General features: G+C 38.4%; 1 protein-coding gene across 3 annotated transcripts; it reads left to right on the plus strand.

Annotated features, from left to right (window-relative positions):
• Positions 1–36512: 36512 nt before the first annotated feature.
• Positions 36513–228293, plus strand: ANO6 (anoctamin 6). 3 transcript variants are annotated; one of them, XM_079139568.1, is made up of 21 exons: positions 36513–36789; positions 76134–76196; positions 106845–106924; positions 134738–134866; positions 152013–152078; positions 153132–153419; positions 153635–153748; positions 155745–155860; positions 161816–161950; positions 167611–167716; positions 172305–172365; positions 180324–180466; positions 182555–182632; positions 187544–187769; positions 188829–188998; positions 189199–189296; positions 196756–196886; positions 203321–203526; positions 207538–207740; positions 209102–209207; positions 225088–228293. In XM_079139568.1, the coding sequence occupies exons 1-21, from the start codon at positions 36717–36719 to the stop codon at positions 225292–225294; spliced, it is 2799 nt and encodes a 932-aa protein (XP_078995694.1). In that variant the 5' UTR covers positions 36513–36716; the 3' UTR covers positions 225295–228293. The 3 variants fall into 3 exon arrangements, with proteins under 3 accessions (XP_078995694.1, XP_078995695.1, XP_078995693.1); XM_079139569.1 differs by lacking the exon at positions 76134–76196 and having other exon boundaries at positions 36515–36789; XM_079139567.1 differs by lacking the exons at positions 76134–76196; positions 209102–209207; positions 225088–228293 and having other exon boundaries at positions 36515–36789; positions 207538–207777.
• Positions 228294–288358: the final 60065 nt, after the last annotated feature.

Here is a 288358-nt window from a genome sequence, read left to right on the forward strand (position 1 = left end):
GTTTCTCTGTTTGTACATGGCATAAAGGCATACCATTTGTGTAATCATAAATTTACATAGGGTAATGTTATTTGATTCATTCTGTTATTTTTTCCCTTCCCCCCACCCCTCCCACCCCTCTTTTCCCTCTATACAGTCCGTCCTTCCTCCATTCTTGCCCCCCTCCCTAACCCTAACTCTAACCCTAACACTAACCCTTCCCTCCCCCCATTATGTGTCCTCATCCACCTATTAGCGATATCATTTGACCTTTGGTTTTTTGAGATTGGCTTATCTCACTTAGCATGAAATTCTCCAATTTCATCCATTTCCCAGCAAATGCCATAATTTTATCATTCTTTAGGGCTGAGTAATATTCCATTGTATATATATGCCACAGTTTCTTTATCCATCCATCAATTGAAGGACATCTAGGGTGGTTCCACAATCTGGCTATTGTGAATTGAGCAGCTATGAACATTGATGTGGCTGTATCTCTGTAGTATGCTGATTTTAAGTCCTTTGGGTATAGGCCAAGGAGTGGGATAGCTGGGTCAAATGGTGGTTCCATTCCAAGTTTTCTAAGGAATCTCCACACTGTTTTCCAGAGTGGCTGCACTAATTTGCAGCCCCACCAGCAATGTATGAGTATACCTTTTTCCCCACATCCTCGCCAACACCTGTTGTTGCTCTTATTCTTGATAATCGCCATTCTAATTGGGGTGAGATGGAATCTTAGGGTGGTTTTGATTTGCATTTCTCTTATTACCAGAGATGTTCAACATTTTTCCATATGTTTGTTGATTGCTTGTACATCTTCTTCTGTGAAGTGTCTATTCATTTCCTTAGCCCATTTGTTGATTGGATTATTTCTATTCTTGGTGTAGAGTTTTTTGAGTTCTTTATAGATTCTGGAGATTAGTGCTCTATCTGAAGTTTGATTGGCAAAGATTTTCTCCCACTCTGTGGGAGAAAATCTTTCTTCACATTGATGATAGTTTCCTTTGCTGAAAGAAAGCTTTTTAGTTTGAATCTATCCCAGTTATTGATTCTTGCTTTTATTTCTTGTGCTATGGGAGTCCTGTTGAGGAAGTCTGGTCCTAAGCCGACGTGTTGAAGATCTGGACCTACTTTTTCTTCTATAATTTGCAGGGTCTCTGGTCCAATTCCGAGGTCCTTAATCCATTTTGAGTTGAGTTTCGTGCATGGTGAGAGATATGGGTTTAGTTTCATTCTATTGCATATGGATTTCCAATTCTCCCAGCACCATTTGTTGAAGAGGCTATCTTTTCTCCATTGCATATTTTTGGCCCTTTTGTCTAGTATGAGAAAATTGTATTTATTTGGGTTTGTGTCCATGTCCTCTATTCTGTACCATTGATCTACTTGTCTATTTTGGTACCAATACCATGCCATTTTTGTTACTATTGCTTTGTAGTAGAGTTGAAGATGTGTATTGCGATACCCCCTGTTTCACTCTTCCTGCTAAGGAATGCTTTAGCTATTCTGGGTTTCTTATTCTTCCAGATGAATTTCATAATTGCTTGCTCTATTTCTGTAAGGTACGTCATTGAGATTTTAATTGGAACTGCATTGAATCTGTATAGCACTTTAGGTAGTATGGCCATTTTGACAATATTAATTCTTCCTATCCAAGAACATGGGAGATCTTTCCATCTTCTAAGGTTTTCTTTAATTTGTTTCTTTAGTGTTCTGTAGTTCTCATTGTAGAGGTCTTTCACCTCTTTTGTGAGATTGATTCCCAAGTATTTTATTTTTTTCGAGGCTATTGTGAATGGGGTAGTTTTCCTAATTTCTCTTTCTGAAGATTCATCACTTATGTATAAAAATGCGTTGGATTTATGGGCATTGATCTTGTAACCTGCTACTTTACTGAAATCACTTATGAGTTCTAAGAGTTTTCTGGTGGAATTTCCTGGTTCCTCTAAGTATATAATCATATCATCAGCAAATAGGGATAGTTTGAGTTCTTCTTTTCCTATTCGTATCCCTTTAATTTCTTTGGTCTGTCTAATTGTTCTGGCTAGAGTTTCAAGGACAATATTGAATAGAAGTGGTGAAAGAGGGCATCCCTGCCTTGTTCCAGTTTTTAGGGGGAATGCTTTCAGTTTTTCACCATTTAGAATGATATTAGCCATGGGCTTAGCATAGATGGCCTTTACAATGTTAAGGAATGTTCCCACTATCCCTATTTTTTCTAGTGTTTTGAGCATGAAGGGATGCTGTATTTTATCAAATGCTTTTTCTGCATCGATTGAAATAATCATGTGATTCTTGACTTTAAGTCTATTGATATGGTGAATTACATTTATTGATTTCCTGATGTTGAACCAAACTTGCATCCCTGGGATGAAACCCACTTGATCATGGTGCACTATCTTTTTAATATGTTTTTGTATGTGATTTGCTAAAATTTTGTTGAGAATTTTTGCGTCGATGTTCATTAAGGATATTAGTCTGAAATGTTCTTTCCTCGATGTGTCTCTCTCTGGTTTAGGTATCAGGGTGATATTGGCTTCATAGAATGAGTTTGGGAGGGTTCCCTCCTCTTCTATTTTATGGAATACTTTGAGAAGTATTGGAATGAGCTCTTCTTGAAAGGTTTTATAGAACTCGGCTGAGAACCCATCCGGTCCCGGACTTTGTTGGTAAGCTTTTGATGACCTCTTCTATTTCATTACTTGAAATTGGTCTACTTAAATTGTGTATGTCCTCCTCGTTCAGTTTAGGCAATTCATATGTCTCTAGAAACCTGTTGATGTCTTCGAGGTTTTCTGTTTTGTTGGAGTATAGATTTTCAAAATAGCTTCTAATTATGTTTTTTATTTCACTCGTGTCTGTGGTGATATTTCCTTGTTCATTCCGAATTTTAGTGATTTGGGTTTTCTCTCGTCTTCTCTTTGTTAGTGTGGCTAAAGGTTTATCAATTTTGTTTATTTTTTCGAAGAACCAACTATTTATTTTGTCAATTTTTTGTATTGTTTCTTTTGTTTCAATTTCATTGATTTCAGCTCTGAGTTTAACTATTTCCTGTCTTCTACTACTTTTGGTGCTGATCTGTTCTTCTTTTTCTAGGGCTTTGAGCTGTAGTGTTAGGTCGTTTATTTGTTGAGTTTTACTTCTTTTATTAAATGTGCTCCATGAAATAAATTTCCCTCTAAGTACTGCTTTCATAGTGTCCCAGAGATTTTGATATGATGTTTCTTGGTTCTCATTTACCTCTAAGAATTTTTTAATTTCCTTCCTAATATCTTCTGTTATCCATTCATCATATAATAGCATATTGTTTAATCTCCAGATGTTGGAATAGTTTCTGTGTTTTACTCTTTCATTTATTTCTAACTTCAATCCATTATGATCTGATACAATACAAGGTAGTGTCTCTATCCTCTTGTATTTGCTAACATTAGCTTTGTGGCATAATATATGGTCTATTTTAGAGAAGGATCCATGTGCTGCTGAGAAGAAAGTGTATTTGCTCTTGGTTGGATGCTATATTCTATAAATGTCTGTTAAGTCTAAATTATTGATTGTGTTTTTGAGATCTATGGTTTCTTTGTTCAATTTTTGTTTGGAGGATCTGTCCAGAGGTGAGAGAGGTGTGTTAAAATCACCTAGTATTATTGTGTTATGGTCTATTTGGTTTCTGAAATTGAGAAGGATTTGTTTGACATACATGGATGAGCCACTGTTTGGGGCATAGATGTTTATGATTGTTATATCTTGCTGATTTATGCTTCCCTTAAGCAGTATGAAATGTCCTTCTTTATCCCTTCTGACTAACTTTGGCTTGAAGTCCATACTATCTGAAATGAGGATGGATACTCCAGCTTTTTTGCTGAGTTCATGTGCATGGTATGTTTTTGCCCATCCTTTCACCTTTAGTCTATGAGTATCTTTTTCTATGAAGTGAGTCTCTTGCAGGCAACATATTGTTGGATCTTTCTTTTTAATCCAATCTGCCAGTCTATGTCTTTTGATTGATGAATTCAGGCCATTAACATTCAGGGTTATTATTGAGATATGATTTGGTTTCCCAGTCATTTGGTTCATTTTTTAAATTTTATTTATTTATTTATTTATTCATGTGACACGACTTGGTTCCTCCTTTATTTGACAATTCCTTTAGGATAATTCCTCCCTTTGCTGATTTGCTTCTTTGTTTTTCATCTCTTCCTCATGGAATATTTTGCTGAGAATGTTCTGTAATGCTGGCTTTCTTTTTGTAAATTCCTTTAGCTTTTGTTTATTATGGAAGGATTTTATTTCATCGTCAAATCTGAAAGTAAGTTTTGCTGGGTATAAGATTCTTGGTTGGCATCCATTTTCTTTCAGGGCTTGAAAAATGTTGTTCCAGGCCCTTCTAGCTTTTAGGGTCTGGATTGAAAAATCTTCTGATATCCGTATTGGTTTCCCCCTGAATGTAATTTGGTTCTTTTCTCTCACAGCCTTTAAAATTCTGTCTTTATTTTGTATGTTAGGTATTTTCATTATAATGTGCCTTGGTGTGGGTCTGTTGTAATTTTGTGTATTTGGAGTCCTATAAGCCTCTTGTACTTGGTTTTCCATTTCATTCTTCAGATTTGGGAAATTTTCTGATATTATTTCGTTGAATAGATTGTTCATTCCTTTGGTTTGTTTCTCTAAGCCTTCCTCAATCCCAATAATTCTTAAATTTGGCCTTTTCATGATGTCCCATAGTTCTTAGAGATTCTGTTCATGATTTCTTACCATCTTCTCCGTTTGTTCAACTTTGTTTTCAAGGTTAAACATTTTGTCTTCAATGTCTGAGCTTCTGTCTTCCAGGTGTTCTATCCTATTGGATATGCTTTCTATGGAGTTCTTAATTTGGTTTATTGTTTCCTTCATTTCAAGGATTTCTGTTTGGTTTTTTTTCAATATCTCTAACTCTTTATTGAAATGATCTTTTGCTTCCTGTATTTGCTCTTTTAACTGTCGATTGGTGCGATCATTCAATGCCTGCATTTGCTCTTTCATCTCATTGTTTGCTTCCCTGATCATTTTAATTATGTACATTCTGAATTCCTTTTCTGTCATTTCTTCTGCCATGCTGTCATTGGGTTTTATTGATGTAACATCTAGATTTGTTTGGGGCATATTCTTCCGTTGTTTTCTCATGTTGTTTAGGTATCAGTGGACCGCTGAGATATTGCAGATTTCCTCTATTGACTTATAATGTCCCTGAAGATTTCTAGTACATCCCCTATTAGCCTTCAGTAGGCTGAAGTCTTGGAGGAAGTTGATAGTGCTGTGCTCCACAAGGAAGCTGCCTCTCTAGGGTGGTGGCCTTCAGGTGGGGTATATTCCCTGCTAGTGGGCAGAGGTGTCTCCACTTGTTGACCAATGGTCATCCAAAGGGTAACTAGGCTGCGGCCTGTGTCTCTGGTTTTACCATCCTTGTGGGAAAACCTCACCTGGCAGGGAAGACTCACCTGGTGGGGAGGTCTCGCTGGTCGGTTTCCCTCCTAGAGGTTCCCCTCAATCTACAACTTCTGCCTGGGCTGGGCTGCCTTCCTCTGCAACGTTCCCAGGGGCCCGGCCCTATGTCCTGGGCCTGGGAGCCTCACCCTTCGCAAATGAGTCTCCTTAGGCTGCCCCTCCTCAGAGAATCTGCCCGCAGCCCTGGAACCTTTGCTCCACCCCTGAGCGTGTCTCTGTGCGGCTCTTCCACCAAGAAGACTCCTAGGTCCTGGACCCTGCTGTGCACCTAATCGCCTGGCTATGCGGCCCCTCCTCTGAGCAGCCACCTGGAGCCCCGTACAATTGCTCCGAGTCCCGGAGACCCGCCGCACACCTCTTCCTCCAGACATCCGCCCGGTGTTTCGGTGTGGTCACTAGGAGTCCAAGCAACTCACTGCTAGCCTCCTCCTCCCGCCACCGCCCGTAGCCCTGGGCAGTCACTCCAAGTCCAAGTGACCCACCCCGTTCCTCCTCCTCCTCCAGGTAGCCCCCCGGGTGTTCAGGAGCAGTCACTGTGAGTCACTCTGAGTTGCTCTGAGTCCACGTGACCCACTGCACGCCTCCTCCGGGCAGCCGCCTGGAGCTCTGGTGGGGCCACTGGAGACCAAGCGACCCACCGCACTCCTCCTCTAGGCAGCCCCCTGGTGTTCAGGAGTGGTCGCTTTGAGTCCAAACAACTCACCACTCGCCTCCTCCTCTGAGCAGCCGCCTGGAGCTCCAACGCAGTCACTGCAAGTCCAAGTGACCCGCTGCACTCCTCCTCCTCCTCCTCCTCCGGGCAGGCCCCAGTGTTCAGGAACAGTCACTTTGAGTCCAAACAGCTCACCATGCAGCTCCTCCTCCGAAAACCGCCCGTAGCTCTGGTATAGTCACTCCGAATCCAAGCAGCCACGCTTCTTTCCTCCTCCTGCGGGCAGGCCCCGGCATTCAGGAATGGTCGCTCCGAGTCCAAACAGCTCGCCGTGCAGCTCCTCCTCTGGCAACTGCCTGTAGCTCTGGTATAGCCACTCCGAATCCAAGCAGCCACGCTCCTCCTCCTCCTCCTCAGGGCAGGCCCTGGTGTTCTGAGTCCACACAGCTCTCCTCGCCACTCCTCCTCTGGGCAGATGCCGGAGCCCCATTGGTTGCTCCGAGTCCCAGCCCTGTGCTGAGTGGCCTCCTCTACGATGCTCCCCGGTGTCCGAGTTCACTGCTCCAGCGGGGGGAGGGGTGTCTCGCTGGCAGTTCTACTTCACAAAGTTCCCTGTGTTCCAGGATGGCCGTCCCATCTAGGACGCCTCCCCTACGGAAGAGAGTCACCCAGCTGCTTTGAGTTGGTCCCAAGTCTCTCAATATCTCCTCTTTTGAATCCTGAGTCCTGGAGCAACATGAAATGCAGCTACTCTCTAGGCCGCCATCTTGAAACCTGCCCATACTGAACATCTGAAAGAGGGGCTACTGGTCCATTCTATTTATTTATTTAGGTACCAGGAATTGAACCCAGGGTTTATTAACCACCAAATCACATCCCTAGCCCCTTTTTTATGTTCTATTGGGACAGGGTCTCACTAAGTTGCCGAGGCTGACTTTAAACTTGCAATCCTTCTGCCTCAGCCTCCTAAATCACTGGGATTATAGACATGCACCACCATGGGGGACTAAGTTCCATTTTCCCTGCCCTCCACACCCACCAGAAAGTAATAGTGATTCCATGCCAGTGACTGTTACTCTCAACTGATAAAAAAGAAAAGGAAAGAAAAAGAAATGGAGGGATGCTGTCAGTAAAAAAACAGTAGGAAAGTTTTATCTTTGTCCCACAAACATGTTGAGTCAGCAATAATTCATGACAAATACCCCTGGTGAGAAATCAGAAACTAATTGAAAGGCTCCTGCACCCCTGCACAGGAAAACGTGAAAATAGACTCACCAAAACCAGTAGGGTAATTGAAGATATCCTCTTGGTGGAGACACTGCCCCAGCAGAGGACCAAGAAATCAAGAAAAGACTCTAGCTGCCAGCTTCACCAAGAAGACCTGATATCTCACAGCACCCTAACTTTTCTGAGGAGGCTGTAGAGAGGACTGTTTTTCAAGTCTTTGAGCACTGACAGACTTGGCACCATCTCATCACCCAGAGGAGAGAGATGCAGTGGCTTGGGGTGGTAGATGTCATCGGTCCTCATCTCAGCACAGATCAAGCAGGCAAAAGTCCCAGCCCTCAGCCTTCCACTGGTGGGGAAAAGAGTTTATCTGTGTAACCAATGCCATAGCTTCTCCAGTGACCTTGCAGTATCACCAGTCCTGCATCTCTGATGGGTCCAACACAATCTAGCTACCTCGAGAGTAGGGACAATGACTTGAACTGGTTGAAATCATAGCTCTCCCTTATCCCTGGCTCAATACAAATCAAACCAATAAAAAGTACAGTTGCCTGCTTCTCCCTGGGAAGAAAAGGAAGTTGGGAAAGGCCCCCAGAGTCTCTGGACAGGAAACTTGGTTGGGGTCTTTTTCTGTAGGAGGCCAGTCTCAGAGGAATGGATAAAGTGCCCACTTTGTATAATGTGTAGACACAGCACAGAGAATAAAGAAAAGGAAGTGCCAGGCAAAAATGTTCCAAATAAGGGAATAAAATAAACTCCAGAAAATGACCTTAAAGGAAAAGAGGTGTGATTTGCCTGGCAGAGAATTAAAAATAATTTTCATGAAGATGCTCACTGAGGTTAAGAGAACAATACACAAACAAAATGAGAATTCTGAGAGACATGAAATACAATGTACCAAATGGAAACTCAATAGGAATGGAGCTGAAGAACACAATAACTGAGCTGAAAAATTTACTGTAGAAATTTAACAGCAGACCAGATTAAGCAGAAGAAAGGATTGGTGAACTAAAAGTAGGACACTGGAAATAAGTCAGAGAAGCATAAAGAACAGAAAGCAGGGAAGACAGCTTAACATAATTGTGGGATACCATCAAACCAACCAAAAACGTAATTGGGAGTTTCAAAAGAAGAAGAGAGTGGCAGAGAAAGAACCAAAAAGATTATTCAAAGAAATTATGACTGAAAACTTCTCAAGTATGAGTATAATAGTTTAGATCTGAATGTTCTCCAAAGATCCAAGCCTTCATCCCCAGTGTGGAACTATTGGAAGGTAGTAGACACTTTAGGAGGTGGGACCTACAGGGAGATTTTAGGTCACTTGTGCCATGTCCTCCAGGGCGATTGTCTCTCTCTCTCTCTCCCCACCCCCACTTCACTTCCCCACTGGGAGATGGATGAACCTCCTGACCTGTACTCGGGCCCTGAAGTACTGTATCATCACATGCCCAAAGCAACAGGGCTAGTCAATCATGGACTAACATTTCCAAAACAATGAACCAAAACCAACCTTTCCTGTTTTAAAGTTGATTTATTCCAGCCATTTTTATAGTAAGAGAAAGCTGACTAACACACTGGGGAAGGAAATGGACATCCAGATTGTTGAAACCCAAAGGATGTCAACTGTGAATTGAAGAAATCCTCGCTGGAAACCATTATAATCAAATTGTCAAGAGTTAGGCAAAAAGAATTTTGAAAGCAGCAAGTGAAAAACAACTTGTCTTGTACAAAAAGATCCTTCATTACACTATTAGCATTTTTTTTTTTCAGTAGAAACCTTACAGGACAGAAGGACATGGGATGATATAGTCAAAGTGCTATAAGCAAAAAAACTGCCAGCCAAGAAAACTATACACAGAAAAACTCAGATAACTTTCCAAGACAAACAAAAGTGCGGGAGCTCATTACCATCATTCTTGCTTTAAGAGATGCTAAAAAAAGTAGTTTAAATTAAAATAAAAGAATGCTAACGGTAATACAATAGCAGAAGAAAAATGAAAATGTTGGAAAAGGAGTCAGAGCTTAGATTCAGTTACTGGCAACCCACAATTTTCTATCTGCTGTAACTTCCAATAATTGATTTGCTTTTATTCAAGGTGATTTAAAGGTGTTTATGAGCAGGAAATGTCTGATCTTTTACCTCCAGTTTCTATCACCTCCTAGTTCAGACTGAGAAGATAATTTAAGTAACCAAGCATGCCAAGGAGCAGCTAACCAGAGGACATGAACCTAAATATGGCAACAGACTTCTGATTGTTTAAGTTACTACCCAGGAAGAGACTGTTTTGCAGAATAATGTGGACCAACTCAAGACTTGCACTGACTATTGTTTTCCATATTTAGCTGGAAAGTAACAAGATACAAAAAATATAATTCTCTTCTATCTTTCCCTGTTCTGCAATCATACATGACTAAAGAGCTAAACTGCCTTTGGAGCTAAGCATGTAAATCATGACAAATCCTGAGATCTATCTAAATTAAGGTGATGGGAGAGATTTTGTCCCAAATCCAATTTAATATCCAGATCCAAGTCCAAAGAGAAAAAAATCTTTAGCGCTTTTCCCAGGATCACTTTAGAGTAGTGAAACCATTTAAAGCATCCCTTAGAGACAGTTAGCAAACCATTTGATTTTGCCTCCTCAGAGTTTCTAGAGTGACCAAGCAATAGTGTTTGAATTTGATGAGGAAAATCTTTCAATATTCAGGCCCCCATTTGCTGTAACACTGAGAAAATCCCAAAGTAAAATACTCCGATTAAAATATTATGTTTGACATAATAAGAAATCAAAATATTTATTTTTCAGAAAGTAAACTAGAGTACTAGGGTTAGGGTGGCAAGATAATTTGTTTTTGTGGTATACCCTTTTACCCTTTTTAAGTAATTTAATATGATAGAAATTAATTTTCAAATGTAATAGTAAAGTGAGCTTTTCAAACTTTAATGGCAAAAAAGAAAAATAAACTTTTGTATTCAATTTGCAAATTCCTATACTTGAACCAAATTACTACTTATCACATTTTATGCATGTGTTGATAATACAAATCTCGTCTTAACTGACACAGAACTGTACAGTACTTTTCTGTGTGAATAAGTTATAAAGACAAATAAACTTCTCATGCTAATTCTTGGCCCAAACCAGAACTATGCATACCTGAAACTAAGATAATTGATAGCTCAAGACTTCTGTGGCACCTCATTGATCCATGACAGCACTCCTGAACCCTGGTTATAAAGTATAGATCAGACACAGAATCACAATGATGTCCCATGAGTAAATGCCAAGGGATATTGTGGGCCTTTTACTGTCCTGGGTCACAGCTCAAACACAATATTGAGTTGAGAGAATACGTAAGTGTGGTCCAGGGGGAGACAGCACAGAAATCAGAAGAGCATGCTCTCTTTGCTTTCTTTCCCAGCAAATATATAGGGAAAATTCCTTTGTAAGGCTGTTACTATTATCTTTATTATTAATAATAAAAATGTTGAGAATTGTAATCATTGTGATGATGATAATAATGATATACTAATCAATGGTTGCTTTGACTAATTCTTCCTTTCAAATTTTACAGATATTGTCTCATTTAATTCAGAACAACTCTATGAATTTTTTTCCTTATCAAATAGATTAAAAAATGAGTCCTAAAGGGTTTAAACAAAAAATTTTTCTTAAGATCTCAGAGCAATTAAGTGACATAACTGGTATTGGACTTTTGGATCACTGGACTCCAGAGTCAAGTTTCTTAGCTCACACTTTTAGCTTCTCTAATCATCAGCCGCAGTAGGGGATTTAGATGCATAATACATGCCAACATGAGAATGCTAGATCCCTAGATTTCTAAGAATCTCACTAGATTGTTTTTACATTTATCCCTTATCAAATTATCTGGAGAAACGTGTATCTAGCTCTCTGGGCTCACCTACATTTATGCTATGCTAATTTTTTTTTTTTTAATCCCTTTAGGACACATACCTCACCCTATCAGAAGAAAAGGAAGGAAACTGGAAGAGGCAGAGAGGGATCAGTCAATTATGTTGCCATAATAGCTTTCAGTACAGCTGAGAGACTTTGAAACTAACATATAAAATTAAGCTTCAGGATTATCTACTTCTTTAGTACTTCATTCATCTGGATATAATGAGATGAGTCAGTCAGTAGCCAAATCCCACTCACAATTGCGATGTAAGTATTAGAAGGAAAAACATACATTATACTTCCATTATTGCCCTAAGAACAATTGCTTTATATTTCCTTTTCATGATTGGAATTCTGCAAGTATAATTTATGAATAGCCTTTAATTGTTATTAAATCATAGTTTTTCACCTTCAACTCCATTTCTAAAAAAAAAATGTTTATTAAGACAAGCTAATATGTTTATTGCTTTCATATCTGTTTTTTCCTATTTCAAGTTTTTTATACTGCTTTGCTATGGCTTTTCTAAACATTAGCAATAATAGCCAAAAGATATGCAGACAAATGATAGTCTAATTATTTTCGATGATTTCTAGAGAACACAAAATTTCCCTTGATATTTCCTTCCTGCAGTTTTCAGCATTTATTGAAAGGATTGCTCTTCAATCTCTGAGTCCTGTTCCTGTGCATGAGGTGCATTTCTTCCTTCTCCATCCCTGTAGAGATGTCATAAGAGGAGGAAGGGTTAATATTTATGCTATAAATGTTCTGAGTTTTATATAGAGAGAGACCTAGAAATTAAATTTTAATAGGTCTCCAGATTTGGCCAGCAATCAAAGGTTTTCTCTATAGCAACAATTACACACATCACTGATCTGAGATCAAATATTTATGTCTTCCCCTACATGTAGAGAACTAGCATTTTGCTAGTTACTGTTATTACCAGGGCAATTCAATAGAGGGCAAAAGAGACTAAAAATGTCATTTCACAATGCAAACTGTAAGAGAAAGTAATAACGAGGCTGGAAAAGATTAAGCACAATTGGAAACAAGTCTAAACTGAAATAAAAGACTGCATTTGAGTAGATTTTTTAGGGCTATAATTTTAACTTCTTCTAAAGGACTGTCGCTTTGCCTATCACTGAAACACATACAAAAGAAGACAAAGAAGCCTGATGCTAGCAAGAAACAAAAGCTCTTCCCCACTTCCTAAAAGTACTTTCATTTCTAGAAGTATTTTGTTTGAATAAGACCCTTCTATTATGCTTTAGGGAAAAATGTAACCATTTCTTTAAAAATGAAATATAAATTATTCTTCCCTTTGGAAAAACTTTCCTTTGGCATTGCTAACATAGAAAGCGGTAAACAGAATAAATGCTGCTTCTGCAGGACCCCATCAAACAGTACCAAGGTATTATCCACCTTAAAGCACTAGAACTTGCTTCACATCATCAACATCACCACCACCATTATCACCACATTATCAATTGCCACAGTATAATAACTTTAGAGGTACAACCTTGCAATAAACGCCCCTACACTGGGTACTTTTCAGGAATTATTATAGGGCTGCAAACTTACTTTAAATTATTGTATTTCCTTTCTTTCATAACTTTCTTTTCTATTCACATTTCTGGTGATTTTATTTGATTTCAAAGCAGTTACAGAATTCTGTTATTTTTTTCTCATTGGACTACAAATATATATTTCAACTGGCCTCCCAGGGAGCTCTTCAGTCTCCTTTGGGGGCTCTAAATTAGGAATGGCACCAGTAAGGATATGGTTCCTGAACAAAATAATGCAGATCAACAGGCAGGTCTAAGAAAGAGAAGAGAACAGGCCATAGAAGTCAGTTCTAAATGAATGGTCTCCCTGGCCAGATTTCAGAGGAGGGAGAGCATGCTGGCTCTGCTCACATCTGAAGAAGCTTCGTGGAGAAGGGTCCTGAAGCAGGAATAATGTTCCCAAGTGGCCAAGACTGAAGGGAATCTGATCTCCTGATGACGTAAAGAGCTGACGTGAAGTCATGGCGGATGGAAGGAAAGAGGAATGTTCATAGAGCAGCACTGTCTGGCTGTGCTGGTGCATTAAGAAGATAAGAAGGAAAATTTATGATTACACAAATGGTATGCCTTTACTCCATGTACAAACAGAGAAACAACATGTATCCCATTTGTTTACAATAAAAAATAAAATAAAATAAAATAAAAATTTTAAAAAAAGAAGACAAGAAGGAGACAGGATGAAAAGCAGGCCGCAGCCAGCCCTGAACAGCAGGGTAAGAGACTTGAATTTTATTTTTCGTGCTGTGGGATTGCTGAAGGTTCTGGGACAGGAAAGTGACAGGATGAAAGTGGTGTTGAAAGAAGATGAATATGGGGGTTAAGTGACAGGGTTCATCTTCCAGGCTCCCGGGAGAGCAGGAATTTTGACTTCAGTAATCAGTTAGCAACCCCAGGGGGGTGGGGACCGGGAGACCCCCCTCCTACTTGTTGCAACTCTTCCTTCCTGAGGAACCCTGGAAGTGAGTTGTCCCTCCCTGTTTCCTCTCTCTTTTTAAAACAAGCCCAATTGCCTCTGGAAAAAATGGGATGGAGCTCAGCTCTTTCCCCCACTGGAAGTAGTTACTGAAGAAAATATGGTTGATCACTTGAGGAGAAAAAGCAAAGTGAGACTCAGTTTCTCCCACTATATTTCCACAACACCGATCCCTTCTGACACCAGATGCGTGTGGCATCAATACTGTGATGAACACCAGCTGGGTATCTTCATATTGAATTTGGTTCTGACAACGTCTACCCAGAGACAGCATCCGATCCCACGGATGGAGGTTCCGTCTCCAAGAGAGCCCCCTGCACTTCAGATCTCAGTGCAAGCCCAGGTTCTTTTGCCTAGGCTTCTGACCCACTGGGGTAAATAGGGATTTCCCTAACTCCCACCTCAGATTCAATTAATGTGTGTGAATGGCTTGGAGAACTCAGAATTTATTTGCTGGTTTTTACACAGGATATCATGGAGGATACAGACAAAGAGATGCACAGGGAAAGGTATGTGGGAGGAGGCATGGAACTTGCTTGCTTCCTCCAGGCACACCAGCCACCAGGAACCTCCATGTGTTTAGTTATCAGGAAGCTCTCTGAACCCTGTCCTGTTGGGTTTTATTTTTGTTTTTGTTTTTGATTTTTATCTATGAGGAATTTTTCTCCCTTATAATTTTGTTAGGTTTATTCTGATAGATGTTATCTTTTCTTTTTATTTATTTATTTATTTTTATTTGTTCTTTTTAGTTATACATGACAGTAGAATGCATTTGGGCAGATTATACATACCTAGAATATAATATATTCTATTCAGGATCCTATTCTTGTGGTTGTGTATAATGTGGAGTAATGCTGGTTGTGTATACAAATACAAGGCTAGGAAAGTTATGACTGATTAATCCTGTGTTTCCTATTCCTTTCCCCTTTCCCATCCCCTCATTTCCCTTTGTCTAATCCAATGGATTTCTAGCATTCCCCTCCCCAACCTTCCTTGTTTTGGTTTAGCATCCACAAATCAGAGAAACTGTTCAGCCTTTGGTTTTTTTTATTTATTTCACTTAGCATGGTAGCCTCCAGTTCCAACCATTTACCAGCAAATGCCATTATTTCAATCTTCTTTATGACTGAGTAATATTCCATTGTGTATATATATCACATTTTCTTTATCCATTCATCTGTTGAAGGACACCTAGGTTTTTCCATAAGTTGGTTTTTGTGAGTTCAGCTGCTATAAACATTGATGTGATTGCGTCACTTAGTATGCTAATTTTAAGTCCTTTGAGTATAGAATGAGGAATGGGATAACTGGGCCAAATGATGTTCCATTCTAAGTTTTTTAAGAAATTTCCACACTGCTTTCCAGAGTGGTTGCACCAATTTGCAGTCCCACCAACAATGTACCACTTTTTCTTCTAGTAAGTGCAGGATCTCTGGTCTAATGCCTAGGTCCTTGATCCACTTAGAGTTGAGTTTTGTGCAGGGTGAAATATAGGGGTTCACTTTCATTTTATTACATATGGATTGTTGGGTTTTTAAGAAGACTTCATTGCAAAGGCATGGACACCATATAGAAAAGCGATTAGACAAAAATGATAAGATCTAATGCTAATAGACCAGTAAGGAAACCAGCTCTTCAGATTCTTCTTGGCCCTTCTGTGCAGCATTCCCTCCTCTGAAATGGAGCACTTCTGGAATGAGGTCTTCTGCTCTACTTTCAGACAAGGTAGGTCAGAGGACTTATTTTTGTTCAGCTCCAAGACAGAAAGATGGGGTAAGTTTAGAGATTCTATGGCCTGCTATAGGGAGGGAGTAACGAGCCAGGAACCATGGAGGAAAACTAAAATATGCATGTCATAACATCATACCACTCTAACATCTGGCAGTATTTATTTTTGACAGGGGCCTAAAGTTGAACCAAGTTAAGGGACCTTATTTAAGACAAAGAACACAAAATTGCAAATATGAAATTAAACAAGGGGCTTTGGAAGAAGCATATGCAAGTGGGGGACCCTGAGCATAAGCATCCTTATTTTCATGGCAGATTTGCATCTGGGTGACTAGGTAGACAGTGTCTGTTTGCTTGAAGGTCATGTTCTAAAGGGAGGGGGGAGGAGAGAGGCAATAAACAAGTGTGCTCACAGGGCATTTTTCTCAGAGAGTAATAATTGCTTTGTTTTCTGTTTTTGCAGTGCTGGGGATTGAACCGAGGGCCTTGTGCTTGCGAGGCAAGCAGTCTACCAACTGAGCTATCTCCCCAGCCCATACTAATTGCTTTGGAGCAAGTAAAATGACGTCATGAGAGTGAGGAGGAAGAGTGGGGGACTGTCAGAGAGCAGTTTCTGATGGGCTGTTAGAGCAAGTGGACTGCATTCCAGGGAGCACGTGTGACTGGGGAACAGGTACAAGCCAGTACAGCGGAACATAGTGGACTAGAATGTGAGGTTCAAGAGTAGGCAGAAGCTAGCTCATGTAGGGCCTATAGGCTACTGTAAGAAGGCACTGATTTAATTCTAAGTGAAACTTAGTATTTAAAAAAAATAAAAAAGCATTTTATTATCTCACAATTCTGAGAGTTGGCCTGGGTTCAGCTGGGTGGTTCTTCTGTTTGACATGATGCCAGCTGGGACTGCGGTTATCTGAGGACTCAACTACCCTAACACAGTCAAGACAGCTGAATCACTTTTCTATCGCCATGGCAGACTAAATTGCTAAATTGACTAAATTGCTTGACTTTGGGATAGTGGCATGACCAGGCCGCTTTCTCTCCATGCAGTTTCAGGGCCTCTCCAACAAGGTAGGAAGACCTTTCATATGACAGCTCAGGGTTTCTAAAAGGAACAAACTAGTGAGATTTCTTAAAGCTTTAGCAGAGTTATAACAATACCATGTTTGCTGCATTCTGTTGGTGAAAGTGATTGACAGAGAACTCAGATTCAGTGAGAGAGGTGAACACATACTGGGAGACAATACTGGGAGACATGTTCACTGAAGGTCAGTTATCATAGAAGACATTTACCTTTTAAAAGACCATTGTGACTGTGGAGAGTGAGTTGTAATGAGCCAAGAAGGAAGCAGACATGCCAGTTAAGAGGATGTGCTAATACTCCAGGTAAGAGGTGGTAGTTGCTTAAAATATGTGGTAGTTGTGGATGTGCAAAGATATAGATGGACTTGGGGATGGGACAAGAAAGGAAGGGTATATTCACTCAATAGTTAGAATAATGCCTGGCATAGGTTGAAATAAAAAAGAAGTAGGGGTTTAGTCATCAAGGAGCTATCGAAGATTTCTTGGTGGGAAATTGATAGAATGAAAGTTGTGCTTTAAGAAGATTCCTGTACTGTCGGGGTCTTAAGCCCCCTTGCTCTTCTCGACCAGCGACAAGGGAAGGGGACACTCCCCAACAAGGTCAGACTGGGATAGGTAGGGCTGACTGACCGCCCACTCCCAGCCCTCCCGGCAGAGGACAATCAGACGCGTCAGGGAGACCTGTCACAGCAGGAACTCGTTTAATGAGGAAATCACACAGTTTTTATGTAGGGTGGGGGCTAGGCTGGAATCAATCAGCTTAAAGGTCAGCAAGGCACGGGGTTCACGCATGTGAGAGTCCCATTGGACTATATGGCAATCACAAACTGATCATGTTCGCTGAACTGTTGTTAACCAATCCCTGACGGTGGTCCGGTTTATCGTCATGAACCTTTGAAACCACCTTTGAGCCTGGATTTTGCTTACTCACCAGGGAGTAAGGAGTCAGCCTGAGTTAGTTAACTCTCATTAGTCCCAACACTGTACAGCAGAATGCCGTTCGGATTCAGGTAGGAATGGAATACAGGGAATACAGGGTATAGAGAAAGATCTGAGCCAGAAGACAGTCCTCTCTTACCTGATCCAAGGATAATACACAAGTCCTAGACCACAGTGGTAGCAGATGAAATGGAAAGAATGAGAAGCAACAATGTCAGAGATATCTTGAAGGCAGAGTTGATAGTATTTATTGGCTACTTTGATGTGGGATTAGGAAAAAACAGGAATCAGGGTTGGGTCCAGCAATCAAGATTAATTTATCAAGGTTCTAAACCAGGGTGGTAAAGATGGCTGATATGTAGAAATTGACAAAACCAGGAAGGATAGGAGAGGGAGCTGACTTTTCAGGAAACAGATAACAACATGCTGCCTGTTGTTTTATGTACAGTCATCTACATAGTTGGGAATGTCTTAGAAATACAAAGTTGAACCTCATGTGAGGGAAGGAGCCAGAGTGGATATACACAGAGGATATACACAGAGGTACAAGTTGAAGCAAGAGAAGAAAGAGCCCCAGTGAGAATGGGTCTTTGGCAGGGGAGAGAGATCAGAGGGCCGAGGACAAAATGTGTTTTAAAGTTCAAATCTGAAACAATGTGAATTTCAAAACAGAAAGGAAGGGTCAGTAGAATCAAAGACTGCAAAGCGTACTAGAATGATAGGCGCATTGAACTTGGAGATTCCCTCTTTGGCAAGCTTTTAGGTACCATGTTGGAATGATTGCATCAAAGACAAGGGAGACAAGACTTCAGGAACCTAGACAGGTGAAGAAGAGTAAAGAGTTAATGGTGAGTGTGGTCCAGATAACTATGCTGCAGCAATTGGTGCAGAGGGGGAAAAAGTGTATTTTTTACAATGAGAAGGTCAGGTATAAAGGAGCTTAGAGTCTCCAGTTATCTGTTAGTCTACACACCACTCAATGTAAGTATTTAATTTACTTATAAATGTGAAAAAAAACTTAAAGCAAGCAAAGATTGCCCTATTGTATAAACAGTAGTTTAAAGTGGACATGTTTTTGTTTTTGTTTTTCTGCTCTGAACTAAAGAGGTCTTTTCCTCCTTTTCTAAATGAAATTAATCACTCTTTCCTGGCCAAGAATATGAAAACGTAGTTTTTTCTTTTTCAGTCTAGAATATAATTTCAAGAATCTTAGTTGGTGTCATGGGAAGAAAGAAACTTCTTTTTAAAAAGTGGGCATTTCACTCAATCTTCCTGATGGAATCCTCCTGCATTAGCCAATTTCAACCAAACTACAGTTTGCTGCACTGGACCACCTTCAAAATATCTCCTGATACAGACTTGGCAAGGAGATGGTGGTTTCTTCTCTGAAGTGGCTGTATTTTTCTCTTTTTTCTGTAACTCATTGAACAAGTAGTTCACATGAGTCACAAGGCCAGGATGCTAGAGGTTTGAGATGTTTCCAAGAAAACTGAATAAAAATTGGCAACTGTAAGAAAAAAAAAATTTTTTTAACCTATGTTTCTATGAAGTTGACACATAATTTCAACTGCTTGTTTCTGGACTATAACAATAAAAATGTGCATTTGTTTATTATTTTCCATTGCAAGCAAATAGTCTGAGTTTTCCAGCTCCCTTAAGAGGCAGTGATATTGAATTAGATTCAGCAAATCCAAGTTTGAATTCCTTCTTATCGCTTACTAGCTGGGCCAGAAACTACTGCTCTAGTTCATTGTCACCTTATGTTCACTAATTAATAGAATTTCTGGAGTTTAAGCTGGGCACATGGCTGCCCAACTATAGGCTACATTTCCCAGTTTTCCTCGCAGCTGGATGTGACCATGCAATTAAGTTTAGGTTAGTGGGATATGAGCAAAAAAAGAATTTCCACAATTTTCTGCCCTAATATCATTTTTGTCCCTTTCTTTAGGCTGGAATATGGACCTAGTGGGATCCCACATTGGCCATGCAGGAGATGGCTGTGGTAAGATGAAGGGAACCTGGGTTCTGGAATGACCTCATTGTACAGCCTGAAATTCTCATACTAGGCTGTTTAGCGGTATAGAAATGAACATTAATTGTCACTATATTTTCTGATCTCTTTCTTATAGTAGTCCAGACTGTACCCCTGAAAATATTTAATAGTCCTTTGTGCTTAATCCCTCTGAACTTCAGTTTCCTCTTCTATCAATTCCTACCTCACACCCTTGATATGAAGATTAAATGAAAAAGTGCATAGGAGGACCAGAGTCTGACCCAGGAAAGGCTCATGATGAATATTTGTTGTCTTCCCTTTGGCTATTTAGCAACATGTGTTCCATGTACCTTTTCAATGAATCCAGAAAATACAGAGTCTGGATGTCAAGCAGATGAATAATATGATTTTCACATTATAAGACACTCCAAGTGTTCTTTGAGAAGTCAGGAAGCACCCATATTAATCAGACGAAGTCCAGTTGATTCCACAGAGTTCCCCACTAAATCTCCAATGTTTAGCACAATACCTGCAGATGGAATACATCAGATGCCCTCACTACATTTATTGAAAGAACAACTATTTTAGACCATTCAGAGCAAAGGTTGTGAGTGCTCAGGAATCCTGAGTGACAACACTCCTGTTGTGAGGACTAATTGACACTATGTATGTGACAGTCCTACCAAATGCACAGCACATACATAACCAGCACGTAAATGAAGGTTTGCATCAGAACTCAAGCTCATTTAGGGCCAGTTCTGCATCTTGTTCACCAGTGTATCCCAAGTGCACAGCACATGGTAAGACTAAGTAAATATTTGTTGCATGAGAACATTGACATAAATTGTGAGGAAACTATTTTTATCTTCTTCACTTCTCTCTCCTAGCCCCCAACAAAGAAGTAAACTGACATACGAAGGTGAAGTAACTTGCCCAAGTTGTCTCAGTTTATTAGTAGCACAGTCATGACTTCAATTAAACCTGGGCCTTACTAGGCTCACATTTTGAGACCATCTCACTTTCAACCTAGATAGACTCTCTGCAGAACAGCCTTTGGAATAAGTAAGGCATGACCAATGGACAAAGAGAAGCAACTGCAAGTAGAAAGGGGAAATTGGGGATCAGAATATTTTATTCTGTCTATAGTTTTGCTTAGGTCCTGTACAACCCTATGGCCATGCCCTTCCATCCCCTTCCTTGCTTCTTAGAGGGTACAAACTGTTCATGAACATCTCTCCATTTTCTTCTTTCAGTCCATGACATAACTAGAACTTTTGGATCCTTTGGGGAAAAAAATTAAATTGTTTCTTAAAAGACTGTTAAATTACCAAATTAACAAATCTCCAGCCTTCATTCCTGGGTAGTATTTAGACTGTAGAGGAGAAAAAGGAAAACCTGGCACAGTGGCACATGCCTATAATCCCAGCAATTCTGCTTGCTGAAGCAGGAGGATCATAAGTTTGAGGCCAACCTCAGCAGTTTAGCAAGACCCTAAGTAATTTAAGTGACATCCTCAACATCTTAGAGAGACCCTGTCTCAAAAACTGAAAAAAAAAAAAAAAAAAAAAAAAAAAAAACCTCAAGTATAGTGACACATGCCTATAATCTCAGCACCTTGGGAGGCTGAGGCAGGAGGATCAAGCTCAAAGCTAGCCTGGGCAATTTAGTGAGGCCCTATCTCAAAATTTAAAAAACAAATTGCTAGGCTTAATTCAAGTGTTGACTGTGCTACTTTAAACTTAGACAACTTGGGTAAGTTACTTTTATATGTCAGTTTCCTTCTTTATTGAGGGGTAGCATATGAAGAAAATAAAGAAAAAGGGAAAAACCTTGAGCTGAGTGATCATGCTCTTACTTTGACTGATTTGCAATATCCTTTACACTTTCATCATAAATATCAGAGTGACAGGGGGGCTGTGGATCCTCACAAGATAAGGCATTGCTCTTCAGTAAAGGCTAAGCAGACTGAGTTCCCCCATGCCTGTGGGGGCTGAGGATTGCCTATGAGCAGTGTGGTCAGGGCTGGCTCATGCTGACATTCTGAAGGGGAAAGGTCCCCACTACCCACAAGTCTATCTTCCTTCTCCCCTTATCTCCTCTAGCAACCACTACTGTTATTAGAGGCATACTGTTATTAGAGGCATACTGTTTTTAGCAACTTTCTTGTAATGGAGATCTTGACTGACTAGGTTTTAAGGTCAATATTTTGCAGGGATATTTGTATACTTAAAAAACACAGGTAAGGATGAAAAGTTCCAGATGAGAAAAAGGGCCTTTTTGAAGCTTTTTTCCTTTTGTTGAACTTCAATTCAGAAATGCTGCCTCTATGGTATGTCTCGACTGCTGGCTAACTTTTGAAACTATGAATTGAAATTGAAACTATGATTGATTATGCTTTCTTATTTTTTCCTCAGGAGCCACTTACCCCCAATAAAATCAATTAATATTTATTTGTATTCTATACTACTCTATATGTACATGCATGTGTTCCCAGGTTTAGGAAGTTTCTACAAGTATTGTCTGCAAACACTGTATTTCATCTGAGATGTCTGTAAGGATATTTAATATTTTTTTCTGTCTTCATTATTTCTTTTTAAAACCCCCTTATTCTCTTACCATTTGTTCCTCTTTTTCTCAAACTTGAAACACAAAGGCATTTGAAATGGTGTGGGCATTTGGAAATGGTGTTAGTTCCATTCTTCCTCTCTATTCTGATGGTAGATGTAGGGGAGAAAGAGGCCCTTCTATCTTGCCATCCTGAGGCTACGTTTATGGATACTGGTGAGAAGCGGTTGTCACAAAGCACAGTAGTAGAATCTGCCTTCAATCTAACTAGGTTCTCTGGGGCCTTGATTGTTTTGACTCATAGGACTTGTGCCATGGATGCTTTACACCCATGTGAAAGTCAAGGTCACCCCCACATCAACCCCAATAGTGATGAACTATACAGGCAAGGAAGGCAACATCACATGCAACTATCCCTCACCTGAACTTTCTGTGTTCTCCAAGATTTGGATCAGAACCTGCCAGAAAAAAAAAAAAAAAAAAAAAAAAAAAAGAAAAGAAAAGAAAGAAAGAAAGAAATCTATCTCAAATAAGAGCATCACAAAAGAAGAAGAAAATGAAAATGCATTTCGGAAGGAGGAGAATTTGGGAATAGATCAGGGCTTAAATGGTTGATTTAATGAGTAGGAGGTGAGGATTTGTTCTTGGCAAAAGTCTTAAGCTTTTCTCCTGTTTTCCTGCCACTGTGTATGTGACCATGGGAACAGCTAGGGAAGCAGTTAGGCCTGGTGGGACACGGCCAACACCCGGCTTTAAAAATATTGTGGATCACCTACTTGGAAGGTGGAGGAGCTGTGACAGCATCAAACAGCCAGAGAAACCAACCTAGGCTGCACACTGAACGACATGGATTTAAAATGAACTTTAGTAGCAGTTGTAATCCACACGTGGAAAGACACTAATTGTTCTCAAAAGTTATTTATAAGAATAGTGCACTCATGATTGTTTAGAAATGCCATGCTTTACATAAATTAGTAAACAAAAAATTTTTTATTGATTTAAAAACATGTTAGTAATGTTTCTGGTTGAACTTTCATTTCTGGAGTCCAAGAGAAGCACAGTAGCCCCCTATGGCCTACACAGTTCTTCCCCAAGCATCAGCAGCAGGGTTAGAATTCACAGTTAGGTCTCACGTCCCTTTGCCACAACAACCAGTGGCAACAGGACCCTACACATTGGTTTGTCAAGAGGTGGCTCCACTTTGCAGTAAACACAATGTGGCATCCATGGCTTCATTTTCTGGTCAAATGAGACACCTTCTGATATGTTTAGAAGCTTCTGTTCATAGGCTTTTGTTTGTTCTCTTTATTTTTGCCTCTATTATAGGAGCATGGACTCTAGAAAGATCCCAGCATAGTATTTTGTATTCTAAATGGAAAGAGGATATCATGTTCAAATGCAGCTAAGAAATGCTTTGTTAAATAAAGAAAGGTAAGCTGGATTCACTGATTAGAGGAAGGCCTTTGGGAGGCTGTGTGGAGCTTTTGCCTTTGCCAAACATATTTAGCCACCAATTTCTATTTCTCCTTTCCTTTGGTCATTTTTCTTTCAGTCAGGTTACATCAAAGGACCAAGGTTCCAAGGAGCAGTACTTGTTAAGCACCTCTTACCCATCGGGCACAGTCCTAACTGTTGACACACATACGATGGTGAAACAGACAATGCTCTTGCCCTCAGTGAGCTTAGATTTACTGAGAGGCAGCCAATGTTCAACAAGTAAGAATGTTTCCCCTAGCATGGTGGAAAAAATGGAAATGCCTAAGCCCTGAGTGGAGGGCTGAATGAGGAGTGGGAGTCTTATGAAGACCTGGAGGCATATTTCAAGGAAGGGAAAATGGCAAATGTCAAGGCTTGAACTGGAAATCCTTGTGTTCACAGAAGTGGAAAGAGAAAAGTGTGGATGGAGAGGTAAGAGCAGAGGTGGGAGGGAGGCGAAGGCAGGAGCCAGCGGCCCCAGGGAAGGAGCTGCTCACAGAGCTAGATATGGCGATAAGCCGCTGGAGCTCTTTACTGTTTTATGTTTTATTTTAAAATACTTATTTTTTTCAGTGCTGGAGATTGAACCCAGAGGCTTGTATGTGCCAGACAAGTGCTTTACCACTGAGCTACACACTCAGCCCCCTATTTTGAAGTAGTTTCAAAGTTCAGGAGAAGGTTCTCAAATATACAAAGAACTCCCACATGCCCTCTCCCTGGCTTCCCTAAAGGTTCCCCAGATTCTACAAACTCACAGTGCAATCATTTAACCCATGAAGTCAACATTGATATAAAGCTACTATCTAGGAGATCCCATTTAAATTTCTAGAATAATCCTACTAACGTCCTCTTGCGAGTTTTGTTGTGGTATTTGTTATGGTTGTTTTCTCCCTTTTGTTCCAGGATCCAATCTAGAATCCTGGGTGTCACAGAAGTGTTGCATCTCATTAAATCACCTTGAATCTGGAATAGTTCCTGGATCTTTCCTTGCCTTCTGAGACCCAGACATTTTTTTTTTTTTTTGGGGGGGGGTGCTGGGGATCGAACCCAGGGCCTTGTGCTTACAAGGCAAGCACTTTACCGACTGAGCTATCTCCCCAGACATTTTTTAAAAGATAACAGGCTGATTATTTTGTGGAATGCCCCTCTGTTCAGGATTCTCAGATATGCCCTCATGCTCAGACTCAAGTTCCACATTTTGGTAGGAATTTGATACAAGTGCTGCATTCTCCTCAGTACATATCAGGAGGCACATGATGTCCATTTTTCCCATTGCTAGTGATGTTAGTTTGATTAACACCAGATTTGATGTCTATCAGATTTCCTCTCAATCTTCTTTACCTCTGAAATAAATTATTTTATGGTGGAAAAAATTTTGACACTATGAAAATACCCTGTTCTTCAATGAAATATTATACACTAGTTTTGTCATCCATTGATATCTCACATCTCAATCAGTTATTACCACGGCGGTTGCCAAGTTGTCACATTTATTATTTTAATGTAATAAGGAGCTTTCCTTTTTTGTTTATTTATTTATGCCTATGTAGACTCATACATTCCTATTTTATTCAATGGGTTAAAATTTATTATTTCATTATTTCCTTGGAATCCCAGATTTGGCCAGTGGGAGCCACTTCAGACTTCCTTCTCTGCCCTTTTGACATGGTTTTATCGTTTTTTAAGCTCCAGTCCTAGACTCAGTCATTTCTCCTGGGAGCTGATTTTAGTGAGGAATAAACCAAGATCTGGGTGCTAAACATGGTGTTAGTGCTTCTAGTTCTTCTCAATGGACTGAAGTAGAAAATATCTGTGTACTCACAACATATGTATGTGACGTACATATAGCGCGCGCACACACACACACACACACACACACACACACACACACACACACACCCTACATCAATTTTTGTTTTTATCTAGCTAGTTAGACAGATATATATTTTAAAATACCATGAACTTTCTCTAGTATCTCCAAATAAACCAAAGCCCAGGATTCGCCCGGGCCTTCTCGTCTTTCGTGTTTGAACCTTATTCACATGCTTTCTCATCCCTCCTTAGCACAAACATTCTTTTGACTTCAGCACTGCCTCCTGTGCCTTGAGCACTGTCTCCCCACCCCCGCTACCACAAAGCCACAACCCTTCCTCAGCTCTGCCTGCCTCCTTAGTCCCAGTTCTTCAGGCTCTGCCCACCGAGTCTGCCTCAAAAAAAGGAAAAGGAATAAACCAATGAATTGTTTTTAGAGGGAAAAGAAATGAGGATGAGGTGGTAACAAGAGAAAAATAAAGACACAAGGCTTTTCCTCCCTTCTTTATTTTGTAAAATTTAGAGCATATAAAAAATAGAATAGTATATGGACTAATCCCCATGATGTGGCATTGATAATTTGTAGCTCCTGACTGGCTTTGATTGGTTAACACCACTGTCTGCTCCCTCTCTCTTTAGATTATTTTGAAAACTCCAAGAAATTATATTAGTTCATCTATATTTTTATTATGTGTATAATTTTTTTAACTCTAATGTTATCACATGTCAAAAATTCACCATGAAACATCTAAGCAGTGTTCAAAATGTCCTCCCTTGTGGAGGGATTTTAAGCAGGGAAGGGTCTATTCAGATAGAAAATGTCAAAGGATTTCTTTAACCACAGAATGGAGAATGGGCTGTAGGAGAGAAAGAAGAAAGTCCAGAAAATCAGTTAGGAATTTGCTGCTTGCTCTAGCCATAAATGATGGTTATTTAGGTCAGGGCCCATCATGGGAGATAAGAGAAGAAGCCGATGTTTGATGTGTTTTGGAGATAAGTGAAACAGATTTGTTGAATAGATTGGATGTGGATATGAGAGAAAGAGAAAAAGAAAGAGTAACTTCTAAATTTTGGACCGGAGAATTAACTGTTATGCTATATTAATTGTCTGGTACTGTGTAACACATTACCCCCAGAATAATCATTTATTATCTGTTATAGTTTTTGTGGGTCAGGAATTCAGATAGGCCACAGCTGAGGTGGAATGTGGAAGCCTCAACTGGGAGGATCCAAGCTGGGGACTGGAATAATCTGAAGGGCCATTCAACCCTATGTCTGGTGGTTAATGATGGCTTAGCAAGTACCTATAGCTGGAGTGCATCCATATGTCTTCTTCTTGGGTTTGAGCTCTTTCCCAGCATGGTGATTGGCTTCCAAAAGTGAATATCCCAAGAGAGAGGGAGAGAACCAAATAAAGCACATGCACCAAGCAGAGAAAGTGCTGTCTTTTCTATAGCCTGGTCTCAGAAGTCATATATTGGTCAGGGCAAAAGTCCTGCTCAGATCCAGGGTTGAAGAACATAGATCCCATCTTTCAGTGGGAACTGTGTCAGTTCAATGTAAGAAGAACATGGGAAATGGGTAAGTGGATTGGTGCAGCTATCTTTAGCAAAGATAGTCTGGCCTAGCACTATACACTAAGTGGGGATGGCTCAGGGAATAGAGTTCTGATGATAACAAGATCTGTTTTCACAAAGCAGGAAGGTGGAATAGACAGGTAGACATGAGAATCTGCAGCACCCAAGAAATGTCAAATTAGAAAAAGAGATTTATATCAAGGGGTCATCAAGATATGAATGATATTTTAAAATTATAAGACTGAATTATATAAATATTTTATCTATCTACATGTATATTAACATGGAGACAGAAAAGAGGCCTAGAGGTGTGTTAGAGGATGACTAACCATGAAACGAGGAGGGAGTCAAATGAGTGAAATGTCCTGGAATCTTGGGAAGAAGAGTTTCAAGGAAAAGACACAATCACTTTCAAAAGACACCTGCTATATGCTAGAATTTTAACAAACACTCCTACACTTAGGCACTTCATTTATAGTGTGAACTATTCATGCAGGGTCCCTTTCCTCAACAGAAAGTTAGAATGTGATTAAACAATTAAATAAGCATTCAAAGTAAGGTGTACTAAATGCTAGCATGGGGAAATGGGGAAATACAGGATGCTCTACAAGTATGGACCAGGGCATTCGATATGAACTAGGGAAGATCAAGGAAAAGCTTCCAGGAAGAAGCAAAATTTAAGCAAAGACCTGACAGAAAAGTGAAAAGAGCCAAGTTCAGAAATGGAGAGAAGTTATCCAAGCAGAAATAACAGTATGTGCGAGGGTGTGGAGGTGTGATAGAGAGTGAAGCCTTCAGTAACTGGAGATGACGAAGGCACTGAAGAAATGCCAGAATGATGTCAGGGATATAGACAGGCTTTCGGGTTGTGAAAAGGTTTAGCCACTATCCACAGCGCAACAGAGTGCCCTTGAGGAATTTGAAAGGAGTTTGAAAGAAGCAATCCCATTAGTTCTTTTGTCAGGAGGGTTGCTGTGACCACAGAAAGAATAATGGATTTGGAAGTGGTAAGAAAACTATCGAGGTTTCACTGGAAATCCAGGTGAGAAATAACACCAGCAATTCCAATAGTGCCGCACTGCCAGAACCCATAATTTACTAATCATTTCCACTTATGTCTTCACTGCTCAACCTTTTGGTTCCCATGATACATGAGTAAAAGCATTCCCTTGCTTATATACTCAATGCCTTCCCTGTCTTTCCCTCTGGTGAAAGCACCCGGCCAAACCCAACGTGGTTATATCCAACCATCCGTCCGCTTGCTACATGCACTTTAGAAGTGGCATGTGCCAGGAAAAAATACATGACCACACTAACAGCTTTCACTTACATTTTACAGCCTCATGCAGATCTTTAGTGCCATCTTTTGCTACTTCCTGAGTTCACGTACTTTCCAGCTGTCCTAGATAAATATTCCATACCTTCTGTCAGTAAGCCTTCTTCCACTTTCTCACTCTTGTTTCCCATTCTACAGAGAATACAGAAGTTACCTAAAGATAGCTTCTGGATCTTGAAGGCATTATGTATAAGTGAAACAAGCCAGTCATAAATGACAAATATTATATGAATGATTCCACTTATATGATGCATGTGAGTCATCAAAACTCATAAATAGAAAATAGACTAGTTCTAGGGGGAGGGGAAAATAGGAAATTGTCCAATGAGTATATAGGTTCAGTTTTACAGGATGAAAAAGTTACTGATATCTTTTGTGTTATAATGTGATATATGTAACATGACTGAATTGTACATGCTGAAATCATCAAAATGAATTATGTGCTTAAAAACAATTTTCATTTTTGTCCTGGGAATTGAACATAGGGCCTTGTGCCCTAGGCAAGTGCTTTACCACTGAGCTACATCCCCAGTCTGATGTCTAAAATGATAAATTTTATGTATTATTGTTTTTAACCACAATTTAGAAAAAGAAACAAAAAACAGCTTCATGTCTATAGACTGGTCTGCTCTCAGCTAGGTGCACTATGTCCACTCTGGGTCTCTAGTCCCTGTTGCTGCTCTTTCCCCAAGTGGCAGTGGGGATCTAGGTCAGCAAGGGCATTGGCTTTGCCAGAATGGTTGCTGCTTAGGACCTTGGATGTGCATGATGGGGATGGGGTTGGGAGAAGCAGTAGCTGCAGGCAGAAGGCCTAGCCTGTGCTTACATAGCTGGACACAGAACAGCACACAGAGCCTCTGCGCTCTGCATGACTTCCTCCACCAGGTCCATATGCTGCTCAACAACATGGGCATCACCTGCAGTCTGATCCCATAGTCTTTCATAGTCAAAAAAGGTGTCAAAGATAGCAGCCCAGAGATATCTGTATAGAGTTAGCATCAGAAAGGCAGATGAATCTAGCATGAAGTCTCAGCTCTTAAAGACTACAGCCCAGAACTCCAACAGAAGGTTCTCAGTACAACCACGGAGGAGAACAAGTTGGTGGAAAACACAAAGAGTGGAATGCACCAGAGAGAGGACTGGCCCCATTTGGCATATGGAGGGATGAAGATCAGCATTACTGACCAGAATCTATATCAGGAAACTGAGTGAGTAGAGGAAAGATAACAAGATCCTTCTGAATATATACTGTCCAGGACAGGAGAGGACTGACATGGCAGGACCCAAGGTCACCAAAGTCTGGGAACAAGGAACAGAGAAACCCCAATATTTGGCATTTTTACTCTGATATTGAGGGGCCTCATGTTTGATTGGTTTAGGAGAAATTTGTTAATGTTGAGCTTTGACTAACAGCTCTATTCTTGAGTACCATTTTATTCTCTTCTGATTCAATTAAAAGGACCTTTAATACTTGTTCAAAACACCCCTATGGAGCCCTCACTTTGGATTTTCTGCTAATTTTATAAAGCCTTGTGATTTCTTCTATGATAAGCCGGGGGGATATATAGTTGTTGAAAATAATGAAAATCAACACATACATAATCAGTTCTTAATAAATATCCAATCATGCATGTTATTTATAGATTTAAACAGATAGATGTAGCTCTATCTCAAAACTGTAATTTATCTTCTAAAAATTAAGCCAAGGAAAGGAAGAATATAACCCTGGGGTCAGAAACCTTTTTCTGTAAAGGACAAAGTAGCAAATATTTTCACATTTGTAGGTTGTGCAGTTTTCAGTAAATGTGATAAAAGATGCCAAGAGGGCTTCTGCAGTTTTGTGCATTGAATGCATTCATAAAAATCATGCTTTTTCTGGGACTGGGGGTATAGCTCAGTGGTAAAGGGCATGCATGCACAGGTCCTGGGTTCAAACCCCAACCCCCAAAAGACAAAAATGAACATGCTCCTGTCAATTATATGCAGTAAAAGTCTGGCACACATAGACCAATGGGAACAGAATAGAGATCCTGGAAATAAATCCACACATTTACACTCAATTGATTTTTTACAAAGGTGCCAAGAACACACAATAGGAAAGGATAGTCCCTTCAATAAATGGTGTTGGGACAACTGGATATCTACATGCAAAAGGATGAAATTAGACCCTTATCTCATACCATGCATTAAAGTCAACTCAAAATCAATTGAAGATGACTTAAATGTAAGACCTGAAACCATAAAACTACTAGACAATACATAAGGGAAAAACTCCCTGATGTTGGTCTGGGCAGTAAGTTTTGGATATAAATTCAAAACACAAGTGACAAAAGCAAAGATAGACAAATGGAATTATATCAAACTAAAGAGCTTCTGCACAACCAGAAACAGTAACCAAAGTGACGAGACAATCTATTGGAATAAGAAAACATCTGGAAACCATACCTTAATCTGATAAGGGGCTTATTTCCAAAATATGTAAGAATTCAAACAGCTCAATAGTAAGAGAATAAACAGTCTGATTTTAAAATGGGCAAAGGACCTGAATAGATATTTCTTTTACAAAGGCATACAAATGGCCATGGGCATGTGAAAAAGTTCTCAAAATCCCTAATCATCAGGTTAAAACTACCTCACTTAAGTTAGAAACGCTGTTTTCAAAAACGCAAAAAGAGCTGGCATGATGGCTTGGGGCTATAAGTCCAGCAACTCAGGAGGCTGATAGGAGAATCACAAGTTCAAGGCCAGCCTCAGCAATTTAGCAAGACCCTGTCTCAAAATTAAAAAAAATAAAATAAAAAGGACTGGGGATAAGCTCGATGGTAGAGCATTCCTGAGTTTAATCCCCAGTTCTACACAAAATAAATAAATAAACAAATAAAAAGATAAGTGTTATCAAGCATGTGGAGAAAAGGCAGACCTTATAAAATGCTGATGGGAATGTAAACTAGAATAACCATTATGGAAAACAGTTTGGAGTTTCCTCAAAAAATTCAAAGCAGTACCACCATATGATCCAGTGATCTCACTATTAGATATTTGTTCAAAGGAGATGAAATCAGTATGTCAAAGAGGATCTGCACTCCCATGTCCATTGCAGCACTATTCAGAACAGTCAAGAAATAGAGTCAATACATGTTCATCCACAGATAAACTGATAAAGAAAATGTGGTATATATACACAGAATACTTATTCAGCCTTTAAAAAAATGGAAATCCTGTCATTTGTGACAACATGGATAAGCCTAGAAGACATTAATAAGTAAAATAAGCCAGGCAGAAAGATAAGTATCGCACAATCTTAATCCTGTATAGAATCTATATTGATTGATTGAGATAGGGCCTCACTTTGTTGCTCAGGCTGGTCTTGAACTCCTGGGCTCAGCCTCAGCTTCCTGAACACTAGGACTACAGGCATGTAATAATATGTAGACTCCACGAAGGTCACTCACAGAAAAAATAAACTGGTAATTATCAGAAGCTAGAGGATTGGGAAGAGCTTGGCCAAAGATTATAAAACATCGGTTAGAAAAGAAGAATAAGTCCAAGAGATCTATTGATGACTATGGCTAAGAACAATGTTTTGTGTCCTTGATTAATAGTAGTCATGAGGATCAAGCACTGACTACAGATAAATTTCTAGTGCATCTCTTAATGCCTTGAATTTTCTTTTCAGTAACATCTGAAAAGAGATGCACTAGAAGTAATACCTGGATATAAAAAAGATTCATGCCATACATAGCATCTTGGAGAAACATCTTCCTATCACAGTATTGCTACTGAGGAAATACTAAAATTCTTGCTTTTATGTAGGTTTTTCTTTTCTTTTTTTTTTTTTTTTTTGGTGGGTGGGGTACTGGAGATTGAACCCAGGGATGGTTTGCCACTGAGCTGCATCTCAGCCCTTTTTATTTTGAGTATTGCTAAATTGCTGAGGCTAACTTTGAATTCCCCCCTCAGCTTTCTGAGTTGCTGACATTACAGGTAAGTGCTACCATGCCTAGCTTTTTATGTAGTTCTTTATCCCTCTTTGTTAAAATGGCCTTCTTCGATGTTATCAGGAACAATCAATTAATTCTGGTACCTCTCTAAAAAGTTCTCATACACAAACTGTGTGAGATAATACATGTTTATTGTTTTTCTAAGACACTGAATTTTAAGTAACTCTATTATGCCGTGACCTCTTTACTAATTTTCCTTGAAAATTTTGCATTTACTTTTCCTTCTGCTTAAAACACTGTTCCTTCAGATAGCTACATGCATTAATCTTTTTTCTTCATGTCATTGCTAAAATGTCATCCTATGCAGTAATAGATAATAATCACAGGATATATTTGTGATATGCATAAAGTGGAAGTAGCAGGATTTAACAATTTATCAGATATGGGGGTGGGGGGAAGAGAAGCAGGAGTAAAAATGATTTTAATTTATATAACTAGCTCAAATCATTCTTTAATTTAGGCCTAACTAACTAGCTTATATCATTCTTTCATTTAGATGTATGTAATTAGCTTGTATAATTCCTTGATTTAGGGAAACAGTTTGGGGGCAGAGATTATAAAGTTGGTTTCAGACCTACTCAATTTGAAATGTCTAAGAAATGTATAGGAGATGTTCAGCATGCAGGAAAATATATTATCCATAATATAGAAGGGATATCTGGTCTGCAAATAAAGATTTTGGAATCAGGACCAGCTACCCAATCTTCAGTACAAAATGAAAATAGAGGGTCTTTTGTTCAAAGAGCATATGAGACCCAGCAGTGCTGAGCCCCCATCCTACTAGTTATGTCAGCCAGGGGCAGAAAGTCTAGCCAGGTATCTCCCCTTCCCACTGACTTTCTGGTGTCACCCACATTAGGGAAAGGGCCAATCTCCAAAAGATTCTGCACACAGGTATGGGCAAAAGACTCTCTCTACCCAGTTTCCCACTGAGTACATGTGGCACTACCAGTCCAGGGCAACGATACTATGGGTGCGTATCCACAATCCCAAACTTCTCTGTGATTGTGCCTAGACTCCCACTAAAGGCAGAATCCAATGGTGGTTATTTTAGCCTGTTATTTGTTGCTGTGACAAGTACCCAAGAAAAACAACTTAGAGAAGGAAAGATTTATTCTGACTCATGGTTTCACAGGCTTAAGTGAATGGTTGGTGGGCTCTATTGCTTTGTGTCAAATGTAGGGAAGAACATCATGACAGAAAGTTGTGGTATCGGAAAATTGTTCAGTTCTTGGCAGCCAGGAAGAAAGAAAGGGAGGGGGTGGGGGAAGGGAACCAGGAATAAGAAATATCCTTCCATGACATGCCCCAGTTACCTACTTCCCCCAATCATACCCCACTGCCTGCAGTTTTTACTACTTCCCAGTTGTCCATTCAGCTATGAATGAATGAATTCACTGATGAGGTCAGAGCCCTCATAATCCAATTACTTTCCCAAATCTCCACTTCTGAACATCGCTGTGATCTTCAACACATGTCTTTGGGGGACATTTTATATCCAAACCTTAGGAGTGATTCTAGGTATGCTGAGAGACAGGGGTATGATCAGGGCTAAGGTACCCGGGAACACGGGAGCTGTAGGCTGAGAACTATCTCAGGGAAGCAAAGAAGTGATAGAAAACTAGACTACACATGGACTGAGGCATATGCCATCATTCTATCAGATTTCACTTTAAAAAACAAAAATTCAAAGGTAGTGTTAAGAATTTCAAGATGGTAACCACAGTATATTAAAATTCTAAGTATCAAAATTTCTTGCATATAGGACCCCATATGAATATGCCATTTAATTGCCCATCAAAGTGGCCTTTCTTGGAATAGGTAGTGAAGTTATGGAACTTCATGAGTCCTACAGGAAAAGATGAGACGTGAAGAGGCCTGAGGACTGAAGCTGGAGAAACACCAATATTTACAGGATGGGCAGAGAAGGATCATGCTTATGGCCAAGGTTAATAACAGACAAGTGAATGGGAAAATATTTGATATATGATTCCTGACTTGGAAAAGCTTTGCAAGTACAAATGATTTGACCACATATTGTTATAAACATTTTCTTTCACAAACCATTCATGATATAAATGATATTTTTTCAGGACCAAGGGTGTAGTTCATACATAGGCATATTACTTAGATTATTTTTGAAGCCCACATTGCCTAATTAAAATATGCATGGAAGAAGCAGTAGCAAATAAAATGGATTAAAAGAGTGGAATTTTCTAGAAATAGACTTACAGTTAACCTAAGTACATAATCCATTTCTCTTCTAGCAGCAGTTACATTACATATAAGGCCAGCACTGTCTCTCTGCAACATTTATCAAGCAAGAAAAATGTAATCTCTAAAATCTGTAAAGAATTCCAAATGACTCATTGAAATCTGTTGTGAAATCAACTTTGAGAATTTTCTAACTACAAATTAACTTTGAGCAAAGTCTTAGGCCATAAAAGCCAGAACATTTGATGAGAGAACTGTGGCAGGAAGTTGATGAGAATTTAAGAAATTAGAACTGGTGGTCGGGGGAGTGATTTTGAAAATTCCTCTGGAGGTGTTTTATGAAGTGGCTAAGAGGATGGGTTCTGGAACAAGCTGTTTGAATCCCAGTTCTGCTACTTCCAGCGTGATTTTGAACAAGGTACTCTGTCTCCAGGTGCCGGAGTAAGAGTGGTAACAACTTGTAGGGTTGTTATGACATTAGATTAGTGGATGTTCGTAAAACATTTAGATCCCTACTTAGCATATAAAAACCAGTATGTAAGCATCTGTTTAATGAAATTGTGAAAACTACTTCTGTAACCAGCACTCCTCTGGAGTTCCTACTTGGTAGGTTTCACAAACTCAGAGAAGGGAGGTCAGTGGAAGAAAACAATCTCTTATTTTTTTCCCCTTTAATCTCCCATCCTATGTTCAGAGTACTATATATTTCTCTTTATACTAAAAACAATGATTTTTATATCAAAAAAGGTAACTTAGGCACCATGTATAGCATTTCCTGGATATATTCTTAAAAGTAATTTCATCATGTCTTTTAGTGCACATTTATTGTTATTTTCTCACTTGACTGGTCTCAATGTTTTCTTTCATGTGGGAACATTAAAGTAAGCATATGAAAGAATAAAATGAAGAATTTAATATTATTTTAATAATTCTGGTACTTAGGAGTAAAAATATAAAGAATTTCAATGAGAAGTGTTGGACCAACAGATAGAGCAATGGGGATTGAACACGAATATACTAGGCAAGTGCGCTACCACTGAGCTACACTCCCAGAATACTAGTTCTTTTGAGAAATCAAATTTGATTCATTCGAGAGATCACTATTGTGTTTGAGTAAAACTTCTGCAGACACATAATCCAGGGAGACTGCAACTCAAACCACCTCAAGAAACTAAACATAAATTCCTTTGTATTTATCCTGTTGCTTCCTTTGGTTTCCAGGAATGCAGGTTTTGTCTTTTAACTCTCTACCTTAAATTTTATTACTTTGTTTCTTCTTGCTATTGGAGTTTTCTACATTGTTTTAGAAGAGTTTCTATGTAACTATAACGGTGTTAAGTTTCTTCTGTCTCTGACACACAGAACAAATTCCCATGGTCCAAATGGGCAGCAGACTTTGCTGACTGCCTTGAGACCACTCCCAGTGTGCACTCATGCGGGCGGGGATAGGGGGCGCTTCTCTCATCTGCCAAACCACTTTATGCGGAAATCCTTCTGTCTTTTGTGCGCACGTTTCTTTAGACACTCTATTTTGTTGCTTAGTATCTATGAGTTTCGCCCCCACCTGCCCCAGCGTGATCTGACTTACTCTTCTGTCATTTTACCCTTCTCCTGCAGAATACACTTTCTCCCACTTTGGAGTCAGAGTTTCAGATCCCTCATTAGCTCCTTGTCGCCTACAAACCCCATTCATAGGTGCTCGCCTTCCTCATGTGAGCTGCAGCAGCATTTTTTCCCTTTTTTTTTCTTTGTCTTTCTCTTGTAACAAATGTCAAAAAACCCAAGGCCCAGTGCGTGTCCATATACGACCTTAGAACAAAAAAACTGCCTCTTAAGGGGGCAACATTTGAGAAGCCCCGTCCTCGCCAACCCTTGCGTACTCCCCTCCCCGACTGTGAGTTCACTCCAGTGCAAGAAGCTAACGCTTAACTACTCCCTTTAGCCTCCCGACTTCCTTCTGGGCGCCTAATAAAACCGGGGAAGTTTAATCATTCCGCAGCGAGCCTCGTCTGTGTCACTGGGCATGCTCAGTCGCTGGCTGCCTCAGCTGGGCTTCCCGGAGCGCGGGCTGGGCAGAGCGGCCCCAGAGCCCGAGTGACACGCGCGCGCCCTGCGGTCCCCACCCGGGCGACCGGCCCCCGGAGAACCGCGTCCTTCCGGGACCCCCAACTTTGCGACAAGTTCGGAGCCGCCTTCTGGGGGAGACATGCAAATGATGACCAGGAACGTTTTGCTAGAAACGGAACTGGAGGAGGATGACGACGAGGATGGAGATATCGGTGAGTGAGGGGGGTCTCGGCATTCTCGCCGAAAGCCCGAGCCCCCGAGGGGGAGAAGTTCAGGCCTGCTCCGGGGCGCGCCCTCCGCGGGGAGGTTGGCCGGGACCCTCGGCCTCAGGAAGGGGAGGAGGGAACCCGCATCCCCCCGCCGCCTCGGGGCTCAGCCTTCGGGAGGGCCCGAGCGGCGGGGAGAACAGCCTCGGGACGCGAAGGGGACGCAGCCCCTGAAAAGTCACCGCAGATAGAGGACGCCTCTACGCGCGGAAGTCTTGACTCAGAAGCAACTTTTGGGTCATTTCCTGCGACTCCAACAAGGCTAGGGATTGCGGAGAGCCGGGACTCAGCAGCGAGCCCTAGGTGGGGTTCGGGGAGCCGGTCCGGCATTGGAGAGCTGGCTGTGATCCACCGGAATCCTGTTTAAAGTGAAAGCGAACCAGCAGCTCGGGGAGCGAGGGTTGGGGCCGGACCGGGCGGGGCAGCCCGGGGAAGTGATTTGCGGCTGCCTAGCGCGGGCCGGGATCCTTTTTCCATCTGCAGAGACTGCTGGGGGAAGGGAACGGGGGAGGAATCCCGCAGGCAATGTGCCCCGCAGGGCACTTCCCACAGGACCAGAGGGGACTTGGAGCTTGGGAGCAAGCTTGGGGTGCCACATTCTAACTTAAAAGTGATAGACTGAACCCAGGGAGAGCTGTTAAGCAAAAAAAAAAAAAAAAAAAAAAAAAAAAAAAAAAAAGGCAAACAAAAGGGGTGGGAGGAGGTGGGGAAGGAGAAAGGAATGAGAGTGGTGAGAAAATCAGGTCTCCAAAGAGAACCCTGTCAGAAAGGATGATAGATTGGTTCCTCCAGAAAACTGTAATCAAATTACCTTGCCTGTCTGTTCTGGCGACTCCTGCTCAATCTTCTGGATGCCAAATCAGTTTTAAAACAGAACAGTTCCATTCCATGTTCTGAAACCTTATTTGTCGCTAATGGCTTTAAAATTAGCTTAGTTTGGAAAGTTGGGTGTGGTTTTTCTTCGATTCACATTTTAGGCACTAATCATTTAAAACGAGAATTTGGTAACTTCCTGGTTACCAACGGGACGAATTTAATAGAGGGGGATTATGCTTCATGACTTAGCTTTACCTTTCATTCGCATGAGAACAAATGTATCAGGTATTCATCTTTATAGAGTGAGCAAATAATATAGGAGGTTTTTTCCCCTATTATCAGAGAGAAAATTGCTGCTTATAGACTGATCTGCTTGGCTTCTTTACACTTTACCCAGGTTTTCTGGCTTGCAAGACCTGTGCAGATTAATGCTCTTTCCACCTGGTCACTCTGGACAGACAGATCATGTATGATGCTAGTATTTAGCAAGATTAGGAAGTAAATAATAATTATATAAAAGATATAAATAATCGGAGCAAAATTTTAAAAGTTGCAATAAAATTAACATAATCTGTTTCATAGGAAATCATTCTTGCCTGTTATGATGAGGCATCACTGTGTATCTAGTATTTTAAGTAAATGAGTAAACCTAAATGGAATTGACGTAAGCAAGAGGCTCTGAGTTTTGTTTGTTCCCCTGTGCCATCAATGGATCTCAATTTAGAAAGCAAAACTAATTTAGTTTGTTTACCTGATAAGGCATCATAAAATTCATCTTAATTGCATGGCAATAAGCTCTTTTTATTTTTAACTGCATGTAATACATGAGTATTTCATCAAATCAAACTGTGTAGATATTAGTTAACTGTTTCTACCCTTCTTTACCCCACCCTCCAGAAACTATTCATATTAATACTTCACTGTGTGTAGAACTCAACATATGTCAAGGAGTAAACTTAAACAGGTTTTAGCAATTTTTGGTTGTTTTTAATGGGAAGTGCAGTTATTTATGTATGTATTTATTTATTTGTAGTAGCGGTTGAACCCAGGGTCATAGATATACTAGACCATAGTAGGCAAGTACTCTACCACTAAACTACATCTCCACCCCTTTTTATTTTGAGACAGGGTCTGACTAAGTTGCCCAGGTGACCTTACCATTTTCTGCCTTAGCCTCCTGTGGCACAGGGGAGTGCCACAGTGCCTGCTTTTACTGTTTCAATTGGCATCCCTTTGATTACCTTCAGCTGGAACATCCCCTAACTGCTAAACAACTGTTTCCTCTTTCCCTGAAGAGTCTTCCTGTCCTTTCTCTTGTTCCAGGGAGCCTTCCAAATGCTTTAGTGCTTGGTGTCAATTTGTATGAACTGTCTCTATGAGAATGGTTTCAAAGCATTGTCAGTGGCAATGAGTGCAAATCTCTCCTTCTTGGCATTCTCTCCCTCTGAAATCTGACCTGGTACTTCTTTATTTAAATCTCTGAATGCTTCCTTTCAGTCTTCTTCTCTGGCTTCCATGCTTTACCTCATCTGAAATCTTTATTTTCTTAGGTTTCTTCATCCAGCGATGATTTTCCCTTTCCTTCCTTCCTATTCTCTCTCCTCCTCTCCTATCCTCTCTTCTTCCCTGATTTCCCCCACTCCTTTTTTTCTTTTTGTGGTACTGGGGATTGAACCCAGGGGTACTCTACCACTGAACTACACCCTCAGTCCTTTTTATTTTTTTAGGCTGGCCTTGAACTTGGGATCCTGCTGCCCCAGCCACCCAAGTAGCTGGGATTACAAGTGTGGTCTACTGCTGTAATGATTTTTATATCAGAAAGTATTTTATGCCAGTTGAAAGTTTAGGCCTTTATAAAATAATAAGCCTTTTTAAAGGTTACCAGAGGTATGCTCATAAAGGTATATAGCCTATTACAAAATAATTTTAACTTCCAACTATGGGAGAGGAGACTCTGGTGAAATGAAAACTATAATTTTAAACCTCTGCCTCTAGTTTTGTAATGTTAAGGCTGTTGACTAATGTATTTCTTCTAGTACTTGATCATCACTACATATAGTTGTATAATAGTTTAAAACTCATGAGACTACTGAAGCTTTTGTGAAATTTCTCAAATATTTTATAAATCAGAGCAGAAGTTATTTTGACACAAATTCCTTAGTACAACATCTGATATTATTATGATAATCTGCAAGAGACAAAAAGAAAAACTATTCTAGCTACACACCATCCCTGATTGTATCATAGAGATATTTTACTTAGATAAATGGAAGTGTGTCCCCTGGTAGACAGGATGTAGGTCCTTTTTAGCAGTGAATTCTGCTTTCTCTTGAAGCACAGTGCTCAAGTATCAGGGTTGCTGCTTTATTTCATATGAACCTATTTGAAGAATCAAACGTGGTAAATTTCACCATGGGGTCTTTTCCTTGTTTGATTAACTCATGACAGCCAGAAATTATGTCTGAAAGATTTGATAATGAAGCAACTTGTTGGCATAGAGCATTTTTGCAAAAGGCCTTATTTCTAAATCAGCTTCAACAAACCATAAAAGTTAGGTCTAGGCAATAGTAGCAGAAAATGGGTGGCTTGTAGTCTTTGTTGCATAGAGACCACTGTTGTTGCAAATCCTTGGGAGGTGGGTTGTGTGCCACCCTGCCTGGTGTGCAAGAGAATGTCCTAGGCTGCTTGGTTTCCAGTACTTCCACCACCTCTAATTAATTGGTGATTTAATTCAACACTCTTCCTATTGATATAAAAGGTACTAGGAACATCTTTTATGCCAGCATGCAGAAATCAGATTTAGTATGCTGTTTTATTTTGTTTCCTGCATTCTCAATGATTCAGACTTTACTAAGGAGGAAAAGCAGTTCCTGGGAACCAGACATTTATAGTATGTGCCATTATTGAAATATGTACCAATGTGGGAGGAAGATGGGAAAGCTTCACAGAAGGGATTATTGGGTAAGGTATTGAAGGTGCAGAAGCTCTAAGGAGTTTCCCAGACACCAGACTGGGAAAGCAGAGAGGGGCTTCACCTTGCAGAATTTACCACATATTTTGGTGGTTTGGGATTTTATCATATACATGAGTTGGGACCTCCAGAAAGGTTTTAAGGAAAGAATGAATAGAATCAAATTTGCTTTTGGAAGAATCTTGAAAAATGGAAAATGTGTTAGAAAGTGGACTGTTAGAGTAAGGCTTTCCAGCAGTTGGGTTAAGAAATGTCTGCAGTGACCACAGGAATATAGAGGAATGAGTGTGAGAGCTTGATGAAAGAGGCATCTTCCATAAGTACCTGGTTCCAAAAGTATACCTGCAAGCAGTTAGGAGCGCAGTGTTACTCCCACACCTGAGCCTAGTGGGTGGAGGAAAGTGGCAGCTGACCGGGAGCTTTTTCTCTTGTTCCAGCAAGCCTTCTAATTCACTCCCTTGCTTTGGCTCGCTCTTCTCTTTCTCAGTAATTTCAACCTCACTTCCTCTTTCTCAGCATCTCCTCCTTCCAAACCTGTGACAAAACCAGAAAGTTATTAGTGATCCTTTTGCCCAAAGTACCCACCAATGAATTCTCACATTCCTTATTTCTTGATTCTATGAAATTAGAATTCATCTTATATTTTGTCTTTGTTGTCATTATCTTTGAATTTATCATCTCCACAACTAGAGTGAAAATTTCTTGGTGACTGGGTCTAGGTCATTTGGGTCTTCTCAATATCTTAAATAACAGTCTAAATGTTGTAGTCATTCCTTTGATATAATTTTTTTTTTTTTTTCAGTGCTGGGGATCGAACCCAGGGTCCTGTGCTTGCAAGGCAAGCACTTTACCAACTGAGCTATCTCCCCAGCCCTGATATAATTTTTTAAAAAGTTTTTCTGCTCACCCTCCTCTAAAGTGTAAGTTCTAATGCATAAATGCTATGAGTTTTAAGTTATTTTCCTAAGGATACCAAATAATTTTTGAAGGAATGAATGATTTACTCTTTTAAAATAATTTATTTAGCATAATTCTTGGTGGGTTTATAGCCCTAGTAGAATTCTGTCATCTGTGGCTCTTTGAGATATACTCAGTTATCTCTTTGAAAATATTGAGTGTCCATGTTACAACCAGGCACACCGCTGGGTTCCAGGGTCCCTGACCTTTAGTATCTCACTATCTCGGAAGGAGATAGATAAGTAAATTGCAATTGTAACAATCTTTAGATAGTGATGTAATCAAGGTGTGTGCAGGAGAAAGCATGGTACCAAGTGGTACCAAGGTGAATGCCTGTAACCTTACTTAGGAAAATTCAAGATAGCTTTGCAAAGGTGGCCTGAGCCAACCTTAGAGGGGTGCAGAGACAAGCAAGGAAATGGGGATATGAAAACAGAACATTCAGAGTATTCCTAAAACATGATGATTTCCCAGAAAATAAACGGTGATTCTGTCCTCACCTTATACGCTGTTACAAGGGGATGTTATATGCGTATCATATAAATTTACATTCTCTATGGAAGAGATAAGAGTTGAAAAACAAAACAAAGACAACTATCCTGAGAGTCTTTCTTTTTTGGCATAGTGAGTTTTGACTACTTTTGCTAAACCTTTTGTTTTTTCACTTTCAAATCCATAGTCATGATCTGTATTCCATGTTCTAACTTTTGAGTCAAATAATTACTTCCCAAAAGGTTCTTCAGTTCCCCAGTTATGCAAGTCATTGTTCTTCAGATGTTGCAAATAAGTTGTAAAAGAGTTACTCACACACCCCTGTTTTCTCAAGGGGTTGCAATAGTCACATATTTTAGTCACTCTGCAGTTTTATTTATTTATTTTTTTCCTTTTTAGAAACCAGTCACTTTAGACCAAAAGCTCTTATGGAGATTTGCATTAGAGATATGATTTTAATTCTGACATTCATGAGGGAGATAATGAAGAATTATTAAGAATCCCAGAACATACTCTTACAAGAAGGAATTGAACTCTCAAGGTGGTATCTATAGCAGATGAGATGAAAACAATTATATTTTAATAAAAGTTTCCATCTTGGCTAGTACTTCAGGTTTTCTCCTGTATTCTTACTGATTTAGTACCTCTCAACCAAAAGCTATAGTCCTGAAGGGAGGAATGATATTCCATGGCAGTAATATCAATAATGTATGGATGTTCAGTACGACATTTGTTATGGATCTGTTTTTTAGATTTCCATGGATTCTTTGCATGTCATATGGTTTAAGCCTGATCTGCTTTAGATAGAATACATTTAGGACTGGGTCTCTGCAAAAATGGCTAGTTTGGAAACAAAAACCATCATTTCCAATTGCCTTTACCGAGGAGGTGTACTACTGAACTGACTGGCAAATCTTATGTAAAGAGAGAGATTGTGGGTATTTAATGCAATCAAATGATTGTTTTATGTCCTTATTATTATTATTCATGGTGCTGGTATTGAACCCAGGAATCCATATATCCTGGGCAAGAACTCTACCACTGAACTACACCCCCAACCCCTATTATTTTTATTGTTTTTTGCTTTTTGCTTTAATTTTGTCTTTTTAGTACTGTGACTAAAATTCATTAGCATCCATTCCAAGAAGCAATCAGTTTGAAGACTACAGAATGAATATGTCAACAATAGAATATTTTGGACACGAACCAAAGAGCCATTCAGATGCTGCTCAGCCAAAACATATCAGATGGAACGTTTGTGTAGAAGACAAGTTGAAGGGTTAATAGGCAACTTTCTCTGCCATGGTATTTATTATTGCCCTGGCTACATATCTGAATACTAATTGACAGATCTTGCTGGAGGAAGTTATTCAGCAGCCAAAAATATAAATGAAAGAAAATATATTCTTTTGTGAAGTCCAGATGTTGCTTTTATATTTAATGCTTTCATTCTAGGATATTGAAATTCTATTTCCCACATTATTTTATAATATAAATACTTAAAATTGGGGGAAAAAAGGATATCGGTCTTTAAAATTTTCTTTTCTATATTTATTTTAACTTTGGCAGAACTAGCCCCAGGTCAAAGTCATGTAAATAGATGTTCTTTTACAAAGCACAATTAAGCAAATTAAAAGCTTGTTTATAAAGCTTGTTTTATAGAAACTAAGACTGTGTTTCCATAATTGAATTTTTATGCTTTCTCCAGACCATTCTAGCTAGATGTTTGAAAAATTTTCTTTGGCTTTGTGGAGACAAAATTATGGCTGAATTTTTCTTGTGTCATCAGATAGACACAGACTTAAGCTTTTTATCCTTCCCAAGTTATGCTGCTTAAGAAAAATTATTCTAAATATAAAACATAATCAGACCCTTAATATTATTTTAAAAATTTCATTATTTGTGATTTGAAGTAATTGCATTCATTTGTAATTACTTACTAAATAAGTATTATTTCCTCCTATTTCTTACTAAACAAGTCTTGAATGTTTCATTGTTTCAACTGTGTAAACATACTGCAGGTTGTGGTGACACAGGCTTGGAGTTCCAGCTACTCTGGGAGGCTGAGGCAGGAGGATCACAAAATGGAGGCCAGTCTGAGCAATTTAGTGAGAGTCTGTCTCAAAGAATAAAAGAGGGTTGGATATGTAGCCAGTGGTGGAGCGATTTCCTAACGTGTGAGACCTTGGGTTTAGTACCCAGTACTATTAAAAACAACAACAACAACAAAAAAAAAACACCCACTTTCCAAACCCACAATTATTTTCTAAGTGATACAAGTAGCCAAGAAATAGAGTGCAAGTTTACTAATCTTAGATGCTGCTTAGGATGAAAGAAAAGTAGTTTTCAACAAGAGCTGCTTGGTTTCTTTGGTGGTGCTGGTTGGGGGCGGGCATGCGGGGAGCAATCTCTAAAGAGTCCAGAATAAGATTAAAGGAAGAAATATGAGCTTATAAGCGTAATTGGCTGGTGTTATCAGGTGGTAAGGAGGGAAATGGAACAGCTTGCAGTCAGACCCCCTGTTTATGGTCACTGAGCACTTTGTACTGTGTCCCCTAGGATCCGTCACTTAAGGCAAGCTTCTCAGCCTGTTTGAGCCATGTGTGGTTGCTGGGAGAATGTAAAGAGGTATACACGGTATTAGGTGGGAAGTGGGCCTTTTTACTCAGACTTGAATGATTGGCAGTTACAATGTCACTGTCATAGTAAATTATTTTTCTTTAAAAGCAGCCGTCAGGACTGCTACTCTTAACCTCTGAGATCATTAAGTCTTTTCCCCTTAACCATGGCTGTCTCTTTTGTGTTGTTCTGTATCACTTTTGCACCTGGGAACAGCTCAATATGTATCAGGTTAAGGACAATCATGATGGTGACTTTTCTGCAAACTTTTTTGTTTTTGTTTTTAAAGATAAAGGAATTGAAGAATAATAGCTTGTGGTTTTGCCGAGAGATAATTGTTGTGTGTATGTGTTGTGTGTTTGTATTTTCTTATATTCTGACGGTTCTTCAGAGAGACTGATATTGTTCTCCAAATTCCAGGAAAAGTACTTCAGAAATAATCTTTCTCAGGGAATCTTAGCACAAGGCCCTAGGAGCTGACACATAGTAGGCTCCTAATAAATGGTCCATGAATATAGGGACTGTAGTTCCATCAGTGGTCCCTATGGCTTACCGCACTCTCCCATCTGCTATCCAGAAGTTCTCACCAAAGCATGCATGCTCCTATGTGTCAGCCTGTCATTGTATGCACAAGAAGTGAGGAAGGAGATGTTTCAGTAAGTGAATAGTTCTTATTACAGATTAAGCCCTTAGACTCACAGGAGAACAGGAGGAATATTCATAGTAAGATTCTTGGTCAGAGTTCTATATGATTCCATCCTTAGTACTGGACTTGTAGAAACGTGGAGGAATCAGAGTTCACTATTCAATGGAGGGAGGGCAGACAGGCAGCACATGAGAGAAGGCATCCTCAGACTGATGTTTAAAACGTGTTTGAGCTCTTTATCTTTCATTCTCACCCCCCACCTTCCCAGCTTTCCACCATCATGTATACAGATCTGTCAGTTTCAGTCTTTCTGTCTCTAAATGTCCTCCACACTTGGAGGTTTTCTTGCATTTCTGGAAAAGGACCTTCTCAGCCACCTTGTCATCCCTCCATAGTCTCAGAGGGCTGTGGGGGCACCTTAGGGATCCATCTTCACTTGGATCTGGAAGGGAGAAGGAGAAAATGGGCCACAAACTGGAGAAGATTCACTTTCCTCCCTTCCAAAACTGGGTAAATGTAGGTATTTAGAGATCAAGCAAAGGTGACCTTTCCTCAAGGTTTAGATTTAGAGATGAAAGTCTGAATTGTAGTTCATGTACTTATTCTGGAGATTAAAGAAAATGATGACTCTTCCCTATGTTGAAAGATTTCTGCCACCTGTCTTAAATATAGATAGCCTCTCCTTTATTTGGCTAAGGGTGTGGACTAGCAGCCTTGTTGTACTTTGGTATCTGTGGTGAGGAAGAAAGGGGTCATTGTGCTGGCCTGTGGCTTTTTAATGTATCCATGTCAGCTCCTTGTCCTGCTGCTTGGTTGATCATTCCCCTAAGGGTCCTTTATCTTGTTTCTGCCCTGAGAGTTTCATCTGATAGCTTAACCTGGTTCTGACAGATATGGAGACCCACCACTACTTAGATGTGACTTCACATTCTGGCCCAGACATTCACCAGCTGACTCTGAGTGACTGACATGGCTTTCCTCTCCTCTGTAAAATGGGGCTAATATTAGAACCTGTTTCATAGCGCGGTTGCGTCAGATGAATAATGTCAGTTAAAACTCTTTGCCAGATTGTGATGCCTGATACACCAAAAGCCCTCTGTAATTATAAACTAATGTTACCAGTATTATTGGCAGCTGTTTTTACCTGTGTCTTAACTCAGTCTCACTCTTTTTTTATTTGAGACTTCATCTTTCTCCAAGTCTGTACCTTCCATATAACTCACTGTCACTTTTTGTCCTTTTATTTTTCATCTCATACTGTATCTTGAGGAGAACCATGGCCTCAGACAGTGATATAGTGCTTGGTTCATAGAAGGTGATAAATTTTTGTTAAATGAATGAGTGAGTGAAAGATACTGATTAGTGAAGAGCTCCGGGGTATGACTGGAAAGATAGGCCTCGATATTGATCCACTTTTGGGCATATTCGTAAAACTTTGGAGCCTTGGCTTCCTTATCAGAAAAATGTCCTAGAACCTATTTGTAATGCACAAGGGCACAAGGGAAAATGATTTTACAGAATTGTTGTAAAGCTTACTACATTACTATATACAACATATGAGGGATGGTTCCTGGACCATAGTGGACAAGTTAGTAATAGTCATGTCATTATAAAACAACCACAATATGGAGAAATATAAGTGACTGGAGTAATTTAAATCAAATAAGATTTTCTAGTAGATGCATTTCATAATAGAATTATATCACTTTGAATATATAATTTTAGTAGGAAAGGGAAGAGAATATAGTACAAAGATTCATAATGGACTATCAAATGATGCAGGCTTTATACTAAAGAAAATATGTAAGAAAAGGCCATTTCTTTATTTAGCAAATTAAAAAATTTAAAGTATCTTATATTAAGTTCTAAATAATAGTTTTTGATTTTGATCATATTACCTGTTAATAATGACATATTTACTTACAGTTTTGTCACTAACTCTAATGATGGGTTAATTTAGAAGGAAAAATTTCAAAATGTTTAATTTGCCCATGAGACTAATATTTTCTGTTCCTTGAGTATTATTGAAAAGCTTGAGGTTCAAGCAAACCTCTTAAGAGATGAGTATGATAAAGGGCAAAACTGATAAAACTTAAGACACGAATATACAAAGAAATTATTTTTCTTGTAGTTTCATTTGTTTTAAATTTAATGACATAACAAATGATCTTTCTACCTGGTTTGCAAAACAGGCATATGAAATTGTGCTTCTCGTTGCATATACTGGAAAGTTAGGGTGGTTTAGTCTAGTCCAGTTCTTACAGCTTAAACACTGAGGGCCCTCTCCAGTAACATCAGGCCAAAGAAAAGTTTAGACATTCCATTCCATTTGAGGGAATGAGAGCAAAGAGAAAGTAGGCTGTTTTTTTCTTTTTCTTTTCTCCAAATAAAGTAGAGTTTAAGATTATTTGCTTTTTATTTAAGCCACACATAGAAGTAACTTTTCAATAAAGCCAAAATTCCATTCTTCAGTTACAGCACTTGCAATTGAAGTTCTTGTCATCCACTAGATTTTAGCCTCTGTGCCATCCGGAAGATTGCCAGATCATCTCATGTTTCCTGCCTCCATTTAAATTTAAACCATATTTAGTGCCCACTGGGTACATGCTTCTATAACAGGCTTTTTGCAACTTACAAATCAAAGAGGGGACGTGAACATTCCAGACAGGCTTTTCATGGCTCTAAGGGTAAGCAAACACAGCAAGAGGCTTTTTAGCAATAGGATAATCATGGTTTTCCTGAGAGTTACAGTTACCTCAACTGTGGCTAGTGGCTTGTTTCATACTTCAAGATATTTATTTTGAAGAGTTCAATCACAATCTTGACTAACTTATTTGGGAGAGAAAAAAAAAAAATCTCCTTCTGAGAACTGACTATAGATTGCTAGCACAGAGTAGCCTTCATAAATCAGTCTCACTGCTCACTGCTTTTTTTTTTTTTTTTTTTTTTTAAGTCATGTGCATAGAGATTTCATTTAGCTTGGAGCACTGGATTGATCTCATCTTGTGATCTGTGTAAATTCAGTAAATATTCACTGAAGACCTCCAACAGGTTGTGTGTTTTTTAAGGTCTGTGGTCTTTATCCACACAGGAGTAGATAAAGAGAATCCCCTCATCAGTGGAGCTTAAAAACCAAAGTGCCTGCAGAATTCTTTTCCTTTACCTAATGACTATTCAGAGCCTTCCATGTGCTAGGCATTGTGCTAGCTACTAGGAATTAAACAGGAAACAAAACAGAACTGGCCTGTGTCCTCAAAGAGTAGGCAGTCTGGCAGAGACGAAACATACTAACCAGTACCAGCAAATTATATTTAAAGATTGTTGGGAGGGTGGGGTGGGTGGAAGACTAAACCAAAGTAGCTTGACTGACAGCAGAACTTGGGTGTTTCCAAAGCCTTCTCTAGGGGAAGGCCCTCTGTGGGAGATGGCTAACAAGTGCAGCTGTTATTTTCATAATTTAAAAATAACATGGCCTTAGATTATCATCTTTTAAAACAGGTCTGTGAGAAGGCTCAAGACATACATTAGGTGAATATGTAAAGCACTTACTTTTAGGCCCACCAGTCCTGTTGTGCTGGGGGAATTCACCATGCCGAGGCTTTATTTGTATTGATTTCTACAGCGGTTAATGCACCTAGTAGAGTAGTGCTGTTGCTTGTGGTCCTATTCCCCTGTATTCCTTGGGAGATTGGCTACAGTGTTAGAACTGGATTGGAAAGCAACAGAATCTGGTCAGTTGCCTCAGTTCGTTTCATTGTCTCTTTGCAGTTTAATTTAGCCTGATCCTCGCTTCTTTAGTTAAAGGAGAGTGCTGAGAGCTTCCATCTCAGCAGTTCTGTGTCATTTCTCTGAGTGGACAGAAGAGGAGGAGGAAAGAGGGAAGGAGCAAGTACAGTTCTGGAGCTGGAGTTCTGGAGCTCCACCTTTTCCTCTCCTGACCTCAGAGAGTAAGGAAACTAGAAGAGAATGAGTCTTCTGGATTTTTAGCCAAGAACTGGTTCTCTGATCATCCTGTCCTGCTTGCTGAGGGGTGTGACTCATTCTGGAGGAGAGACTGGTGATTGGGAGTTACAACCAAGCCCCTGGAGCATGAATCAGAATGCCTGGGAGGATTAAAAGCCCCTTAGGTGACTCTGGTATGCTCCTTTCAAGGTTATTCCCCTTGAGAACTCCTGCCTCTAGAGAATCACCCTGTAGAATTTCACTCACTCCCCATCCCACTCATAGCCAAAGTATCCTAGTAATAGAGTAATATGCAAATTAAAGATGCAAATTAAAGCTTGCTTTAAGGACAGAAGGACAGATGCAAATTGTTTTCATTTGCCATACAAAAATTCTATTCTTTTTTTCTGTTAGAATCTTTCAAACATGATTGGCGTTCTAACAAACATTACAATTATATTTTCAATTTATTTTTATGTTCACTACATCTGATTCCTTCCAAACTGGGATTTTTTTTTTTCTTTATAAATGTCATTGAGATCAAGTGTAAGAGATACCACCATGACCTTTTGCCATGCTTTTGTCTAGACCCTCTATTCCTAATGTTTATTTAGTGCAGTGGTATTTTTTGTTAACACTTTAAAGGTATATTTTACATACAGTAAAATACACTATTGTTGAGTTTGTTATGTCTGGGGTATTCCACTGTCCCAAATAGGGTGGAAATTGTTTCCAACAACCTATTCCTCTGTCTTCCTCCCTCCCCTGAATTCAGGTGAGCATTTTAATCACTTCTATCATAAATTGCCTATTTTTTTTTTTTAGAAAAGTTTTGTTTATTTTCCATAGTTTTTATTAGTGCATGATAATTATACTTAATAGTGGAATTCAGTGTTACATATTCACACATTCACAAATATAACAATATACTTTGGTCAGTATTGTTCCCTAGTATCTTTCCTTTTCTTCACTCCTCCCTTGACCTGGTTCCTTTCTAACAAAGTTTTATAAAGTCAATTTTAAAAAAGATATTATATTTGACTTTTCTGATTTTTATTCTTCTTGTGTCAGTTTTGGTAATTTGCATTTTTAAAAGACATTTGTCTACTTCATTTAAATGGTCAGCCTTGCTAATATAAATTTTTTTTGTAATGATTTGAATTATCTTTAAATGACTATATAGTAATGTTTCCTGGTTTTGCCCATTCTTGAACTTCATAGAATGTAATTTTATGTGCCTGTCTTCTTTACTTAGCATGTTTCTGGAGATTTACCCATGGTAGGTATCTATAATCCTCTAGTGGAACTATAAGAATATCTGGAAGAAGTATTTTGAATCAAGTCTTAAAGTATTACATTTTTGGAAGGTAATCGACTAAAAAAATGCTTAACTTTTTAATTCTATTTTTCTTTAAAGTCAAGTTTTTCTATTTTTCTTTCTTTTTCTTTTCTTTCTTTCTTTCTTTCTTTTTTTTTTTTTGGTCTTAGTTATTTTTGTAATCTCTTTAGCAGCTTACATAATGCCTTGCCTATTACAGGAAATTAGCAAACATTTTTTTTAACTTGGGAGGGAATGTGTGAGGAAAATGCACTCAGATCTCATTCCATACAAATTCAGATTTTAACTGCCCTGCGGTGAGGGAAGCCAAACTGCACCTTCATCCTGAGTAGTATTCCATCAGTGCATTTACTCCTGAGTGTGACACTCGTCCAGAGAGAGCAGCCTGTGGACACTTTTCTTCAGTGTGAGGTGTCATGTGTACTAATTTATTTTTCCAAAATGTCGGCTCTCTTCTTGTTTATGTTCTTTTACTGGCAAAAACATTTTAAACAGATATTATTAACTTCGTTTGGTAACTCAAGTGCTCTGAGAACAGAAAAATAAGAGTGACCTATTCGAAATGAAGGCGCGATTCAGTGTTGGCCTTAGATATTAGATTCCAAAATATTTGTCCAAGCACATGTGTTCCCAGTTCCCAGAGACGTTATTGACACTGATGTGGGTTTCCTTAAAGGTGACTCATGTTTCTTGAGTCAGGTTTCCACTGTTAGTCATCTTTGCTGCCTGGGTTAAAATGGGCTTAGGTTCTGCCTGGGTTCCAGCCCTCATAGACACCCGCCCACCCCCACACCACTCCTGGGGCTCAACCATGCCCCAGTCTCTGGAACCAGTCTGACTCCAGGCAGGGAGCATTAAAGAACTCAGCACTTACTATCAGTCCAGCATAAATCTTGTGTTTCACGTCTGATAATTTGAGTTATCCTTTCTTCCCCAGTTCTCCAAACTCCTTTCTCAGAAACATGCCTTGGACCTCGGTCTATTTTCTAGGTTTTATCTTGCTCTTGCCAGTGTCTCCTAATTCCCCTCTTGCCTGGAGATAAAGCCCTCATCTAACTAATATGGTGCTCACTCCCTGTGGCAGGCCTGTCTGTCTACATCTGTGGATCTAATAATGTGAGTTGTACTCCTATTCCCTTTTCTTAGCTGTGGTGCCAGTGGTACCTTAAATCCTGGACCCTAAATTGATATCCAAGTGTCCTGTTGATTTTCACCACCTTCCTTAGTCATAGTGCTGGGTACTGGAGGTGGGGCTCTAGAATTGGGGTATAATGTCTTGGGGGAAGAGATAGGAGGCTTCAGCCAGGAACCTAATAATGATCCAGTGTTTACTGGAATGTGGGAAAACCACCTCCTGGACATAGAAGAAATCTGGACCCGGCAGTAAACAAATCTATTCAAAAGCAGCTCCCCAGTGCTGTGCAGTGACCTAGTTGAGCAGCATGATATTTGAGCAGAGCTAATGGGAGTGCTGATCATTTTGAGTTGTGGGAACTTTTAAAAAGGTACTGAAAATCCAACAAGTTGAGAACTACTCTCAGCTCTTCCCTTTCCTCCTGGACACAGGCGGCATTCCTGAGCTAGCATGCCTGTTTGTCTCCCTCTCTATGGCTTCCCAGCTGGCCTTCCTCCTGGCTCTGCACTAGTTTTGTTCCCAGGCATTTTGTCCACCTTAGGGCAAGCCTGTTCCTTCCAGGCAGCCTTCAGTGCCCCAGTCGGGATCCTTACCCAGCCAGGCTGACTGTGTTTGGCAATGAAAGAGGGTCTTTATGGAGGGAAAAAGGATCTTGTCCACCTTGGCAGAGGAAAATTAGCTGTATGTGGGTGTATGCACAGGCAAAATACCCCAGCACTGGCACTGATGGACAATCTTGGAAGACATCTGATTCAACATTTAATTTAAAAAGAGTAATAAAGTCTATGAATAGGTAAACTTTAGGCTTATTGTCAGCCTTCCACTCAAGCTAGTATAAGTGCTACTGCAATTGTTTATTGTTTTATAAATTCTCATATATGAAGTTCAAATTGAATTAAGAAAGGTTTCCTTTTGAGTTTTTCTTTTTTTTAAATCTTACAAGTTTTCATATGCCTTTGGGGGGAAAAAGTAATTGGGAATAATGACTTAATTTGCAAGTAGCATAGAAAAATAAACCATCATCCCTTGATACCTGTGTGGAGATTGGTTCCAAGAGGCTTTCAGATATCAAAAATTGCAGATGCTTGAGTTCCATACACAAAATGTTATAATAATTTGCATATAACCTAAACATACATCCTCCCCACATGTGAATCATGCCTAGATATCTAATGATACCAAATACAGTGCAAATGCTAGGTTAAATAGTTGTTTTACTATGTTGTTTAGAGTATAATAGGACAAGATAAAGCAAGAAAAAGTGTCTGTACGTGTTCAGTTACAGATACGGGGGTTTTTGTTTTTTTGGTTTTTTTTTTTTTAGAATATTTTCAGCCTGAGGTTGCTTGAGTCTATGGGTACAGAACCTGCAGATATGAAGGGTTCAGTGGATATTAATATTTTGCAACTGTGTGTAGAAAACCTATCTGTAATTTCTGCTGGTATGTCATATTAATTTGTTACTTTGCCAACAAGTAATGAGAGATTATTTGGATAACAAAACAATCATTGTGATTATAAATTTCTTTGTAGCTTTGTGAGGTCTAAATGAATTTATTGGACATGGCAGGCTTGTTGGCTATGCATCCTGAAATTTTAAAAGGCATCACTTTCATAGTGTTGTCTAGTCATGACAGCTGGAGTAAAAAAATTTATTTTTCTACATAGATCAGTTTCCTGATTTATAAAGCAGTGATTGAATTTACCAATTTTTTTATCTTACTAGAGATGTTTAGATATGTTGCATTTTTAGTGAAATTAGTGGAAGAGATTCGTAGTACAGATTGTCTTCTCATTTATAGCACCATTATCTCCAGGAACTGTGCAGTATGGAGAAAATAAATTGGAGCTCTTGGAAATGGTGCAAAAAGGGAAATTCTGCTAGGGATCATTTGCCTTGTTTTTATGTAAGTTGTTACAACTACTTTATTTAATCATATATAAATGCTGTATAAAACTTACCCAATAATTTAATAGTCGGACAGGGAACTATAGTAGTAATATCAAGTCATATTTGACTTTTGATGACAGAATAATAAAAGATTCTGCTCACGTTCTTATATTGGTGATTGCTGCCTTATTTTTTGGTAACCAATAGAGGAGGAGTGCTTGTGGGATTCAGGAGTTCTTTTAAAGGACAGTATCTGCCAGGTATCTTTGAAGAGACCTGTGGAAGTTTCAGGAATAGTGGATGACCTTTTTGAAATATTGACCAGGAAGATGCCCATTTCTGTTTATCTTATTGCCCAAGCATGTATATTACACAGGGTTAGTACTTGGAGAAGGGGAATTCTTGAATCCCCTAAACTGCATGAAAAATGTGTTTACTTGCATTTTGGAAGGTCTCTAGTGAATAGAACCACAGCTTTCATTGGATTCTTAAACCTGTTTTATCCCATCATTCCGGGACACTTATAAAACTTAAATATAGTACATAGTATGTAATTAAAATAGGAAGAATATAATTATAATATTAGTTAATACTAATAATAAGTTCTCGGTTATGATTCCCAACCTATGTTAATGTACCTGTATTAATTTTGTTGAAATAATGTGTAGAATTAGAGCTTGGGACTTAATGGGTTAATGCATCCTTTCTCCAAATGATCTGACTTGGCAGTTCTTTAAAACTGGGATAATTATAATGCAGAGTTAAGGTTTGTCAACTGCACAGTGCTATGATATTGTTAACCAACAGTGCTGTCTTTTGAAACTGAAATTGTCAGTTTTCCTATACTGTCACGTCAGTTCCTGCACTGATGTTTCATAAGGTCTGTGGTCTTTCAAGTGTGTGAGCTGCAGTGGGTTCCCTTAGGCAGCTGCGTTGGAGGAAAACAGGGAGGAAAAGGTTCTTTATTTATTTTCATTTCTCGACTTTGACTTCCTGTTTTATTTAGGAAGAGGGAAAACTCAAACCCAATGGCCTGAACAAAAGAGGGATAAAAGGGAATTTATTAGTACAGTTTATTAGTGAGGAGGTAGTTCTAGCTTCAGGAATCAGCCTTGCTTTCAGACTTTCTGGAAAGGATTCCACACATCTCCTGCTCTCCCCACGGAGCAGATGGACGGTGGTAGTTTACCAAATGTTAAATCCCCTTCAGCAAATGACTCTGGTAAGATTATATGCCCTCCCTGAAACCACCTCCATTGACAGGGAGTTACCTGGTATGGTAATTATTAGCCCTGGCTGGCAAGAGAGTTACATGAGTCACATAAATGAAAAACGGGGAATGGGTGTGTTTTCTTTTGAACATTTGTATTGTTTCTTTCTAAAGTACTAAATTTGGAGTGAAATCATTTGCCAATTTAGTGTACTGAACTGTAATTTTTGATATAACAATTTAACAGTATATTTTTGTTTTCTTAATATAAAAATTAATGACATCTAATATATTTTCTGTTGACCAGTCTTGCAAAAACAAAGAATTAAAACTGATTTTTGGGTCATCAGTTAAGCCCTTCTGCCCTCCTTGGGTTGGAGGTGGTGACTGTTTTATAGAAAATGTATTTCCTTACTTTAATCTGCTTTTTCACTGATTTACTGGCAAATGATTTTCAAATCTCTGTGCATTATAAACCAGGAGTAAAGCTGGCTGATTAGGAAGGGTTTTCTGATGTTTAGAAGGCCTGAATTGAGATCATGACTGCAACTTAACTAGTTATGCAACCTTAAATAAGTTGTTGAATCTTTGAGCCCTTTTTCCCTCCTGTTGTGAAGATTAAAATGACATAATATACTTAAATAGCTTGGTACAGAAAGAGCCTGGTAGCTGTTTATATTAGTCAAATAATGCAAATCTCATGGTTTCAAACAAAACTATTGTAATATATAAAATAACTTAATTACAGGCATTCATGAATGGGCCCATAGCTAATTACTATGTCTATAGAATGAATCTGTTAATTATAATTTTGCATAGATTCTCTTGGGTAGGATTCCAGAAGTTAGATTGACATTTTAGTCAAAAAACCAAGATTATTAAGTTGACGGAGATAGCACATGGTACATTAATATTACTAATAAGCATTACTTGTGTTACTGAATTAGGTTCTGAAAATACCAAGAGGGAAATTAGCTTGAAGCACTGAATTTCTAAGTCTGTCTGAGTGTAAGTACACAGTACGTCTTTAATTGATTTTATTCCTCTGGTGGCTTTATTCAGTTTATACTGGGGCTCACTTTTCACAATATTATAATGGGAATGAATAAAAATGAATATATTCATTTACCTTCTGTGATAAATAGTTCTGATCAAAATCATTCATCAGCTACATTCTTTGAAGCCAATGAGTAAAGACTGAAACCTAGTGAAAATTTATTTTGTGGTTTTTGGTTTTCTTGCACTTTCCAGTGTAATCCTTTTTGAGTTCTTTGGGATTTTTTTAACCTAGGTCAATAGAGTACTTGAAATACTTCTATATTTGAGAATTCAGGTCAAAATAAACATTGCTAAACTGTGAGGAGAGAGCAGTGGGACAGAAGTAGTTGGACTTTGAAAAAGAAAGCTGACCAATAGCCTGTAATAATGTAGATTTATCAGCTGTGGAAATGGATATAGAGGGAATCCTATTGGATTTAGGCAGTTCATTATCAATGACCAAGTGGTATAGATTGTTAAACATTTAATGAGGTCCAAATATAAACTGTTTTTTGAGTGTTTAAAAATAAGCAAGGCAGTGACTGGTCTGGTTGTTTTATTATGGTCCTGCTTCAAGTGGGGCTAGTCTAGATGACTTCACGGGCTCAGTTCCATCCAGTTTTGCAATGAAATCCATCAGCTCAGGAGTTAAGTTCTGCTCTATTCCTAATATTATTAAAGGTCAAGAGGTTACATAAAAAGAGCAACATATAATAAGTATCAGGCATGATTGTAAATACCTTGTATGTATTAACATGTTTAGGAGCCATAACCATGCTGTTAAGTAGTTGTTATTGTAACACACATTTTACACATGACAAAATGGAGAACTGGGAAAGTTAAGTGATTTACCTAAAGTCATGCAGCAAGTAAAGTCTAAGGGAGGATTGGAATTTAGGCTCAGTCACCAAGGAAGGTGTCCTGGTCAGGCAACCTAGCTTCTTAGTCCACTGGAGTCAGCATAACAAAATGGAGAGCTTAAACACAGATTTTTGTTCCCACAGTCCTGGAGGCTGTGAGTTCGAGTTTGAGTAGGGTACCAGCATGGTTAGTCCCTTCTGTGGGCTCTCTTCCTAGCTTGTGGGTGGCCACTCCTGTCTCTTCTGTGAGGGCATTAGTCACATCTTTCTGACCTTGCCTAATCCTAATTAGCCTCCCAAAGGCCCCACCGAGTACTGTCAGGACTTTAAGATCCAAATTTTGGGGGGATACAATTTAGTTCAGAGTACCCAGTGTAAAAAATAAAATAACAGTATAAATGTTTGATTTAACTGATGTGTTGGTTTTATGAATTTTATTTCTTAATCTATGTCATCTCATTTCCACTGATTTTGTTTCATTCACTTGAAAATCCCACTAACATATCACCAGGTGGAAGGTCAATTGGACATATCAATGAGTTGAACAGAAGGAAAGACTTTGACAAATGCTGCTATAAACGTCTTTTCTTTTCCTGGCATGAGTAAGTAGTGGTCACAGTTTCATTTCGTGTAGCTGTGGCACTTTACTGTGAACAAGGCACTTGTGTCTCACTTGGTTCCTAGAACAGTCATGTCCAGTTGGCAGGGCGTCCACTTTATGGAGGAGCTTTAAAGGGGAACAAAACAAAAATTTGGAATCAGTTAATGAGAAGGAATGTGGGGGAAGACTGAAAATGTCTTAACAAAGGGTTGTGCCACTGAGAAGCAGGAATGGATCCCCACAGAGTCAGTCTTAGAATTTCACTTCAGTTCAGGAATGTCTGATCTAGGCTCATTTGATTAGCCTTAGACACATTAAGTCTGCCATCTGTAATGCTTTCCTTCTTGATGATGGATGTGCTGCAGAAATGGAAGCTGCTTCCTTGAGTCAGGGTTGAGTCCACTGATGTAGCCTGTTACTCAGCTTATCTTGTCTTCAAGTTGTTTAAAAGTCATCATAACCTGCCAGCGGCCCCAGGAAAGACTTCCTGTGAAGATGAAATGATAGAGTGAAGGTTAAACTGTTTTAAAAGATTTGGGATTTCAGGCTTATAGAGAGCATTATACCAGCTGCTGTAATGTCCTGAAACCAGAATGCCTTATAAATACAATATCTTAGTTTGAACTGAAACTTCAGTTTCCATATCAAAGAAGTTGAATCCCAACTTCTATGATTAAAAAACTATTATCTAGGAAAGAGTGTGTTACACAGAGCATTTACTTAACTGTATCATGTTCATGAAATATTCTCAAATATTTTTAAGCATTTCATCTTGAGTAATTCTTCTGAGGTATTTATTCCTTTGCACTACCATCTGCCTTTTTGAATCAAGTTTATTAAAATATTCTGCAAGTTCATGAAGGTTGCAAATTTGGAAAATCTTTTTTAGCATATCCTCATACTTGAAGGTGCTATCATGTATTTGAAAATCAGTGTGCTTTACTGAGGACTAAGTCATATGTAGGGCAAGATGTTCCCATTTTAAGACATTTAGTGATCTCTTTTTCATGTTCAGAATAGGATATAGAAGATTCAGTTTAGTTAAGGGAGGAAGAGAGTATCAGATAACTTGGTTTTTCAAAAATCTTGATAATATTTCAGGTAAATCTAGAGAAAAGCTGCATCTGAATGAAAATGTTGGACCCTGATGATTCTCCAGATCATTCCTCCAGGCCTGTGATATCTAGTTACTTATGATACACTATTTAGGTACATATGTTCCTATCTTATTTAGTACTTTTTAAACAGTTGCCAGACTTGTTTCTTTATCTTTCAATTTGTCTTTTCTTTACCAATTAATGAACATAGTATCTAAAAGACTAAAGTACCTAATGCAAAAGCTTCTTACTGAGCAAGTCATGAATCTGCAATTTCAAGTTCATGTGAAGCCTAAAGAGGACCTGAAATGTTTTCTGGAAATTGTTCACACAAAAGGTCAACCCTGGGAAGCTCAGTGTTGTCTTTTAATGTGTATTTTAGCTAGCTGAAGAAATAAAGCTCAAGGACCAGGTTGTTAGATCTATTATAAGGGCATGGATTATCTTAGCTAGTTGGAGTAAAACATTAGCTCTATGATTACTAGGAAGCTAAAGTAACAGCAGTGTTCACTTGGAGATATGTCTTGTGGCAAGGAAGGGGAAAGTGAAATTTCACATGGACTTTCTGAGGCTAACACTACAGTCTGCATTACTGAAGCAGATTTCGATCAAAAGTTTTATTGTATGCTCTCCAGTTAGTAATTCTTCACTAGGTTCACCGAGGGAAATTGTCTCAGATAAAGATATAAGAAAGGCAGTATGTTGTAATTATCCTTGACGTTTAAAAACAAGAAGATAGAACTGCTGTGGACATGCCCTGGGTACTTTTTGAGTTTGTGCCATAACAAATTGAAATGGTGGAAAGGGTGATGAAACCACGGCAAGCTATTTGAAAGAACAGAGCTGAGAGCTGGTTCTAGTTTAACCCTATTACTAACTAGTGATCTTGGACACAGCACTTAACCAGTCTCGGTCTCTGTTGCCTCAAAAGCAAGCAGCATTACCCTAGATCTTTACATTTCTTCCAAATTCTGTGATTCTCTACTGCCACACAGCAAGCTGTCCTAGAGCTTAGTGGTTTAAGGCAAAAAGTCATTTTATCATTTCTCATGATTTTCTACAGAAATTCATCCAGGACTTGGCTGAGTGGTGTGCATCTGGCAGATGGTCTGGCCTAAGATGGCTTCTTTGTGTTCTGAAACCTTGGCAGGGATGTCTGGAGGGCTGGGACAGTGGGGCTGTTCATCAGAGTGCTTCCGGTGGCCTCTCTGGCTAAGCAGCCTCAGGGTGTGGGACCAAGTTCCAGTGGACAGGACAGAAGCTGTATTCCCTTTTAAGGTTGTGTCTTCCAAGTCTTAAGCACTATTTCCATCATATTCTGTTGGATAAGCCAAATTTAAACCTGCCCAGATTCAAGGGGAGGGGATATAACCTCTATAGCCTAATGAGAAGAGCCTCTAGGAGTCAATGGTCATGCTTCAAAGTTCGGATAGTCCCATTCACTATGTATGATAAATCTGGTTTAACTGTGATAAACCTGCTGTTTTAAACTTTTCCTTGAGTCCTTGACAAGTGGAAAAGCCATCCTTATGTCCTATGGTAGAAACAGATGACCAAAGTTAATACCCCACCCTCCATATCTTCTTCCTTGCCCATTTGGTTTAGTTTATTCATTTAATATTTTATACTTTTATTTGTTTAATTTATATTTGATGGTCTCTTGATTACTGCTTAAGCTCTTTAAAACTATTTGTATTAATGTGAAGATTATTGTAATATTAAAAAACAGAGTTTGAGAGCACTTTCCATGGGTTTAACTTGGGACAGAGGGCACAGGGGCTCTCCCTACCTTTCCTTTGGCTTGAAGTAAAGAAGCTCATGATAGTGCTGGTTTCACCTGGCAGAGCACATAGTTAAAATCAATCTATCTCATCAGTCTCCCTCCCTTCCCCCGCTCCACAAACACACCTACCAGTCGGAAAAGCAATTTATGATACTCAACCCAGCTGCTCAATTCTATGCATTGTGTTTCCATAATTTTTGAAGTTAAATACTTTGAACTCATCTCCCCTGGAGTCCTGTATTTATCCTGACTGTAACAGGTGGTGGTGTAAAGGCTTTAAAAATTATTTAAGCAAATATTATAGAAAAAAACTAAACACAAACATATCCAAAAGAGCTTAAACATTTTTTTTTTTAAAGTCTAGGTAATATTTTAAACTATTGGTTTGATTAGCTATTTTTCTGAGAAGTGATGTACCCTCATTGTTAGGCGGAAGCACATGCCAAAATTTGACTGATGGTGTTCTCATTAAATACTCATTTTACTACTATGAAGGAATTGTGATACTCAGGGTCCACAAACTTTATTATTTTTGAAGCAATTTACTTTTCTATTGATCCAAAATAATATTCTCTTTTTTTTTTTTCCTCCTGAGGTTCCAAGTTAACTGTATGGAGGTGGTGGGGAGAATGTTTTTTTCAGTTCTCCGGTTATTTCATTACATTTTGTCTATAATGGTTTTGTCATCAACATACTTAATATGTGTAAATATTGGCTCTGAGGGGCAAGTTACAGTAAGGTTATGATCTCAAATTAATCTCTTTTCCTGAGTCAGGGGATTTGTGAAAACCTTCACACTGTAGGAGGTTGTCATGGTTCCTGACTCATTTGGGTGTCAGTTTCTTTCTTTTGAGACTTCCTCAGGGAGGAAAGTTACCACTAAAGTTTTCTTGCTCACTCTTGGTAGACGCTGACATACACCATTTAGGGCTTATCATGTTTGTCTTTAAAACAGACTGGCCTTCCTTGTTCCATCAAAAAACTTGTTTTATTGATAGACATATGTCAAGGTCCTTTTGGGGGCAGGGAACATTCTATAATTCAGACTATTTAGTATTGCATTTAATTGCATAAGCATCATATTGTCATGGGAAGAAAATGAGAGGGTACAGAGAAAATAAATGATGGCACCTAATGTCTGTCAGCTTTTGTTTTTTGAGTGAAATGAAGAATATTAACAGTCAACATGGTACAGGCATCTACTAATCAGAATGAACCCTGACCTTACATAGCACACATCTTGAGGTTGGGTTACATCCCTCTGGAGAGTCCCCTCTGTATTCACAGATGCTCTGTATTTTGAACTGTCGACTGTGAGTTTGGCCTATCTAAACTGTCTGGAAGGTCGCCCAGGCTGAGACCAGCAACTTAAACCTAGGTACGAGATGTCGGAGTTGATGCCACCGAATTGAGAAGGAAGACTATTTACCTGTTTATGATTATCCTTTTTTGACATAGTTTGCTAAATATGTGATAATGCAAGATATCCCTCTAGTGAGTGTCAGATAGTGTATCCATCTTTTTAGAAGAAGAGCACATGTTGGGAAAAGAAGTGGGGCCAGAATGAGTTTCCTGCTCATGTGTGTTACCACCAGGCTTTCTCATCTGAAGACAGTGGGGCCTATAGCTTGCACTTCTTACCTCTCTTCAAGCCCCCTGCCATGGGTCCAGTTGCAGAAAAGAGAAAATAGAATTCAGAAATCTTAACCATATAAGATGATGTATTTTGAATAATTTATGAGAGTCATGTTGATGCCATTTATACCAGTGAAATGTGCAACTGGGGTCCATGGAAGAAGCACAGGATTTAAAAAATTTAAGTATAACCCCTAAATCAGCATATGATCACAAGTTGGGAGATACATGGTACTAAGAAACCTGATTTAAGTGAATAACCCCTTACGATTAAGAATTAAGGCCTCAAAACAGGAGGATGCATAATTAAGATGTTCCACTGAAGTTACATAAACATGTTAGATGACTTTGAGTCAGTAATTATTTGGTTGTAGCTGCTCACCAGTATTATAGTCCTTTGTCTGTAAAATGTGGGGTTTGAACTAGATTATATCCAAAATGGAACCTCCCAATTTGCTGATTCCATGACTGCATGCTACTAATCATTATAATGTGATTAGGAGTCTTTGGTTTATGCTTTTGTTTTGCAAAAGCTCTTCAGAACTCTCTATATAATAATTCTAGCAAATTTGCCAGTCTTGTGAGTTAGAAGGTTGGTGGATGTTGGATGGTATAGAAAGGAAAAGGCAGTGGGTAAAGATGTAGGAGTTCTAGTTTGGGGTAGGCAAGATTACTCCAAAATTCTGAAGCCCAAATTTGTAATACATTTATCCATATCTCCTAAAGGTGGGCCAAAAAAGAATAGGAGGAGAGAGGAGGATGGGTTGTTAGTGATTATTGCCCAGGGAGTCAGTGCAGTCTGCCCTCTGATCTGTAGGTTTCACATCTTCAGATTCAACCAACTGTATAACAACAATTAACATTTCACTTACTTATTATAAGTAATGTAGAGATGATTTAAAGTATATGGGAGGATGTACATAGGTTATAAGCAAATAAAGCTACACTGTTTTATATATGGGATTTCAGCACCCAAGGATTTTAGTCCTGGGACCAGCCCACCTGAGGCACTAAGGGATAACTATATCTGCTTAGATCCATAACATCTGCCTAGACAACTTTTCCTGTCCTGTTTTCACGTAGTCATGAAAAACTACGTGATGGAAGAATCTAGGCCACAAAACTAAGAGATTGGATACTTGGAATACATCTGCTTTGTTTTTGCTGTGTTCTGTGGGGAAACGTGGTGGGTTATTTATTTATGGTCTTGTTTGTATGACTTACTACAGTTTGCTGAAAACCAGCCAGGGTTTGAAGTCACTGTAAGAAAAGGGAATATCAACATCAGCAGACCCAAGTCCAGTCCTGCTTCTACCTCTCACCAGCTTTTGACTAGCAGTGGTCTTTTATATTTTACCAAAACCATACTCAGCTCTTAGCAACAAATTCAGCAGACCCAAGGTGTTTCCCAGAAAGCCCACAAGGTATATGATAGTTTGCTACGACTGATGGTGATGATTGAAAAGATATGATAATAAGCTGATCCTCACTTACTGAGTACAACTGTGTGCCAGGAGCTCTTCTACCCATTCATTTACTCACCATGACTTTGATAGGTGGGTGTTATTATGATCCCATTTTTATAGGCAAAAAAACTGAGGCAGAGAAAGAGTAAATTACTTGACAACATCTTATAAATCAGCAAAATGGAGGAGTGGGAGTGGGGACTTGAATTGAACCTCTGGATCCAGTCCATGCCTTTAGCTACTACACTGTAACCTCTCCCAGAAATCAGAACTGCATGGAACTGGGCAATTTGGGGAAGGTTTCACAGATATGAACAACTTTTTCTTAGAACTTTTGGGTGTGTGGTACTGGAGATGGACCCTAGAGTTTTACACATACCAAGCCCTGAACCAACTTTTTAAGTTTGTTTGTTTTTGGAAAATAACATAAGTATGATTCAGTTTCAGTAGTTTTATCATATTGTATTTTTTAATTTGGATAATCAAATTTTATCACATTTTGGTGGAGAGAATATAAAATGGTGTCATTTAACTTTTTCACTAGGGAGACTCTGATTAAATGGACTGTGAAAATTTTCCAAAATTGCAAATATAAAAAATTGGACCTAGTTACCAGTGGAAAATTAAGTAGAAATATGCATGATGACCAAGTTCTTCTATCAACAAATTCAATATATTTAAATGCAGAAAAGCAAAATTTCCTGATTCTGTTTTTTTTATTAAATATTTTTATCTGAACAGAAGCCATGAAATAATCACATTTTAGAATAAATAACCACATTCAAGATTGGATTTAAAATTTTAACTCTTATTTTATAATGGATTGAGAAGAAGCTAGTTCTTTTGTTTATTTTGAGGTACTGGGGATTGAACCCAGGGGCACTTTATCACTGAGCTACATTCCTAGCCCTCTTTATTTTTATTTTGAGAAAGAGTCCTGCTCAGTTGCTGAGTCTGGCCTTAAACTTACAATCCTCCTGCCTTTGCCTCCTGAGTTGCTGAGATTATAGGTGTGTGCCACTGTACACAGCTAGAAGCTGGGGTTTTTTGTTTGTTTGGTTGGTTTTTTGTTTCTTTTTTCACTTGAACTTACCAATATATAGGTAAATATCTTTTACATTATAAAGGTTAAGAAATTGTTACCGTAATTCTTCAAGTCCAGATTATCAAACTCAATAAAACTTTACTTCTGTTTACTAGAGGATTTTAAATTTTATAGCGTCGTGTTTCCTATCATGTATTCATTTATCCCCACCCTCTCCTTCCTTCTTTTATTGTTTGGGGACTGATTGTTTAACTTCTTGTCAGTGCTTAATCTTGGTCGCCTTTGAATACTCAGACAAGATGAGCTCTCATTGTAGACTCGGCCTCCTGCCTTGGAACTCTTTGCTCCAATAAAAACAGGATTGTCACCAGAGGAGGTTGTAGTGAACGTTCCTCCGTAGACATTATTCCTAAAGGAATCAGCAGAGAATCAGACTTCTTAATTTGGGAAGAATCATCCCAAAGACATTTTTGTTTTATTAAGAAGAAGCACTTTTTATTTATCCCAAACTGGGGATCACCAGTAGTTTCTACTATAATAGAGTTAGTAGACTAGAACACACATTGTAATGGCAATGGTTGCAAACAGGAAAATTGTGACTCTGTCAGCTACCCAGATGAATGTTCTTGCATCTCCTTCCGGTCCTAGGTTTTCCTGCTCTAATCTTGAAGTTATTGCATCTTTTCTTACAATCAGGTTGCTATTAAATGAGTGTGCACATGTGCATACACATACATGCTGTGGACAAAGATGACAAAAGATGAGAAATTCACAGTATTTTACTATTTCTGACCTCATCCAGCACTGCTACGATAATTATTTTAGATTCTGGTCTTCCCTGGCTTTCCCAACCCCATTTACCTAAGGCAATTCAGATAATTTATTTTCATATCTGTCTGTCTGTCATTGCATTCGTACCCTGAAAAGGCATTTATTTGATTGTTACTGCTGTTAATCATTACAAAATCTTATTATTACTGCCCATATATAAATCAGAAAAAACAAATTTGATTTCTTGCATCCTAATGTGGCAAAAAACAAATTCATGAATAGAGGAAGTTTATGCAAATATAAGTAACTGACAGAGAATAAATATGGGCACAAACTCTTGTGAGTATAATAATCTTTTGACCTCATCCACCCTTTATATAGCCCAAGTAATGACTGTTTGATATTTATTATAAAGCTTATTAAATTCCTTGATTAACTGAACCATTCTTTCCTCTTTTTTGTTTCATATAGCAGTGAAAATATATTGTTCTATTGTCATTCTTGCCAGGATATTTATAAAATGTATAAAATTATGCATAAATGTATTTTAGATTAGAGATATATTAATGTATTATTGGTGTACTGAGCAGAAAACATTTCTTTTCACATTCGAATGTCAGGCACATGATTATAAATTCACTTCCTATTGAATATTAATCATCAATTCCACATCGCTGGTGGATAAAGCTCTGAGAGACAGGCAGGATATATAAATTCTTACCCTCATCATGAACTTTTTAAATGTGATTTTTTTTAATGTTTAAAATTGGTCAAGTGACTTCCAAATTATAAAAAGGAAATCATTCTTTCTGAGAGGTCCAAGGGCAGACTGGGCTCGTGATGGGCTCTCATTCCTTCTCTTCTCTTAGCCTTTGAGATCTGGTCTCCCTTGGCTCCCTCTGCTCCATTTAAAACACTTTTTTTTTTTTTTTTTTGTACCAGGGATTGAACTCAGGGGTACTTAACTACTGAGCCACATCCCCAGCCTTTTAAATTTTTTTTAGAAAAAATTGAAACAGTCTTGCCATGTTACTTAGGTCATTGCTAAGTTATTGAGACTGACTTTGAATTTGCGATCCTCTTGCCTCAGCCCCTGGGATTATAGGCATGCACCACTGTGCCCAACTTTAAGACACTTTTAATTCAGGTGCCAGCCTTGGTCCTCTTCTCCCTCTCCTGTGCATGTTTTCCTGGGACGATCTCATTCATGCTTCAGTTCACCAGTTCTGCCCTGTTCCTGGAACTTAGAATCCCTACCCCTTTTTTCACCCTTACCTCACTCCCCCTGCCTGTGACCCTTGGTTTGCCCTGATCCCCAGCACTCAGCAGGGCACCTTGGGGGAGAGTAGGCCTCTGGAGTGTGTTCTGTGATTTAATGTTCACAGCTCTCCTCATTTTCCCTCTCCCTCTCCCACACTGGAAAATGTACCCCTTCCCTTTTTCTTCCTCTGAGGCATCCACTCTCCACCCAGACTCCCCTACTTCCTCTCCTCCTCATGCCGCACTGCTTCCTCATTTTGCTCCATATCAACCAGACGGGCACCACATCCTCTAAATTCTGCCTTCTGTTTTCTGAGTGGGTCTCCTGTCCTCCCTCCCAGCTGTCTGCCATGGCTCTAGGGTTTTGTGTCTCGCCTCATCTGTGGCCACGTCTTAGTTTGCACTTCAGCCTTCCAGTTTTGTCTCCCATGAAGAGCCATCCTCCTTCATGCTGCCACTAGATTTTTCTGTTCAAAGCGTGTGTCTGAATGTGTTGCCCTCCTAAATTTATAAGCCTTCAATGAGGAGCACTACAAACTTTGCCAGGGCTGTAGAGACAAACACATGTGATGAGTTTTCCGTGCTCTTAAATGAGAAAACAACATAGTAAAGTTTCCATTTTTTTCCAGGATTATTATAATGCTAGTCAAGATCCCAAAGGTATTTTTCTGAGAAAATTGGAAAAACTGATTCACTTATCTTATGAATTAAGCAAGTGAGAAGAAGAAATAAGACAAAAAGCAATAAGCAAAAACAAAAACAAAACCCAAAGGTTTTGAAGCTTCATCTAAAATAAAATCTCGTCTCTGCTATATATTAGCTGTGTGATCTTGGACAGTTGTCCTCCTTCCTTTCTTCACTGTGTCCTCTTCTTGAAAATTAATTACAATAAATAATTGGGAATTATTAAGAATCATTGTGAGGATTAAATATGTAAAGCACATAGTGTATTCAGCACAGTGTCTAGCACCTAGTAAATACTTAATACAATTTATCAAAATCAAAATGGTCACAAACACATGTATACACGGTTATGTAACATAAAGATCAAAAAAGAATAACAGTGATTGTCTCCATAGGATGAAGTTAGAAATTTTGTTGTTGTTGTTGTTGTTGTTGTTCATTTGCATCTTAATTTTCTACCATAATCATTTGGTACTTTTCTAAGTGAAAAAGGGGGGAAATATCAGGGACTTTTCACCTCTGAGGGTTAAACCCAAGTTCCATTGCACCCTATTCATTGTCCCATTTCACCTCACCCCTCTTGATTTTTCTCTCCTCATCCCTTACACTTTCTGACTATCTTTTGGTCACCACGAAGCTTGAAGTACTGTATTCCCTGTACGTAGTGTCCCCTGTACTGTCTGATTTACTGTCACTTCTTTAAGATTTATCATAAGTGCTCATTCCATCAGGTTGAGCATTAGGATTAAAAGTATCTGATTTGTATCTGTTCCCTTCAATGAATTTTTTTTTTTTTTTTCCAGAATGGGGACTTTACTAGAGATGGACATAAAAGATAATTGATTAAGTTACAGCCACGTCCTGCAGGTTGTGGGTAGTCTAACAGAAGGAGAAAGGCGTGTAACTACACTGGAGTGATGGATGTTGTAGGTTCTCTGCTACAGGCCCCTGCAGAGTGCAGTTAGGCAGAAGGAAGGAAGCAATCAGTCTGTCTTGGGAGTTGGGGTGAACTAGGGTGATAGGCTTAGAATGCTTGCATGATTTTCCTTCAAGTGGTGATGCTTGAACTACTGATAGCTGTTTCCTGGGCAGATAACATGGGGACAAGTGTTCCCTTCAGAGGCCTTCCAAGGAACGAGGGCAGGGTCTAGGAGAGTAGTGTGACATTCAGAATGAGGAGGAGCTGAATTTGAGGTGGGGTTTCCTGGTGCTTGTCACATGGCATATGGTAGAATCTCAAAAATGTTTGAGCTGAACAGTATTTTTCCTCTCCTGGTATCTGTGCATGGGTTTAGGTTTTTTGTTTGTTTCTTTGTTTGTTTTTGTTTTTGTTTTTAATTCCCAGAAGTTGTAAAAAATATTTTGTGTTTTTGTGCTTTTGAGAATTTTTCTGGGGAGAGGGTCCTTGGATATCACCAGGTTTTGCCAAAGGCTGGCATGATCTAGGAAAGATTAAGAGCCACTGTTTTGACAAGTATACCACTAGAAATGGGTGAGGCCAAGAACAAGGGGCAGAAAATGATTTGAAGATAAACTGCCTTCAGCTGTGGTTGGCAGAGATGCACCTGGGCAACTGCTGGGCAGGTACTCACCAGCTGGAGCCACCACGGGCTTAGTCACAATGGGGTTTCTGATAATGGCTCCATACACCCTTTTCCAGTTTCTTTCAACAAGCAGGCTCATTTCTGCCTCTTTATTTGCTCCAGTGAAGCCATTAGAGTGCTCTTTTGCTGGTAGTCAAAGCAGCTCTCCAGGGCAGGAAACATTATGAGGTTGAAAGACTGGAGAGAGAACGGAAGCGCCATATGTTTTATTCTGAAAATAAAGTGAGGAGGTGACAATGTGAAGAGAGCAGGGAAGCAAGTACAGTAACCAGGGTTCAATGGCAATGGTATTAAATAGACTTCATTAAAGGCTGCAGCAGCATTAAGCCCCAGAGACACTGTAGGTCAGCTCATTCATTCCCCAGCAGCCAGTAGAGAGATGTGTGAATTACGTAGCTGTTAGAATCCTGCCCAGGCAGGTTCTGCAGCCTCCTCCTCTACCCTCTGTGCACAGCCGAATAACCCACTGTATGCCCATGTTCTAGAACTTATTGCACTATGGCAGATTGTTTCTATTTTTCCTTCCACAAGGCAGGAGTGACTTATTTTTGAAGTACTTAGTACTAAGCTCAGTACATGTTTACTGAAAGAATAAACTTGAGTTTTCCAGCCTGAAGGTAGTGGAGTTCAGTTTCTACCATTGACCTGCATGAAGGAAATCCCAAATAGCTGAAGATTTCCACTATCTTTTGCTTAGTAACTCACTCAAAAAGTTTGAGAGCTAATCGAGAACAGGAGTTGATCTTTTGCAAAGATGGGGGCTGCTCTTTTGAGGAGGCGGTGCTTGGTGCAGCGTTGGCCTGATGCATCTTCAGATACTATCAACTTGCTAAACATAGTTGGTAATCACAAGGCAAAGCAAAGCACAAAGTTTGCTGAGTAGACCTGGAGAGCCCTGTAGGTGACTTGGATCTGTCTCAGGAATGTGACGCACTCACTGCACCAGTCACCCAGAGTCAAGAAACTTTTAGAAGCATAAGACGCCATTGTATTTTTCAATGTTGAACGCTGGGGATGCACAATCATATGCTCTATGCTTAGCTCTGCTCTGAAGGATTCTAGCAAGTAGAACATGCAGGGAACTTGCAGAGGGCTCTGAGGACCTGTAAATGTATTAAAAGGAATGCAAGATTTGAAAATGGGAATGTTGAAGTTCGAACCAAAGAGCAACTTCATGGTTTTAAGGCATAAGAAGGGCACAGAAAATGGTGATTAAAATTCCCCTATCATTGAGGAACAAAGAATTGGAAAATTGTCTTGAACTTTATCATGATGGCTTCTGAGGGACAAATTAGAAGAGTGTAGAATATTTTCCTGTAGTCCTATCATATTAACTTTATTATAGAGAGTGGGTTAATTTTAGCACGTCATCGTTGCTCTTCTGTATTAATCACTTGATCTAAAGAGGGAAAGGAAAGGTGGCTAATGACAGGGATTGAATTCTTGCTGATAACTACCAAAAACAACAGCAACAACAACAAAAACCTTCCTATCTCTGACTTCTGTTGTGTGTCTTCTTTTTCCAACTGAAAGTGTTATGTATGCGTTATTGTCAAAATTTTGGAAAAGACAGAAAACTGCCAAAACCAAAAACCACCTCTAACATTACCTCACAAAAATAAACCATCATGTCTCTTGATTTATCTTGTGGTCATCCTATCACCTGCTACATGTTGTCTTTATCTCTCCTTAAAGGAATTCCTTTCTTCCCACTTTTAACTTCCTAAATTTCTTCTCTGCTGTTTGCTTCTAAGATGTTACTCATTTTTGGTGTTGAATTCATGTGTATCTTGGCTAATGTCTATCAGCAGTCAGCAAATTATACTGGTGAGTTTGCATTCCCTGTTCTTTGTCCTTAGCCTACTAATTTGTTTGACTGCCAATTGCTCTCTTCATCTTGGCCTCTTTGTTTACTGGGAAGTTTCTATCGACTCTAGCAAAAAGTAATCGCTTATGTCTTATTTTTCTCATTCAGTCCCTTTGGGTAATTTTGTATTTTATTTATTTTAAATAGTTGATATTTGAATGTGATAGTTGAATGTGAAACCTGGTCTTGAACCAAAGATTAAATGGTTCTTAAATTATTAATATTGAGAGCAGAATATTAGCACAGACCTCTGATTTCTTGATTTTATATAATGGATAATAGATAACATTTGGTAAAGCTTTTCCTTGAATACACATGTATATATTTGCGCTAATTTATATATACTTTAAAATATATAGTAAATTTTCCTTCTGAGGTCAAATTTACAAAACACTAAGCATTGCTTAGTGTTAGAGTGCTATTCTTCCAGTGGAGCTTCATAGCCACAGAATGACACTAAACCTAGGACCATGGACCCCTTTTTTTTTTGGCGGTGCTGGGGATCAAACCCAGGGCTTTGTGCTTGTGAGGCAAGCACTCTACCAACTGAGCTATATCCCCAGCCCCCCCATGGACCCCTTGATATGAAGAATTATAAGGAAGAACTTCATAAGCCAGGGCACCAAATTTGGTCTGAGGCTGAGAGCCCCAATACTGAGTGATTGTTGTACAATTGGAAAATCCTGTAGCTTTGATTCTGGACAATTTCTGGTAATCAAAACCTCAATACAATTCAGTGTTATCAGGCCTTTTCATTTAGAGTGAAAGGAATGATTCCTCATTTCTCTTTTATGTTGGCAATTCCATTCTTAATTAAAAAGGCATTGACATTTTCATTATGAAAATGATTTTCCTGAATTTATAGCTGAGTCCAGTAATTTAGTGTTTCAAAACTGATTGGCATTAGTCAGTATAGTTAGTTTTATACGAAAGCAACTTAAAATTGATTTTGGAGTACCTTGATTTAAAAGATAATTTGAGGCATCTCTTCCTCCTGTTTTGGTTCTACTACAATCATTAAATTCTGGAGAACTAATGAATAAATATTACATACTTCACTCCCCCGCAAAAGTCAGGAGTCATTGGGATTCTATTTTTAATGGACTTGTGTAGGCCCTCAGGGACCTATACCCTGGCTCTGCACTGCACACTTCTTCTTTATTTATTTCTCATTTATTTATTGCTCATTTATTTCTATATCTTGCAGTGTGGAATAATAACAATAACTGCCAGGCCTCATGTTATGTATTTGACCTTCCTTATTCCATTTAATATTCACAATTGTCCTATGAAGATGGGTAATGTGAAGCCCATTTTACAGATTAGGAAGCTTTCTTCAAATGAATGGTTCAATCAACCTCCTGATATCCTCAATTTTTGTCATTTCCCTACCACCTCTAGTTACTTCTGCACGTTAGTACTATTCCATGGCTCATCTCCTTCAGAAACACCTTCAAGGACTCTACAATGCATAGGGATAAAGCCCAGACTTTAATGTTCTATAGGTTGGCCCTGGCTTTTTTAATCTTACACAAATTCCTTACAAGAACCACAGGTGAACACACTGTATTTTTTCCATCAGCTTTCCCTGTCCTGGCATTGACAGATGACTATTTGCCAAGTACCCTGTTAGTATTTTAGGAATACAGTTCTTGCCCCCAGAAACTTTATATGGTAATAAGACAAACTGGGACATAAACCACTTAAACCTTCTGTATCTAATTCCAGATTAGCTTGGACCCTATACTCGCGGCAAATCTTTCCTTAACCACTCAAGGCAAAAATGATTCTGCCTTTCTCTGAATGCCTGCATCCTGGATGGATTGTATCAAATACTAATCTTCAAATTTTGATCTTTCATATGCCTGAATCTTAAAACATTTAAAGGTCATTATAGGCTAAAGACTATAGGTTTACAGAACATTTTCATAGGTTAAAGACTGCATCAGCGAAGTCTATGGTTTCATGTGTCTTTGCTCTCTGAACTGTTTTTAAAGAAAAGACCAACTAATTTGTAAAAAGTCCATAAAATTACATAAGGAAATGTAAGCTTTGGATTACCGTCTCTCTTTTAATATATTGCATTGTGTTCTGAGACCACACATATTAAAGTACCAAAATTAGATTGACACAGAAACATGATATATCTTTTGTTTATCTAGACCTTTTTTTTTTTATCCTGATGGAAAGTCCTTTTCTTTTTTAAATTAATATTACTCTGACACCTTCCTCTTCATTAGTTATCAGCACAGACAAAAGCCTTTTGAATATAAGCAAAGCCTTAAAAAGTCACCAATAAGTGTAGTATCTCAGACTCTGGACCTTTGAGTTGGGGGATTTATTTAAGATGCCATAAAAGACAAATGGCATGTGTAGAAACAGTCCTGAATGAGTAGAAAATAGAAAATCTGTTGCAGTCCTGGCTCCAGTCATGTAACAGGTGAACCTGATTTAGTCAAAGCACCGTAAGCCCCAATTTCTTCACCTGCCAAATGGGACCAGCAGCACTGTGGCTGTCAGAGTGGGTTTTGACCCACTGAAGATTTCTGTGGGTGCTCATCTAACATGGTGTTAGTTGAATTGCGTCTGTGTAGTTATTTATCTATTGCATTGGTTTGCTGGAGCTGCTATAACAGAATATCACAGGGTTATTGAACAACAGCTGTTTGCTCACAGTTGTGGAGGCCGGAAGGCCAAGGTCAAGGAGTCAGTACATTTGATCTCTTCTGAGGCTTCTCCCTTGTTTGCAGGCAGCCTCTTTCTGTCTCCACATGGTCTTTCCTCAGGGTGTGCATACCGCAGAGGCCCTTTCCATGCTCCGGTTTCCTCCTCTTATAAGGACTCCAGTCTGATTGGATTAGACCTCACCTTAATAGCCTCATTTTAACTAATCATCACTTCAAAGACCCTGTCTTCAAATACAGTCACATCCTGAGGGGCTAGGGGTTAAGACTGCACCATGAATTTTGGGGAGTCACAATTCCATAACATTTATTTAAAATAGCATTGATTTTCTTTAAATTATATCTGAGGAGACTAGGGTAAAGAAGAAATCAAAACTAGCCCTCTAACAAGTTAATGTCTATTTTAAAAGGAGGAGGAAGCAGGTATATGAAAAGATAATTCAAACTGTATTGAAAGGTTTTAAAGGAAAAATGATACTAATAATACTATCTCCTAACCATCTCATACACTGGGCAACTTCTTTAAAAAGATTTACAGAAATGTGTGTTATCCAGAGGCCAGGTGTGATTTATTTTTCCCCATGTGTTAATGTATCATAGAAAGTATAGCTCTGTCTCCGCACACTGGTGTTATAGATGGCTGCTGTATTATCCATTATGTATGTATCAGATTCTAATTTAACTAGTCATATATTAATGGGCATTTAGGTTGTTTCCATGTCCACCCCTCTGTGCCACTACAAACAAGTGGAGTTGGATTCCTTTTAAAAACCCAAGATGGAAAGAATAGTGATAAGCCACCTAATAAAATCAACCATCCTCTGAATTAGGTGAAGATGGTTTGTTTTCCTTCCTCCCCTTTTCTGGTCTTTACTAGAGTTGTTGTGAAAGGTATTTCAGTCTAACAGCCCCAGCATCTGACCATATGCCTGTTGCTCGTCTTCCTATGCCATATGGAGGAAGGCTCTTTCTTTGGTGGCATGAGGTCATCTCTCCTCTGTAGTCCTGCTCAGGAAGAAGGATCTGTCTAAATAATTAATGGGTATAGCCTATTTTTAGTTAAGTAAAAGAGTTTTTCTTGTAAGAATTTCTGTCTCCATGTCCATGAGGGCACATGAATCCTTTCTGGCTGCTTCCTTCCTTTGGCCAGGGGCCAGCTTTCTAATGGAATGTGAGCAGTCATACTGCTAATCAAGATTTACAGTGGAGACCAGGATGCCTGCCCGCTCATTGGATTTGCAGCCCCTCCAAGCTAACCATGCTGCTCTGAGATTAAGTGCGGTTCATAGCTCCAGTCCTGTTCCAGGCCCTCCCTTTTGCCCAGACTCAGCCTCTTTGCCACAGGTATCATCTGGCATTATTCTATAAGCTGTGCCACAGTACAGATGTTCTTTTTCTGAAGAATTACTTTCATTTCTGACTCATTTCAGGAAATGAGGCAGTCTATCAGCGGTGTTCTTCATTTCCAGGCCCGTGGAGAATTCATTTTCACCTGGGATTTCTAACCACATGTGGGCAGTACTTTATTTACCCAGATGTGAGAAATGCCAGTAATGAATGGTCCTCTTCTAAGGCAGTGCTTATTTCCCTGCAGAATCCCAGGGAAGTGTGTGAAGGCCCAGAGGTAACTTATGCCCTTATTAACGTAAATATTTCTTGGGCTTTGGTTTTGTGATGCTTGTGGACATGCTGTGTGTATGGGATTTGGTGCAGGAAAAATATAATTTAGCAACAGATTTAAAAGGTAGTCTGCAGTGTTTCTAATTACTGTTTGTTTAGTTCACCATTGCCTAATAAGTGGATTTAAGTAACCTCCAGGGTAAGGAATGTAATGTTCATATTACAGTCAACCATGCAAATCAAATTCTAACTAAGTATTGCACAGAACACACCATGGAGTCATTTTATAGAAGTATTCCACTGACTTTTAAATTTAGAATTGAGAGCATTTTGAATGGACATTTGCAACCTGTCATGGATCAACGTGAATGGTGCACACATCCAAAATCAACTTACTGTGTTGTTAATTCCATTTAAAATTCAACAGTGGCCACTGGCATTTAGTTCTCTTTTTAACTTGATACTGTTATAATGGAGGCAGAAACTTACAAGCTTTTCTTTTTCCATCCTTCATTATCCATAGTAGGAAACTGAAGTTTTAACAGTATCTGGAACAGTGGTTGTCAACCTTGGGTCAGCTTGGAATCAGTCTGGGAACTTGAACATTACTGATGCTTAAAACCCACCCCCCAGAAATTCTGGTTTTATTGTCTGGAATGCAGTTTACACTGTGCTCCTTAAAAGTTTCCCAGAGGATGTTATTGTGCACCAAAAATTGAGAACCATAGACCTAAGATATCAGGGACTTGAGAGATCATCTCATCCAGTGATTCTCCGCCCTAGTTGCAGATTGGCATCATCTGGCGATTCTTTTTGCTTGTTTTGTTTTTTAGCACCGGGGATTGAACCCAGGCTTACTCTTCCTCCAAGTTTTCCAGGGTCTTGCCAAGTTGTCTAAGGCTGGCCTCCATTTTGCAATCTTCCTGCCTCTGTCTGTCTGGAGAGGTTGTAAAAGAAACACTGATGTCCATCAATTAAAACTACATTTCTGGAAAAAAGAGCCAGAACTCTTACAAAGCTCCTAAAGTTCTGATGCATAGCAAGAGTTAAGGTCAACTGACTGATCTAACCATCCCATGTCATAGATAAGGAAAAAAGAGACCTAGAAAAGTCAGATGGCATGGTCAAGGTCAGACCCTAGTTGTTGCAGAGGCAGGTCTGGGACTCAGGTCTGATGCCTCCTACTGATCTTTCTGCTGCCTAATGCTATCCCTTTTGCTTGTCTATTGTATTTATTGATGCCTCCTCATCCTTCAGGTGATGTTCCTGCCTCCAAGAGGCCCTTTCTGACTCCTCATAAGCTCCTCCCATCCAGCCAGGGTAAGATTTCCTTGTTTTGTGCTTGAACAGCACTTTTACTTACTGACAGGCCCTTATTTTTGTTGTCCATCTGCAACTAGCTGGTGTGTATGAGGGTCCCAAATAATCTTTGTAAAAAGCCTAACTTTTAATTCATTGGTTAGTCCAACATGTCTTGCTAAAAATAATTAATTGCTGTATGAAATTAATCTGAAAGCAAAATTTATTTCCTGCTTGTCTGTGGCCTACTGAATGTTAGGATCCATACACAAGAAGGAGTTCCAGTCTGCCTTCCTGGAGAGAGTTTTGACAAAAAAATGTTTGGCAAGGGGATTTTGATGACAAAATAATGAAAATAAGATTCCAGTGACCTCACATGTTGCTCAAGGTGCTTACAACTTCTGGGACCTTTGAATAACATACTTTTGAATATGTTCCCATAATGAAATGAAGAACACGGCATTACCTGAAGACAAACACGCTCTAATGAAAATAATGCTATTTCATGAAAATAGGCTTTAAGGGCTAAATTATACTAAATACAGTATGAGCAGCCATATTATATAGTATGACTTTGCCTTCTTTGAATCAATACATTCGGGTCTTTTCAAATGACAAAAAAAAAAAAAAAATATTTTCTTCTGTCATTCCATTTCACTTAGAATCTTACTTGATCAATATCTTTTTACTGGAAAAATATTTCCAGATTTGCACCATCCATGTTACTCTTCTTTAGCATACATGTGGTCAGGAGGCTTTGTACAGGTGTGATAGAAAGTAATGATTTTCTTGGATAGAAACTCAGAGTTAAATTTTTTTTGGAACCAAGACTGCAAACTGGGCTGTTGTGTCCTAACCCCCAAGATGTTAAGATGTTGTGGACTTGAGACAATAATGACCAAAATGTATGAAACCACTTTGCAACTTTAATAAGATTTCATAGGTTCATGTATCGTTAAGGGTTGTCATATCCCAGGTAAGTGGCAGTGTGGAAGTGAAGCCACCATATGTTGGGGAAAATATTTCTAAAAATTTCAGGAAAAAGCAGGTAATTTAGCTGGAGGTAAATGTAAAATATTTTACATTAAACAATTCTCATTATTTTCTGCAAATATACAAAATTTTCATGACTTTTTAAAGATAACATGAAATTTTGAAAACCGCTTTGTTCCAGATTTTTTTTCCCCCTGGTCTGGCTGAAAACTTGAACAAACCAACAAGAGCTATTGATGAGTAATCCCTTCTGTTATTCTAACTTCCAAGGCTCAACAGGACATTCTAAAAGTAAAGAGGAGGGAAAGGACAAAAAGCAGGGTGTATTAAATATGCAAGGCTTGGTGTTCAGTGCTTCCATTTATAAATATTATGCCATCAAATCTTTATAACTGCCCCTGCAAGTTAGGTCTTACACACATCAGGGTTTTTTTTTTTGTTTTGTTTTTGTTTTTTTGCACATTATTTATTTTTGGTTTTGTTTTTTAAAATAATTTATTTATTTTGATTCATTGTAAACAAATGGGTTACAACTTGTTTCTCTGGTTGTACATGAAGCATACCATTTGTGTAATCATACATGTACATAGGGTAATGATGTTTGTCTCATTCTGTTACTTTTATTTCCCCCCACGCCTTCCACCTCTCTTTTTCCTCTGTACAATCCATTCTTCCTCCATTTTTGCTTCCCTCCCATCCCCCATTATGTATCATCATCTGCTTTTCAGAGAGATAATTTGGCCTGTGGTTTTTTGGGATTGGCTTATCTCACTCAGCATGATATTCTCCAACTTCATCCATTTGCCTGCAAATGCCATAATTTTATTCTTCTTTATGGCTGAGTAATATTCCACTGTGTATATATACCACAGTTTCTTTTTTTTTTAATTAAAAAATCATAAATTTACATAGGGCAATGTTGTTAGATTCATTCTGTTATTTTTTCCCTTCCCCCCACCCCTCCCACCCCTCTTTTCCCTCTATACAGTCCTTCCTTCCTCCATTCTTACCACCCTCCTTATCCCTAACCCTAAACCTAACCCTAACCCTAATGCTAACCCCTCCTACCCCCCATTATATATCCTCATCCGCTTATCAGCGAGATCATTCATCCTTTAGTTTTTTGAGTTGGCTTATCTCACTTAGCATGATATCCTCCAATTTCATCCATTTGCCTGCAAATGCCATAATTTTATCATTCTTTATGGCAGAGTAATATTCCATTGTATATATATGCCACAGTTTCTTTATCCATTCATCAACTGAAGGGCATCTAGGTTGCCACAATCTGGCTATAGTGAATTGAGCAGCTATGAACATTGATGTGGCTATATCTCTGTAGTATGCTGATTTTAAGTCGCTTGGGTATAGGCCAAGGACTGGGATAGCTGGGTCAAATGGTGGTTCCATTCCAAACTTTCTGAGGAATCTCCATACTGCTTTCCAGAGTGGCTGCACTAATTTGCAACCCCACCAGCAATGTATGAGTGGACCTTTTTCCCCACATCCTCGCCAACACCTATTGTTCCTTATGTTCTTGATAATTGCCATTCTAACTGGGGTGAGATGAAATCTTAGGGTAGTTTTGATTTGCATTTCTCTTATTACTAGAGATGTTGAACATTTTTTCATATATCTGTTGATTGCTGTACATCTTCTTCTGTGGGGTATCTATTCATTTCCTTAGCCCATTTGTTGATTGGATTATTTGTATTCTTGGTGTAGAGTTTTTTGAGTTCTTTATAGATTCTGGAGATTAGTGCTCTATCTGAAGTATGAGTGGCAAAGATATTCTCCCACTCTGTAGGCTCTCTCTTCACATTACTGATAGTTTTCTTTGCTGAGAGAAAGCTTTTTTAGTTTGAATCTATCTCAGTTGTTGATTCTTGCTTTTATTTCTTGGGCTATGGGAGTCCTGTTAAGGAAGTCTGATCCTAAGCCAACAAATTGAAGGTTTGGACCTACTTTTTCTTCTATAAGATGCTGGGTCTCTGGTCTGATTCCGAGGTCCTTGGTCCATTTTGAGTTGAGTTTTGTGCAGGGTGAGAGATAGGGGTTTAGTTTCATTCTGTTGCAGGTGGATTTCCAGTTTTCCCAGCACCATTTGTTGAAGAGGCTATCTTTTCTCCATTGCATATTTTTGGCCCCTTTGTCTAGTGTGAGAAAATTGTATTTATTTGGGTTTGTGTCCATGTCCTCTATTCTGTATCATTGATCTATGTGTCTATTTTGGTACCAATACCATGCCGTTTTTGTTACTATTGCTTTGTAATAGAGTTGAAGATCTGGTATAGCGATATCCCCTGTTTTGCTCTTTCTACTGAGGATTGCTTTAGCTATTCTGGGTTTCTTATTCTTCCAGATGAATTTCGTAATTGTTTGCTCTATTTCTGTAAGGTACATCATTGGGATTTTAATTGGAATTGCATTGAATCTGTACAGCACTTTTGATAGTATGGCCATTTTGACAATATTAATTCTGCCTATCCAAGAACATGGGAGATCTTTCCATCTTCTAAGGTTTTCTTTAATTTCTTTCTTTAGTGTTCTGTAGTTCTCATTGTAGAGGTCTTTCACCTCTTTTGTGAGATGGATTCCCAAGTATTTTATTTTTTCGAAGCTATTGTGAATGGAGTAGTTTTCCTAATTTCTCTTTCTGAAGATTCATCACTTATGTATAAAAATGCATTGGTTTTATGAGCATTGATCTTGTAATCTGCTACTTTAGTGAATTCACTTATGAGTTCTAAGAGTTTTCTGGTGGAATTTTCAGGTTCCTCTAAATATATAATCATGTCATCAGTGAACAGGGACAGTTTGAGTTCTTGTTTTCAAATTCGTATCCCTTTAATTTCTTTGGTTTGTCTAATTGCTCTGGCTAGAGTCTCAAGAACGATGTTGAATAGAAGTGGTGAAAGAAGGCATCCCTGCCTTGTTCCAGTTTTTAGGGGGAATGCTTTCAGTTTTTCACCATTTAGAATGATATTGGCCATGGGCTTAGCGTAGATGGCCTTTACAATGTTAAGGAATGTTCCCACTACCCCGATTTTTTCTAGTGTTTTGAGCATGAAGGGATGCTGTATTTTATTGAATGCTTTTTTTGCATTTGTTGAAATAATCATGTGATTCTTAACTTTTAGTCTGTTGATATGGTGATGACATTTGTTGATTTCCGGATGTTGAACCAACCTTGCATCCCTGGAATAAAACCCACTTGATCGTGGTGCACTATCTTTTTGATATATTTTTGTATGCAATTTGCTAAAATTTTGTTGAGAATTTTTGTGTCAATGTTCATTAAGGATATTGGTCTGAAATTTTCTTTCCTCGATGTATCTCTGTCTGGTTTAGGTATCAGGGTGATATTGGCTTCATAGAATGAGTTTGGGAGGGTTCCCTCCTCTTCTATTTTATGGAATACTTAGAGATGTATTGGAATGAGCTCTTCTTTAAAGTTTTTGTAGAACTTGGCTGAGAACCCATCTGGTCCCGGATTTTTCTTTGTTGATAGGTTTTGATGACCTCTTCTATTTCATTGCGTGAAATTGATTCATTTAAATTGTGTATGTCTTGCTGATTTATGCTTCCCTTAAGCAGTGTGTAATGTCCTTCTTTATCCCTTCTGACTAGTTTTGACTTGAAGTCCACATTATCTGAAATGAGGAGGGATACTCCAGCTTTTTTGCTGTGTCCGTGTGCATGGTATGTTTTTTCCCATCCTTTCACCTTTAGTCTATGGGTATCTCTTTCTATGAGATGAGTCTCTTGCAGGCAGCATATTGTTGGATTTTTCTTTTTAATCCAATCTGCCAGTCTATGTCTTTTGATTGATGAGTTCAGACCATTAACATTCAGAGTTATTATTGAGATATGATTTGTATTCCCAGTCATTTGACTCATTTTTGTTTTTTGACATGATTTCATTTCTCCTTTATTTGGCTATTCCTTTAGGCTAGTTCCTCCCGTTGCTGATTTGCATCATTGTTTTTCATCTCTTCCTCATAGAATATTTTGCTGAGAATGTTCTGTAATCCCGGCTTTGTTTTGTAAATTCCTTTAGCTTTTGTTTATCATGGAAGGATCTTATTTCATCGTCAAATCTGAAAGTAAGTTTTGCTGGGTATAAGATTCTTGGTTGGCATCTGTTTTCTTTCAGGGCTTGGTAAATGTTGTTCCAGGCCCTTCTAGCTTTTATGGTCTGGACTGAAAAATGTGTTGATATTCTTATTGGTTTCCCCCTGAATGTAATTTGATAGAAAAAGATACCCACAGACTAAAGGTGAAAGGATGGGAAAAACATAGCATGCACATGGACTCAGTAAAAAAGCATGTGTATCCATCCTCATATCAGATAAAGTGGACTTCACATCAGTTTTTACAAGTGAAAAGATGTATATGCACCTGTTCACTAAGAAATAGAACCAGAATTTGAATCCACTTTTGTCTGATTTCAAAATCCTGTGCCTTTGGCCTCTTATGGCATGATAATGGAGAAGTATCCAAAAGAGACATTGTTAACTATGAGCATTTACCATGCTAGTACTGGCTTTAGCCTCCCTGAGTGTTCGTATCACTAAGCTGACAAGAGGTAACGACAATTGTTGGTAGGGTGTGGAGGAAAAGGAATGCTTGTACACTGGTGGTAGGAATATAATCGTCCAGCCATTATGGAAAATAGTATGGAAGTTCCTAAAAACAATTACAATTATATGATCTATTGATCTCATTTCTGGGTGTATTTCCAAAGGACATGAAATCAGATGGTGAAGAGGTATCTTTACCCTCATATTCATTGCAGAATTATTCCCAATAGCCAAAATATGGAGACAACTTGTGTCCATTAATGATAAGTGGATAAAGAAATTGTAGCACATAGGTACAATGGAATATTATTCAGCCACAAAAGAAGGAAATCCTGCCATTTGTAACAGAATATATGAATCTAGAGGACATTTTGTTAAATAGGCCAGATAATGACAATTGCTGCGTGATCTCACTTATGCTTGGAATCTAAAAAAGTCAAACTTAGGGAGGTAGAGAGTAGAATAGTGGTTTCCAGGGACGAGGAGAAAGGAAAATGAGATATGGTCAAAGGATGTAACATTTAGGTTACAGGTGAGTACGTTCTGGGGATCTAAGATACAGTATGAGTGGTGATGGATGGGCTAATTATTATACCATGTGTAATGAAGTCACATAATATACCTTGAATATACTCAGTCTTTATTTGGCAATCAAATATTTTAAAAGGGAAGGAAGAATGGCCAATTTTGGTTAAAAGTAAGCTAGTCTTAGAATTTGTGATCTGATCCTCAAACTATGCATTTGGTTTGGGGAAGGCAGCAAAGCAAAATGGCCAATAATTTGCTCTTTTCCATGAGATTCCTGGGTTCAAGCATCCTGGTGCTTCCACTCACTGGCTTTGCGGTCTTGGGCGTGTCACTAACCTCTTTGTGCCTGAGTTTCCTCATCAGTGAAACATGAACAATAATGATTCCATTGCTGTTCGTTTTCTTCTCAGGAGCTGTGAGTTAGAAAGCTGTAGAAACCTCTAGGATGGTTCTGTCCTGCCCTAACAACCTGGTTCTCTTTGCCATGAGTGCTGGTCACTTCCTGCTTGTAAAGCCTGCCCACTGGGGCCCTTTCTGCTGCAGGAGGCTGTCCAGGGACGAGGCACCTTTGGAGGTGAGCCCCGGTGTTTAATGAGCAGGGCCACTGCTCAGATCACTGGGCAGTCTGTGTGCACTTAGGTGTGAGGGACGTGATCGCCAGCACTTCCATTTGTGCGGAGTCACGCAGGCTCTCGGCGGTTTCCCGTGGAGCTCGTGCTTAGCTCAGCAGCACTGGGCATGGTTCCTTCCTGGGTTTGTTTCTTTCCCTGGCTCCATGGTGCAACTCCATGCTCAAAATTCACTTGTTTTCTAGTCTTTTCTTCTTCTAGCCTCTAAACTTTGGAGTGCTCAGGACTGAGGTCGCTGGCCTCTTCCTCATCTCAACTGTTTCCGCAGGGGATCCTGTTCGTCCTCACATTCCATCCATCTGGTGACAACTTCTGCTTACCTGTCTCCATTCCCCACCTTTGCCTTTCTTTGAGCTGCCTGCTTGCCTCTTCACTTGGGTCTGATTCACTTCTCAAACTTAATATATCTAAAAACAAATTCTTGACTTGTTTTCTGAACCTCAACTTCTTCCATTGTTCAGCCCAACATTGACTCCACCTAGTTGCTCAGATCCCACACCTGGAGCCACAATGATTCCTGACTCTCACCTCCCATATTCCCTTCATTAGTATCCATCCCAAATCCAGGTTCTCCTAATCCCTTGCTCCCATACCTAAATTTGAGCCCCAGACACTGCTGTAACTTTTGTGGTCACATCTTACACCATCTTCCTGCCTCCATTCACACGCCTCATGGTCTCTAGTTTGCACAGCAGCCGCAGTGATACTTCTCTTTTATACATTTATTCTGTCTTGGTGGCTTCTTTGCAAACAGCTTAAAATCCAAACTCTTAGCTACTTACTCTGTGGGCCCCTGTCACCCCTCTATCCTTATTTCTTCCTGATTTGTCCATCTCTCATTCGATTCCAGGCACACTGCCCTCCTGCCGTCCCTTGACTTGTCGCTACCACCCACTGCCAGGGCTGCTGTCCTCATCCTGGGCTCCACCTTCTCACATCTCCAACTTCTTCCTCAGCGGGAAGCTTGGTCCTACACATCATCCAGTTCTCACTTGCATGTCACCTACCCAGAGCTGGCATCCCTGGCGCACCTATCTAAAATATCACTGCTACTCTTTGTCCTCCTGACCAGCCTTGCTTGTCCTCAAAGCAGTTATTTCCATCTGAAGTTAGTGTATTTATTGTTTCTGTCCCCAGTGGATTGGAAGCTCCATAAGGATATCATTCTGGACAACTGAAGGAATGAGGGAATGAATGCTCCGGCACCCTTGTATTAAAAACCAAAAACCCCTTCTAGACCCTTGTATCCCTATCCCTCTCTTATCCATTTCTCTCTTCCTTTCTAATCAAAATTTCTAAAATATTATCTTTGTCAACTGTAGCATTTTCATTACTCATTTATTCTTCTGTCTTATAATCTACTGCCTTTTTTTTCCATTACTCTTCTTTGTCAGGGTCATTCAAGATCATCGTGTTGCTGCTTCCAATGGATACATTCCCATCTTACTTACTGGAGCTCTGAAAAGCTTTAAGTGCCTTTTTTTTTTTTTTGCGGTGCTGGGGATTGAACCCAGGGACTTGTGCATGTGAGGCAAGCACTCTACCAACTGAGCTACATCCCCAGCACAGGTTTCCATCATCTTCTTGAAATTATCTCCCAACTTGGCTTCTGCCTTCGATGCTAGGCATGCCTTGATCCTTTTCTGTTATTTTCTTCATGACAAGACTTAAGAATGTTGAATTCTTCGTGGTAGGGTTTAGGTCCTCTTCTCGCACGCTCATCTATGCCCCCAGGTGTCAGTACCACCAATTAACTGACGACTCCCCAAGGGAATCTCCAACAGTGAACTCTTCTGAGTTCCAGACCCTATATCCTTCCGCCCCCTTGACATCTACCTCGAATATGCATGTATCAGGTATAAATCTTGATTTGCTGTCATGTCCTGTCTATCCCATCCTGCCTCTTCACCCCAAGTCTCCATTGTCTCAGAAAACAGTACTACTAACCTCCCAATTTCCAAAGTCAGAAATGTTATCTGCAGGTACTAGGCTCCTCCTTGGTTTCTTATTCTTGGTCCTCCCTCCTTCCAGTACTTTCAGTTCTACTTTCAAAACAGTTCTGAATTTGTCTTTTCTCTCTCCACTTAAGCCAACATTGCCACCTGAAACTCAGCAGTAGTCTGCTAACGGGTCTGTTGTTTCCCCTGTTCCCACAGCAGACGCTGGGAGGCCACGCCATTGCGTACCTGCCAGTGCATGGTGTAATCAGGCTCTGACTCCCTCCCACGTCATTTTGTTCCCCAGTCTCTCATCTCTTTATTCTACAGTCACAGTGATCATTGATTATATCCTTGAGCACACCAAGACTGTTTTCTGCTTCAGAGCTGTTGGCTTGCTTACCCCTTCCTGGAATGCTCTTCCTTGAGCCCTGCATGGCCAACGCTTCCTCATCCTTTTAGGTCTCAAACATCACTCCTCAGGGAGCCTCTTCTGACCGCTCTGCCTAAAATACTACCCTCTGATTCTCTACTGTAGCAACCTGCTTGTTTCCTTATCGCTGAGCAGAGTCAGTAATTTAAAAAGTGTTTACACTTAGCTTTTATTATGGAATATAAACGCTCAGAAAAGGGCTTTTTTCCTTGTTACAGCTCTGCCTCTAGCACAGTGCCTGGCATATAGCAGGTGCCAGAACAGGGTGATTCTTATGTTTTTGTGCAAGGGTTCATGAGGTGTTTGACATGAATCCTCCCTCCTCTTTCTTTTTAAAAGGGGAAAAAATGGAAAGTTTTTCGTTTTTGTCAGTGTTTTACATAGTTAGTGTCTTTACATAATCAATCGTTAAATAGCACTTAGATTTGCTAGGAAAAGCAGCAGCCTCTCGCTTCTGTTCTGTTTCCCAGTGGCCCATGTTTCCACCTTCAACCAATTCTTTCAGCAATTTTCTCTCTACTGCATCTCTAGCATCCTTAAATTGTAACTCGTTCATTTTTCAGTTTAGGCATCATCTATGGACACCAAAGGGAGTATTTAGCTCTCTCTCCTTCATTTTCCCTTGCCTGTGCCCCTTCTCACACAAACCTCCTCCACCCCCTTCCCCCCACTGTGGTTGTATTGTAATTGCATTGTAATTTTGGTAAGATCAATATTTAGTGTTTACTTTACTGTAACTATGTAATGCTCTCCACAGATGAGCCATGTAATAGAGTTTGATTACTTTCCCTCTCAAGACTATGCAGTAGATATTGACTTTTAAAAAATTTCTTAATTTTTGATGTAGTTATGAATAATTCAACCTCAGATTCTTTCCCAGTTGTGAATCTCCTTTCAGTGTAACCAGCCACACAGGGAATTGGTTAAATTCATCTTTTGGGGTGGGGGAAGGACCTTCTGGAGCCTTATAGTTCTCTCCACTTTGTGTAGGTCATTCTCTGAGCTCCAGGCTGTGAGGGATGATGCCCTCTCACCACCAACCTGAGGACTTCTTTAGCATTTGTCTTGTGTTAGAACCCCAAGGTTATGTCTTATTCTTTGTTGGTTTACTACTTTGTTTTGGTGGAGCACATTTTCTAATGCCTCATGGAGAAAAGGTATGAAAGAAAGAGGTAATTTTTTGAGACTCACAGGTCGAAAAATGCCTGTATTCTTTTCTGGCTTTTAAGTTAAGGTTTAACTAAGTGTACAGTTTTAGAGTAAAAATCATCTGCTTTCAGAATTTTGAAGCCTTCTACTTTCGAGGGTCATTCTTAAGAACTTCTTGAAAAGTCCTTTGAGTTACATTCTGACTTATGATCCTTCGTATGAAAATGTTTTCTCTTTAAACTTTGGAAATGTTATAATGATTAATATGTTGGAATCTTAGTAGGTATTTCACTATGGCAAGCCATCTCCCTGGACCAAGAGTTGGAAGACTTGGGCTCTATTCCTACATTTGCTACCAAACTCCTGAAGCTTGAACTTTCTCTCTTGTCCTTATTTTCTATCTGTAAGGTCAAGGAATTGAAATAGATAATTTCAAAGTCTCTTTTTACACATAGAATGTTTGTTTATTGGTATCAGGGATTGAACCCACGGACACCTAAGCACTGAGCCACATATTTAGCCCTTTTTATTTAGAGATAGGGTCTTGCTGAGTTGCTTAGAGCCTCACTAAGTTGCTGAGCCTGGCTTTGAACCTGCCATTCTCCTGCCTCAGCCTCCTGAGCTGCTGGGATTATAGGCATGTGCCACCACGCCCAGCTACATAAATTTATTTTATTTGGGAGGAAAGAGAGATTCATTTATAATTGAATACCAGAATGAGAAACTAAGTTGCAGCAGCCAGTCGAAGACAGGTGAATTTTAAGTTGCTGTTTTTATTTGTCAGTCAGTTTCAGTAATTCTGACATCTTAAAGTGTTAACTAAAATTGCAACCCACATCTCATGAACAAGAGCCTGTTAAAAGGTTAAAAATTCTGAATTTTTCCTGTGGGCTATTTTCAGCTAATAGCTGTTCAGCTCCAAAGCATACTTGGATTTATGTTCTTGATTGCTAGATAAAATTTTAGTTTTGAACAGAAGAATAGGAAAGATAATGTCCAAAGAAGTCTATTTTTTTCCACTTTGCCCTCTGGCAGGGATGGCTGACCTAGTATCACCCACCAGGAAACATGTACTTCCCATCAGAGCCATGTGCAAGGAGATAATAGCCCCATCTGTATATTTTTCTCTCCTCTAAGTTTCTGTTTCTCCATTGGCTGGAAAGACAGTGGACATTGCACATCACTGTGGTTTTGACTGGGGTGTTTGATCATGATCCTAGTGTGCTCAGCTGTGGTCACTAGAGTGACTAAGAAGAAAATGGAAATATTGACCTTGTGACCTAGAGACCAGGGAGAGGTTCCCTAGGGCAGTGGTTCACAAGATGAGGTAGAGTCAAAGCAGCCCCACCCCAGTGACTAGGAGAGAACCTCCTTGGGGCAAGGTAGGAATCATTCTGCATAGTTCCCCCTGGTTACTGTGATACACTGGATTCTTGCACTGACTGTCCAGAATCATTGTCCTAGGGAAAAGAGGCCAAAAAGAAAATCAGACTCTTGAGCATTTGTAGAACATAGGAAAAAAACAGCAGAATGGAGTCCTGCAGGCCTAGTCTGCCAACCCTCTGGGTGTCAATCACAGAAAGAAGTTCAGTCTCACTGTTTTCCTCAGTAGTCACTCCACACCCTCTGTCCTCCTTGGCAGTAAGTAGATTCTCTTACTCACAGAGACAATAGACACTTTCAGGGGTTACTGCCTCAACTTCTTTTTTCTCCCTCCCTCCCTCCCTCCAAAAATACACACACACACACACACACACATAATATGTGTGTGGTATATAATTCATATAATACAAACATTATATTTAATTTATATCTAATGCATACATAAATTTATGCTTATACTCAGTCTTTGTTTCTCTATGATCTTTCTGATTAATGTTAACACCTCTACCTCTACCTTTCTCCATCACTGATCCTATTTTTCTTTATTCTTTTCCATCAATATTTGTGTGTGAGAGGGGATATGTAATGTGAATATGTGAATTTCATCTTATAAAACAAGGCCCAACAGACTAGGAAATAAAACTATACCTTTCTAAACCCCATAGCTACCTAGGTGCAGCTGTATGACCTTCATTTATTCAGGAAATACTTATTAAGGTCAATTATGTGCAAAGACCTTGGCCAGGCACCTAGGTTCTACAGCAAATCAAATAGATGTAACCCCAATTCTCATGGTGCTGTGGTCTCTCATTTTTTAAAAATATATTTTTATTTTTAATTGACTCTGGAGTACAGCATGAAATTTCAATACTTGTATACAATTGTAATGATCAGTTCAGAGTAATTGGCATATCCATCACTTCAGACATTTATTATTATTATTATTTTTGTGTGTGGTGGGAACATCCCAATCCCTCTCTACTAGCTGTTTTGAAATATACAATTGATTGTTAACTTCAGTTATCATAGTGAACATTAGAAGTTATTCTTCCTATCCATCAGCACCCCTGTACCCATTAGCTGAATTCTTCTCTCTCCTTCTTCCTCTCCCTACACTTTCCCAGGCTCTGGAAACCACTATTCTATTCTCTACTTCTTTGAGACCAACCTTGTGATTTCCACATATGAGTAAGAACATGCAGTATAGCTTTCTGTGCCTGGCTTATTTCCTTTAACATGATATCCTCCACTTCCATTCATATTACTACAAATGACAGTTTCTTTTTGTGGCTGAATATAATATTTCATTGTGATATATGCCATGTTTCCTTTATCCATTCATCCATTAATGGACCCCTTGGTTGATTCCTTGTCTTGGCTGTTGTGGACTGTGCTGGTATAAACATGAGGGTGCAGCTGTAGTCTCTTTTTAATCAACCTCCTTAAAAAATATTGTTCTTTGTTTCCCCTATTATGGAAATAACATATACTTGTTATAAATTTGGAAGCGTCTTCCTCGAGGGAAATCATTCAAAGATTTAAAGCAGAAAAGTACTGGTTCAGAATTTTATTTTCAAAGGTCATTTTGACTGCTGTAAGGAAATGGGGTTGGAAGAGGGTGAAAGTTGCTGGTGGGGAAATAGGAGATTAGTGCTATAGTGCTGGGGGCTTGGCAGGGTGAGATGGAGAGAGGAAGACAGAATAAAAAAATCTCAGCACTATAGGACTCTCAATGTTTGGCTATGAGGGATGAGGAGAGAGGGTATGACAACTAGGTTTCTGACTTGACCAGCTGAGTAGATGGTGGTATTATTTACTGAATCAAGAAATAACAACAATAACAACAACAAAAAAATGACTTTGAGTGAAAATGTTTGTGGAGACATAAACTTAAGTCCTTTGGGAACAGCAAGTTGGAGATGCCTGGGATATTTTCAAATGGAGGTGTCACACAGGCAGTGGAACATATGAATCTGGAATTCAAATGAGAAATAGAAATGTGTCTGAGATAGAGCCTTGCACTTGGAGAATTTAGCCTGGTTGTGTTAACAGGAGTCCATGGTGTGGACCATAGAGGAGTAGTACTTGCATAGAGCCCTGAGTATTTTCAGAAGTAAAGGTCTAGTCAGGGAGGAGGCACCAACAGAGGAGACCAGAAAGATGGTAGGACCTTTAAACAATGAAGCCAATTGGAGGGTGGTCTTTGAAAGATGTCTTGGTCAGCTGTGTCAGTGACCATTGAGATGTCACGGAAGTCATCTCATGGAAACATGGAAAACACATTAGGTTTAGCAGTGTGCAAGTCACTGTTGACCTTTGCTAGAGCTGGCCAATGGGTGGTAGAGGCTGAATGTGCATTGGAGGGGCACCAGGACACCCAGATCCTCACCAGCAGTATTGAGGATTTTGGACTATGTTACAGTGCAATAGGTGCCATGGTGGAAAAGCCCAATTAAAGTTGTTTATGATAAACCTCTTATCTTTATTGTTTTATTCTGATTGCAAAGCAGTATATACTTATTGTAAATGTTTTAAGTAGTAAAAAATATGACTTAAGAATCTTCTCCATAATTGTATTCCCTCATTGGTAGCCACAGTTAATAATTTGAGGTATATCTTTCAAGATCACACACACACACATACACATACACACATGTTTATAATTCTTTATAAATTTTGAACTTATTGCTATGGAGTTAGCTAAATTTTTTATTTTTGTTTGTACATTTCAGACATGTCACTGCATAAAGCAAATGTGTAATATTCTATTGTGCCACATTATCATCTGGATATTTGAGTTTAGACATTTAGACCTTTTTTCTCTCTCCCTTAAGTTTTGATCTCTCCACTGAAGATCAGAATGTACTTGTGCACACTTGCACCTTTTCACATATGTACAGGAATATCTGTAACAAGTTCCCAAAATGGAGTTGTGGGGTCAAAGGCATGCACATTTGACATTGCCCAAGGAGGTGTTTTTTATTTTTAATAGATGGAAGAAATTTGAGGAGAAGTGAATGTTGACAAGAGAATAAAGAATAGGTTGAAGTCACAGGAAAAAGTACTGAGTAATCTACAGTGAGAAGGCTAGAGGAAATGGGAACCAAGGCATAGAAAGAGGCTTTGGACTAAGGTCAGAGGGAAGATGCCACCTACCCCATAAGAAGGAGTGCGGTGGGGATGGTGGTCAGGGTCAGGGAAGGCAGGGTCCTCAGCTACTGCTGTATCCTCAGAGCTTGCCCAGTACTAACACATGGCAGCCATGCAAGAAATGTTTGTTGGCTGAATCAGTAACCAATTTGATTTGGTAAATTCAGTAAGGGAACTCTCATGATGTGATTGAATCTATTTTTCTACTTTCTCTACAAAATGGGAGGAAGATTTCCTACTGAAACTGGTGAGTAAAGAGTTGGAGTTTAGAAAGATGCTTCTTACTTAGTAAACCCAGTAGCCCAGGTCAGACAGGACTCCTAGGCATTTCTGACCTTCCTTTCCAATCAGCCTACAATGTCTGTTGAGTCTAACAGCTTCTTATCACTGCACTCCATCTATTTCTGTTCCTCACCATCACTGTTAGTTCCCACTTAGGTTTTCTTAGCAGAGTGGCCTCTTAGATGTTCTCCTGTTTCCTCATCCCTCAGGACTTGGTTTTGGGGCCACCTCTTCAGCTCCCTGCCTGGCTGGTTTAGGAATCTCTTCTTGGGCCCCCTACCCTTCTGCAGGCATCAGCTCTCCCTAGAGCATCACTTGGATGTTTTATTTGCATAAAAGTCTTCACATATAAGTGGCTCAGTGGCCATTTTTATATCTCTAAGACCTACTGTTGTTCTTAGATCATATTGCATGGTAAATAAATAATGGTTATTTTATGTGTGAAAGTATGTTATTTATATAGACTTGGTACATGAAAAGGTAGGACAAGGACAAAACCAGGCCTTAGAAGAACTCACAGAAAGACCAGAAACTGAAGACATTTGATCCTGAAATAAGCAGCAGAATTATAACTCATTCCCTAGGGAGAGGTATTCTGAGTTGTAGCATATGTATGTTTTTGTAATTAATGTGTTAAGTGCATATTTAAGAACTTTTAAATAGCTTGAATCTCTAAGGTGATTTAGCTATATTTGGATAATATTATTTTTTTAAAAATCGCAATTAAAGAACTTCATTGTGGTATTTTCTGTAGTGAACATTCCTAAACCTCTTTAACTGAGGCTGGCCAGCTGGAGAATGATCACACAATTGAAGTCCTTATCAAGTTTCTAAAAGAAAACAACCTTTGAGTTCATTGATAAAGAGCTCCCAAATCAGGACACAGTGTTAATGTTTGGATCTACCTGCTTCCCATATGTCTCCCTCCTCACCCCAGGTACTGAGTGCTGGGGAGAGTAGTAGGAGAAGTTAATCAACCAGTGAGCCAGAATTTCAAGTTATAGAATCAATGACCAAATAAAATGTAATGAAAGAAGAGATGCAAAAGGTTGATTGTTCCTCTGTGAGCAAATGGCATAGATTCAAACCTTCTACAGCAGTGTATTCAGAACTGAGAAATGCTGTAGTGCAGTGACTCAGAGGGTAATCACGTGGAGTCATTCACATCGCCAGGACAGCCTGGAGAGGAGGTTGTGAGTGTGGAGGCTGAAAGGAGAAGGCACAGGGCACAGGGCCAGGTGCTGCTCACTGTGACTCCACCCTCCCCACCCGGGTCTGAGTCTCAGAACTGCTGCCTTGCTCAGAGCAGTAGGTTAGCTAGCAATCACCATGACTGCTACCATGCCCGCTCCTTCAGGAGAAAAGAACGACTGGGCCACATCTGGACACCCGACTTCTCAAAAACCTCCAAAGGCTTCTGGACTGTCAAGGGACGAGGAAGGCAGCCAGGCTTTTGCTGCTAGGGTTGCACTTGATTTTCACTGAGTAACCTCCAAGCGATAGCACAGCAGGCAGTGGCTGAATATGAATTTAAATCATCTTAACCGTTCAGTTATATTTTCTTGAAATCTATAAAATAATAAAACTGATCCTTTCAGAAGGAATTTTTTTTGTCTCAGTCTGCTGTTTAGCTAATGGCTTAGAAAATGCATCCATACATTTGAAAGTTAAGTAGAGGACATGATTTGGAAACTTCTAATAAGCAAGCATACAACAGAGAATGTATAAAATGGAATTTAGATAGAGCTAATATGTTTCTTGAGCTCTCTTCATTTTTAGTGTTAGAATTTACATATACTTTATTAATTTTTTTGATGGTGTTGTGACTTGAACCCAGGACTTTGTGCATGCTAGGCAGGCATTCTACCATTGAGCTACATCTTCATCCCTGTTCTTTACTTAATTTTTGATGTAACAGAACATTTAATAAACTACTCTCAACATCTTTATCTCTTAATACACCCCCCCTAAATTATATTCCTTTTTATAAAATAAAAAGAGCTTGAGGAAACTCAGGCATAAGAAGGTTGAATGTGCTTCCAAGCCCACATTTAGAAAATGTAGGTCTCAATTTGGGTTCAGGTCTGACTGACTCCAGCAGCCAGCCTCACGGAAATTAAGCATTCATTTGGTTGGCCATTCAACCATTGTCTAACTGGTGGTTGCCTACACACTGTTCTGGTGCATTGGATTCAGCTACAATAAGGTGAAATCTCTGCCCTCATGGATCTCACATACGTAATGTATAACTGCTAATTCAGTACCAAAAGAAAGTGCAGCAGGGCAAGGTGACAGAGAATGGTGGTTCTTCTGTGGGGCTAGTTAGGATTTCAGGGACACACTCAGAGGCAGAGATAGTGAATAGAGACCTGAATAATGTGAGAAAGCAAGCTGCATAAGGCCAAGGGGCAGGATAATAGAGTGGTTAAGACCATAACCTATGAGCTCCCAGTCTCGAATTCTGACCTATGGTTCATTAGCTCTGTGATCTTAGAAAAAGACTTGACTTCTTTGTCTCTTCCTCAGAGGTATAAAGGTAAATGTCGTACTGATCCTAGCTCATAAAACTGCTGCGAGGATGCAGTGGATTCGTGTATGTAAGGAACTTAGATATAAAAGAGGCACTGGAATACATCAAGCACCCTTCAAGCATTAGGTTAGGGCCTGCGGGAGTGGGAGGACATAACTGTCATTTGGGTGGATTTTGAAAATTTATTTGACAGGATTTAGTGAGGAACTGGATGTTGAGGATGGGGGAAAGTTGTCAGAGAGGTCTCCAGTAACTTTGGTCTGATTAATCTGTTGGGGACATTTACTGAAGTAGGGAGGACTTGAGACATAGCAACAAGCTTTTGCCAGGCATAGTAGAGGCCACATGGACATGTTATGACTGAGAGGTTTTTTTTTTTTTTCAATTATTTTTTAATTTTTAAATTTTACAGACTGCATTTTGATTCATTGTACACAAATGGAGTACATCATTTCGTTTCTATGAGACAGACATCATTACCCTATGTACCTGTATGATTACACGAATGGTATGAATCTACATCGAGTACGACAAAGATGCTTTTTGATGTATTCGTGTTTGGGTTTTGCTTGTGGAAAATTTGGAAAACACAGAGAAATTATTAAGAAGAAAATGAAAATCACCTGATATTCCACTTTTTATTTTTTTCCCCTAAATTTATTTTTACCCCCACAAAACCTTAGGTCATACAATATATACAGGTTTTTTGTTTTTGTTTTTTTGTTTTTTTTTTATATAATACTCTCTCCAGTTCATTTGGCAAGTAGCTTGTGGCAGAGGGGAGAATTAAAACCTAGGCAAATGATAAAAGCCCAACTGCCCTGAGAGCATTCTCTTCACATCTCCTCAGATAGTGGTTCCAGACTCAAGTGGTGAAGTCTTTGCCCACGGAGGGTGGAGCATGGAGGAGCTCTGTTTCCTGCTCAGCTGTCTAGTTCTTGACCTTTGCTGCTTGGTACAGCCCAACCCACAACAGTTAGCATATTTTTTTAAGCTTTTTTTTTTTTTTCTCCATTGTGATATACACATTGTCTAAAATTTACTATTCTCATGATTTTCAAGTACATAGCTCAGTGGCATTAAACATATCTTGTTGCTTTTCATCCATCACCATCATCCATCTCCAGAATCTTTCTCATCTTACAAAATCAAAGCTCTGCACTCATTAAGCAGCAACTCCCTATCCCTCCTCCTCTGGCGACTACCATTCCCTCTGTCTCCATGCCTTTGACTACTCCATGTGCCTCATAAGTTAAGACATGCATCCTGTCCTTTAATAACTGGCTTATTTCACTTAGCATAATGTCCTCAAGATTAATGCATGTGATCGCATGTCAGAATGTCCTTCCTTTTTAAATCTGGATAATATTCCATTATCTGTAGAGGACCCCTTTGGCTGTTGTAAACAATGCTGCTATGAATATGGGCAGTCAGATATCTGAATTCCTGCTTTCAGTTCTTTTGGGGATATTCCATATGTAGTTTTATAATCTACTCTTTCACATTTGAAATATATATTTTAAATGTTTTGTGTCATGAACATTATTCTGTAGGTTATTTTAAATAATCATGTTATATACTACCCTGTAGCTGTATTTTAATTGATTTCAGCACTCAAGTATTGTTTCCTAGAAATAGAATTGTAAGATCAAAGAGTATGACTAATATTAAGCTTTTGTTATATTTACCACACAACTGCTCAGAAAGCTCATACTGCCCAGGACTGCCAATATGGGTGGGTTCCCCATACCTTTGCTAACATTAGATCTTAAAAACTATTTTCTACCAGTTCGATCATCAAAAATGGTGTTTCTGTTGTGATTTTGCTTTTACTTGAATTTAGCATTTACTTTGTGGGCTGGAGTTTTTTTGTAACTGATTCCTCAGAAGAATACTAATCTGGTTAATACACAACTTGTGAGAAAGTGAGAGGAGATGAGTCTCTGAGGTTCCTCCTGCTTCCAGTTGACTGGCATTTAATTCTGCATTATTGTCCTGCTCTTTGCTCTGTGTGTTTAGAAAGCTGTTGTGATGGGGCTTTGGATTTTTTCTGTTATTTGGTACCAAATATGTTTTCTTAATTACTAATTTCATACAATAATAATTCCACATTCACAATAAAAAATCCAAAAAGTGCTGGAAAAAATTTCTGTTAATTCTTCTAATTATAAAACCTGATAGATGTGAAGTCTCTGGATGAAGATATCTGATCTCAGCCAACAGGAGACTGTTTATATTTTTATTTATCCCCCCTCAGAGTGAATATTCATATGTTTGGTTGGCTGCAAAATATGAGTATGTTTGTGTAAGGGATGCTGTTCCAGACCCTGTTGGGGGTGCATAATAATGAAGGGTATATGTGTGTAAGAGTTATTTTGTTTTTAAATTCTGGCAAAGAATTAAACACAATGATTTTGGATAAGGGAATGTGAACCCTGCCTTCATGCCTATGTTCGCACTCCTCCTAGGCCACGAATGCCAGCTTTGAAGCCAGGCCTGCTCTGGTAGGTTAAGCATGGAGTTATGACTCAAATGCTATTTGAGTATATAACAATAGGAGTTAAGAGTGGTGTCTTTCTTCAGCCCCAGGACATGTACAATCACTATAATCTGGGAACTGACAGGTCAGTGACTAGAACCAAATTTCACCTGAACCACAGCCAAATGCAAACTCAGGCGCCAACTGCAAACTCAGACTGGTGTTCAGCTGGGAACCCTGAGGGCCCTAGGAAACCTGAATCACTTGGATTGTGAAGGGAGAGTGATAGCCTTCCAAGATGTTATTGGAATATATTTCTCTAATTAATACCATTTGTCCTTTTGTAGAACACCAACTGTTGAAATCAATCTTTAAAAAAAACAATGCCAGGCAGGCAAAATTAAGTCAAATTACTCTTTGGCTATATGATGTATTATTTTTAATTTAAAAATCTTTTTTTATTAGATGGTAAAGGTCATAAAAATGTTTATTAAGTGGTAAAAGTTGCAGATATGTAAGAGCTGATCCTTAAATTCATATGGAATTGCAAGGGGCCCTAAGTAGCCAAGATGATTTTGAAAAAGAACAAAGTTGGAGGACTTACATGTCCTGATTTCAAAGCTTACGAAAAAGCTACAGTAATTAAAACACTTTGGTACTGGAATATAATTAAAAGTTCAGAAATAGAACCCTTACATCTTTGGCCAAATGGTTTTTGAAAATGGTAAGGAAAGAAGTCTTTTCAACACATGGTGTTATGACAGCTGCATTTCCACTTGATAAAAGAATGAGGTTGAATCTTTACCTCACACTAATGTAGGAATTAATGCAAAACAAATCAACAACCTAAATATAAGCTCTAATACCAGAAAACTCTTAGGAGAAAACATGAAGATCAATCAACATGACCTTGGATTCGACAGTGGGTTCTTAGATATAACACAAAGAGCATCAACAACAAAATAATTAAAAACAGATAAAGTTGGACTTCACTGATATTAAAAACTTTTGTGCATCAGAACACATTGAATGAGAAGACAATCTATGGGATAGGAGAAATGTTTGGAAATCACATATCTGACAAGTCTTTAGTATTCAGAATACGTTAGGAATTCCTCTGTTCAAGAACAAAAAGACAAATGACCCATTTGGAAAACAGGCAAAGGACTTGAACAGACATCTCTCCAAAGGAGGTATACAGATGGCCAACAGCACATGAAAAAATGCTTAGCATCATTAGTTATTTGGGAAATGCAAATCAAAATCCACAATACCACTGAACACCTACCAGGCTATTATTAAAAACCCAACACACACAAATAGAAAATGACAGGTATTGGTGAGGATATAGAGAAATTCGAAGGAGCCCTCATACGTTGGCAATGGAATGTAAAAAGGTATAGCAACTGTGGAAAACAGTTTGGCAGTTTCTGAGGAAGTTAAACAGAAAATTACTATGTGAGCCAACATTTCCACTCCTACATGTAGATCCAAAAAAAAAAAAAAATTGAAAATAGACTCAAACATGTATGCCAAGGGTCACTGCAGCATTATTCATAATAGCAAAAGGTAGAAGTAACCCAAGTGTTCATTAACAGGTGAATGAACAAGCAAAATGTCTCTGCAGACAATGGAATGTTATTCAGTCATAAAAAAAGGAATGAAGTTCTGATTCAGGCTACAACATGGATGAAACTTGAGAATACTGTGCTATATGAAATGAGCCGAAACCAAAGGACATATACTGTACGATTCCAGTTACATGAAATATCTAGAAATAGATAAAAGCATAGAGAAAGAAAAATATTAAGTTGCCAGCGATGGAGGAGAGGGAAAAGGGGAATTACTGCTTCCTGGCTACAGAGCCTCTGGGGTGATGAAAAGTGATTTGGAAATAGTGGTCATGGTTGTACAACATTGAGAATGTACTTAATGTCTCCGAATGGTACAGTTAAAGATGGTTAAAATGGCAAATTTTATGTTAGATATGTTACTACAATTGAGAAAACTTGAAGATGGTGAAAGAACTAATGAATTCAGTGAGAATCTCTTAAGTTTGCAGTATACTTTGGGTTTTTCTACAAAATCGCTAGCTAATCTTGTTGGGGTGTGAGAATGAATAATGTGATGGTCTTTCCAGCTGTTCAAAAGGAAACATGTTTAACTTCTATGTATATTTTTAGAGCTGAATTATTGGGGGTGTGTGAATAAAGAGTGACAATTCATAAGAGGTGCCAGAACAGCATTAAACACGGAGAAAATTGTGTTTACTCAATTCCTGAGCTTTTCTCAGGAATATGAGTATGTACAGATGAAAGGAATTCTTAGAGTTGTCCCTGGGGTAGGACATGAGGGTGAGATGCCCAGGGGACTCACCAGATTGTTCATCCCCGCTTTTTTCTGCTGTGGAGTGTTTCATGCTGCTGGCAGGGGAGTTTGGTGAGGTACTGGAGCGGTGGGTAGGGTGGAAGTGGGGCCTCCTCCTTATAAATATTGTCCAAATACTTGAAGACTATTATCTTGAAGGGATAAGTTATTATTAAGCCTGCTTTGTGTGCATGTATATATCTCAGTGAAGCCTAGTACAATATGCTTCTGGAAATAGAAGCACTTTCTCTTTATGTAAATAATTAATTGCATTCTAAGGAAGGAAGAGTATTAGGAACTTCAGTGGAGTGACAAAGAATTTATAATAAAACCCTCTTTTTTTCATTCATTCATTTATTGAGCATCTGTAATATGCAGCTCACCATTTCAGGTTCTGGGAATACACAGTTAAATAAGGTACTGGCTTGCCTTCCAGGGGCCTATGAACTAGTAAAAGAAAAAGAAGTAATGACCATGCAGTTTAATAAGAGGATTGATACCTATCATTTCCCCAGATTTTATCTTCTGTGGTGGTAAGCGGTTGTGAAAAAGTACCATGTCAGACTCTGTTCAGTGTGAGATACACGTTTTATTTATAGTAGTCACCCCGGTTTTGTTGTCTTTTTACTTTTTTCTATAATCTTAACAGGAAGATCAACTGAAAAATACTGTATCTAATAGCTTATAATACAATGGCTGAGGTTTTGGACCCCTGCAATTGTGATGTGAGAGGTTTTATTAGACATGCCAAGAGCTGTGGAAGTATGAAGTGGAGGTGAAGTAACTTAATCCAGCACATGAACAGTGACATTGAGATTAAAAAAAAAAAGATAAATTCAAGAAAGGAAATGGGGGTAGGAGTTGGGGGAGAGGATGTGCTTTCCAGGAGAAGATAGTTACTTAGAATGGGGTTGGTGACTGACTAAGCCTGGAGAGTGAGGGCAAGAAAAGGCAAGCGTGGCTCCAACTCTCAGGTAGTTGAATTCAAGAAGGGAGGCACCACAGGGGTTGGGCACAGGCTGTCTTTACCTCATTGCAGGGAGAGTATTTGTTAATTTTTTGAATTGCTGAATATATACTACTGAACCCCAGCCAAGAATCAAATTCCTCTACCTTGACGCAGTTTAGATCTTCATGAATGACTTTTTTCCCTTTTCCCCTTCTTTCTTTCAGAAAGAATAGCTGAAATGGGAATAATAATTCCAGAATTATCTCTTTTGGGAACAGAGGGATGGGACAGGAAGGGACAGAAAACTCTTGTTCAAGATGGGAAAGTAGAAGCACTCTAATTTGAATTTGGAATTTGCATTCCAGAAATGATTAGCGAAGAATGCCACACTGTTTTTGTTTAAATATTACAGTCATTGAGTTTATGTGCCAGTGACAAGCTGGAATAACAGCTTGATTCTTCCAGAGTCAGAAAAGTGAGGAAAGACATCTTTTGATTCACATGTCTTTTCATTAAAAAGAAGTAGCCAACAGTGCTCAGGACATTATATCTGTTCAAAAATACTTGCTAAACTAATAAATACTATCCTTTTCTATGCTTAAAGTCACTTTCATATTTAAAAAGGGGAAGAGTGGCAGGGATAGTCAAGGTAAAAGAAGGAAAAATTGGTGCCTAAAAAGATTAAGGATGCCAAAACTTTTTATTAGAGATTGAAGTAAAAATAATAATAGCCAATATTTATATAGTACTCAACAGTCTTTGAGTCACTTTTGTATTTACACATCAGTTGGTTTATTCTCCACAATGACCTTTTGATGTAGGTATTATAATCTGCATTTTATTGATTAGGAATTTGAGACTTAGGGTTAAGAGATGTGCCTGAAACACAAGGCTGTGCTGTGTCTTGGTTTTATAATGCAAGTGCAGTGCCCTCAGTGGTAAAACACTGCCATCTTTACCCTTAGAAACACTCCATTATTAACATTGTTTTCAATTGTGACTGAGTAGCCCTATTTTAAAATCTCAGGGTAATAGTGCCGAACCTATGATCTTCAGGCTTACAGCTTCTTAATAATATGGGGAGTAGAATTCATCCTACCTAGTTGTCACTAAGATCCAATAGGTCCTGTTAAACTGAGAAAAGAGAAAGGGACATTGGCACTCCAAGATCAAATAGGACTATCACAGAATGATGTGAATGAGTGGTGGGTTAGCTCGGTTGTAAGGATGCTGGGCCTGACCATTCTCCTGCCCCACATGACATCTGGCATGCAGAGGCTGGTGGGAAATGGTGGCCCGTGTGTGTGGTTGCTTTTAGAAAAATGACTGGTGGGTGCTGGCACTCGGGTCACACGTCATGCCAGGATCCAGTTTCAGATGCTTCTCTCAAGTGGAAGGAGAGAATTTCAGGTTCCAGACAGTCTGGCAGATCACTAGACATCCTACCCAGTTTGTTATAGGAATGCATCCTCGTTCCCAAGGTGACAGAGCTAGTCCTTTCACATCGTAGTTGTACATTCACTAGTTCGTGGGATTCTGGAAGGCAGTTTCTGTACCTCTAACATCTTGGTATTTTTACTTATATAACCTGCTTCCACCCCTGGCACATGAATGTCTTTAGTCACTTTTCAGAACTTTGTAGAAGGTTTTCATCAAATCTAAGTGTAACTGCATTATCAAATAAATTCTACTTCATTGTTTTTTCATTGTTTTTCAAGATGTGTTAGTCTATCATCTATCTGACTTTGAAGCAGTTATTTGCTGATAGTTTCTAAAATTTATATTGACAGTGCCATTTTAATTTCTTATCAATTTGTATTTCACATCAGGGTGCCGCTTGGATTATTTATAGCAGTTCAGAAGAAAAAATGTATTTAAAAAAGTCCAATTTTGGAATTAGGTTGGGATTACCCTTGTGTAGTTTCTAGTTGTTGTCTTGACATAACTAACACCCTTGAATTTATTATTCATTTTGAAAATGGGGACAAAGTAGGATTAAATAAGATTAGATATTCAAAAATGACAGGCATAACTCTAATACTCAGTAGACTTCCATTTCTTCACATTGACTCTGTGTACGTGAATTTAATTTATACTTATATAATGCTTTATCTTTTACAATATGTTTTGAACTGTCATTTGTATTCTTGCCCTGACCTATGAGATCAGCAGGGAAAGTAATGTTATCACTGGCTTCAGGCAAATAAACTGATGATAAACATTACCCAGGATCATGCAACTAAGGAGTTGGAGATTTAGAACCTGAACCCATTAGATTTCCCTAGTCCATACCTTGTGTCCTTTGCTCCAAGTCCCTATTTCCTCTCATGTATTCATTGTTTCTTTGATCATTTCTATGGTGACCAATCACCATAATAAATAAGTCAGCAGAACCCAACCAGCTGCCATGCTGATACTATAAGTTAGATAAAGTGTGGGTGCCTGAGTCTGATTATCTTCATTCCTAGGGCACTCTTTATCGGCACTTTGGTTTTTACTCATGAATTTATTGAGAGGTTGTTTTTGTGTTTTCTGATCAGCAGTAGATTGTCTAAGTTATAAAAGTATAAATAATGGTTCTTTTTATTAACCAGTTTATATTAAAGTTGCTGCCAACTTTGCTGTATAGGTTATCTCTGTATTTCACAATTGTTATAATAAATTTTAAGTTACTCCATTTATAATTGGTAGATAAGTAAATACACATATGAATTGTGGCTTTCTGGTGAGGCTTATAATGCCCTATTATTAACCCATTAAAATGATCCCACCTCTAGATAGTTCTATCAGACCCTTCATTTTGAATTTCCTAATAAGTAAGCTGGAACTAGTACCAAAGGTTTTATTGCTTTGGTCTTATGTACTAACTGCATTGAGAAAGTTTTTAAAACATGCTCTCCATTCCTTTCATTTTTAGCTAATTGCTATATGATTAATTTATTTTGCTTGGGGTTTTGTTTTGTTTTGTTTTTGTTTTTGTTTTTTTTTGGTATGGGAGATTGAACCCAGGGATGCTTAACCACTGAGCCACAACCCCCATCCCATTTCACTTTTTGAGACAGGATCTCATTAAGTTTCTTAGGGCCTTGCTACATTGTTGAGGCTAACCTCAAACTTGCAATCCTCTTGCCTCAGCCTCCAGAATCACTGGATTATAGGCATGCCCCACTGTACCTGACTAATTTATTATTAAATTTGGAAAGAGAAGATATTTAGTGGGTTTCTTTTGACCTAAAACTCCAAATATTTGATTTTTACCAATATTAAGCCTGTTGATAGGATTGTTTCCGTATTCTGTAAATCTGTCTAGCCTGGTACTTAAAAGTGATACTGAAATTAACATTGATCATGTCTTGAATTTCTTTCCTTAAGAAGAGGGAACATGGTATCCCTAAGCCTTATAATGCACTGCCTGTGCAACAGAGACTCCAGGCAGTGAATATTTGTTGAACTTGACTTCCACTTGCCCTTTCATTGTGTATACACTCAAAATTCCACTGATGTGTCAAGACCAAAGTTTTTTCACATCATATTAGATACTATAAGTTAGATTTTAGGCCTCTAGTTTTTAGTTTTTTAGTCCAACTGGTTTTTAGTCCTCTAGTCAGTCTTTTAATGAACTAAGATAACACAGAGGTCCCAAATACTTTTTAATGTTCCAAATGATGAAATTAAATGAGTTAATGGTGATGCCATTCAAGGTGGTACTTCTGTTGCATAACATCAAGGCATAGTGACAGCACTAAAAACACATTTCAAAATATATTAAGATAAAATGATTTTTATATGGAAAAAATTAAGATTTTTTTTTTTTTTTTTTTTTTTTTTTCAGTGCTGGGGATTGAAACCAGGGCCTTGTGCTTGCCAGGCAAGTACTCTACCAACTGAGCTATCTGCCCAGCCCAAGATTTTTGCTTTTTCAAGAAGCTTTCCCCCTAATTTTGCACGTTTTAAGAAAAAGGCCCCAAATGTCACCTTATTTTTGACTCTTTTTTTTTTTTTCTGAGAAATGGAATTTTTTTTTCTGTTATATTACCTTACTAGAAATGAGAATGTCAGTTACTGGAGCCCCTCATTAGAAGTATAATTATCATATTAGCTTCATAAATCATTTGCTTCTCTGTGCTATAATCGGTCATGAGCTGAGGCTTTGTTCTACCTAGGTGCTATTGCAATAAAGCCATTTCTGGTTTTATTCACTCAAGTATTCAGTATCTCCTTTGTGTTGATATTAACCAGTTAATCTCTTATTTTCCATTACCAGAAGAATAACTAAAATTGTCAATAGTTCTATATTTTCTTTCACAAATCCTTTCAAGCTGCATAGATGCCTTTTATTTGCTAGAACATCTGTATAATACATCTTGTTTTGCCTCTGTCTTTAGGCAAAATGCATACTTCCTTAAGTCTGTTTCGTTTTTTAAAAAAAGAAAGAAAAAAAAAAAGAACTACAGTAGCTCTATCCATCTGTTGACCCCAGATACATAATAGATAAATCAGACGTTCATATATAGGAACCCTGATAAGATGTCAAAGTGAAGTCACTCCATTACATTTATAATGCACATGAAAATTTATATACAGTGTTATGTTTCATTGATTTGTTGGTTCTGCCATAAAACAATACATCATAAATACCACAGATGTAATTTCTCCAAACTCTCCTCTCCTCCCCTCCCCTCCCCTCTCCTCTCCTCTCCCTTCCCCTCCCCCCCCCTCCCTCTTTTTGTGGTGCTGGGAATTGAACCCAGCTTGTAAGGCAAGCACTCTACCAGCTGAGCTTTATCCCCAGCTCCTAGTCTCTCTCTTAATGCTATAAAAAGGTTAGGTACTAACTTCTAGATATAAGCCAAACTGCACAACTAATGTACAAACACTCTTTCCATAGCCTAGTGTGTATACAAGCACATTTTAGCAAGTTTTAAAGGTGGTCTGCAGGAATGTAATTATCTTGGACAGATGTTGTTCTGCTGTTGGAATAACCAGCTTGTTACGCTGCGGAAATTGCTGCAGCCCTCCTGTTGTTCTCAGGGGCTAGCACCTCAGTCTCGCCTTTGGTTGCTGCTCCACAAGCCTCCGCTTGCTTCTTTGTTTTCCGTTTTTGCTCTGATTCACACATGGGGTCCTCTGATGAACTCAGATTTTCAAGAAAGTTAGAATCACTTGTTTGTGCTATCATTTCTACTGGCCTTTCTTTTCAGGTCAGAGTAGGCACAAAGAAGTAAGTTAAACGAACAAAGGAAAGTGTTTTTTTCCCCCAGAATCAGTGTGAAACTAAAATGTAATTGAGATATTGAGATTTCAAGGATTTGGTAACTGAATGGGCTCAATTGTTAGCTGATATTTTGGTTTTGTAAACATTCACTTAGAGATCTCTTACAGATCTCCTCTGTAGATGCTGAGCCTTCTTTTGGGTCACTGAAAGGAGAAATTTATCAGGATTGAGGGTAACCCAGTCCTCTCTTTCACAAAAGCCTTTAATAGATTAAAAAAAAAAAAATAGAATATATTTTAAAAGTCACTACAACGCTAAGGTAACACCACACATAATAAAAGCAATTTCTTTTAATTTAATAGCTATTCTGTACTCAAACTCCCTGGTTTTGTTATGGAGCCCGGTATAGCAGTTTTTTTCTGAATTAGGACCAGTCAAGGACTACACACTGTTAGCAGTCGTATGACCCTTAGTATTCTTCGATTTTTTGTGTGTGAGTGCGGTACTGGAGATTGAACCTTGGAGTGATTTACCACTGAGCTTTATCCCTAGCCTTGTTTTATTTTGTGACCGGGTCTCACTAAGTTTTTGAGGCTGACATCAAACTTGTGATCCTTCCGCAAGCCTCCCAAGTAGCTGAGATTACAGCAGCACTCTTTTTTTGCAGGAGGGCAGGTACCCGGGATTGAACTCCACCATTGAGCCCCAACCCCAGCCCTATTCTGTATTTTATTTAGAGTCAGGGTGTCACAGAGTTGCTTAGCGCCTCACTTTTGCTGACGTGGGGTTTGAACTTGAGATCCTCCTACCCTAGCCTCCCGAGCTGCTAGGATTACAGGCATGCACCACTGTGCCCGGCTATAGCCGCACTCTTTAAATTTTAACCTCGTCTTTTTTTCATGTCATTGACTTATTGAAGAGACCTAGACCTGTTAATAAATGAGAATGTCTATTTAAATTGATTTCAATATTAAACTATCTTTTAACTGTTCAATATGTTTTTATTTAATCAAGAGCATTTTCTTATGTAGTTGAAGTTATATTGTTACAAATCATTAATGATAATTCCTTAGTATAATCTTACACTTAAACCAATATTCAAATTTTCCTAACTTTTGTAGCATTAAGAATAGAACCCAGGTCCTTACACATGCTGGGCAATCAGTCTACTACAGAGCTACTCCCCCATCCCACGATGTTTTTTCTAAAGTTTTTAATTTGTTTTCTTTAAATATTCAACCCAAAATTACACATGATATATGATTGTTTTGTTTTCTCAGTGTCTTTTATCTGGAACAATCCCTCTTATTCTTGTCCATAACTTTTTGACAAGATAGAACAGTGTCTTAAAGAATGACCCATCTACTGGATTTGGTTCCTTTATCCCTCTAAATACTGGACATGTCCAATATTGTAGCTGCTAGTTATGTGGGGCTATAAACTTTTGAAATATAGTTAGCCTGCATTGAGCTATGTTTTGAATATAAAATACACCAGATTTCTCAGCCTTAGTCCAAGAAAAATGTAAAAACAGTTTCCTAATACTTTTAAAAATCCGTATTCAAATGATAATTTGGGCATTATGGGATAAATCATATTAAAATTAATTTAATCTGTTTTTAAGCTTTTAAAATGATTTACTAGAAAAAATTTTACTTGATTCCCATTATATTTGTCATATGTTGCTTTCTAATATATCTTAAAACAGAAAATTGCTATCCCTGAATGACTCCCCATCAGTATTTTGAGAAACTGCAAAAAAAAAGAGCACTAGTAGGCTAAAGTGTTCCTTAACTAGACTCATAATATCTAGTTGCTGTGTAGAAGCTAAGTGATTTCCATGCTGGATAGCCAGGGGAATTTTAAGACCTAATATCCTACCAGCATGGCATTGTCCCATGGATGAAACAGCTATGGAAGTGTTTGAGTGTCCCTGATAACTGAAAGTGTTAAATAATGTAAACTTGTAAGGGTGCTACAATTTTAAATATAGTTGCTCTATTCCCATATATGTCCAGTGAAAGTAGACACTTTATTTATTTACTTATCTGTTTATTTTCAGTGTTGGAAAACTTTGAACAGACAATCGTCCCCAATTTTGGATCATTGGAAAGCCAGCAGGATTTCCGAACCCCAGAGTTTGTGAGTATTATTACTTTATCTTAAATTTGTACTAATTAGCCAGAGATTTTTTTATAAAGTATAGAAAAAGTTGTGTTTTTTTTTGTTTTTTTTTGTTTTTTTTTTTTTTTTTTAATTTTATTCTTCAGTGATTCCAGGTGTGGCATAAGATCCCATGGCAGTGACGTGTTCAGAATGCTCTGGTGTCCCTGGGGAACAGGTTACTGAACTTCAGTATGTCAGCATCATGCACTGTAGTCTTGATTTTCACACTGCTCATGCAATTGCAAACAGGAACTCATTCTGCAGTAAACTAGCAATGGCTTTCCAAAGCTCCCACTTCATTCCTTGATACCATTGCACTCAGTTTCTGTGCTTGCTCTCTCTGGAAAGCCATCTTTACTGAGCACATACAGGTACATTGACCATTACCCATCATTTGTAGTGGACACAGTGTGAGTCTCCTTTCCTTCTGAAACCTGCAATAATACCACCTCATAGGACTAGGAATAGTCTATTGGTGTTTTCCACCAAGAAGGGAACTAATGCTTTCACTCAATTAGACTTATTAAAGATTAGGCATGGTTCCTGCCCTTAAGGAATTAAAAATATTATTAGATGCTACTGTGATTTTATTAATGCCTTATTTAAAGAAAATTAAGGACATAGAATGTCTTGCAAAATGTCCTTACTAAGTAGATTTTATATTAGGCTCATTTGGAGAGAGGAGATGGGAAGAAGTGTTTCTCTGACTCATGTGCCATATTATTGCACCAGATGTGTAGGAAAAGCATGCCAGAATCCACCTGGATTTACTGATTTTTGTTCCTGCTACAAATGGTTTGTCTACCAATTGCTTTAGCAATGCAAAAACCTTTTTTTTAGTTTATATTCAAAGTGTGATATACATTCACCACTTCAGTAATTGACAGAGCATGGTTGTGTTTTTGATAAAGACCAAAAAAGAACTCATTATGTGCTTTTCCTCTTCTCATTCACTCTTTATGGATTTCCTTCTCAATTTGACCAAGAATAAGGGAACTAGACAGTGCCCTGGACTGAAAAGGATCACACATAAAACTGTATCCACAGTGCCATTTTATTGCAAAGTGTGGGGCTCCTGTGGAGCACTTGCAGATTGCCTACTGTGAAAATCACTTGGATATAATAAAAAGACATAGTATTCAATGACTTCCCTGTTATATTCAATGAGATTTTCAGTGAAGGAAAATTGTGAATGCCTACCAGTACTCCTGTGTTTTAAAGTAGCAGAGCAGTTTTGTGGCTTTTCTTACTTTTGCAGTCCAAAAGCAGAACTCACAGATGTTTCACATTTGAGTATGATTTGCAAATTCTTGGCATCTCTGTTTTTATTAATTACTTTCTGTACTCTTTAAGCAACGTAACTAATCTAAAAAGAAATGTCTGCAACAAGGTGTTGGTAAGCACACATGTAGTTCACACAAAATTCCTGTATGAGAATAGAAGTGTATTTTCTCAAGAACAGATTCTAGTATATTGTGGTGTTGGACCTTGGCTTCCCCCAAGAGCATTTTTGCCAGGGATGATTCAACTGCACTGGTGAACTTCCTCTGCCTTTAGCATATCCTCTTGATGACCACATTTTTATTTTCAGCGTTTGGAGACTGGCTAGTTTGAGCCAGAATGGCAAGAGGCAGGACTCAGGATCACAGACTATATTTACGCTGTTGAGAGACATTTTTAACAATGACTCTGGGGACACCCAAGCTGGGGAGATTCCTAGACTAAATCCCTACTTTTTTGTTTTTCACTGTCATGCCTCAAGGTAATCAAGAGTTGTTTCATTAGATTACAGTGGTGGAGCCAAAAGCTGCCATTCTGTTTTGTCCTATTGCCCCAGATGTGGAACACCTATAAAAACTTAAGTTGAGCAACATATGTACCACTTAGGGTACGTTAGAAGTAATTATTCTGTTTTTAGAGGACTGCTCTTTTGAGCAAAGTAATAGGTAAATGTTTAGAGCATTTGAAAAAAAATACATATATGAAAATATATATTAAGTATGTGTAAACTCTAGATTATGATTTCTGGCCTATTTCAATTCACTGAGTCAATTTCATTAACATAGTCACAACATTGAAAACTTGAGACTTAATGGGATAATCATGATTGCCATATACATGCATTTGACAATAGGTTTCTATGTCCTGGCTGTTATCTGTCTCTAATTGTGTTTTCATACCACATTCAGGAAGGAATCTGTGATTTTCTTTTGTTTTACAGATTTTCACACCTCTGATGCTCATTACATGCCACTTCCTTATGTAGCACATAAATAGCTGCTTGTGTTTTCTTCTCAGCATCACTATAGCTGCTGTACTCCTGGTCTCATGGTAAACATATATCACCTATACTGCTGTCTCCATGGTAAACAAACAGGAGATGTAGAAGAAGTCCATCGGGAATAGGACGCTCCAGGGAATCAAGCGTTGTATTTAAGAGTAGCCTTTTTTTGTAGGCAGAAGGTTACAGCATCGGTGAAAACCAAGGCTCCAGTTGTACAGGCAGGCAGGCTGGGCACATGCCAGGAGAAAGTCAGGTATGTTGATCCAAATTAGATTTTAAAATCAGGAATAGAAGTGATAGTATGAACCTGAGAGCCAAGAGAACCCCAAAGCAAAGCAGAATTGAAAACAGAAGACTGGGAAAGAATAAAAGGAGCTAGAAAATCAGTATTCTATTTTTCTCCATCTGGCATTTTGGAAGGTCCAACTGCAGTTTGCTGAGTTGAACTGAAATAAAACAAGGCATAGACCATGTTTATTCAGGCCTTATCCTCAAGTATTTCAGATTTTTAGAAGGATCAAGAGTCTAGTGTTTTTCTATAACAAAATGTATTTTTATTGTTTGGCCAACAGGGAAAATAAAATACTTATGGCTATTAGTTTGTTTCCTTTAGAATTTCTGTTTTTCTTTTACTGTAAATACGGCCTGAGAGAACAGTGCCATTTGAATAGCCTCGGTCACTAGCGTCATAAGCAAATCTGTTTTCCCTCCCCAGCTCAGGTCTGTCCACAGCCAGCACTGCTGTATGGTTTGCATAAATCTTGGGTTGATGAATGCTGTCCTCAGCTCCATGTGGCAGCCAGCCTTGTTCTTGGGCAGCATCCCTACTGACCTCTTCTCAAAATCACTGCAGATTTGTCTATTGATTATCTGCCACCTGTGTACCTGTGTTGCTTCACTCCACCTCCCCCTCTCCTTTGCAGATTGAGGCAAGTGAGTTTAGCCAAACTATGCTAGAATGTAAAAAAGTGAACAGAGATATAGGTGTAAGGCATGTGTGTTCTTGCTACCCCAAAGTTTGTGAGGAGCTGGAAATGTGTTGGAACTAGAAACTCTGAGGTAGAGGAGATAAGGTGGATATGTGGGAGGGAGTCAAGGTGAAAGAGACCTGGCTAGGTGCTGGCAATACAGAGTATAACTTGGTGATCTTACTATGGTGGGAAACCATAGCAAGTTCAGGTTTTTTTTTTTTTTTTTTTAATTTGGGTGTTTGAGCACAGTAAAAATTTGTTTTATAAATGTCATAAACATTTTCCCATGCTATTTTCTTTTTTCTCTATGTCATTATTATTTCCTTCTTTAATATTATCAGATATGTCCTATTAATGAAGTGTAATTCATCACATTATAATTTTCTAAAACAATTGTTCAAGCAATATCTAGTCAGCAAAGTGGTGGCATGGTCAGAAGCTTTTGGGACCATGCAAGTGATGGTCATCATTTGGAGATAAGGATAAAGGTCGACTTAGTATGTGAAGACTCTCGGAAAGGGGATTGATCAAAATCAGACTGGGAGCTGAGTGCCAGAGACTCAAATAGTTTTACTGAGTGCAGACTTAGACATAGAGATGAAAGAAATAAGCTTTTGTGGTTAGAACTGAAGATGGGGAGCCTTCCATATAGCAATGGAGCAGAGAAATGTCTGCAAGATGGTTGCATGCAGATAACAAATACAGTCTGCCAGGTGTTCCCAATCCCAGGTCTGTGGTTAAAAGCAAAGGAGACCTAAGGGGTCAATCCAAGGGCTAGTGAGTCATGGCTGAACCCACAGACTCCAGGTTCACTCTAGGTGTCAAGAAGTTGAAAAAAAAAATCCTGGGGGATGGAGGGGTCAGCAGTGGGAGAGGTTGTGGTCAAGGCTCTTTCTAAATACCTTGACTCTGTTGGCATTAACCCAGGAACTCAGAGGGGCCTTACAACCTGAGCACACACTGGACAAGGTGTGGGGTGTGAATAAAGGAGTCGGATTTAGCAGTACTACGTCTGCTTGCAGCCAACTGGGAGATACTGCATCATCAGAACCAGGCTGTGATCAACATAGAAACACATGGAAGGAAAGGAGAGGCTCAAAATTTGTGTTTTATGGTCTGTGTCTCACCATTAATATCCCCTTTTCAACTTCCCAAAACTGGAGGTTTATATATAACCCTCCTGGCTTTTCAGGAGCAGGAATATTCTTATCATCTCTGGTCTCATGCCAGTTGATATTTTTCAGTTTTTAGCTTCCACCAAATTTGGAGTAAATAATGAAGAGTTTGAGCTGGCAAGAGAATATTAGGATTACAATAGGATAAACCAAGACAGATGATGAGGAAACCCTAGGATTTAGAAAGACTAGATAGGCAAATAGGCTTAGGAAGATGAGGATTAAAGTGGAACAAATATGTGTCCCCATAATGGTTGCACAGAGAGAAGCAGGTCCGAGGAGTAAATTATTCTCATTTGAAATTTCCCTCGTTTTTTTGAGGGGAGATATTAACTTTATAGAAAATAATGTTAATTCCCTGAAATTCACATTTGATTATATTTAACCAGGTAAAAATGCATTTGATCTCAAGGAAGAATTAAAGTATTAATTCACTCAACAAATATTTAGTTGGTGTCTACTATTTTAGTGTCTAAGTAATACAGTTAACATACAGTAAACAATATCCCTGTACTTGCAAAGCTTATATTTTGGCAAAGGAGACATAAAGCAAAAAGTAAATAAAACACATAACATGTTAAATGATAACTCCTTTAGGAAAAGATAAAATAGGGATTTTGGGGGGATGTAGAGGTTAGCGGTGGTGGACAGTTTTAAATTGGGTTTTTAGGACATATCTCACTGAGAAGATGCCAAGTAAAAAAACCTGAAAGTCATGTTGGAGCAAACTATTTGGAAATGTACAGAGAGAAAGCATTCCAAGCAGGAGTGGCATAAACAAAGGTCTTAAGGTGGAAGATTTGTGGTATGTTTGGGGAAATGGAGGGAGGCCAGTGTGGTTAGAATAGCATGGAGGATAGGAAAATAATAGATTTGGGGACTTTAAAGACTTTGGTTTTGCTCTGAATTGGGAAGTCATTTGAGGGTAAAAGACTTTTGGAGGATAAATGTGAGGGTTCAGAGCAGAGGAATAATCTGACTGTGCTTTCATGGGATCATTTTGGCTGTGTTAAGACTATTCTATGGAGAAGCAGGGAGACCTGTTAGTTCTTTGCAAGAATCCAAGGAAGAGATGGTGGTCAGCGAACATTGGTTATGGTCGTAGTGGGACATACTCCAATCCTGGATATATTTTGGAAGGTAGAAGGAATAGGTTTGTTGACAAAGCAGATATGCAGTATATGAGAAATAGTAGTCAAGGATGACACTAAAGTTTTTTATTTGAAACTGTGGGAGGAGCAGTTTGAAGAGAAATAGATGATACTAAAAACTTCATGTTGGAGTTGCAAAATTCACAACAGCCTAGAGGAGATGTCAGGATGCAATGGGATGTATACATGTCTGGAGTTAAACCTTGACAAGAGAAATCTTGGTTGAGTGGTAGAACCAAATCCTAATTAGGAAGGATTAAAAACAGGTAGAATAGGGATTGGATACCTGAAATTTTAGATTACATCTGGATCTTTTGAACTTTTTTTTTTTTTTTTTTTTCTGAACAAGGATGCAGAGAAAGAGGGAGCATCTGAAGGAAGATTTGGGTGAAGAGAGTTCAGTTTTAAGATAACAGGACTTTCTGTTTGTAAGGTGGGAGGTAAATTTGTAGGTAGAGAAAAATTGATGATGCAGTAATGGAAAGAAGAATTTTTGAAATAATGTCCTCGAGAAGGCAAGAAGGGATGGAATCTGTCCATAGGTCATCATAGATGTAGGGACATTCACACCTAAAAGGAGGAAGGATCCAGTTCGATCACGATTTCTCAACCTCAGCACCATGGACATTTTGGGCTGAATTATTTTGTGTTGTGGGCAGGGAGTGGGGAGGGTGTCATCCTGTGCCTTGGAGGATGTTTAGCAGCATCCCTGGTCTCTGCCCACTAGAAGTCAATACTTCCTGCCTTGAGGAGAGGATGACAACTAAATATCTGTAGTTATTGCCAAATGTCCCCTGGGGACAAAATTGCCCCCATTTGAGAGACACTGAGTTAGATAAATACTGAAAAGGCATCGAGGTCACTGGTGTCCTCAGGGTTGTTTTTGCTCAGTGGTTTGGATGCCACTCTAATCCAGGTGAGAATGGATTGTGGAATGAGCAGGAGAAAGAAAATAGAAAATGCTGACCTCTCTTTCAAGGAGTTCGCCAGTGAGGGACTGGAGAATGAGCAGGATATAACTAGAGGAGAGAATGAGAGCCAGGATGATTTCCTTTTCTTAGGTGGAGAAATGTGAGCAAGCTTAAAAAGGATCCATTTAAGAGAAGCAATGGAGTCTGGGGAAAAGAGTAGCTCTGAAGAGGGCCGTGGAGGGGTTTGCAGGGCACAGGTAGAGGAGTCAGCATTATATAGGGAGAACAGTGTCTCTCACAGCACAAGAGTAGGGACCGATGCCAGTGATCTTCAGGCTTCATAGGGAGAAGTTGAGGGCTCCCAGCAGATGACTCCTGTTTTCAGCCGCTGAGCGTGAAGAGGAGGTAGTGGTTTTGAAGACCTGAGGAACAGGCTGACTGCAAAAACCTGGCACAAGTTCTACGATTTCTGCGCAGCAGTGAGGGCTTTGGTGAGGCCAGTGATTCCAAACTCCCCTGCTCTGTGGTGTACTCAGGCATCACTCAGACACAGAAAGCAGGCTTCATCCAGAGTGGGGTCTTCACTGGATGAACATGATGGAAAAAGAGTGGAGTATCGGAAGGATGAACTGTAGAATGTAACCTTAAGGAAGGAGGGAGAGGGAGGAAGAGGGGATCAGCAGAGCGATTAGAAAAAGACAAGGGACCTCAGAGGTCTTCGTGACTTCAGAAGGAAATGTAGTTGTGTAAGAGAGATCTTTCGATAAGCAATTTTGGAAAGAGAACTTTTCAAGAAATGGCAAGGTCTCAGGTAGGACGGTGGCAGTTAGTGCATGAGGGGAACAAGAGCCTTGATACTAAGAAGCCATGCTACTGGGACATGAGTGTTCTGGTCACATCTGTCTGTGGGATGTCTGTATGTCCTTCTGGCATGGTGGAGGACACATAGTGGAGAGTGCAGTGTTGTGTCAGGAACTGGATTTTCAGTGGCCAGAAGTCACAGTGGGGAAGTAGGAGATGATAAACTTTAGCAAACTCTGGGGATATATTCTGCTCACATAGACCTAAATGGAATTTTCTCCTAAGGACATGGGGGAATAATGGTGTGGAAGTGGCATGTGAAAAAAGGGGAAAATTCCTGTAATTCCCTTTCCTGGTGGTGGTGTGAAAGGTATGAGAGGGTAACTAGCCACTGCCTTCAGGTCTGCAGATTTTCGTTTGCAGGTTTGTTTCAAAGTGGTTTGGTCAGGTTTTGTTTCAAAGTAGTTTCAAGAGTCTATTTTAATCTCTTTTGTTTTGCAATCCAGACTTCTTTATTTTGGCTATTGCTGAGGTAACTGAATTGGAGCTGGGACTTTTGAAAAACATTTCAGTTTATTTCATGGTCATTCCAAGGTCCTTCTCACTAATCCTAGATGCCCAACTAAAGCCGTGCGGTATGCCTTAAACTCTCAGGATCTTCAGGGTCAGGGAGTGTGGGAATAAGGCAGGACAGGGTCTTTCCACTTGAGTACTTCTTCACTTAGACTTACATTTTTTGCCTTCTCTAAACAGAAATTCAATGCCTTTGCCTTATGTTTTTGACACTCAGTTTGTCAAACTAAAAGAGAAAAGAAACTTAACCCCAAAAGAACAAACAAAGGAATATTAATTTGGATAGAGGATTCTCAAAAGGGAAAATAAAATTAAAGATGAACTGTCTATTCAGAATCACTCATTTGTCCCATTTCCTGTGATTGGAATTCATGTGGCATTTCAGTGTAGAAAGCTTTTTGTGCATTCAAGAACAAAATGTAATCAATTGTGGATTTTGTCTGAATATGGAGGAATAGTTGTGTTGTGTACATGGAAGTTTCAGAAGCTAAATTTGTGGGTTTGGTAGGATTGAGGAATATGAGCAAACAGAGTGCTACATGCAAAGGTGTCATTCAGAAGTTTCCTTCCAAGTCACTTCTTTTGGATGCAGACTACCTCTTCCTAGAGAAGTAATAAATGGTGATTAGGCTGCTAGGCCCAGCCAGGTCAGACCCACTATAGCCAGTTTAACTCAAAATGCTACTATACTAACAATCCTCTGGAACACTCCAATCTTTTTTTTTTTTTTTTTCCATCATTAATCTTTAAATGTTAAAGTCCAGAATGAATTGAAGCATGTGAAAAATACTTAGCAAGATGAGATCGATTAACTGATTGATTGGTTTTTGAGTTAAGCTAGATGATGAAGATGTAGTAATAGGTCCTCAGTTTAAGGAAGACAGTTTAATAGTATGAGATAACAGAGAAAACAACTTGTCAGCTTCTATGATACTTCTGTTTTTTCTGCCAATGGAGGTGAACAAACCCAGGGAGGGTTTGGGTGGTACCAGTTTGCAATGGTTGAAGTCCAGGGGAGGGGCTTTAGAAACCCATACTGCTCACTGTTTTAGAAGGGAATATGATTATTCCATAGAGCTTAATATTTCCTGCCTAAGAAAATTCTATGTCAATCAGATATTAGAAGAGCTTGTAGATTTGTTTGTGAAACTACAGTTGATGATTTTGAGGCAATATGGGGTTGGGAGGGAAGACTAGAGTGAAAATGTAATAATTTTCAAAATAGGGGTTAGGGTTTGTTAAGTCTTAGAAAAAGGCCACCAGGAATAACATGAGTTCATTCAACCTGAGCACTTTTTACTCTTTTTTTTTTTTTTTTTTTTTTTTTAAATGGGGAGTATTGGGTAGAATAGGAGAAAGCCACAGACATTTTTGTGTTTTGATTTTAGCAAGGTGTGTAGAAAAAAAAAAAAAAAAACTCTCTTTAAATGCAAAATGAAGTGTGGTCCTAGAGAGTACACTTATCTAGGCAATTGATCTTAGGAAGACTGAAGAATAATGGATGGAAATCAATTCCTAGAGGAGACAAAAATCAATATGAATTAAAGAAAACTCCTGTCCCTGATTCATAAATACCAGCTGCTTAAGTAAAGAGCACAGAGTGAAGACTGAAGACTGATCATGCGAATGACTAGGTATTTGGCTAATTAAGTTGGGTATGAATTGAGCATGCAATAAATAAAAATTAGTGCAATTCATAATGCATCCCTACCTATGTGTCTTAACAAAGTAAGTCATAGGCTTCTGCTCGGTGTCAGCAAAGCAGTATCTGCCATTCCCAGTGCCCCTTCAGCATGGTGGCAGATACTCACACTTAGGGGAGAACATGACAAGATCTAAATATTAGATAATAATCATTGATAGATAAAGGTGTAAAATACAGTTTTGAGGACCATGAATAGAAGATAAATACGGCAGATAGATTTGATTTCAGTAGAAAGAAATTCTCATAATAAAAATACTTAACACTTTGGAAGAGTTCAATGCAGACAGGCTGAATGGATAACAATCTAGGCAGGAGATAACAGACAAATGCTTGAACCAGCATTTGTGGGGTTGGAAAGGCAGGGCATATGTGTTTTATGTGTAGCAGGACTTGTTAATTGATGGGAAGTGGAGAATGGCAGAAAGAGAGGGTGTTTTTGTGAATATTCTACCCCCGTGAATTATATGTAGCTCATTGATACATCTGAATTGCTTCTATTTTAAATTTTTCCTCATTCAACCTGTTATCAGCAGCCAAATTATGTAATTAATTAAAGCTCTTTCCTCTACATTCCAGTGTTCATTCTACCTGGTTTTATTACTCTATTTTCAGAAATCCTTGACTATAAAATGCCTTGTGAATTCCTTGCCCCGCAAGATATCACATTTGAAATTCAGCAAGCTATTTGTTATCTGGGAATGTCAAAATTAATTTGACCAAAGCATGGGTGAGGAAAGCAGGGAACCCTGGGCATTTGGAACAAAGACATGATATCTGTATTTAGCATGGAACTCATCTGATTATAAGTCATCTGGAAGCATTTCCCAACAATGGCTAGGGAAACCCACAGAAGCAAAAGCATCAGGTTAAAGTTGAACATCTACTGACAAATAACCTGACTGTGCCTGACCTAAAAAACAACATGAATATAGAAAATCATGATGAAAATTTAAAGAGAAATGCAGAACTTGCTGGAATTGTGCACACAATATACATTCATAGGATTCCTGGACCATTGAAAAGGGAAGACAGGTGGGATTTCCTCTGCAACTGTCCCTCCCATATTTTGAACCCCTTATTAACTTGGAAGGCTGAAGGACTTTGGAAAGATGATTTGAAATCATTTAATTTCTAAAAGCCCCAAATTAACTATAGTTATACTAATTTCAGCAAATAATAATAGTAAGTACATCTTTACTGTAAGTCTCAAATGTGTTCCTTAAGTCCATCTCTGGTAAGAATTACTATAAATACGCTTTTACCCGGAAAACCCAAATGGCTACTTCAGAAAGAAAATGCATTTACGGCTCCTTCTCCCAGGTCACTTTTTGAAATGTAGATTAATGTGAACTGACAGGTTGTAATAACTACCAAAGAGCATCTTCATTAATTATAATGGGCAGACCAGTGCTATGGATCTTTATGATGTTAGCACAAATCACAATATATCAAGTCAGAATCATACTTGTTCCTGGAGTATAAATCTAAGTCCACATCCCCTAAAATAAAAACAGAGAATGGAAATTCAGACAGATCATTTAGCAGTGTCGATGGCACCACACCATTCCTCCTAATTTCTTGGCCTCAAGTGTTATTAAGGTAAACATGCTGTCATCCTAATATGAAGTCAGAAGGTTGAGGAAAGTAAGGTGAATGCATTGAGGGACTTCTGAGATTTTTAAACGTGATTTTTACTTCTGCCTATAGAAAAATGTTAAAAATAAGAAGTTGTTCTAAAAGGCCCCCTAGGGAGCGGAGCCTGAGATGGAACTCTGGGAAGTTAGAAACCCTCCCTTACTAAGCAGCTCAACCCTCAGGCTCCCACAGGCAAGGAGTTTTTCCTTTTAGTACTTCAGTTTCCTCATATATAAAAAGCAGGAATATCATCAGTGGATTTCCTCCCTCGGATGGTGTTCAGTGATGGTTCACTGATTGAGAAACATTTTAGCTATCTTAAAAGCATATTCATAAAATAGTAATACAGCAAGGAGTCTTCTCTGGCATTTATGGATGCCTGCAGTTGGATAAGCACATTGCAGACAAAGGGCTAACCAGCACTGAAATGCCCATAGCCCCACATTGCTCAACCCAGCCATGGTGCTTCTCATTCCCTTTCCAGTGAAGTCACTCTTGGTATCGGATATTGGCCCTATTCTTCTTAGAATGCAGGCAAAAGCATTGGCCCCTGGCATCCCTGAGAAAGTACAGTTACAGGCAGTTGGGTACATATCAGATTATCAATGGGTTGAGAATTAATCATATGCAGCAATATCATAAAATACCAACAGCACAGTCTATCAATAAATAAAGATGTTGAACACTTACTAACACTTGCTAATAGAATTTTCAGTGAATTAGAAATAAGACTTATTTAAATTATGCAGTATTTTGAATAAACCACTATCAACCTCACTAAATTTGGTAGAAAAATTTTCATACATTCATTCAACCATTCAATGTTTATTATTCAACGTGTTTAAAGGCATACAAAACAATGTTTACCCACAGAGCCAAGACTAGGCTCACTGTTCACCTCTGTACCCTGTCTCATCATTTGACAGATGTTAGTTGTGCAGTTAATGCTGGTTGGTCAGTTGGATGGTTGGGAGACTCTAAAGCAGGGTGCAGTATTTAATGAGTTCTGGTGGCACTTTAGAGTACTGGAAGAGTTCAGTTAGGGTTGTAGTTCTCATCCCTGTTTGTACATCACAATTACCTGAAGAGTGCTTTTAAAACATGAGGCCCTGTGCAAACCTTACTCTTGTTTAGTGCCTGAGTACATTTATAAAAAGTTTGCAAAGATGCACACAGGTTTGAGTTATTGAGAAAAATCAAGTTTGTATTATTGAGGGAAGTGGTATATATCTCAACCTCGGAAGACTACGTTTTGGTAGGCATCCGTACCCAAATCCGTATCCATCAGGACTTTACGCAACCTTTTCACTAACTAGATGAGACCCACCTGGAATGAGTGAGATTTGCATTGAGCATATAGCTGATCTAGGGGAGTGGGAGGAGATGAAAGAAAGATAACATTGAAGGTAGAAATACTGAATTCAACAGTCCAAACTTTTGAAGAGGCAAAGCAATGCCATAGAAGTGCTGTCCCACAGAACTTTCTGCATTGATAGAAGTGTCTCATCTCCATGCTGCATACTAACCACAGGTAGCTGTACAGACACTTGAGTGTCTAGTGAGACCAAGGAAATGAATTTTAAATTTATTGAATTTTAATGAATATAAATTAAATAGCCACAATTGGCTAGTGGCTGCTGTGTTGGACAGTGCAGTTATAGAGAGGTCAGGCCGGAGAGAGTACAGAGGATGAATCGCTAGTAGAAGCAGAAAGTAAGCAGCAGTCTGAGTGTGGGGTGAGTACAGCAGGGAAAGTGGAAAGGAGAGAGATGGAGCTAAGGGCGAAATGAGTCCAGGATAATCCCATGGTTGGCCATCTCTCTCTTTCTCTGGCTAGTTCTCTACCCTTTTGCTGTTCTCCTCCTTCCACCTAAACCCTTCCTATTTGTTAGAGAAAGCTTAGCCAGAGCTTAGCCTGGTATGCATTTTCTCACTCACATTTAAACTCTGTGTTAACAATTCCCAGTTTTCTACTTAGGGTCTGACATCTTTCCTTTCATCCCGGACTCACAGAAAACTTGAGACACCTTCAGCCTTTCCTGTCTGATCTTAACTTCTCTTCCAATTCTCTGCATTTTAATCAATATAATCATCATCCTCCTAGCTCCAATCTTGCTGGTTTCTGAAGTCTGCTCCCCCTTTCTTCTTAGGGCTCAGAGACTCCCCATTACCACTCTTGCCTCCCACAGATCTACTACCTTCTAAATACTCCTGTAAAAAGAGAAATCAGTTCATTTCATTCCTTCTCTGATGTATAATGGAATTCCCCCTGCTCCCCACTGCTTCATCTGCCATATTGCAAAATGTCACAGGATAAATGGTTAATTAAGTTCAGTTGATTTATTTAATAATATTTATCAATTTAATATTTCTGTAACTCTGCTGGGAAATATTAATGGAAAATGGCACAATCAATGTCCCCCTTGGGGCATATATTCCTAGAGAGAGAAACAGACATTAATCAAATGATTACACAAATAACTCGACAATTAAACTTGTGAGAAGTGACATTTAAGGAGAGTAAAAGGTGCTTTTAGGGTCTATAAGGAAGAAACCTAAGCCAGGGAGGTCAGAGAAGGGTGCCAGGGAGAGGGAGGAAAGGGAATTCCAGGAAGAGAGAACTATATGTGTAAGAAAGGAGGGAAATCACTTTCTTCGATGGAATACAATGTAGCCATTGAAAACCTTAGAGTAATGGAATGGAGTCTGGAATTTTCCATCTACTGTGTTGGAATGGAGTCTAGAATTTTCAAAAAACCAAATGGAGCAGCCTTCAGAAACCAAGATTAGACCTTTAATATTGTCCTTTGCAGTGTAATTCCAAAACTTGAATGAATTGGTTATATTAAATACTGAAATATGTTACCTCAAGTAAACAAGTATCTGTTGGATTTCATTCCTGTTATGAGTTATCAACAAAAAACAGTTTTTCCCTTCAATATTGTATTCCAATTGAGATAATAGTATATGTCCATAAAATATATGCCATTATATCACACATGTATTGTATAATACAATCATAATTTATATAATGAAAAATTAAGAACCAAAACAAATGGTATAGATTCGCAGTTCTAAATGTTTTATATTCTTACACGTTATACTCTTAATAAAGTACCAACTCTTAAGAGCCTTTTTTTTTTGGTGGGCTTATCTATTGATAATCATTATATTGGAACTTAAACTGAGAAATTTTTAAAAAATTAATTCATTTGTAACCAATAGTAATCCCAATAATAATACATAATTTAAGCAAATCAATACTTTAACGTATTTATGAATATATTATTAAATACAATGTAAATATTCATGAATATTAACATTAACACTTTTATGCAAAACAATTATTTTTCTAAAACAAAAACCATAGGAAGAGGGGTGGGCATGTGTTATATATCTCTCTAGTCTCATTAAGAAAAGACAACTGGGGACTGGGGAGATAGGTCAGCTGATAGAGCACATGCCTCACAAGCGCAAGGCCCTGAGTTCGATCCCCAGTACCGCAAAAAAAAAAAGAAAAAAGAAAAGACAACTGGATTCTCTTATTTTCTTCTTTAAATAAAAGTCGGAATGTTTTGGTTTTGATTAAAGATGATTATAAAGATTATACAACCTTATACAGATGGGAAGTTGGGAATGGGAGAAATATTTCAAAGCCTTTTCAAATAATTGTGAATATTCTGCTTTGCTACCACATTACAACTCAAGAAGTGGTAGTTAAAAGTTGGCTGCAGTGTAGAATGTGAAAACATATCAATGAAGTATTCAAACATTATAAAAGTTGTCTTGAGTTCTGAATGGATCTTTACCCAAGCATGATTTTATCACCATGCAGAGATCAGTTGGAAAACACTGGTTCACTGCAAATCTTACAAATAAACAGCTCTTACAGATGCCATTTCATTATATAATATGAAAAAAAATTATATTTGTTAATATCACCTTCAGTCTTGATAGAAAAGCCATTGATTATTGGGAAGCTGCTAAGTCACCGTGTTAAACACAGTTTTCCAGAGTTCTAGTACTTTCTTGAAACCTTAGAATTTTATCACTAACAATAAATACTGTCAGTTGTTTTCCTTGAAATGATATTTTCATTTTGTTCATTTGTAGGAAAGTATCTGTAAAATACCCATGTCTGTATACCCAAATCTTTGTGTCAATCTTCTGTCAAATAAATGTGACATGAGGGGTAGAAGTTATTTCAGATTAAAACTCAAAACTACACAAGCACTTTTCCTTAAGGCAGTTGTACTTCAACGGGTAACAAATGGGTGCTTCCATTTTTCTTGTGAAATATTAAACAACTGTATACCGAAGGCTTGAACTGCAGTAAGTTAGTCATCATCTGCACTGTCATTGCAGATGTTACCACAATGAGGAAGGCAAAAAGCATCTTGGTGTTACAAGAATGGCTTTAACATTGCAGGCCCCAAGAAGAGTCAGGAATCCCTGCAAGGAAGGGATTGCAAACATTCAATCCCTACATTCATTGGTGTAGGCAGTAGAACACTGAGGGGAAAAGAAACACCAAGCCAACTTGCTAGAAAGACTTCAAGAGTGAGGAACTGAGCAGACCTGAGAGGAGAACTGAGATGTAAATAGGTGGTAAGGAACAGAGAGGGGAAAGTACTCAAGCCAAGGAGTTGAGGGAAAGTACTCAAGCCAAGTGACAGAGTTGAAACCCTGATAAGAAAGGATGGTTGGGCTGGAGGGTTAGGAACAAGGACTAATAGTTTACAAAATGTGGGCTCTGATCACATGATTAGGTGTCTTGAATACCCACCTGAAAGTTGGTCTTTACCTAGAGGTCACTAGGAGTTGCTCATTTTTTTTTTTAATTAGTTTATTTGCATTTAAAAGGAACTGTTGACAAAGATTCACCAGAAATAATCTGAACAAGTGGGAAGACATAGTCAACACTACTAAGACATAAGTTTATTTGACTGAACAGAGCCTCTTAGATGCTGTCATTAATGTGAAAACGGACTGCTTCTTACTTTTCTAATATATATATGGTAGTATGGTATAAAAAATATTCAATCACTTCTGTTCTTTCCTGAATGTATAAAAATTAAAATACCAATTGAAAAACTAATATATCTTCTCTTTTAATGTTTCTTATAGACAAAATTCCAATATTCTCATTTAATAGTGGTGTAGTTTAAGAGATTTTTTTTTCATTCACAAGTTAAACATCATCCCATTCAAAGGGAACTGATAGTCCATAAACCCATAGTGCAAATTAAAAGTTCAGGAATGCAGCAACTTTTAACCCTTCTGTGACCTAGTGAGTATGTTGGTTTAGGGACATCCATGTAGTGACAGTGCAGGAGGTGAGTTTGGTGAGCAGGAGGAATAGAGACACAAAGACTAAAGGGTAAGGGTCAAGAGTGCAGACCAAGTGTTAGCACTAGATGGAGCAGAGGGAAATGCAGACTTGGTGCTTCAGAAATAGAAGTGATATGAGAACTGAAGACTAAAATGTCAAAGGTTACCTAAATGAATTTTATAACCCCAGTTCCTTGCCAAGAACATTGTCTGGTAGGGAACTGGCCGGAAACTGGGTGTTTCTGTGTAGGGTCCCACATAAGACTTTAAGCTCCCAGAAAAATCAGAATATTTCCTCTTTTTTCTGATAACAGGACTTTATCGTTGAACACATTTCCCTTTTGCTCTGCTTCCAGGAGGCTTTGTGCCAATTTTCATGTTAAGATCATAAAAATGACAGTTGTCCCAATGGTTAGTACATTTTCTCTCTCTTACCTTCTCTAGTCTTCATTCTCTCCTTTACAATCTGTTAACTTATGACATTCAGCATCAAGAAGAATGAATAAAATAAGTTCTTTTGAAAGAGGCTGGGAGAAGGGTGGAATACAATTTAATGGTAACATTAATAACCCTTAACATATTCTATTCATTTGTGGAAGGGGCCGTCCACTTCAATCCCATTTCTTAGACCCCGAAGATGACTAAGAAGCTTCTGACATTCAGAACCAAGCACTAAGGCTTAAGTTTGAAGAAATTTAACAAATTCAGTTAATCTGGTTCCAATTCAGAGCCAACTAGAAACAGCAAATAATAGGGTCTTACCATGTTTTCTCTGATACATGGATACTAATTCACAATAAGGAGTGGGGCCTAGGGAAGAATAGGGGTACCATGGATTAGTGATGGGAGGGAAGGGGGGGATAGGGGTAGGAAGGATAGTAGAATGAATCTGACATTATTACCCTATGTGCATACATGACTGCACAACCAGTGTGATTCTACATCATGTACAATCAGAAGAATGAGAAGTTATGCTCCATTTTTGTATGATGTATCAAAATGCTTTCTACTGTCATATATAATTAGGACAAATTAAAAAAACAAAAAAATAGGGTCCTACCATACCTATGAAAGATAAGTAAGTGGGTAGCTAAAGGATGTGACCCCTGATAATCTGAGAAATGGTGAGAGAAAAAAACAGGTATGGTTTTTGATGACTACAAGGTATATGAATGCACCCAAAACAGCTGGTAATGGATTAAGAACTGTCACATGCTGAAACAGAGAACACCCACTGCCCAAGTGCACTGAGCTCTCCCTGTGTTCCAGGCTTTGAGCTCTCGCCTTGCAGGCATCACCTCACCGAATTTCATGGTAACTCTGCCTTTTATAATTTCCCCTCTTTACAAGTGAGTACATTTAGTTTCAAGAGAGAAAATATGCAAACAAAGGCACATGACTAATGGTTTGTAGCAAAGTTGAGGTTTGAACCCAGACCTCCCAGACACCAAAGTTGCTGTCCTTTATTCTCAATTTGGGCTTCCTTCGTTGTGAACTCCAAAATAATAATAACATCTTACATTATAACCAGTTTTTTCTTTTATGGTATAAAAATTACATATACTAAAGAGAATTTCAAGCCCCCCAAATGAACCATTTTTAATTGGTATAAGGCATAATTATATGAAAACTCATTTCTTCAGAGCACGTCATTTCTTGAAAATTCTCAATTGACAGGAGAAATGTTTTATAAGGTTTTATTTATTTATTTTTACAGATTGCATTTTGATTCATTATACACAAATGGGGTACAACTTTTCGTTTCTATGGTTGTAAACCATGTAGATTCACACCATTACATTATCCTATGTAGGGTAATGATAATGATGTCTGTCTCATTCACCATCTTTCAGACCTCCCCATTTCCCTCTACATAATCCAGAGTTCCTCCATTCTTCTTTTAACCCCCCCACCCCTACTCCCTTATAGTCAGTTTAAAGCATTTTGCATTGTTTTAGAATGTGTCATTTGGGTTTTTTGTTTTTTTGTTTGTTTGTTTTTGGTGTGTATGTGTGTGTATGTGTGTTTAGATTCATCTGTGGATTCTCATTTTCTCCCACAAAGAATAGTCCTCTGGCAAGCCACTTTTCAAGGTGAAGGAGTAATGAAACATTAACCAATGGATACACATTGCCACAATCCTTTGCTTTGCTGGGCACTGTGTCCTTTAATTTTTCTTCCTGCTGTGAATGAAGTGGCAAACATTGATTCCCAGAGCAGTAGTCAAAGAAGATTATGGCTGAGAGGTACACAGGACCTAAGAGTTGATGGGGAAGTTACAGGGATGACAGCACTCCAAGCTGCAAACTCTGAGCTGCTACAAAGCTAAAAATAACTCAGGGCAGCTCCTAGACTGGAAATGGAAACTTCCTGTGAAAGATGAAGAGCTCACCAAAGAAATCTTACCTTATCAGGAAAACCCTTAGTTGACTGTCAAACCAATGTCACTAGGAGAGTGACAGATTGTAACCTTAAGGAAGTCTGTAGAAAAGAATTATATAAGAATCCAGTAAAGAGCTGAAGACTTACTATCTCAGTTATACTCCCAACTACACCTTATTTATATTCTTCAGCCCAGGGTATGAATAGCTGTACCATGAAGCTCTTTTCTGTTCATTCTCGGAACAGAGTCAGCTTCTGTGAGATTGACTCTTTATTCAAAAGTACACAATTTCAAGAACTACTAACGTGGATCACATAAGACATAGGTTGATGGGGAAAGAGGGGGCAGTTCACAGCTGTGGTTCTGGTGAATGGGAGCTACCAGTGAGTATGTTTGAGACATAATTAGTTGAGTTTTCTAAGAAATAAAAATGAAGGACATGAATAGTGGTACATACCTGTAATCCCACTGACTTGAGAGGCTGAGGCAGGAGGATTGTGAGTTTGAGGCCATCCTCAGCAATTTAGCAAAGCCCTGTCTTAAAATAAAAAAATATAAAGGATGGGGAATGTAGTTCAGTGGTGAAGTGCCCCTGGATTTAATCCCTCGTATCAACCAAAAACAAAGAAAAATTAAAAAGAAATAAAAATAATGTTAAAAAAAGATGAAAGATGGTTAATGAAAAAGAACAAGAAGGTAGGGAGGGAGGAATAGGTAGTTGTGAAAGCATGTGAAAATTATTGGTTTAGAGGATGAAGAACCTTAAAACGAAAAGTTTAGATAGGATGTTGTGGAAATCCACTAAATCAAAAAAAAAAAAAAATCTGATCGTAACATGATTTTGGTTCCCAGCTGATTCCAAAATATAACATTATGAGCTACTTCTTAAAAGTCTAGGAATATAATGCAGGACAACCATCTTGTGATAGGTTCAAAATCTACAGAACCTTCTTCCTCAAGAGGTGGTACGCTGAAAATGCTCATAGTTTCAAAAAATTATATATATATATATATATATATATATATATATATATATGAATGGAAATTGAATCCATAAAGGGATAGTAAAGCCAAATGAGATACTGAAACATTCAGAGCTTAGCCTCCAGAAGAATAATCATTCTCCCTCAAATGTCCTCTAGTACCACTTACATTATTTCCTCTATCACCTTTTCTTTCCTAACCCTCTGCTGGGAGTATCTTCTAGTTTAATCTGTCTCATGTTTCTTTTACCAGTGTTATCCCTGCCAGGTGAGAACAAGGTGAACTGGTGACAAGCTTCCTCTAGAAAAGGAAAGTCTAAAAACAACCACTGTAGGCATTTTCACTTTGCCTTTTCTTTGTACAGCCTAGCTTTTCTTCATTGTTCTCTTTCTTTTGTGCAGTCATTAATTAATTTATTTTTTTAAAGGAAAGCTAAATTGAGACTTTAAAGCAGTGGAAGTTCCGCAGGAAAACAGGAAAGGAAAAAGAAATTGAAGCCATGTTAATGAAAATCCCATTACAGCTCTGTGAGTTTAAGGAAAAATACTCACTAAGGCTCCTAACTTAGCATCTTTCAGCAATAAGAGTCTTTTTCATCTACGCTAGTTTTTTGTTTGTATGTTTGCTGTGTTGGGATTGAATCCAGGACCTTGCACGTACTAGGCAAGCATTCTATTGCTGAACTACATCCCTAGCCCTGGTTAATTCCTTTTAAGGAAGTTTTATTTTAAAGATCATTTCAAAGTTCTATTTTCCTATATCCTCTACTCTAGTTCAGAAATTACTCCACTTAATAAAAGTACTGTTTCCTTGGCATGGACTAGAAGGAAATATTTAATAATAATTATGCCATAGGCATTGTATCTTCATCCTTATTCATCGTTTAAACTGCAGTGTTCTCATACTAGAAATCTAGAGAGTTATATTTAACACAGAAGGAAAAATGGCAAAATACTTATTCCAAATCAGGAGGTCAGTGGCATGTGACTATTTGTTGTGTGTGTAGTAACAGCAGCAAACACAATGAAAAGGCATTTTCATGATAAAATCTAATGATATGGTAAGTAAGTACATCTGTCCCTACTAAGAAATGACTGCAAGTAATAAGTTCAGCCATTTGGGAATTAGTTGGTATTTGCCAGTATAAAATATTAAGACGATTTTTAAAGAATTTGTACACCAATTTTAATTTGCAACAGAAATAAATTATAAATCAAATAAGTGGTAGGTTCTAAATCTAGAGAAAGTGTACAATGAATCAAAATGCAGTCTGTAAAAAATTAAAAAATAAATAATTTAAAAAAATACATAACAGATATTTGGTAGTTACACAGGTGCCATGTAATTTTTAATGGAAAGTCAGTCAATGGGGTAGTGACCTTCTAAAATTAGCCTAGTACATTCCAGTTAAACATTCACATTTGCAGAGAACATATCAGCATTGCTGAACCGCCAGGTCTGACTGATAGAGTATTCCTTAGAATATGTCTCTCTTTTCCTTTCAGGACTTTGGTAAAAATAAAGTCTTTTAAGATTACTATGTACATTATTCTCTGACCTCTTTTCCATGGCCACAGCCTGTTATGTTGTTTTGTTAGCTTTTTGATGAAAGAAACTTAGAAAAGAAAAAGTTTATTTTGGACTTATGGTTTCAGAGGTTTCAGTCCATGGTTAGCTGGCTACAAAGGAGAGACATCGTGGTAGAAGGGTATGGCAGAGAGGAGCTGCTTATCTTATGTCAGCTGGGAAATAGAAAGAGGAGCCAGGGACAAAATATAATCCCCAAAGGCATGTCCGCAGTGACCTACCTCCTCTAGCCGCACCCATCCACCCACAGTTACCACCCGGTAGTCTTCTTAAATTATTAATCCACCAATCCACTACCTTTTTTTCTGTGGTGCTAGAGTTTGAACCCTGGGCCTCCTGCATGCCAGGTAAGCACTCAACCACCTGAGTTATATTCCCTGCCTTCAAATTATTAATCCATCAAATGGATTAATCCACTGATGAGGTTACAGCTCTCATAATCCAATCTTTTCACCTCTGAATATTGCCTAACATATGAGCTTTTCCTGGGGCATTCCTAGTTTCATACCATAGCAGGTGACATAGCCTGCTCACATGTGTATCAGAGTACACAGTGGTTATAGGTCATTCCGTTTCCACATTTATATTGTTTGGTGCATGCATCTTTTGGGGATGCATAGGACCCTCTCCAACCCTTCCCTTCACATTCTCACTTTGAGTGCTTACCTTTGAAGAGGTGTTGGTGCCATCCCTCACTTACTATGATGTTGGGACAAGTGAAAAAGACTGCAATCTCGAGAGATTGGTACAAGGTACTCTAATACTCTGCTGGAGGAGGTGTTGATTTTATAAGTATTTTTGATGATGACTTAACACCTGTGTATCAGAAGTGTTTGAAAAGGCCATGGCACTTAAAATCTGCTTCCAGAATTTAGCCTCACAAAATAGTAATTGAACACGTGCACATATACATATGTACAGGAAGGCTCATCGCAGCAGTGTTTATAAAAGCAGAAAATTGGAAGCAACTTCTGTATTCATCAGTGGAGGAACTGTTTAACTAAATTATATTTCAGCTATCAAACACGATGATGCAGAGCTTTATGTAAAGCTAGAAAAAATGTCTCTGATGTTTATAAAACAGTATGTATAACATAGTACTGTTTTGCTTAATATGCGTGTATGAGCTTGTAATCCTAAAGAGATGAACTACAAAATATTTTTATACTGAGTTCATCTCTGGAGATGGGATTACATATGACTTTTATTTTTTCCCTTTATACTTTTCTGCATCTTCAGAATATTTTTTTGTATTGAGCATATATTAATTTTTTTCAATCAGAAAAAAAAGGGCTCTCTGTATTCTGAGGGGCTACAGGCTGAGGCTCAGCAGAGACCTCAAGGGAGCAAGCCTGGAAACTGGCCTTCAGAAATGGATAGTATAGGTAACAGAGTGGGGAAGGAAACAGTGTGATTTGTATAAAAATCGTTCTGGGTCACTCCTGAGTACACCTCTCTATTATCATAGAGTCACCACCAACAAGAGATGTTTTGGAATATCTGACACAAAGAGAGTTGAAGTTCTCACTCCAGGATGAATCCTTCTCTTTTTCCCCTGCTGTCTCTGCCATTAGCACACTCCTGAATGCCTGGTCTGGTCAGAAACAAGCTCCTGCATGTCCATGTACTTCTCTTTACGCTGTTACATGTGTTACTTCCTCCACCAACCCCCATCCCTGCTTCCTGAAGTATTAGTCTTTGTACTCTTAAGAGTCAACTTTCCGTATTGATAATTCATGACACTTATTTTGGCTAAATTCTTGACATTTTTCATTGTAGTGTACATTTTTGTCATAAAAGAAATAAAATTTGACGTATTGTCTTCCATCTCTATAGTACTTTTGCACAGTTGTGTAAAGGGGAAAAAAAGGTTCATTATTATTTAGACCTTGAATCTCCCTGAACTCTGCCCTGGTTAAGATAAACACTTAGGAATATATGTCATTCGTAACTGCATGGCATGTAAAGAAAATTTAATTATAATTTCCTATTTTCTAAGATCCACATAAAGACTTTTCCTTCTAAACTTTGGATTTTTTCCCCCTAGAACTTGCTGTGTGTGTGTAGATTCAAGTTTTACTATAAAATAGAAGATCCCACATTTTCAGTTCAGATCTTTTATGACTTAAGTTTGTTTCCTTTGTTTTCTTGAAATTAATGACATTATTTTCCTAAAGAAAGCCACATCTTTAGTTCACATTCACTTATCAATTACTGTTTAATTATGTGAATATTTTGATTCTATTTATTTTTCACAGTGTAATTTCTCAACTATTATTGTTAGACAATAAACCTTTCTTGTGTAAAGGTCAATAGCATTAACCCAAATGAGCCTGGAATACTTGTTAGTCTCGTAGGTTGTTTGAAAATTCAAGAGATAGAATTAGTATCACTTATTATCTAAGGCAAGGGTCAGACACCATTGTACATTAATAAGAGTTCTAACAAAGATTCCAATATAACACCTTTTTATCCAGATCTTTGACAAATAATTTAAGTTTAGCACTTTAAATGATAGGCATAGATTCCTCTGTAGTAAATTTCGACTTGGTTCCTATCAGGGTTGTTTGAGGACCCATGTTAAAGGCACTTGAAAAGTGTTGAGCAGCAAGTTGCTTTACGGACTCACAAAAGTTGTAACGTCAAGAACCCTGGGAGTATGCTTAGTAAGGTAGACTTCCTCACAAAGATGACCCCAAGCGCCCCAGGGCACTTAGACTCAGGCAACTCTGTCTCTGCCCAGAAGACAGACCTCACCATCCTGAAGTTTTCCCTTCATTTAACTGAAGCATGATGTCCAAGGAAAAGTCCAGTGCCACATTTCAATCAGAGATTGCTTATGAGAAAATTTCCTACCATGTATTAATGGAAAATTCTCATCTTTAAATTTGTTTTTCTGTCCACCAGGACAATCTTTTTCAACCACTGTCTTTCAGTACTGGAGGCATCAACTGACTCTGGGTACAGTTCTGGTGCCTACATGTACTTCCGTACAGCAAAAATTGTATTTTTCATGTTTTCAGATTCACACTAGCTTGAAAGTACTGGGCAGAGTAATTTTGCTATGTGCATTTTGTCCCGATTTGTCCCGAAGGAGCTGCACTTCTAAGTTCTTTTGCTGTAGGAGTACCCACACATAAAATGAGTGAAGTCAGATTGAGAAGAGGGAGACCTGGAAGGCATCACTTGGGTAAATCACACCTGACCTCCTTCATGTTCATTCTCCTTCCTCCCTACTCAGCCAAATTCTCCTTGTCAGCTGCCCCCCTGTTCACACTAAGCTTGTCTCCTCTTCAACCCAAGTGTGAAATGTCAAAGCCAAACAGCTGAAAGCAGAGGTGGACAGGTCACTATTCTGCAGTGGTTGGCAGTGTTGTTTTGGATTATTTTGATATAATGACAAATGACCATAGGTAGTCCTTTGAATATAGGTAGTCTGGCCTTTAGCTCTTAGTGCAGCATCAGATCAGGTTGCCAATAAGTAGTAAACAAATACTAGATTGGTGGCATTTGGTGTCCTGAGGACCAGGGAGGACAGTGGGTATAAACCCATACATTATAGTTTCCAAACTGATTAGAAATGTGCTTGATATTTTTTCCCAAAGGGTGACATATTAACAGATAAAGGCTCTGCTTATTGCCTTGGTATTAAGTCATTTACCCTGAACCCTCAGAGTAGCAATTGGTTACTCCGATGAGCATACGAATTAATAAATTTCCCATTGGGAAGGTTAGTGGCCATACATAAACTCTAATCTCTAAAGTGATCTTACTTAATAAATTTTAAACCTTTTCTTTTAGTATTTTTAAATTCAAGCTGCTAAACAGGATTAAATGAGTTTCCAAATTTTTGGTTATTTTATCTTGATGCCTTTTGACTTGGTAGAAAAGACTAAAGATCAAAATTTGAGTAGACACTAAGAAAAGGTGTGGAGGCCAAGACTCGGATAATCCATCTCCAGATTATCAGTCCTTTAAAGATTACCAATGTTTATTTTGAGAAACTATTAAAATTTTACTTCCTCCAGATAATGTTAAACTTCAAGAAAGGAATAATTTAGTTGTCCATCATTTTAATGGCCAAATGCATGAGTTAGCCCTGTAGTGAAAATAATTACTGAAAAATTTAGCTTTTTTTAACAATATATTTTAGTTCATAAATCTTTTTATTTAGACCAATTCCATTGTTTGTTGCATAGTCTTTCCAGTCCAGTTTTAGTTTCTCCCTTTTTCCCAAGAGCCTAGTAGGATGTCTTTTGCCAAGAGGTGAGAAACCTGGATTTCACAGCGGGAGGAAACTTAGTTTTCTTTTCCCTGGTGTTGAATTATAATAGTATTGTATCAGAGTGTGAAGTATTTATTTCACACAGGCAACTCTTGCCAACTCATGGGGGTTTTCTTCCAAACAGAGGGCCATGTTCTGACATCACACTCAAGAGGCATACAAGCCAGACCAGATTACTTAGGAGCAAGCTGCCAACCTGTGCTGCCAAGCAATGGCCAGGCAAGGGAAGAGAGCCTGGAGCCATGTACAGATGCCCAGCTCTTCACAGCTTCATGTCAATGAGCTCCTACAGAACTCCACCCAAGGCTACAGAGAACAAGTTGCTTTTTGTACACTTTTTAATTCTCTTCATGATGACCAGACTTTCCTGACCAGTTCCACCCTGACTCACTTCCCTTTGCCCTTCTGAGAAGTTATTCTTTCTTTTTTTCTTTTTTAAATCTCTTCGTGCAGTTTTCCTCTACCAACTTCCCTGATCGTCACCAGCAGTAAAATCCTCATTGAAAGGAAGAGAAATTGAAGGTGCCTAAAGATCTCTGTGGCTAAAATGACAGAGACAGGGCTTAACATTTTTATATGGCTTTAAAGAAACTTTAATGATTTTAAATGACTAATACAGCAAATAGAAGAACTGGACAATGGCATTGGCCTAAGACCTTGATGAGTTTGTTTTCCTGGACCCTAAGTGTGTCCTGATAGAAGAAACCTCAAGGCAGAGTCACACTGTTGGTGGTTTGAATCCCTGGTTAGAGCGACACTGGGGGTCGGGGAGCATATTGAGATGACTCACCTCAGCAGTGTTCCTTCTGCAGGTAGAATTAACCTGTTAAATGGGAGGCACTTCAGTTACTAGTGATAAGCTTTCTCACACTCCTTGGTAGGAGAGAGAAAAGAAATAACAAGTATTAGTTTCATATATGTTGCAAAAAATCTCTCTTCTCCACAGTGTGAAGAAAAAAAGAAAGTGATGTGGTAGTGATAAAATGTGATTTTTGTGCTAATTGATGCTGAATACACAGACGAATTAATCACATTTAATGAACATAACATACAAGTGGTTCCATCAAATGATTGCAAAATGCAATCTCCTACCAGTTTTTAATGGAAAAGAAATTTTTAAAATATTACTTATCAGTTAAAATGCAGTCTGATTCTTAAACAACACAATTAACATAAGCGTCCTAACAGACTGTGCAAGAACACAAACTCAGGTCTTTGCTCAGAGCAGATTAAACCAGTTCTGTCCAAATCCATATGGAAATAGGGATGGTTTTAAATTGTATTAGGTCTGTATTCTGCTATTATTTCTTTGTTTAATCTTTCAAGCTATAAGTGAAAGACTGATTTAATTTGTTATTGTTGCTACTTTTTAAGAATCTTAGACATCTTTTCTGTGGGTGGCGGTACATTGTGAATTTGAAGACAAATAGTTATGACTTGTGTTACTTTTGTGTGTATGGAAGCATCTCCTGGCACTTGCTCAAGGTAAAACAATGATACCATCTATAAAGTGTGAGTTCTGGAGATAAGTCATGGAAAAGGATTCAGAGGTTAGAAAATAAAACACAGGAAGGATGAAATTCTTCAACAGAGTTGAAGAAAGAGTTTTGTCTTCAACAGGATTTTGTCTCATTTTTCTTGTTAAATAAACTTCAGTCCTTCAGATAGGCAGATCATTTTACTCTGTCCATTTCCAAACTCCATAGGCCTTTGCTCGATGAGATGGTAATAATTCTGGGATGATTGTGTTATCTATGTAATACTGATGTGTCTCTATGCATTTACTAGAATAGTACTGAACTGCTGGATTCTAAGGCTTCCTCTCACCAGGAACGGACCATGCTTGCAAAGATCATGGGGCCACAACTGCTTGGTCAAGTAACTAGTAATGAATATATTTTTCTTTCTCCATAAGCAGATTGATGAACCTATTAAAGCTAGAAAATAGCATTTATAAATCCGCACTTTTCCGCCAAATTATAATTTTTTTTTTTTTTTTGTTATTCCACACAGGAAGAATTCAATGGCAAATCTGACTCCCTCTTTTTTAATGATGGTCAGAGAAGAATCGACTTTGTTCTAGTATATGAAGATGAAAGTAGAAAAGAGACCAATAAAAAGGGTACAAATGAAAAACAAAGGGTAAGATCTTTTTATATTTTCTTTTTTATTCCTTATAATATTATAAAATAAAAAAGTGCTATTTTTATGTAAACAATAAAGTGAAATTGGTGTTGAAATATCACATACCAAACATAATTTTATTCTTTTCTGTACTCTTGTTCCCTCAAGACATATTCTTCAGACTTTTAACCTCAGTTGGTTTTATACTGAAGGCTCACTTTCTTTGAAGGAATTGTACTTCCTACTGTGAAGAAGAGATTTATATTAAAACACAACTGGCTATTTGCAAGTGGGTAGAAAAGGAAGCTAATGATCAGTGACAACATTGTAGCAACTAGCGTTGAGTGTTTGCTCACTCAGGAGTCATAGGTGCATTTTGCATGCATTTTTGTCATTTAATTCTCATTGTACCTTGAGCTGAGTTCTGTGATCACACCATTTTATGAATGACAGAATTGACCCTTAAGAAAGGTTCAGTAGTGACTCAAGATTATGGGTGCTAATCCACTAAGTAGTAGAGCTGGAGTTCAAACTCTTGTCTTGAATCCAGAACCCAAGCTCTCGATTATTTGTGTTTTCTGTTATCTTCCTTTCTTCCCTTTCATCCTGTCCCACTCAAGCTGCTTCCTCCTCCCTTTCCTTTGCTTCAAGCTGTTTCAAGAAACAGGGCTGTACTTATCTAGAGATATCAAAGCAGTAGGCCAGGTTTATAACAACTGTCTGGGGCTTCTTTACCTGAACCCAAACTGCATTAAACTCAAACAGGACGAAAGGAGTGCACACTGATAAGCATCACTTTACCCACTTTGGAAACCATTCCCTTGGTCTTTAATTTTTCCACCCTCACATATGTGTTATGACACATACATAACCTTAACTGTCCCTCTCTGTACTTTCTCCCTGAAATATAACAATCTTAAGTCTATTGATTTTTTTTTTTTTTTGCCAATTTTTATAAACCAAGCAAAGAAATCTTTTTAAAAATGAAGTAATCAGTCTTGGTTTATTTATGTGTATAAATTTGGAGGGGTTTAAGTTCAGAATTTTATATTTACATGTTGGAACAGAATGAGCCCCAGACTTTGGAGTCTGATTTAACTTTTTAATTCTGCCACTGTACTAGTTGGAATAATTCTAGTTATAACAAATAGGTTTCCAGATGATAATGATTTGACAATAAAAAGATTTATTTCTATGTCAAAAGTAAAGGTGACATCCCTATTTGGCATATGGTTTGGAGTAGGATCTGTTCCTTGCTGTCATTCATGAACCCAGGCCAACACAGAAGCTCTGCTCAATTCAACAGGTAGTTTGGGGTCACCCTGGTTATCAACACAAGTAGTAGATAGGATGAGAGAGAAGATGGAGAAAGAACTCTTCTTCACCACCTTGGTCTTGAAGTAACTGCAGCTGTTGTGCTCACATTCTATCATTTAGACCTGAGAAAGGTGGAAAGCCTTATTTCTGACAGGACAGCTACCAGGAAAATGTTCTTATCAATATTGTGTTTTTTTAAAAAAAAATTTTTTTTGTTTTACATTTTGACAGCTCTGAAATCAGATTGCATCCTAAAAATGGTATATTTTATTGGCCAAGTTTTTTATTGTTGGTACATAAGACACTGGCTCACCGCATAATCAGTGGAATCTTAGATTCAGGAAAATGTGATTCCCAATACCTAGTCCATGGGATTATGGTTAAGATTAAGTAAAATAGCATATGTTGATGTTTCATAAATTTTAGCACATATCAAATAGTTCATTTATGTATCTTCTTCTTTTATTGGAAGCTTGCTTAAAACAATGTCTTGTTATAAAAAAGCATGGCTCTCAGTTATACGATTTTATCACTGGAGTAAAATAGCTTAGAGTGCTTTTCCTGTGGACACTAAGACATTCTGTGCAGTCGTAGTCACTATTATCAAAAATATTCATTAAGCATCCATATGCCAGTGGAGCATAATCAAGACTGAAGTAAGTTAAACAGATCAAATCCATTAAAGTATAAAGGAAATAATTCTGGTTTTAGACAAGAGCTTTACTGCCATGGTAAAGGGACCCTACAGCTACTTATGTTATTAATAAATTCTGCATTTGCTTTAGATAAAAACATAGGTCCCAGGATAACTCTCATAAATAGGAAGGAAAAAAAAACATTAAATTTGGCAATTCTTGAATCCATGGATTGATATACCTTGATGTTGGTTTTTGTGATCTGTGCTTTGAAGTAGTTTCAGTTTGTATTTGTACATATTACTTAATTTATACTCCACCAAAATTCAAAGCTCAGCTTTGGAATCACGTTTTTTTTTTTAATCCATAAAACATTTTCAAGTTCCATCATACTCCTTGTCAGGGCTTATTGAGGATTTAGGACAATACCAAGGGAAGGCAATTTCAAACTCCTGTTTCTTTTGAAAGAAAAAATATGTGTAAGTCATATTGATTTCCTAAAACAGTACTAAGTTTGACTTCACCAGGGTTCATCGAAAAACTTGTTAAATGTGTTTTAGGGCTGGAGAAATATAGAAGTGATAGGGCCACAAACACCAAAATCATAAACAGAGGCTTAAAAGGCTATATCTATCTCCTCATGAGCAAGAGAAAATTCTGTTCTAGCCAAACATCCACATAGCATGTAGCTTTGTCCCCTTCTGTTAGTGAAATCACTTCAAAACTATTATACTTTCCTGTAATAGCATGAACTTATTTTTATGTAGATTTTTCTTGTGGATAAGTATAAACTGTTTCCATAAGCACTCATCCCAGTTTATACTATACTTGGCACAGAATGAGTCTAGATATTTTTCATTGCAAGTCACATGAAAACTAAGTTCAAAACCACTTAAAAACTAAAAGAAAATAATTTTGTTCTCATTTAACAAATAGTCTGGATATAGAGCACTCTCTAGGCTAGATAATTTATTGGCTTAATGAGGCCATTCTATCCTTTTGCCCTGCCATCCTCAGTATGTTGGCTCTTCCTAAATTGACTTCATTTGAAATTCTAAGTTGGCTACTACAACTCTAGGTAGCCACAGGCAGAAAGAGAGGACATCCTTTCTCATGCCTCCCCCTTTTAAAGACAGGTAACTCCTCAAGAAGGGCCCTTAGCAGACATTCCTTTACAATTCATTGTCTATTGTAGTTTATTCCTAAGTCTATCACAATTGGTCCTTCATGTCTGTTAGCTCTGCATCCACAGATTAAACTGCTGATAGAAAATATTCAGAGAAAAAAATGACATCTATACTAAACACATATAAATGCTTTTTCTTGTCATTTTCCCTGAACAATACAGTATAACAACCATTTACATTGTATTAGGCATCACTCATAATCTAGAGATGATTTAAAATATGTAGGAGAATGTGTATAGGTTATATGCAAATTTTATATCAGACACTTGCACATCCATGAAGTTTGTTGTTCACACAACTCAATCCCTGTGTATACCAAGGAACTATGCTGGTAAGATGAATGGAGTTGCCTTTTTATCATAGACTAATCAAGACTGGTCTAATTTATCTCTTGAATCACCTGATCATCCAGTATCTGAAAAACATTCAGCCTTTTCTTTGTAATAAATAAGGGAAGAATGGCTGTTTATAGCAGTCAGCAGTGTCTGGCACAGTACATGATAAATGTAGCTAACTCTGCTTGAGCCATACTGTTCAGAGCAAAGATGTTTTAAATAAGACAAATCCCTGTGTATTTCTCCAACTCTGAACAATTTTGTTAGTAGTTGTTTGTTTCTTCAAACTTCCTTTTGCTAGAACTGTTAACAAGGGGCAGAATTGATCTATTTTGGATTTTATTTTGTCTGACACCAGCCTTCAGACAGATGTGTTCATGACCATGTAGCAGTATAATTCAGATGATGGTAAAAAAAGGTGGAGGGTTCTAGACAGCTCAAAAAAAAAAAAAAATGTAAGTAGTTCTGGATATGAGTTTTAATCCATTCCTAAAAGTTGATGGAAACTTTATATCCTTGAAGTTGAGGAAAAGGTTGTATATGGAAGTATACATGTGTATTCTTATCTGGCCTTAAGAATTCTTTAGTGTATGGTAGGAGGCTCTGACTCAGAGAATGTAGAATAAGGAATTTTTTTTTTTTATTTTATTGTAAACAAATGGGATACATGTTGCCTCTCTGTTTGTACATGGCGCAAAGGCATACCATTTGTGTAATCATAAATCCACATACAGTAATGTTGTTTGATTCATTCTGTTATTTTTTTTCCCCTTCCCCCCACCCCTCCCACCCCTCTTTACCCTCTATACAGTACTTTCTTCCTCCATACTTGCCCCCCTCCCTAACCCTAACTCTAACCCTAACACTAACCCTTCCCTCCCCCCCATTATGTGTCATCCTCCACTTATTAGCGATATCATTCGTCCCTTGTCTTTTTGAGATTGGCTTATCTCACTTAGCATGATATTCTCCAATTTCATCCATTTGCCTGCAAATGCCATAATTTTGTCATTCTTTATGGCTGAGTAATATTCCATTGTGTATATATACCACAGTTTCTTTATCCACTCGTCAATTGAAGGGCATCTAGGTTGGTTCTATAGTCTGGCTATTGTGAATTGAGCAGCTATGAACATTGATGTGGCTGTATCTCTGTAGTATGCTGATTTTAGATCCTTTGGGTATAGGCCAAGGAGTGGGATAGCTGGGTCAAATGGAGGGTCCATTCCAAGTTTTCTAAGGAATCTCCACACTGCTTTCCAGAGTGGCTGTACTAATTTGCAGCCCCAGCAGCAATGTATGAGTGTACCTTTCTCCCCACATCCTCGCCAACACCTGTTGCTTGTATTTTTGATAATCGCCATTCTAATTGGGGTGAGATGGAATCTTAGGGTGGTTTTGATTTGCATTTCTCTTATTACTAGAGATATTGAACATTTTTTCATATGTTTATTGATTGCTTGTACATCTTCTTCTGTGAAGTGTCTGTTCATTTCCTTAGCCCATTTGTTGATTGGATTATTTGTATTCTTGGTGTAGAGTTTTTTGAGTTCTTTATAGATTCTGGAGATTAGTGCTCTATCTGAAGTATGATTGGCAAAGATATTCTCCCACTCTGTAGGCTCTTTCTTCACATTACTGATAGTTTCCTTTGCTGAGAGAAAGCTTTTTAGTTTGAATCTATCCCAGTTATTGATTCTTGCTTTTATTTCTTGTGCTATGGGAGTCCTGTTGAGGAAGTCTGGTCCTAGGCCGACATGTTGAAGATCGGGACCTACTTTTTCTTCTATAATCTGCAGAGTCTCCGGTCTGATTCCAAGGTCCTTAATCCATTTTGAGTTGAGTTTTGTGCAGGGTGAGAGATATGGGTTTAGTTTCATTCTGTTGCATATGGATTTCCAATTCTCCCAGCACCATTTGTTGAAGAGGCTATCTTTTCTCCATTGCATATTTTTGGCGCCTTTGTCTAGTATTAGAAAGTTGTATTTATTTGGGTTTGTGTCCGTGTCCTCTATTCTGTACCATTGATCTACCTGTCTATTTTGGTACCAGTACCATGCCGTCTTTGTTACTATTGCTTTGTAATAAAGTTGAAGTTCGGGTATTGCGATACCCCCTGCTTCATTTTTCCTGCGAAGGATTGCTTTAGCTATTCTGGGTTTCTTATTCTTCCAGATGAATTTCATGATTGCTTGCTCTATTTCTGTAAGGTACGTCATTGGGATTTTAATTGGGATTGCATTGAATCTGTATAGCACTTTTGGTAGTATGGCCATTTTGACAATATTAATTCGGCCTATCCAAGAACATGGGAGATCTTTCCATCTTCTAAGGTTTTCTTCGATTTCTTTCTTTAGTGTTCTGTAGTTCTCATTGTAGAGGTCTTTTACCTCTTTTGTGAGATTGATTCGCGTGCACCACGATCAAGTGGGTTTTATCCCAGGGATGCAAGGTTGGTTCAACATCCGGAAATCAATAAATGTAATTCACCATATCAATAGACTTAAAGTCAAGAACCACATGATTATTTCAATAGATGCAGAAAAAGCATTTGATAAAATACAACACCCCTTCATGCTCAAAACACTAGAAAAAATAGGGATAGTGGGAACATTCCTTAACATTGTAAAGGCCATCTATGCTAAGCCCATGGCTAATATCATTCTAAACGGTGAAAAACTGAAAGCATTCCCCCTAAAAACTGGAACAAGACAGGGATGCCCTCTTTCACCACTCCTATTCAATATCGTTCTTGAGACTCTAGCCAGAGCAATTAGACAGACCAAGGAAATTAAAGGAATACGAATAGGAAAAGAAGAACTCAAACTATCCCTATTTGCGGATGATATGATTATATACTAAGAGGAACCAGGAAACTCCACCAGAAAACTGTTAGAACTCATAAGTGAATTCAGTAAAGTGGCAGGTTACAAGATCAATGCTCATAAATCCAATGCATTTTTATACATAAGTGAGGAATCCTCAGAAAGAGAAATTATGAAAACTACCCCATTCACCATAGCATCGAAAAAAATAGAATAAGGAATTTTAAAGAAATTAGTTATCAAGCTTATTCTATAACTAAATATGATTTTACCCACATTTGCAAATACTGTGAGACAACTAATTGGTTTTAGATCCTATGAGCTTTAAAAATTGTTCATTATTTCATATTAGTCAGTGTAAGGCCAAATTGTTTGCTTAGAAACTGAATGAGATCTCTTTGAAAATGTTTAAAACTTTATCAGAAAATTTTAATATGATGAACATAGTACATTATTCCATTTAATGAGGTGTTTTATCTTATAACGTTTATAATTATGTCCATGAAGATCTCATACCTTTTTATTAACTTTTCTTAATTATTTTAAAATTCTGTTGCTGTTATCAAAAAACATTTCCTGTTGCAGTTTATGGCTTATGGTTGCTTGTTAAAGAAGAAGTCTGTTGATAAACTCTTTTTAGTTCTTATCATTTCCAATGCCGCTTTTAAGTTTTTTTCAGATGAAGACCATCTTATCTACAAATGATGACAGTTTTGTTGTCCTTCACCATCCGATACTTCTTTCTTGTCTAATTGCAGTGGTTAAAATCTCTAGAACAAAACCAGCCACACAGAGAAATCACCATTATATTGTTCTTGATTTAATGGGAATGTTCACAAAATTTCCTTAAATGTCACACTTGTTGTAAATTTTTTAGATTTCTCTTAAGAAGTTAAAAGGGTTCTTTTTTGATCCTAGATTGCTAGGAGTTTTTATAATTAAGTTTTAGGCTTTATCAGGTTTGGGTTTTTGTTTTCTGTTTGTGGTATGGTTTTTGTTTTTGTTTTTGTTTTTCTGGGGGTACTGGGGATCAAACTCAGGGCGCTTATCCACTGAGCCACATCCCCAGCCCTATTTTATTTTTTATTTTGAAACAAGTTCACTATGTTGCTCAGGGCCTCCCTAAGTTGCACTGGCTTTGAACTTGGAATCCTCCTGTCTAATCTTCCCAAGCTGCTCGGATTACAGGTGTGCGCCACTGTACCCAGCTCTTCATTAAGTCTTATGTACAAGTATGTTGTTCCTTGGTATGCACAAGTAATTGGTTCCATGATCCCTGTGAATCCACAATCTGAGGATACTTAAGTCCCTATATAAAATGGCACAGTATTTGTATGTGACCTATGCAAATCCTCCCATATACTTTAAACTATCTCTGGATTATGTGTTATAACTAATACAGTGTAAATCCTGTGTAAATAAGTTGTTATCCTGTGTAGTTTAGGGAATAATGATGAGGAAAAACATCTGTACACATTTAGTACAGATAGTTTTTTTCTCAATATTTTCCATATTCATTTGGTTGAATTTGTTGATGCAGAACCCATGGATATGAAAGGCTGACTGCTTATGGCTATTTGTGACTAAGGTAGTAACTAATAATATAAATAACTCAAAAATTGATTCTTACTGGCCTTGAAAATGCATATAATTTTCATGGTTATTTGCTCTCTATGCTAATACTACATTAAATATTTATAAGTTATTGAAGTATTTGATATTTATTTGTGGAGTACACAAATTGTTAAACTAATAGATGTAGAGAATAAAATGGTGGTTACAAGGGGATGGTGAAAGGAGAGGGGTTGGGGAGGTGTTGTTCAAAGAATACAACATTTCAGCTGGAAGGAATAAGTTCAAAAGATCTATTTTATAGCATGGTCACTATAGCTAATGTACTGTCTTGTTGAAAATCGCTTGAAGATTAGATCTTAAGTGTTCTTACTGCACACAGAATTTGTGTAATGCATATTAGCTCAATTTAGTCTTCCACAGTGTATACCTATTTTTAAAGAACGTGTTTTAAATGATAAATATTTATAGAATTTTTAACTTTCAATTAAAATAAAGAAATATTAGGAAAGTAAAGAAAAATCTTTGAAGTCACTTATAGAAATATATAAAAAATAAAAGTAATTAGATGAGTAAATCAGGATGAAGTATAAAGCAAGAAAAATAAAATGAAGTATACTTCCTAATAAAATTATTTATTATAAACCATAATATCTTGTTCAGAAGCTAAAGGTCAGTTACAAAGTTTTCTCTGAGTTTCCAACTTACATAAGAAAATCAGAGGATATTATCAAGGACATGATTGAGAGTTTCAATATAATACAAATACAACTAGTTATTCAGAAGAAATGCAGTGATCTGGAAGATCCCACAGAACCTGCTAAAGGAGATGGCATGACTGCACAGAATGAAAATTGGCTTAACTTCTCAATATTAAAAAAAAAGGGGATGGCAAAGGAGGAGATAGAAAACTATGAGGAATCAGAACACTGCACAGAATTTCCTGAGATTGACATATTGCCACAGTCCATGAATTAGAAAATTGAGGCTCACATTAGGATAGACTGAGAGGAGATTATAGCAACCAGTGTTGTGTGGTTTCACCTTCCCGGGTAACTTGATAGATGTTCTGACTTTCATTATAGGGAGTGAAATCAGGTCTAGCTTTGACTCCTTAATATTTTAGATGAATGCAAGCAGCTCATCTTTGCATTTTTCCTTGTGTGTTATCGCTACTTGAATATACTAAGGTTGGAGGCCAAAAGAAATAAATTAAATTAGAATCAACAGTTTCAAATTACAGCTACAAAATGTGTTGCTGGTGTCAGCATGTTTGGTTTTATTTTTGAGTACTCGGCCCAAAAGCAACAAATCCAAATCTTGTTGCTTATTTCCAAAATGGGAAATATCCCTGGGCTCAGACCTTAAAAATAGAGGGCAGTGAAATCTCCAGAAGTAAAATCTGATTATTCCATTTCAATTCACTGGGGAACCTTAGCAACATATTCACAAAGATGAAGAGAAGAGAACACTTTTTTCCAGATGGTTCCTCATGAGGTCTAACCTTGGGTTTAAATAAATAGACCATCATTTGTCCTACTGCTGTGTCACCTGTGTCTCACCTTTTCAAAGATCATATGTAAAAGGGTGCAGGATTGGCAAAAATCAACTCTACCAAAATCTCATATGGAAAACCTGCAAAGGAGAAAAAGAATCACAAAAGAATAGCTTCTTGTGTACTCCTTACACTTGTCTGATAAGAGTCATCCAGCTGCTTGTTAAAACTAGACTGTCCTGGACCCATCCCACCCCTCTGAATCAGGATCTCCTGAGGAGGGGCCCAAGAATCCACATTTTGGGAGAGTTCTCCAAGTTGTTCTTATAAGCAGATAAGTTGCTTATTTTATTCATAAGTTTATCTAAAATGTTTTCAGTAGCTATCTTAGCAGTAGATTACAGTGATTTTCTTCCTTAAAAATTTGCTTCCAAATTATCCACAGTAAGTATTTATTTGTAAATACACCAAAAATGTTAATTTAAAAAGTAAATCTAAATATTCACTTCCATTCTATGCTTCCATCTATTTAAGATGTCATTTTAAATGTTTAAGTGCTTATAATTTAAAATGATCTGTCCCCTACTGGACACACTTTCCCACCTGAGTACATTCCTGATCATATTGATCCACTAACAGGAAATGTTTTGTTGCCAACATTTGAGTTTAAATTAAGCTGTGGTGAAATAATTTCTGTATTCTGCTTTCCAAACCTGGAGCACATGACGCATAACTAATAAAATAGCCCATAAAGTAAGTAGTAATTTTTTGCACAAATTAAGTACCTGGGACTTATTTCTTATGCATGGTTATAGGATTAACAAAGATTAGCAAATTGAAAGTAAAATGATAGTCATCAGTACTTTGCCTAACAGAGCTGTAAGAACATTTGAAATTAATCTGTGCATATTTCATTAGTATCAACCAATTTGTACTTTATCACTACAGTATACACTGCAGTTTTACGTCTTAGTTATTGCACCTCCTGCCTTTGACACTGAAAAAGCTAGGTGCCATGAAGAAAATGTTAGGTATTGGTGTTGGCAATCAGTGTTCTTACTGTTCAATTCACAGGCAAGTCCTTTACAACAGTGACTTTATTAAGCCAAATGAGATGTGTAGTGTGTAATCTAAGGTGCTTAGGGACAGAAAACTGCCTTAATTATGCCAGTCTGTCCTTTGTGATTTTGATTGCTTTATTATTTATTTCTCTGACAACTTTATTAATTTCTCAAGAGAAGTATAAATAAAATTCCAGTTTCTGGAGGGTGGTAGGCGCTCTTGTCCGTTTTCTCTTGGAGCCCTTGGCATCATTCTCCTCCAGCAGTAATAGAATCGTGTGTATTTCTTGTGATGCACATAAGTCCTCAAGGACTAGAGTCACTTTGGCTTTACTAAAATTCTAGTACTTTATAAAAAAATCTAATTGCAATGCAGATGAATTTGCTCCCTTGGAGATATAGGAATTTACAGTACAATTTAATTTATGACAAGGCTTTTTTTTTTTTTTTTTTTAAAGCCAGTAAGTCTGGTTAAACCATTTTCTGCTGCCAAATACAAATCATATACCATAGGCTAGCTTCAGATCTTGTATGGAAGATTTTCCAACAAGGCTCATAGATAATGTGTAGTTAAAAATTGCATGGCCTCAGATATTCATTTATTCAACAAATAATTATTGAGCAATGGCTATGTCAGCCAATATGCAGTAGTAATTATCTTTCATTTTTAACATGGTAGACAGCTAGCTCTACGCTAATTTTTCAAATGTCAGAACAGTTACTTGTGCATGTGTAAATCCTACAGAGAAGTGAAGATGATGATTTCATATTAAAGAGACTTAAGCAATTTCTTCTTAAGCAAGCAGGCTTTTCCTGCTGTGTGCCTGTTTGACCAATATAACACATATGCTAATTTACTTTAGCTTCCTGACACACCAAGAAAGCTGGTTTGATCAATTTTTAAAATATTCTACTGGTTTTTCATGAATTGCCATACCAAAGGAAAATAGCAAGAACTGTCTTATTAAAAAGATGATTTAGTAACATGTTTAAGCAAATATAAATGTCCTATCCCAATTCAACTGTTCAAGTATTTATGGTTGGTGGTAAGATAGAGGGCATTATAAACTAACTCCAAGGTCTACCAATTACCTTGAGATAAATCAGGTAAATATCTCAGGAGTTCTTTCTAAAGAACTAGATGAAAACTAAAATAAGACAAATTAGTACAACCTTTCTGGAAGGCAGTATGGCTATACATATTAAAGAACTTAAAATTGAATACACTATTTGATTTAACAGTTCTACTCTTGGTACTATATCCTGAGGAAGTAATAAAGAATGCACAAAGATTGTTCTACGAGGATTTTCATAATAGTGAAAAATTAGAAACAATCTAAATATGCAATAATTTGAGGTTGGTTAAATAAATTACGGTATGTGTCCCTGAGACAATATTACCAAGACTTTAAAATGAGATTGAGGGAGGTGTTTCTGATGTTGTCTGCATCTCTGATAGTCACATATGCTATACACGCTCCACAATGACCTTCCTTATTATACGTAGAAATGGGGCTAGCAAGAAGAGAGATGAAGAGTTATCTATCCCCTTCAGAGGATGAAAAGGATATGTATTCATCAGACACCAGATAAGTAGTCCCAGGACCAGGGTGCCAAGTAGAATAGAAGAGTCCAGTGTTAAGTTCAGTGGTATTCCATTGGAGGGACTAGGGGTACTCAATGAGTACACATTTTGGAGGCAGAATGAGTTGGGATTGCCTATTTTGGCAGATATTTGTTTTAAAAGGGAGAGACAAGCTGCTAGTAAGTCTTGCAAGATATTTGTTTGTTTTTTAGGGTCTAAGGAAAGCTGAGCATTTTGGAAGGCAGGGAAAGGATAATGATAGTAGCTAATGATATCTAGGGCTTATTATATGCCAAGCATCATGTTATATACTTTATACCCAGGATCACATTTAATCCTTAAAACAACCCAAGATGAAGCTATTTCTTCTCTGATTTTTAAGATGAAACCGTGGATGCTTAGAGTTGAAGTTATTTGCCCATTGTCTCTGGGCTAGTGAATGGCAGAACTAGGATTTGAATTTTGACTGTCTGAATGTAACCAGCATGCCCAGGAGTAAGAGAGAAACCAAAGTTGCAAAAGCTGAAGGGATTGTTTTGTAGAGTAGAATCTGAGAGGAAAGAGCCCCCTGAATGTGATGAGTGGTAGCCTCGCTTTAGAAATGCCATAAAGAAGGTACCAGGTCTGGTCTGTACTGTTCAGCATGTTGAATGCGTGTGATGTAGCTGATGTGACTCAGACAGGAATAGTTTGTGTTTGGTATATTTGATGACATAATGGCCCAGCTTTCTGAACCTTACCTGTTTTGTCATCTCATAATTCAAACTCCAAAGTTGGAATCAGTTCATGCCCTGGACACCTTGTGCTGTCTAATGTGAGTATGTTCCAGGATTAGAATGTACTTTCTTCTTCATCATAGCCGATAATACTCACAAATAAAGGTCCATGGAAAAGTCAGAGGACCAAGAGCAAGGGAGTGTAGTTGCTGTACGGTAGTACTTTGTATACCTCAGTCCATTTCTACATGATAGGCAGCCATCAATTCACCATATGCTCAGTTTATCCATTCCTCAGACATTTATTGCTCACTCTTTTGTAGGCCTGTTCTAAGCATTAATGACACTGAGACATAAAGACTAACATCTCTGGGAGAGAGGAAGTAATTGAAGAGCAGGCTGAGTCACAGAAAGACTTAAAATTCTTAAGAATATGAAGCATTTGAAATGTTTGTTGGCTGAGGAGTAAGGACAATGAAGGGAGAAATAGAGGCATTACATAAATTAGCTCAAGAAGAGATATAAAAGGATGTACTTCAGATGTCAAGATGGATGATGTCCAGCTATTAACAGGCAGAAAGAAGGAAACCAGCATGAGTTCACAGTGAGCAGCTGCCAGGAAGGGAGGGAGGGAGGGAGGTCCCTTGTGGAGCATGCTGGTCTTCAAGTTGGATGTCCAGTGCAAGTAGCACCTGGAAGTGTAGGACACTCCATGGTGGCTAGGGGCCACGGAGGACATAGCTGTGCATTGTGGGAGGATTTCAACTATGAATTTGTAACAAGCCAGTTAATGTAGTTATTTGACATGTTTTCTTCTAGCAGTTAAATGTTGAATACCCGATAAGCCCCTGGAGAAGCCTCTCTTCTGATATTCCTGTTCTTCTAAGCCCTTGACCTGAGCCTTAAAAGGATTTTCCTTACAAGAATAGGAGAATCAGAAGAGAGGTTTGTGATTTCCCAGCTGTGAAATTCCTAACTTCTATAGGATACAGAAGACACAGTCATGGGTCCTGCTGTGACCTGCTAGTGAGACCATGTCACCTTCCCCATGCACAGCCTCAGGGTGAATCACCTCCCCTGAAGAAGAGGATGTCATGGTGTCCAACCCTCTCAGAACACTTGCTCCCCTGTACATAGTGATTTAGGTTTTAGGTTAACAGGTTTTGCCTAGTTCATGGCTACTCTCTCAGTGAGGATGCTTCCTTAAAAGAAACCAAAACAGCTGTAACTTAACAGATAAGGAATTTATTAGAAAAATGTTAAGAGCTCATAGAGTCCCCTGAAGGATTTGACAAATACATGAGGCAGCTGGCCAACAGGGCAGAAGCAGTTCTTCACAAACAACCTGGGAAACAAAGTGTGGTTACTGCCCTAGACGCAGGACTGCCTTTGGCCCCATGGACACTACTGACCAGCAGTGGTCACTAAAAAATTCTGCCACAAGCTCTGCCTCTGCAGTCTGTGGAACTGCCCTCTCACCTACCCCAGAATGGTTCTGCTTGGCCTGGCTCCTAGGTGTCTCTAGCTTCCTATTCAGAGTCTGCAGTGGGTGCTCTCATTGGCAGAGTATGGCTAATCTGCTGTAGCTGAACTTCACAAGACACCAGGAAAAGAAGTGTGCACATTTTTATCTGTTACAATAGATATAGTAGGAGCTGAAATGTTGGGTGGTCACAAAGAACAATAGATGGCTATTACAGTGCCATGAAACATAAGAATAAATGTTACCGTCTTTCTGTGTTGGGAAAAAGTCTTAGATCACTGGACTCTTGTCAAGTTTCTCTGTAGTTCCTCTGTCACAGCCTATCTTAAATTATTTGATTCCTCAGTACTTTGCAGGTTGCCTGGAAAACAGTTGAACCTCAGGAAATGTTTGTAGAATGAATTAATACAAATTTTTAGTACAATACTCACCCCCCCCACCTTATCTGCAGGGGACACATTTCAAGACCCACCAATAGATATGAAAATCATTAGTAGCACCAATCTCTATACATACAATGCTTTTTTCCTATACATACATATAAAAATTTAATGTTTTTTCCATCTTAACTTAGCATGTCTTAAACACCGTGGCTGTAACTTTTGCAGTTTGAGGTGTGACATCAAGCTACTATGAATTTTTTTCCTTATTCACAGTTTTACAGAAAATTCATTCTTACTGTAGATCTTTGCAACCTCAGCATATGATTTTTTTTTCTTATGAATTTAAGAACTTTCCCCTTTTCACTTAAAAGCGATACTTTGTAGTCTCTCATCGGCATATTCAAATCAGCAACATCAAGACTCTTGTGCTTTGGGGCCATTGTTAAATAAAATGAGGGTTACTTGAACAGAGCACTGTGATACTGTGATATTCTATTTTATAAACAAGATGGCTATTTGGTGATACATGGGTAGGTAGCATATACAGTGTAGGTACTCTGGACAAAGGGATGGCTCACATCTTGGGCAGAATGAGATTTCACACACAAAACTAGAGCTGTGTACGTATTATTTTAAATAATTTAAAAATCAGTTTATTTCTGAAATTTTTCATTTTTAGACCTCAGTTGACAGTGGCTCACAGAAATGACAGCAAGCAACACCATGTATGTTCCCTCAACAATCATGTATTAGGCATATAATTTGTACCCAGCACTATATTAAACACTGTTTGCAGGATCAAAGTGCTTTTTCTCAATGGTAAAGAAAGAAGTAATCAGGAACCACAGCTGGGCTACCATGCAAGAATCAAAGTGTGAGAATTAGGATCTTGAGTGAAAAAATGCTTCTTAGATAAAAAGTGGAATGAATCTGGTCAACTTCCCAAGTTGAGGTTGGGAATGTGGCAGCCCAAGGGTAGAAAGGCTGAAGAAACTTCCAGGACAAATTGGAGGGATGGTAGGGAGCAAGGAAGTCAAGAGGATATGAATGCCTGCTGGGAGCAGAGAAGGAAAGTGGCACTTCAGGTGCTCCTCACTCCCTCCTGACTCCGGGATTTCTAGGCCAGTTTCTGACTCACTTTTAGGGAAGTTGTCGCACTTGCTGGCTCTTCTCTAAGTTACTTTAGTGTAAGCTCTAAGTGTAACAAGAAATTAAGTGTGCCATATAACTGTTTATTAAATAAAAGAGTTTTCTTTTTCTGATATTTCTGCAAAACATGTCAGGACAAATTTAACCCAACACCAGGTATATTTTTTCTCCTTTTGAACTTCATCTTTTTCCATATGGCGTCATCTATATCACGTTTATTAGGTGTATTCCATGCTCTCTTCATTGTCTCTGGCACAGAAGCTCACAGTAGGTAGATGGTGAATGGTGCTCCCTGGGTAAGGAGACCAGGCTGCAGGACTTGTGAATCACCTTGACCTTGACCCAGAAGCCCAGCAGTCCCTCCCTAACTTGTGACTGCTAAAGTTGTTAACACACACACACAGATTTTTTCAGTGTAAGGATGGTCCAACTGATCTCCTGTAATTATTAGAAATGGAAATTATAGTTCATGTGCCTTATGTCATCTAAGTCATGTCCTTATGAGAGTCTGAAAAGGAATCTAGTGAAGTTTTCTCTGTCCACTAGATAAAGAAAATGAGGCACAGAGAGTTTAAATGTCCTGTTGTGGTCATAGAGGTGTTAAGTAATAAGACTGGAATTTGAAGGTAGACAGTGTGGTTTCAGGACTTCTATTCTGTACCCACTTTCATTTCCTAAAGCAGGATAACTACTTCATCATCCAGTGTGTTCTTTTAAGGTGAAAAGTAAAGCTCTTCTCTTACGTGCTTCCCTTTCATCAGTTTAGCAGAAGCCTAGCCATGTAGAATTTAATATCAATAAATACAGTGTATTCTGCATCTTTGGAATCAGCCATGTGACATGGACAGATACATGATCAATGAATCCTCTATTTCTATAGATTCAGATGTTTATAGCTTCATGAACATTTCAGTTCAAATCCTCTGAATTTTTCTAAAATTGTGTTATTCGGGCATTCAGGATGAAAGCTACACCTCTAGTAATTAAACCATTTGAATTGTCTAGTATGGACATAAAATTTTAAAAAATTTGAAATCTTTAATGCTGGAAAATGACATGAGAGAATGGGACTCAAAAAAGAAAAATCCCACTTGAATACACTTAGGAGCCCCAAAGTCCTCAGATTGTGCCAAAGAAAGAGACTTTTATATACCTCAAAGGGCAAGAAATCCCACCAGGGCCCTCCAGAGTTTTGGGGAATCCAAAAGCATGTCCTCGCATTCTTTTGGAGACCCAACACCTGCGAGTCACCAACAGCAAGAGCAGCGTCATTGCTTCAGTTTTTCTATGAGCAGATCAACTTCTTTATCAGGGAGAAACTAGTTTGCTTTTGTATTTTGTTTTAAGAAAACAAAATCTTTTTTTCTGTCCTTGGTAAAATAAAGATCTTAACAATTTTTTTTTTTTTTTTTTTTGGTCAGAGAAAAAGACAAGCATATGAATCGAACCTCATCTGCCATGGATTGCAGTTAGAAGCAACAAGATCGGTAAGTGGTAGTCCCTTTGCCAGCCTCAGCTGAAATGCTCCTGGGAACTCGCATGGCACTTGGAATTCAAGGATGGCAGTGTCAATGTGCAGCCCTGGCCTTGATGCTGTCATAAATGGTCAAGATCTATATTGTATAGGATATATTTGTTTTTTTCTCATCAAAGACAAAGAATTTAATAATGAATGCATGTACGAATGATTATTTCTTCCTTTAAGAAACTTCTAAAAGTTTTTTTAACTATACAATAGTTTATGATAAAATGTAAAAATAGGGATAATAAAAATCATCTGAATCTTAATCATCCAGAAATAACCTTCTAAAAGTCCTTCTAAACTTTTCTGTATTCAGATAGGTATATTTCCTCAAATGAAATATACAAATACACTATTTGAATGTCTAGTATGGAAATAAAATCTTAAAAATCTGGAATCTTTAACGCTGAAAAATGATATCAGAGAATGGAACTTAAAAAATTCCATTTGTGTACTCCTAATAGCCAAAAAGTGTGTGTGTACATGTATTTTTCCCCTTTCAAAATGGGGAATTATTATTTCATGGTTTCATAATTTTCATTTCTCTTAATATATAGCAAATGCATTTCTATAACAAAAAATATTCTTCAGCATTTTTAATGGCCACATAACACAATGAACAGATATATAATAAATTAAGCAGTCCATTTCTAGGTTTAGAAAATTAAAAATTGTTTTAGTATAGCATTGAAATGAATGTTCTAGTGTTTTTAAGTCACTAATTTGGATGGAGTGATGGACAAATTGGTAAGGTTAGTTTTATCATTTAAAATGTTATTTTTATGAAAGAACCATGATAATAATTTGAATTACTTAATTCAAACTACCAAGTTATCTTAAAGTTAAAATTTTATGATGGTTTACAAATCTATTTTTATTTTGCCTTCACTTATACTGATATCCTCTAGGCACATGTATTTTTTTAAACTACCAGCCCATATGAAAAATATTTGTGTTTTAAAATTGTGAAAATAGCTGGTTTGGTTTCCAGGTCCCATGTTTTATTCTTCCCATACAGGTTTTGGATGATAAGCTTGTTTTTGTAAAAGTACATGCACCATGGGATGTGTTATGTACATATGCTGAGATCATGCACATCAAATTGCCTCTGAAACCCAATGATCTAAAAACCCGGTCCTCAGCCTTTGATAGTTTCAACTGGTTTACCAAAGTCCTCCGAGTAGATGAACGTATCATCAAGCCAGAGCAAGAGTTTTTCACTGCCCCCTTTGAGAAGAACCGAATGAATGATTTTTATATTGTTGATAAAGATGCCTTCTTCAATCCAGCCACCAGAAGCCGTATCGTGAGTCTAAACCAGATTTAATTTCTGTCTTGGGGTGATTTGGAACCTACTGTTGAATAATTAGTGATTTGTATTGGTTGGTATGATTTTGTTTTTAAAAGCAGCAACAACAACACCAATAAAATAGAATGCCTACAGATTCCTGTGAAGTAGTAAAGAGTGATTGGATTGGTTTGCTCTACTTTATAAACCACACTATCTTGGAATCGTTTTAGGTCTACTTTATCCTCTCCCGGGTGAAGTATCAAGTGATGAACAATGTTAACAAGTTTGGAATTAACAGACTTGTAAGTTCTGGAATCTACAAGGCAGCTTTCCCTCTCCATGATGTAAGTCAAATAGCAAAAATGAAGTAAAATACCTAATGTATACTCTCGTGTTGACAAAAGGGAAGGGCTGACCTACCTAAACTTATGTCTGTCTCTCAGTAACATAAAGATAACATACTGCAAGATTATAAACTCATTTAGGGCAGGAAAGAACCAGACTGTTTTGTTCACTAGTGGATCCCAGGCATGGAGAAGTTTCTCTGTTTAAAGAAGTGGATGAATGAATGAGCTGTTTTTTTCCTGCAGTTAACTCACACTGCCAGACAGATGAGCAGTTACCCTATATTAGCATCTCTGGGACCAAAAATTCTACTCTGACATTTCCTAGCTCTGTGAACTATGAAAGACATTTAGCCTTTCTGTTCCTCAGTTTCTTCAATAATAAAGTGGGAATAATAACATTCCTTACTTCATATAGTTGTTATGAAAATTAATTAAATTAATCCATGGCAAATGTTATTCCCTAGCATACAATAAGTACTGTATAAGTGTTAACTGTTTTCATAGTTACTGACAGATGTTTTTATCAACCAGAAAAGTATTAGTTCTTTATAACCAAATAGGTGTTAGAAATTCTCATTTATCATTTTCTGCAACATAGACTTCTTCCCCCTTGAAATATTATTTTCAAACCATGCCCTTGGAATATCTAAGGCATTTTAAAAAGTATCTGTCAAGCCTGTGTCACAATGGCAAAATCGCAGATTGTTGACATTTTTTGAGGACTATGTTCAGAGATCACAGCAACCCCTTGAACTGAAGAGCACTTCTCTAGCTGTTAGCATCTTATAGGGAAGGAATTTTTTAAATGTAACTGCCCAGAACTTAATGATTCCATAAATGCAAGTACATTATGTCTAAAATTATTTACATCAATTCTGTCATTGAAATAAATACCACATTTCATTGCATTATTGCTTTATTATATTCAGTTCAATCAGTTTGTCTGAACCTATAAGACCAAAGAAAGCAAAGACTGAGATTGATCAGTACTACTGTATAGTATGTATTTGGTGAATAAAGACCATAATGAAGAGCACAATATACTAAAACTAGGGCACCAAACAGCTACTTGATAGATATGGCAAAACAGAGCTTGCCTAAGCGATCCTATTTGGCCATTCAACCTGACAGTCTACATGTTTAATTTTTATGCCCCAGCAACTTTAACAATTGTAGCATGACATGAACATTGGGGACACTTGTAAATAGTTGTCCTGAAGATTAATCTGGAATGCCAGAGTTCTAGACTGTTCCGTTGACATTTGCCCATGCCCGGGTCTTTTCCTCTGAAGCATCTTAAAATTGTAGCAATCCCATATCCTGGCCAGGGAATGATTCCGTGTGGTGTTTGGAGGGAAGTGGGTAGAGGTGAGGGCCAAGACTAGGCCGTGTGATAATCTGATTCTAGGACATGAAGAAGGAAAATGAGTCAGACAGGAGAAAGAGTGATTGAATGAAAGCAGAGGCAAGTTTTGTTTTTTGAAAAAGTTATGAATGTAATATGATGTCAAGTTTATTTGTTGCTTATATTGTATATATTGTCATAGAATAACAGCTGAATTGGGGAAAATGAAGTCTGGGTTTTGGAATTGGCCCTGCTTCAGGCCAGCTCTCACCCTGGTTCTGCTATTGTCCAAGGAAAGGGGTAGGCTTACAGATGTTCCTCCATTGTGGTGATTTTGCCAGTCAGGTGGCCCAATTTTTCATTAGGACTGCTCAACTAATAGGCTGGCAGGCATTCCTGGGTCTCTCACTGAGTTCCTCCTGCATTGCTCCCCAGATCGTATTCATCTTTGTCTACATTCAAAAATGGCCCCAAGAGAGATAGTAGTAACCCTGATTTAGAGTCAGTAAAAATTAGATAGTATTTCCATCCCTTCCAGCAAGTGAGGGCCCTTTTCACAAATGACTGAAATATTAGTGCCACCTTTAATAAACACGTTTGTGGAAAAGTAATAATTATGGTGCTCATTAGTCTCCTTTTGCTTCTCAGTGTAAATTTCGCTATCGGTCGGAGGACCCCAGCTGCCCTAATGAGCGGTACCTTCTGTACAGGGAATGGGCTCATCCTCGAAGCATATACAAGAAGCAGCCTCTGGATCTTATCAGGTAAGTTGCTGTAGAGAACCCTGTGGTGGGAAGCACTCAGGGTTACCTTCGAAACATCTAAGGATGATGATATTCTGAACATAATGCCAACCATGGAAGCTCACCCAGAGCCCTGAGTTTTGCATTATCCAGGGTTTTTATTGAGGCTTCATTACATAGGCATGATTGATTGACTCATTACCCATGGGACTTAGTTTCTAGTTTCTTCCTTTTCCTGCAGGTATGGCCAATATCACTTGGTTCACAACCCCAACTCTGTTCAAGTGATTGGTCTTTCTAGCATGGCCAGCCCCAAACTAGGGCCTACCATGACTCACTTCCTGGCATAAACTATCTGGTGTGGTCTCAGGAAATAAAAAGACACTCCTCTTTCAGGAAATTCCAAGGGGTTAAATGTTACCTCTTAGGAACCAGGAGTAAAAAAACCCACCAAATTCCTTATTAGACAGGAGTAAATGTTAGATTTAGCTTATATTATATGGTAAGACAAATAAATTTTCTCTCCTTTTCTGGATGTGCTATTAGATACTATTTCATTTTATCTCACAAGAAATACTGACTAACTCAGGGCTCATCTTCTCAGAGCACTAACACTGACTATTCTCCAGAAGCTTATGTTTGGGTGAGATGAAGGATCATTGCTACTGGATTGAGACAAAGAACAGCCAACACATACACATAAGCAAATTTCTTTAAAAAATGAGAAAACTTTTAAATTGGAGTAAAATAACAGAATAATGAATCTAGGGGATGAATGGAGAAGTTAGTCAAGAAAGTTATCTTGGAGTAGGTGACATTTGAACTGAGAACCAAATAGTGGAAAAGGATCTAGTACCTTGAGGATTTGAAAGAAGTCATTCCAAAATAAGGTAAAGCTAATGCAGTGACCTTAAACATATGTTCCTTTGACAAGTTCAAGGAAATATGGAAGACCAGTGCTAATGTGAAAGAGAAAAGACATTAAATTAGAGGGGTAGCAGGAACACAGGAAGGAGTTTAGACTTTAAGTGCAATGAGAAGCACTTCTAGTATTTTAAGTGTTTAACAGTTTTGTCTCATTGATGTTTTGCAGAGATAATGAGAATGGATCACAAGGGCAGAGGATGCAGGGAGAACAGGTCCAGATCAGAGGCTCTGGGTGTAGGCCAGTTGGGAGACCCTGGGAGCAGATTTGTGATGCATTTTGGGAGTAGCACTGACAGGACTTGGTGAAGGGTTGGAAGTGGAGGGTGAGGGAGGAGGGGAGTCAGGTTACCGTCAAATCAGCCTGGAGCCAAGTGCCTGTTGTTTACAGTGAGAGTTTGTTTTGTTTTCTAGTTCATTATGAGAAACTTTGAACATGTACAGAAGCAGACAAAATAGTAGAGCAAGGCTGCATGTCTTGTTACCCAGCTTCAAAAACTTAAAAACTCAAAGTCCTTCGTTTCATCTTTATGTCTACCTACTTCCCTCCCTGCTCCACTGGATCACCTTGAAGCAAACCGAAACGTCATTCTTTCTTTAATATTTATTTCTAAAAGACAGAGTCTTTTTAACATAACCTGAATATTTAAAAAATAACTCCTCTGTGTTATCAAATAATCAGTGTTCGGATTTCCCTAATTACCTCAAAAATTATCAATAGTTTCTTGGTTCATATCAGGACCCAAACAAGATCCAGATCTCTGGCACATATTTTTGCATTTGTGTTTCTTCTACCCAGCTGTTTCAAGAATTCCTTGCATTCTCTATTGCTGATTTTATTCTCCCCTGTGGTGATGTTGAGCAAGTTCCTCTGTCCTGTGCATTTGCCTTAGATAGTAATGTGATCCTCATCTAGAAGCTTGATCAGTTTTTTTCAAAGATACTTGATACATGGGGTTGGATGCTTCTATCAGAAGGATCATAATGTCTAGTTATATCTCTTTTTTGTGACCATAGTATCTTTTAATAATTGCTATTTAGATTTATGATTTCATAGGGATTTAATTTCATTCATTTAGTTATACTTTAATTCCCTCCTACTTCATGTATTAGCTAGATTTTAATCAGGAAGAGTCACTTTTATTAACTTTGATTACCCTGTAGAACAAGATTTTAGATGAAACTGTTTGTACATATGTAAATAGAGTCATCCCTGGGGGACTGGTCCATGGGGGACTGCTTCCAGGACCCTCCTAGATTAACAAATTACACAAATACTCATGTTCCTTATGGAAAATAGTGTAGCATTTGCACACATGTATATCCTCCCAGATACTTTAAATCATTTCTGGACTACTAATGATACCTAATATGTTGTAAATGTTATGGAAATAGTTATTATACTGTGTTGTTTAAGGAATAATGATAAGGAAAAAAAAGTCTATCCATGTGCAGTATGGACACATTTCTTTTTCTCCCCAGTATGTTCAGTCAGTGGCTGATTGAATCTGTGAACGTGGAACTCGCTGATATGGAGGGGTGACTGTATCTGAGGTCGTCCTTGTGCAGTTTCCCCTATTACTGATTTCCTTTTGTATTTTTTAATGACTCTTCGGTAACCAAAATTGTGATCATTTATTCCCAGAAACATTTCTGTGTCTGTTTTCACTGTTTCTTTTTATGATAGCAAGAATATAATTGAGAACTACACAAGATGAAAAGAAAAAAATGCTCACTTACATTCTCAAACATCCCTAAATCACTTACCTTTATCATGGCAGGGTGGGGATTTGAAGGGTTCTTAATCATTTTTTTTTTTTTTTTTGGTAATATTTAAGGAATTGTCCTACTGTTTTAACTATATTTTGCAAAGGGAAGTACGTTTGACTATTCCCCATCTCAGGTCCACATGTTCCCTTCCTTTACTGCTTCACTAGTAACTCCTTGAACATTTTAGGCTGCCGGCCTTCATCTTTGGTTCCCAGAGATTACCAAAGGGAAAACAAGCTCTTTCTCAAAAAGTGAGCCAAACAAACTGGAAAGATCAACCTGTAGGAAACAGACTTTGCAGAGGAAAAAAAGAAAAGTTTTGCCCCCTAAACTCCAATCAGAAAATGGGAGTCAATTCTGCTCTCATTCACCAGACAAGAGAAGGATTCTATAAAAAAGGATCATTGCAAGAGTAAAATGTAGCTTGTAGAAATTAAAAATGTGATAGAAAACTCCAATAGATGTTAGAAATCCAGGTTGAAAGAGTTCTGGAGGGATTTCAAGGACTTGAAATTGATAAACTACCCCCTGGGTTTAATTACACTGAGGAAGTTATACAGCTCTGGAGAGTATGAGTCTGAATTGTTGATAAGTTCACAGAACACCAAGCATTGAGCCATCAAGACAATTATTAATTCCAAGGAAAACAAAACATTGGCAGGAAATAAAAAGTAATCAGAGCAGATGACTTGATTCAGTTGTGAATCATGTGTAAAGAGTCATAGCAACATAAAGCAAGGGTATTGATCTAACCAAAAATTAGAATGTAACTATGTAAAGAGGATGGAAATGGAGATGTGAATGTGTGGCTGAGGTAGGGGTTGAAAGAGAGCTTACTGCTTATCTTCCAGAGTAGAAAGTCAATAGGTGACACACAAAACTGATGAATCAGTAAGCAGCTCTTCTTGCATATTATTTTGAGATGTGGACATAATAAAGAATTGGCTTTTAAAGTTTAAAGTGGCTGCTTCTGTGCAGCAGGAGGTAGGTTGGGGACTAATCCTTTTTATTGCCAGCCTTCTAGACTATTTGATTCTTTAAAGTTGAGGGTTTTTTAAATTGATAATAGGAGTTGGGATTTTTTGGCAGAAAAACATTAATCAGAGACTATCTTATTTTAGGGGACCTTCATTATCACCAGCTTCTCAAAACTAGGAGGCAGGTTTCCATTTAAGATTTAGAAAAACCTTTCAAACCTTGCCTTCAATGTAACAAGAAATGCCTTTGGAAGTCATGAATTCTTTGTCACTGTAAATATCCAAGCCGAGACCACCTGACCAGCTTTCTAAATATGACAGGATATTTTTACCATTGGAAGGTCAGAGCAAGCTTCTAAAATTATTTCTAGTTTTAAATATGACCAGAATGGAATGGTTTATCAGAACTATTATTTATCGGTTTTCCATTACTGTACTGTATGTTTGAAGGTGGGTACTTTATAAAGAAAAGAGGTTTATTTAGCTTACAGTTTTGGGGCTGCAAGTCCAAACAACATAGTGCCCGCTCTTGTGAGGGTCCCCCTGTCTGGGTCACATCATGGCAGGAACACATTTCTAAGGGAGGGGGGTCACATGGTAAGACAAGAAGGCAGAGCGAGGGAAGGAGCAAGTCTTGTTTTTTTATAATGACCTCTAATGAGAACTAACTCAGGGTCTCACAAGAACTATCTTAATTCCTTCAGAGAGTGAGACTTCCAGTGACCTTCCACTTGGATCCACCTTAGACCTCGACACTGGACATCAAGCTTCCAGTATATGACCTCTTTGATGACACATTTAAATCATATCTAAACCACAGCAAGAACATTTTACAGAAAGCATAACAGAACACACACCAAGACATCTCAAACGCATTGTCAGGCTTCTCTGTCCCAGGCATTGTCCTGAGCCTGCCAGCCACAAGCCAGAGAACAGCCCTACACACATGGAAATGAACGCACTTTGTTCCACCCAAACCCTAATTCCATGTTGTTCCCAGTCCTTCATTTTCCCCACGAATGAGACCCCCAGCCAGGCCTGTGGCCTATGATTCTGGTGCAGCCCAGGGAGGTTCCTCTCTGAAGCCTCACAGGTCTCCAGGTTGTTCTCAGAGCTGAGTTCCCAGGAGGCAAAACCCAGGGAGTTCAGCCCAACTCCACACTGAGCCCAGGGTCTCCTCCAGGCCTCAGAGCTAAGCAAGTCTCCAGGTTCCACCCAGCAAGACTCAGGCAGGAGGGGTTCAGCTGAGGAAAACAGCAACAGCAGCATTTGCCCGAACAACCACTCATTGTTTTCTCCTGGTCTGATGTATTTGGCCTCCCTCTCTGGAGAAATTCTGGCACTGCTGACTCTTCTAATCTCGCCTACCTGGCCCCTTCCATTTTAACCCAAATTACATCATTAATCAACTTTTAAAACTTAGAAAACACAGAAGTGGTAGATAGAAGAAATATAGGGTGGCAGATTCCTCAGTCATGTCCCCCCTGCCCTCTCCCACTCTTACAATGAGTTTTTTAAAAACTTTGATCAGAGATCAAACTCTATGTATTCTGGTTTTTCCCTATACACATTTACCTATGATAAAGTCTGATTTAAATAGACACAGAAAGGGATAACTCACAAAATTGAACGATTATATGCTGTAATAAGCATTATTTGAATGTAGTCTCTATAATATCTTAATGTACCTTCTTTTTCTTGACCGTGGGTAATAGAAACCACTGAAATTGAGACTTAGATAAGGCGGATAACTGTACTAAATTTGGTGCTACCTGAGGTTTCAGACATCCACTGGGGGTCTTTGAATGTGTCCCCCACAGATAGGGGGCACAATGGTATTATTATCAGTCATTTTCTTCTTTGTGACCTACATTATAGTTTCTTCAAAGGAAGTTTGCCAAGGCTGAAGAGTGAGTAAATTGTTCAGTTTGTTTCCTGCATATTAAAAATACTCTTTTGAAGAATGTATAAAATAGTGCTAGTCCTTACAGAGAGTGATGTTGATGCTCTGTTTGCTCCATGGTCAGCGTTTTGCTTCCCACCCCCCGCCCCCGCTCTCCTTTAAATTTACTTTGCTTCAGCAGGCAAATCAGTGATAATAATCAGTGCTTCCATAATGTGTAATGCACTTTTGTTTCACAGCAGAATTTGGGATCTGTCCCTGAAGATGGACATGTCTTAAGGGTGAATTGAGTCAGAGCCTTATGATTAAAGCCTCCTTTATTTAAAATCAGGAAATAATATTAGGATGAAGCGGCAGAGTGATTATTTATGTCTTCTAAAAATAATTTCTGTTTGTCTTCAGGAAATACTATGGAGAGAAGATTGGAATCTACTTTGCCTGGCTGGGCTATTACACTCAGATGCTCCTGCTGGCTGCAGTGGTGGGGGTGGCCTGCTTTCTCTACGGATATCTTAATCAAGATAACTGTACATGGAGGTAACCTCTGTTTATTCCTTGTTGTCATGCTGAAAAGTTGATTAGACATAAAATTATTTGCAGGATTTTAGACTGTTTTGGTAAAAGAAGATAGCGCAGAACACCCATTTCTTTGGATGATATGTCCCCTTTGTTTTAATAACTAAATGAAATGGGAAAAAAATTTTTCTCAGATAATCCAACCCAGTCTCTGACAGGAATATTACCCTTAGGAAACACTCCAATATTTTAAGACAATACTTTGTTTGAAAAGAAAGGAGGACTGGAGGGAGAATTGCCCTTGAACTTCTAGCCCCAGAGGAATGCTTCACTCAGCCTTGCAGATGCGGGCCAAGAGCAGCTCCGATTTCTTGAGGGTTTCCATGGGAAAACTGATAGAGCTGGTGTTTTTCTGCTTTTCAAAGTGACTTTTTAATGTATATTAAGAATTCATGTTTAGTAACTCAAGTAACCAGTCACTGTTTTGTTTTTTTACTTTTACAAAATTACTCCTTACTATGTTTGGGAAAACAAGTGAGAGAATTCCTTTGTGTTTGATTTTGGAATTCAAACACCAGCTGCGCTTTCTAAAGGCAAGTCCCTGGGTGCCAGAACACTCTGAATTTCACCCTCACTGTTCTGAATTGTTGCCATTCCTTCATTTTGGGGGTCTTAACCTCCAGAAAGGGATGCAGCACTGAACCAGATATTTTCTCTTGATCATCTGGCCTCTATCCAGGTGTGACAGCCAGAGCAAAATTTCTGGGCACCAGCAATGTGTTGATGACCAAAATTTTCAAGCCCCAAGCATATTAGCCTGGCTCCTGAGGCAGGATGCTTACATGGCAACCTCGATGCATGGGCATAATTACCCATTCCATTTATAGGGGATTCTGAGCCTTTTGTGCCCATGTGGCTTCTTAGCTAGAAAGCTGCAGATGGTTTGTGAAGTACTCTCCCCTCTTCACTGAAAAAGAGTTTGGGCCAAAGGCTGAATGTTGATACCTTTTCCCTAAATTTGTGCTTGGCTTCTCCGTTGTTTCATGTATTGTTCCAGCCACAAACAAAAAACAAAACAACAACAGCAACAAACCAGGCACCTCAAAAATAAATTTGCAGAATACAAAAGTTACATTTTTATAAGGTTCTCATGTGGTTGTTCTTATTGCAACTTATTTTATGAAATCCAATGTTAGTCACATCACATATTTCCTGCCATTTCACACAGATTGACTTATAAAAAATTGGAAAGAGGGTCTTTGAGATATAGTCCTGTGCCCAAAAAGATTTGACTTTAATTATTTATTAAATATCTTTAAAATGTTTAGAAAATATAAATTTTAAGTATTTTCAGTTCTATCACATACTAGTAAGTTCACAAGAATAGAAAATACATTTAAGATATTGGGAACAATGATACATCATCCAAATAAAGAAAAAGAACAGCAGTGTTACTGTCCTCATCTACTTTGGAAAGAACTACTCTACTAAATTTTGTATTTGTCATTCCTATATACTTACTGTATTTTAAAATCATATTTGTAGCTTAGCCCTGTAAGATCAATTTAATTATGCGTTTTTGAAAACACCTATACATGAGTGGAGAATACTGTATTTCCTCCTCTTTAAAAATGCCTAACGTTTATATCCCTTTTCAAAATAACAGCTTTATCAAGATATAATTTGTGTACTATAAAAGGCACCCATTTAGAGTGTTCAACTCGGGTGTTTCAAATACACTCACAGACTTGTGCAACCACCTCCCCATCTAATTTTAGAACTTTTCATCTCTCCTAAAAGTGCCCATTAGCAGTCAGTCCCTAACACTCCTTTCCCTTAGCCCCTGGCAACCACTAACTTGTTTCCTGTTTCTGTGGGTTTGCCTCTTCTGGACATTTCATAGGAGTGGAGCTGTCAGCATATGACTTTTCATAACCATCTTTTTTCCCTTAGCATATTGCTTTCAAGGCTCATCCATGTCCTAGCATTTATCAGTCCTTCACTCCCTTTTGTGGCCAAGTGATATTTCATTGTATGGATTTGTCACATTATCCGTTCATCAGCTGATGGATGTTGGGGTTATTAATCCTTTTTGACTATTGTGAATAATTTTGCTGTAAATATTCTGCTGTGAACATTCATTGATGAGCTTTCTTTTTATGACATCCAATTTACCTACTTTTTTCTTTTATTATTTGTGCTTTTAGTGTCATATCCAAGATATCAATAATCCAAATTCAGGGTTTTCCCAGTGTTTGTCTTCTAAGAGTTTTATGGTTTCAGGTCTGTGATTCACTGAGTTAATTTTGTAAATGGAATACAGCTGGGACCCAGTTCTTCTTTTCATGCACATATCCAGGTGCCCCAGACCATCTTAGAGAGGACTGCTTCTTTCTCCATTGAGTTATCTTGGCACCCTTTTTGAAAATCAGCTATTACCAATTCTTGTCCATTGACCAGCATGTCTGTTCTTTATGCAAAATATCATACTATGTTTGATTATTGTAACTTCGTAGTAAGTTTTTAAATTAAAAACTTCAAAAATTTGGGGGTAATTTTGTTTTTGTTTTGGCACTGGGGTTTTAACCACGGGTTGCTCTCCCACTGAGCTATATCTCCAGCCCTTTATTTTTAAAAAATTGAGACAGGGTCTCACAGAGTTGCTGAGGTTGACCTTAAATTTGCAGTCTTCCTGCCTCAGCCTCCCCAGTCACTGGGATTACAGGCATGTACACCACACCTGGCTCTGCTCCTTTCTTTAATTGTTTTCTTCAGGTTCTTGTGTAATGTATATGTTGGTATATTGAATGATGTCCCACTAGTGTCTGAGGCTGCATTCATTTTTTTTATTCCTTTTTCTTCCATCCTTCAAACTGGCTAATCTTAATAGGCGCAGCTTTAACTTCACTGATTCTTTCTTCTGCCATTTCATATCTGCTGCAGAGGCCTTCCAGATAAATTTTCATTTAAATTATTGTACTTTCCTTCCCTTAAATTTCTAATTGGTTCTTTATAATGCCTATCTCTTTACTGATATTCTCTATATGGTGAGACACCATTCACCTGTTTTATTTCTTTGGATATGATTTTCTTTAGTTCTTGAAATACATATAATTGCTTATGTAAATATATGTATTGGACCATATGCTTTGTCTAATAAGTGCAATGCATGGGTGTCCTCAAGACAGTTTATATTGAGTGCTTATTTCCCCTCCGCTTTAGAACCATACTTTTTGGTTTATTGGTGTATGTTGTGATTTTTATGTTGAGCACTTGGCATTTTAAATATTATGTAGATGATAGTGAAATCGGGACCCCCACCTCCTCACCTTCAGGGTTTGTTGTTACTTTTGTTTGTTGTTGATGCTGCTGTTCTTTGTTCAGCTGCTGTCCTGGGCTAATTCTGAGGTCTGTATTCTTTGTCATGTGACCACTGAAGTCTGTGTTCAGTAAATTTAGCTGTCAGCTAATGATTGGATTAGCTGGTGATTTCACTGACTGCTAGAACCAGTAATTTCCCTCCCTCTGCCTGTGTGTATGTGTCAGGGAATGTGTTTCACACTTTTCAGTTTTCCCTTAGCCTTTTCTTCTTGCTTGTGCAAAACCCCGGGTTGCCAGAGGTGAGAGATTAAGGTTTCTTGGCCTTGCATCCTACACATGCACATGGCCTTCAACAATTCCAGAAGTATGTTGAAGCTTTATAAAAACCCTCTATGGTTTTATAATTCTCCCTGTTATGTTTTGGAGTTAACTTCTTGTTAGCCTCTACTGGTGTCACTGCCTCCGGGAGCTGCAGTGTTAAACCATTCCTGCTGATTGCTTTCAATGGACACTTGGGGGACTGGGCTGTTTGCACAATCCGAGCCCTGAGTAGGAGGTCAAAAATGACAGATACCATGCCTGGAGCTTTTCCAGGGAGCTCCTAGATAGGTCAAATACTGACAGTTCTCTGGGGATTGGGTTTTTGGGTAGCTCCAAACTACTTTTGCTTTATTTTGTGGCTGCTAAGCTGCTGTTTTCACAGCTACCATGGTGGCAAGGCTATTGGTTTTTAAGGTTACTATGAAGCTTGGAAGATGGGATGGGAACTGGTCCAGTTAAAATTCTGCAAAGCTCATTGCTTTTATAGAGATTTAGCCAATTTCCCTCAAATAAATGCTTCTCAGATCACATAAGAATTTGATTAATTTCCAGAGTTCTGCAAATGTTCATTTTGACAATTTTTGCCAGTACTCTCACTGCTTTTATGGAGAAGTGAGTTTTCCAAGATCTTAACTATTTCAGAAGTGCTTCCCAAGCCCAGATGTTTTTACTGAGTTATTTGCAAGGTCACCTAATTGCACAACTCCAGTCCTACTGACTTAAGGGTACATCTGAATGGCTTCTGCTAGAAGGAGCAGTGTTCAACCTCTTACTTTTTTTTTCTTATTAATTTGTAGGAGTTCCTTAAATATTCTGGTGGATACTCTTTTGTCATTCTTACTTGTTTCAAAGCTATTACCAGTGTGTGAATAGTTTTAGTTTTTTTCCCTCTCTCTCTTTAAAGTTGTCTTTTAATGACATTTTTACTTTTAAAAGAATCTTGAATGTATCCGTATTTTCCTTGATGATTAATGCTTTTGGATTTTATATTTAGGAAATTTCTTCTTACCTTAAGATTATCTAGATATTCTGTTTGTTTTTTTCCCCTAATAAGTTAGTATTATGGATGTTTTCATTTCCCACCTGGAATTGTTTTGTGTTATTATTACTAGCTTAATTTTATGTTTTCCCACAGAGATATTCTGTAGTATAAGTCATATTTATTGAAATATTAGTTCTCAACTTACTAATTATGGGACCAAGTCCATCCTAAGTCAGTTTTTGTATAGTTCCATCAGTTTTCTTGTGTTCCATCAATTGTTTTTCTTAACCTATCCCAATATTGCCTTATTCTTCAATAGTGTTTTGACTGGGCTTTTGCTTTTTTATGGAGTTTACAGCTCAAATGGAGAAGATTTCACATCTTTTAAGTATTGATTCTTCTAAATTATGATGTTAAAGTATAGGTCTTCTTCACTGTCTTATAGAGTTATAATTTTCACCATCTAACCCTTAACACATGTTAGATTAGAACTATTCCTAGATACTTCATACTTCTTAAGCTATTGAATTGGCATTTAGATGTTATTTCATAATTGTTGCAGGTATATAGGGACACAATTCCTTTTTGTGGCACTGTGCATATTTGGTATATTGATTCTGTGTCCAGCAAACTGTACTAAACTCCTTTGTTCTAATATTCTACATGTATATTCTATTGAGTGGTACACATAGACAATTATGAAATCCATCGGTGGACAGTTTTCTTTCTTTCTGATCAATCCCCCATGGCTTTGTTTATCTTGACTTCCTATGCTGGTAGAGACCTCCCACTAGAAAGAAGTGGTGATAATAGAGTCCTTCATCTTATTCCTGAGCTAAAGGAAACACTTTCAGCACTTACCGTTAAGTATTTTTATAGGTTTTATGGAGCAAGCCTTTATCAGTTTGATGACATTCACTTCTATTCATAGTTTTATAAGAATTATATTAGGTTTATTTCTTATCATGAATGGATATTGGATTTTATCATGCTGTCAGAAAGGAAGTTCTTTTCATTAGCCTTTTAAAGTAAGTTTTATTTCTCTTTTTTTCCTTAGCAAAGAAGTTTGTGATCCTGATATTGGTGGCAAGATCATAATGTGTCCTCAGTGTGACAAGATTTGTCCCTTCTGGAAACTCAATATTACTTGCGAGTCCTCAAAGGTAATTTTTGTTATTCCAAATAGTTAAACATAGCAAAGCAACTTTTTTTTCTTCTACCAATCATTTAAGTATTACATAGAAATTATACCTTTTTCCCTCTGAAGAATTCAGAAAGGTGTTTCTCAACTTCCAAACATTCTGGAAGGTAGTATGCAATGCATGTGTTTATTCCTCTTTTATAAATAATAAATTGAGATCAAAAAGCTTATCTAAAATCTCCTGGAGAGTCAGTGACAAAATGGTAGAATTGAAAATCTGGCATTTCTAGTAATCAAAGCAAAGATCTAAAGCCCAGGTTTTTTCATGAACACTTTTTAGTAGATTTAGTCTTATTAGTGTTTTCCTTAATTCAAATGAGTGGAAATCTGTTATTTGTTCTATGAAACCTGAAATTTGTATGTGCGAAATTTGTGTTTTTCCCCATCAAAGTATTCTGAAGCTATGCTTAGTCTAAATATGAGCAGCAGGGTCTTTAAAAATCTATCTATAGTAATATAAGTACATAGGGAAGTTATGTCAGATTCTTTCCACTCTCTTCCCTAATCCTACCTCCTTCCCTTTCCTTCATTCCCCTTGTCTAATCCTCTATGAACCCCACCATCCTGTACATACACAAGACTGGGGCCCTAATTAGAATAAGATATATTACATGCATGTATACTTTTATCAGAGTAGACTCTACAATAAAAAATAAATTTAAAACAATCTATCTATAAATATATATAAGGAAGGTTTTGCATATAAGTAATAAAAGGTGTTTGTCTCAAAACATTTCACAAAACACATCTAGATCCTCTGATACATGCAGATATGAGTTTTTTTTTTTGTTTTCTTTTTTTTTTTGATACTGGGATTGAACCCAGGGCTGCTTAACCACTGAGCCACATCCCCAGCCCATTTTTGTATTTTATTTAGAAACAGGGTCTCACTAACTTGCTTAGGGCCTTGCTAAATTGCTGAGACTGGCTTTGAACTTTTAATGCTCCTACCTCAACCTCCCAAGTTGCTGAGATTACAGGTGTGCACTTGCAGATGGTCTTAACTTCTTAAAATCCAGCAGGTTTAGGGCTAGCATTGAGACTGGAGAGAGCTTACCACAAAACAGTCTGGAAACTCCACAGCAGGAAGAAAGATGGCCAGATTACTTCACAGCATTTTCCTGACAACTGACATACTATCCCCCATGGTCACAATCTCTCTATCCCCTCATCCTGCCATGAGGGTTTTATAATCATCATATGGCTCTAGAACATTCCGACCTACTTGATGTCAGCTTGATTGTGACAATATATTGCTATTGCAGTGAGGCCACCTTATATTTTATACTTTTGAAAATTCTTATACTGAAATTATTGCTTTTGACATATACAACAACCCTGTCAGATAGACAGAATAGTTGTTATCTACATTTTATAGAATAAAACACTGAGAAGCTGAGAGATTCAATAATCAGCTTAGCCAGTAATTGGCAAAACTGGAAATTGAGGGCAGATCTACATTTCTTGCCAATTCTGTGTTCTTCCCCAGCTGATAGTGATACCAGGCACCTCACTCTCAAGTTTAGATTTATATTTGAAAAATTATTCCATCACTTAGTTAAGATAATTGCAGGGCATTGTCAACATTTGGATTTTTTATGCTTAATTATTAATTAAAGTAGATATAATTGCACACAGCCCCCCCCCCAAAAAAAAAAAAAACCACAAAGTAAAAATCTCAGAACTAATGAGATAGAGCTGCTTTCCAGTGATATTGACTCATAAATTAAAGGTCACTATTCAACATAAATCCTGAGTTCCTGGATTTAAGGTAAATGCCAATAACCATACCAGATAGGGAAATTATGTTCCACAAAACTGTAGGTGGAAAGTCCACTTTTCCTGAGAGGTTCTCTCCCTCACACTCTCCCCTCCACTATTCTCTCATTTCTTCTGCTCCACCTACACATCCGTAGCACATGACTGTCAAATGTCTCTGTGTACGTTATACATTCATTGTTATGGTAAAAAATGGGTCTATTCCAATTTCACTTTCCTGACGGGTCCCTTGAATCTTGCCAGAATGATTTATGAAGAAAAGGAAACATATTAAAAAGAATATGAATTAAAGGATGACATGAAAATTTTTATTAATGCAGTTATCTCTTCCCTCATTTATTTATGCATAAATTTCTACCTTTTTTCAAAAGAGATTCACTAATTGATATGTATGCTAAAAGGGTTAGCAAGTTAAAAATGGTAATATAAAACCAGGACCAAGGAAATGAGGACAAAACAGTGTGACTGGTGGGAACTGATAACTGATACTGCTTTTAGTGAATAAGGGCCTTGGCTTTATGGCTGGCAGGATGAAAGAAAATCATGGTCAGTTCTAATATTTTGTTCTTAGAAATACATCAAGTTATAAAGTTTTGATTTTGTTTCTCTGCAGGAAGAAAGCATAATACATGGTCTTATGTTTAAGATTCTGATTTGTTTCCTCTTTTTAAAATTGTTGCCTTCATATGTGGCTCTCTTATCTTTCCAGCTCCATGTGACTCAAACAGTATGCTGGCTCAGGGCTGCTCTGGCAGCCACCTTGCCCTCTCTGTGCCACCTTGCCAAGCAAGCTGAGCAATGCTTTTTACCAAGAAAGCCCCTCCCTTGCTTTCTCCTCTACTTCCTGCTTTCATATGGCTCATGGGACACAGAACAGAAGAGCCAAACATTTTATTTTTTCTCCTGGGTCCTTGATTCTCTCACATGTGGCAAGAATGGTAACTTCATCCAGGCCTAACTCCCCCTCAGAAGTGGAAAGCATGCCCCTCACCTTGAGCTAGCAGCCAGGGTGATCTTGGCAGTGGTGGTAAACTTTAGCCTCCTTCACTGCTCCTAAATTTTTTTCCCTCTACCACTGGTAGATGTGTTTCCATTGACAGTTTCCCAAGAGAGAGGGTGAGGAGTCACCTAGCCACCTCATTCTAGAAGATTTTTTCCTTCCAGAATAAGTAGGCAGAAATATCAGAGCAAGCCGGGCAATATGTAATAGAGAGAGACTAGCATTGCTTCCTAAAACATGAACGTTGTCGACCAGAATCTCCAAGAACATGCAGAACTGTTTTTCACAGGACTTATAATAATTTGCAATAAAGGATAAAACATAGCATTAAAAGACTACTTGGAAAAGATGGTTCCGTAAGAGTTAAAGCTAAAAGATTTAAAATGTGTGATTTATGAAATCTCCAAACTAGAGAAGTAGGTGGAGAACATTGTTCTTCAATGCAGTCATGCATTTATTAATCCTCTCTTCCTTGAGCTGGATTTTTTGAGATGAATAATTGGTTGAGACAATTTAGTATTGTGTTTGTTGATGAGGGACTATGTGGATGATCAAGGGAACATCTATGTGCTTTGGAAACCAGATGAATTTAGAAGGTGGTTTGGTGTATATTCTTCAAAGAAAATAGTATAACTAATGTTTTCATATACATAAAGTTTACCACTTCACATGTGTATAAACAGAAAAAATTACCTAAAACAAAGTACACTTCCACACTTCCTACTTAGAAGCAGCTTTGAATTTTCATTGGTACCTTTTGTTTTTTTTTTTTTTTTTTGGGTGCTGGGAATTGAACCCAGGGCCTTCTGCTTGCAAGGCAAGCACTCTACCGACTGAGCTATCTCCCAGCCCTTCATTGGTACTTGAAAGATTTGCTTTGTTTTAATATCTAGCTTCTTTTTCTGTCCAGTTCCCATCTTTACTTTTCATATGAGATATTGTAAAGTAGATAACATGAGTTTATCACTTTTTCCATAATTTTATGGATTTTTTTTTAAATGTAAAAGTGTTCACTAACAAAAAATAAGTAACCAACTAAAATTTTCCAAGGAGTCATAGAGGGAGATAGGCTATTTATAAACTAGCAAAGAGATCAAATTTACCAGAACTAGTGAATAGGGTCTTCTTTGGACAGATATGTTATTTATCATTCATGATCAGTATAATCATTGCAATGTTAGCAAACACACCTGTGTATCTTTTATTTCAGTGAAAGTGTCTGTCAGCCAAAGTAGAAAACCATCCAGGGATTTGAGGGAGCAGAGCTCTCCTGGAGGAAAGACATCTTTGAATAAACCCCAGCTTTGTACTACTTTGAACAAAGAAAATCAGGAATTCTTGAACTTACCATCTGAGGAGGGTGGGATGATGATAAGATGGAAATCATAAAGCTAAAACTTGCTTACAGGGCATTGTATTCTTAGATTCACCATGCTACGTCCTCACATTCACTGTGACAGCTCATATAAAGAGGCCATTTTTCAAGGCTGAAGGAGGCTTCAAACAGAGGGAGTCTTAGCAACTGCACCTGTTTCTTTATTGCAATGTGGAAAGATTCCATTGAAAAATGCACTCAAGTTAATATTGCAAAGGGTGTTTGCTTTTAAAAGAATGAGAAATTCTATCCATGGGTATATAGTTCACACGGTGATTGTTAAACTAGGTATTAGCTTTTGAAAGAACTTCAGAATGCAGAATATACAAGACTGCATATTTACTGAATTCTAATAAGTGAAAAACTTGATTCATTTGTACATTATATATTTTCCAGAAATTGTGCATCTTTGACAGTTTTGGAACCCTGGTCTTTGCAGTATTTATGGGAGTCTGGGGTAAGTTATTCTTATTTTTTTTATGCACTATATTAATAGTATTATACAGTTCTACATAGGTCATCAGGGTTGCCCACTTTTAGGATTGTTTATTGTCGAAGCTTCAGCACCCCTGAGAACTCCATTTATAAGTCTGATGCCCTTGTGTCAGTTAGCTTTTACTATTAAAAAAATCAACTTAAGAATACAGTGACTGAAAACAACAAACCTTATTTCCCATTTTACTATTTGTCACAATATATGAATCAGCTGGAAGGTTTTTTGGGCATGGGGTGCTCGTCTGATCTCTACAGTGAACTGGCAATTCCCCTGGGGCTAGATGGTCTGGTAATTACAAACCTGGTTTGGTCTTTGGGGCTCAGCTGGGAAGGCTTTTCTCTGTTCCACATGGTCTCTCATCCTCAAATAGACTCACCCCAGATTCTTCACATGGTTTCAGTGTTCCAAAGAAAAGACAGATAGAACAAGCCCCAATGCATAGGCATTTTTAAGACTATAGTTGCATCAAATTTGCTAATGTCCCATCAGACAAAGCAAGTCCTATGGCCAAACCAGCATCCATGTGAGAGAACTAACCCACCATGCCTCTTGGGTATAGGGCTCATGTTTCACTGGAACTCATTACAGATTGAGTATTCCTTATCCAAAACACTTGGGACTAGAAATGTTTCAGATTTCAGAGATTTTCTTTTAATTTTTTTTTCAGATTTTTTGAATGTTTACATACACTTTACCAGTTGAACATCCTAATCCAAAATCTGAAATCCAAACTGCTCCACAATCTGAAGTGTTTTAAATGTCAAGTCTGTGCTCAAAAAGTTTCAGATTTTTGAGCCTCCTAGATTTCAGGTTTTTGAATTGGAGATGCTCAGCATATATTGCAACAATATCCACAGCTATGATCCATCTGAACTTTTCTGGGGGGTAGGTGTAAGGAGGAAGAGCAACACCAGGTTTATGGGTACAATTTCTTTCTTTCTATATGCATATTTAATAAGTCTGTACTACTCCTATAACAACAAATGCCATGTAATAAATAGAACAGATAAAATCCTAAGGAATGTAAGTCTGGTGTAGGGATTTGAACACTTATTTATTTTGTATAGCATCACTAATGTAATGAGGCAATTATTTTCTTTAAATGCAGACTTTTAAATGTTTAAGTGTTCTAACATAGAAGAAAAAAATTCCCATTTTCAAAGATAAGTGCGTTTCCAACTTCATTGTGTAAGTCAAGGGACCCAGAGAGTTGAGTTTATAGAAAGTGGGGGAAGGAACTGAACCAAGTCTTTTAAGAACACATTGCTACATGCATCTCTCAGAAACAGTAACTGACAGGTGTCCTCAGCAGTGTGTCTCTTTGGCAGTAACTGCACCTTTGAAGGGTCACCAAATGGCCAGTTCTTTGTACACTTTTTGGAAATGTTAGTTGCCACTCCTGGCTAAAGTGAACTGTACTGTGACCAAATTTATCCCGTAAGTGACACTGTCATTCAAACATTTAGCACGTTTTTACTGGAGACCATGCTCTGGCAAATATTTGATACAGAAGAGTAAAAATGAAATTCATGTTAGTATCGTCTATATCCCTCCATTGTAAAACACATTTTTTTTTTCAACAAGAACTTAGGTGCTGAACACCTAAATTTGAAATCCAAAATACTCCAAAATCTGAAGTGATTTTAACTGTGCACTTTAACTGTTGTCTTGGCCACAGTCTCAGCACTGATTTGTAACCTGTCAGATTCCAGCACATCTGTTGATGTCTGTATACTAATGGATGCTGATCGCTCCAATTAAAGATGACATTTTAAGTTAAGAAAAAATATATTAATTTTCACACTGAAAAAACAAAGCTCAGATTTCCTAGCTAGCCTTCTTCCTTTTTCTGATCATTAACTGCACCATGTTTACAGAACTGCCTCATGCATTGGGCTGCTGAATTTATCTCATCTGATTTTAGAATGCCAAAAACGTTTTCAGCACGGCTCGCAGCATCATGTGTATATCTTTAAGGATATGTATGTATGATGGACTCTTTAAGTGCTTTATGTTGCTTTCCTTGTTACTTCTGCCTTATGAGTGCTACTGCTGTGAACCTCATTATAGAAATCTGAAATTGCAGAACTGAATAGGCAGGAGGCTTATGTGAAGGTATTCATATTATCACCATCATATTCCTGTAGCACCTCTTTTGTACCCAGATGCATATGGCACTTATTTTTCTCCTCCCTGGAAATTACAAAAACCAAGGGTAGAAAACCTGTTATACTCAATGTACTACAAATCATATACTTATCAAAAAAATATTCACCATTTGAAGCCAAACCAGCCCAACAAATCCCAATGACTCATGGAGTCCTGAACACTATCCATGGCAGAAGTGATAAGGCTGAACGCATCCCACCCAGCCCATCCCTTGTTGCTTCTGACCTGCTTCCACCAGGTTCTCCCTGGTTCAGACTCTTGGCTGCATGACTGTAGTTTTTAATTTTTACATTTGAGGGCTGAGTTTTAAATGGGGCCTAGTAATTTTCCAGAAGAACACTAGACACCGGGCTCACTAAGGATCCAGAGAATAGGGAAACCTACCTAGTTGCACTTGGGGATGGGGAAACAGCTGAGTGCAAATGTCAGTTCCAGACTGTGCTGCTTCTGCAGGTCCATAGCAGGAAAATAACACAGCTTCTGCTACCTCTGCCTCCATTCAAGTGGGTTTCTTTTCTTTTTTTGTACCAGGGATTAAACCCAGGGGTTTAACCACTTAACCACTGAGCCACATCCCCTTCCCTTTTTTATATTTTATTTAGAGACAGGGTGTGACTGAGTTGCTTAGAGCCTCGCTAAGTTGCTGAGGATGGAATTGAACTTGCAATCCTCCTGCCTCAGCCTCCTGAGCCACTGGGATTACAGGTATACACCACTACAACTGATTTCAGTGATACAGATGCATCTAATTAACATCTTAAAAATCACTTCCAGAATTCTAGCTTCAAGAGTCTGAAAATGTAATTTTTAACCTTCTGACCTGAGAGTTAGAAACATGCAATAAAGACTGAGCAAACTAATCCACCTTTAAGTCTTTGTGAGTAACAAGGTCTGAATAATTTGAAGACCTGTTAAAAGGACCTTCAGCAGCAACCTATTATAGCAACCAGAACCCTCCTATCTACCAGAGTGTGTCTCTTGTCCTTATACCTATACTATGTTATCTGAACCCCTTTTTTGTGTATGGGTGTCTGCTTCTTCATCTAATGCATACTTTCTTTAGATGAAATAAAATCATGACTGAGAGGAGAAGCTGTCTTTGATTTCCAAGACCTAGACAACCTTCCCTCTTCTCTTATCGTATGTTGGTACAAGAATTTTAACTGTCTCATCGATGAGAGCCTCCTGGTGTGTGGTTTGCTCTGCAGTACTCCCTTTTGGAGTTCTACTAGTTATGGCAGGGAGGGAGAAGAGAGGATGCAGAACAGGAATTTCTGTCTGGGACCATGCAGAATCACCCCATCACAGGGCCTTGTGAGTCAGCACTGACATGGCCCAGTAGTACTCCACAACACTGACTGAGTGCACTGAGTTACCCATACCTTCCACGGACCCCAGAGACTCTTAGGCTGCAAGTGAAATGAGGAACCAAAACTCCCTTGGAGGCTTTGCCTTCAAGGTTGGAAACTTGCTAACAACTCATCATTTTTTGCCAAGTTGTTTCTTGCTGACATTGCACTCTTAATTGCCTCGTGGGCAGAACTGCTCCTAAAGGTCAGGATTTAGTAAACTTCAGCTTTTTTGTCCCTTATACATTAGTTCAAGGAAGAGGGGAAAGAGTGTCCACTGTCTTTTTCCTTACTCTTGAATAGAATTGCTTGTGTTGTTTTTTTATGAGAAAAACTAAGTTTATTTTCACGGATCATCTCCTGTTCTTACTATTGCTGGATGGACACTGCATAAATGGCAGGATTTTAAAGATGAAGAAAATGACATTCAAGTAGATTAAGCAAATTACCTGAGGTCCCAGAGACAGAAAGTGACAAGCACAGAATAAAAGCTCTGCAAATAATTTGGCTATTCTTAGCCTTTGGATCATTGACAAAATGCAGTGTATATTAATAAATTTGTAGCAAGCTTTTAGAAAGACACAGATCTTTTTTTTTAATTGAATTGGTTGCATTATTATGTTTGGAGCGGTGAAAAATAGGAATGAGTTAATGTTGAATCTATTTTCTTGGTTCTACCTCATCTGACATAGGTACAACTGCTGCTTTCTACAACAAAAATTAAAAAAAAAAAATAAGTCTTTCAGTATAATTTTAACAAGCTTACAAAATCAGTGCCAGTTTGTTTCATTTATGCCTATAGGTGCCTCAGTGCCATAGTAGTCTGTTTTCCATTGCTATAACAAAATACCAGATGCTGGGTAATTTATAAAGAAAAGAGGTTTATTTAGCTCACAGTTTTACATATTCAAGATCATAGCACCAACATCTGCTTGGCTTTGGTGAGGGCCACCTTGGCTGTGTCACATGGCAGATGGCATCATAGCAGGAGCATGTATGAGAGGGAGAGATCTCATGGTGAAATAGTCAAATATTAGAGTGTTATTCTTTTATAACAACTCACTCTCTTGGCAACTAAATGGAGTTCCATGAGAACTATTTAATTCCCTCCAAGGACAGAAGACACAATAGCCTCATCACTTTCTGCCAGGCTCCACCTGTTGAAGGTCCCACTACCTCCCAAAATCACACTGAAGACCAAGCTTCTAACATACTCTTGGGGGACACACTCCAACAAAAGAAGGTGACAGAGTGCAACAGGATTTTAGTGTCCTTAGTTACAATTTCCGTAATAAATAGTTATATTCAAAGAGTGTATTTGTAGTCTGTGAGGCAGGAGGGGACACAGGGTGATTCCTGTATTTGTCTACCCTGGACTTGGCCCAGAAATCAAAGTGCTAGGAATTGACTGTGACCGTCCAGTGAACTGTCAGATCCCCCATCTCGGGTTTCCCAGGCTTCTTTCTGGGTACATGGTGGACTGAAGAGCCCAAGTAAAGTAGTAGAGCTGAGGGTGGTGGAACAGGGGCAGCTATGCTCAGAGGGGAGCAGTTGGCGTCAACTGGGTCCTCTGACTGGACGGTTCTGCAAATGGTGAGGCTGCTTCCAGTATCCTTCAGTTTGTTCTTTCAATATATTCATCCTTTAAGTGCCTGCTGTGTGCTATGCTTCAGATGTGGACAAAGTTCCTGCCCTCATGAGGGTGCCATTCTCATGGGCATGATCTACAGTAAGCCTGGAAGCAGACGGGCTTTGAAGAATAGAAAAGGGGTTGACATAGGGAGTGAAGTGTGCTCTTTTTGACTGGATGTACACTATCACTGCAATGATTTCATAGTTATGGGGAGGGGCCGGAGTTTAGAGAACTTCAGGAGCAGAGGTATATGCAATGCTAGCAGTGGAATACCTGGGTAAATTAAAGTAGGGGGGTCTCTGTTTGTGGAGAAGATGGATGTTTACTGGGAAATGCAGAGGGTAGGGGGCTTTAGTAAGAGGATGGCATGTGTCATGCTGCTTTGTATGTGGCCGTGGAGGATCGGCTCAGCAGCGGTCCGTATCTCCCAACAGGGATCTTTTAAGGGCATCTCTCTCACGTGAGGCCAGCATGGATCAGGAGGGCAGCAAAACCAGCCAGTCACAGCTCCCTCCACACAATTACCTAGTGCCCTAAAAGTTTGCATTCCAATGACGAGGAGGCAGTCACCTCATTTCCTCCTGAACAGTGGGGACAAGGGCACAAATGGCTGGGAAACTGCTCAGTGATGGAGTCATGGCTCTGCACACCAACACTCAACAAATTTGAACCTGATTCCAACTCCAGGTTATTCTATTCTACCTTGCTGGGGGAGTAGGAGTCAAAACAAGCACTGCTGGAAGTGGGTGCTGGGAAGTGTTTCAGTTGACTTCACCCTTGGAGAGTACTGAGTTCATGCTCCTCACAGCCACAGCCCAGATTTCCTCTCCGTTGGGCTGCCATGCCAGGTCTGCAGGACTGTGTTCCAGCCTCTTCGCCCTCCACTCCAGTGGTTCTCAACCCACCCTGCTTATTAGAGTTTAAACACAGACACACACACACAGTCACTCACTATGCTTAGGCCCCATTCCAGACCAATTCAATCAGAATCTCAAGGGTAGAGCCTGGGCTTGGTAGTTTTTAAAAGCTCCCCAAGTGCTTCTCAGGTGCAGCCAGGGTGAGAATTACTGCTCTACGGACACATCATTTAGTGATCTCATCCACTCAAAGTCAGGCTACAGCTGACACTTAAAATGATGAAAATTCCTGGTTCCACCCAGATCTTCCCCTCCATTTTGGACTGGACATCTGTCTACTGGACTCTTCTTCCTTAACAGCCCACAGGCACCTGATCAGAACAGAACCAGCTATCTTTCCTCATATTTGTTCCTCTCACTGACTGCACTTCTAAAGTAGAATGAAGGATATTGTGTAATCCAGCAACCTGGCTGGCATCCTTGACCTTTTCCACCCCTTCTATTATACCTGCCTCCAGTCTACCTGCCCAGTACCCCTCAAGTAGGCTGCCTCATCATGCACCCGCCAGTCAGTCTCCCTGCCTCTCATTTCACAATAGACCACCTTCAGTGTCTCTTTCCCTTGAGGTTACAATTCCACCTCTTTCAGGCACACACAGCCTTTTGTAAGGTACCCCAGCAGTTCTCCCTACTGGCTGCCTACCTTCTGTATCACACCCTACACTTAAAACCCAACCATCTGCCCTGGGAAGTACCCAGCTTTCTGACCTCACTGTCTTGTTTTTTTTACTGGGGCTTGAACCCAGGGGTACTTTACTGCTATATCCCCAATTCTTTTTATTAGTTTGAGACCAGATCTCACTGTGTTGCTGAAGGTCTTGCTAAGTTACTGAGGCTAACCTTGAACTTGCTATCCTCCTGCCTCTACCTCACTAGGGTTACAGGTATACATCACTTGTCCAGCTCCTCCTTGCCTTTTCATGTGCAGCTCCCTGGTGGGAAGTGGCTCTAACTCTCCTCCTACTACCACCTTCAACCAATCAGCTGAATCACCCCAAGGCTCAACCCAGTGGTCTCTCCTCTAGAAAGGACAGTTAGATATTCTGACTGTGCTCCCAGAGCAACTGTGCTCACCTTTGTCATGGTCCTCCAAAGAGTCTACAGTACCTGTCACATCCGTGCACATAGAAGCTCCTGAAGAGAAACTGTCCTGTTTCTCTTTATTCTCTGCATACAGTAGGCAATTGAAAAGTATTTGTGAATAGGACAGTGGTAATTTCAGAGTTTCTCTACAGGAAGAGCTTAGAGGTAGCAGTCAGGAAGGGCCAAGGAAATTTACCCTGAAACTGCATCTTCAATTACCATTTAATGTTCTTATTTAGTATTTTGAGTTACAAATTCTGAAAAATGACTCCTAAAAATTTGTTCATACTTATACAAAATTGAGAGAAAATTAGCTTTCCACATGGAAGAATATTATATTAACTTATTTGGAGAGTACAAAAGCATTCCATTGTCCCCCAACCTCATAGGAAAGGAGGAATAGATGAAGCAAGAAAGAGATGTAGGGAAAAGCAGATTGAAGGATGGATCATGAACTGCTTTTGAATTATAATATTATGTTTTTAGTTGGCAAGGTATTCTTCTAATACCTATTCTAGGTATTAGAATGTTAGCAGCTGCCCTCATAATACCTTTTCCATAAGCTAGTCTGCTTCATAATTTGTGTAAATTATTGTTTTCTGTTAAAAATGAAATAATTTTTCCCTTTTTAAATACCAGTATCTCCTATAAATTACATTGTTTATCATATACAAAAGTGTTATGGGTAACTAATATTATTCAGTATGGATTTCTTAAACATCACTCATCATTGGCGATCCACATGATCCTGTTCATTTCCTTTATTAGTTACCTTGTTTTTGGAGTTTTGGAAGCGGCGCCAGGCAGAACTTGAGTATGAATGGGACACTGTTGAGTTACAGCAGGAAGAACAACCCCGGCCAGAATATGAAGCACAGTGTACTCACGTGGTGATAAACGAGATTACCCAGGTAAGGACCATGCCATTAGATGCAATTTAGTCTCTTTATTGCAGTGGTTTTCCACCTTGGCTACACACTGGAATCACCTAAAGAATTTTAAAAATATCGATGTCTGAGTTCTAGCACCACATACTCTGAGGGTACTTAGTAGCCTGGGTATGTTTTGGGCACAGAGATTTTTTTTTAAGCTCCTCTAATTCATTCTAATGCTCAAACCAGATGAAGATACTTGGAATAGTGAATATAGGGGACAAATATGTTCCTTTGTTATGTAATAGAGGTTAAAATGCCAGAAGAAAATTAGACCATGACATAGGTGTATGAGGAAAGATGCTTTGGTTTTTATAGTTGTTTTTTCACGTGCACTTCATTATAGTTCCTTATTCAGCTTAAATTAACCGTCCCTTTATCTTCCATTAAGTCTTAGTTACTGCTCCACCTTCTGGTTGGGACGTGTACAGAAAAAAGGATGGATGAAGAAGGGAGACATTTATCGAAGTCCAGTTATGTTCAGGCACTGTGCTAGGCATTTTATATCATTGGAAAGGTAGTTTTGCTGCTGCCACTAATGCTGCAGAGATAAAAAATAAAAAACTAAAATAAAACTATAGATCTCTCTGTATATATTCCAAAGCTCCTGGAAAGTGATTTTTGAGTCTTCTGCATTATTGCTTCTTTCCATCAACACAGGAAATTTAGAGTTGATTGTGCTTGCAGTCATCAGCATTAGGACAGTAGGTTCAGCATACTAATGGCTCTTGGAAAGAAAATGCTTTCACCAAGAGCAGCTGAGAATGTCCAACTATAGATTTCATAAATTGAATCAGAGATTTATAGAATGTTGGCACTAAAAGGGACTGGAGGGAGCAGTTCAACCTCCTCATCTTATAAATGGGGAAAAATGAGGTTCAGTTATGAATAGAAGATGACATTTGCCTCTTACAATGTAACAAGCTTCAAATAATCCTTGTTATGAATAGTTACTGCCAGTTACTAGAGCAGACAGGTCAAAGCATGTGTTGAAAGATTATATATTCAGAAAGGAAAGCTGATACTTAGACAAAATTAGATGTTCATAAAGTAGGTACTGAAAAATAAAAGCTTTATAGTATCAGCAACATTGAAAAAATACTAATAACAATTTGGCCATTTAAACCTATCAATTTTGTATTTAAAATTGGCAACTATTTAATAAGTCAAATTTCTACTGAAATGTCACTTGTTAAGAAATTGCAAATGAAACTTCCCTTCTTTATTTCTTCCTCATTTCATTTTTATTGTCAGTGTATCCTGCACTGTTTAGAGAGGCTATGGTCCAGTGGTGAAGTCTAAGGAATGAGACTGCCTGAGTTCTGGCATGAACACGGCAACTTACTAATTGGGTGATTTGAGAAAAATTATTTAACTTCTCTGTACCTCAGTTTCCTCATCTATAAAATGGTGATAATAGAGTTGCAGCTGTATCATTGTGGTAAGGAGTAATTGAGTTTATGTGTAAAACCCACTTTGAATAGTACCCAGCACAAAATACATACCATGTAAGTATTTGCAGCTATTAATATATTGTAGCTGCTTTTATTATCCAGGTAAATAATGAAGAATATTGATTTCTTCTTTTAAGAATCTAAATTTATTCCTATAAAGTATAAAATGGAAACTCCCTAAAAAATTCATCAAATTAATATATAAAGTTCAACCAAGAAACACATATTGAATACCTAGTATTTATAGACACATTTTGTCTCCCTGGGCTCTGCACTGTCATCTTGGTCATTTTCAAAATTCAAGATAAGCCCAGGAATGTCAGCTTTATGGCTCAGCACTGACAGGTATCTAGATTCCTAAGTACAGGTCATGGCAGAAAAACAGTTTATTACTCATGCTTACATTTTCCAAAGACTGTTATAAAATTAACACTGCTCATATCTTATTGCATGTCTATTTGAAATTATTAACAAAAAATGTACAATCATGAATAGACTCGACTTATGAATCAATTTATTTTAAAAAAATTAAGCTTAAGATTTACTGACAGATTGGGAGAAAAGTAATTGTATTGGAGTAATTCCCTTGACTAAACTTTTTTCTTTTAATTAGGAAGAAGAACGCATTCCCTTCACTGCCTGGGGAAAGTGTATACGGATAACCCTCTGTGCAAGTGCTGTCCTTTTCTGGGTAAGAATTTCTCTCTCTCGCTCGCTCTCTCTCTCTCTCTCTCTCTCTCTCTCTCTCTCTCTCTCTCTCTCACACACACACACACACACACAATTTTTTTAGAAATTTATTAATTTTTTATTACATAACTTTTCAGTGTCTTATTTTTAATATCGAGGAAACTCAACCCTGGAAATTGTGGCTTCATAAGAGATGCTTATAGGGAGCTGCTTAGCCACCACCTAGAGTGACTGTCAAGGTTTCAGACTGTCTTATCTGTCCTCACAGGTTCTTCTAGTTCCTTCTACCTCATTTGTTTAAATCAGTCCAGTGGTTCAGTATTTTCCAGTTTCTGGTGAAGATACCAAATGGGAGGCATTAAGAATTCTAAAGCATTCCATTGTTAACAACCTAAAAAAATGTCCAGAAATATCCTTAGCAGATAGAGAATGGGAATTAAAAAAAAAAAAAAAAAAAAAAACTACTGGAAGACATGAAAGTCTTAAAAAAGAATTTTAGATGAACTTATTAAATTAGTTTTGGATTTGTTATTAATAAAAACATACTAGTAATATAATTTTGTGAGAGTTGCACTGGCTCAAGAAAAGTAGATTAGAGGATAGGACATGAAGCCCAGAAATAGGCTCTGGTATCAGTAATTTGGCATATCAGAAGGGAGGCATTCATTATAAATCCATGTGATAAGTAGAGATTATGCAATAAATGGCAATAGAATGCTTATTAGCAATTAGAGGAAAAAATAAAGTTTAAAGCCATATTTTGAACCACACTATAATAAGTTCCAAGACCACTTTTTAAAAATGTTAAACCATAAGCTAGAAATAAACATTAATGAATATACAATCTCTAGATATAAAAAGACATTCTACATTTAACCAGCAATGGAAGAAGTTTCAGAGGAAAATATCTAAAGATTCCCATACACTAAATTTCAGCAAAACATGAGAAGAAATATTTGTGAAGATAGCAAAGTGTTAATACCTCTAATACACAGAATCCAGAGAACACACTGATCTTAGTAACAAAAGAGAGAACATAAATAATGTATTTACTAAAGAAAAAATATGGTTACTGATAAGCATGAAAAATAGTCAAACCTCAATAATAATTAAATAGTGCACATTAAAATGAGATACAGTATTTTGCCTCTCAAACAAGGCTCAGAGTTTGTGAGGATGAGGTGCAGGATCAGCTATTCTCATGTTGGGGTCCTGGATTTTACATTGCTCCAGCCTTCCTAGAAAGCAGTTAGGCCATGTGTATCAAGAGTCCCAAAAATACTCTTACGCTTTAATCCACTAATTTAGATTTTAGAAACTTATAGTCAACAAATACTTCCAAATTGCAAATAAAAGAAAGATTTTTCAGACATCATCGCGACATTTTACATACACATTCACAAACACATACACACATGAATATCTCAACCAAAATGTCCTACTTCAAACCCACCATATATTTGTATATTTTCTAGTCTTGAAAAATCACACTCATGAAAATATTTTATGATGCATAAAAATGCCTATGGTTTATAATAAGTTTAAAGAAAGGATAAAATATGTAAAGTGTTTTTAATTTTTTTAATATCTAATTTTTTTTTTTTGTAGTCATAGATAGGCAGAATGCCTTTACTTCATTTATTTTTATGTGGTGCTAAGAATTGAACCCAGAGCCTCGCACATGCTAGGAAGTGCTCTACCACAGACCTACAGGCCCAGCCCCTGTAGTAGTTTTAAATATGCAAAGAGTACATAGTTCTGAAAGAATTATGCCTATATGTGAAGAGTAGGTAAATTTGCCTATTTTTCTTTATTTGTTTTATACAAGTCTTTCCACTGTAGGTGGCAAAATCAGTCTCCAGTTGGTTTAAACAGAACAAAACAGGGGAAGGTGAGATTCATTGGTCATTGAACTGAAAATTCCAGATTGGAGGTGTGGCTTTAGTCAGGGGTGCTACTGAGCCTAAATAGCATCAAAGTGTATGTTTTGTTCTGTCTTCCTTCTGTCCCAGGTGACTTACAGTGTGGTGGGTCAAGATACTACCTTACAGTGGCAAAATGACTGCAGCATTTCAGATCCCATATCATATCCAAGAAAGAGAGGTCTTTTTCAATGACCTCTCTGTGGATGAAGGAAGCTACTTCCTCCCATGGACACTAACAGTTGTCTCCTCACACTGAATGGCTCTTGCTGGGTCAGATCTCAATCCCTGAATCATAGGCTATGACCAGTGGGAGGGGAGACGTATTTGTCTCAAACCAATCAGACTCTGACCTTGGAGCACTGTGGGGGTGATCCTACACACACCTCAGGGCTGATGGAGTAGGGTTAGTGCCCCCACAACAAAATCTGGGTTCTCTGCTAGGACAGTGAACAGATCCAGGCCAGCAAAAGCAGCAAGTGTCCACTACAGGGTACTTTCAAATTTTCTACAGTGAATACCATACTAAAGTATATTAAAACTAGAATCAAAAAAGTTAAATAAAAAAACTTGAAGGAGAAAGAAGGCTTCCCCTCTCCTATGAAGAGATATTGAACATATTTATCATCCTGAAGACGTATGAAAACATATCAAATGTGTACGAGCTCTGGAATGAATTAGAATTCATTTCATAAACCACATGGGAGGCATTCCCATGTAGGGGTCAGTGTGTTTTTTGAGTCTTTGGGAATCCCAAGTCTTTTGCTTCCTAGATGCTTAGTCTTGAACAAATGGCTTACTCTCTATTTTCTCATCCATAAAAGAGAGAGAATACTACCTACTGCAGAGGTTTGTTATAAGGAGTCAACAAATACACATGCTGAGGTGAACAGTAGGCATTTAAAGACTGCTGTTAGAATTACTTAATAATTATCAAAATATTTATGGAGGTAATTTTTAGAACTGTGTAATATTTAAATAGCCTGTATGTGTTGTGCTGAGCAAGGGCGACTCAACATCTTCTCCGCTTTTCCTTAGCTTTAGCTAATTTTTTACATACATACGTACCAAGATCTTGTTTGTTTCATGAGTTTCTGAACTCTATATATGAAAAAGTGACCATTACGATTACTAATTTCTGGTGTATTTAATGAGTTAAGACTTAACTGTGAAGGAAAGGATAATGCCTTCTCTGTAAGTGGATTATTGCTTAAAACATAAGAAAAATGGCTTCTTAACACTTTGGTCACCATCACATAGGTAGTATCTAAATAGTGCTTTTCATGTGCCTGGGCTTAAGTGTTTTTACTTGTAGTGACTCCCTGCATCCTCCACAATTCTATAAGCTAGGTGCTATCTTATGCTTATGTACAGATGAGGAAACTGAAGCCCCAGAGGTGAATTTGTACTATGTGTGTTGAGGCAGTGGCAGAGCTGGGATTCACGTGCAAGGACCATCCTGTAATCATTCCCTGTACTGTACTCTGCAGGTGAAAAGCAGCCTCTGCCCATTACTACCAACACTGTGGCATGATTTGCTTGGTCCTGAAGTTTCCATTCTCTGTATCTTTTCTCTTTTGTGGCATGCATCAGGAGCAGTCAGACACATTAACAACATGATCCTGGAGTCCAGTCAAGAAAATAGATGTATAGAAAACAGCTTAAAGATACCTCTCTAACAATGTCTAATGTTGTAAATCGAGTTGGGAAAAAAATTCATGGGGTCTTTAATGTGCATTATTCAGTGACCAGAGAAAATCTGCTTACTGAAAAAGTAAAATGCTTTTATGTGCAAACTGTGCTTCCAATACCTACACTGATGCCGGGACTGAGTCAAAAATGCAGAGCATCAGTGAAAAAAAAACCAAAAACATGGAAATGCAGGTAGGAACAACTGCCAGCTGGAGGCCCGAGTGGGGAAAGCACAAGAAGCTTTTGTCAGTAGAGATAGTTGACACAGGACACCTCTGGGCCAACTTCATGGCCTGTCCAGAACCTCCCTCGATTCTGTGATTAGAGAGAAGCTAGCACCTGCTTACCCTCGAGTTGGTGACAGGTTCTCTGCTGAAAAAAAAATCATATCTTCTTAATGGAGTATTACTCAGCAAAACCCCACATATTTCTAACCTCAGTCATTCAGTAATTGTAGTAGAAGGGATGTTTTCATTGGCTCTCTGATCACAGATACTTTCCTTCTTCCTTAACATGCTACTAGTTATTCCAATTTTTTGCTGTCTGTTGAGAACACTCTTTTTTAATAGACTTTCTGTTCTAGAGCGGTTTTTAGGTTTATAGAAAATTTGCATAGAAAGTACATCGAGCCTTAAATCTGGGACATGGCATGAGTGACTGCTTTTGCAGGTCCGAATCAGGATCATTAACTGTGTAATGACAAAGGTTTCATAAACATTTGTCAAATTCCCTGAGCTCACTGTGCCCGTGACTTGCTGCTCCTGGAGGCACCTCTGCCAACCAGAAAGGTTCAGACCCAGGGCCCAGGATCCCGCTACCCAGCTTTGGAGGCCCTGCCACCCCTGGGCTTCTGCCCTCTGAGGCGAAGTGACAGTGGGCACTGAGGCAAGGAGCCCTTACTCTGGGAAAGGCAATTGGTGTCCAAGAATGAACTGGTGGGTGGCAGGTGGGTGGAGGAGAGCCGACTCCTAAATCTGGACCTTTGAGCATTTCATCTCACCTCGCTGAGCCTCAAACTCCTCAAAAAAAAAAAAAAAAAAGAAAAAGAAAGTACAGCGAGTTCTCATATTCCATTTCACCCCTGTGCACATTCCCCTGTTAACATTACATCTGTTGTACCCACACTTTTTACTTCCAGCATTCCTTTCCCTTTCTCGTGCCCTGTTTTCCTCCTGTCTTGTGGCACATGGGAGATTCACGACACTTTACACATGTACCTTAGTTAAATAAATGTGCCAATTATTAACAGTAAAAATCTGATCGCTGGAGTCTCATACTGCTGTTTATAATGCTTTCAGATCCTGCTGATCATTGCTTCAGTTATTGGAATCATCGTCTATCGGCTCTCAGTATTCATTGTATTTTCTGCAAAACTTCCCAAGAACGTCAATGGGACAGACCCAATCCAGAAGTACCTGACTCCACAAACGGCCACGTCCATCACAGCTTCCATCATCAGCTTTATCATCATCATGATTCTGAACACCATATATGAAAAAGTGGCCATTATGATTACTAATTTCGGTAAGGTTCTACCCTAGCTTAGGCAATTCCTGGGACATTTTTAGAATCTTGGTAAAATTAAAGATTGAATCTTTATCCATTTCAATCCTGGAGGTTACAAATTTTAGAAAATTTCAAGTGTAAATGTATTTTCTTTAGCCTGTATGGGAAAAGAATTATCAACAGCTTTATATTAGTAAGAGGGGTAGAGCAAAGACAATCATTATACTGTCCAAGCTCTGTGTAAACAGATCAGTGCTGAATAATATTTTCAATTACATTAGATCATGTACTCTATTGTTGAAAGTAAATAGTCTCTTTATTGCAAATAAGTGGAATAAGGTCATGGTTCCAGTGGCAAATACGCTCATTGAGGAGAGGACAAGCAATCACACTGCTGCATGTCTTCCTCTATGCCGTTCATATTAATATAATGCTCGGCAGCTCTGGCTTTTGTAATAAGTGTTTCTTCCCCCTGGCTTGTGTCCCAGGCAGCTGCTTAGTGGCCAGAGTTAAGTGCTTTCCACACCCTGCATACATCTGTGTCCTTCTCTGAATGGACTAAGTGGTCATCTAAGAACAATCAGACTGATTTAGATGCCAAGCTAGAAGGATGACCTGTTTTGTCTCCCCCATGTGCTTCTAGCAAGCTGCCCCTTGTTTTGTGGTTGTCTTACTGCAATTCAGGAAGACGAAAGAGTATCACTCAGCAGGCAATTCAAAAGTAATGTTCTGTTAGTCTAGATCTAAGCTAGTCCTTGTCCATTTGATAACATAGTACTTGTAAATTTTAAGGAATGATTAAAAAAAAAAACTAACGTGTACATTCACACACACACACACATACATTTTGCCATGTGGGATATTGTACTCTGTGGTGAGAACTCATAACAATGTGTAAACTTGGCATTAACACAGTGGCTATATTAAGGAACTGAAAACAGCTTAAATGAAAACAGTGTGAATTGTGTTTTTTTTTTTTCAACATGTTAACTCATGCATCAGTGTCTTTGATTAGAGTTTCAAAGCCGTTCACAATTTTAAAATCTTTTTTTCTGTTTTATTTTGTTTTAATTGCAGAACTCCCAAGGACTCAGACTGATTATGAGAACAGTCTAACCATGAAGATGTTCTTATTCCAGTTTGTCAACTACTACTCTTCATGCTTCTACATAGCATTCTTTAAGGGCAAATTCGTGGGCTACCCAGGAGACCCAGTGTATTGGCTGGGAAAGTACAGAAATGAAGAGGTGTGAAAATACATTGTGTTCTTTTTACAGTTTAAGCTGCTTCATGCTTTCTCTCACTTACCTAATGAATAATTTCCTCATTTTTTTTTTTAGATGTTTTTAGTCTAGACAGAATAAATATCAGAAAAATAAAATTACTGACTATATTCCAAGTTACATGCATCTATAATCTAAATGGGATTTTCTTTTTAACATTCCAGTGTGACCCAGGTGGCTGTCTCCTTGAACTAACTACTCAACTGACAATAATCATGGGAGGAAAAGCAATCTGGAATAATATACAAGAAGTCTTGCTTCCGTGAGTATTAGATAGTGTAGCTTGGGTAACAGGCAGGAGGTCCGTCAGCCCACCTGGTGAAATAATTTACCTACATAGCCACATAGCTGCATGTCCACCTCTAAAATGGATTGGAATCGATTATTAAAGGTGTTAAGACAGGATAGTCCAACAAACACTTTATACCTATCAAGTGTTTAATAATCACATAGAACCTTCGTTCTGTTTAGTGAAACCTCACCTGCTACAGTTTGTGTCTTTAAGCTGTCATTGTGGTTGACTAATCACAGGCCTCTGAGCGTGGCCCTTCCTTAGAATGTGAACTACATGTGTCCCCAATTTCTCACAGCACCCTACACCCTCCCCTTTGTGTTGTATGTTTTAAAGTCATCAAATAGGGATTTGCTGAATTCTTAGTATATGCCTGTCACTGGATTGCTTTATGTCTTTCTCTCATTTAATTTTTAAACTATCTTGTTTTATCTTGGTTTTGCAATGAAAATTTATAGCTTAAACAGATTAAATGTTTTACCCAAGTTCACAGAGGCAATAAGAGGTTACTGTAGGATTCCATACCAGGGCACCATGACTCCAAACTCATATGCCTTCAGGGACAGGAATTCTGGACTGGAATGTAGCTCAGTGGTAGAGCACCTGCCTGCTACACCTGAGCCCCCTGGGTTCGACCCCCAGGATATCAATAAAGAAGTTCTCTTGTGAGCCTAAGGCACATTGATTTACGTATAATGTTTAAGGAGGTAATTGTCTAAAATAATAACCACAAAGGTTTTGACTTAACTTTTTATTCCCTCAAAAAATGAGAATAAGATATAGCTATACTGAAGATATTAACTCAAATTGCACTGTCCTAAGTTTTCACTTCAGTCCCATCTACATCAAACTGGAAAAGTCCAGCACCTTCTGCATTCTCTGAGAATTTCAGGGAACCTATTATATTAGTTTTCTTTTGCTGCTGCAACAGATTGCTACAAAATTAATGGGTTAAAATGACACAAATGTATTGTCTTATGGTTTGGGAAGTCAGCAGTCTGGGCTAAATTCAAGGTGTTGGCAGGCATGTTCCTTACTGAAATCTCTCAGGTGAATCTCTTTCTCTACCTTCTCTTGATTCCAGAGGCCACCCACATCTCTTGGCTTGTGACCTCTTCTCTTTCCACAAAGGCAGCAGTGCCTCTGATTTCTGTGGCTCCCTCTTCCTCTCTTCCTGTCTTTCCTTATTTCCCTTTTTCTTCTGCCTCCCTCTTCCTCCTTTAACAATCTTTGTGATTATATTGGATACCTGGATCATCTAGGATGATCTCCCTGTATTAAAGTCAGCTGATCAGCAACCATACCTTTACCAGGGAAACTAACACACACATATGTTCTGTGAATTAGGAGAGAAACACTTTGGACAGACCATTGTTCTGCCTACCATACTTATTTTTCCAGGGTGATTTCTGCTCTGAGTTTCTGCTCTTGCAAAACTTTTGATCTCTCATCTGTCTTGCCTCCTATATCTGTACCTTTCTCTATTCCATGCCAACCCAAATGCAGAGGGTGCACAGCCCTCTCCCTAGTGTCCTCCAAAATCACTCCAATGTGCATGCTTTACTGATGTTTAGTGAATGAAGGCAGAAACTCAAGCAATTTATGTTTTGAAATTTAAAAACCTCCCCCTTTAATTTATTTTTTAAATTTATTTTTTTATTTGTTCTTCTTAATTATACATGACAGTAGAATCTATTTGATACACACACACACACACACACACACACACAGAATATATCTTATTCTAATTAGAATCCCAGTCTTGTAGATGTACATGATGTTGCAATTCACTGTGGTATATTCATACATGTACATAGGAAAGTTATATCAGATTCATTCCTCTTTCTTATTCCTGTCTTCCTCCCTTCCCTTCAATTCCCTTTGTTTAATCCACTGAACTTCTATTCTTCCCCACCCCCTTTTTGTGGGTTAGTGTTATGATTTGGTTGGGAGGTGTCCCCCAAAAGTTCACATGTAAGACAATGTGAGAAGGTTCAGAGGAGAAATTTTTGGGTTGTGAGAGTCATTACCCAATCCGTGAATTAATCCCCTGATAGGGATTAACTGAGTGGTAACTGAAATGATAGGATGTGGCTGGAGGAGGTGGGAATTGTGAAAGTGGCTTTAGGGTATATATTTGTATCTGACAAGTAGAGACCTCTCTCTCTGCTTCCTGATCACCATTTGAGCTGCTTCCCTCTGCCACACTCTTCCTCCTTGATGTTCTGCCTCACCTCGAGTCTCAAGGCATGGAGCCAGCCTTCTACAGACTAAGTAAGATCTCTGAAACCATGAGCCCTCAAATTCTTCCTCCCCTACAATTGTTCTGGTTGGGTTTTCTAGTCACAGAAGCAAAAAATCTGACTAAAACAGTTTGCATCCACATATCAGAGAGAACATTCGACCTTTGGTTTTGGGGGATTGGCTTATTTCACTTAGCATGATAGTCCCCAGATCCATCCACTTACCAGCAAATGTCATAAAGTCATTCTTATTTATGGCTGAATAATATTCCATTGTGTATATATGCCACAGTTTCTTTATGCATTCATCTGTTGATGGGTATCTGGATTGGTTCATAGCTTAGCTATTGTGAACTGTGCTGCTAAAAAAAATTGATGTGGCTGTGTCTCTATAGTATCCTGATTTTAACTCCTTTGGATAGACACCAAGGAATGGTATAACTGGGTCAAGTGGTGGTTCCATTCCTAGTTTTTTGAGGCATCTCCATACTGCTTTCCACAGTGGTTACACTAATTTGCAGTTCCACAACAAAGTATGAGCGTACGTTTTTCCCCACATCCTCGCCAACACTGTTACTTGTATTCTTGATACTTGCCATTCTGGTTGGAATGAGATGTAATCTCAGTATAGTATTAATTTGAATTTCTCTAATTGCTAGAGATGTTGAACATTTTTTCATGTATTTGTTGACCATTCATATTTCTTATTTTGAGAAGTGTCTGTTTAGTTCCTTTGCCCATTTATTGATTGGATGATTTGTTTTTGTTTTGTTTTTTTTCATGTTAAGCTTTTTGAGTTCTTTGTATATCCCGGAAATTAACACTTCATCTGAGGTGCGGGTAGCAGAGATTTTTTTCCCATTCTGTAGGCTCTGTCGATGGTTTCCTTTGCTGTGCAGAAGCTTTTTAAAAAGTTCTTATCCCACTCTGCAAACAAGGTCTTTTAAACTTATCATACTTCTTTCTCTAGCCTCCTGCCATTCTTCCCTGTCTTCCCCACATCACATACAACTCCCCTTTCCTGATCCTCCCCTCCTGAGCTTTCTTCTGCGTCTCTCCCATGGTCAGGTTTCCGTTCATCCTCCTGTACAGTGTTAATTATAACACTGGATTTCTTCCTCCTCCATCTTTAGGGTGAACCACCAGAGTCTTTCTCTAAACAAAAATATTTCACCTTCCCTTCTCCCACCCTCTTCCTAGAAAGGGATTCTGGCTTTAACTGTGAAATTAATATTTTATAACCCTACTGTGCAGAAAACAACAAATATTAAGATTTTTCCAGATAAGTAAAAGTAGGTCAAGCACAAATAATACTATGTTTGTTTCTATGTGAAAATAAATACAGGGAAAATAAATATAGAAGAAAATAGAGGAAAGTCTTAACTCATTCTTTTATTATTAAAGAACATTTTCTAAGCCAAGCATATTAATTATTTAACACTAAGTTTTTGATAATTAATTGGCTGGCAGTGAACTATTCTCCAATTTGAAAATGTAGCTGGGAGAGTAGATTTTCTAAACTAATAATGAGAAATTCATACAAAATGAAATTCATTCATATGAGATGTTTTTAAATAAAGGGTGAATTATAGTCTGCATGACCTGTTTATATTTTCACTTCAAGTAGGTCCATTGTTAAAAATCACGATGACCTTTAGATATTTCTACTCCTGGTCTAAAGTATTTCTGCAGTACGTTTTAAATCACCTCCCCCTTAGTTTAAAAGCTAGGAATGCCAGGTGTTAGCCAAATTAGAGAATGACTTGGGCTTCTTCTTTGTGTAGGTGCCAGTGTCCTCCTTATAATTTCTCATACAAGATCTTAACATGTCAGTGATATAACTGTCATCCTTGCTGCCCAATAATAGATAGGAAAGGAAAGAAAAGCCTTGTAAGTCAGCAGCTGTTTTCATGTCAAGTTAATGTGTCAAAAGGAACATGGTGAAATATTTGACTAGGACTCTTGGAACCAGAGAAACGGCATGTCTGGCACTGTGGCCAGGTTCCCCGGGGGGTCTCCCATACCTGGACTGGACCTTGGCATTGAGCAGGCACTTGGCATGAACCATGAGACAGATAAGTGCCTCAAATGCTTCAAGTTCAGAGCATCAGTGAATCACAGACAAGGACCCAGAGAACCAGCTCAGAGCCCTTTGACCTTCGAAGCACCACTTACTTGAGACATTCCTGGGATTTTATTTCATTCTGTACTTGCAAAAGCCTAGTACAATTCCTGTGTTAAGCATATTACTCTGGAGAAATTTTTATGATAACATGTTGAGGAAAATAAACATCCAAAATGCATATGGCGTTAGTATCTTTTGATGTTTAGATAGTAGATGATTATAATTTTCTTCCTTTCCATGTTCTCTATATTTTCCAATGAGTATTCACCACTAATAAGAAAAATGAACCATCAGAGGAAAAGGTATCCCTTTGCAAGATGTGGTCTTGCTATATAGATGCCCCAGAGACATACAGTCAGGGGTCCTAAATGCAGGTAGCCCTCACGACCCACAGTCACCCTTTAAGTTCAAGAGCAGTGAACTCAGACATGAAACAGATGCAGATAGTAAGGGATGCTTGGCTTTGAAGCTTTGTAAGTAGGAATACTATAGAATGTTCTAAACATAAATGATCACTGTTTAGTAGGTGGGCTAATTACGATAAAGGAAAGGCCAAAAGAAAGGTATAAAGTGCATCATGCCATCTATAAGTACTAAGTAAAGGACAGCTTATTACAATGAGGTTAGGTTAACATGCATGGAAAATTTTTTAAAGAAATCGTTTTGTAACCACTGCCCTCCTTCTAGCTTTAGCCAGGGGAATAAGAATCTGGTATATTTTTAAAAGTTCTACAAGTGATTCTCACGTGTAGTCAAGATTGAAATCCAGTACTAGAGCTGTAGTCCGGTAGAAAACTCAAAAGACCCAGGGCGACAGTAGATGGATGAGTGGTTCAGCTGAACAAGAGACTTAGAGTGTGTAGCTAGAAAAGAAAACTAGTTGGAAATACTTGTCATATGACCCATGATGAGTGGGGATACAGAACAGTAGGGATGGAAACACCAGATGAGTTAGTAATGCAACAAAATAAATGCTTCTTTTGGATCCCAATTATGATGGATTTGGGGCCTTAGAGAAAAATATCTGCTTCTCTGGGGGACATGGAAAGGACTCAGAGGAGACTGAGACTGGAAGGGAGGCAGAGCAAAAAATAAACCCATAAAAATATTAGGTGTCATGAAGGGTGGTGAACATGTGTGAGCCTCAGAACTACCTGTGTAACAGGCCCCTGGGATGGCTGCAAAACTGCAGATCCAGAACATGCCTCAGTTCCGTAGCTGCAGGATAGGAAGCTGCACTATTAGCAAGCATTCCACATCTTTCTTCTAAGTACTGAAGTGAAAACCACTGGTCCAGGTGGCCAGGTAGCCCCAAGCCAATATTCCCAATAATGTAGGCCAGATTTTCAGTTGGCTTCAGCCAATGTGACCTATGCTGGTCAACAGGAAATCCCATACAGTGGGAATGGGTGTGTTAGGAAATGTCCTAAAGCTTTGACCTGTTTTAAATTGTTTAATCCTGACAGCAGCCCTGGACAATATGTGTTTTATCACCTTATTTTCTTTTAACTTTACCAAAGTAAAGCAATGAATGTGGATTCTGATTCAGGGTCGTCTGAGTCAAATCTCCTCTACTTTCTTAAGCTTACTGTTGCCTCTGTGATTTCATCAATGAGATAGACATAGGGAAAGATTGTGAAGCCAGGGCCATGTTGATGGCAGAGCATCTCCTCTGAGTAAGGCCTGGGTAGTGAGTGATCAGGCAGAGTTAGGGCTGGGATGAGTGGCAGTGGGGAATCCCAGCACAGAGAGCCACCTCCATCCTGTCTTAGACTGGTTCATGTGTGAGCGCTGTGTACCCAGGAGGAGGAGCATGATGGCCTGAGTGGTTTTCTTGCAGCAATTCTTTATAGTCCCCTTTGTCAGAATTTGAAATTCACACAAACATGTTGTTTAATCAGCCAAAGCTTAGCCAGATGTCGTATGTGTGCTTGAAGTTGCTCGTTGTTATGGTGCCTCTTCTGATGAACTCCACAAGTAAACCACAAGCTGGCTGTTGCTTGAGGGGACAATGGTTCTTCACACTACAGGTGCACACCTCATTTTACTGCCAACTCAGATTTCTTTTCAGGGCAAATTGCCATAAAAAGTGGGAAAGCATTTATCTAGGCCACAGGGCTTTGAGAGAGAAAAAAGCATGACAACTAAGACAGAACAGATAGTTCTGTGGGGGAAGTGTCCCATAGTGGGCAGAGCTGCTGCTCCTAGCTCTGCACATGACCTCAATGGGACTTTTCACTTCTCTGGTCCTTAAATTGTTCAGCTTACTGTATAGTCCCATATCATCTAATGAGAACTATTTTATCTAATGTCAATTTGTCACTTTTCTGCTTAGTGCCCTCCTGTGGCTCCTCACTTCCCTCAGAGTTAAAAACATCCAAATGCTTTTAGTAGAGTTCTCTTAGACCCTAGCTCCCAACCCAGCAGCCCTGTTTCCTACTAGCCTTTGACCAAAGGAGCCTCCTCTATGCTGTATTTCAAGGTGGAGGCCTGCTCCTGCCCCCGTGTTTACAGTCACTGTTCCTCTTTCAAGAAGCTCTCACCTCTGGTGCTTGACGCTCTGCCCTCCCTCACGTCCTTGTTTAGGTGTCACTGGGGTTTGCCCCTCACCCATGCCAAGCATCCCTGAAAAAGTCCAGGTTCTGCTTTATTTTTCTCCATAGCACTTATTGCCAATTCATATATTCTATCTTTTACTTTGTTTATTTTCAATGACGATTTCCATATTGGAAAGACCATTTTGAATGAGAGCAGAAATTTAAAAAAAAAAAAAAAAAAAACACGAAGTTAATCAAATGAAAAATATCTTTTTAAACCTCCCACATGAAAACGTGCTAGAAGAAAAAGACTGTAGCCATGACAATTTTGATACATCCAGGAACCTAGGCCTGCTTTTCAAACTATCTGGGGAGTAGAAAGACAGAAATAAAAAGAAATTTAACATGCAAACAAGAAATTAATTTCTTGGTAAGAATACATGTTCAGATTTGAAATAGCAGTGAAATACTGGTATGACCCTGGTCTAATAATAATCTAATTTCTACCTTGATCTTTTTGGCAGCTGGATCATGAACCTAATTGGACGGTATCACAGAGTTTCAGGATCAGAAAAGATAACACCACGATGGGAACAGGATTACCATCTGCAGCCCATGGGCAAACTGGGCTTATTTTATGAGTATCTTGAAATGAGTAAGTTGTTAGTGAAGTTTTAAGTGATATATAATAAGTTGGAGCATGTTTTAGAGTCCAAAAACATCTGTTATTGAGCCAAATAATTATTTAGCATATTGAAATGAAGAGGAATATGTTTTTCTCTGCTTGATAAAATTATACAATCAGGCTTTCAAATAAGGTGGTTGTGTGTGTCTTTGTCAATATTTATGTTGTTTTGAAGATAAAGATTTATTACCATTCAATGAAATGGAAAATCCATTGAGGTACTTCTTTGCCATTCATTCTCAAAACACTCTGTGTTGTCTGAGAAACTCAGCAAATATTAGTTGTGGTTTGGCTTTGGCTGGAGTACATGCAGACACGGCTGTTGGCCAATACACACTTCTGATCCCAAGTTCAAGGCCAGCCTCAGCATCTTAGTGAAGTCCTCAGCAAATTAACAAGATCCTATCTCAAAATTAAAATGAATGTGGATACGTGTCAGTGTTAAGGCACCTCTGGGTTCAATCCCCCGTACAAAAATAAAAAAGAAAGAAAGACAGAAAAGAGGAAGCTTGTTAGAAGCCTTCAGCTTCATGGCAGAAAGGATTCCAGGTCCCCCTTTCTTCATACCTGGCTCCTGCCTTGGACAGTATATCTATTTCTTCCACTTGGTGGTTTCCACCTGGTTTTTGATTGACCGGAATAGAGAACCCTTCTGCTGGTGTAGAATTAAGATTACTTTATCACAGGTCCCCTCTTTTCTGAAAGTCTTTGCCATTAGTGTATTATCTTTTTTGGTCTCTGTTCTCCAGTTTAATTTAATTTTGAGTTCTCAGTTTCCTCTAAATGGATGCCTCTCTCAAAATAGGTTTCCATAGGAGACACCCTCTTTTCTATTAAGCATGACACACTTATAGCTAATAGATGGCCAACAATTTACATGTTTTGTATCTGTGCCCTTTCAGCTAACCACTGCATTGAATTTCAATTTTTTTAAGCTAGGAAAATAGAAAAAGAGGCACAAAATTTTAGTTGACAGGCCTTGCATTTATGTGTAGGGGTTTTTGTGTTTGAACGGACACCCTTTTGTGTTTCCTATTGACAAGTCTGCAGATAGAAGGTGAATTTTATTAAATCACATCCTATATATAAAATAATTGCTTTCAAAAGTATACATTATACATGGAAACACATCTGCATCCTTCGGTTAGTAAAAGGTTCATTTTGTGGCTTCTTCAGTCAATATTTTGCAGCAGCCCAGGGTCTAATTTGAATTTCTTTTTGTGTTTTGTGCTCAGGTTGTATTAAGGATGTAGCTGCAGTACATAATTTAGAAGCTGTATTTATTTATTCTGTTTATTTTCAAAAGTCCTACAAGACAATTACCTGTTATTTCAAAATGAGTCATAATTATAAATATTTTTTATTAGAGCCATTATTGGCATTAATAATAACAACATCCTGGTGCAAAATATCATTTGTTATTTTAACCTCCCTCCCAAAAGAAAACAGAAAAACAAAGTTTTTTTCTGCAGGTGATTAATCAAATAAATGTGTCAAGAAGAAAAGTTATATATTTCTGCTTTAGGGAGTTGATAAGACTTTTAGTGTTTCACAGGCTTATTAAAATAGTTATGAACTAAATGATTTGGCTTTGTCCTACCCTATAAGAAGAGATAGACTAACAGCTGTTATGAACAGATTTTTAGATTTATTCAATTGTTTTCCAATTATCTAAATAATACCAAATGACTTAGAAAACTTAATCAGTTTCTGAGTATCAGCTCTCTATTATTGTGTATTCAACAGTAGAGTGAATTTGGTTTTTGTCCTTCTAGGCTGTGGAAGATAGAATTTCAAGTGCCTTGTGAATTATTTTTGTTCTTCTAAAAATAAATATTGAGAGCCTTTGGGAATGGCCACACTCTCACAGACCCCTTCATCCCGTTCTCCCCATGTTCACTAATGATACCTCCAGCTACCTCTCTAATTATGGCTCCTGCTGCTTTGGGAAGCATCTTCCAGCAAAGGACCCCAGAGCCCTCCACCCTTGCTTGGGCATCGCATCAGCCCCGTGTCTTTTCCCTTCTTATGTCCCTGAACAATTACTGCTGAGCGTCCGCAGAGCCCCTCAACTTTTCACAGTGCCATGTGGCTCCCTTCTTCTAGGCCTTAGTGGCACTCACTACCATGATCATATTCATGCCTCTCCCCTGTGGGACCAAGCCTTCTGGAGGTAGCTACCAAGTCTTCTGCATCTTTCAGTTCTACCTAGGAGCTCAGGGACTGGAGCCTAGAATTCAGAAATATTTAAGTGACTTTGGAGATTTCTACAACTGTTAGTTGATCTTACATTTATATTGCCCCACCCATTAACCACCAAGTGTTGTATGGCCTATGATTTTTTGAGTGAAATTTTTATTTCTTAGTGGATTTCCTACCACCCTTTGAAATTATTTGAGTAACTTTGGGATGTTAGCCAAAATTGTCTCCCAGAGTGTTGAGTCCTGACTCTGAGAACTTAGATAGAGAACGTAGGAGAAATACAATCTGCCAGTATTAAAATCTGGAAGCCATAGATACCATTTTGTACCTCAAGTACCACGCTGTATAGATACCATTCTCTCATCCCAGGGGGCAGGTGCCATAGTGAAGTGCACTAAAGTGACAAAGTGACCCCACCTGTCTCTTGTACTGCCTCTTTCATCTTGCTGAGTTAACTTGGTCCATCTCCAAGTTAGTTTTTTAAATCATTAAAACAATGACCTTGACCAATATTATTTTCTCCATTTAACATCAGCGGTTTCTCCACATCCCCTTGTGCCCAAGCCCTTCCTCTCCTCCCTCCTCTGCACACTCACCAGAGCCCCTGCTGCACTCCAGGATTCAGGCCTGCCCTCCTGCATTCCCCATCTCTGTTCCTGCTCACCACCTGCATGATGAGCTTTCCAAATGACAGCTAGGTAACTGGGGAGGATTTGTAGGCTTCCTATCTCATTGTTTACTCCAACACTTTTTGAGCATTTGTTTGTGCCAGGTACTCTATCAATTACTCAGGATACCAAGGTAAGATTTGGTTCCTGCCCTCATGGAGCTTAGCACCCCATGAGTGTTAAGAAGAATACAAATTAGACTTCCTGAGCAGGTGATATTTTGTACTGCATAATGGAAGTTATCTGAAGTATGGTGAAGGGAGTAGATGTTTCACGCACAGAAGTAGACACATTTTAAAGTAAACAGGCACAAACACTAAATGTTCATTTTAAGAATGACAAACAAAGGATCCATAGGTGGGAATATTAGGTAAGCCAGGGCCTTATGTGCTTGGCCAGAAGCCTTGAACTTTATCATTAAAAAAATAGGGATCTATTAAAATATTGGTAAACAAGAGAATTGTATCATGTTATGGTGAAGAAAACCAGATTACACTAGCAGTAGCATAGAAGATATTCCTTTGGATGGTGTCCATATTTGGTGGGAGAAAGATAATTCATGAGGCTATAGAGGTAGCCCAGACAACAAGTGATAAGAGCCCAAATAGAGGGCCTGGGCATAGCAATAGAGACAGGGAGACAGCTTAACAAGTGATAAAGAGGTGATTTGTAGGGAAGATGGTGAATAGACTTGTTAAGACACTTTCCAGGAGACTGAATATTTAGGGTGGGAACAGAGAAAGGAGCTGGTGTCAGAAAGGCTAAAAAGCTGGTTATAGGGTGCAGGAGCTCAGAAGAGCCACAGGTGAGCTCATGTGGGTGGATCAAGCGTGACTAGAAGGAGTTTCGAGACTGGCAGAGAATTGCCTATGAGTTCCTGGGGAAAAGAAACATTTAAAGGGTGAATGGGGGATGAAAGGCCTCAAAGAGAAGGAAGAAAAGCAGGGCAGGTGGAAGAAATCCAGAACACAGAGCAGACTGAGAATGCTCAGTTGAGATCTGAACATCACAAAAGGGGCATAATGAAAAATACAGGCAGAAGATGTCATAGCCGAAGCCCCTACTTAATTGCTGGAACTGTAGGAAAAAGTACTATAAACTAAGTAGTGCTTTTTTTTGTTTGTTTGTTTTAATATGACTTGGGTTGGCTTTTTCAAATTAAAGTAGAATAAATATCAGGGAAAACATGTTCCATGAAGAAGGGAATATTTGGGTATATCAGAAACTGACCAGTGATCAAATAAACAGAACTGAATGTGCTTGAACTTTGGAATAAGCGATCAGTGCACAGTTGACAAGAGTAGACCCCATGCAGTGGTGAGGACCACAGCAGAATGTGGGGCTTCAAGGACAAAATGCATGGTGGAGAAATAAACAGTGCATGCCTCCTTCAAGAAACTTGACTATAAAGTGAAGAAGGAAGAATTAGCAACAGAGGATCATGAAGTTTCAGGCAATGGTTGTTTGTCTTTACAGTGGGTGCTTTTGCCTTACTGAAATGATCAGTCTTTTGTTGTTGAAGGTGGTGGTTTCAAAAGACGCTGATAAAGTTATTTTCATTTGAATATCAGAACAGATCACACTGCATTGATGTTATTTCTTTTGCTTTTTTAAAATATAAAATTGTTAATTCCTCAGGAGTTTGGGGGGGTCAAAAGTAACAGCCTCATACCAGTTTTTCCAGTGACTTAGCTACTTGTTCCAATACTTGAACCTTGATTTTAAATACTTAAATCCCATGAATGTTGATCTGTTTTTTAAAACCATTCTGTTTAATCATACCCTGTATTCATGCACTAGTTCTGCACTGTTTCAATTACAGCAGTATTACAGTTACTTCAATAACTCCTAGAGCTGTTCTCATTTTATTATTCTTTTTCAGAACATCCTGTATTAATATTGTCAGTGCAAACATTCCTCCTCTTGGTTACCTGTTACTTACTTCTCTTGAACTCTAGCATCACCTTTCAGCTTTAAAAAAAAAAAAAGAATCCATTTGGGATTATCAACTAAATTTGTATTAGAATTTTAAATTATTCTGTGGAGAAAATTTTGATACATCCCAAATTTGAGTCTAGCATATCCTACAATTCATTCAATCATCATTGTTAAGTCAATTATCATTAAGTCTTAACATTATCCATTAATTTATTCCCAAGTAGTCTGTGCTTTTGTTGTAATAAATACCTTTTCTCATTTAGATTTTTAACTGAGTTTATTACTAATAAAATCCTAATTTCTGGCCTTTCTTGGTTAGATCTTGCTACATTGGGCCCTCACCCCAACATGAGAGCTGTGAGCAGTCACCTTCAGTAGGACACACTTGCCTGTGTACCACAGTTGACTCTGACCCACTCTCCACATTTATTGTCCTTGCCTGGCCCCAAAGCCTGATGAGTATATTGAGGTTTAAGTAAGTCAGACGCAGGCACTGATATTGCTAATGTTGCTTCTGCTGCTGACTCTGACATCACTTACCCTGACCCTTGCTTGTCTGACTTCTATGAATATGAACTCCTCTCCCTGGCCTGTGCAACTTACCCATCTTCTCAGCCCTGTCTGCCTTTCTACAACAGATCTTGTTCTCTCAGACCTGAAGCAAATGCCAGCTCCTCATACCTAATCACACCTGCTACAGCCTCACCCAGCCTGACCAGAATTGTCCCTGCTCCTTGTCTGAGCAAAGGCTAAAGGGGGCTGTAAATAGTGTTTTCCTGTTCTCCTCCAGTCTCAATTCCACAAGATCTGCCAGTTAGAAGAACCCAAAACCAAAAATTTATTTCCTAGATCTTTGTACTTCTTTCTTCTTCTCTCTGGTATGGCTTACCCCCAACCCCCTGCTGCCCTACTATAGAAGAGTCATGTAAATTACAGAAAAAGAGGAAAGAACTTCTGAGCTCCCATTGGTGTCTTGATATATTGGAACCTTTGGATCATAAAAACTTCATGATGAAGATTCCTAAAGGATTATGTCTTATCAAAACACTTTGATCACATATATTTCTGTGATTTGTAATAACGTGGATTCTCCAAAGGCTCTGCCCTCGCATTCAGACTTAGGGGAGCTTGTTCATTTGCGTGTTTTCAGCATATTCTCCAACATTCTCTGAGTGCAGCCTTCCCAACAGTACATTTCTTGTTTCTTTACCTTGTTGGATGCTTCCACACCATTCCTTTTCTTTTTTAATCTTAAATCATAATCATCTTCCAGCATTCTTAACACCAAGAATAAAGTACTTAAAATGTCTCAAGTTTATTACTAGCAAATAGTTGTGGTTGATTAAAGATTTTTCAGTATATCATTCGTATTCAGTGAATATATGTGAAACAGGCTATACTTAATCATCTTTCCAGAGATCTCGTGTTTGTGTTTTGTTTAAATTGTTTCACTGTTGAGCAGTAAGTTATTGACCACAGATATGTTTTCTCTTTGGGACTGAGTTCTCTGCCTTTCTCTTTCTTTATAAGAGTAAAGGAAAATGTTGTCTTTTCATTCATCCACCACTCCATGATGTGTGTCCATTCCATTGACAGTTATTCAGTTTGGGTTCGTCACCTTATTTGTGGCCTCTTTTCCACTGGCTCCTCTGTTGGCTCTGGTGAACAACATATTGGAAATAAGAGTGGACGCATGGAAACTGACCACACAGTTTAGACGCATGGTACCAGAAAAAGCCCAAGACATCGGTGCGTGGCAGCCCATCATGCAAGGGATAGCGATTTTGGCTGTGGTGACCAATGTGAGTAGACCTAGGCTTCAAGGGTTAAGACCTTAAAAAGACCAAAAATGCATTTGGGTGCTACCTGAGGAATCAAATGGTACTTTATAAGATGGGGGGACAGTGCCAAGTCTATCATGCATATGAACAACATAGTTGTTATATGCTGTGAAAACTATTTTTTAAAAAATATATTTTGTTTGCTTATAATTTTTCTTTATTACCAAGTTAAGATCACCTTCAGATATACAATAGTTGCTCATTTGCTAAAATGTTTCAATTAAACAGGAATATGATGTTAATAATACTAACATTTTTAATCCTCATAACTATAGGAGTTATCAAAAGGTGCTTTTTAAATTTTTTAATTTGTTCTAATTAGTTATATGTGACAGCAGAATGCATTTCAATTCATTATACATGAATGGAGCATGACTTCATTTCTCTGATTGTACACGATGCAGTCACTCCATTCATTTAATCTTACATGTATATAGAGTAATAATGTCATCTCATTCCACCATCTTTCCCATCCCCATACTCTCCCTCCTCCCCTCACAAAAGATGCTTTTAAAATGTAGATGGAATAATATTCATTTAGAGTTAAGACCCCAAAATGAGACCATTCCTTCATATTTTACTATATATTCTAAAATATCAACTTAAAATGTTGACTTTGGTAAAGTGTAAGCACTTTGTGCATTCCTGATTGTATGTTACCCTCCTTGTCTCCAGGGCAGTAGTTCTTCAAGTAGCACTCTTCCCACCCTATCCCTTGAGCTTTGCTAGCCACACTGGTCATTAACTGAAGCAGCCTTACACCCTGTGTGTGTCCCAGCTATGAGGAGACGTTGTTTGCAGCCTGCATTAATGGATTGTGGACCAGTCTAAAGTTTTGTTTTTTTTCCCCACACAGACCAACAGGGAGTTCTCAGTCATAGCAATTTTCATGCCAGCCCATCAAAAGACCCCCTTCCCTAGAAATAGCCTTAAAACCAAGGCCATTTCTACCTTTATTTCACTGCCAATCTCACTCCCAGGTTGATTCCCTAACAAAATGATTTCCTAGTTTTTAATTTCTTAAGCCATACTTGCCCTGAGTCCCCAGCCACCTCCCATGAGCCCCTGCAGAAGGAGAACAGACTTCAGCAGTACCTTGGCCAGGCTCTGGAGGAGGGAAGTTCCTGAGTATTGTAGGCTACAGAGTAAGGTAGGCCTGAGCTCTGCTTCCCTGCACTGCAGCTTGAATTGTGTGACCTTGGGTCGTGCATTAGCCATTCAGAGCCTCATATTATCATTGGTAAAATGAATAATTTCCTACACACAACTGAGCGGTTAGAGAATTCAGTGAAATAAAGCACACAATGCCTGAAACCTGGTCATTATTGAATGTTACCTGCTCTTGTTTTATCTTAAGTACTTCAAAAACCCCAAAGCTGTATTTCACCACATAATTGTTGCCAACATGTTAACAAATATTCAATGCCTCTTAACCTTTCAAAGATTTTTAGTAATAAATGATTTAATACCAGCACAATACTTTTTAAAAAGCTTAATGTGATTGTACCTCACTTTTTTTTACAAAAAAAAAATATAAAATCCACAGTGATTATGTAGTAAAATACAGAATTTAATCAGTCATTATCTAGACAATTGTATACTGTAAAACAAGTTATCTGGAACCAGTTATCGCCCCACACACATACACCCCAGAACCCTCAATTTATCTGAATCGCATGCTATCTCTACTTTTTGGAGAAAGTTGCAAATTACACACAGAAACCAACTGAAAGAGTATGTCAGTTTCCTTTTGCCCTAATACCCTGAACCTTCAACAACTGCTGTGCTTCAAAATGAAGACTGATGTTCAGAACTAAGAAAGCAAGGCCTTTCAAGTTACACAGTCATAAAAGAATGGATCTGTCATGTTCAATATGCTGTAGTACACTAAGCAGGGCAGGAACATGGACTTATGGGCTTTAGGAAAATTTTCAGCAAAAAGGTTTGAAACTAAAAGGGTTTTTGTTTGACCTTCAACAACCAGAAAATTCAATTGACTCAAATTCCCCATTCCTCAAACATTCCAAAGTCTGATTGTATTAGGCACCTTTTCCCAGTATCCATGCCATGGCTCCACTCCATTAGCACAGATGGAGGTTTGCTGCCTTTCCAAAGCTGGTGTGTGTGTACACACATGCTGGCTAATTGGTGCTACTGGTTCTTGTCCAACAGCTGTATTTTCTTATAATTTACCCTAGAAAAATTGCTTATTAGATTTGTGCCATTGATCTATGTATAACCCTTTCCCATATTGTTAGGATCTATTACACTTCCAAGGTGCAGTATACATATACACACATGTGTATGTATATCAGTACTAAACATGTATCTGGCATCCCTTCACACATACAAACTCAACCCCTTGAACTCCTATTGTGTGTTCCACAGCCTAATGTGTATAGAAGGAAGAACAGCCACCAGGGGTGAGAGTGGGCATCAAGCAGGAGTTTGTTATAAAATCATTCATTTTAAAGCTGCTGGTTCAATAAATAAGCTGAATTGACATTGCTGTATCATGCCAGAGCATCTGCTATTGAAGACCAATTTTAATTTATTTTGATATAAATGGAAAATTGTGTGCAGAACAGCATGGGAAAATGAAGCACACCGCATTTATTTGTACTATTGTAGCACATCTCTCAAAGCAGCTCACTTCAAGACAGAAAGGTGTCTTGTCAGAAGACAATACAATTATCTTCCTCATTGGAATTTTTGTAGCTTCCTGAAGCACATCTGCAAGTGATTCTATAAGAAGGATAGCTGAGTTAAATAGCAGGAGAATTTAATCTATTGAAATCTGGGAAAAGGTAACACATTCTAGCCTCACCTCATTACTGACAGACAAGCATACACACACATGGATTTTTCACATTGGAGGGAATGACAAACTTGTTCTAGTGGGGGAAATTTAACAATAGAAAAATTCCTTAATTGTTTTTCTTGCTTTACCTGAGATCTTGTTTGTTGGTTTGTGGTCTCACTGTGTCTAAACCATATGTTTAGATGACTGCTATCAAAAATCATGTTGAACCCCAAACACAACTACCTCATTTAGCTTTGTTTATTCACATAGAATTTGGTTTAAAGTATATTCTATCCCTTCTTCTTTAAAACCAAGTTTGAAGGCTTAAACACTAGATCTAACAAAACTGGCATTACTAGACTATGTGAATGAACAACCCCTATATAATTTTTTGTCACTTACATTGTATTAAAATAAAAAATTTTGCTTTCTATTGACCACATAAATAGAAGAATATATTAAAAGTCTAAAATAAGTCATACCATGAATTATTTTAAAGGTTGACTTGTCTAAACAAGTCAAGATACTGTGGGTGGAGGGAGGTGTGAATTTAAATGCCATTGTTTGTATTTAGATCAGGGAAATATATTTTATGCAGTTTACGTTCCATTTTATGAGAATCAAGTAAAAAAATTAGTTTTGTATCAATTATTCTATAAAGGAATTATAGAAAAACATTATTTTCATAATGTTGATCTATTGTATCTACCACAGTTCTCTAAATCCAAATCACAAAAGACTAATATCAAGTAGAGCCCTCAAGTTGATTGAATATTATATTCCAACTTTTGAAAAATTTATTTATTTATAATATGTACAAGCAACTCAAGTTATCCATAATATCCTAGTCTATAATTATTTTTAATAAGTGGTGTTTATTATATTTAAGAAGCATAATAAGAGCTATCAGACCTTAGCACTTGAATTGTAGACCTTTCCTTAGAATTGAAGACCAAAAAGAAAGTAATATTCTACTTTAAAAGTTTACTGCTCAAAGATTTTAGGACATTCACTATATTCATTTTACACTTAAGAAGGAAGATTTCTGAATCGGTTTTCAAAAAAAAAAAAAAAAAGCAACTTGATGAAAATAGTGATTCTGGCACATTGTAATCATAGCAATAAAAGTTCTAATTAATGCTTTCCTTTTTGTTTTCCTCTCAACATAGGCCATGATCATTGCTTTTACCTCAGACATGATCCCCCGCCTGGTGTATTACTGGTCCTTCTCCATCCCCCCCTATGGGGACCACACTGACTACACCATGGAGGGGTACATCAACAACACTCTCTCCATCTTCAACATCGCAGACTTCAAAAACAAAAGCAAAGGAGATACATTCCTTGGGCTTGGTGACCATACCACATGCAGGCAAGTTCAGCTACCCATTTAAAAAGTCACTTCTTGAGAAGGGCTTGTGTGTGTGTGATTTAAATCAAATTGCTAGAGACTTTTTTCCCCCATAGCTTTCTCTTCAATTAAACTAAAAAGATATTAAAGTTAATGAAGACAGATTTGGACTTTTAAACCAAACCATAAAAGGAAGAGTGAAAGATCAGAGTTTCATATGATTTCAGGAAAACAGAACCAGGGGAAAAAATCTTACAACTCACAAATGGAGAAACTTCAAGACTTCTGGAAATTAAGATCATTCAATTGTTACACGAATTTATTATTCAAGAACCATCTGAAGATAATGACAGTGCATGAGAACCTTCATTTAACAAACATGTAAAGATAAAACATTTAAATACCTAACAATTTCCTCAAAGTATTCCAAAGCTCTCTGCATTTTTTTTTGTTGTTGTTATTGTTTTTAAATATTGTTTTAGTTGTAGATGGAACAATACCTTTATTTTTATGTGGTACTGAGGATGAACCCAGTGCCTCACACATGCCAGGCAACCACCTACCACTAAGCCACAACCCTGACCCCTCTGCATTGGTTTTAATGACTGGTAAGATGAACTGTGGACAGTAAATACCACTAAATTGCCAGTTGATAGAATGTAGACTATAGAGCTCATAGAATTTTTATTTTCAATCATAGATTCCTACACCTAAAGGAGGCTTTAAAATGCCTTTAGTCCAGTTCTTCAAAGACTTCACTGATTCGAGTTCTCAACACTACTAAGCAGCCAGAGATAAGCCCAAAATAAATGTTTCCAAGTTATACTTGATACATCCTCTTTAGAATCCTACACTTAGCCTGCTTACTTTTACTTTATATAATTCTAAACAGTAATTCAACACTTCTAGGTCTACAGCAATAATACAGGACATCTGACAAGGAATTAGGTTAAAAAGTCATGATGAGGAGGCAGTGCTCTGGACAGAGAGATGGCCCTATGACTGAGTAAACCCAGATAATATATTAATAATTAGCAAATGCGGTCCTGAAAATAGGCTAAATTGTCTTATACTCTTTTCAGAATGCAAGGATAAATCCCTGGCCAAAATACATAATTTTTTTAAAAAATAGTTTTGTTCTCTTACAGAGATGGATTCTTTTTGACATATTGCCATTATTTTCTGAATACATGTTCAATGAATTATTACTGCAGTGAGTTTTTTTCCCTGAGGACTTTGTGTCCAAATTGAGATCTAGGAGAAAATTTATGATGCCCAACTTAAAAAAACATCACACTAAATATGACTCCTTTTTAAAATAGAGCCCTTGTTTATTTGATGAAAAGGATTTGTCTCCTAATATACCTCCATTTTGTTTCCAGGTACCGTGATTTCCGAAACCCACCTGGACATCCACAAGAATATAAACACAACATCTACTATTGGCATGTGATCGCTGCCAAGCTGGCTTTTGTCATTGTCATGGAGGTAGGAAAGTGTACTTTGAAATAGTTTCTAAGACTACATATTTGCAGGCACTGTTTTTAAAGTGCTGTTAAATCTACTTCAAATGCATAATCTTTTCTTATTGCTTGGTAATAATTATTTTTAGGAGATGAATTAATCAAGTTTGGCCTGAGAATAGCCATAGTGCTCTTAATTAAATGAAATTGCTTGTCTGCTTTAGAAGTTAAAAAACATATATAAGGGGGATCTAATTTCATTTGATACAGTATTAAATAAAGATCTTTTTTAAAATTTGGGGGCACTGAGCAGTATATTGAACTGTGACAGGGCTTAAAATAAGTAAGATGTGACCTTTCCCTGTAAGGAAATTTAATCGTTATTATAATTTCATTCAGCCTATTGTTTTTATTCAATTATTGCATTTTCATAATATGCCAACTTATAAGTTCTTAATATCTCTAAAATTAACTAGCTCTAAAAACTGACCATTATTAATTATCAATTGCTCTAGCCAACTTCTTTTTCAGTGAATAACAATTACCAAATCACAAAGCCTAGAAATTTGTTTGATTGGTGTTTACATTTAGCTGCAAGAGGCAAAATTTACCTTTAGTGGCTTAAATAAACCAGGGTTGACTTGTTTCTGACATAAAAAAATTGAGGCTTCGTAATTTGATTTATAAAGAAAAAAACACATAGAAGAAAATGTATAATGGATGGGAGGAAATCTTTCCAGAATAGATTGAAAGATCAGTTCACAGAGCAAAAAGCATGGTCTATTTCAAGCAGAATAAACAACAAGGAACACACACTTATACATATTGTAAAGAAAATGCAGCCCACCAAAGATAAGATTGAAACCAGAGAAAAGAGACAGATGACTGACAAAGAAAACTAAAATTAGAATGAGAGTAGATCTTGTAACAGCAACAATGGGAGCCAGAAGGGAGTAGTCCAGTATCTTCCAAGTGCTAAAGAAGGCAGCACTTTCCACAGTGAAAACACCAGGACATATGGTTTTATAAGAGTGAAACCAAGCTTTTTAGAACAGATTATTTCAATCTTGTACAAACTCCTTCAGAGGGCAAAAAAAGAAGAAATACTCTCCAACTCATTTGGTGAGGTTGAGAGCAGCTTCGATCCTAAAATCAGACAAGAATAGAAAGAGGAAGGAAAATTAGGGCCAATCTCACTCATTTCACAGATGCAAAAATCCTTCTAGAATGTGTAAGCTGAATCTTCCAATATATTTTTAAAAGATACATCACACCCTATTGGCTTTAATTCAGAAATGCAAGAGTGACATAACATAGAAAATCCACTCATCTATAAATATTACCTACCTCTAAAAATAAAAAATGAAACCTCTCCTACATCATTATCATTTTCCATCATTATCGAATACACTAGTTTCTCTCCATCCTATTTACCTCCCTAGTTCTGTTTCATTTCTTTTTCGTGGACAGTGCCTTTAAATGAGTTGTCAGTGCTTGCTGGTCCCTTCTTCCTCTCACTCTCTTTCGTAGGCCCATGCTTTCACCCCCTCCACTGCACTGGAACTGCTCTTGCCAGAATTACTGATAGCCATCGTGTTTGTGAATTCCTGTGATCATTTCTCCACCCTCACACTACATAACTCATTAGCAACATTTGACACCACTGATCAATCACTCACTCCTTGAAACTTCACGTGGTTCCCAGGAAAGTACATTTTTTTAAAGCAGTAAAAATAAATAAAGACAGATGAGGTTATATAATAATATAGTGGTTCAATTCAACAAAAGGAAATAACAATGAATTGCACCAAATATTGTCACATCTAAATATAGAAAGCAAATATTAATATACCCTCTAGAGACTGCAATACAATAATAGTAGGGGACTTTAATGGCCCACTTTCAGCAATAGATAGATTATATGGGCAGAAAATCAACAAAGAAAGAGCAGATTTAAAGACTAACAGGCCTAACAGACTTCTACAGAACATTACATCCAACAACTGAAGAATGCACATTCTTCTCAAGAGTGCATGAAACATCTTTTCAGGCCATGAGTCTTAACAAATTTTTAAATATTAAAATCCTATCAAGTATCATTTATTATAATGCAATAAAATTGGAAATCAAGTGTACAGGTACATGGAAATTAAAATACATACTCCAGAACAACTGATGGATCAATTAATAAATTAAGCAATGATAATGGAAACACAACATACCAAAATTTATGGGATACAGCAAAAGCAGTTCTAAGAGGAAAGTTTAGAGCAATGTGCCTACTTACAAATAGCAGAAAACTCTCAAATTAACAACCTATCATTGCATCTCAAGGAACTAGAAAAACAAAAACAAACCAAATGCCAGATAAGAAGGAAACAAAAAACAGCAGAAAGAAAATAGAAAATTCAGAAGCAGTATAAAAGACCAATGAAATGAAGACTTGATTTTTTTAAACAGATGAACAAAATTGACAAAACCTTAACTAGAATGAAGAAGAAGAAAAAAAAAAAAAAAACTTGAGTCTGAAACAAGACAAAGATGCCCACTTTCTCCACTTTTATTCAACACAGTACTAGAAGTCCTAGCTGGAACAATCTGGCAAGAGAAAGGATTTTGGGCATCCAGATTGGAAAGTAGGAAGTCAGTTTGTCACTTCACAGACAACACATTCTCATAAGCACAAAAGGTTCAGTTGCGAGATGGAGCCTAGATAGGTGGGCACCTCAGTCATCCAGTGTTTCAAAAATAGGCTCTTCTGAAATGTGGGCTGTGTACCTCTCATCTTGTTCACGTAGGTCAGTGAGAATCGCAGTCCAGTGGGTTCAACAAAGACACAGTAATCAAAGTTTCTGTGACGATTAGAGTAGCTCGTGTCTGGTCTTCGTTGCAGTCAGCATTTCTGGCAAGCATCCTTCCAGGATCAACCTTTTCCTGTAACTTGGGGCTACAGAGTGCTTGGGAAGGGATGGTTTTGTACATTCCTAGCTAACTTCAGCGTGCGGTTGATCTTAAAGTGATAGAACAAGCAGGAGCAGAGAGCAACTTCTGAGAAGTGGGTCTCAATCAGTAGGGGGGCTTATGTGTTCCTTCAGTTCCCACTGCCAGTTTAGTTTGTTCCACCACAGAGTGTTCTGTGCATGGGGGCATTGCCATCATGTGGGCACTCCTGCTGGGCGGGATTGGCAAAGGGAAAAAGGGGCCCATAGGGTGGAACAAACTGGCCTGGTTATCAAAGAAGCCTTTTGAATTTCTCTTCTTGGCTGAGCCAGGGCAACTAATTTTGAAGTTTTGTAGTATCATGGCCTTCTGGCCCCCTGGGATAGCAAGTCTTAAAAGACACTTATAATTGGGACATTATTTTACAGCAAGAATAAATCCCATAGCTTAAGAGTAATTCTGTGCACACAAAATCCAGTAGAAACATCTCTAACTTTTACCACCAAGCATTTCCCCCAACCAAGATGTGAACCATGCATTTAGGTTGAATCTTGATTCATCGGTTGTGGCCTCTACCTGGGCATGTAAGTCCTGCAAGGACCAGAGAGACACTTCCCAAATTATCTGGGATATACACATAAGATTCAGTTTTTATGATAACACAAGTTTCCCCTTAGGCTGCTGTTAGAATGTCGAATGCTATTGAATCTTAGAGAACTGTCTTTCTCATTAAGTCCACTTCAGTGTTGAGCAGAAAAATTTCCCTTAGGGCTGTCATTTAAGTATCTGAGTCAAATTATTCAGTTTCCATATGCCACGTCATATCCTCCAGGCCAATCTAGGGCATGAAGATTGATGGCAGGTGATCATTCCAGAGGAGAAGAGATCAGCTGGTTGACTCAACATCCCTGAACCCAGAGGTACCCTGTAGTGCATGTCCCCTACCACCCTGGGGGAACCTGTGTCCACAGATTGGTCCCATATAACCACTGAGATTTTTTTGGTGCTGGCCATCTCACCCCCCGTCTCCATACCCAGGTTGTTGCAAACCAATCATTTTCTTTTAAGATTACATTGTGGTTGCTGTTTTGTTCTGGAATTTATCCACATACTCATGTGGTGTTTGGCCATAGGTCATGAAAGATGTCTCTGTTCCCAACAGAGCCTTTTGACTCAGTTGACCCACAGTTGGTGTAAGCCATATACAATCATCTCAAATTCGAAAATATCCATCCTTATAGCTATGATTGTTATGTAATGTGTTTAGATATTTTATCCTGGATTCCTTTCATTGGGATTCAGCTAGGGACCACATCTTGATTTGGGTCCTGTCTTTCTGTGGCCTGGTTACTAAAAATTGTTATTGATAGGCTAATAAGTTACATTCAAATTAGAAGTACAGGTTACTATCATTTTATCCTTTTGTTATTTAATGAAATATTGCATCTTATTTCAGTCCTTGCTTTGCAAGGGAGACATCCACCAAGGCAACCCGAGGTGCTTTACAAAGACAATAACTGTGGACCCAACAAGTACCTTCTATAAGCTTTCCTAAGGTGTTTAGCTCTTTGTGGATTAAAACAATGAAAACAGCCTAGACAATTAAAACTCTTCCTATTCCAGTGATCACCATTTGGTACAATTTCTATTGATGGTCTTTGTGTCCTGTCTGTCTCAAATAGCAGTTCATATCATCTGCAAGTTATCAGAAGTAGTCAGTCTTGTTCTCCCTGTCTCCTTGATGTCCAGTAATTTCACCTGAGCACAGTGGATTCATGGTTTGACTCCTGCCAGTTCTAAGGAAGACTGAGCATGTTGTCCATTTGGCATTGAGTTGGTTATCTGGATTCTGTTCCCTCCACATCTTTAAGAGGACTGTATTTTCAGATTGGAAGTCATGCAAATAGGACATCAGAGGCATAAACTGACAAACTCATATTTGGAAGTTAGTGCAGCAATTAAAGATTTAACATCTTTACAAGTTGTTCCTTTTCAATATAATCAAGTAACCCACAGATGAGGCCTGACATGGTCTACCACACAGAATTTCAAAAGGACTTAGACCTTACTTCTAGGGATCGCATGTATCTGTAACAGAACAATGGGTAAAAATTTATCCCAGGTCAGGTGAATCTCCTGACAATGTGGTAATGATCTTTTTAAGGTGTGATCCACTTTGCCGATTTTTCCTGTTGACTGTGGTCTCTATGCTGAATGCACTTTCTATTTGAATGTCCAAAGCTTCTGAAACCTGCTGCATGATTTTTTAAGTGAATGCTGTTCCATAGTCATTTTGTATGGTTTTTGGCAGTCCATATTGTGGTATAATTTCCTTTAGTAGAATGTGAGCCCTTTCTCTGTCTGAATAGGAAAAAATTCTACCCATTCTGAGAACATGTCCACAGATACCAAAGTTAAGATACTCCTGGCATCCAAGTAAAATAAATCCTCAGAAGACAGTCTCCCCTTTCCGGGTGCCCTACGTTGCACACTGGGCTGCAATGAGTGTTTTTGTGCAGATCAGACCCTGTGGTATAGAGTCCACTATCACAGATCAAGGCCAGTTTGTTTTTATAGCCACTATGATGTGGTGTCTTGTCCAAAGTAGGTTCTGTGGTGTATTTAAGACAGAATACAGTAAAGCTTTAGGTATTAATGGTATGCCTTTTTCATCACATTTCCCATCCTTGAGGGGGATCATTAATAAAATACCAGTCTTGCCCTTTTGCAGTCCTCTTTTGAATATCTGGGTGCAAATTCTGATGAGGTTATTTGGGGGCAGGAAGGGCCTATTGTTACAGTGTTTGTTCTGCCGCTCATTTTACTACTTGATTGGCCAGTTTCTCTTCTTCACAACTATCCCCTTTCTGATGAGCAGGGCAGTATATTATTGAGACCTGCCAAGGTTTGCTCACTGCTTCTTGAAAACTAAAATCTGAGATGCATATTTTATGTCCATGTTGTTGGAGGTCAGTAGTTGCTGATCCTTCCAAATAACCCCATGTGCACGAGCAATCTTGAAGGCATAGAGTCAGCACAAGTATTGACTCATTTGTTCTCCAGCACAATCAGGGCTCTAGTGAGTACGGTATGTTCAGACTTTGTGCCAAGTCCCAGGTGGCAGGACACCTGCTTCACTTGTCCCTTGGACAGTTCTACCACGTACCCTGCATGTCTCTCACTGTGTTCCATGAAGCTGTGCCATCAGTGAAGGGCTCTGGGCCCCAATCTTTCAGAGGTTGATCAGCCAGTTGATCAGCCAAATCTAACCTGCTCACATCAACCGTCTTGACTTGCAGACAATCCCTGCAAGCTGGAATCCTTCCTGTTACCAGGTAATAGGGTGGCTGAATTTAAAGTAGGGGGACATCGGTAACTTAACATTAATATCATCCAGAACAGTGACCTGGCATCTGCCCATCCTTCCTGCCAGTAGCTACCTTTTGTTCAGGCAGAGTTAATCCATGATGGAGCACATGCTGTGGTGGGTTGCACCAGCAGGAACTTGTCAGCCTCTTGTAACTATTCACAGGTGGCTGCAACCGCCCTCAGGCAAGGCGGCTGTCCTGTAACAGGCTGATCTGATTGCTTTGAAAAATATGTCACCAGACACGGGTTGATACTCCATTAAGAGCAAGCACTCCGAGCCCAGTTCCTTGTTTTTCATCTACATGCAAATTGAAGGACTTATCTAAGTGTGGCAAGCCCAAAGTGGTATTTAGGTCTGAGTTTGAGTGTCAGAAGCCTGTCAGTATTCAGAAGTCCAATCTAAAGGCTAGAATCTCTTCCTCATAGGACTTCATACAGAGGCTTGATGATAAGGCCAAAATTTATTATCTAGATTTAACAGAAAACCCTGCGATTGCTGTTGGGTACAGAAGTCTTTAAGCAAATTATAGCTCTTTTTCAGTCTAGTAATACCTCTCTTTGGCCTTTTGACATAGTGAAACCCAGATATACTGCATTTTGTTTACATATCGAACCTCGTTCTGGGACACGTTATATCTACCCTCAGCCAGGTGATTGAGTTCTACTGTGTTAGTTAGGTACCACTGGGTGAATGTTCAAGTCACTATCATTTGTAACCCTCAAGTTCTGAACAAATCTCTTCTCATCTGAATAAGTTTTTTAACTAGAAGAATTGGAGCATTGTAAGGCAACTTTCAGAATTGAATCAAATTTATTTATATATATATACATACATATATGTGTGTGTGTGTGTGTGTGTGTATTATACACAATCTTTTTTTCTAGTTATACATGACAGTAGAAATGCACTTTGACACATAAATGGAGTGTAACTTCTCATTCTTCTGGTCGTACATAATGTAGAATCCCACCACTTGTGTAGCCATATGCACATAGGGGTAATAATGTCAGATTCATGCTACTATCCTTCCTACCCCCAAGCCCCCTCCCTTCACTCTACCAAATCCAAAGTAACTCTGTTCTTCTCTAGCCACAGTCCTTATTGTGAATTTGCATCCGCATATCAGAGAAAACATTTGGCCTTTGGTTTTTTGAGATTGGCTTATTTCACTTAGCATGATATTCTATGGTTCCATTCATTTACCAGCAAATGCCATTATTTCACTCTTCAAGGCTGAGTAATATTCTATGTGTGCATATATATCATTTTCTTTATTCATCTGTTGAAGGGTATCTAAGTTGGTTCAGTAGTTTAACTGTTGTGAATTGAGCTGCTGTAAACATTGACACAACTGTGTCACTGTAGCATGCCTATTTTAAGTCCTTTGAATATAAACCAAGGAATGGGATAGCTGAGTCAAATGGTGGTTCCATTCCAAGTTTTCTGAAGAATTTCCATACCACTTTTCATAGTGGTTACACCCATTTGCAGTTCCACCAGCAATGTATAAGTGTACATTTTCACCCACATCCTTGCCAACATTTATTGTTACTTGTATTCTTGGTAATTGCCATTCTGACTAGTGAGATGAAATCTTAGTTTTGATTTGCATTGATTGCTCTCTTGCTAGAGATGTTGAAAATTTTTTCATATATTTGTTGATCGATTGTATTTCTTTTGTGAAGTGTCTGCAGTTCCTTAGCCCATTTATTGACAGGTTTTTTTTTTTTTTTTTTGGTGTTAAGTTTTTTGAGTTCTTTATATATCCTGGAGATTAATGCTCTACCTGAGGTGTGTGTGGTAAAGATTTTCTCCCATTCTATAGGCTCTCTTTTCGCATTATTGTTTCCATTGTTGAGAAGAAGCTTTTTAGTTTGAAATTAGCCCATTTATTGATTCTTGATTTTACTTCTTTCACTTTAGGAGTCTTGTTAAGGAAGTCAGATCCTAAGGCGACATGGTGAAGATTTGGGCCTACTTTTTCTTCTATTAGGCACAGGTTCCCTCTGTTCTAGTGCCTAAATCTTTGATCCACTTTGAGTTTTGTGCATAGTGAGAGATAGGGATTTAATTTCATTTTGTTACATATGGATTTTCAATCTTGCCAGAAACATTTGTTGAATTATATTTTTAAAATGTTCAAAAAAACCAGCTGAATGCCCCTTCAAGCTTCCTGTTTCAGTAAGTATCAAGCTTTGGGCTCCATGCTGTACCTTTCATGCAATCTGTACAGGTTATTTATTCTCAGCCCTTCCTGGCATGCCCATTGTCCAGACTTCCGGTCTTACCTTTTTTCAATTTCTGGAAGCATTTATTCTTAAACTTGGAGAAACTTGTATCTCTCATTATCCTGAGGAGAAGTTTACTCAGGCATTTAGTTTGCCCAAAGGGCATAGCCTAAGAGGGGTATCAGATATTCCAGTACATACCGAAAACTCTGTTTTACGGCTGTATCTCCTAATTGACATTCCAGTTTCTGAAGAAAGGACCTACCTTGAGCTTCACCTGATGCCTCGGTGATCACAATAGAGACCTTAGCTTTTTCCTCAATCTAGTGTTTATCCTGAGTACGTAGACCTGCATCCAAAAGAAAGTTCATCGACTCCCACTCTCAGCTGTACATGGGGAATTCAAGTCAACCAGATCAAATCTGTAGGAGCCTCCAGGCTCCTCAGTTCCCCTCCGACCCTGGCTCCCTCACAACCTCTGGGGAGCCAGCTCCTGTCAACTTTTGTTTCCTTGGGCAGTGATTCTTCCAGTAAGTTTTTCCAGTTAGTTTTTAACCTAGGACACACAGACCTTATTCCTAAGACCTTCTTCCTTCCTTAGGTCATCTTCTTCCTCCAACAGCCAGGTGTAGCCACTTGGCATTTGGTCTCTTGCTTTCGGCATTGTTCTCCATTGCTGAAAACCTTTAGGCAATCTCTGCTGGGTGAGAGGGACTCATCCCCAGCGCACCATCTGTCTTTTTAAAGTTCTTTAATATGTTCAGGGAACTTTGCCCTGTGAAAGTCATAGTTATCATATCCAGATTGTCTGGGTTTTCTGAATCCACATCTGTGTAACCCTGGTAGACTTGATAAATTTGCCCTTAAGAGAGTCTTGCCAGGTTTTTGTAAGACCTCTTGGTACCTGATGGAGACTTTGTCTCAGAGCCACCAGGCTCAGTCCTGCGAGGGTACAATGACGGTGATGACTTAATAGGGTCCTCCCATCTGCTTTATTTGGGTCCCCTGTTGGTTCAGCTATAGGGTCCACCTCATTTGTCTCCAAGGTATTAGCAGGATCCTCCACATGGAGCCTGTGTGCTCCCTGGCTTTGTCTGTGACCATCTTCCTTTCCTATGAGCATGCTGTTCATCAGAATATGAATCTGCCCACTTCAAAATGGAGGAAAAGAATTCAGTCTTGCGGACAGGCTCTTAGGAGGGGCTGTTGTTTTCCCAATTAAATCAGAAGTGGAAATGGGCTATGCATCCTTACATATCTAGTGGGTTACCACCAAACACTTACCCCTACAGGTTCTTGTCACAATGGAAATGGCCCTACTACAGAAGTGGCACCTGGACCAAAATGAGTACCTTGCTGTGTCAGGAGGGAGAAACCCATCCTGAAGCTCCTAATTACATTTCAGACTACATACCTTAGGCAGGAGAGCCTGCCTTCTTGGGAGAGAGGGAGCAGTTGTTGCTGGTCACCAGCAGAGGGCTAGGTGCTGCGGCTGTGGTAGGATCCAATGCCCCAGCAGCTGCATGTGGTGCTTCCAGAGGTGGGGGTTAAGTTATTAATATCATCTCCCTCCAGACTTGCCATCGAGTAATAAGGGTGGGGTCTTACCTGGCCTCTGAACAATAGTAGTGTTCAACACATCCTTCCCTTTCTCCTAATAAAATAACATGGAAGCTTATCCATAAGGAACTTCATCCTTTTCTCTTTTGAAATACAAATCTAATTGTACTACAGTATTATGAGTCACTTTTCCCCTGACTCCATGACATATTGTGACCAAGCTATAGTGCAATGAAATGCCATTTGTTTTTTGGTCAAAGGGCTATAACTATAATCAGACCATTATGTTAGGATTAGCCCCAGAGGACTCCTATTTGGAACTGATGGCGAGTTCCCCATTTTGACAAAACTGAAAACAATTATGAGCACACGGTCTGTGTGTTACTCAGGGAAGTGTAGGTAAAATAAGGAAAAAACACACAGTCAACCAGAATCAGAAGTCCAGACACAGATTTCAGGATAAAAGTCCTACAACTATTCCCTCTGCTACCATGCTCTCTGAAAACCAGATGAGCCGTCTTCTTTTGAAGTGAGTCCTATGATGAGGAGTGAGGAGGAAGTTCTCAAAAGTACACTGCAGCAGGACAGCTTACCCATTCTGATGCTGTAGATCATCCTGCCTGATGCTGTTTCTTAGTCGGCTGTTGAGGGGCTGTGAGGGTAACCATCCTTAGGGCAAGGAAAGGAACGGGGATGTCCCCGCAGCTAATGTGGCCCGATGGATGCAAGGGACTCATCCTTCTGCTCCCCGATCCGAGTCCAGTCCACCACAGCAAAATCCTGCCTCACGTTGGGTGCCAGTTGCAACTGTACAAGGTTTGGTTCTTCCTCCCAATAGTCAATAAATGAAGAGGCAGAATGATGGCGAAAGAGCGAGCTTTATTAACAAGCCAGCGTTGTTAGAAGATGGCACACTGTCACCGTCAGTGACTATGTTGCCCGTTGCCCTAAGGGAGAGCTTTTTAATATGATTTTTTTCAAGGAAAGATTCATGGAAAAGTATACTTAACTCCCAGAGAGTTAAGGCCTCTGCTGAAATGTCAGCTAGGTACGTCTTATCTGACGCATATAGGTCAGTGAGCATTGCAATCCAGTGGCTCCAAAGATGACCTAATTGATCAAAGCTTCTGTATTGATTATTAGAGTGACTGGTGTCTTGTTTTTGCTGTGGGCAGCATTTCTGGCAAGCACCCTTCCAGGTGTGACCGTCTCCCATAATTTGGAACAATAGAGTGTCCAGTAAGGGAAGGTTTGGGGCATTCCTAGCTAACTTTCATACGCAGTTGATCTGTAGTGATAGAGCAAGTAGAAGCAAAAAGAAACTCCTAAGAATTGGGTCTCATTCAGTGGGGGAGGGCTTATGTGTGCTTTCAATCTTATATGTAGATAACCCCAAAAAGATTCCACCAGAAAACCATCAGAACTAATAAATTCAGCAATGTTGAAAGATACAAAAATTAACATGCAAAAATTAGTGTTTTACATGTCAATAGTGAATTATCTGAGAAAGAAATAAAGCAATTCCATTTACAATAGCTACCAAGAAAAATAAAACACTTAGGAATAAATTTAAACCACACAGGTGAAGATCTCTACAACGAGAAATATAAAACATTATGAAAGAAAGAGGACACAACAAAATGGAAAAACATCCTGTGTTCATGGATTAGAAGAATTGATATTGTTAAAAGGTCCATACAGCCAGGCCCAATGGCCCACGCCTATAATCCCAGCAGCTCTGGAGGCTGAGGCGGGAGGATCACCAGTTCAAAGCAAGACTCAGCAAAAGTGAGGTACTAAGCAACTCAGTGAGACCCTGTCTCTAAATAAAATACAAAAGAGGACTGGGGATGCAGCTCAGTCGTCAAGTGCCCCTGAGTTCAATCCCCAGTAACCCCCGCCAAAACAAAGGTCCGTACAACCCAAAGCGATCTACAGATTAAGTGTAGTCCCTATCAAATATCAATTACATTCTTCACAGACCTAGAAAAAAAAAATCCTAAAAATTTGTATGAAACCACAAGAAACTTGAACAAAAATAACAAAGCAGGAAGCAGTATACTAACTGATTTCAAAATACACTGGAAAATTCTACTGATCAAAATGACATGGTATTAACATATAATAGACATAATGATCAGTGGAACAGAATATGGAGCTCAGAAGTGAACCCACACATCTTGAGCCAGCTGATTTTCAACAAAGGTGCTGAGAACACACTTTGGGGAAAGGGTGGTCTATTTAATGAACAGTGCTGGAAAACTGGATATCCAAGCAGAAGAATAAAACTAGACCCCTATCTCTTACCAGTTATAAAAGTCAATCCAAAATGGATTAAATACTTAAGTGGAAGACCTAAAATTACTAGAAGAAAATAGAGGAAATGTTCAGGACTTTGGAGAACACCCAAAAGCAACAAAAGAAAAAAAATGAAAAAACAGCCTACAGAAGGAGAGAAAATATCTGCAAAGTCTACATCTGATAAGGAGTTAATAACCAGAATATGTAAGAAACTCACTCAACAGCACACACACCAAAAAAAAAAAAAAAAAAAAAAAAAAACCAGAAGAACCAATTTTTAAAATGGGCAGTAGGTCTAAGTAAATGTTTCTTAAAAGAAAACAAATGGCTAACATGTATGTGAAAAAAAAAATGTTCAACATGAATAATTATCAGGGAAATGCAAATCCAAACCACAGTGACGTATTCCTCCATTTAGAATGACTGCAAAGAAAGATAGGTGCTGGCAAGGAGTGAGAGAAGGAAACCATTATAGGCTCTTGCCGGGAATGTGGATTAATATAGCCATTATGGAAAACTTCATGGAAGGTCCCAAAATTAAAAACTATCATATGACCCAGCAACCCCACTACTGGGGATACATCCAAAAGAAATCAGTATGTGGAAGAGACACATGTACTCCCATGTAGATGGCAGCATTGCTCACAATAGCCAAGAAATAGAAGCAACCTGTTTCCATAAAGTGATAAATGGATTTTACAAAGGTACCTATACAATACAATGGAATTAATAAATAAATACAATGGAATAGTATTTGTCCATTCATAGGGCAAGATCTTGTCATCTGTGGCAACATGGATGGAACTGAAAGACACTATGTTCAATGAAATAAGCCAGGTACAGAAATATACTGCATGATCACTCATTTGTGGAATCTAAGTCTCGCCATAGAAATTGAGAGTAGAACAGTGGTTACCAGAGGCTGGGAGAGTATGGGGAAGGCAGGAGTGAGGACAGATTGGCCAAGGGATAGCGAGTTATAGTTACACAGGGAAATTAAGTTGTAATGTTCTGTTGCACAGTAGAGTGAATACAGGTGTCGACATGTCCTATATATTTCAAAAAAGCTGCAGGAAAGGATTTTGAATGTTTGCACCACAAAGAAATGATAAATGTTGAGGGAATAACTATATATATTGAAACATCACATGGTACCCTATAAACATGCAATTTTTATGTATTGATTTTTTTTTTTTTTTAATTTTTCTTCTGCTTCACTGGCCATTTCTTCTCAGTTGCTTTTCCAGTCCCTTCCTTCTCTTCTTACTGATCCTGGGACTCATTCCTTGATGGTTACCTTTTCTCTATTCACTCTTTTGCTAATCTCTTGCAGTCTGTTTATTTAAAATACCAACTGTGTGCAAATGGACCTAAAAATTGATATTTTTAAAGTACTTCTCTCCTGAACCCAACCCAAGAATCCAGCCATCTTCCTCATTTTTCTTTGAATATCTCATAGATGTCTCAAATCTACTGCTGCATATTCCTATATTTTCTTACATCCACTTCAAATAGTCTTCACCCAATCCATACCTCAGTCCATGGCATCCAGTCTGCCCCCTCTTGATTATGGCAGTTCTGTCTCATCAGTTGCTCAGGTCAGAGTCCTTAGAGCCCTTCTTGTTTATTTTCTCTTTCTCTCATCCCACAGCCAACCTTTTGGCTTTTCCTTGATAATGTATCACTGAGTACTTCTTAAGAACTCTACTGCTTCCACCATACTGTAACAAAATACCTGAGAAAAACAACTTAATAAGGGAAAAGGTTAATCTGGCTCAATCAGAGGCTTCAGTCTGTGACCACCTGGGCCCTGCCTTCAGCTCTATAGCAAAGCAGTATGTAGTGCATCATAGTTGGAGCATGTAGTGAGAATCTGCTTACCTCGGGGCATCTAGAAAGCAAAGAGAAGAAGCCAGGGCCCCAGTCTCCTCCCCTTCAAGGACATGCCCTAGTGACCTAATTTCCTTCTATTACCTCCCAGGTTCTCCTACCTCCCAGTAGCTCCACAGGCTAGGGTCCTCTGGGGGACACTTATCCAAATCACAGCACACCAGTTTAGAGCCATCATCTCTTGCCTGGATTAGGAACAGAGTTTCCTACCCAGACTCTTTGTCTTCCAATCTCACCTACAGTAAAAGTCTCTCCATGGCATAGGGGACTCAATGCAACCTAGCCACAGTCAACTGCCTGTCATTGTCACTTCTCCTCTCCAGCCTTGCCATTCCTGGAACATTCTGGAGGGCCCCAGCCTTTGCACTGGCTCTGCCCTTTGCCTAGAGTGTCTTTCCTCCTAATATCTGCATGACTCATTCTCTCAGCCCCTTAAGTCTGTGCTTAATTAGGTATATCTAGACTAATCAATGAAATCAATTTTTACAAAATGCTAATACTCACAATTACTCTTACACAGCCTTGCTGTTTGCCCATAGCTTAAATCACTTCTTATTAGTATGCACAATTTGTTTGCATTTATTTGTTTTCAAGTATTGTATGTCATTTTGCCTCTATCTCTTTGCTAAGTCAAGGGATTGGTGAAAAAACAAATAAGATGTTCAATCTCATTAGTAATCAGGGAAATGCAAAGTAAGCCCAAAGTTCATTTTATAATCACTAAGTTGGTTTAAAAAAAAAAAAAGTCTGGTGATACCAAGTGCCAGTGAGAATATAGAGCAACTGTCTGTCGCAATGCTAGTGGAATGTAAACTGACATAACTGCTTTGGCAAATATATGAGTATCATCTTGTAAAAATTAGACATTTACATGACCAATAGTCTCCAAGGTACCACTTTGAGGCCCCTACTCTTGAGAAACTCTAGTAGATAATGCTCTGGGATCCAAGTGCAGCAATAGTTACAACAGTACTGCTCCTAATACAAAAATGACACCATCCTAATGTCTGCTGATAGGGAAAGAAATTAGGGTATATTCACACTGTGGAATATTATATAGCAGTGACTATGGTATACTCACTATGTACAAAAACATTGATTAATGTTAGAAACTAGTTTGGAATGAAAAAAGCGATTTTCAAAAGACCCTACAATGTACCATACATTTGTTATAAAGCTCAAATCAAGCAAGACTAAAGATAAAAAGTTATTTGTAAAAATATACATTTTTTTAAAAATAAAAGAATGATACAAAGGTAGATAGGACAGTGTTAACCCTTGGGGAAGGGGCAGGGAATTAGAAAAAAGAGCACACAAAATGTAACAGCAAAGTTAAATGTCCTGGTGTTTTTAAAATTCAATGGTGTGTTTTTGTGGGCCTTCATTTTATTTTATCCTTTATAACTGATGTGTCCCACCCAAGGCGATACCTTCTTTTCAACATAACAAAATCTAAATTTCTAAAGTGGCAAAGGGATGTTCATTCTATGCCCTAGTGTGTACACGGAATGCCTGTCCCCTCGTCCAGATGTGCTGCAATGACAAGCAAATCTAAGAAGCTGTGTATCTCCTCCATTTCCTTGTGACTGACATTTGTCTCCTCTTCTCTCCTGCAGCACATCATCTACTCTGTGAAATTTTTCCTTTCATACATCATTCCAGACGTATCGAAAAGCACGAAGAGCAAAATCAAGAGAGAAAAATACCTAACCCAGAAGCTCCTTCATGAGAGTCACCTCCAAGATATGACAAAAAACATGGGCGTGATAGCTGAGAGGATGGTAGAAGTGGTAGATAACAATTTACGACCAAAATTAGAATGAAAGCTTTATGTACCGAGAAGCACTTTAAAGCATTTAATTCTGTCAAAATATATTATGAATCACTAATGAGAAGGTTTAAGTTAAATCACTTTGGCAAATGTGAATCTTAACTATTGCCATTTTCATGTATATTATTTTTCAGTTTCAGCTAGTGGTGCAAGAACTGAAGAATATAAAACTTACATCGAGAAGGGCATAAAACTAATCACCTGGAAAACCTAATATGTTACCTTCTTTTGATAAATTGGAATTTTAGTAACACAGTGTGCTTAGCAACCACCCGTTCTGAAGCAGAATGGGTCCTTTTTTCCTTTTCTTTTTCTATTTGATTACTTTCATCCCTTCCTCCTTTCAAGCACATGATCTCCTTTATTTTTAGGTAGTGTTTTTATCTCACTTCACCAAATCTGGTCCAGTTATCTTTTTCTTACAATGATTAAAAACTAGACATGCTACCACTTTAATAGCTTTTGTATGATTAAAAATTGCTAACTCGGAATTGAGTTAGAATGAGGTATTAAGTGGCAAATAGAATTCTTAATATTTAGGTATATTATCACATCCCTACAGAAAGGAACCTCCTATAATGAGGAGTTTCAGTCTCCATTTTGGCCTGTCTTTTCATCTCAAAGAAATATTCATAGTGGACTAGAATGATTATAGCAAAGTTTTGAAACATCTGTATTAATCCACAGTAACACCTTCTACCTTCTCGGATCACTCCTAGAATGATCCATACCTAATTGATGGTGACTGCCTTGCAGATCTCAAGGACATAGGGTGACAGAAGTAGGGATAGGTACAGATTCAAATAGAATTGTACCTCTGTTCAATCTGGATAATTAATTTGTCTCTTCTAAAGATGTGTAGTTTCTTGGGAGAAAATGATAATCGAATGATTAAAATTACATATTTAATCAACATAATATTCTGGAAAAGAGAAGCCCATCAGATTCCCACCAGTCACTTTTATGCACTAGACGCAGGAGGTACATTACTGCAAATCACCAAGCGCCTTTGCCAATAGCTCACTGTGTGGCCCTCGTGGCATGACAGTGCTATGTGGGGTCCAGGGGCAGCAGGTGCTTAACTGTGAGCCACACCACTGTGGGTTTGTGTGGGGAGCCCTTTCATTAGGAGTGCAGCAGGTCTTTATTTCTGTATGCCAAAGCAATCGACATGCCAAAGCAGTTCCACCATGAGCCTGTCTTCCTGTACTTTCTACCCTTGCATTCTGGGCCCAGTAATTCGTTTGTAATTATATGTTTGCACTAGACACAAGTATATTTGGATTGTTAATCAAAAAAAGGAAACTCTGGATTTGATTTGAGCTTGCAGCCTCCTCTAGTGCCAAGTAGGCAGTAAAGGGTAAAAGGGAACGATTTGGTCCCAAGCCCTACCATCAATCTGGAGGTCACCTCCTGAAGCCCAGCATCACCATGCAGATCTTACCCTCAGTTCTGCTCTGCTCAGCTCAGCCTAGCAGCCTAGCAGTCCACTGTGCTTTACTGCCTTTTAAGAGTCAGGCCCTGCCGTAGGTCTGGAGAAGACAGAGGGCCTATGCATCTTACCCTTGGCTGGTAGCAGGCCAGTGCTGCATGAAGAAGGCTGTTCATGCTGGATGGGCCTCTACCCACTGGGATCCTGTTAAATGCTCAGGTGCCCTAGGAAACAATCTATCAGTATCCCAGCAGCAAAGAGAAGTGAAATGTTTCAGAAATCAGAGAGGCTTATATTGCAATAAAGTAGCTTAACTCCAGGTCACAGTTTTTAAAAGCCTGTCATCATGAATGTGTTAAAATTTTAAAAAGCAGTATTCTGGGCTTTTGAATTGCCCCAATGGATCATGGGCATTTCTTCATCTTCCTTGATTGTGTATGTTAACAGCGTGGTCAGAGAGACCAAGACAGGCCACCTGAGGTCTCGCTGGGACGAGAGATGAATGTCTTCCCACTGGAGGGAACTGTTTCTCATTCCGCACAGCCTAGATGGAGCACCACTGTTCCTTTCCCCACCTCTGAGAGCCTGCTCCTGGAGGTGCGTGTCGCCTCCTCTCTTATTACCTCTGCTCTGAAGTATGTGACTATCTCCTAGCATTTGATTCATCAGCTACTTGCTGTTTATGTCATCATAGAAAAGGAAATGTTTTTGCCTTATCTCTTTGTATATACTGTAGAATTTCAAAAGAAATGTGCATTTGTGTTCATAGCCTCAGCTGAGAGAATCCTCTTCAGAGTTTAAAATGTGCTGCTATGGACAGGGGCTTCAAAACCCTCACATTTCTAAAGGCAGCAAATGTGATGTCTGACACTGCCAAGATGCCCCAAAAAAGCTAACTTGCAGTGGAGACCGGGGTCCCCCGTAACTTCAGCAGTGTTCATGCAAGTCCAGTTGGACTGTGGCTGCATCTGCAAAGGGAAAGATGCACCTGCCCCTGCCCCCAGGAGCACCAAGGGGCACGGAAGTTGGCCTGTGACGGGAGGATCTGGCCCTTGACCTGTTCAGTGTTAACCACTAGAGAAATTTTAGCTTTATGTCCTTGTGTATTGCCTGTGAGTTTCAAATGAATCGAAGCGTTAGACCCAATACTCAGGGGATTTTTCTTTAAACTCCCTCAGATATTTTAGATATCTCAGTAGAAATGAAAAGCCATCATTTTTGTTTCTAAACTAAACAAAGCCATCTTGTAATATGTTTGTTGCAAAATACCCCCTTTTATATTACACGTGCATCTTGGAGTTCATAGAACATTAATTCACAATAGGGGGCAGAATGTGATCTGTTGGTGAAACACTTGTACCATTTTCTTATGTTCATATTATAATGTGTTTGAAAAGTTAAAATGTATGAGCAACTTAACTAAAGAAGAACTGAAATATTCATACTTTTCATACACTGTGGCATAAGATGTAAAGTTTGTAATTAATGTTAATTTCTATGCATTTTAATATTCTTTTATAATTATGAGCATTTTAATAAATTCATTTTTACAAACAGTGCTCTGTTCTATTGCAAAAAGTTCATAAGAATGAGAACACATTGATATGCCATTTATTAGTGACCAGTTATGTATCACTTAGCAAATATGTACTTTTATGTAAATTACACCTAAAATTATATTTTCACAGTCTAAACTTACTTTAGAGCATAGTTTTTCTAGGAAAAAATTGGGCTGGGGTTTCAGACAGGGCTGCCACATACAGATGTTGAAATTGAGCCCTGCATAAGATCCTGAGCATAAAGACTTAATGGGAGATAAAGACCAGCCCATCTGCTCAAGTCCCTGAATACAGCTACTGGTGAAAGGAAAGGTGCTTTTCTTTAATTTCATGGAAGCATCTTCAGTTGTTAAACCAGGGTTGTAAGGAACAATGTCATAGAGGAAGGACAAGTCACTATAAATTCAGAAAGACTCTGTCCTCAGGGTCATACGGAAAGGGGAATTTTTAGTGAACATAATCTCATTACAAAAATAAAACATTTTCTTCATCTTCAGCCTGTGATCCAGATTTTAACTCATTTGATCCTTTGATTTCCTTGACCAGTTTAAATCTCAATAGACTTGAAAGTAAAACTCAAACATGTTCCATAACTGGAAAAAAAGGAAGCAGTATTGCCTGTTCACTGAATGATGCTCGTGGGAACAGTACTATAATGCTGTTCCTCCCTTTGAGAGTTCTAAGCCCAACAATCCACAACAGCAACCCACCAGTCAATGAAATGTGTTAAAATATCTTGACAGGAGGGCTGAATAGAGGGGCCCAGCACTCATTGTCTTCCCCCCAAAGAAGAACCAAAGTAACAGGTGCATAGTTGCATTCAGAGGTTATTGACCATGGGATAACACTGGAAATGAGCAGAAGAGAGACTGGAACCATGTAAGATTATGCTGGGACAGCAGCAATTAAGAGGAACAAAATATCTCTGCATCCAGGGGAGCTCAAGGAGCCCGCCCCCCTTTTGCAGGAGTAAAAGAGTCCCAGGTGAGTGTGGATGCTGGCAATCCACAGCATCCACAGGAAAGCTGCACAATCCTCACAGGCTTGTAGGCCTGTGAGGCAAGTATTCTGAAATTGGCACAATTGCTTTGTTTTGGAAAGGGATCTCCCATCATCTCCCATCAAACCTCCAGGTTGCTATAGCCAGGAGCCATGTTGAAAGGAAGCTATTGTCTGAAGTTGGACTGTTCTAGGTCAGAAACCCCTGCATATACTCATCTCTGGAATCCCACAGACATTCCACTGTCTCATGGAATAGCTGCCTCATGAGTCCCACTTAGCCCAGCATAGTGACTTTGACCCATGCTTAGTAGGTGCAACTGCACTGTAGGGGACAGGTGTGACACTAAGGATGCTGCACTTGAGAATCACAAAATCAGGGAGATCACCCTCTGAGACCAAGCCTGTGGCCAGCTGTATGTAGACTCACACCAGAACCAGGATCAAAGGCAGATACCCACAAGCTCTGGCCACCTCTCCTCACAGTCCCACACTCAGGGCCTGTTATAAGACAGGGAAAGAACTCCTCCATTCCCACTGCTGTCCTCATAGGACCCAGCTGAGAGCCTTGAGCAACTCTAGCTCCAGCTGTTGCCTGATACCAGGCTTGCACAGCTGGGGGAGGGAGGAAGGGAGAGGGTACCAAGTGCAACTTTGTCCAGTTCTGGCTAAGGTCCCACCTAAGCAGCAGAGAGAGCGCCATGGATCCTGCTGCCACCTCACCTATGTGGTTTCCACTCTGTTATCTGACCACACACTGCTGCCAGGACTGGGTGTGAGGATCACTGCCTCTCCTCTTGAAGCATCTGAGCCCACACCAGTTATAGGACAATGGCTTCAGGCCCCACATCACTGCTGGAAGCATGACTAGCATCCGCAGAGCCTGAGGAAGCACCCACTCCCATTGTAGAAGCAGCCACACAGTGAGCACTCCACATCCATTGCTCTCTACAGCACACCTGCCTAAACTGCTAGACCATCCCTACCCTTGCATAGCCCACAGAGACAGGTCTTTCCAACTCTGCCATGGTACACACTGTGCCCAAATGCATGGCCAAAGGAGCTACAGGGAAGCAACATTAGGGAGCCCAGCTAGAACAAAGCCAACAGTGCATAATGACAACACCCCAAGACATCTTCAGGAGAAAGTTGCTTACTAAGGTAGCCAACCCATGAAAGTGATAGTTAACCCGCCAGATGCAAAAAAAAAAAAAAAAAAAAAAACCCTACATAGGAACATAAGAAATATGCAAAAACAAAGTAAAACAATACCTCCAAATAACTGTTGTAACAGAGTCCAAGGAAGTAAAAAATGGATGAAATGGGTCTGGAGTTGTAGCTCAGTGGTAGAGCGCTTGCCTAGCACATGTGAGGCACTGGGTTCGATCCTTAGCACCACATAAAAATAAATAAAAAACAAAGGTATTGTGTCCATCTACAACTAAAATATTTTTTTAATGGATGAAATGCTTGATTCAGAATTTAAAAGAATGATCACTAAAAATCTCAGTGAGATCTAAGAGAATACAGATAAATTAGGAAGGCAGGATATGAATGAGAAATTATGCAAACAAATATTAAGTATTTTGTAAAAGAACCAAAGAGAAATCTTGGAAATGAAGAGCTTAAATCAAAAAAACCTAAGTGAAAGACTCAACAAACTTGATTAAGCAGAACCAAGAGGGGTATATATCAATGATTGCCTGCATTTAAAAAAATAGAAAAGTCTCAAGCACTCTAAAAATGAACAAGGACTTAGAACAGCAATAAAAAGGCAAACCCATAATTGGTAGAAGGAAATACATAATGAATATCACAACAGAAATAAATGAAATAGAAGCTTTAAAATAATACAAAATAGTTATGAAACAGTTGGTTCTCTGAAAAGATAATCTTTTCAAATCTTAACTATAATAAGAAAAAAAAAGAATACCAGAATAAATAAAATTAGAGATGAAAAAGGAGGCATTACAACTGATACCACAGAAACACAAAGACTCAGTGGGTATTACAATGAAGATTAAATGTTAATAAATTGGAAAACATGGAGGAAATGGACAAATTTCTGAACACACATGACCTAGAAACTTGAAACCAGGAGGACATAAAATACCCAAATAGACCAATAACAAGTAGGAGATTGAGTTAGTAATAAAAACTATTACGGGCTGGGGAGATAGCTTAGTTGGTAGAGTGCTTGCCTTTCAAGCACAAGGCCCTGGGTTCGATCCCCAGCACTGCAAAAAAAAAAAAAAAAAAAAAAAAAAAAAACTATTACAACAAAACAAAAAAATCCAGGAGCAAATTGCTTCACTGCTGAATTTTACCAAACTTCAAAAGAAGTAACACCATTGCTTTTCAAACTATTTCATAGAACTGAAAGACAGAGAAGCCTTCCAGACTCAATTCTATGAGGTGAACATTACCCTGTTACCAAAACCTGAGAAGGACACACACATAAAAGAAAACGATAGACCAACATCCTTGATGAAAATAAATGCAAAAATTCTCAAACTGAATTCAATAGCACATCAAAATATCAATGATCAAGTTGGTTTCATCCCAGGAAGATGGTTCAACATAACCATATCAATAAATGTAATACATCACACTCAACAAAATGGAAGATAAAAGCATAAGATCACCTCAATACCTGTAGAAAAGGCATTTGATAAAATTCAACATCCCTTTGTGGGAAGCCCTGGAAGGGCTTTTAGAAGAATTGTACCTCAACATAATAAAGGCTATACAAACCCCGAGTCAACATCATACTGAATAGGGAAAAGATGAAAGCATTTCCCCCAACATCAGGAACAAGACAAGGGTGTCCATCTTCACTGCTCCCCATCAACACAGTGCTAGAAGTTTTGTTATGTTTTGTTTTAATCTAATTACCAGAGAAATTCGATAAGAGAAAGTAATTCAAAGGCATACAAATAGGAAGGGAAGAAGTCACATTTTCCCTGTTTGCATATGATATGATTCTAAACATAGGAAAACCTAAAGGGTTCACTAAAAGACTCTTAGAACTGATACATGAATTCAATAAAATAAAGGGGAAGAAAAAAAAAATCAACACAAAAATCATGAGCTGCTCTAAATACAATCTGCTGAGAAACAAATCAAGTCAATTTCATTCACAGTTGCTACAAAATAACAAAATACCTAGGAATAAATTTAACCAATGAAGTGAAACATCTCTATGATGAACATTACAAAACATAAAAGAAACTGAAGAAGACACACCAAAACAAGGAAAAAGAGGAAAGACCTCCCATTTCCGTGAATTGAAAGAATAGTTAAAATGTCCATACTTTCCAAAGTAATTTACAGATTAAATGAAATCCCTATCTAAATACCAATGATATTTTTCACAGAACTAGAAAAAACAAACTTCAAATTCATATAGAAACAGAAAAGACCGCAAATAGCCAAAGCAACTAAGCAAAAAGAACAATGCAAGAGGCATCATGATACCTGATTTCAAGACATAGTACAGAGCTACATAAAAAAAACAGGATGGTATTGGCATAAAAACAGACAAGCTAATGAACAGAGTAGAGATTCCTGAAATAAGCCCACACATCTCTAACCAACTGATTCTCAATAAAGTTGCCAAAAACATACCCTGGAGAAAGGACAGCCTTTTCAACAAATGGTGCTGGGAAAGATGAACATCCACATTCAGAAGACTAGAACTTGATCTCCATCCCCATCCTGTGCAAAAATCAACTCACAATGGATCAAAGACCTAAATGTGATACCTGAAACTCAAACAACGAGGAGTAAACACAGGGGAACACTTCAAGACACTGGGACAGGCAATGATTTTCTAAATAGGACCCCAAGGGCACAGGAAGCAAAAGTAAAAATTGACATGGGACTACATCAAAAAGCTTCTGCACAGCAAAGGAAATGATCTACAGTTAAGAGACAACCTCCAAAATGGGAAAAATATTTTCCAGATATTCCTCCAACAGGGTTAATGCACATAACATATAAAGAACTCAAAAAACTTAACAAAAAAGAATTAAAAAACAGGCAAATGATCTTCTCAAAAGAAAAAAAAATATGATTGGTCAACAAATGTATGAAAAAATGCACAAATCAAAATTACAATGAGATATCCATATCATCCCAGGTAGAATGGCTATTATCAAAAATAAAAACAAATGCTGGCACAGATATGGAGAATAAGGAAGCCTTATATACTGTTGGAAATGTAAATTAATACATCCATTAGAAAAGAGTATGAAGGGTTCTCAAAACCTAAAAATAGGTCTATCATATGATCCAGCTCTTCCACCTCTGGGTATACCAAAGAGATAGTGCATGACCATGTTTATTCCAACACTATTCACAGTAGCTAAGATAGGGAATCAGAGTAGGTGCCCATCAACAGATGAGTGGATAGAGAAAAAGTGGTATACACACATAATTCAGTATTTTTCAGTCATAAAGAAAATGAAATGCTATCATTTGCAGCTAAATGGATTGAACTGAAGGACATTAAGTGAAATAACTCAAACATTAGAAACACAATAGATATTCTCTCTCATAGGTGAAAGCTTAAACAAGGGGCTGGGGTTGTAGCTTAGTGGCAAAGTGCTTGCCTAGCAACATGTGAGGCACTGGGTTCAATCCTCAGCACCACTAAAAATAAAGGCATTATGTCCATCTACAACTAAAAATATTTAAAAAGATAAGAAAGCTTAAAAACAAAGTCCACCTGAAAATATAATCATTGATTACTAGGGATTAGGAAAGATTGGGGTTGTGTTTGATAAGCACAGGCTTTCTCCATATATAAATATCAAACTGAACCCCATTAATATGTACATACTGTAAATACATGTTATCAAAAATCTTGATAAGTAAATTTTATGTATATTCTTTCCATTTTAAACACTCCAGTTACATGACCAATAGTAACCAAGATGATATAAGTGGAACTACAAACTTTCTCTTGATGCCTTCTCTCTCTAGAGAACACCTTTTGCAAAATCAGGGGGCTGTTTCCTCTTGTTTCCCTTCTTGACTGAAAGCCTGAATATACAATGGGACAATGGCCAGACCATCTATAAAAATGGAACTGCAGAACAACCTGCAGAAAGCCAACCCCTTATCTACAGTAGTCATCCCAGAAAGCCAGCCAGCTGTAAGTCAGACCACTAAGTGACAATCCAGGAAGCCAAATAACTCCCATAACAATTGGTCCAATCTATCTAGGCCTTGATTGGTAATGGACAGTTACCTTTTTGTCCCTGCAATTTATGACCAACCAAAGAGAGCTAAATATGCACCCTACTCAATCACATAGGATGACTGTTTCTAATCAGCCTATACCGACAGCCTCTGGTCACGGCACACTTGAAGCCTTCCCTGATATCCACTCAAGATTTCCTACTCCTCAGCCTGTCTTTGAGTCTCTGCCCCAACAAAAATGCTGGTGGCTGACTTTTGCTATAGTAAACTCTAAATGAGCAGCCACTGCTTGTTCTTATTGGGATGACTTTCATTTATTTTCACATTCTTATCAATTCAAACAGGTGGCAGCTTGCTGAACATGTAAGACAGATATCAGGAAGTGTTAGTTTGGCTAACTGCTACCTTTGAATGATAGTGGGGTTGGCAGGGGAGGAGTATTGGTAGTTACAGCAGATGAATCTTCTGAAATGTCAATTGACCACCAGGAACGAAGCTGAGAACTTAACAGAGAGTCTTGCCTTTAATGATAGGAAATGGGGAATCTGTGGAATACTTCAGAAGGGAACACTAGAAGCAAAGATCTAATCTTTGCTCCTGGTGAGGACTCATCTGTCTGATCTCCTCAGATCTCTTGTAGTGCTTTTGAAACCTGGGTACCTACGGAATGAAAAGGGAATTTGATAGGAGTTCTTGTGATAGGGGGTCGCTGCCATGCATTCCTGAGTAGAGGAGTGGGGAGCACTTAACTCACCTAGAATCTTCGGATTCCATGGAGCATTCAAGCATAAATTGAAGGGGGAAAAAAATCTGAGATAACTAGCTAGAATAATTTCATCTTATTTGGGGAGATGTTTTCCTTTGATTATGAAACAAGATTTTACAAATGATCTTTAACAGCATATCCACTTCCCATCAGATAATGTAGAAAGGTGAATAGCTTTTCAAACCCCTCCTTGCCTTGTTTCCTAAAATGATTCAGTGTGTGGAATATTTTGCAATGCTACAGTGATCTGAGTTTTTCACTTAACCTACTGGAAGGTGTTCTGGCACTACCCACAGGGGAATTGTTTCTCATTCACTTATCTGGACTCTATCATGATCCTAACTAGTTCTTGTAATTACAGCCACTGCTTATGAGAACTCAAGCAAGTACAGTAGGATCACACATATTGTTCAGAGTAGATCAGTATATTTCTGGTCACAAAGACTCTGCTGTTACTTTTCCTTTGCTCTTGTCAGGTGCAGTAAGAAATGAATTTCCATCACTGATGGGGAGGCTGCAGTTGAGCTGCCTGCTCAGAGGCGCTGAACAAGCTATAAGCATCAGCTTCTCCACAATTCAAGGGCTGACTTCACCACTGGGACTTTTTATCCCTCCCTACCTTTTTAGAAAATAAATAAAATTTACCTTGAAATATTTTGGTTCTTCTGGGATCATCAGTATTCACTCTACCAGGGGTCCAGCTTCAAGTTCAAAATGGTAGAGCAACATTTTTTCCAAGACTGGGTAGAAGAGGCAATAAGGAAACAGTTTAAGGCAAAAAATCCCAAGCAAAGAGGTGAATCTATCAGAAGACTTCAACAACTAGTAAAAGACTCTTTGCCCCTAATTTCTGCTGCACAGAAAGCCTCTGGGTATAATTAAGAAAAACAAAAAGCATACTCCACTTTGGGTATTCCTCAGAATGCTGAAAAGCAAGAGCATGGAAGGAAAAGTACCCAGGAAATTGTGTAATGGCCCTTTTCATTGGTGGGTACATACAACCCTAGGAATTCTCAGAGCCCAGAAAGAATTATCCTATTAATCCTCACCCTTCATAGTAATGAGATAGGTGAAGGCCTTCCCAGGCCCTCTTCTTCAATTTCCTTCACAAGGATAAATATTACCTTCCTTGTTTCAATCTAGGAGATTGCACTAAAAGCCTAAGATAAAACTTTTCCCAGAAAATGTTCTTACAGATCACCTTTAAACGCTCTGTTACCTCTTCAGTGTGAACAGTGTACCACCCAATGCTTGATTGTAGCGCTCCACATTATAAAGGGAATAGGTCCCTGGATGTGTCTTCATGGCTCTCAGATTTTCCTGTTGTATGAGGAGTTCTGACTCTTTGCAGTTTACAGCTTCCATGATACTACAATATCATTATTTTCCAAATCCGATCCTGCTCAACATCTCCATTCACTCATGGGCACCCGATTGCTTAATATTAATTGCCTGCTTTCTGCCAGCTGTTGCACCTAATGATAGGAAAAGACAATACACCAGTGTCCTGATCACAAACTACCCCTTAATGCAGCCAAGTTTCTTCCTGGATGACCTATCCTGGAAACATATCTTTTCTTCTGTCCTCCAATCATTTTTTAGGAACCCACTGGCCATGCTACACCAAACTAAACCAATCTTTGTTACCTGTGAACTGGGGGCCTGAGGCAAATGTACTCCCCTCCCTTACCACCCAGCCCAAATATTAAAAATTATGAAAGAAAGGAACAGAAACTAGAAACTTTGCCTGGTGTGGAAAGTGATTATTTTAATCTAGTTACCTAAGTATCTCAAGAATATAGTTGACCTCACCAAAAATACCTCATGTTTTAATTAGTCAACGACTACACTTACTTAGAGTATAACAAAGTCACTGGGTGGGGGGAGTGGGTAATGTTTGGGTAGAAGGCAATCTGTGGTTATTTTACCCGTCCGGACAGCCTGCCTAGGGTATGAGAAAGTAAATAGAATTTAGAAACGAGGATCTTGGTTCAAGTCCTGCATCTGCCACTGCCTACCCTTCAGTGTCCTGTAGCTTCAGGTCTAGGTGACAGACTGAATATACAAAAGGACAATTGCCAGATCGTCGTCATAAAAATAGAACTATGAACAGTCACCTGCCCAGGAAACTAACCCTTGATGTACAATGGTCTCCCAGGTAGACAGCCTGCTACCAGGCACTTGTAGGAAGTCAAACTGCTATCTCCAGTGACAATTCAGGTAGCTAAATAATTAACTTCCATAACAGTTGGCCCACTATAGTTATTTATGAATAAATAGCCTTACTCTTATTGGTTGATCTGTGTTTCCACAAAATTACTGAACCTTTTCAAGCCTCCTAATCCATAAAAATGGAGCTAAGGCGTTCCCACAATTCTCTATGCAGTTGCCAATGTCTGTGCTTCACACACTGGATTCAGTGTGCCAGGAAAAATAAGAAACAATAAGAGGAATATAAGGCATCTTCTTCGAGGTAAGAGTTTGCATCATTAGGGAAAAATGGTCATATGGAAACAAATAGATAATAGTGCAAATTTTGAATGCAAAATTTGAATGAATTTTAATATAAAATAATAACCTAAAAATGCAAAAAAGGAAGTCCAATATGGCTGAAAATAGGTGCCCTAGGCATGACTTTGTCACAGAGAGGAACCAGAGCAAAACAGGAACAACCTCTAAATATATAATCATGTCATCAACAAATGAGGATAGTTTGAGTTCTTCTTTTCCTATTTGTATCCCTTTAGTTTCTTTGGTCTGTCTAATTGCATGGCTAGAGTTTCAAGGACGATGTTGAATAGAAGTGGTGAAAGAGGGCATCCCTGCTATGTTTCAGTTTTCAGGGGGAATGCTTTCAGTTTTTCACCATTTAGAATGATATTGGTCATGGGCTTAGCATAGATAGCCTTTACAATATTAAGGAATGTTCCCACTATCCCTATTTTTTCTACTGTTTCGAGCATGAAGGGGTGCTGTATTTTAACAAATGCTTTTTCTTCATCTATTGAAATAAGCATATGATTCTTGACTTTAAGTCTGTTGGTACAGTGAATTACATTTATTGATTTCTGGATGTTGAACCAACCTTGTATCCCTGGGATAAAACCCTCTTGATCATGGTGCACTATCTTTTTAATATATTTTTGTATATATTTAGAGGAACTGGGAAATTCCACCAGAAAACTTTTAGAACTCATAAGTGAATTCAGTAAAGTAGCAGGATTTAAGATCAATGCTCATAAATCTAATGCATTTTTATATATAAGTGATGAATCCTCAGAAAGAGAAGTTAGGAAAACTGCCCCATTCACAATAACTTTGAAAAAAAAAAAATACTTGGGAATCAATCTCACAAAAGAGGTAAAAGACCTCTACAGTGAGAACTACAGAACACTAAAGAAGGAAATTAGAGATCCTTTTTTTTTTTTTTTGCGGTGCTGGGGATTGAACCCAGGGCTTTGTGCTTGCAAGGCAAGCCCTCTACCAACTGAGCTATCTCCCCAGCCCAAAGAAGGAAATTAAAGAAAACCTTAGAAGATGGAAAGATCTCCCATGTTCTTGGACAGGCAGAAGTAATATTATCAAAATGGCCATACTACCAAAAGTGCTATACAGATTCAATGCAATTCCAATTAAAATCCCAATGATGTACCTTCACAGAAATAGAGCAAGCAATCATGAAATTCATCTGGAAGAATAAGAAACCCAGAATAGCTAAAGCAATCCTCAGTAGAAAGAGCGAAGCAGGGGGTATCAAAATACCAGAACTTCAACTATACTACAAAGCAAGAGTAACAAAAACAGCATGGTATTGGCACCAAAATAGATAGATAGAGAATAGAGGTACAGAATAGAGGACACAAACACAAACCCTAATAAATAGTTTTCTCATACTAGACAAAGGTGCCAAAAACATGCAATGGAGTAAAGATAGCCTGTTCAACAAATGGTGCTGGAAAAATTGGAAATCCATATGCAACAGAATGAAACCAAACCCCTATCTCTCACCCTGCACAAAAATCAACTCACAATGGATCAAGGACCTTGAAATCAGACCAGAGACCCTGCATCTTATAGAAGAAAAAGTAGGTCCAAAACTTCAACATGTCAGCTTAGGATCAGACTTCCTTAACAGGACTCCCATAGCACAAGAAATAAAAGCAAGAATCAATAACTGGGATAGATTCAAACTAAAAAGCTTTCTCTCAGCAAAGAAAACTATCAACAATGTGAAGAGAGAGCCTACAGAGTGGGAGAATATCTTTGCCAATCATACTTCAGATAGAGCACTAATTTCCAGAATCTATAAAGAACTCAAAAAACTCTACACCAAGAATACAAATAACCCATATAACAAATGGGCTAAGGAAATGAACAGACACTTCACAGAAGATCTACAAGCTATCAACAGACATATGAAAAAATGTTCAACATCTCTAGTAATAAGAGAAATGCAAATCAAAACTACCCTAAGATTCCATCTCACCCCAATTAGAATGGCAATTATCAAGAATACAAGCAACAAGAGGTGTTGGAGAGGATGTGGGGAAAAAGATACACTCATACATTGCTGGTGGGGCTGCAAATTATTGCAACCACTCTGGAAAGCAGTGTGGAGATTCCTTAGAAAACTTGGAATGGAACCACCATTTGACCCAGCTATCCCACTCCTCAGCCTATACCCAAAGGACTTAAAATCAGCATACTATAGAGATACAGCCACATCAATGTTCATAGCTGCTCAATTCACATTAGCCAGATTGTGGAACCAACCTAGATGTCCTTCAGTTGATGAGTGGATAAAGAAACTGTGGTATATATACACAATGGAATATTACTCAGCCATAAAGTATAATAAAATTATGGCATTTGCAGGCAAATGGATGAAATTGGAGAATATCATGCTAAGTGAGATAAGCCAATCTCAAAAAACCAAAGGAAGAATGATCTCGTTGATAAGTGGACAATGATACATAATCGGGGTTGGGAGGGAGACAAGAATGGAGGAAGGAGTGACTGTATAGAGGGGAAAAAAGGGGTAGGAGGGGTGGGTGGAAGGAAAAAAAATAACAGAATGAATCAAACACCATTACCCCCTATGTAATGTATGATTACACAAATGGTATGTCTCTACTTCATGCACAAACAAGTGGTACCCCATTTGTTTACAATAAAAAAAAATAAAAAAACACCAAAAACATACACACACACACATACACACACAAAAAAAAAAAAAAAAAAAAAAAGGACCACCATAGTTTAAGGAGAAAGAACGATTAAGAGAGAACTCTAGAAATCAGCAAGAAATGACAGGAACTCTGAACAGCATGGAGAGTCTGAAAGGCAACCTGGAGAATAGAACAAAATAAACAGCAACTTCAGATTTGACTGGGGCAGGGGTACTCATGCTACACATTGCCAGGAAAATATAAGTGGAAGAGTACCAGAAATCCTTATCATACTGCAGACTAACAGTCCTCATGGGCTTTAAATCCAGTTGGGGAGCTGGCTGGTCTAACAATGACCACTCTACTCCAAAGAACTCACACTGCTCCCTCACCCCCAGAAACCAAGCTGTTGCAGAAACTACTGCTAGACACCATTCCTCATAGGAGTCAGAAGTCTTGGGATTGTGTGACCCTCATAGGTTAATAACAGGCCCCTCAGTGTCCTGTAGCTTCAGGTCTAGCAGTTGTCAGAGCTAAAAACCTGAGCCATACCCATACTTGCCATGTAGAGCTAGGAATGATCTCCCCAGTCCATGGCCATGGGATTGCAGCTTCTGGTACAGAAGACCTTATCATCACTTGCACCTGTCCTTTGGGAACTTGGAGATGTCCCAGTCATATACTGTAGCTCCAGGAATTGGCTGTCAGTGCCCCAAATCCCAGCACTACATGCACTTACCCCATAGGAAATGGGGAGGTTTCCAACCCAACCCATAGACTTAGGACTATTGTTGCTTATGCAAAAATTCCCAGCATTCATTGTGCTTGTCTCCCAAGACCAGAGAAAGATCCCATGCAAGTCCCAAAACTCCAGGAATGTGGCTACCAATGCCACAAGATCCAGTCCCACCTGTGCATGTCCTAAGTGACTTAGGGACATTCCCATTCATATCCTGCAACTCCAGGACCATGAACACCAAACTTACTCCTTCTGACATAAAGAAAGTCTTCTCCATGTCCTGAACCTCCAGGAACATGGTTACCAGTGCCACGAGATACAACATAATCTACATCGCATCCCCATAGGACCTAGAAGTTCTTCTCTGAAGCTCACAGTCTTGAGACTGCAGCTACTGTTGTCATAAGCACTGGCATCATCCATACAGATTCCTTAACACCTGCGGAAGACCCCAACCAGGTCCCAAATCTTCAAGAAAATGGCTGGAGCCCCAAACCCAGCACTATCTGTAATTGTTCCACTGAAACTAGGAAATGTCCCCTTTGCATTCCACAAACTTAAGTCTGCAATTACCAGTGCCAGAGATCCAAGCATCGCCTGTTCTCATCCCACAGGACCTGGAGAAAGTCCCATCCCATCCTGTGGATTCAGAACTGAGGCTGAAGGTGCCACAGGCTCAAGAATCTCCTGATTTTATCTCATGGGACCCAGAGAAGGTCTCCTTCATATACTATGGTTCTGGAACCATGGCTACTGGTGCCACAACTCTTGGTATTACCTTTGCTTGCTTCATGAGACCTGTAGATAGTCCTCATTATGTCTTGCGTCAACAAGATCATGGCATACCTTGGAAGACTATATCTATTTATAATCATACAACTACTTTTATAAACTACTGCTGCCTAGATTATTGAGGCAATCTTAGATACTACATCAAGAGATCATTTAGATATTACAGCCTAAGAAATCACAAAGAGGTTACAAATTTGAGCTAGCCTGTAAGCAAAGTCAGTCAAAGCACCTAAAAACTAATACCGTACATTCCATCTAAATGAAAATCTTTCCTTAAAAAAGCTACTCCATAAAACCAGGAGAGATATCCATTACAAAAGATATGCAGACATCAACACAGGAACACAAAAATAAATGAAAGGAAATATGAAACTGCCAAAGGAACATAATAATTTTCCAGAAATAGATATGAGTTTGGAGGAAATCTCTAAATTCAAATTTTTGATCCTAAGAAAACTCAGTGATATTCAAGAGAATATGGACAGATAATACAAAGATGAGATAAGAAATTCAGGATATGAATGAAAAACTCACCAAAGAGATACAAATCATAATAAAGAACCAATAGGAAATAGCTAAAAATTTCAGTTAATGAAATTAAAACACACACACACACACACACGTATACTTAAGAGTTTCCACAATAGACTAGAACAGATGAAGAAATAATTTCTGGATTTGAGGACAGGACTTTTGAGTTATCCTACTCAAGCAAAATAAATAAAAGAAAACAAAACAAAGCCTGTGAGATATGCGGAAGCCCACAATATTCACATTATAGGGATTCCAAAGGACAAAACAGAGAGATGAAAGGCAGTGAAAACTTAATTTATGAAATAATACCTGAAAACTTTACAAATTGTTAGAGAGATAAGGACATCCAAATACAAGACACTCAGAAGGTCCCAACTAGATTAAAAAAAAAAAAAAAAAAACTTTGCTGAAGAAATATTATAGCCCAAAACATCAAAAGTATGAGACAAAAACAGAATTGTAAAAAAGCAGCAAGAGAAAAGTATCAAGTATCAAAAGTATCAAGTCACATATAATGCCCATTAAACACATTTCTTAGCAGAAAACTTACATGCAGAAGAGAACAAGATTACATATTCAAAGTACTGAAAGAGAAAAAACCTGCCAACCAAGAATACTATGCCCAACAAATGAATCCTTCAGAAACTGAACATAACTAGCCATCAGATAAGCAGAAACTGAGATAATTAATCACCACCAGACCAGTCCTATAAGGAGTCCTATACTAGAAACAAAAAAATAATAATCACCATCATAAATACATACAAATGTAGAAGACTCTCTAGAAGAATAGATATACAAATGAGAAAGAGTAGAATTAAACCTTAAAACAAAACTACCAAGTCACAAAGATAAATAGTAAGAGCTGGGAAAGAAAAAAGTATACAGAATGAGTAGAAAATAATTTTTTAAGTGACAAAATGCAGTTCATACCTATCAATAAAAAATTTGAATGAAATGGATTAAATTCAACAATTAAAAGACACAGACTGACCAAGTAGATCTTAACACACACACACACACACTCAAACTGTGCACACACACACACAGTGTACACACACAAACACACAACCCAACTATATGCTACATATAAGAAACTCACTTCACTGGTAAAGGCATGCAGAGACTAAAAATGAGAAGTTGTAAAAAGATGTGCCAGGCAAATGGAAATGAAAAGCAAGCAGGAGTAGCTATACTCACATCAGATGAAAGCAGACTCTAAATCAGAAGCAATAGAAAAAAGACAAAGAAGATCATTATATGTTGATAAAAGGAATGGTTCAGCAAGAATATCAATTGTAAATATAGATGAACTACCCAAATATTATACCAAGGTAAAGACAAATTCCAATACAATAATAGTTGGGATTTACATCTCACTTTCCTCAATGAACAGATCATCCAGACAGGAAAAACAAAAAAAATCAAAGAAACATCTGAGTTGAACCAGACTGTAGAGTAAATAGACATAACAGACATTAACAGAACAGTTCCTTCAAAAACAGCAGAAAATCAACAGAAAACACATTCTTCTCATTAACTCATGGAACATTCTCCAGGATAGATCATATGTTAGGCCTAATTGTCTTAGTAAGCTTTTTAAAAACTGAGATCATATGTATCTTCTCAGACCACAGTGGAACGAAACACAAATCAACACAAGGAATAAATACATATTTATACATAGAAATTAAACAATGTGTTCCTAAATAACCAATGAATAATTGAAAAAATTTAATGAGAAATTTAAAAATGTATTGACACCAGATATTAATGGCACATGCCTCTTATTCCAGCTGTTCAGGGAGCCAAGGCATGAGTGGCACAATTTTAAGGCTATTCTGGACAATTCAGCAAGACCCTATCTCAAAATAAAATTTTAAAAAGGGCTGCAGATGTAGCTCAGAGGTAAAGCATTTGCCTATTATGTGTGAGGCCCTGAGTTCCTAGTACCACACACATGTGAACGTGCGCGCACACATACACACACACACACACACACACACACACCCCCAACAAATTTCTTAAAACAAAGAAAAATGAAAGGAAAACATATCAAAATCTGTGGGATACATCAAAAGTAGTCCTAAGAGGGAATTTTATAGTAATAAATGCATATATCAAAAAAAGAGGAAGATTTTAAATAACTTAACAATGCACCTCAATGGTTTACAAAAGCAAAAAAAACAAACCCATGTTGGGACTAATGACACGTTAACTAACTCAGGCTGACTCCTTACTTCCTGGTGGGTGAGCAAGATCAAGGCCTCAAAGGTGGTTTCAAAAGTTAATGACGATAAATCAGACCACCATCAGGGATTGGTTAACAACAGTTCTGGGAACGTGATCAGCTCCTGCTTGCCATATAGTCCTATGGGACTCTCGCCTGCGTGAACCCCCTGTGCCTTTCTGACCTTTAAGCTGATTGGTTCCCGCCTAGCCTTCACCCTACATAAAAACTGTGTGATTTCCTCAATAAATGAGTTCCTGCTGTGACTGGTCTCCCTGACGCATGTGATGGTCCTCCACCCGGAGGGCTGGGTGCCAGTGGTAAGTCGGCCCTACCTTTCCCAGTCTGGCCTTGTCAGGCAGTGCTCCCTTCCCTTGTCACTGGTCGAGAAGATTCTCTCTCAGGGTTGAGGCTCATCTCGTACTCTCATTCGCAATCGAAAACCCTGATATCAGGTCCTCAACTCTTCTCGGCTTTTGCTTGGCCCCACATTGATGTTTGTGTGACGACACCATCTGTGTGCTGCCTTCTCGTCTCCAGTTGACTACTCTGTGACCTCAGGATGCCGTGGCACAGACTCGGCTGTATCAGTTCCCACCATGGAATCTGGGTTCTCCAATCTGGCAGATTCAACCCTGGGAACCCTTTGTCTGACCCCCGACTTAAAGCCATCAAAATTTGTTTGTGTAATGGCGCACAGTTTCAGTGAGCGAGCGGGCAGATGGAAAGGGATTCCTTATCTTCAAGTCTCTTCTGTCTTGCTTCTTGGCTCTTCCTTCGGGCTCAGGCACCTCCAGACCCTGCTTCTCCATCTCCTTTACCCCATTCTGTTTCTGCTTCTGTTCCCTGGCCCAACCCACCTAGTCCTCCTGCCACGAAGTCCCACATACACCGGTGTGGAGGGAGTAACCAGCCCAACCATCAGTGGCATGTCCCAGTAAGGAGTATAATATAAGCAGCCCCATTCCCCACAAGTAGTGGGAGATAATTGTTTGACAATTTTCTGCATCCAAACCTGAATTAATTACTAACCAGGAAAAAGGGTTAAAATGCCCTAAGCATCAAGTTTCTGCTAGAACATTTTAGCCCCTTTCAGATCCAAATCTCAGTCAAGGCTTACATTGAAATGTAAATGGAGGAAGCCAGAATGCTCAGTGGAAGACCAGTCTCAAACCCAAGGGAAAAAAGTGTCCATTTTAAATTTCTCCTGGGCCACAACACAACACTTTATCTCTCCCTTTTCCTCTTCTCTCTGCTCTTCTCTTTCCCATTTTCTCATGCTATAATTAATGGCCATTATCATTTTTCCTCTAGGACTCTTGTTTTTCTTAAATGCTATATTTTTGAGCTCACAATTTTGATCCTACCATACCTAGGTTAATGATATTTGATCAGTTCTTTTTATCCAACTCTAGAGTTATTTTTGAACATCTGTTATATTGCAATGGAGATAAATATTACAAGGCCTTTGAATTGTGTTAAATAGAAGCACGCATAAAAATTAAAATTTTAAAAATGGATCCAAATATTTTTAATTCACATGATTTTAAAAGGTTCAATTTAAATTGGGAAAACCAATAGAAGTAAAATGTCTTTAAAATTAACTCACAAGACTCTAGGTGGTCAAACTAATAAAATGTTGATGTTTATAAAATGTCTAACATCGATTTTTCTAGGACTTTTCTTCAACAGGAAAGAGACAGCAAATACTGTTTACACTTGTCTGACATCTTGTTTTTTTACACTTGTCTGATATCTTGGTTTTATTTTATAATAAGATGAGTGAATTAGAGTTGACATGTATGGGATTACTCAAATGTGTTTGTTAGAGACATCTGATTAATTTACAAAGTTATTCCATGGGGTAACATACTTAAACATTATTCTTTGCATATTAAATGTGTTCATATTTTCCAGGTATACAAGCCTTTAATGCAGAAAATTTATCAAGATGCTATTCTCCAAATTAAACTTGTCTGTAATGGTAATTTTAAACTCATCATTTAATGTTCTATATAGGACCTGTCATCAATAGGGCATATATAAAATTTGTTAAATGTATTTCTAAAAGTTATTGAGAGCCTGATTTGTTTAAAGGTTAAGCATGAAAGCATTTTACCACTTTGCCACACAAAAGGAAACTTAAAAGCTCTCTCAGCCCTTCTTTAATTCATGTTTTAGATATAATGTTAAATTGTGTAAACTAATGTTCATATAGATCAGGAGTCAATATATGTAAACTTCTTAAAATGACATTTAAGAAAGAGTGTAATGCGCAGTAGCAAAAATGGGACAACAGTGACTGAGATTGGGGTCTCTGATGACCTCATGGCTGTGGCATGCCTGGTGCCTGGGAGTGTTCCTGTGCAGGAGCACAAGATGCCTAACTGCTGTGGCAGTACCCTCTCTGGGGAGGCTGTATACAGGAATCCTATCAGCTCTGACATTGATCTCAGGCACACAGCTCTTGGGAAGAAAGGAATTCTTTTGCTAGATAACCAGTGTTTCCTCAGCTCCCTTCTCTGGTTCCTACCCATCTTATACTAACTTTGGACAGTGGACTTCTTTGATAGCTATACAGAGCTCCTAATTGCACTTTGCAGCTCTGAAAAAAGTTACGTTAATGTCCTTGTCTCTATAACTTTCCTGAAAACAAAGAATAATGCTTACATATATATATATATAAAGATTGCTGACATAACTCTTTAGATCTGCATTTCCATCAGAGAACAGAGTTCCATCTGATCTCAGCTTAATCTTCAAAATCTGTGTTTATAAACCTTTATTTTCTAATACTCCTTTGTCCCTCACTGAACTTGAGAATTTGGTCATGCTGGGTCATGGCAAAAGAGGAAGCCCTGCCCTACCTGAGATAAGGCTCTGCCTCACAACCCTGCTGCACGTTAGAATGGCTCCAAAGTAAGCCAGACTTTAACTCATTTAAAGTTGTGTTCAAAAGTTTGATGTTTGTTGTAAAGATTACTGTGATCTCAACCAGGGGATATAATGAATAACTCAGTCAAAATTCAAGATAGCTATTGCACAAACTGAATGTTTTACTGTTGGTGATTCCATTTTTTATTTCCTTGTAAACTCTGTTGCCTGATATTTTGCAGAAGTACACCATAGATTAACTTGAAAAGCCATCACCTATAGAACAGATAAGGTAGACCCCAATTAGATAAAAGGGGGTAAATAACTGTAAAGTTATAGACATTGAAGCTAAAGCCCAGTACTTTTACTTTATGACTGGTGACACTGACTTGCTTGATGGTTAAAATCAAACTTAGAGATTGAGATTAAATACAGAGGTCAAGAAAAGTCCATATTTGGGTCTTGCCCTCAAAGTCAGCCTGAACCCAGGGAACAAGAGGACTTCCCTAAGGAGGTTTGCAACTCTGGGTCACACAACCTCCTAAGCAAGGAGATTGATGAGGCCACTAGAGGAGAAGCCACTCAGTGCACCTGCTACAGAGGAGAGTCAAGGAAAAAGGGAGACATCCCTAGTGCTTTCAAGGGAAGCCACCTCATCGAGGAGACCCTGCCTAACCAATGGCACTAATGGAGCTAAGAAGCTGCTCTTAAGTTCTCTATGAGTGACCCCTGTGGGAACTCAGCTGACTCTTTAACAGACAGGAACAGCTCACTTTGACCAACTTGATCTTAAACACCTAGCAAAACAGTTAAAACCAAAATATAGCCATTCTTGGGCATTTAAAAGAAATAATACTTAAATGTAACTTAAGATGTACACTTGTGTTAGCCCACTAGAATAAAGACTAAAAGCTACAAAAGAGAGATTCTTAGGCAAATGTGCCTGATAACTATCAAGAGAAACTGCCAGAGTCAGAAGTTTTAGTCAGTTTAAGGCCTCGGATACAGGTAGGCTTAATCTATGTTTGCTAGTAACAGAAGTATAGAGATCACTACTAAATGTTGTGTTTACATTCCTGATAACCTGGACAATGTTAAAGTTCCCAAATAAAGACCTTATCCTCTCCAGCCTTTGCTAGGCCTTGCTATGGGAACAACTTCTCAGTTCTTCCACCCCCTGGTGAGGAATTATTGACTTCTGTCATCTTTATGATATTCATTGGCATGTTCAAGATTCTGCAACATTTATATTATATCAATCTCATTTCAGTACTCATGTCTTTTTGTTCTTCTCTCATAGAAGCACCCATCCCCAGATGCTTTTATAATCTGCTCTTCCCCAACCAGACTTCTACCATGGACCCCTCAATTGACCCGATTTCTAAAAAGGGAACTCCAAACTTGCCCCACACTGCCCCCTTCCAGCTTGAAGAAGCCAGATCTGTCATCACCCCCTTTCCCTACAGCAGTGAAGGAGTTCCTAAAATTAGAGGGGTGAATAAAGTCAGAATTGGGGACAGGCAGTTAGTGTAGAAATAGGAGATCAGTCAAATCGAGGAAATGAAGTCCATGAAAACCATCTGCCTTTGGAAGTCTGGAAGGAGAATGGACTTTTTACATCTCACCTGCAAAACTAGCCCCAGTCACTTAGGCAGGAAGGAGAGAGAAGGCTTTGGGAAGAACTGGAGAGCAAAAGATTTTCTTATAAAAACAGAAACGGGGGAATGTAATGTATAAAGCTGCTCCCCCGCCCTTTCAGTTGCAGCCATTTTCCCCACCTCCCAACCACTTGTCAATCTGTGAACATCCTAGCTAGCTATTGGTTCATCAGTCAGCTTGCAAGTATCCTTCTCCAATATTGGTCCCGTTAGCCTGGCGGAATTCAACGGCTTTACTGTAGCTACCCCGCCATCTTTCCTCATCTTTCTCTCTTTCCTACTCACTTTCTCTATCCTCCTGGCTTTCACACTTTCTTGCACGTGCCCTTTCTTGTTCCCTTTCTTTTCCTCTCATTTTCTCTCTTACCCTGCAGGGAGATGCTGTTTCCTTAATAAATTCCCTTATGTGATTTCCTGTGTCCAACGTGGTTTCCATGGGATTCCTTACAAAGAGCAAGGGGGCTCCAAAAAACCCAAAATTAAGAAGAAATAAAAGACCAAAAAACAAAGCAAATGACCAATAAAACAGTTTTTCAGAAAAGTAAACAAATTAACAAGCCATTTGCTAGAGTAACCAAGGAAAAAAGAGAGAAAAGACCCAAATTAAAAGTCAGAGATGAAAAGAGATACATTACAGCTGATACCACAGAAATGCAAAGGTTCATAAAAAACTCTGACCCATTATACACAAAAATACTGGAAAACCTAGAAGAAATGGATATATTTTTGAATGCACAAAAGTTTCCAAAATTCAATAGAAAATCTAAATAGGAAGATAATGAATAATGAGCTTGAAGCAGTAATCAAGTCTCTCACCTAAAAAAATCTGAGACTTGCTGACTTTCTTCTGAGTTCTACAAAATGATTTAATTTTGGAATAGTTTCAATTCTGAAACTATTCCAAAAAACTGAAAGGGAAGGAACACAGCTGAACTTTTTATGAGGCCAACATTACCCTGATATCAGAATGAGACAAAGATGCAACAGAAAAAGAAAACCATAGACCAATCTCCTTGATGAACATAGATGTAAAAATTCTCAACAAAATACTAGAAAATCCAACAACACAATAAAAGGTCATTCAACATGATCAAGTGAGAATCATTCTTAAGTGGAAGAATGGTTCAACATGTGCAAATAAATGTGATGCAACATATCAACAGAACGAAGGACAAAAACCTTATGATCATCTCAATATAGGCAAAAAAAATCATTTGATAACATTCAAATCCCTTCATGATAAAAACTACACAAATTAGGTATAGGAGGAGTATAAGATTATATATGAAAAAAACCCAGAGCCAATATTGCACTGAATGGGAGAAATCTGAAAATACTTTCTCTAAGATCTGGAACAAAACAAAGATATTTACTTTTACCATTGTTATTTAATATAGTCTTAGCAAGGGCAGTTAGGCAAGAAAAAAATAAAGGATATCCAAATTTGAGAGGAAGAAGTTAACTTATCCTTATTTGCAGATGTTGTAATTTTACACAGAAACAAACCCTAAATATTCCATCAAATATCTGTTAGGACTCAAATAAATTCAGTAACATTGCGGGATATAAAAATAAAAATAAAACAGCAATAGTATTTTTGTACACAAATAGTGAACTTGATGAAAAAAGAAATCATGAATGTAAACCCACACATTAGCTACAAAAAATATTTACCAAGAAATTTAACCAAAAATGTGAAAGACCTCTACAATAAAAATTATAAAACACTGAAAGACAAAATAAATTGTAGAGGGCACATATAAAAAAGGAAATGATAGCCCATGTTCATGGACAGAAGAACTAATACTGCTAAAATGACCATAATGCCCAAAGCAATCTAAAGATTCAATGCAATCCCCTTCAAAATAGCAATAACTTTCTTCACAGATACAGAACAAACAATCCTAAAATTAATATGGAACCACAAAAGACCTCAGAATATCAAAGCAATATTGAATACTGGAATAAAAACAGATACAAAGATCAATGCAACAGATTACAGAACCCGGAATTTAATCCATACACATACAGTCAACATTTTTGACAAAGGTGCCAAGAACATACTATAGAGAAAATATTGTCTCTTCAAACCATGGTACTTGGCAAAATTGCCTACACATATGCAGAAGAAAATGAAACTAGATTCTTTCCTCTCACAACACACACACAATCAACTCAAAAATGGGTTAAAGGTCTCAATGAAAAATCTGAAACTATGAAATTACTCTAAGAAAATATAAGGCAAACCCTTCAAGACATCAGTGTAAACAATGTTTTTTTTTTTTTTAGATAGAACCCCAAAAGACATAGGCAATGAAAGTAAAAACAGATGAGAGATTATGTCAAAATCAGAAGCTTCTGCACAACAAAGTAAATAATCAGAGTTCAGAGATGACCTATATATAATACAAAATACTTGCAAACTGTGTCATCTAACAAGGGAGACTATCCAGAATACATAGGAACTCAAAAAGTTGATCATACAAATAAGAAAAAAAATTTAAATGGGCTGAAGATCTAAAGTATTATTTGACCATAAATAAGAACAAAATTGATCAAGTTTTATTGTTTTATTTTATACATGTATGAATACACAATAACAAATCCCACTATTATATATAATTTCAATGTCCTATTTTAGCCAGCTTTTTCATTACTGTGACCAAACAACCTGACAAGAACAACATAGAGGAGGAAAAGTTTATTTTGGCTCAGTTTCAGAGATTCCGTTCATGGCAGGTCAATTCCATAGCTCTAGTTCTGAACTGAGGCAGAATATTATAGAGGAAGGGCAGGGCAGAGGAAAGCAGAGAGAGCAGCAGGTGAGCTCCACACACTAGGGACAAAATACAAACCCCTAGTGACCTATCTCCCTACCTGCCTGTAGTTGCCACCCAGTTAATCCATATCAGGGAATTAATCCACTGATCAGGTTAAGGCTCTTGTAGCCTAATCATTTCACCTCTTGTATTATCTCACACATGAGCTTTTGGGAATACCAGAAATACAACCCATTATATGCACCAATAAATTTTCTAAAAAAAGAATGAAAGCTTGTCATTCACAGCAACATGAATGGAAATAAGTGAAATAAGCCAAACACAGAAAGACAAATACTGCATGTTTCACTTATCTGTGGAAACTAAAAAGACACCCTCACAGAACAAGCCTCCATGTTATAACTTGACCTTCCTTTGTCTTCAGTGGGTAGAACTTAGGTGAAAAGGACTGAAGTGTCAACATAGGTTCAAAGCACCTTGTCAACTGTGAGATTCTAGGACAGCACTTCTCAAAGTGATCGAGGTTCCCGAAAACTTTGAAAAAAGGAGACCATTTCAGAAAGTCACCAAAGGCAAAACTGTCTCAAAATAATCCAAAGGCATTTGCCTGTTTCTTTTTGATCCTCTACCAAGTACATGACGGAGTTTTCAGTGGCTCTGTGACTCGGGATATGACCACAGACCAAAAGCAAGAGGAGGATGAGCATCTAACTTGTTTTCTATTAAGCCAGACATTAAAAACATAAATGCTCCTCTTCTTACTATATTATTTTGAAAAATAGTTATTTTTATTAAAACATTTTTGCTTCCCATGCAATATTTTTATTCTTATTTTAAAATGCGCAATTAAATTCTTTTCTGTTTTAGTTTCTAACACATTAAACTTTAATAATGGTAAAGGAAGTTTATATGATAGCATATGTAAACAAGGCTTATCATATAAAAAGTTTTGGGGCCAGATGTGAAGGCACATGCCTATAATCCCAGCGACTCAGAAGGCTGAGGTAAAAGCCTCACAGGTTCAAAGCTAGCCTCAGTTACTTAGCAAGATCGCATCTCAAAATAAAAAATAAATAGGACTCATGCCCATGGGTTCAATCCCGGTATAAAAACAACTTGGGGTTATTAAAACCTTTTAAGAGTTCTGAGGCTAAAACCTTTGAGAATAATTGCTTTATAAATAAAATATTTTGCACCAGAGCCAACCTTGGCATTTATATTTCAGTTGAATAAAACTCCAAGTGTGAGGGTGGTGGAAAAAACTAACACTCTTTATACTCTCCAAGCATTTGAAATCCACCTTCTGGTCAGTATTGCTGACCTCCGTTGAAGCTTTGCCTCAGTGCAGGTTCAATTTGGTGCTTCTACTTGAACTTGCTGTCTCATCCTGCCTGAGGTCTGCTGAGCTCTTAGTCATCTTCATTTTCCAGCTCTCTGTCCTGGACTGCTAGTTTGATGAGTCTTACTGTAGTTTTTTTTTGCATATCCCGCCATCTTCAGCACATATTTCTGAAGGCTTATTGCATTTCAGGACTTGTTTTGCTTGGAAATTCTGGTGTTCCAGGGGAGGAAATAAGATCAACAATGTCAGAGTGACTAGAGTGCAAAAAGTGGTGAGAACTAAAAACCCTGGAGTCATTTACAAGCCCACTGCAAAAACATGATTGAGTCACATGCAGGGAGTAATTCCATTAAATACATATTTTTTCCAACAAGGAAGATAGTGTATTTATTCACAATTGTATCTGTAGATGTGGCAGATAAATATTCCATAAATATTTATTGAATTGATGAATGAATGCCTCATCTTCCCCAATATTAGATTTTTCCAGCAAAGCAATTTACAAAAACATACCCAGAAAAGTAGAATAAAGGTAAAATACAAGTGACAGTTGATTGCTCAAGTCACCAAATCAAAATGGGTGAACCTTGAATGTCAATTCAGTATAGTAGCTGAATGGAAAGAAGTCTTGATGGTGAGCTTCGAGGAGGAAGCATGTCCTGTGTCTCGGCTACTTCTCCGGCCAAGAGCACACCAGTGAAGTGAGTCATAGTCCTTGATGCAATTATAGTAACCTTCTGAGGCAGGGTTCACACCTGTGCATTTGTCACAGGTCACATAAGACCAGTGCAAAAGGCCAACGAACTGGATCTGGGACTGTCAAGCTCTGAATCCTCATATGAAAATGCTGCATTGAACAAATTCCTGAATTCACCTTCTGTGTGGTTATCCTGGCTGATCCACACTTGGGTCCCCCATTTGGAGATGGACCAGGTCAGGCTATTATTATATTGGCATCTTGTTACTCCTTGTGCAGGGAAAATTAGTATAAGAAAAAAAAAATCTTGGCATGTCAGCATTCAAATTTGGGTCTCTAAACATTATTCAAACATAAATACTAGCTCTCTTACATGCAGCTTATCTGAAGACAATTCTTATCAGGGTAATCAACCTATGATTTAACACCATAATTGACCTATGGTGGTCTATAAAATCAGATTTCTGGAAAAACCAACTTTTGAGTCTAACTTATTCCATTAGATTTTTATTTTCTATTTTAATAATATCCATTTTATTGTTATTTCCTTTTGCCTTCTTTCTTTGTACCAACTCTGTGTGCTCTTTTATTTAATTTCTTACATTAGATTCATTCAACAATTCACTCAACAAATATTTGTGTGTCTATTATGTGGCAGATATTACTTTGTGTGCTGGAGATAATGTAGCACTACTTGGTTCACTGATTTTCTGATATTGGCATAACTTTCCCTCTAAATCCATCTTAGCTATAACCCACAAGTTTTTATATGTAGAAATTTTGTTAATGATGTTACTAAATTCTAAATATTTTAATTTTCTTTTTCAATCTGAAACGCCTCTGATATTTTAATTTTTTTAACTTTTTCAATAGTACATATTAAATATACAGCATAGTGGGTTTTATTTTGTCATATTCACATATGCATAGAACATATCTTAATCATTGCCAACCCCATTACCACCCCCATGGTTCCTTTCCTCTTCACTAAAAGTCTCCTCTTGACGTTCATATCATCTTCTTTTTCCCACTGAATTCCACATGACAGAAAATACATGATACTTACCTTTCTGAGTCTTCCTTATTTAACTTAACATAATGCTTTCAGTTTTATCCATTTCCTGAACATTCTTATTTATGGGGAATAAAACTACCTTGTCTATGTATACCATATTTTCTTTATCCATTTATCTATCAATAGGCACTTCAGCTGATTCTGTGACTTGGTTATTAATAATTGTGCCACAATATGAGTATCCATGTGTCTCTCTTACTATGCTGACCTTAATTCTTTCAGATATATACCAAGGAGTATCAGACCTGGATCATGTAGTAGTTCTATTTATAGTTTTTTGAACCTTCACACCAATTTTCAGTGACTTTACAAATTTACCTTCTCATACAGTGTATTAGAGTTCCTCTTTCCCCATATCCTCAACAGCATTTATTGTTATTTTTGATGATTACCATTCTGACGGTTGAGATGGAATTTCAACATCATTTTGATTTGCATTTTCCTGATAGCTAAAGATGAACATCTTTTCATATAATTATTGGCCACTTGTACTTCTTTCAAAAGGTACCTGTTTGGCCCTTTTTTTTTTTTTCATTTATTGATTGCATTATTTGAATTTTTGTTGTTAAGATTTTTGAGTCACTTCTTTTGGATATTAATAATCTGTCAGAAAAGTAGCTGAATGCCACTTTAATTCTTTAGAAGTAGTTTAACTGAGTTGAGTTGCTTTTTTAACCTAAGATTTACATTATTTTGTGGTTTGAAATTTGTAAGATTTCTATACTATCAAGTCTAGCCTTAAATAAATTATAGAAAGAAAATTTTCTATATATTATAGTGCTAATGTTTGACACTTGCTAAGACCAGATTTTTGAACTGACATAAAACCTATTTTTTAAAAAAATATTCTGTATGTGCTTAAGAGTTTATTTCTGGAGTCACATTAGTGAGATGGGAGAATAGGAAGTTCCAGGCCCTCATTTCCCCCCAAAGAAATATCAAATACAAACTAAAAATTATTAAAATAACTTTGTGGAAGCTCTGGAAACCAGTCAAAGAACTGAAGCAAACAACTGGAAGTCCAACCAAGAGAAGGCCACACTCAAAATGTTTTTTGGTTTTTGTTGTTTTCCTCCTTAAACTTGCCCTACTCCCTCTTTGGCAGGTTAAGGTTGAATTGAAATACCCCAATCAATTCTCAGTTCTCCTGCAGGATGGAGGGAAATGAGACTTATGTACAACACTTGGCCTGTCTGTGGGCTGCTCAAGGGACTGATTTCTGCAGCACCTGACCCAGACATCAAACTGGAATGGCTGCATAGTTTGGAAGTCACGAATGGGAAGTGCCACAGCACATGAAAACTGCAGGGAAACTTCATACCCATAAACATCTGGCAGAAAGAGATTACAGGGAGAATAATATAACAGAGTTCTAGAAACAGGGATAAGACTCTTCAGGAAATTAAGACATTCAAAAGTAGATGTATATTGAAGAGAATTGGGGGAGAGGCTCACACACAGACTTAGTGAATATGTATGTCCACAAAAGATCTGAGAATACCTCAAGCCTTCCCTTATTTGGAGATACCATGTCCCCCACAGTAAATTAGAGTGGAAGAGGTTTTCTCAAATACCCAATTTTTAACAAATTACAAGGCCTACAAATAAATGGAAATATGGCCCAATTAATTGAAAAGAATCTCCAGAAACCAAGTCTAAAGATAAAAAAAAAAAACTTTCAAAACAACAATTGTAAATATGCTCAAAGAACTAAAGAAAATATGGATTTAAAAAACTACTAGTGAGATCCAAAACGGTGAACCAGAGAGAGGCTGCATTCCTTGTTGCTCCATGACTCAGGATTCAAGCAGAGGAAATACTGTTTCTCTTTGAGACAACTCTCGCAGCCCACCAATTCCCTGTTCTTTACCCCACTTCTGTTTGTCCACCATGATCATCAGCCCTTGGCCAGTATATCATCCACCTTTTGGGTGCAGATTACTTGATGACCACTGCCAACTGCCCAATAGTTGCCCGTTTGCCCACCTTTTGCCTGCCCATCACCCACCGCCTGACGTCCACCTGTCAAGCACCTGCTGTTAGCCTGTAGACCACCCACAGACTGCCCATGAAGCACTAACTGCCCATTGCTGCCGGAAGTCCACTGTCAGGGTACCCACAGGTTTGGTTACATGAGGCCACCATCATCTTAGGACACTGGCCAGAGCCTGTAGGCTTGCTGATACCACCACTGCCATCTCAGGGCACTGCTGCCTCAGTCTGGGGACACAGGTCAGGGCCTGGAGATATATTGTCCAGGTACCTGCAGGTCTGGTTGCATCTGAGGTCTCCCTGCTGGATATGCTAGTGGCCACCATCTTGCTGCCTCTTTGCAAGGGTGCTCCTTTGTGTGACCACATCCCTGATGGACTCTCTGCAAGTTGGAATGGAATTGAGATCTTGGAACTCCTGTCTCGTCCAGCGAGTACAATGAAGACTCGGCTCTCAGATGAAGTTTTAAGGTCTTTATTTTTATGGGAGAGCTTCTGAGCCGAGTGCCTGTTTCTTCTTCCTCCACCGCCGCCGTCTTCTTTTTCTTCTTCTCACCGTGCAGCTCTCGCTCTTCTTCTCTCGGCGCAGCTGCTGCCCCTCTCCACCGCGAAAAGTGCGCAGCTTTATGGGATGTAACAACCAATCACCTAACGGTTCAGGCGTTTGGCTCGTGGAGACTTAATGGTGGGTAATGAGGACATGTACTGATCACGAGCTAAGCACGGATGCGGAGGAGATCAGTCAGCCAATAGAAAGCACATCCTTAAAGTTGTTTTTCTTTGCAGTTGGGCTTCTCGGGGCCATCTTAGGGCGAGGCCAGCCACCACTGCGGGCCCTACAGGGCAGCGGCCTCCAACAACTGCAACAAGGAGAGCCTGGGAAAGCTGAAGCCCAGGTCTATCAGATTACAGCTGGGTCTGCACGGGCCAGTTTGGACCTGCCAAGTCTGTGGAAAGTCAGAGACTGGGAATAGTTTCCTGGGGGGAGCACAGGTTGGAGAAACTGGAGAAAACTGGACTCTCCCCAACTCAGTGAGTCTTGAAGTGTGTGGAGATAGAAGGGGCTGGCTACAATGGGTGAGAAGACTGGAAGAGGGCTTGAGGGTATCTTGTAATAGGATCCCCCAGTCACCCCATCCAGCCCCCACTGGACTGGAGCAACCATTAAGCTTCAGACCTATTGGCACAGAAGGGAAACAGAAAATATTTGAAAGTCAATGGAGGCAATATTCAATTTTCCACAGAGGCTTTTCTCCCCCATCCCTGCCATATCTCTACCATATTTGAATCTGAACATTTTTCATGCATCAATTTATTGAGGAATGGGATGTCTGAAAAGTACATTACAGTTTTGCTGTATATTTGTATATTTTTGCTCTTTTTAAAAATCTGTATATATTTTTTTTCTCTCACTTGCCTATCTCCCTGGATCCTCTTTTTCTCACTTCTCATATGCTAACAACCAAACTTCATTAATTCCTCCTTCACTCTGGTTTAAGGTGGTATTTTGTTTGCATTGGGTGCTGTTAATATTGGTCTCCCTCTTAAATGTGAGGTACTGGAAGCCTTCAGGGACAGTATAAGGTCACAAGGTAGAAACTGTACTGCCTCAGTTCCACATCACTAGATGGGAAGATATACAAACAACAAGAAAAATCAAGGGAACAAAGCATCTTAAACAAACCAAGATGATCAAACAATAGAATCCATACACAACACAGTAGAAGAAATGTCAGAAGGAGTTAGAAGGTACATAGATATCTATCTATGTACCTTCTATATACCAATGTATGTATCTATCTATATACCAAAATAAAAGATGGTATCAGAGGAAAAATACAGGAAGTAAAAAATCACTTCAATAAAGAGGCAGAGATTATAAAAAGGAATCAAGCAGAAATCCTCAAAATAAAGGAAACAGTAAACCAAATTAAAAATCAATGGAAAGTATCACCAACAGACTAGACCACTTGGAAGAAAGAACATCAGGCAATGAAGACAAAATATATACTCTTGAGAGATCCAAGATGGCGGACTAGAGGGAGGCTGCATTCCTTGTCACTCCGTAATGGTTTCAAGCAGAGGATATCTGTTTCTTGGTGAGACAGTTTTTGCTGCTTATCGATCCCCTGCTGTTTATCCCATTTGACTGCTGTGATCACCTGCAGTCTGCCAGCATATTGACGCCTTTTTTGAGTGCAGATTGCTCACTGTCAGGAGCCTATCATCCGCCATTTGCCTGCCTCTCACCTGTCCATTGCCTGCCTTACACTTATCCATCACTCAACGTATGAGGTTCACCTCCTGATCGTCCAACAACAGTCAGCAAACTGATTGCCGACCGCCAATGGAGCACCAGCTGCCTGCTGTTGCCTGGATGTTCACTGTTACAGTACCTGCAGGTTTGATTACACGTGGCTGCCGCCATTTTGAGACAACAGACAGGCCCCGTAGGACCCCTGGCCTGACTGACTGAGCCCCATCTCCAGGATCCCTCAAGCCCAACCGATCACTCCCTGCCTCTGGGGCCCTCACATCGACTGACTGCTCCCTGCTGCCAGGACCCCCAGACAAACTGACTGTGCCCTATCACTGGGACCCCAGACCAACTGATTGCACTCGGCCTCCAAGATCCCACAACCACACCAAACACACCGGACCTCCAGGACCCCTGCCTGGCCAACCGCATCCCGCCTCCAGGACCTCCAGCTGACCATGTCCACACCCTGAGCTGCAGCTCCCCATTTGCCAACACATTTGGAAGTCAGAGCGGCCATCGTGGATAATCCTGGAAGCCATACCTCCAATCTTTAGGTGGGGCAAATCCCATCCTGAGATGCCTGCTGGAGGCTTGAAGCTCATTGTCAGGTACCTCTCATGCATCAGGCTACTGAACACTGGGAGGTTTCATTACTATATGACTGTTATACTGTAGATTTTCTTTTTTCTCCTTATTGAAAAAATTTAAGTTTTTATTTCTTTACTTTTCTTGTTCTCTTTTCCTTTTGTTTAACTGTTCCCTCAGAGTCTCTTTCTCCCTTTTTTGCATGCTAATATCCAATTTCTTTTGATTACACTCTCATCCTTTCTATTATCTAGAACTTCTGTATATGCTTTTCTTATCCCATTAACAGCCACATTCTACATCCCTCTTCATCCTCTTTGTCCTCCATTAGAAACTGCAGACCTTATTGCAAATCTGCTTGTTATACTGAAGATAATATTTGAACTCATTCTGTTTATTATGACAATTTTGTTATTGTCCTCATAGGGGCTATTTGGTCTAGGATTGCATAGTGTCTGAATTGGGCACTGCTAATACTGATCTCCCCTTAAAGAAAAGGTTTTGGAAACCTATAGGGCCACTATAAGCCTATAGGGGGGAATCTGCAATACCCCAGATCTGCACTGCTAGAGGGGAAGATACATGAACAACATGAAAAAACAAGGGAAGAAAATGATCCAAACAAATCTAGATTCTATATTAATAGAATCCAATGACAGTATGTTAGAAGAAATGTCAGAAAAGGACTTCAGATTATACATGATTAAGATGATTCGCGAAGCAGAGGATGAGGTAAGAGAGCAAATGCAGGCAATGAATGATAATACCAATAAGCTGAAAGAGCAAGTGCAGGAAGCAAAAGATCATTTCAACAAAGAAATAGAGATTCTAAAAAAAAAAAAAACCAGAAATCCTTGAAATGAAGGAAACAATAAACCAAATAAAAAACTCAATGGAAAGCATCACCAAAAGACTAGACCACTTGGAAGACAGAACCTCAGACAATGAAGACAAAATATTTAATCTTGAAAATAAAGTTGCCTAAACAGAGAAGATGGTAAGAAATCATGAACAGAATCTCCAAGAACTATGGGACATCATGAAAAGACCAAATTTAAGAATTATTGGGATTGAGGAAGGCACAGATACAAACCAAGGAATGAACAACCTATTCAATGAAATAATCTCAGAAAATTTCCCAAACCTGAAGAATGAAATGGAAAATCAAATACAAGAGGATTACAGAACACCAAATGCACAAAATCACAACAGTTCCACACCATGGCACATTATAATGAAAATGACTAACATTCAAAATGAAGATAGGATTTTGAAGGCTGCGAGAGAAAAGCATCAGATTACATATAAGGGGGAGACCAATATGGATAGCAGCTGACTTCTCAACCCAGACTCTAAAAGCTAGAAGGGCCTGGAACAACATATTTAAAGCTCTGAAAGAACATGGCTGCCAACCAAGAATCCTATACCCAGTAAAACTAACCTTCGGATTTGAAGATGAAATAAAATCCTTCCATGATAAACAAAAGTTAAAAGAATTTACAAATAGACAGCCTGCACTACAGAATGTTCTCAACAAAATATTCCATGAGGAGGAAATGAAAAACAACAATGTAGGTCAGCAAAGGGAGGAACTACCTTAGAGAAAAAACACTCAAAGGAGAAACCAAGCCAACTTAAAAACCAAAAATAAGCCAAATGACTAGGAATACAAATCATATCTCAATAATAACCCTAAATGTTAATGGACTAAACCCATCAATCAAAAGACAGACTGGCAGAATGGATTAAAAAGAAAGACCCAACAATATGCTGCCTGCAAGAGACTCATCTCATAGAAAAAGACATCCACAGACTAAAGGTGAAAGGATGGGAAAAAACCTACCACGCACATGGACTCAGTAAAAAAGTGGGGGTTTCCATCCTTATATCAGATAAAGTGGACTTCAAGCCAAAGTTAGTCAGAAAGGATAAAGAAGGACATTACATACTGCTTAAGGGAACCATAAATCAGGAAGACATAATGATAGTAAATATTTATGTCCCAAACAATGGTGCATCCCTGTACATTGAGCAAATCCTTCTCAATTTCAGGAATCACATAGACCACAACACAATAATTCTGGGTGACTTTAACGCACCACTGTCACCACTAGATAGATCTTCCAAACAAAAACCAACCAAAGAAACCATAGAACTCAATAACACAATCAATAACCTAGACTTAATAGACATATATAGAATATTCCATCCATCAATGAATGGATTCACTTCTCAGCAGCACATGGAACCATCTCGAAAATAGACCATATGTTAATGCCACAAAGCAGCCCTTAGGAAATGCAAAAAAATAGAGATACTGCCTTGTGTTCTATCAGATCATAATGGACTGAGAGTAGAATCAATGACAAAATAAAAAAGAGAAATTACTCCAACACCTGGAAACTAAATAATATGCTATTGAATAAAACATAGATAACAGAAAACGTCAGGGAGGAGATAAAAAATTCTTAGAGATCAATGAGATCGATGATACAACATATCAAAATCTCTGGGACACTATGAAAGTGTACTAAGAGGAAAATTCATTGCATGGAGCACATTCCAGAAAAGAATGAAAAGTTAACAACTAAATGACCTAACATTACAGCTCAAAGCCCTAGAAAAAGAAGAACAGAATAACAGCAAAAGTAGTAGAAGACAGGAAATAATTAAAATCAGGGCTGAAATCAATGAAATTGGAACAAAAGAAACTATTCAAAAAATTGACAAAACAAAAAGTTGGTTCTTTGAGAAAGTAAACAAAATAGACAAACCCTTAGCCACACTAACAAACAGAAGGAGAGAGAAGACTCAAATTACTAAAATTCGTGATGAAAAAGGAAATATCATGACAGACCCCACTGAGATACAGAACATAATGAGAAGCTACTTTGAAAATCTGTATTCCAACAAAATAGAAACTACCGAAGACATTGACAAATTTCTAGAGACGTATGCTCCTCCCAAACTGAACCAGGAGGACATACACAATTTAAACAGATCAATATCAAGCAATGAAATAGAAGAAGCCATTAAAAATCTACCATCCAAGAAAAGCCCAGGACAAGACGGAGTCTCAGCCGAGTTCTACAAGACCTTCAAAGAAGAACTCATTCCAATACTTCTCAAAGTATTCCAGGAAATAGAAAAGGAGAGTACCCTACCGAACTCATTCTATGAAGCTAATATCACCCTCATACCCAAACCAGGAAAAGACACATCAACGAAAGAAAATTTTAGACCAATATCCTTGATGAATATAGATGCAAAGGTCCTTAACAAAGTTTTGGTAAACCGTATCCAAAAACATATTAAGAAAATTGTGCACCACAATCAAGTGGGGTTCATCCCTGGAATGCAAGGATGGTTCAACATTTGTAAATCAATAAACATAATCCATCATGTCAATAGACTTAAGGATAAGAATCATATGGTTATTTCAATTGAAGCAGAAAAAGCATTCGACAAAATACAACACCCCTTCATGCTCAAAACACTAGAAAATATAGGGATAGTAGGAACATACCTGAACATTGTAAAGGCTATTTATGCTAAGCCCATGGCCAACATCATTCTTAATGGAGAAAAACTGAAACCATTCCCTTTAAAAATGGGAACAAGACAGGGATGTCCTCTTTCACCACTTCTATTCAACATTGTCCTCGAAACTCTAGACAGAGCAATTAGGCAGACTAAAGAAATTAAAGGGATATGAATAGGAAAAGAGGAACTTAAACTGTCACTATTTGCTGATGACATGATTCTATATTTAGAGGATCCAAAAAACCTCCTCCAGAAAACTTCTAGACCTCATCAATGAATTCAGCAAAATATCAGGCTATAAAATCAACACACATAAATCTAAAGCATTTTTATACGCAAGCGACGGAACAGCTGAAAGGGAAATGAGGAAAACAACTCCATTTGCAATAGCCTCAAAAAATAAAATACTTGGGAATCAATCTAACCAAAGAGGTAAAAGATCTCTACAATGAAAACATCAAAACATTGAAGAAAGAAATTGAGGAAGACCTTAGAAGATGGAAAGATCTCCCATGTTCTTGGATACGCAGAATTAATATTATCAAAATGGCCATACTACCAAAAGTGCTATACAGATTCAATGCAATTCCAATTAAAATCCCAATGATATACTTCACATAAATAGAGCAAGCAATTATGAAATTCATCTGGAAGAATAAGAAACCCAGAATTGCTAAAGCAATCCTTAGCAGGAAGAATGAAACAGGGGGTATTGCAATACCAGAACTTCAACTATACTACAAAGCAAGAGTAACAAAAACGGCATGGTATTGGCACCAAAATAGGTAGATCAATGGTATAGAATAGAGGACATGGACACAAACCCAAATAAATACAGTTTTCTCATAATAGACAAAGGTGCCAAAAACATGCAATGGAGAAAAGATAGCCTGTTCAACAAATGGTGCGGGGAAAATTGGAAATCCATATGCAACAGAATGAAACTAAACCCCTATCTCTCACCCTGCACAAAACTCAACTGGCAATGGATCAAGGACCTTGAAATCAAACCAAAGACCCTGCATCTTATAGAAGAAAAAAGTAGCTCCAAATCTTCAACATGTCAGCTTAGGATCAGACTTCCTTAACAGGATTCCCATAGCACAAGAAATAAAAGCAAGAATCAACAACTGGGATAGATTCAAACTAAAAAGCCTTTCTCTCAGCAAAGGAAACTATCAGCAATGTGAAGAGAGAGCCTACAGAGTGGGAGAATATCTTTGCCACTCATACTTCAGATAGAGCACTAATTTCCAGAATATATATATAAAGAACTCAAAAAACTCTACACCAAGAATACAAATAACCCAATCAACAAATGGGCTAAGGAAATGAACAGACACTTCACAGAAGAAGATCTACAAGCAATCAACAGACATATGAAAAAATGTTCACCATCTCTAGGAACAAGAGAAATGCAAATCAAAACTACCCTAAGATTCCATCTCACCCCAATTAGAATGGCAATTATCAAGAATACAAGCAACAATAGGTTTTGGAGAGGATGTGGGGAAAAAGATACACTCATACATTGCTGGTGGGGCTGCAAATTATTGCAACCACTCTGGAAAGCAGTGTGGAGATTCCTTAGAAAACTTGGAATGGAACCACCATTTGACCCAGCTATCCCACTCCTCGGCCTATACCCAAAGGACTTAAAATCAGCATACTACAGAGATACAGCCACATCAATGTTCATAGCTGCTCAATTCACAATAGCCAGATTGTGGAACCAACCTAGATGTCCTTCAATTGATGAATGGATAAAGAGACTATGATATATATATATATATATATATATATATATATATATATATATATATATATACACACACACAATAGGATATTACTCAGCTATAAAGCATAATAAAATTATGACATTTGAAGGCAAATGGATGCAGTTGGAGAATATCATGCTAAGTGAGATAAGCCAATCTCAGAAAACCAAAGGAAGAATGATCTCACTGATAAGCGGGTGATGACACATAATGGGGGGTGGGAGGGAGGCAAGAATGGAGGAAGGAAGGACTGTATAGAGGGAAAAGAGGGGTGGGGGGGAAGGAAAAAATAACAGAATGAATCAAACATCATTACTCTATGTAAGTGTATGATTACGCAAATGGTATGCTGTTACTCCATGTACAAACAGAAACAACATGTATCCCATTTGTTTACAATAAAAATAAATTTAAAATATATATATATATATTCTTGAAAATAAAGTTGACTGTACAGAGAATGTAGTAAGAAACCATGAACAGAACTTCTAAGAATTATGGGTGGAATAACATGAAAAGACCAAACTTAAATTTATCAGAATAGATGAAGGTGTGGAGATACAAACCAAAGGAATGCACAATCTTTTCAATGACATAATATCAGAAAATTTCCCAAATCTAAAAAATGAAATGGAAAAATCAACTATAAGAGGCTTAAAGGATCCCAAATGTAAAAATTTACAGCAGATCCATACCAAGGCACATTATAATAAGAATGACTAACATCAGAATAAGGATAGAATTTTAAAGGCTGTGAGAGAAAACAATCAAATTACATATAGGAAGAAACCAATTCAGATCTCAGCTGATTTCTCAATCCAAAACCTTAATGCCAGGAGGTTCTGGAATAGCATATCAAGTTCTGAAAGAAAATGGAAGCCAACTGAGAATTTTATATCCAGAAAAACTAAGCTTCAGATTTGAAATTGAAATAAAAAACCTTCCATGATAAACAAAAGTTAAAATAACTCACAACTAGAAAGCTTGCACTACAGAACATTCTTGCAAAATGTTCCATGAGGAGGAAATGGAAAAAAAACAATGAAAATCAGCAAAGGGAGGAACTACACTAAAGGAAAGGTCAATCAAAGCAGAAACTAAGTCAAGTTAAAAATCAAAAATAAACCAAAATAACTGGAAATATAAGTCATATCTCAATAATAACCCTGAATGTTAATGACCTAAACTCATAAATCAAAAGACAGACTGGCGGGTTGGATTTTTAAAAAGATCCAACATTATGCTGTCTTCAAGAGACTCACATTCTAGGAAAAGACATCCACAGATTGAAGGTGAGTTTAGGAAGAAACATCACTCACATGGACTGTGTAAACAAGCGGGGGTTTCCATCCTCATATCAGAAAAAGTGGACTTCAAACCAAAGTTAGAAAGGATAAAGAAGGAATTTTATACTGCTTAAGGGAATCAGAGATCAACAAGGCATAACAATCATAAACACATATGCCCCAAACAATGGAGCATCTACTTATATCAAACAAACTCTTCTCAATTTTAAAAGAATCAAATAGACCACAACACAATAATACGGGGTGACTTTAACACACCTCTCTCACCACTGGATAGATCTTGCAAACAAAAATTAAATTATAGAACTAAATAATACAATTAATAATTTAGACTTAATGGACATAGAGTATTTCAATCTTCAAATGAATATGCTTCCTTCTCAGCAGCACATGGATCCTTCTCTAAAATAGACATGTTATGCCACAAAGCAACTCTTAGGAAATACAAAAAATATAGAAATACTACCCTGAATTCTATCAGGTCATAATGAAATGAAACTAGAAATCAACAATAAAATTGAAAAATACAGGCTACTCCAACACCTGGAATTGAATGACAAAAGAATAGAAGAAGAAATCCTGGAGGAAATAGAAAAATACTTAGAGGTAAATGAGAACACCAATACAACATATCAAAATCTCTGAAACACTATGGAGACAGTGCTGAGGAAAGTTCATTGCACTGAGCTCATTCATTTAAAGAATAAAAAGTCAACAAATAAATTACCTAACCTTACATCTCAAAGACATAGAAAAAGAACAAATCAACACCAAAGGCAGAAGACAGGAAATAATTAAAATCTGAGCTGAAATCAATGAAATTGAAACAAAAGAAACAATTGTAAAAATTGACAAAATGAAAAGTCGGTTCTTTGAAAAAATAAATATAATTGATAAATCTTTAGCTACACTAATGAAAAGAAAGAGAAAACCCAAATTACTAAAATTCATGATGAAAAAGGAAGTATTACAATGGACACTACTGAAATACAGAATATAATTAAAAACTATTTTGAAAATTTATACTCAAGTAAAATAGAGAACCTTGAAGATGTCAAATTTCTAGAGACATATGGCATACCCAAACTGAAACAGAACATACACAATTTAAACAGCTCAATTTCATGTAATGAAATAGAAGACACCATCAAAAGTCTACCAGCCAAGAAAAGCCCAGGACCAGACAGATTCTTAGCCTAGTTCTATAAGACCTTCATAGAAGAATACCAATACTCCTTAAATTATTCCATGAAAAAAAAAAAAAAAAAAGAGGAGGGAACCCTTTCAAACTCTATGAAGCTAGTATCATCCTGATATCAAAATCAAACATACATCAAAGAAAGAAAACTTCAGACCAATATTCCTCATGAACATTGATGCAAAAATTCTTAACAAAATTCTGGCAAATCGCATACAAAAACATTAAAAATACAGTACACCATGATCAAGCGGGGTTCATCACAGGGATGCAAGGTTGGTTCAACACACAGAAATCAATAAAAATTCATCACATCAATAGACTTAAAAACAAGACTCATACGATCATCTCAATAGATGCAAAAGAAGCATTTGACAAAATACAGCACCTATGCATGTTCAAAACACTAGTAAAACTAGGGATAGTAGGAACATACCTCAACATTGTGAAAGCTATCTACACTAAACCCAAGGCCAACATCAATCTAAATGGAGAAAAACTGAACGCAGTCACCTTAAAAACTGGAAAAAAAACAGGGATGCTCTCTTTCACCACTTCTGTTCAACACAGACCTTGAAACTCTAGCCAGAGCAAATCAGACAGAGGGAAGAAATTAAAGGGATATGAATAGGAAAAGAATTCAAACTATCACTATTTGCCCATGACATTCTCAGATAAATAGAAACTGAGGAAGTTTTTTTTTTCCACTAGACCTATTCTAAGAGAAATGCCAAAGTAATTCCTTCAAGTTAAAATGAGAGGATGCTAGCAACTCAAAACCATGTGAAAATATAAAGTCCTTTGGCAAAGAAATACATGAATGTATACAAAACCAATATTATAATTTTAGTTCATACCTCATTATTTTCTTGCACAGGATTTAAAACAAGCAAAAAATGATAAATATGTATTAGTGACACACAATATATTAAAATGTAATGGTGTCATCAATATCATAAAGGGAAATATATCTAAAGAAGTAGTTTTTTAAATTTTTTTTCTTTTTGGTATAGCTGAATAAGTTACCAGTTTAAAACAGACTGTTAGTATATTTTATGTAATACCCAGGAAAATAAAAAGTAAAATTTCTATAGGACAAAAAAAAAAAAAAAAAAAAAAAAAACAGGAAGGTATGTCCCTACAAAAAAACTCAACTAAACACAAAGGTAGACAGTAAGGGAGGATATGAGAGTCAAAACAACAATCTAGATTTATACCTTAAGGAAATAGAAAAAGAAGAACAAACTAAACCCAAAGCTAGCAGAAGGGACAGAGGTGGAGGGTAAAAATGAGAGCAAAGATAAACACAATGGAAAATAAGCAATCGAAAAAAACTAAACAGAACAAAACCAAACATTTATTCTTCAAAAAGATCAACAAAGCTGATAAAATGTTAACGAGGCTGACTAAGACAAAAAGAGAAAAGACTCAAATAAGATCAGGAATAAAAGAGTGAAAAGTATTACCAATTTTCACAGAAAAATAAAATTACAAGAGAGTGCTGTGAACAACTGTATGCCAACAAGTTGTACATCCTGATGAAATTGACTAGAAAAACATAACTTACCAAGACTGAATTGTAAAGAAACAGAAAATTCGACATGCCTACAATTAAGTATGAAGATTGATTCAGTAATCAAAAACCTTCCAACAAATCTGACTCAGGACCAGATTTTACAGGTGACTTATACCAAAAAGTAAAAAAAAAAAAAAAATTAATGTCAATTATTCCCAGCCTCTTCCAAAAAACTGAAGAGAAAACAAATACTTCTGAACTCAATTCTGTGATGCCATCATTACCCTAACTGCAAATCCAAAGACACAAGAAAACCATAGACCAACATCTTCAATGCACGTTGGCACAAAAATCTTCAAGAACATACTAGGAAATATAACCTAACAGTATACGGAAGGGATTGTATCAAGTAGAATTTATTCCTGAAATGAAAAGGATGTTTCAACACATGAAATTCAATCAGTGTTATACACCACATTCACAGAACCAGGGTGAGAAAAATCCCACATGATCATAGTTGACACAGAAAGAGCATTTGATAAAATTCAGCAACCTTTCATAATAAAAACCACAACAAACTAGAAATGGAAGGAAACAGTATAATAAAGGTCATATAACAAACTCAGAGCAAACAACCCATAGTCTTACGGTAAAAGACAAAATGTTTCCACTAAGCTCAGGAAGAAGACAAGTATGCCCACTTTTGCCATTCCAGTGTTGGAGGGGCTGGGTTGTGACTCAGTGGCAGAGCACTTGCCTAGCATGCGTAAGGCACTGGGTCCGATTCTCAGCACCATATATACATAAATAAAAGTCCATTGACAACTAAAAAAATATTAAAAAAAAAAACTGTTGGAAATCATTGCCAGAGAAATTAGTCATGAAAAAGAAATAAAAAGAATTCAAATAGGAAAGTAAGAAGTCAAATTATCTTTTCTTGTAGTAAATATGCTACTATACGTAAAAATCCTTAAGGATTCTCCCACAAACACACATACAAAACAAATAAACTTGTTAGAATAAGTTTCTTGAAATTATAGAATGCAAAAATCAAAACAAAACTAATTTGTATTTCTACATACTAACAATGAACAATCTAAAACAGAAATAAGAAAACAATTCTTATAATAGCATCAAAAAGAACAAAATATCAGAAATAAACTTAACAAAGGCAGCAAAGTATTTGTACAATTAAAACTACAAAATGCTACTTAAGTGAATTAAAGATGACATCAATACAATAGTTCCCACTCATCTGGAGGGGATACACTCCAAGACCTCACATGGATGCCTGAAATCAGGGGTAGTAGTGAATTCTATGTGTACTGTTTTTTCCTGTACATACATACCTATGGTAAAGTTTAATTTATGAATTAGGCACAGTCAAAGGTTAATAGCTAATAAAATGGAACTTTTTTAACATGCATGAAAAAATGGTGTTTTATTTTTGCTTTTTGGATTTTTTGTGTTTTTAAATTTTTTTATTTGTACATTTGTATTTGGATTCATTGTACACAAATGGGGTATATTTTTTTCATTTCTATGGTTGTACACAATGTAGATTCATTCCATTTGTGTAATCATACATGTACATAGGGTAATGGTGTCTGTCTCATTCCACCATTTTTCATGCCCCCATCTTCCCTCTATGTAATCTAAAGTTTCTCCATTCTTCTCTCATCCCCCTCACCCCCCCCACCCCCATTATATATCATCATCCACTTCAAAGAAAACATTTGGCCTTTGATTTTTTGGGATTGGTTTATTTCACTTAGCATATTCCCCAATTCCATCCATTTATCTGCAAATGCCACAATATTATTATTCTTTATGGCTGAATAATATTCCATTGTGTATGTATATCACAGTTTCTTTATCCATTCATCTGTTGAAGGGCATCTAGGTTGGTTCCACAATCTAGCTATTGTGAATTGAGCTATATACTGTGATAAAAATTATCTGAGTATGGTATCCCTCTCAAAACATCCTATTGTACTGCACCTGCCCTTCTGGTGATGCTGCAAGATGATGCACCACCTGCATGATGAGATGGAGTGAGGTGAATGATGTAGGCTCATGACAGAGCCTTAGGCTCTACACAAGGGTCACCTGAACATAAGTACTGTGATTCCACAACAGTTGGTCTGATATCTAAGAAGGCTACTAAGCGAGGGTAGAGAGTGATGCCCTGGACAAAGGGAAGATTATAAGGATGGCATGGGACAGCATGAGAATTCTTCCTACTACTCAGATGGCATAAAACTTAAAACTTATGATTTTTTCTTCAGAAGTTTCCACTTAATATGTTTGAACCACAGTTCACCACAGGGAGCTGAAGCCATAGAAAGCAAACTATAGACAGGGGTATTACTACACGTAAAGGAAAAGGTATCCTGTGCTCATGGATCGGAAAAACTTAATGTAAAGATGCCAGTACTACCCAAAGTGACATACAAACTCAAGGCAATCAAAATCCCAGAAGTTTTTAACAGAAACAGCCATCCTAAAATTTGTGTGGAAATTCAGTGGATCCAAAATAGCCAAAACGGTCTTGAAGAAAAGGATGAAGCTGGAAATCTTATACTTTCTAATTTCAGAAATTACTGCAAACCCACAGTAATTAAATTAGTTTGGCAGCATAAAAACAGACTAATAGACCAATGAAGAGAAGAGAGAACCAGAAATAAACCCTCCCATATATGGTCAAATAATTTCAACAGGGGTGCCAATTCTCCATTCAACAGGGAATTGTGACAACTTGGATACTTATTTTACACCCTACATAAAAATTAACTGAAAATAGATCTAAAACTTAAATGTAAGAGATAAAAGTATAAAACTCTTAGAAAAAAATGAAGAAAAGTCTATGATATTAGAATTGACAATGATTTCTTGAATAAAATACCAAAAGCACAGGGAACAAAAGCAAAAAAGTAAACAAAATGGATTACTCAAAAAATTTAAACTTTTATACACCAAAGGACACCATAAATACTGTGTAAAAACAACCACAGAATGAGAGAAAATATTTGCACACCATGTATATGAAAAGTGATTATTATCTAGAATATGTAAAGAATTCCCACAGTGCCACAATAAGAAAACAACCCAAAGAACTTGACCAGATATTTCCATAAAGAAATATGCAAATGACCAATATCACAAGAAAAAAGTGTCCAACATCACTTACCATTAGGTAAATGCAAATTAAACTACAATAGTACTACCCTTGTTATTTGGTTCATCAATTAAACTCAATTTCAATGATAATATCTTTTATGTTTAGAAGTTCTGTTTGGTTCTTTTTCAGAAATGTCTAACTGACTTTTTATAATATGCTGTTCCTTTCACGTACTTTTGTTTTTTATTTCTTTCAATATATTAAGCCTACTTAATTTATATTCTGTAACTCCAATATCAAGGTCTTGGGGATCTGATTTTGCTTTTGGTTGTTCCTGCTACCATTGTCATACACAATGGTTCATTTCCTGTGTGTTTCAAAATTTTGGACCCCAACAGTCATATTTAGGGTTTAATCTATAAGAATCTTATAGAGAACCAATGAGGGCAGTTAGTTTCTCTGTAGGGGTATTTATTTTTTGTTAGGTATCCTGAGTCTTCCAAACAAGGAGTACCTTAACTCCTCAGACAGATTTCCCAGAGATACAGGTAATGTAAATTCAAGTTCCAAACTTAAGCATGGGAAGTCTCATTTATATCAGAAATGACATCTTTTCAAACTAGAGTTTAGACCATAATAGACCAGTGCCTTTGCCATGTCTTTGCACAGCTGAATGATTTACCTGTCCATTCTACTCAAGATGCATCCCTTGGCATCCTGTCTTTAAGTCTCAGCTCCCCACCCTACATGGATCTAAGCCCCTCAACCTACCCCTGTTCAGCCACCAGCAGGAAGGTCCCAGTTATTGAAACTGACCAAGGTTCCTTGGGAACCAGTGCTTCAGGAACTGGCCACAGGTTTCCAGCTCCCTCTCTATCTTTGGCTCCTGGAGATTCTCTTATATTCTTGTGTTTTCAGTCATGTGTTTAAAGGATGTTTGTTGTATTTTATCTAGCATTCCTAGGAGTTGTATATTAGGTGTCTTTGCAGGACATTTAATCTACCGTATCATTCTGGATACTACTATGCTAAGTAAAATAAGCCAATCCCAAAAAGCAAAGGTCAAAAGCTCTCCAACACGTGGATGCTAACACACAACAAGGAGGTGGAAGAGGAAGAAGTTGAGTGGATCAGACAAAGGGGAATGAGGGAAGGGAGGGGAGACAGGAATAGGAAAGGATGGAATGAATCATACATAACTTTCCTATGTTTACATATGAATATACCACAGTAAATCTCCACATCATGTACAACCACAAGAATGGGATCCTAATTAGAATAAGATATGTTCCATGTACATATGTCAAAATACACTCTACTGTCATGTATATCTAAAAAGAATTTTAAAAACCTAAAATGGGCTAGGGAGACAGCTCAGTTGGTAAAGTGCTCACCTCGCAAGCACTAAGGCCCAAGTTCAATCCCCAGCACCCCCAAAAAAAGCTAAAATGCCTTCTGTAGCCCTTGATACCTTATAAACACTTGGTAAATGGTGGCTGTGAATAAAATGTATCCATCTTTTGAGCACATGTTTACTGAGTCTGTTATGGGTTAATTGGGTCCTCCTGGAAAATTCACATTTTATAATATCCCAGAATCTTAGAATGTGACCTTCTTTGGACATTGGGTCTTTATAGAGGCAATCAAGTCAAAATGATGTGGTTATTAAGGTGGGTTCTATTCCAATTGGTGTTATAAGAGAAGAAAATTTGGACACAGTAACTTATAAAGGAAAGACAACATGAAGACAGAGAGAAGATGGCTGTGTACAAGGTAAGGAGAAAGGCCTGAAACAGATACTTTCCTCACAACCTTGTAAGATACCAACCCCACCTGAAGTCTGGATCTCACATTTCCAGCCCCCAGAACCATAAAACAATACACCTTTGGTTTCTTTGTTATAGCAACCCTGGCAAACTAATACATATTCTATGAGAAAAACAAAACCTCAAAATCAGATAGTGATAGGGAACAAAGAGGTACTATTTTCAATTACTAACTCATTTCTGTGAAATGACATCTGTGCTATGACCTGAATTGTTACAAAGAACAAACAATGTAAAAATCTGGGGGAAACACTTTCCATCTGGAAGCAATGATAAATGAAAAAGCACTGGAGCAGGAATATTTTTGCTGGCACTGCTTGTTCTCCCTTTTACTTACCTTGCTTGAACATAGGTGATAAGCATGTGATGTCTGGAGTTGGAAGAATCATCTTGGAACAATGAAACAACAAGTATAAGGTAGGATGCCAACAGGTCGAGTGGGAAAAAGAAAGAACCTGAGTGTTTCATGGATTCATTAAAAACCATACTGATACCACCAACTGCCCACCCTGGGTTTCTTGTTCTGGGAGAAGAAAAAAACCCTTTTTGTTCAAGGCATCACTAGTCAGTTTTTCCATTACTTAGAGCCAAAAATGTTCTTAACAAATATAACATTGTGCAGTGTGGTAAGGATTACTAGACTGAAAGTTTTTTAATCTGAAGAATGACAAAATCTGACTTAAGTTTTTTAAAGAACATTCTATGAGATTAATAAATACAGAAAATGTGGGCATAGAATTCAGAAATAGGCTTTGTGGGTCATAATAACTGTACCAGGAAGCCACTCAAGAAGTTCCAAATTTGATTTGTACCTCCCAAGGACCCCTTTGATTGCCAAGTTAGGAGTTCAGTTAAGAGCCAATGGTAGTAGCCCAGAAAAATACAATGGTGGATTGAAAAGGCCAATGTCAGAAAAGATAGAGAAAATAGGGGGAAAGGACATTGTAGCTATTTCTAGAAGCAGGGAGACCTTTTTGGTACCTTAGGCATTAAGGTGAGGGGAAATGGCAGCTGTTATGCGAGGGACTTGGGAGACATTTTTGGTGTAAATTTTTTTTGGACTGGGGATTGAACTTAGGGGTACTTAACCACTCAGCCACGTCCCCAACCCTTTTTGAGACAGGGTCTCACTAAGTTGCTGAGTCTGGCCTTGAACTTGCAATTCTCCTGCCTCAGCCTCAGGAGTCTCTGGGATTACAAGTGAGTGCCCACCGTGCCCAGCTTTGGTGTAGTCTTGAGTGAACTTCCTAATGAACTGGATGTGAGATGAAGAAGGGGAAGTACAACAACTGAAGATAACTTGGCCTGAGCAGCTAGATGTATGAAGACAATATTGTTAAATAGAAGAAGAGGTAGGTCATTGTAAAGAGTTCTGTTCTCACCATGTTAAGTTTCAGATCTTATTAAATGAGGGTATCACATAAGCATGAGACAGGCAAGTGTGGAGTCCAGGAGTGCATTTGGGGTGAGATACATACACTGGGTTCATCTGCATACATGTGTAAGCTTGGATGCAATTGCCTGAAAAGACCATTATCCAAAACCAAGTGGGCATCTGCCAATCACTTAAGCACTGAGGAGGAAAGGAGGACAGAGGGAACTGTCCTGGGAAAGGGAGGAGGGAAACTAGAAGCTCGTGTGATCTTGGAAGCCAAGAGGTGTTTCCCAAAGGAGCAGGGAGGTCATCTGCTGGATGTGCTGACAGGTCAAGAAAGATGTGACATTTGGATTTGGCAAGATGATAAATTCTGAAGACGGTTTCAGTAGATCAATAGGTCAGAGCCCATTCACGTGGGTTGGAGAAATCATCAGCCATAAAATTTTAAAAATTAGAGGGGAAGAAAAAAGAGCAGCCAACAACTGTAGACAATTACAATGAGAGCTGGGAGGGGTCTAAGTTCTTCCCCACTTTTTTTTTTTTTTTTTTAAATGTTTTCCCCTTTGTTCTACATGTTCTCTTGTGATAGTGCCCAAAGCCAAGTGTGGAGGGAGTGGTCTGGGCGGGTGTGGAGATCCAGGGCAGGGAGCACACACCTCCCTCCTTTGGCTGCTTTCAAACTGCATGCCAGGGAATCTGAAACTTCTGAAAGTTATCTGATCACTGTCAAAGACAGGATTCTGAATTTTCTGATTCTGGTTAAGATCAGACAATCTTCAGTCCAGCATCACCTTCGTTTTATTCTTTCATTTAATTTACTTAGTTTCTCAAAAGCAGCAGAGAATGAGTTGTGTTTGTGTCGGTTTATTTTAATGTATAATGAGCGATTCAAATGATCGCACATCACACATTCAAATTTTGTTGAATGTGTAATCATTTAAATGAACACAGGTGCCACGCGTCTGTGGGCGCCTGGAAAAACCACCCTCTGTGCTTCGTGTGGAAAGATGATGTACTTGGCTGTACAAACCTCATGTCTTAATTTCTTTTTAATTTTATTTTTCCTCAAATGCTTTGTTGTTTTCCACCCAATAAAACATGCTGAAACTTGGGCTTTGGAAAGTAGATATTTGCCCCAATAGCAAACCTGAAACCATCCCAAAGCACACATGAAACAGCAAGCTTGCAAATGTGGAATGTATTTTTAACTTAGGGGATGAAAAATTACAAATCCATGCTCTTTAAAATTAGCATTTCCAGCAAGGTATGGAACTGTGGAAACAAGCATGAAGGAAATTAAATTATCTTCTGTGACGATGCTCCTGCGAGGTAGGAATAATAGCTCCGAAACTTCTTTCATGTCACTCCCAACAGTTTAGCATCAATCCTCCCAGGCAAGCTAATGTAATCAATCCTGGCATATTTCACTGTACTGCTGACTGGATGGCATTATTAGTGCAACCATGTTATTTCATAATTAACTTACTTCTTATTTTTCAGACAGGAACTATATCTAGTGAGATGAACACACTTGGGGGTTCCCTGAATAGGTCTCAGAACCGTTTATACATGCACATCACTAAATCCCAGTCGAAGCTCAGGTGTAGGAAGCGATTCATTCTCGCTACCTAACCTCTTCCAATCACTACCAGGGAATCAGAAGTTCTTGTTCACTACCATTACTAAGTGTCAAAGAAATTCCTTACCACTTATCACCTGTTATACCTGAACACATGTTAAAACTCAATTGAGAAACCAGTGATTCTCAAAAGGTGGTATGTGGACCATTTCCATCAGACTCAGCTGAAGTGCTATCAAGAAATGCAGGAAGAACTGCAGCTTCCTCTCTGCTCTCCCACTGGGGCCAGGTCTTGGAAGGGAACCCTGGCAACCGCACTGATAGGCTCTCCCAGAGTATTGTGAACTCTAATGCTTATGACTTGCCTAGCATGCTTGAGGCTCTGGGTTCAAACCCCAGTGCCACAAAAAACAACAAAAACAAACAACACACACACACACACATTACTGAATTAAACGGTTTTGCACTAGCCACCTTTCACAAATTGCCCTTGTCATTCAGTCATTCCCACATATACATGCATGTGGGAATGTGAGTTTGTGAGTATGACCTTGGCTCCTACCTTATCGTAGTGGATGGGTGCCTAGATTTCCAGCCTACCCACTCCTTCTTGGGCAATGCTGTTCTCATAGATTCTGTAAAAATGACGCATCCAGTGGTAGTGCCAGCAGGACCATCAAAATGGATTCAATGTGGCTGGGTACCTGACCCACACTGAGTTGATTTAAAAGGAGATGGCAAAATTGTAGTAATTGGTAGTAGTTGCTGAAACTGGAGGGTCATATGGATTAAGGCTGGGATAGTTTGAGGACTGAGTGGATGGATGAGAAGCAGAGGGAAAAGAGGGTTGCTTCAAAAGATTAGAAATTAAATACTCTGTGGAAAGGCAGAGGAAAAAAAGCCAAGTATGGGTAAGAGAGAGGTGGAAAAAAAAAATGAGAATCCGTACCTGAAGACTTCCCAAGTTCTAATACCAAATTCATTAGGTTCCAGCTCAACGGTTCCATTCAGTCATGCTGGTTTCCTTTGGTTTTTGCTCTTTCCAATCAAATGGTCCTGAACTTAGCGGGGACTATTTACTTTTCAATCTTCACTATAAGTCAAAAGAGTTTCTAGACTACTAGCAAAAACTTCCTTATGAACTAGTTTAGAAAAAAAAAAAAGGAAGAAATAAAAGAAAAAAGGAAAGAAAAACCCCACAAACTGTGGTTTTATTTTTTTATTTATTTTTTTAAGACTGCCCTTTCACGCCACCAAGCAGACTTCAAAAGAATCTCACAAGGCAGAAATGTCAAATACTTGCGTTGTAAGGCTACTAGTCTGAGAAGCTATCCATTAATGCCACCTCTCTTTTTTAGGAAAGTTGAGGGAACAACTTAGGGAAAAGTCCAGTTGCCATCAAAGGTCATTCATCTACTTCTAAGCCAACAAATATACACGTATCTTGAACCCCCACAGTTGAGATCAACTAAAAACAAACAAAACCCTGAAATCTTAGCTTTAAAGATAACAAACAAAGGGAAAATGATGCCAGTATCGACAGCGGCCAGCACCTGGCTGGCTTGCTAATGGAGTGCTGGAAACCGGCCTCCGTCCACTCACCATGCTCATTAGGCAAAGGAATTTTCATCTTGCCTCCAGAAAGATTCCAGCAATTGGTGGGAAGGCTCCAAGAAAGGGACAACTTTCCGCTCTCTCCCATCCATCCTCCTTTTACTTCCCCTCTTTTACTCCCCACTCCTCTCCCCTGGCAGCTGTTCCAGATAAAGGAGCCTGAAGCTGCAGGGGGCCCCAGGCTGGTCTGTGTAAGAACAGGCTGTGCCAGGTTTTCAGCTGCAATTAATTTTCCAGATAAGCTCTAAACCTTCGAAATGCATTTGAAATTGAAATGCTGATATAGTCGTCAACCACTGCAGTACACAACCATAAATCTTGAGCAGAGATAGTTTTTGTTGGTAATAATGAAGTACAATATACATTTAATTAGTGTGAGATTTAGGAAATGTGCAGTGTAATAAAACAATATTCTAATTAGGGTTGGAGAAACTTGTTTGAATATGATTTGTGCAGTACCGTTCCAAGGAGTTCTTAACAAACTGCACTGAAATTGCTTTTATTAAGCAAACAAACAACAAAAAAATCAAAACAGAGGAGACAAGGTCTGTATGCCCTTGACTATTAGTCCCAAGAATAGCACTAGATTAAAAACTGATGCTTGGTGGTCATCTGGGGCGGTCAGCTCATGGAGAAAAATAGAATCCTGGTGCTAAAGCTGGGGCTAGATGGTTAGTAGCAGCCCAGGCTGTCCTTACCCCTTAGTTTATTTCCTATGAATTCATGCTCTGAGTGCCCCAAATTCCTGTTCAAAACCTGTCATCTGTTACCTGGGAAGGACACCAGTGCCCACTTCCAGGGATGCTGTGATTATTAATGATGCATCTCCTGAGAGCCCCTGAGTCCTTCAATAGAATGGGTAATCTAAACTGACACTGAAAAAAACAACGACCTTGGAGTCAGGAAACCTAGAGTCTAATCCCAGCCTTAATTGAAATGTTCTGTGTGACCTTGGGAAAATTAATTAAATCTTCTGTGCTTCGATCCCCTAATCTGAAAACTGAGGATAGAAGAGTTTCATCTGGGCAATGTTTTATAGGTCTCAGGTAATTTTTAATAATGAATGTGAATAAAAAGTGATGGAAGAAAACAAGCTTTTGTCCAAACGTCATCTGTTTGCCCACCAGTATACATACACACATGCACACACACACAGAGTGCCCTGTTTCCTCATCTGCAAATACACTGCATTGCCTCACCAAGAAACTGGTGAGGAGCAACCTGACCCAACCCACCTCAGTTTTTTCCTCTCCATCTGGAGATATTTTTACATGAACATACAGGTAAAAATTTCATATCTGGTAAAGTACTTGAAAACCACCTACTCTAAACCCTTCCTTTTACAGACAAACTAGAAGGATTAATTGACATGTCCAAAGTCACACAGGTGATCAGAGACAAAGCCAGGTCCTACCCAGACCTGGCCTGGCCCTGTGCACGTACTTTCCACCACACCACGGTGAAGGTCGCTCTGAAGAAGGAACAGAGCAACCAGTTCATCCCGACTGCTGCCGTTTGTGTTAGTTTTGCGACTCTGCGTACTTGTCAAGGTGTTCCTGATCTCTTTTAATATTGAAAATACATCAGATGAGATACCATTATTTTGACAACCGACTAGAAATCTCAGAAAGAGAAATTAACTGCCTATTGTTTTAGAACAGCACATAACACTATTAGGCAGAGTGCTTTCAACATATTAGATGTGGTGTGTTGTAAACACTATTTGCTTAACTAAAATTATTTTATCTACCATTTCCGCAGAGAAGTCTCACTGATTGAAGATACAGTTCACAGCAGGGACTGATGACAAAATAGGACCCTAATGGGATAGCACCTAATGGCTATAGGTTTAAGGCATGTTTTGCTTATACTATCATCCACTGGGAAAGACCCTACTGCAGGTTCATTTAATACTCATCTAATATTCCTCTTCTTCTCTGGTTGATCCACATTGAAGCAAATTAACAGATTGTACAGGTGGCTCCCTACCTTTTGGTTTTGTGGGGTATTTTTTTCTTTGTTTTTGTTACTGTACTGAGGACTGAACACAGTAGTACTCTGACACTGGGCCACATCCCCAGGTCCCTCCTTTAAAAAAAAAATGTTATGTTGAAACAGCGTTTTGCTTAGTTGACTAGGCTTGTCTCTAATTTACAACACTTTTGCCTCAGCCTCTCAAGTCATTGAGATCATAGGCAAGCACCACTGCACCAGGATGTTGTATTTTATTATTAAATTCTGCATTTACCCATGTACCCCACCAAAATTAAGAATAGACAAAATTTCAAACTTTTTCAATTTTCCTAAAACTAAAAAAAAAGCACTACTAACCAACAATCACTATCATTCCACACACAAAAAAAGAGAGAAACAACAATTTAGGCAAACAACAGCAAAACATTTTCAGAACAAAGAAGTCTTCAAGTAGAACACCTTGACTTGATGAGAAACTCACCACAATGTCCTTAATTCACAATTGAATAGTGACAACCCCAGGATGAGAAGGTGTGTTTTATATGTTTAATTAAGGTGACTTAAAGAATTACACATATTGCTTGTTGTATTTTCTAGTACTTTAAGCTAAGAAGTCAGCCAATTACCTGTGCTTAGTATTTAACAAACACAAATGCCTGAACTGTTCCCCAGATCTTTTTAGTTGGAACCTCTGCTAGCCTGCATGCAATCTTACTGTGGAAGAGGCCAAGCCACAGTTCTCAAAAAGTCTCTGCTTGCATTATCATAGCATTGGTCCAGCCACACCAGTGAGACCAGGAAATCCATTCTCCCTGCTCTAGTGGGAAACACTTCAGAGTCACTTATAAGGGCCTGGATTGTCCTATGATTCTGCAACACGGAAGAGAATAAAGAATTGGAACAATAATGCAATCTTCTACAGCCTAATTTCTGAAAACGTGCCATTTGATGATGCCAAATGATACTTTCTCTAATCATACAGATTAGTAGGCAAAGAGTTTCTATTCCTCTTCCAAATAACAACTTCCTTGGATACATGAATGTTTTCAGAGGAAATACATGAGCAGCCTCACTCTCTGGTTTCCATCTTTAGAAATAGGTAGTCTGCCACATTTTATAGTAATGAAATTATTTTAAAATATTTAATTTATAAAATTATATAAATTAAAGTAATTTATATAATTAAAATGGTTAATTTTGCATAAAATTATATAAAATTTCTATAAGTGTACATTATAAATTATTGATTAATTATAATATATAATTATAATTATTAATTAAAATTTTATTTATATAAAATTGTTATAATTTTAGTGTTAAGTCCTTCTTCATATGCATTGCACCATCTTATCAATTAGATGATAAACTTTTCTAGAACAGATTATCATAGATCTGGTATATAGAACATAACAGTAATTTATGTACCTGTTTTACTTTGCCTAGGTCAGTGGTCCATTAAGCCCACCTCTCAGAGAGTAGAGCCTATACATTGGTATTCCTTTAAAGTACTTTCAGGTAATTAAAATGTGAAGCCAGTGTTAAGAATCATTGGCTAGGACCTCTGACCCATACAAGAACACAAATACAATGAAGTTTTACTGCACACTAAATCCCCATGTACCAGAAGAAGCTAAAAAGTTGGTTGCAGGAAGATAGGTGGATTATAAAATTTTCTCTGGGGTCCACTCAGGTCAGCAGCAGCAGCAGCAGCATCTGGGAGCTTGTGAGAAATGCAAATTCTCAGGCCTCTCCATAGGCTACATTTTAATGGCCACTGAAGTTTTAGCTAGAAGTCCAGTGTCTATCCACTGTGCCAAAGAGTTGGTTAGTCTAGGTATTTAAACAAAGATCCCCAGATGTTTCATATTCATGTTAAAGTCGGAAGCATTACTGCAAATCCTAAATCCTAATTGGGCACATAATTTCATAAATCAGTTTCCCCTTAGGATACTTCTTATCAGGTTTCTGAGATTCAAGACCAGAATTCATCATCAAGCATGTTACATATGAATTAATTACTATAGTAAAACACATCATTTCTCTTCCTAACCAAATAAGTAAAATTTATTTGCAGAGACATAAACCTTAAGTTACATTAGGAACAGAAAGAGTAGTGTCAGCTACCTAGCACAACAGTACTTACTGCCACTTTATTTCACTGTGGTGACCTATCCAAAATAGGTAAGATGTGGTTCTTGCCTTCAGGCCACTTACACCTTCATAAGAGGTAGTGACAAGTAAACAAATAACCAGAACTTAATGAGGTCTAGAGTACTCAACTGGAAACACAGCAGCAAGATATGGCAGTGACTTTCAAACTTCGGGGTGCATTAGAGTCCCATGGAAGTGTGTTCAACCACAGATCGCCCCGCCCCCAGGAGTTCTCCAGTGAATGTTGATGGGAACTGAGAATTTCCATATTTAACAAGTTGGCTGCTTATCAGAACCACACTCTGAGAACCACTAGGTGACCAAAACAGATCATAAAGAAGAGAATTCTAGGCTTAAGGTGGGTAACAAAGGATGATCTAAAATGTTGTTAGGCAGAGAAAAGAGAGCGGTACATTCCTGGTTGGTTCGACAACCAGAGTGGAACATATTTGAGGATCTGTGGGAAGTGTGCTCTGACTGGAGTGCATGATGTGTGAAATGAGGAGTAGATGAGACTAGAAAGGTAGATCACGGCCAACTCCTTGAGGGTCTAGGACACAAGCAAAGGAGTTTAAATCTTATTCTGTGAGCATGAGGAGCAATAATATTTGCTGACACAAAGCTTTTTTTTAGAAGACATGATTCAAATTTTACTTTAGAAGTAAAAAGGAAGATGGAGTGGAGAGGCAGGAGACTAGAAGTCAGGAGAATAGTGGGGACACTATGGAAATGCTCAAGGGGAATGACTCATGAATGAGACCACTGTGGGAATATCTGGTGACCTTCAGCTTCTGGGAAACACTAGGACAGCCTGTGATTGAACATAGACAGAAAAGAAGGGGGTTCCTTCACTATTTCAACAAGTATTCATTGAGCTCCTGTCATATTCCAGGCACTGTGCGAGATACAGAGGAGACCATGATGAAGGAGATAGACAAGGTCCTTACTCTCATGCAGCTCCTGGACTAGCAGGGAAAACAAACGAGGCAATAAGCCAAGCCAAGGAGAGGAGAGACTATGGAACAGTGTGTGTGTGGTGGCGGAGTTGAGGCTGGGGCCTGGTGGCCTCCTCTAGTTGGGAGAGTTGACGGAATACTTCCTGGAAGAAGGAGTGCCTAAATTCCTCAATGGTCAAAATGTTCAACAGAGCCTATGAGACCCTGCATGATCTGGGCCCTCTCTTTGTCTTCAGCATGTTATGAACCATGATCTCACTCACCCTCTATGCTCCAGAACTGGAACCCTTTCAATTTTTCCAGACTTAGGACCTTTGTGCATGGCTTTTTCTTGCCTTGGAATTTTCCTCTCTCTCTTACCTGGGGGACAGTTGCTTAAGTAATAGATCAGCTTAAACATCACTTCCACCAAGGTTTACCTATGCCTCCAAGGTGAGATTATTATCCTGGCTTCACTCTCTGAAGTGTCCCTGTGTTTTAGTTTTCTGACAATTGTCACAATAGCAATTAATTCATTGTTTGAGGATTATTCAATGCAGATATCCCTTGTTGGAGTATAAGGGCCATTGGAAAGGACTATACCTATCTCCATATCTGTGTTCTAAACTCTTAACACAGTAACTGGAACATAACAGGTACACAGTATTTCATTTCATAAATGAGAGATGAGACCTAAAGAATAAAAAGTTAATAGGCAAAGGGATTCGGAAGGGAATGAATAGTGTATGTGGAAGCCAAGAGCAATGAAGGAAGACCGGTGTGGTTGGATTTCTTAACAGAGAGAAGCAAAAGAGGGGTCTGAAGTTATTCAATGGAATTCTGAGAATCTCATAGCAGGCTTATGTTTTTAAAAGCCCTCTCTGCCCCAGTTTTCTCTAGTGTTTTGAGCATGAAGGGATGCTGTATTTTATCAATGCTTTTTCTGCATCTATTGAAATAATCATGTGATTCTTAACTTTTAGTCTGTTGATATGGTGAATGACATTTATTGATTTTCGGATGTTGAACCAACCTTGCATCCCTGGGATAAAACCCACTTGATCCTGGTGCACTATCTTTTTAATATATTTTTCGATGCGATTTGCTAAAATTTTGTTGAGAATTTTTGCATCGATGTTCATTAAGGATATTGGTCTGAAATTTTCTTTCCTTGATGTGTCTCTGACTGGTTTAGGTATCAGGGTGATATTGGCTTCATAGAATGAGTTTGGGAGGGTTCCCTCCTCTTCTATTTCATGGAATACTTTGAGGAGTATTGGAATGAGCTCTTCTTTAAAGGTTTTGTAGAACTCGGCTGAGAACCCATCTGGTTCCAGACTTTTCTTTGTTGGTAGGCTTTTGATGACGTCTTCTATTTCACTGCTTGAAATTGATTTATTTAAGTTGTGTATGTCCTCCTCGTTCAGTTTAGGTAATTCATATGTCTCTAGAAAGTTGTTGATGTCTTCGAGGTTTTGTGTTTTGTTGGAGTATAGATTTTCAAAATAGCTTCTAATTATGTTTTGTATTTCACTCGTGTCTGTTGTGATATTTCCTTATTCATTCCGAGTTTTAGTAATTTGAGTTTTCTCCATCTTTCTCTTTGTTAGTGTAGCTAATGGTTTATGAAAATTGGGGTAGTGGGAACATTCCTTAACATTATAAAGGCCATCTACGCTAAGCCCATGGCCAATATCATTCTAAATGGTGAAAAACTGAAAGCATTCCCCCTAAAAACTGGAACAAGGCAGGGATGCCTTCTTTCACCACTTCTATTCAACATCGTTCTTGAGACTCTAGCCAGAGCAATTAGACAAACCAAAGAAATTAAAGGGATACGAATTGGAAAAGAAGAACTCAAACTATCCCTGTTCGCTGATGACATGATTATATATTTAGAGGAACCTGGAGATTCCACCAGAAAACTCTTAGAACTCATAAGCAAATTCAGTAAAGTAGCAGGTTACAAGATCAATGCTCATAAATCCAATGCATTTTTATACATAAGTGATGAATCTTCAGAAAGAGAAATTAGGAAAACTACCCCATTCACAATAGCATCGAAAAAAATAAAATACTTGGGAATCAATCTCACAAAAGAGGTGAAAGACCTCTACAATGAGAACTACAGAACACTAAAGAAAGAAATTAAAGAAAACCTTAGAAGATGGAAAGATCTCCCATGTTCATGGATAGGAAGAATTAATATTGTCAAAATGGCCATACTACCAAAAGTGCTATACAAATTCAATGCAATTCCAATTAAAATCCCAATGATGTACCTTACAGAAATAGAGCAAGCAATTATGAAATTCATCTGGAAGAATAAGAAACCCAGAATAGCTAAAGCAATCTTTAGCAAGAAGAGTGAAACAGGGGGTATTGCAATACCAGATCTTCAACTATACTACAGAGCAATAGTAACAAAAACGGCATGGTATTGGTACCAAAATAGACAGGTAGATCAATGGTACAGAATAGAGGACATGGACACAAACCCAAATAAATACAATTTTCTCATACTAGACAAAGGTGCCAAAGATATGCAATGGAGAAAAGATAGCCTCTTCAACAAATGGTGCTGGGAAAACTGGAAATCCACCTGCAACAGAATGAAACTAAATCCCTATCTCTCACCCTGCACAAAGCTCAACTCAAAATGGATCAAGGACCTTGGAATCAGACCAGAGACCCTGCATCTTATAGAAGAAAAAGTAGGTCCAAACCTTCAACTTGTTGGCTTAGGATTAGACTTCCTTAAAAGGACTCCCGTAGCACAAGAAATAAAAGCTAGAATCAACCACTGGGATAGATTCAAACTAAAAAGCTTTCTCTCAGCAAAGGAAACTATCTGTAACGTGAAGAGAGAGCCTACAGAGTGGGAGAATATCTTTGCCACTCATACTTCAGATAGAGTGCTAATTTCCAGAATCTATAAAGAACTCAAAAAACTCTACACCAAGAATACAAATAATCCAATCAACAAATGGTCTAAGGAAATGAACAGACACTCCACAGAAGAAGATGTACAAGCAATCAACAGATATATGAAAAAGTGTTCAGCATCTCTAGTAATAAGAGAAATGCAAATCAAAACTACGCTAAGATTTCATCTCACCCCAATTAGAATGGCGATTATCAAGAATACAAGCAACAACAGGTGTTGGCGAGGATGTGGGGAAAAAGGTACACTCATACATTGCTGGTGGGGTTGCAAATTAGTGCAGCCACTCTGGAAAGCAGTATGGAGATTCCTCAGAAAGCTTGGAATAGAACCACCATTTGACCCAGCTCTCCCACTCCTTGGCCTATACCCAAAGGACTTAAAATCAGCATATTACAGAGATATAGCCACATCAATGTTCATAGCTGCTCAATTCACCATAGCCAGATTGTGGAACCAACCTAGATGCCCTTCAGTTGATGAATGGATAAAGAAACTGTGGCATATATACAATGGAATATTACTCCGCTATGAAGAATGATAAAATCATGGCATTTGCAGGCAAATGGATGAAATTGGAGGATATCATGCTAAGTGAGATAAGCCAATCTCAAAAAACTAATGGACGAATATCTTGCTGATAAGCGGATGAGGACATATAATGGGGGGTAGGAGGGGTTAGCATTAGGGTTAGGGTTAGGTTTAGGGTTAGGGATAAGGAGGGTGGTAAGAAAGGAGGAAGGAAGGACTGTATAGAGGAAAAGAGGGGTGGGAGGGGTGGGGGAGAGGGAAATACAATAACAGAATGAATCGAACAATATTGCCCTATTTAAATTTATGATTTTTAATTAAAAAAAATAAAATAAAATAAAAGCTCTCTCTGACTGCTTCACTGTGGTTTGGAAGGATATAGAGTGACTAGTGTGACCATTGGAGGCTTTTTCAGGAGTCCAGGTACTAGTAATATTGGGTAGGGAGGTGGCAGGGGGAAGGGAAAGATAAAGACACCTGGGTGAGATGTTTAGGACATAGAACTAATAGAGCCTAATGGTATACTGAGTGTAGGGATGAAGAGAGTAGTTGCTAGGCTGACAAGTGGGTTATTTGCTTGTGGGGCTGATCAGTATCATTTTGTAGATGTGAACAATCAACCTGCTGGGTCCTGAAGAGTCCCTCCCAGCAAAGCCAGTCCTTCTAATGTAGAGCACAGACTACAAGAGGATGAGACTACAGAGACCAAACTCAGAGCCACAGAACTCTAAGAGATCACTAGAGGGACTTTGGAGACCAATCCTGAATATATGTGTGTAAATATTTTGAGTGTGTATGTAGACTTTATACTGAATAAAAAAAATTTTAAAAGTTACTTGAAAAAAGTCTTCTGCTAAAATGTGGTCATTACCACTGTGCTGTGCCCTGGTGTCAATGCCCCTATTCTTCAGTAGATTGACAGGAGTTTTACAATTCCAATTTGGTTACTGTACAACGTTAGTGCAGTTGTAGACT

Source organism: Sciurus vulgaris (assembly GCF_902686455.1).
Source record: "Sciurus vulgaris genome assembly, chromosome: 5".
Taxonomy (NCBI): domain Eukaryota; kingdom Metazoa; phylum Chordata; class Mammalia; order Rodentia; family Sciuridae; genus Sciurus; species Sciurus vulgaris.

Excerpts from the sequence above, each read along its gene's own strand:
- ANO6 (XM_079139568.1), top strand. The coding sequence starts at position 36,717 with ATGCAAATGATGACCAGGAACGTTTTGCTAGAAACGGAACTGGAGGAG. Across the intron at positions 36,790-76,133 it reads CGACGAGGATGGAGATATCG|GTGATGTTCCTGCCTCCAAG; the intron begins GTGAGTGAGGGG and ends CTCATCCTTCAG. Across the intron at positions 209,208-225,087 it reads CTTTTGTCATTGTCATGGAG|CACATCATCTACTCTGTGAA; the intron begins GTAGGAAAGTGT and ends TCTCTCCTGCAG.